The sequence below is a fragment of the Bidens hawaiensis genome, unplaced genomic scaffold (genome assembly GCF_021521415.1).
Source record: "Bidens hawaiensis isolate Kalapana, Puna unplaced genomic scaffold, B.hawaiensis_p1.1 tig00010124_1, whole genome shotgun sequence".
In the NCBI taxonomy this organism is placed as follows: Eukaryota; Viridiplantae; Streptophyta; class Magnoliopsida; order Asterales; family Asteraceae; genus Bidens; species Bidens hawaiensis.
In genome coordinates, this window is record NW_027491763.1 from 446,076 (window position 1) to 734,433 (window position 288,358).

General features: G+C 35.8%; 20 protein-coding genes, 2 long non-coding RNA genes, 1 other non-coding gene and 10 pseudogenes across 35 annotated transcripts; 16 read left to right on the top strand and 17 right to left on the bottom strand.

Moving 5' to 3' along the window:
• The first annotated feature begins 24,486 nt into the window (after positions 1-24,486).
• Positions 24,487-24,558, top strand: TRNAG-UCC (transfer RNA glycine (anticodon UCC)). The gene has a single exon. It is a non-coding gene; the product is annotated as a tRNA-Gly (tRNA).
• A 7,328-nt stretch (positions 24,559-31,886) lies between these two features.
• Positions 31,887-33,569, bottom strand: LOC143534207 (uncharacterized). The gene is made up of 3 exons (XR_013135501.1): positions 33,467-33,569; positions 32,631-33,343; positions 31,887-31,980 (listed from the first exon to the last, which is right to left on the bottom strand). It is a non-coding gene; the product is annotated as an uncharacterized LOC143534207 (long non-coding RNA).
• A 794-nt stretch (positions 33,570-34,363) lies between these two features.
• Positions 34,364-41,443, top strand: LOC143534260 (F-box protein At3g07870-like). Its single transcript, XM_077028791.1, has 2 exons — positions 34,364-35,341; positions 41,351-41,443. Exons 1-2 carry the CDS (start codon positions 34,364-34,366, stop codon positions 41,441-41,443), a joined length of 1,071 nt encoding a protein of 356 aa, XP_076884906.1.
• A 1,499-nt stretch (positions 41,444-42,942) lies between these two features.
• On the bottom strand, positions 42,943-45,835 carry LOC143534234 (uncharacterized). Its single transcript, XM_077028770.1, has one exon. It carries the CDS (start codon positions 45,565-45,567, stop codon positions 43,687-43,689), a length of 1,881 nt encoding a protein of 626 aa, XP_076884885.1. The 5' UTR covers positions 45,568-45,835; the 3' UTR covers positions 42,943-43,686.
• A 3,200-nt stretch (positions 45,836-49,035) lies between these two features.
• Positions 49,036-52,084, top strand: LOC143534261 (receptor-like protein EIX2; annotated as a pseudogene).
• Positions 52,085-52,740: 656 nt separating this feature from the next.
• On the bottom strand, positions 52,741-123,194 carry LOC143534238 (CMP-sialic acid transporter 3-like). 2 transcript variants are annotated; one of them, XM_077028774.1, is made up of 16 exons: positions 122,928-123,194; positions 122,057-122,273; positions 121,393-121,509; positions 121,107-121,163; positions 120,901-120,978; positions 120,264-120,308; positions 120,019-120,078; positions 119,790-119,912; positions 119,547-119,624; positions 119,373-119,442; positions 118,538-118,645; positions 118,332-118,465; positions 118,170-118,246; positions 117,533-117,572; positions 52,980-53,042; positions 52,741-52,907 (listed from the first exon to the last, which is right to left on the bottom strand). In XM_077028774.1, exons 2-15 carry the CDS (start codon positions 122,225-122,227, stop codon positions 52,992-52,994), a joined length of 1,209 nt encoding a protein of 402 aa, XP_076884889.1. In that variant the 5' UTR covers positions 122,228-122,273; positions 122,928-123,194; the 3' UTR covers positions 52,741-52,907; positions 52,980-52,991. The 2 variants fall into 2 exon arrangements, with proteins under 2 accessions (XP_076884889.1, XP_076884888.1); XM_077028773.1 differs by lacking the exons at positions 52,741-52,907; positions 52,980-53,042 and adding an exon at positions 116,937-117,415 and having other exon boundaries at positions 122,928-123,191.
• Positions 58,267-61,454, top strand: LOC143534237 (receptor-like protein EIX2; annotated as a pseudogene).
• On the top strand, positions 97,741-100,736 carry LOC143534235 (receptor-like protein EIX2; annotated as a pseudogene).
• Positions 113,354-116,475, top strand: LOC143534236 (receptor-like protein EIX2). Its single transcript, XM_077028772.1, has 2 exons — positions 113,354-113,774; positions 113,847-116,475. Exons 1-2 carry the CDS (start codon positions 113,368-113,370, stop codon positions 116,221-116,223), a joined length of 2,784 nt encoding a protein of 927 aa, XP_076884887.1. The 5' UTR covers positions 113,354-113,367; the 3' UTR covers positions 116,224-116,475.
• Positions 123,195-126,870: 3,676 nt separating the features above from the next.
• Positions 126,871-130,792, top strand: LOC143534239 (chitinase-like protein 1). The gene is made up of 4 exons (XM_077028775.1): positions 126,871-127,098; positions 128,711-129,098; positions 130,044-130,203; positions 130,299-130,792. Exons 2-4 carry the CDS (start codon positions 128,720-128,722, stop codon positions 130,648-130,650), a joined length of 891 nt encoding a protein of 296 aa, XP_076884890.1. The 5' UTR covers positions 126,871-127,098; positions 128,711-128,719; the 3' UTR covers positions 130,651-130,792.
• A 1,217-nt stretch (positions 130,793-132,009) lies between these two features.
• Positions 132,010-134,078, top strand: LOC143534262 (polygalacturonase-like). Its single transcript, XM_077028792.1, has 3 exons — positions 132,010-132,484; positions 133,165-133,454; positions 133,613-134,078. The coding sequence occupies exons 1-3, from the start codon at positions 132,056-132,058 to the stop codon at positions 134,076-134,078; spliced, it is 1,185 nt and encodes a 394-aa protein (XP_076884907.1). The 5' UTR covers positions 132,010-132,055.
• A 188-nt stretch (positions 134,079-134,266) lies between these two features.
• Positions 134,267-138,398, bottom strand: LOC143534240 (PTI1-like tyrosine-protein kinase 3). The gene is made up of 8 exons (XM_077028776.1): positions 138,278-138,398; positions 137,288-137,465; positions 136,139-136,383; positions 135,449-135,575; positions 135,092-135,365; positions 134,876-135,008; positions 134,703-134,789; positions 134,267-134,615 (listed from the first exon to the last, which is right to left on the bottom strand). Exons 2-8 carry the CDS (start codon positions 137,379-137,381, stop codon positions 134,493-134,495), a joined length of 1,083 nt encoding a protein of 360 aa, XP_076884891.1. The 5' UTR covers positions 137,382-137,465; positions 138,278-138,398; the 3' UTR covers positions 134,267-134,492.
• Positions 138,399-142,867: 4,469 nt separating this feature from the next.
• Positions 142,868-146,078, top strand: LOC143534241 (plant UBX domain-containing protein 11-like; annotated as a pseudogene). Its single transcript, XR_013135513.1, has 10 exons — positions 142,868-142,956; positions 143,454-143,553; positions 143,690-143,742; positions 143,825-143,906; positions 144,025-144,090; positions 144,251-144,318; positions 144,470-144,891; positions 144,991-145,219; positions 145,324-145,575; positions 145,659-146,078. The product of XR_013135513.1 is annotated as a plant UBX domain-containing protein 11-like (transcript).
• Positions 146,079-146,473: 395 nt separating this feature from the next.
• LOC143534208 (uncharacterized) lies at positions 146,474-149,008 on the bottom strand. Of its 7 annotated transcripts, none has more exons than XR_013135508.1 (5): positions 147,906-147,970; positions 147,757-147,822; positions 147,489-147,670; positions 147,168-147,329; positions 146,474-146,716 (listed from the first exon to the last, which is right to left on the bottom strand). It is a non-coding gene; the product is annotated as an uncharacterized LOC143534208 (long non-coding RNA). The 7 variants fall into 7 exon arrangements; XR_013135505.1 differs by having other exon boundaries at positions 146,483-146,716; positions 147,601-147,670; XR_013135507.1 differs by having other exon boundaries at positions 146,476-146,716; positions 147,757-147,992.
• A 1,599-nt stretch (positions 149,009-150,607) lies between these two features.
• LOC143534245 (uncharacterized) lies at positions 150,608-154,455 on the top strand. Its single transcript, XM_077028778.1, has 11 exons — positions 150,608-150,725; positions 151,656-151,750; positions 152,259-152,316; positions 152,450-152,644; positions 152,719-152,798; positions 152,900-152,982; positions 153,190-153,241; positions 153,638-153,706; positions 153,829-153,915; positions 154,004-154,065; positions 154,284-154,455. Exons 1-11 carry the CDS (start codon positions 150,608-150,610, stop codon positions 154,381-154,383), a joined length of 999 nt encoding a protein of 332 aa, XP_076884893.1. The 3' UTR covers positions 154,384-154,455.
• A 111-nt stretch (positions 154,456-154,566) lies between these two features.
• Positions 154,567-156,556, bottom strand: LOC143534244 (polygalacturonase-like). The gene is made up of 3 exons (XM_077028777.1): positions 155,932-156,556; positions 155,532-155,821; positions 154,567-155,073 (listed from the first exon to the last, which is right to left on the bottom strand). The coding sequence occupies exons 1-3, from the start codon at positions 156,361-156,363 to the stop codon at positions 154,623-154,625; spliced, it is 1,173 nt and encodes a 390-aa protein (XP_076884892.1). The 5' UTR covers positions 156,364-156,556; the 3' UTR covers positions 154,567-154,622.
• Positions 156,557-156,724: 168 nt separating this feature from the next.
• LOC143534265 (U6 spliceosomal RNA) lies at positions 156,725-156,821 on the top strand (annotated as a pseudogene).
• A 3,490-nt stretch (positions 156,822-160,311) lies between these two features.
• On the bottom strand, positions 160,312-164,052 carry LOC143534243 (receptor-like protein EIX2; annotated as a pseudogene).
• A 1,626-nt stretch (positions 164,053-165,678) lies between these two features.
• On the bottom strand, positions 165,679-168,497 carry LOC143534263 (receptor-like protein EIX2). Its single transcript, XM_077028793.1, has one exon. The coding sequence runs from the start codon at positions 168,475-168,477 to the stop codon at positions 165,679-165,681; it is 2,799 nt and encodes a 932-aa protein (XP_076884908.1). The 5' UTR covers positions 168,478-168,497.
• A 5,667-nt stretch (positions 168,498-174,164) lies between these two features.
• LOC143534246 (uncharacterized) lies at positions 174,165-180,297 on the bottom strand. 2 transcript variants are annotated; one of them, XM_077028781.1, is made up of 12 exons: positions 180,033-180,297; positions 179,297-179,374; positions 179,156-179,207; positions 178,992-179,071; positions 178,825-178,903; positions 177,919-178,002; positions 177,689-177,834; positions 177,357-177,545; positions 177,001-177,245; positions 176,787-176,923; positions 174,840-176,688; positions 174,165-174,769 (listed from the first exon to the last, which is right to left on the bottom strand). In XM_077028781.1, the coding sequence occupies exons 2-12, from the start codon at positions 179,317-179,319 to the stop codon at positions 174,369-174,371; spliced, it is 3,285 nt and encodes a 1,094-aa protein (XP_076884896.1). In that variant the 5' UTR covers positions 179,320-179,374; positions 180,033-180,297; the 3' UTR covers positions 174,165-174,368. The 2 variants fall into 2 exon arrangements, with proteins under 2 accessions (XP_076884896.1, XP_076884895.1); XM_077028780.1 differs by having other exon boundaries at positions 176,763-176,923.
• A 1,356-nt stretch (positions 180,298-181,653) lies between these two features.
• On the bottom strand, positions 181,654-183,895 carry LOC143534210 (mitochondrial import inner membrane translocase subunit PAM16 like 2-like). The gene is made up of 4 exons (XM_077028754.1): positions 183,824-183,895; positions 183,300-183,387; positions 183,072-183,205; positions 181,654-181,881 (listed from the first exon to the last, which is right to left on the bottom strand). The coding sequence occupies exons 1-4, from the start codon at positions 183,824-183,826 to the stop codon at positions 181,759-181,761; spliced, it is 348 nt and encodes a 115-aa protein (XP_076884869.1). The 5' UTR covers positions 183,827-183,895; the 3' UTR covers positions 181,654-181,758.
• A 1,619-nt stretch (positions 183,896-185,514) lies between these two features.
• LOC143534211 (NAC transcription factor 32-like) lies at positions 185,515-187,469 on the bottom strand. The gene is made up of 3 exons (XM_077028755.1): positions 187,262-187,469; positions 186,526-186,800; positions 185,515-186,051 (listed from the first exon to the last, which is right to left on the bottom strand). The coding sequence occupies exons 1-3, from the start codon at positions 187,467-187,469 to the stop codon at positions 185,671-185,673; spliced, it is 864 nt and encodes a 287-aa protein (XP_076884870.1). The 3' UTR covers positions 185,515-185,670.
• Positions 187,470-197,204: 9,735 nt separating this feature from the next.
• On the top strand, positions 197,205-198,797 carry LOC143534212 (pentatricopeptide repeat-containing protein At5g56310-like). The gene has a single exon (XM_077028756.1). It carries the CDS (start codon positions 197,205-197,207, stop codon positions 198,795-198,797), a length of 1,593 nt encoding a protein of 530 aa, XP_076884871.1.
• Positions 198,798-199,168: 371 nt separating this feature from the next.
• LOC143534213 (RGS1-HXK1-interacting protein 1-like) lies at positions 199,169-202,930 on the bottom strand. Its single transcript, XM_077028758.1, has 8 exons — positions 202,704-202,930; positions 201,134-201,200; positions 200,904-200,981; positions 200,552-200,604; positions 199,968-200,104; positions 199,812-199,876; positions 199,611-199,669; positions 199,169-199,504 (listed from the first exon to the last, which is right to left on the bottom strand). The coding sequence occupies exons 1-8, from the start codon at positions 202,887-202,889 to the stop codon at positions 199,415-199,417; spliced, it is 735 nt and encodes a 244-aa protein (XP_076884873.1). The 5' UTR covers positions 202,890-202,930; the 3' UTR covers positions 199,169-199,414.
• A 2,439-nt stretch (positions 202,931-205,369) lies between these two features.
• LOC143534214 (E3 ubiquitin-protein ligase SIRP1-like) lies at positions 205,370-206,971 on the top strand. Its single transcript, XM_077028759.1, has one exon. The coding sequence runs from the start codon at positions 205,449-205,451 to the stop codon at positions 206,661-206,663; it is 1,215 nt and encodes a 404-aa protein (XP_076884874.1). The 5' UTR covers positions 205,370-205,448; the 3' UTR covers positions 206,664-206,971.
• Positions 206,972-224,330: 17,359 nt separating this feature from the next.
• LOC143534247 (YTH domain-containing protein ECT4-like) lies at positions 224,331-228,063 on the bottom strand. The gene is made up of 9 exons (XM_077028782.1): positions 227,846-228,063; positions 227,562-227,638; positions 227,329-227,473; positions 227,160-227,233; positions 226,600-227,070; positions 225,445-226,023; positions 225,152-225,364; positions 224,901-225,044; positions 224,331-224,816 (listed from the first exon to the last, which is right to left on the bottom strand). The coding sequence occupies exons 1-9, from the start codon at positions 227,871-227,873 to the stop codon at positions 224,685-224,687; spliced, it is 1,863 nt and encodes a 620-aa protein (XP_076884897.1). The 5' UTR covers positions 227,874-228,063; the 3' UTR covers positions 224,331-224,684.
• A 4,007-nt stretch (positions 228,064-232,070) lies between these two features.
• On the top strand, positions 232,071-234,734 carry LOC143534264 (YTH domain-containing protein ECT4-like; annotated as a pseudogene). The gene is made up of 8 exons (XR_013135515.1): positions 232,071-232,350; positions 232,573-232,637; positions 232,733-232,844; positions 232,921-232,994; positions 233,109-233,972; positions 234,046-234,258; positions 234,356-234,502; positions 234,591-234,734. The product of XR_013135515.1 is annotated as a YTH domain-containing protein ECT4-like (transcript).
• Positions 234,735-236,962: 2,228 nt separating this feature from the next.
• Positions 236,963-240,802, bottom strand: LOC143534248 (YTH domain-containing protein ECT4-like). 2 transcript variants are annotated; one of them, XM_077028784.1, is made up of 9 exons: positions 240,403-240,802; positions 239,829-239,905; positions 239,568-239,706; positions 239,395-239,468; positions 238,761-239,309; positions 238,064-238,666; positions 237,767-237,979; positions 237,541-237,687; positions 236,963-237,453 (listed from the first exon to the last, which is right to left on the bottom strand). In XM_077028784.1, the coding sequence occupies exons 1-9, from the start codon at positions 240,428-240,430 to the stop codon at positions 237,313-237,315; spliced, it is 1,971 nt and encodes a 656-aa protein (XP_076884899.1). In that variant the 5' UTR covers positions 240,431-240,802; the 3' UTR covers positions 236,963-237,312. The 2 variants fall into 2 exon arrangements, with proteins under 2 accessions (XP_076884899.1, XP_076884898.1); XM_077028783.1 differs by having other exon boundaries at positions 238,064-238,675; positions 240,403-240,625.
• Positions 240,803-247,773: 6,971 nt separating this feature from the next.
• Positions 247,774-248,967, top strand: LOC143534215 (protein MET1, chloroplastic-like; annotated as a pseudogene). The gene is made up of 6 exons (XR_013135509.1): positions 247,774-247,940; positions 248,022-248,116; positions 248,191-248,267; positions 248,347-248,467; positions 248,583-248,642; positions 248,760-248,967. The product of XR_013135509.1 is annotated as a protein MET1, chloroplastic-like (transcript).
• Positions 248,968-250,466: 1,499 nt separating this feature from the next.
• Positions 250,467-252,062, bottom strand: LOC143534216 (uncharacterized). The gene is made up of 2 exons (XM_077028760.1): positions 251,489-252,062; positions 250,467-250,894 (listed from the first exon to the last, which is right to left on the bottom strand). Exons 1-2 carry the CDS (start codon positions 251,884-251,886, stop codon positions 250,834-250,836), a joined length of 459 nt encoding a protein of 152 aa, XP_076884875.1. The 5' UTR covers positions 251,887-252,062; the 3' UTR covers positions 250,467-250,833.
• Positions 252,063-263,449: 11,387 nt separating this feature from the next.
• On the top strand, positions 263,450-264,210 carry LOC143534218 (protein RDM16 pseudogene; annotated as a pseudogene).
• Positions 264,211-273,620: 9,410 nt separating this feature from the next.
• LOC143534249 (protein neprosin-like) lies at positions 273,621-277,234 on the bottom strand. The gene is made up of 7 exons (XM_077028785.1): positions 276,847-277,234; positions 276,543-276,629; positions 276,185-276,454; positions 275,479-275,643; positions 275,311-275,364; positions 275,081-275,227; positions 273,621-274,245 (listed from the first exon to the last, which is right to left on the bottom strand). Exons 1-7 carry the CDS (start codon positions 277,024-277,026, stop codon positions 273,868-273,870), a joined length of 1,281 nt encoding a protein of 426 aa, XP_076884900.1. The 5' UTR covers positions 277,027-277,234; the 3' UTR covers positions 273,621-273,867.
• A 6,199-nt stretch (positions 277,235-283,433) lies between these two features.
• LOC143534219 (receptor-like protein EIX1) overlaps positions 283,434-288,358 on the bottom strand; it is a 6,893-nt pseudogene continuing 1,968 nt past the window's right edge.

A 288,358-nucleotide genomic window follows, 5' to 3' on the forward strand; every position in this document is an offset into this window, starting at 1 on the left:
CCATCCTTGGTGACCATTACACCGAGAAATTTCCATTCTTCTACGCCGAATGTGCATTTGCTCGGGTTGAGCTTCATGTTTACTTCCTTTAGGCGCCAAAGGGTTTCTTTGATGTCTTTGAGCATTTGTTTTTCCTCCCTGCTTTTAATCACCAAATCATCCACGTAGACTTCTAAGTTTCTTCCAATTTGCTCGTTGAAAACCGCATCCATGAGTCTTTGGTAAGTGGCTCCTGCATTCTTCAAACCAAAGGGCATTTTTGTGTAACAGAAAACACCCTTGTCAGTTCTGAAGGCAGTCTTGTCCTCATCTTGTGGTGCCATTTGAATTTGGTGATAGCCCTTATAGGCATCCAGGAAACATTTGAGCTTAAATGGCTCCACAGAGTCCACTTTCGCGTCAATGTTTGGGAGGGGGTAACAATCTTTTGGACACGCTTTGTTGAGGTCCTTGAAATCAATGCACATTCTCCATGACCCGTTGCTCTTCTTTACCATCACAGGATTGGCTACCCATGTTTGGTATCGTATTGGGCGGATGATATTTGCGCGCAGTAGATCTTCTACTTGCTCATTCATGGCCTTTGCCTTCTCATCCCCCATGACTCTTTTCTTTTGAGCAATTGGCTCTACAGACTTGAATGTGTTGAGAGAATGCTGCGCCAGGTCTCGCGGAACCCCAGTCATATCAGAATGTTGCCACGCGAAGACCGATATATACGTTGTGAGCAATCTTTTCATTCTCGCCCTTGTGTCATCTGATATCGTAGCTCCAATTGTGATTGTTTGTTCTGGGAATTTTGGGTTGAGAATCCATTCCTCTGGCGCGTTGTTTGCCATTGGAAGCTTCATTCTCCCTTCTCGCGGTATACTTGTTACTGCGCACAAATGATCTCGGTATACAAATGTTACTCCTGTTGGTGTTGGGAACCCCAACGCGCCGTGCGCTGGTGACGGTATGGCGTTGAATTGGGCAATCGTTCCTCTACCCAAGATCATATTATGGCATGAAGTGGTGGGCAAGACCAAGAAGTTGACAATTTCAGCTCGCTTGTGTTTCTCATCCCCCATAGTTAGTTCGAATTGTATCTGACCTAGGGGGTGAATAATTTCGTTTGAGACACCCGAGATTGGTGCATTCACAATTTCGAGCCTTGCTTGGTCTGCTGGATCCAACTTCCTGAAACATTGCTCATACATGATGTCTGATTCACTGCCGGTGTCCACCAGGACTTTTGACACCTCATAATGAGCGATGTGTGCGGTGATGACTAGAGGACTACTAATAGACGGGCCTCCTCTGATTCTTAGGAAGTTTACTTGTTGCTCGCGCCAATCCCCTTGGACTTGCGCGCTTCTCTTCCTCGATATTTGCCCTTGCCTTCCTCCTTCAGCTACACAGATTCTTTTGAATTTTTTACTGGCTGAGGCTCCGTCTGGTTGTTCATTCTCTGGTCTTGGGTTTTTCACCAGGTGAGCCAACTTGCCTGATTTCACATCTCTTTCAATCGCATCCTTCAAATGGTGGCATGCATCGGTGTTGTGCCCTGTGGACTTGTGAAACTCACAATACTTGCCACTGTTTGGTGGTCCCTTATGGAATAATGGCTTGGGGCTTTTAAACTGGACATTCTCTGTGCTTAACACTTGCGAAGGCGTTTTGGTGAGGGGAGTCCATATTCTTGGCAGAGGTCTGTTAGGCTCTCTGCCGCCTTCCCTCTTGTCACCTTCTCCGCGATTACGAATGTCTTTTTGGGGCTGGGGTGAACTTTTTTGCGCTTGCTTTTCTGCGGGAGAATAACTGGTTTGTTGCAACCTGGACCACACGGAGTTTTGTTTGCCCCTCCTTTCATTGTTGCGCGGTGCTTCTGTTTGATGCCCTCTATCTCTTGCTCTGTCTTGGGCGATTTGTTTTTCATTTCGCGCGAAGACTCGCGATGCTTCCATAAGCTTAGCCCAAGTGGTTGGCATGCCATCTCTGCTCACGAGAGCTATGCGGAGTTGATCACTGCGCGCACCTTGTATAAAGGCCACGCGCAAGAGTTGTTCAGTGATACCTCCAATTGCAAGAGATTCCTGACTGAAACGAGTTATGTAGTCTTCAATGGTTTCATCATTCCTGCGCACGTAGTGCATGATGTCATCGGGGTCGCGCGTGTGTCTGCGCTGCTGTACAAAGTAAGCCTGGAACTTCTTCAATAGCTCTTCGAACCCATCGATTTGTCCTGCCGGCAAGCTTTCGAACCAGACACGCGCTGCGCCCGTGAGGCAGCGAGCAAACATGTGACACCGTGTTGGCATCGTCCAGCTTTCTAGGTTTCCAGTGTTGTAAAAACCTTGTAAGAAATCGTCTGGATCTGTTGTGCCATCGTACTTGCCCAAACCACTTGGCATCTTGGTTTTGTGTTGAATGGGAGCCTTCGCGATGCGCTCAGTGAATTTTGAATGCTTCACCAAGATGGCTGGCCTATATGGTGTGGTTACGTCCACTTGCCCTTTCGCTTGTGGGTTGTACGGTGTGTATAGATACATATCGGCTTTGGCTCCAGGCGCTATGTTCATGTGCGCGCGGAGCTGTGACCTTCCTGCATGAGTATCTCGCGTCTTCCTCATGCTGTGCACCTCTTCCTCATCACTAATATCAGCGTGTTCGGTGTGAACAGAGTGACCATCTTCCGGCGCGCGCGCCCTTTTTGTTGTTCCCTGAATGGTTTGTTTATCAAATGCGAGCCTTTGTGTTAAGTCGGCTAACTTTTTGTGTTTGACCAGCTCATTGTATTTGTCCATTAAACGCCGTTGTTCATTTATGGGCCATTCTTTAGGGTCATTGGTTTCAACTTCCGGACCCATTTGTCCTTTTTGTTTTGCACCAGTCAGATTTTGGAACGTGAGATCGTCTGGAGGAGTTTCAGTCTGGCTATGAGGTGTTGTGATGAAGGGATGGTTACTGGTGGTGCGCGCAGTATCACGCGGCGCCCTCAGAAACTGATGTCCCTCATTAACATCCTCAAGCTCATTATCCTCCAGAACTTGATCGCTGTTTCGAACACCGGAAACCATGGTGAAGGTTTTCAGAGAGAACTGATGAGATAGTGGTTTTGTTGCCGTTGTAACAGGTGATGGCACCAATGAAGAAACGTGGATCGACTTACTAGCAGACGATCAACTTTCCTCGGGTATGAGTGTGCTATATCACCGATGGTTTTCGGGAATATGAATTCTTCCACCTACAAAACGAGCAGCACCGTGAACTTACCCCTCAGAAATGGACAGAGGGTTCCTCTTTGGGGTAACCCTCCGGTGTGAGAATAAGATATTGTAGGAGAAGATAATAATAATCTGAAAGTGAGTAAGGACTTAGAATGTATTTTCTTGCTTACCTCCCCTTGTGGAGGTGGTGTGGTATTTATAGTGTTAGGGTTTCCAATGATTGGGCTCAGACCCAATTAGGGCCTTTTTGGCCTCCTCCTATTGCTTCGCGCCACGTGTCCTTAGGACACCTGGTGCTTTTTCATTGATTATTCTCTGACCAAGGTATTTCACCTGACCCATGTGCAATCACGTGGTAGCACATGGGTTTTGCTGAGTTGTCCACCCTTCATTGGCAGCTGTCAACATCAGCATATTCTTTATTCCTTAAAGGATACCTTCTGGAAGGTTGTCTGATGAGCACAATCATGGTTGTCCTTATCCTGATTTGGATAAGGACGTGGTTGATTATGTGCATGTGTGATATGCGCCTATCCTGGGGATGCGCGAGGTCTTCTCTTTATTCTCACGCGCAGATGTGATATGCGCAAGCATATGTAATATGCGTGAGCATGTGTGATATGCGCCACGCGCAGATGTGATATGCGTGAGCATATATGATGCGTGAGCATATGTTATATGCGCTACACGCAGATGCGCCACGCGCAGATGTGATATGCGTGAGCATATATGATGCGTGAGCATGTGATACGCGTGAGCATATGTGATGCGTGAACATATGTGATATGCGTGAGCATATGTGATATGCGCCACGCGCATAGGTTTTGGCTTTGTGTCTTCATGACATCCTGATTTCAAGCCTCTTGTCTATATCTTGTGGGTTGACCCGCCCCGCTCGATGTTAAGGCGGGTGCATACCTCTTCACTAACCAAGCACGCTTCTCTTCTAAATCCCTATTATACCTCTATCCATCTCTGATGACGGGGGTAGCCCAAGGAAATAATAAAATGGCTGAAACACGTTAACGCTAAAAGGGTTAAAAGGTTAAAAGCTTCGTTTCCCGCCCAAACTTATGTAAACAAGTACCCAAGTGCTACAGTACAATGTCAAATCACTGTTCTCCTCTGACCAAAGTACATACTCAGATAAAGTATTATTATTTTAAGCTATGGACCAGCGGTCCAAGCCTTCCCGCCCATAAAGGTCAACTCTCTATGCAAACAAGAGGCTAACTAGTTTAGTTAAATGAACTAAAAGGCTTATATCTTCTTCATATAAATAGATAACTTAGCCTTAAACATAAACACAACAGATTTGGGCAGATAACACCATCTCCCAAATCTTCTCTTCTTCCTTGAGAAATATGCTCTTAGCTTATTTCTTTCTTACTTCAATAACTTCATAGCTTCACCAAGAACATCATTCTAAAACCGATTCCAAACATCACGGTTCTTGATCTTCGGTGAGCTATAACAACAAACAACTAACTAGTGAACCTCCTTCTACGTTTTGCAAACGTAGAGGGACACCACGACCTGCGTTAGGCTAACCTGAACCCTTGAAGCCTCTTAGTCTAACCAGTCCATTCACTATCATTGGTCTTATCTTTGTTGTAGCAACAAGTTGGCGCCCACCGTTGGGCTACACCGCTTACTTTATCATAAAGACCAGTAGTGTAGCTCCATCACCATGTCAGAAGGTGGATCTCCCGGAGAAGTCAACCAAGTGTCAAGAACACCAACATCAAGTGCCGGCCAAGAAACTCCGGCGACGACCTCGATTTTTTCCACTCCGGGAGGAACTTCGACGGGACCTTTGTTCCTTGAGTTTTCACCTTTTCGGACTCCAACCCCTTCACGATCCGGAGTTCCCTCTCCCCATGCAGGAGTCACGAACACCCCAGAACACGTCGACTTGACACTGGAAGGGGTATCATGGAATTTCTTGCAACTAAGGCATCTTCTTAACCAGCACGTGAGCCTAGAAAGAGAAAAAAGGATAAGAATAAGGCTAGATTATGACGAATCGGAGCCCTCATTGTCGCTCGGACGTCCACCTTCCCCTCCAACCAGCTCACGACCGGCTGCTTCTCTTTTTGAAGCTGGTCCAAGTGTAACCTGTCAACCCTTTAATCCATCTCCCTACACCTATGGGAGATCAAGCCTAACGGATTTCCCTTTGTTCACTTCACAACCCCTTGGACACGAGAACACTCTCGACCAAATATGGCAGTCACCAGCTTTAAGTGCTCCTCCTACAGCCACTACGTGGGAGCAGGCCATGTCAGTCTTGCCCTTGGCTCGAAGTGCAGCGATGAGCACTTCCATGGGAGCAAACCAAGCAGCAGCAACACCTGAAAGCCTTCAAGGCTTTAACCTCATGCCACAGATGATGGCTCAAATGATGACACACTTCCCTTGGACCCAACTCATCAATCAAACACTAGGTACTCACCAAGGAACAACAAGTCATAATCCTGCTGTAAGGCTAGATGAAGATTTGGCAAAACCTTACAAGCCTGGTAACCTATCTTGTTTCTCTCAACAAATCGCTGATTATGACTTTCAAACAAAAATCAAGATGCCACCCCATATAAGAACGTATGATGGGACTGAAGATCCCGAAGACCACCTCCAGGTCTTCACTGGGGCGGCCAAAATTGAAAAATGGTTACATGCTGAATGTTGTTTGATGTTCATGCAAACGTTAGTTGGGTCAGCCAGGATATGGTTCAATGACATTCCTACTCAAAGCGTTCGAAGCTTCGACGATCTGAGCAAAGGCTTCTTGGCCCACTTCTCACAACAAAGAAGGTATGTCAAGGACGCCACAGTTATTTTTCAGATAAAACAAAAAGAAGATGAGAACCTTCGAGACTTCATCGAAAGGTACAAGAAAGAAGGGTTACAATATGTGGGGGCTGACGAAAAAATGAGGGTGGCAGGCTTCATGAACGCCATCACCTCCAAACACCTCACGAGGGACTTTAACAAGTTCCTGCCTAAAACCCTTGAAGAAGCTCTTGAACGAGCTGAGGCTCATATTCGAGGAGAGGAGGCCGTGGATTTCAAAGAGCCGCGAAAAAGGGCTCCTAGTTGGCGAGGCAACAGCCCCAACCGAAAGAGGGGGAATTACAATCCCTATGATAAATATCCAAGGATCTCAGATCAACGAAGGCCTGAAGGCCGAAACCCTCCAAGCAGGGAGAAGACTGTGAACTTCACAGCCTTAACCAAAACCCCTCAGGAGATCCTTGTCACCGAAGAAGTGAAACATAACTTCCGACCTTCTCGACCCTTGCCCAAAAGTAGGAAGAACGAAAGCTCCACCCAGTTCTGTGAGTTTCACGAAGAAAAAGGTCACCACACAAACGATTGCTTTCAACTCAAGAGAAGAATTGAGGAAGCCGTCAAGTCTGGAGAATTGGCTCATTTGGTGAAAGGGGTCAAAGACAAGATGGCTGAAAGAAAAAGCAAAGAAGTGAATATGGTGAATATGGACCAAGGTGTTCCCCAAAAACGACAACGCTTGGAAGCTTGGGAGCTTCAATGCATCTGCTTCCCACCGCCTCAAGGTAACTTACTCTCAAACCCTCTAACGGTGGAAGCGAATGTGGGAACACTCCAAACAAACGAAGCCTACAGCGACACAGGGGCGGCCACAAAGATCATGTATGAAAGATTCTTCAACCGGCTGAGCAAGGAAGAACGTTCAAGGCTTTAACCCTCTGAGTCACCTATAAAAGGTATCGTCGATGTACCCTTGAAGCCTTTAGGCCAACTAACCCTTGATGTCTGTTTTAGTGAAGGCAAGATGAAGAAAACCAAACCACTCACTTTCGTGGTTATCAACACACCTTCCAGCTATGATGTAATCATAGGAAGGCCTGGACAATGTGTATTCAACATGGCTGTCTCGGTTGGTCAATGTGCTGTGAAGTTTCCCACCGACATGGGAATTGCAACCCTTCAACCTACCCAAGAGGTTTACACGGTTGAAGGGGAAAGCTCAAAAAGAAAAGGCGAAGAGCAAGGCTTAATCATAAACCCCAAGTACCCTGAACAAAAGGTACGGGTAAACACAAGCCTCTCCAAAGAAACACTTTCACACCTTGAAAAGTTGTTGATGAACTACAGTGATGTTTTTGCTTGGTGCCCGAAAGACATGACAGGCATCCCTCGAAGCATTGCAGAACATGAACTCAAGATACCTCCCGATGTCAAGCCTGTCGTCCAAAAGAAACGGAGCCTAGCTCCTGAAAGAAGCTTGGCAGCATGCCAAGAGGTCGAAAAGCTTGTACAAGCTGGGATCCTACGTGAGGTCAAGTATCAATCTTGGGTGGCTAATCCAGTCATGGTTCGAAAGCCTGACAAGTCTTGGAGAATGTGCATCGACTTCAAAGACTTAAACAAAGCATGTCCAATGGATTGCTATTCCTTACCCGAGATGGACCTCAAGGTTGACTCCCTAACCGGCCATCCCTTTAAGTGTTTTCTCGACGCTTACAAGGGTTACCATCAGATTCTCATGAAAGTGGAAGACGAAGAAAAAACCGCTTTCCACATGGACAAGGGTATTTTCTGTTACCAAAAGATGCCCTTTGGCCTACGAAACGCCGGTGCAACCTACCAACGTTTGATCGACAAAGCATTTGCTAGCCAAATTAGCAGAAACTTGGAAGCTTATGTCGATGATCTAGTAATCAAGAGCAAAAAAGAGCATCAAATGCTTAAAGACATACAAGAAACATTCCAAAGCCTGAAAAAGATCAACATGAAGCTTAACCCGGGAAAATGCTCATTCGGGTTCGAAGAAGGCAAGTTTTTGGGGCACATTGTGGGAAAACAAAGCATAAAAGCTAATCCCAACAAAGTCAGGGCTGTTCTCGAAACCAAATCCCCACAAAGCAAAAAAGAAGTGGAGAGCCTGAATGGAAGGCTTGCAGCCTTGAAGCTTTTTACCTCCAAGCTTGCTGAGAAGTCCATACCCTCTTTCAAAACACTAAAAGGTTGCACCAACAAGAAAGATTTCAGATGGACGGAAGAAGCGGAAGAAGCCTTCAACCAAATGAAGCAACACTTGGCTTCGCTTCCAGCTATTGCAGCCCCTGAAACGGGAGAATTGATCTCTGTCTATCTCTCAGTTGCTGAAGAAGCATTAAGCGCGGTTCTAACCATCGAACGAGACAAAGTTCAGGTACCCGTTTATTTCTTTAGAAAAACACAAAAACTGGCAGAGGTCAAATATCCTCCTTTGGAAAAACTTGCCCTGGCCTTAATTCAAACGACCATAAGGCTTCGAAGGTACTTTCAAGCACACCCTATACAAGTGGTCACTGACCAACCCATCAAAAGTGTGCTTGAAAAACCAGAAAATTCAGGCCGATTGGCCAAATGGGCTGTGGAACTAGGTGAACATAACATCACCTATGTCCCAAGAAAAGCTATCAAAGCCCAAGTCTTGGCGGATTTCATTGTAGAAATCCCAAAACAAGTCATTCCTGAAATACACACAACTGCCACTGAACCTTCTGACCCTGAAGCCTGGAAGCTTTTTACTGATGGAGCTTCCATAATCGAAGGGTCAGGAGCTGGGCTCGTTTTAATCAACCCTGAAGGGTTAGAATTCACATATGCTCTTCGACTTGAATTTCAGACCACCAACAACGAAGCTGAATACGAAGCATTAATCACTGGTCTGAAGATTGCCAAAGAGATGAAGATCCAAAAGCTACAAGTCTTCACAGACTCGTTGCTTGTTTCAAGTCAAGTCAATGACAGCTATGTAGCCAAAGAGCCCAACATGAAGAAGTACCGTGAAAAAGCAAAAGGGTTGATGACCACGTTTCAAGAATGCACCATCAAACAAGTCCCAAAATCACAAAACAAGAGAGCCGATGCCCTGAGCAAACTAGCATCCCTCACTTTTGCACACCTCACCAAGAAAGTACTGGTGGAAGTGTTGAAAACTCCTTCAATTCAAGAATTGGAGGTTCAAGATGTAATCACTGAAGAAGGTCCCAATTGAATGACTCCCATAGAAAGGTTCCTCAAAAATGGTGAGTTACCTTTGGACCAGACAGAGGCTGAAAGGGTTCGAATCAAATCCAGACAGTATGTGTTCCAGGGAGAAATCCTTTATAAAAAGGCCTACCTTGCACCACTACTGAGATGTGTAGGCCCTGAACAAAGTCAATATCTGATCAAATAGGTTCACGAGGGGATATGTGGAGCTCATTTTGGGCCAAGAACGGTGGTTGCAAAATTGATGAACCTTGGATGCTTCTGGCCCACCATGCACCGAGATGCAACGGAACAACTCAAAAAATGTGAAGCTTGTCAAATTCATGCGCCGGTTCCCAAAAGCCCTAAACACGATCTAGTTCCCATCTCCTCGGCTTGGCCATTTCACAAATGGGGAATGGATATTGTTGGTCCATTCCCACCGGCCAAGGGTAGGGTAAAGTTTTTGTTAGTAGTTGTTGACTACTTTACCAAGTGGCCTGAAGTCAAACCACTTGCAAAAATAACGGGCAAACAAGTCATCGACTTTGTATGGGAAACCATCATTTGCCGTTATGGGCTGCCAGGAGTGTTGGTCACGGATAATGGGAAACAATTTGCTGAGAAGCCTTTTAGCACATGGTGCAAAGAGTTTTGAATAACTCAAATATTCAACTCAGTCGCATACCCACAATCCAACGGCCAAGTTGAAAGAACAAACAGAACCATTGTTGAAGGAATTAAAACAAGGCTGGGAAGGCACAACAACAATTGGCTTGAAGAACTCCCAAACGTTCTATGGGCAATAAGAACAACCGAAAAGACAAGCCATAAACGAACGCCTTACAACCTAGTGTTCGGATCGGAAGCTGTAATCCCAGCCGAAGTTGGAGTTGTGACTCAAAGAACACTCAACATGGACCTCGAATCAAACAACAATGAGACCATGTTGAATTTGCAACTCCTTGAAGAAATTCGTGATCAAGCCGCAATTCAAGAGGCTAAATACAAGCAAAAAATGGAAGCTTATTACAATGCAAGAGTGAAGAATGAACGCTTCAAGCATGGAGACCTTGTACTCCGAAACAATGAGGCCAGCAAGAAAGAAAATCAAGGAAAACTTGGCCCAAAGTGGGAAGGACCATATACAATCCTCGAAGCCCACAAGGGTGGATCCTACAAACTGGCCGACACAGAAGGCAAAAAGCTTCCAAGACACTGGAACGGCAAAACCCTCAAAAGGTTCCATGCCTAGTCAAAATGTAAAAATATATTTCAAGAGATGTACAATTCTCCTTTTTGTGAAACAACAACCTCTTGAATGAATGATAAACTTTTTGTCATAACTTGTCTTTACTATCCTATAGTCAGGTTGAGAACCTAGCAAGACACTCCATGGAAAGGGCCATGTAAGGGGATGAGCTCCCAGGCCACATCGCTCAATAGGTTCAAGGGTTAAATGGACCTATATAAGGGGTGAGTACCTATATCAATCCGACTCCATGAGACTTAGAAAATTTTTTCAACTAAAACTTGTCTCATAGACAGGTCTGAACAGCCTACACCAATTCGTTCCTTAAACTTCAAAAAAGTTTACGAAAACAAAAACATACACTAAGTAGTGATATAAAGGATAGCCAACATGTGCTTTTTACCTAATGAAGCCTTGAAGCTAAAAGTGACTGCAGCACTAAAACTTCTTAAGGAAAGTTAGCTAAAATCACATCAAACTAACAAGACAAGCAATCAACACACAAATACATAGAACAACATAAGTTCATAAACAAGGCCATTCTAAGGCCATAACATCCATACATAAATAAGCCAATTAAGGCTAAAACAAGGAAATCACAAGGATTCCCAAGAAAATGTTCAAGGGCTGTAAAGGCCAAATACAACCACAAGGCAGGAACTTTAAGAGTTCCATGCCAAACCTACATTGTTTAAGCATTACATAACATTGTTTTAAAGTGCTAAGAAAGCTACGAATAAAAGTGTTCAGACATCAGAAATAGGCTTTGAGGTACTAGCCTTACCACTCTTAGCCTTCTTGGACTTCTTGACTTGTGGGACAACATCAGCAACAGCCGAGCCTTCAAGGCTTGCCACATGAGACCCGTCGCTTCCCCCAGATAAAGTCTCTTCACTATCGCCAGAACGGGAACGTTTTTTCGACAAGGACTCAATCACCTCTTTGGCAACCTTCTCTTCAAGGCCGGCCAGCTTCAAACCCTGCAAAACTGAAAGTGATTTACCATAGCATGATGAAACCGCACCCACATAGGGGTAAGTAAGCCTTTCCATCGCATGAACTGAACCGGTGAAGAGCTTGTAGGCTTCAGGGTTGAATAAAGGAGATTGCTCCATAGGCTGACCAGTTTCGTGATGATGGAAGCCTGCAATAAAACCTAAGTGCTTTCCATGGCCTAGCAGCTTCGTATAAACGTCACCCAGCACCGAGTTAAATTCCTTAGAATGAAGCAGATAGGACACAACCTGCTAAAACCCATGCTCGATCAACCACTTGTTATCTTCAGAAGTCTGAGTAACCGAAGCTTTCAAGCCTTCCTTCTCCATCTCAAAGGCTCTCTTCTGCATCTCAAAAGCTTCACGGTCAGCACTCAATTTGGCCCTATCAGCTTCCATGGCTTTCTTCAACCCTGCCATCTCAATCTCATGGCCACGAGACAACTCTTCAATCTTTTTCACATACACCTTTTTCACATACACCTTTTCCTTCTTGTTCGTGTTCATAAACTCCTCATACTCCTCCATACCTTTCCTAAAACGGGTGACACCTTCTGCCAAAAGGGCAGAAACGTTGGAATAGTTCAATATCAACCAGGATAACAAGGAGTCACCTTCCATCTTGGAGACAGTATCACGAACCCCCGGAGGAGCAAAATGAGCCAAAGCATCGGCACAAACTTCAGGATCCTTGAAAGTATCCCCAATCCTGACACTCCATTCGGGCACATAAACGGCATTACCATCCAACCCTTGAACGAATGGCATCTCCACCTTCTTGCCAGTCGGCTTCTTCTTCTTAGAAACCACCAACCCCCATTCCTTCTCAACCTCCATAGATGGACCCTGGTCCTTAGAGGCTTGAATGTCATCGCTAACCTCAATTGGCTCATGAGAAGATGAGGTAGCAACATATTTCAACAAACGTCGTGTAGAACGACGAGTGGAAGATTTTGGAACGGCAGTCTTGGTGAACCCTTTAACATTTGCAACCCCAGCATACGCAGCATCCTCAAATCGACCCAATTTCCCTCGGACAACCGAATCCTCCCCGACAACGGCTTCAGCATCAGTAAAAGCAACGTCGAAAGTATCATCACTCTTTAATAAGTCCAAAGCAGACATGACTGAAAACACAAACGAAATCCATTAATAAATATATCAACAAGATAAAAGCAAAAGCGGGAAAAACAAATGCATACCCTTATTATCTCTTATAAGCACGGGATCCCGATCAGGCTTATCCCAAAGTTTGCTAATTCCTAACAAAACAAGAAGATGTTCGGGGAGAGGGCGAAGATGCGAAGGACATGTTCTAATGGATTTCAAAAAGGCTTCGTATAACTCAGATTCGGCCGGTTCTGGTTCATTTAGAACGGCTTCGGGTTGTCTCCAAACAGGTTTAAACGGAAGGATAGAATCAGAAACAAAGAAAAACCGGTCCTTCCAAGAACCGAAGCTTTCAAGCCATCCTTCTCCATCTCAAAGGCTCTCTTCTGCATCTCAAAAGCTTCACGGTCAGCACTCAATTTGGCCCTATCAGCTTCCATGGCTTTCTTCAACCCTGCCATCTCAATCTCATGGCCACGAGACAACTCTTCAATCTTTTTCACATACACCTTTTTCACATACACCTTTTTTCCTTCTCGTTCGTGTTCATAAACTCCTCATACTCCTCCATACCTTTCCTAAAACGGGTGACACCTTCTGCCAAAAGGGCAGAAACGTTGGAATAGTTCAATATCAACCAGGATAACAAGGAGTCACCTTCCATCTTGGAGACAGTATCACGAACCCCCGGAGGAGCAAAATGAGCCAAAGCATCTGCACAAACTTAAGGATCCTTGAAAGTATCCCCAATCCTGACACTCCATTCGGGCACATAAACGGCATTACCATCCAACCCTTGAACGAATGGCATCTCCACCTTCTTGCCAGTCGGCTTCTTCTTCTTAGAAACCACCAACCCCCATTCCTTCTCAACCTCCATAGATGGACCCTGGTCCTTAGAGGCTTGAATGTCATCGCTAACCTCAATTGGCTCATGAGAAGATGAGGTAGCAACATATTTCAACAAACGTCGTGTAGAACGACGAGTGGAAGATTTTGGAACGGCAGTCTTGGTGAACCCTTTAACATTTGCAACCCCAGCATACGCAGCATCCTCAAATCGACCCTATTTCCCTCGGACAACCGAATCCTCCCCGACAACGGCTTCAGCATCAGTAAAAGCAACGTCGGAAGTATCATCACTCTTTAATAAGTCCAAAGCAGACATGACTGAAAACACAAACGAAATCCATTAATAAATATATCAACAAGATAAAAGCAAAAGCGGGAAAAACAAATGCATACCCTTATTATCTCTTATAAGCACGGGATCCCGATCAGGCTTATCCCAAAGTTTGCTAATTCCTAACAAAACAAGAAGATGTTCGGGGAGAGGGCGAAGATGCGAAGGACATGTTCTAATGGATTTCAAAAAGGCTTCGTATAACTCAGATTCGGCCGGTTCTGGTTCATTAGAACGGCTTCGGGTTGTCTCCAAACAGGTTTAAACGGAAGGATAGAATCAGAAACAAAGAAAAACGGTCCTTCCAAGAACCGAAGCTTTCAATCCTTCCTTCTCCATCTCAAAGGCTCTCTTCTGCATCTCAAAAGCTTCACGGTCAGCACTCAATTTGGCCATATCAGCTTCCATGGCTTTCTTCAACCCTGCCATCTCAATCTCATGGCCACGAGACAACTCTTCAATCTTTTTCACATACACCTTTTTCACATACACCTTTTCCTTCTCGTTCGTGTTCATAAACTCCTCATACTCCTCCATACATTTCCTAAAACGGGTGACACCTTCTGCCAAAAGGGCAGAAACGTTGGAATAGTTCAATATCAACCAGGATAACAAGGAGTCACCTTCCATCTTGGAGACAGTATCACGAACCCCCGGAGGAGCAAAATGAGCCAAAGCATCGGCACAAACTTCAGGATCCTTGAAAGTATCCCCAATCCTGACACTCCATTCGGGCACATAAACGGCATTACCATCCAACCCTTGAACGAATGGCATCTCCACCTTCTTGCCAGTCGGCTTCTTCTTCTTAGAAACCACCAACCCCCATTCCTTCTCAACCTCCATAGATGGACCCTGGTCCTTAGAGGCTTGAATGTCATCGCTAACCTCAATTGGCTCATGAGAAGATGAGGTAGCAACATATTTCAACAAACGTCGTGTAGAACGACGAGTGGAAGATTTTGGAACGGCAGTCTTGGTGAACCCTTTAACATTTGCAACCCCAGCATACGCAGCATCCTCAAATCGACCCTATTTCCCTCGGACAACCGAATCCTCCCCGACAACGGCTTCAGCATCAGTAAAAGCAACGTCGGAAGTATCATCACTCTTTAATAAGTCCAAAGCAGACATGACTGAAAACACAAACGAAATCCATTAATAAATATATCAACAAGATAAAAGCAAAAGCGGGAAAAACAAATGCATACCCTTATTATCTCTTATAAGCACGGGATCCCGATCAGGCTTATCCCAAAGTTTGCTAATTCCTAACAAAACAAGAAGATGTTCGGGGAGAGGGCGAAGATGCGAAGGACATGTTCTAATGGATTTCAAAAAGGCTTCGTATAACTCAGATTCGGCCGGTTCTGGTTCATTAGAACGGCTTCGGGTTGTCTCCAAACAGGTTTAAACGGAAGGATAGAATCAGAAACAAAGAAAAACGGTCCTTCCAAGAACCGAAGCTTTCAATCCTTCCTTCTCCATCTCAAAGGCTCTCTTCTGCATCTCAAAAGCTTCACGGTCAGCACTCAATTTGGCCATATCAGCTTCCATGGCTTTCTTCAACCCTGCCATCTCAATCTCATGGCCACGAGACAACTCTTCAATCTTTTTCACATACACCTTTTTCACATACACCTTTTCCTTCTCGTTCGTGTTCATAAACTCCTCATACTCCTCCATACATTTCCTAAAACGGGTGACACCTTCTGCCAAAAGGGCAGAAACGTTGGAATAGTTCAATATCAACCAGGATAACAAGGAGTCACCTTCCATCTTGGAGACAGTATCACGAACCCCCGGAGGAGCAAAATGAGCCAAAGCATCGGCACAAACTTCAGGATCCTTGAAAGTATCCCCAATCCTGACACTCCATTCGGGCACATAAACGGCATTACCATCCAACCCTTGAACGAATGGCATCTCCACCTTCTTGCCAGTCGGCTTCTTCTTCTTAGAAACCACCAACCCCCATTCCTTCTCAACCTCCATAGATGGACCCTGGTCCTTAGAGGCTTGAATGTCATCGCTAACCTCAATTGGCTCATGAGAAGATGAGGTAGCAACATATTTCAACAAACGTCGTGTAGAACGACGAGTGGAAGATTTTGGAACGGCAGTCTTGGTGAACCCTTTAACATTTGCAACCCCAGCATACGCAGCATCCTCAAATCGACCCTATTTCCCTCGGACAACCGAATCCTCCCCGACAACGGCTTCAGCATCAGTAAAAGCAACGTCGGAAGTATCATCACTCTTTAATAAGTCCAAAGCAGACATGACTGAAAACACAAACGAAATCCATTAATAAATATATCAACAAGATAAAAGCAAAAGCGGGAAAAACAAATGCATACCCTTATTATCTCTTATAAGCACGGGATCCCGATCAGGCTTATCCCAAAGTTTGCTAATTCCTAACAAAACAAGAAGATGTTCGGGGAGAGGGCGAAGATGCGAAGGACATGTTCTAATGGATTTCAAAAAGGCTTCGTATAACTCAGATTCGGCCGGTTCTGGTTCATTAGAACGGCTTCGGGTTGTCTCCAAACAGGTTTAAACGGAAGGATAGAATCAGAAACAAAGAAAAACGGTCCTTCCAAGAACCGAAGCTTTCAATCCTTCCTTCTCCATCTCAAAGGCTCTCTTCTGCATCTCAAAAGCTTCACGGTCAGCACTCAATTTGGCCATATCAGCTTCCATGGCTTTCTTCAACCCTGCCATCTCAATCTCATGGCCACGAGACAACTCTTCAATCTTTTTCACATACACCTTTTTCACATACACCTTTTCCTTCTCGTTCGTGTTCATAAACTCCTCATACTCCTCCATACATTTCCTAAAACGGGTGACACCTTCTGCCAAAAGGGCAGAAACGTTGGAATAGTTCAATATCAACCAGGATAACAAGGAGTCACCTTCCATCTTGGAGACAGTATCACGAACCCCCGGAGGAGCAAAATGAGCCAAAGCATCGGCACAAACTTCAGGATCCTTGAAAGTATCCCCAATCCTGACACTCCATTCGGGCACATAAACGGCATTACCATCCAACCCTTGAACGAATGGCATCTCCACCTTCTTGCCAGTCGGCTTCTTCTTCTTAGAAACCACCAACCCCCATTCCTTCTCAACCTCCATAGATGGACCCTGGTCCTTAGAGGCTTGAATGTCATCGCTAACCTCAATTGGCTCATGAGAAGATGAGGTAGCAACATATTTCAACAAACGTCGTGTAGAACGACGAGTGGAAGATTTTGGAACGGCAGTCTTGGTGAACCCTTTAACATTTGCAACCCCAGCATACGCAGCATCCTCAAATCGACCCTATTTCCCTCGGACAACCGAATCCTCCCCGACAACGGCTTCAGCATCAGTAAAAGCAACGTCGGAAGTATCATCACTCTTTAATAAGTCCAAAGCAGACATGACTGAAAACACAAACGAAATCCATTAATAAATATATCAACAAGATAAAAGCAAAAGCGGGAAAAACAAATGCATACCCTTATTATCTCTTATAAGCACGGGATCCCGATCAGGCTTATCCTAAAGTTTGCTAATTCCTAACAAAACAAGAAGATGTTCGGGGAGAGGGCGAAGATGCGAAGGACATGTTCTAATGGATTTCAAAAAGGCTTCGTATAACTCAGATTCGGCCGGTTCTGGTTCATTTAGAACGGCTTCGGGTTGTCTCCAAACAGGTTTAAACGGAAGGATAGAATCAGAAACAAAGAAAAACCGGTCCTTCCAAGAACCGAAGCTTTCAAGCCTTCCTTCTCCATCTCAAAGGCTCTCTTCTGCATCTCAAAAGCTTCACGGTCAGCACTCAATTTGGCCCTATCAGCTTCCATGGCTTTCTTCAACCCTGCCATCTCAATCTCATGGCCACGAGACAACTCTTCAATCTTTTTCACATACACCTTTTTCACATACACCTTTTCCTTCTCGTTCGTGTTCATAAACTCCTCATACTCCTCCATACATTTCCTAAAACGGGTGACACCTTCTGCCAAAAGGGCAGAAACGTTGGAATAGTTCAATATCAACCAGGATAACAAGGAGTCACCTTCCATCTTGGAGACAGTATCACGAACCCCCGGAGGAGCAAAATGAGCCAAAGCATCGGCACAAACTTCAGGATCCTTGAAAGTATCCCCAATCCTGACACTCCATTCGGGCACATAAACGGCATTACCATCCAACCCTTGAACGAATGGCATCTCCACCTTCTTGCCAGTCGGCTTCTTCTTCTTAGAAACCACCAACCCCCATTCCTTCTCAACCTCCATAGATGGACCCTGGTCCTTAGAGGCTTGAATGTCATCGCTAACCTCAATTGGCTCATGAGAAGATGAGGTAGCAACATATTTCAACAAACGTCGTGTAGAACGACGAGTGGAAGATTTTGGAACGGCAGTCTTGGTGAACCCTTTAACATTTGCAACCCCAGCATACGCAGCATCCTCAAATCGACCCTATTTCCCTCGGACAACCGAATCCTCCCCGACAACGGCTTCAGCATCAGTAAAAGCAACGTCGGAAGTATCATCACTCTTTAATAAGTCCAAAGCAGACATGACTGAAAACACAAACGAAATCCATTAATAAATATATCAACAAGATAAAAGCAAAAGCGGGAAAAACAAATGCATACCCTTATTATCTCTTATAAGCACGGGATCCCGATCAGGCTTATCCCAAAGTTTGCTAATTCCTAACAAAACAAGAAGATGTTCGGGGAGAGGGCGAAGATGCGAAGGACATGTTCTAATGGATTTCAAAAAGGCTTCGTATAACTCAGATTCGGCCGGTTCTGGTTCATTTAGAACGGCTTCGGGTTGTCTCCAAACAGGTTTAAATGGAAGGATAGAATCAGAAACAAAGAAAAACTGGTCCTTCCAAGAACCGAGGGTCGTAACCGCCGAGGAAACCAAACATACATCAACCTTGGTATGCTCGAACGTGTACCAATCACCATTTTTCGCTAAGCGAAAGAAACGGCGAAAGTTCAACAGCGAATGGTCATAACCTAGGGCTCTACACAAAACTTCAAAATGCAAGACCCTAGCAAGCCCTAAAGGATGGATTTGACCAAACGATATACGGTAATATTCCAAAACATTCAAAACGAAAACAAAAAAAGGGTGTCGAAGGTTGGAAAATTCAAAATGACGGCAGTATAGAGCAATAAATCCCGCCGGACAACAATCGATTGAAGAATCGACCGGCGGAGCAAACGGCTTGTATTTTAACCCTATCCCCCATTCAATACAAAATGATTCGACCTCCTCTTGGGTTAATCGGGAAAAACTGATCGGAAGATCCTTTTTGGCAACCATAATTTCGAAAGAAAGATGAAGGATCGAGACTAACCTGGTAATGGATCGAAGGAAACTTGAAAGTGTTAATGGTGGAAAGTGTTAACAAATCTGGAAGAAAGTGAATAGTTATTTAGTTAATAACTATTAATGAAAAGCAGTTATTGGAAACCGCAATCTGACAGTTACAATCACATCAACTGTCACATCAATAATTCAAAAAATAACCAAAACTGAACAAAGTTTCGAAGCCTTCAAGCCTTGAAGCCTTTGAGCAATAAACAAAACGTGTGAAAAAGTCAGAAGCCCTTGAGCATACTTCTCAAAAACATATGACTTGGGGGGCTGATGACGGGGGTAGCCCAAGGAAATAATAAAATGGCTGAAACACGTTAACACTAAAATGGTTAAAAGGTTAAAAGCTTCGTTTCCCGCCCAAACTTATGTAAACAAGTACCCACGTGCTACAGTACAATGTCAAATCACTGTTCTCCTCTTACCAAAGTACATACTCAGATAAAGTATTATTATTTTAAGTTATGGACCAGCGGTCCAAGCCTTCCCGCCCATAAAGGTCAACTCTCTATGCAAACAAGAGGCTAACTAGTTTAGTTAACCGAACTAAAAGGCTTATATCTTCTCCATATAAATAGATAACTTAGCCTTAAACATAAACACAACAGATTTGGGCAGATAACACCATCTCCCAAATCTTCTCTTCTTCCTTGAGAAATATGCTCTTAGTTTATTTCTTTCTTACTTCAATAACTTCATAGCTTCACCAAGAACATCATTCTAAAACCGATTCCAAACATCACGGTTCTTGATCTTCGGTGAGCTATAACAACAAACAACTAACTAGTGAACCTCCTTCTACGTTTTGCAAACGTAGAGGGACACCACGACCTGCGTTAGACTAACATGAACCCTTGAAGCCTCTTAACATAACCAGTCCATTCATTATCATTGGTCTTATCTTTGTTGTAGCAACAATCTCATTAACCATTTGTCTCCAATGTCATCTGCAAAAGAAAAAAGATTATTTCATTCATAATTGTCAAAGCATGACATGCCGACAATTTCAGAGGCAAAATTTAAGCTTCCAAATTACAAATTTTGCACAATCAAATCCTTCTAAATATATATCCTTATAAGTTTATAAGATAGGATCATATTTACTCATTTGAGATTAAAATAAATTAAATCAGTTGCTTGTAACAATTTGTCCAACTGGATAGAAGAAGAGATTATACACCGGGACAATCATCTCATGATTCAAAACAACATTTTTTTCTAATTATTTGTTGATTAAAACATCAGTTAAAAAACATATCATGGTACGGCAATCAAAAAAGAACACTTGCCCCTAATATAATGAAGGTATATTCACAAGAATGCAGACACTTATTTTTATAATTAAATAATGCATATCAATGAACTCAATTTAATTACATTAAATAAAATTCTTCTTAATACTTACTACATGTTAATTCAACCTCTTAATAGGCTACTACATCTTAATAGAAGAAAGCACTTACTCCATCAAAATGCCAAGCTCTCATCTGCTGCCACCATAATCTTGACCTCTTCCATCCCAAAATTCAACTAACTAATGCGTTAATCTTCCACCAAATTTGACAAATTTACCCGAAGACTGCAATCCCGTTAACCACCAAATCTAACAAATATATAGTCATAAAAGTATCAGATAGATCAATAGCTCAAATCACAAGTTACTTATAGCCATAGAAACTTTCCTGCCGGCTCTTATCATACCAAAGTAGCAATCACCTCCTCTTTGTCCGATCTGATGGGACATGAACCACACCCACAACACCTTTTTTTAGCATGTTCAACATTCAAGAACAGTCACAATGGGTTGGTCAAGCTGGTTGTATCGGGTTGAGCCAAAACACTTTTCCCACAACCTCAAGTTTAGTTTTAACAGCAATTATACACTATTTCAACATGATTTACTTAATAAATTTGTAAGTACATTCATGAACAAAGAGGCAGAATCTGAACATGTAGAAGGATTTGGCAATGAACATCTCTTCATCATCAAAGTGTTTTACTATCATTCAACCCTGCTTCAATGATAACAACTAATTTAGAAACTTTGAGAATATCACATTTAATCATGCCATATACACATTCTTTCCACATCATATAAACAAACGCAACCAAATGTAAAAAGAGAAGTCCTCCAAAAATCAAGTGGTTAGTTCATGTCCACAAATTAATAGTCAACCAAACTTTAGCTATGTCCCTACGTTATAGAGAGCCTTATCTTATGCAAGCACAATCCCTTAATGGTTATTCAATCATTTGAAAATAAGCATGAAGGAACCAAAAGATAAGAAACATGTATTAATCATGACCCATTACCAATGACATTAACATTATTATACAGTTACCAATGACATTAACATTATTATACAGTATACACTGAAACACAAATCATTAGGTAGATAAATTCTTGTATCTACAATTTTCCAATCATGAGTTTGCAAGTTAAGGACTTTTAATATATAAGTTAAACAAAATTAAAAAAAAAAAAAAAAGAGTGGGTACAACTACAACAGTTGAGTGAGTCTTGAATAACCTCTTTACTTTCTAGTACCCCTAATAAACTATTGTTTGAAGTGAAGATGGAAAACAAATCAAGGACTATGGATTGACAACTGTAAATAAAGCATGTTGATTTCTCATAAAATGGAGGAAAAAAATGGTTTCTAGAAAATACATGTTGATGATGCCATATCACAACCGATTGCCACCGTGAACCTGTTACCATTATCAATGATTCGCCACCATCAGCTAAAATGAAAGATTGATTACTTGAAACTGTAAATAATTCGTTTAAAACATAGTTTCTTATCGAACAATCTAGACCTGTGTCAAGTTCTGATAGCAGATTCATTTGATTTATCACCGCCATTGCCATCATCACCCATGCCCACCTAAACTGAAAATTAAGTAACAAAATCGGGGAAACACAAAAGCGATGTACAAAGCAAAAGGATTCAATAAAGAACCAAACACACCAAGATAATTAATAACCACAGATGATAATGATGATCGATGTAGAAGGAGCGATGATACAGGATCGAAGACGGAGATGACCTAGGTTTGCAATTGAAATCGATAAGGCAGAGCATCGATTATGGATTTAGGTTTGAGAAGTATGATTTGACGAGATCCAAACCCATCACATGACCCATACCCGGGAATTTATAAAAATGGTATAAATTAATGAGAGCTCAAAATTTAAAAATCAAGCAATCTGGTGACTCTAAAAGGGGTGGGGAGCGACGTGAGAGGGACACGTAGGATTTTATGGTAGACAATTATATAGATAGTTAGATTTTCTAGCAATGCATAATATATCAAAATAATAAGAGATAATTATATCTTATGATTTATGTACAGAAAAATTTAAGAAAAATCCTCCAACCTAATGATGCAAGATATGAATGTCCTTGTATTCGCTACTTGGGAATATCAAAGGTCATCTGTGCATATTTCGTCGATCTCCATATTATACTCGTCCATCTCGACCTTCTTCTCGTCCATCCTTACATGATTATGTTGACACGATATTGTAAATGACTGGGGTCACCCATGAGGAAACCATGGGGTTTGGGTACTCTGGAACATCTTGATCATTGGCATTATATTGATTCTCCTATATATGTGCAGAGCCACGTGTCTCCTCATGTTAATGCAAGTAATAGCAAGGTGGGTTTTTATTTCATATAATTTTTTCTTTGATCATAATACATAATATAGATTATAGATTCGCCTTGACTTTTGATTTCTTATTGATCATACATTTGACCTTCATTGACTTCTCTTTAAAATCCTTGAATGAATTTAATTCAAAGTTTGATGTAATTTTATGAGAATTTTTATTCTCTTGTCAATTGGTCAGCACAACAAGATTTAAAATTTAAAATAAAACAAAAAATGGAACCAGGCTTCATCAAAACAAGCTTTCAGCCCGTAAGGACCGAGGAGCATAGGTTCAACCGACTAGATAAAATCAGATATATGTTGACAAGAAGATAAAGATTAGTTGGGTCGCATAGAATTTCCTTAACCCAAGCAAAGGAGGATGGAGATCTTGCTAGTCGCCTTGCTAAATGGTGGTGAAAGTTCAGTGTCGAGGATGCTAGCCTATTTTCGCAGAGTCATCTGTCGAGGCCTCGTTTGGTGCCTTGGAGCCTGAAAGCCGACAAATTTGTCACACTTATGATCATGGTCACCGGTTTCATCCTGCCATTACTCATCAGTAACGCAGCAACAACCTCTCGACCATTGGTGTGTTTGATAGCATCTAGGCACACACTTTTATTTAAATAACTAAGGTCGTCCGTTATGAGATCGGACTAAGCACACAACAACCAAACATTTGGTAGGTCACAATTTCCAACCACCATAACCATGAAGTGTGTATTTAAGGTTAAGTCAATAAAGGATTGATTAAAGGTGCAATTCATCCGGAACTCAGTTCCGGTGCTTAATTTTAACATTCCTAACAATAAAGAAATAAACTATTAGACGAGCCCCAACATCTCTCCTTTATAACTACTTTTTCTAACCATGAGAACCATTTACTAGGATCCGTGTGTTTTATCGCTAAATGCGACTCTTTAGCAGTCATGGCTTGGCAGCCATACATGCTTAAAAATAAAACAGAACTTGAAAATCGACTTCACCAAACCAGGCATGCGGTTGAGAAGGATCGAGCAACAAGAAGTTTAGCCAAACATGAAACATATATAGATATGGTCCTCCTCTAGTTAAAATTCCCTTTATTCAATTTTCTTCTTCAACTACAATTCACTGAATTTATTCCTAATTCCGGTCGTACTATTTCCAAATTATAAAAATTCACAAACTATTATACATAAAAAGTTATACGCATGACTCATGAGAACCGTATTTCAACTAGTAACAAATCCATGTGCCTACTTCAAGAAATAGAAACATATACAAATTCAATTGCTTTTGGATAAACTTGATGCTAGATCATCATAATAATTATTTTCTTTTCGAAGCTTAAGCAAGACAACTATAGCAAGATACACCTATAATATAATAACCGAAACCAATCGGATATAGAAAGTAATTGAATGAATTAATCATCATGTTTTACAGGATACATTAAGTAAAGGCTTTAGAATAGCTGGTTTAACCCGGTTTTAAATACTTGCTTATAATTCATTAAGTTTTCTAATTAATATATCAGTGTTCTACAGTAAGTGATTAACAATCCACAATACCTAAAGTTTTTCTGTCATAGTATGAATCATATAAGCAAGTTTTTATTTTACAAATATATGAAGAAACTGTTTATACAAGAAGAAAATGTTATAAACGAACAGTTTCATCTGCAGTACATGTAGCGTTTGTAGTCCAACGGTTAGGATAATTGCCTTCCAAGCAATAGACCCGGGTTCGACTCCCGGCAAACGCATTAAAATTTTGTCATTGGCATTCTGTTTTTTTTTTCCAACTTTTTCAGACCTTTAGTTTTGTTAACAATTTCCAATCCCTGTAGTTGATTATACTCTTTATTATGCATACCGTATAATGCTATTATCCTTATTTGTTCTTTTGACTTTTGAGTTATATATGAAAATGTTTTCGGATGTCACAATACAGTTTCCTAACATGATGGTTATAGCTCTGAATTAATTACAAGATGGACAAATGTACACAAGCTTTTCTTAACATGATAATATGTTCGTTTATATGATCTTTGTAGTCCATATGGGTTTATAATCTTCATATGATCAATGATATTTATAGAAGAAGAAAAAAATGAAGCTGGGTTGTGATGGACTGATGGGTGTAATAAACACTAACTAAATTCATTAACTAATATATTATTTTGTGTCAAAAACACAAAATCTTTACTTTATTATACCAAACCAAAACGTTTAACACAAATGTTATCACAAATTACTTGCCAAGTTTTATTAAAATAAGGATGCGCGTCAGGTGCTGCGGTGAAAGTTTTATGTATATGTGTCCAATGAACGTGTCAACCTGGCCAGTTATGTATTTTGTTAAAAATATAAATTAGTTAAGTGTTAAAACATGAAAATAAGTTTTATTTTCGGTAAATATACACTATTATTAATATTTAAACACTTTTGTGTATGATGGCGGTGGGTTTTCCTTGGAATTGATGGCGGGCCAGATCACGAGCGTTGTTTTCGATAGTGAATCAACGTGGGTGGCCTAATTACAACGTAAATGCTATATACTTCACCCAAACAATTTTCCAAACATTTAATTGCAATCTTAACATTTTAAAACATATCGCAAGTTATAAGAAGAGAAAAAGAAAAATCTTCATATGTGTAAGTCCGTGTATTGTATAGATTGCTAACCTAGTTATTTTATAAATAAAGTAATTAAGCCAATTAAATTACATTATGCCACCACTTTTTTTCATTATTTCATTTGATCTTGTATGCATCATACAATAAACTCTGTATGATAACGTACCATAATGAAACCTAAACCCATTCCAACTCAAACTCAATCCATCATTATCATCATCGTCCTTAGCATATCCCACCTTTAACAAAGTAACGGCAGGGTCTAAGGATGGTAAGATGTAGACAACATTACCTCTACCCCATAGGGATAGAGATGCTGCTTCCGGTGAGACCCCCAACTCGATAGTTTTGCATCAAGCCTTGGACATAAGGCACATAACACTCAATCATCATTGAGACACTGGCTGATTGGTGCATGTACTATTGTTTTTCGGCTATCACCACCACTACCACCACATGCATGATGCCTATTCCAACTCAAACCCAATTATATAACTAAAATAAACAAACATGCTCATTCCAACATGATTTAACCATCCAGAAGCTAGGTTCAATAATTCCAACATGATTATACTTTAAACACATTTCTGCCTTTCCACAACAACTTTCTTTGGTCGAAATCCGACTTTAAGCATTTGTGCCTTTCTCCAAAAGCTTAATTTTAGTTTTTCATTCATCTGTATTTATAAACTATCCCCTCTGTTTCCTTCTCTTTCTTTGAGACCCTTTAATGTTGTAGATGCATTATAGCAATGAGGTGATGGATATTAGTAAAGACAAAACCTGTAAACATCTGAATTTGAGATCTGAATTTGAGAGAGAGAATCTTGCGTTAAAGTCTCACGTACCATAAGGATTAAAATAAAAGCGTTGTTTAAAATTCGTGAAAATTTTGGATATAATATGAATGACTTTTGATATGCTTTATGTATTAATTATCTATGTTCCGTTATCATCTTAACAATTAATGTAATAAACAGATATATACAAACTTAAACCTCATTTATAGAAAAAAGGACCAAAAGGAATTGAATAGTTTTAACGAAGGACGGAATACGGAATTTTAGCCAAACTACAAAACAAAAATGTAAATTCCTTGAAATTGAGTGTAGAAAATAAATAACCTAGGGATTTACTCCATATATATATATATATATATATATATATATATATATTTTATTAGTTAAGTGTTAAACTATGAAAATAAGTTTTATTTTCGGTAACTATACACTTTAATTAATATTTAAACACTTTTGTGTATGATGGCTGTGGCTTTTCCTTAGAATTGATGGTGGGCCAGATTACCAGCGTTGTTTTCAATCGTGAACGTGGGTGACCTAACCACAACGTAAATGCTATATATACTTCAACCAAACAATTTTCCAAACATTTAATTGCAATCTTAATGTACACTTTAAAACATCTTGAATTAAAAGAAGAGAAAAAGAAAAATCTTTATAGATCTAAATCCATGTAGTACACGGGTAGCTAGGTATTTTATGAGCAAAGAAATTAATCCAATTAAATTACAATATGCCACCACTCTTTTAGTATTTTTTTTATTTCATTTGATCTAGTATGTTTCGTACAATAAACTCTGTATATAACTAAAATAAACAAACATGATTTAACTTTAAACACATTTATGCCTTTCTCCAGGAACTTTCTTTGGTCGAAATCCGACTTTTAAGTGTTTCTGCCTTTTACCAACATTTTCAGTTTATTTTTTCCTGCATCTATATTTATAAACTATCCCCTTTATTTCCTTCTCTTTCTTTGAGACCCTTTAACATCGTATATGTATTATACCGATGAGGTGAGGGTCCATCTATAATTCTGTAAACACCTGAATTTGAGAGGGAGGATCTTGCGTTGAAGTTCCATAGACCATAAAACTTATAAAGAAATTCGGTATTTAAAATTCGTGAAAATTTTGGATCTAATTATTTATGTATTTATGCTCCGTTATCATCGTAACAATTATGTAATAAACAGATATATACAAACTTAAACCTCATTTAAAGAAAAAAAGGACCAAAAGGAATCGAATAGTTTCTACAAAGGACGAAATACGGGATTCTAGCCAAACTACAATAGCAAAAATGTAAATTGCTTGAAAATAGTGTAGAAAATAAATAACCTAGGGATTTACTCCATATATATCCTCTACTACCCTAATTAATCCGCATTTCATTTCGTGTGTGCCGACAAGTTAGGGTTTTCATTTCGTGTTTGCCGAAAAATGAGCGTTTCAATGGAAATGATTGGTCAAGACATCGATTTGGTCGAACACATACATGTTCGATCAAATGTGAAGGATCTGATCCGTTTGAAGAGTGTGTGCAAGTCATGGTATTCTTTATTCACAAGTCCTCGTTTCGTTAAACGTCATCTCACCCGTGGTCACAGTGAAGACCGCTTCAACAATGTTGGACAAAGAAGAATTGTCTTAACAGATGATAATATTCACAAGCTTGTTGGTTCTTCCAATGGCCTCGTATGCGTCATCACTTCTAGCTCCGTCTTTGACGGTACTTTTTCCTGTAAAGTAGGGAATCCGCTGAATAGAGAAGTAGTGCAACTCACATTTCCTCGAATGGCGAGTAGACCATTATTTTGGGGTTTTGGTTACGATTCTTTCACAGATGATTACAAGGTCATCGTAGGGACCTGGAGAGGGAATACACAACGCGTTCAAGCGTTGAGTTTAAAAACCAATGAATTGAGGGTTATTGGAAAAATGAAGTTTAGGCGGTTCGCTACGGAGGTTGGTATCTTATGCAATGGTGCACTTCACTGGATCGTGAGATCTAGAAAGAGGTACAAAATACTTGCTTTCGATTTAGCTACAGAGAAAATTAAAGAAATCCCCCAACCCGGTGATACAAGATACAGATATACCTTAAATACCAGGCTGGGGATTGTTGAAGATTGTCTCTGCCTCTATCAAAGCCAACATTCTCGCCTTGAACATTCTCGCCTTGATAGGTGGATAATGAAAGACTACGGTGTGAAACAGTCGTGGGATGTGTTGCTGCCACGTAATCGTGAGATGAAATACGACGTTGTACACTACTTCAGCACATCGAATTTTGGTACATCGCGCCAAACTGATTGCCATTGGGACTATATTGAAGCCCATGCATTTCTTCAGAGCCTCGTATCTCCTCGTGCTAATGGGAGGCCGGAGGGGGCAAGTGATAACAATGGGAGTGCCATGGTGAGTTCTTTTAGTTGTGTATTTCAATTATTTTTTCTTATTATCACTTCCCAATAGAATTTAGATTTGCTTTGACTTTTGATTTGCTTTGACTTGGATTTGTAATGTATTAACTCCATTCTCACTCTTAACTCATCAGCAGTTAATCCAGGGAAATTCTACTAGTCCTGGACCCAGTGCCTGAGTTTGATGCCGAGTAAGCAGTCAAGTTGGCAGCGCTTTGCGGTATGTTTTATTTTGAGGAATATTTTGTACTCAGTTTATTTCAATAACTGGTGCCTTATGGTTTCTAAACGTGGTCTATGGTGTCATATATTTTCCAAATGTCTAAACTTAGTCTGCACACCCAATATTTAAAAGCTCACAGGTTCCACATGCACTAGCTAGCTAGAACCAGTTGACTACAGATGAAAACAGTTTGTTAATAAGGAATGGTATATCTTTGGTAGCAAAATTTCCCATCATTGATTGGGATGTTATTTGGCTGATTTATTCATGAAACATAGAATATATTTAGTCAATGACAAATCTTTGAAATGAGTTTAATTTGAAGTTTGACATGCCAATATATAAGTATATCGAAACCTATTAAATTTTGAGATTTGTTACTTATGTTTATCATGACCCAGCGCTAAATCCTTATATGAAGCATAAATAATAGTTGGCATTTCACTCACTTCAATTCTCTGTTTTTGTTCAGATATTGGAGGGAGATCTAGCTGGAGGACCAAGTGTGTCATCTTGATGTTGTGATTTTATTAAGGATATATCTTTGAGCTTCCTATAGTATGCTGTCTTTTATAGATTCAGTATTATGTTGCATTCTTATTTTAATTCTTAGTTATAAACCTTTTCAGTCAGTTTCAGCATATGCTGTACTCTTGATGATTAATAAATTTACTTGCAGCAGCTTTACCGTCTTATCCAATTATCCCGGCCTGTGCATAAAATGTTTTTATACTGAGATATTCTGTAGTTACACCTGATCTTGATTTTGAGTAGTTATGACTTATTTCATTGCTAAATCATTGTTAGTTACTGTCATTTGAATAGTTAATTTTAGGATACATTTTCATCATCTAAACGGGTAATACTAAGATATGAAGTTATACATTATAATCGCTCTTCGACACATCATTCTATTCGACGACCAGCTAAAATATCTTTCCAAATTCTCCAATCAATCGATTTTCGTTGTTTTTCACTTATATTTTGATGGATTAAGTCATTGTGTAATACTATTATCTCAATTCTTGGTTTTATCTATGCTCAGCATATGTTGAACTCTTGGTGATTATAAAATTACTTTGAGCAGATCATCCAAGAATCCCTGCAAATAAAATGAATCATATATTTAATATATCTGATGTGGTTTTTTATTGGGATCTTTTCTTGTGGTTATATCTGATCATCATTATTTCCTTATTGGGTCGAGGTGTACATTCTTAATATGGTTGAATTTGTAGGGAAAGATCTTTTCAGACCCTTAGTTTTGTTAACAATTTACAATCCCTGTAGTTGATTATACTCTTTATAATGCATACCGTATAATGTTATTATCCTTATTTGTTCTTTGAGTTGTATATGAAAATATTGAAATTTTCGGATGTTAGAATACGATTTCCTAACATGATGGTTATAGCGAATTAATTACAAATGGACAATATACACAAGCTTGTCTTAACATGACAAGATGCTTGTTTATATGATCTTATTAGTACATATGGGTTTATAATCTTCATATAATCATATTTATAGATGAAGAAAAAAATGAAGTTGGGTTGTGATGGGTGTAATAAACACTACAATGACGGACGAATCATATCAATTCATATTCTATCAGAGAGTTTCTTCGTGCAGATCAATCTGTGTTTATGTTTTCCAGGGATCCATTACAAATATGCTGATCTCCACCGGGACTATACTATCTGTTCAGAGTCTCTATACTTAACATAACTAAATTCATTAACTAAAATATTTTTTTGTGTCAAAAACACTGAATCTTTACTTTATTATCCCAAACCAAAACGTTTAACACAAATGTTAGCACAAATTACTTGTGGATGCGCACGGTGAAAGTTATATGTATATGTGTCCAATGATCGTGTCAACCTGACCCTTTATGTATTTTGTTAAAAATATAAATTAGTTAAGTGTTAAAAAATGAAAATATGTTTTATTTTCAGTAATTATACACCTTTATTAATATTTAAACACTTAATAATTTGTGTATGATGGCGGTGGGTTTTCCTCGGATTTGATGGCGAGCCAGATCACCAGTGTTGTTTTCGATCGTGAATGTGGGTGGCCTAACCACAACGTAAATGCTATATATACTTCACCCAAACAGTTTTCCAAACATTTAAATTGCAATCTTAACACTTTAAAACATATCGAGTACGGGTGTTGCTAAACATACCCCCTCTCACACCATTTTTACTAAATATACACCCCCTTAACTTATTAGATAAATTACTATTACCCTTTAACATTATTTATATGCATATTAGTCCCTACAACATATTTTTCACTTAATAATCTTTACTACATATATCAAATTAAAAACTATCAAGTATTACTATTAATTTATTTTTTTAGTATTAATATTGTAAATATTTATAATATATTTTTTTTTAATTTTAATAGTACATATATTTATAATATCCTTATTTTACCTCTTTATCCTTTACAAAATACACCTAAACCTATTCCAACTCAAACCCAATTATATAACTAAAATAAACAAACATGATAATACCAGCATGATTTAACCATCCACAAGCTAGGCTCGATAATTTCAACATGATTTAACTTTAAACACATTTCTGCCTTTTCCCAAAAACTTTCTTTGGTCGAAATCCAACTTTAAGCATTTCTACCTTTTCCCAAAAGCTTAATTTTAGTACGTATAAACTATCACCTCTATTTCCTTCTCTTTCTTTGAGACCCTTTAATTTTGTGTATGTACTAGTATTTAGACCCGTTGCGTTGCGGCGAGGTGGGTTTAGGGTTACATTTTACCAATTTGAAGTTGGTAATGTATAGGCATAGAAACCGCATAATTTACATTTTACCCATTTGCGCTGGGCCTTGAAGAAGGTAATGTATAGGCATAGAAATTTGACATTATTATATCAGTTGTTACAAAATGATCATAGATGTTGCGATCATTAGCCATTCGACCTATCCCGACACATGATTGTGAAATCATTTGCATCAGAGTAATACAGTTACTATGACATGGTGTTCAGACTAACTGTACATTTTGTTAGAGTAAATCTTCATTTAGCTTGAAAGTGGCCATAAACCATATTGACATATAAGGCACCTGCAAATATAACGGTTATGATTTGTCTATTATAATAGTAAACAAATAATTAACACATATGACCTATAATAGATCAAGAAAACCTTTTACTTGGAAAAAAAATACCGATTTAGTTGACTATATTTGATGAAGAGCATCACACTGTACTTTCTATATATAAATAAGACGGTAGTTACTTACTATGTATCAACATCACACCTCTTACTTCCATCTTCTTATATTCATGAAATTAAAAAAATGTCAAAAAATAATTATCAGTGATCGTCCCCTGACCAACAATGTCCTAGACTTGCATTTTATGTTTCATTTGTTTGCCACCAACCTCTATGGTCCTAATCTTAAAATCAAAACTACATTAGCAAAGACCAAAGTATCATTATCAATATTCCCTTAGACACCTTATAACTATAAATGTAAACTTGCGTCGTATTCGAACTCAACTAAATTCGATAAATTAATAATGTCAAGTAGCAACAATCCAATGCTCGCCAAAACTATAAACATGGAAATTTTGTAAAACACTCATGCAATTCAAATTGAAATTCATTTAGGCTTTTAATCAAACACAAAACATGCAGGCAAAAAAAAAACATACAAATAGAAAACTAACATCAAACCTAGCAGGATGAAAGCAATTGTCCACATTATACCTCAATTGTAAACCGAGGAAGGAGAGCAACAAACCGAAACACGAACTCTGTCGCAGCCAAATCATCGACCATTGTAACTTCGGCGCCGGAAACCTAGAATTAAACCGTCATAAAAAATACACATGAGTTTTGCAAATGATTTAAGTTTTACAATTAAGAGCCAATATTTTGATGTGCTTAATTAAGGAATAAATATAAAACCATTGCTTATAGGTTCCTAATAGTATGTGCTACTAATATGCGAAAGGTAATTGATAGAAAACAAACACGTAGAACGGAAAACATACCACAAACCACATGAAAGCTGCCTAAACCGAAACATGTGAACAAAAAAACACCATTATGCATGAGTAGACAATTCCAGTAAATTTATATCCATTAAACATCAATATCAAATGCTAGACATTAAAAAAAAACTATTTCTTAAAAACAATATAAGGTTTAACAGTTTATATACCTGCATAGATAACATTCCTATTACCTAAGTCCATCGGGATCCTATCAATTTCTGAATCAGAAGCTTCACATTAACCTCAGATACTTAGTAAGGTAGTCACATACCTTAACTTTATTAATAGGGTTTCTGCAATTTGGGGTTTTGACGGCCACCGGAAGCCGTCAGATTTCGGACACACAGACGCGATGAAACATCACCGTCCTAAATAATGTCATCCATTAAAGTCGAAGTCCATGCAATTTGTCCAATTAAAGCTCTAAATAATGTCATCGTTTATAGATTCAACGACATTCAAATAAAAAAATCAACAATTGAATGAACGAAGAAACTCTAATTAACCAAATCGGAGTAGCTCAAATATATTAACTTGGGTTCTTACATGATTTCACGCCTCATATCAGTGAAACTGGCTCGTAAAAGAATCGTACCCACTGAACATACCGATTTTGTTGGTTAACAGTGGTTAACCGGCGGCAAGCATCGCAAACACGACACGACACCACACCACCGCCACCCAAGGTTCTAAAATCGAACCCGGCAACACTGGACGATCAGCAAGGTATGAATCAATCGCTAGAGGCTCTGGTGGATATGATAGAGATGAGATGAACTTGATGTCAATAAGATAGGAAGAAAAAGAAAGAGAAGATGGAGATGAGATGAATGAGTGACGGCGGGTGTACACGTTAATAACACGTGTAACCAGCAAAATTATGATACACCATAAGATTCTCAGCGTACACACTAAAGCACAAACAACTCATGAAGCATGATGTACAACTTCAGCTGCAGAAGTTCACTTGAAATTGTAATATTATAAATTATACCAATGAGGTGATGGTCCATTACCAAAAACAAAACCTGTAATTTCGTAAACACCTGAATTTTGGAGAAGAGATCTTGCGTTGAAGTCCCACGAACCATAAACATTAAAAAGAAATTTGCTCTTTAAAATTCGCAAAATTTTGGATCTAATATGAATGACTTGATATGCTTTTAGTTTTTATATTAATTATTTGTGTTCCGTTATTATCTTAGCTATTAATGTAATAAACAGATATATACAAACTTAAACCTCATTTATAGAATAAAGGACCAAAGGTAATTGAATAGTATTAACGAAGGATGAAACATGGGATTTTAGCCAAACTACAATAACAAAAATGTAAATACCTAGGGATTTACTCCATATATATCTTCTAGTACCCTAATTAATCTGCATTTCATTTCGTGTGTGCCGACAAAGTTAGGGTTTTCATTTGGTGTTTGCCGAAAAATGAGCGTTTCAATGGAAGTGATTGGTCATGACATCGATTTGGTCGAACACATACATGTTCGATCAAATGTGAAGGATCTGATCCGTCTGAAGAGTGTGTGCAAGTCATGGTACTCTTTATTCACAAGTCCTCGTTTCGTTAAACGTCATCTGACCCGTGGTCACAGTGAAGACCGCAGCAACAATATTGGACAAAGAAGAATTGTCTTAAGAGATGATAATTTTCACAAGCTTGTTGGCTCTTCTAATGGCCTCGTATGCGTCATCACTTCTGATTCCGTCTTTGACGGTACTTTTTCCTGTAAAGTAGGGAATCCGCTCACTAGAGAAGTAGTGCAACTCACATTTCCTCGAATGGCGAGTAGACCATATTTTTGGGGGTTTGGTTACGATTCTTTCACAGATGATTACAAGGTCATCGTAGGGACCTGGAGAGGGAATACACAACGCGTTCAAGCGTTGAGTTTAAAAACCAATGAATTGAGGGTTATTGGAAAAATGAAGTTTGGGCTGTTTGGTACGGAGGTTGGTATCTTATGCAATGGCGCACTTCACTGGATCGTGAGAGCTAGAAAGAGGTACAAAATACTTGCTTTTGATTTAGCTACAGAGAAAATTAAAGCAATTCCCCAACCCGGTGATACAAGATACAGATATACCTTAAATACCAAGCTGGGGATTGTTGAAGATTGTCTCTGCCTCTATCAAAGCCAACATTCTTGCCTTGAACATTCTCGCCTTGATAGGTGGATAATGAAAGACTACGGTGTGAAACAATCGTGGGAACTGTTGCTGCGACGTAATCGTGAGATGAAATACGACGTTGTACACTACTTCAGCACAACGAATTTTGGTACATCGTGCCAAACTGATTGCCATTGGGACTATATTGAAGCCCATGCATTTTTTCAGAGCCTCGTATCTCCCCGTGTTAATGGGAGGCCGGAGGGGGCAAGTGATAACAATGGGAGTGCCATGGTGAGTTCTTTTAGTTGTGTATTTCAATTGTTTTTTCTTTTTATCACTTCCTAAAGAATTTAGATTTGCTTTGACTTTTGATTTGCTTTGACTTGGATTAGTAATGTATTAACTCCATTCTTACTCTTAACTCATCAGCAGTTAATCCAGGGAAATTCTACTAGTCCTGGACCTAGTGCCCGAGTTTGATGCTGAGGAAGCCGTCAAGTTGGCAGAGCTTTGCGGTATGATTTTATTTTGAGGAATATTTTGTGTTCAAAGTGTATTTCAATAACTGGTGACTTATGGTTTCTAAACGTGGTCTATGGTGTCATATATTTTCTAAATGCTCTTTAACGACCAATTACTTTGTCTGTACACTCTATATGTTAAAGCTAATGGGTTCCACACTAGCTAGAATCAGCTAACAACAGATGAAAACAGTTTGTTAATAAGGAATGGTACATTTTTGGTAGCAAAATTGCGCATCATTGATTGGGATGTTGTTTGGCTGATTAGTTTGTTCATGAAACATAAAATATATTTAGTCGATGACAAATCTTTAAAATGAGTTTAATTTGAAGTTTGACATGCCAATATTTAAGTATATCGAAACCTATTAAATTTTGAGATTTGTTACTTACGTTTATCATGACCCTGCGCGAAATCCTTATATGAAGCATAAATAATATTTGGCATTCACTAACTTCAATTCTATTTTTTTGTTCAGATATTGGAGGGAGATCTAGCTGGAGGACCAAGTGTGTCATTTTGATGTTGTGATTTTATTAAGGATCTATCTTTGAGCTTCCTATAGTATGTTGTCTTTGATAGATTCAGTATTATGTTGTTTTCTTATCTTAATTAGTTATAAACTTTTTCAGTCAATTTCAGCATATGTTGTACTCTTGATGATTAATAAATTTACTTGCAGCAGCTTAACCGTCTTATCCAGTTATCCCGGCCTTTGCATAAAATGGTTTTATACTGGGATATTCTGTGGTTACACCTGATCTTGATTTTTTGTAGCTATGACTTATTTCATGGCTAGAATCATTGTTGGTTACTGTCATTCGAATAGTTAGTTTTAGGATACATTTTCGTCTCTAAAACGGGTAATACTAAGATATGAAGTTATACATTATAATCGCTCTTCGATACATCATTCTATTTGACGACCAACTAAAATATCTTTCCAAATTCTCCAATCAATGTAAATAGTAGCTGTTTTATTAGAGTTTGTGTCTTCTAATTCGTTGAGCTTCCTAATATCTTATATTTTGATGGATTAAGTCATTGTGTAATACTATTATCTCAATTCTTGGTTTTATCTATTGATTATAAAATTACTTGGAGCAATTTAACCGTCTTATCCAAGAATCCGTGCAAATAAAATGAATCATATATTTAGCATATCTGATGTGGTTTTTTATTGGGATCTTTTCTTGTGGTTACATCTGATCATCATTATTGCCTTATTGGGTCTTGGTGTACATTCTTAATATGATTCAATATGTAGGGAAAGATCTAAGACAACTAGCACTTGTCGTATCATTATATTTTTGTGAACAATGTATCTCATATATCTAAAGTTGTTATGTATATAGTCTTCGAACTCTTTATGATATTGTAGTTCTAGTTTGTTTAATGTTTATCTTTGCTCAAACTAGATGATCAATACTAGGAGAAACTGAGTTTTGGTTATGTGGTGCATGTTACACCTTTGTATGACAACTATATTCATCATTTACGGACAATCGGAGGTCTTGATTTGGAATTTTATTATTAGATCACTAGCAGCAGATGTGTCATTGCTGAATATTGCCTTTACTATTAGATTGACAGAGATGGTACATATGGTTGTTGATTTTGTCACATCTGTTAGCGATAGTTGCTGCACTCATGAAAGGGTTCGCAGGGTGGAGTTTGGTGTATTGGTATATATTACACTTTTCACAACTCCTTGATTATTTGGAATGCCATTTTATTAGGCATTTGTGGCCTTTCGATTAGTCATGAAACCCTCTGGATAGCCCATATATGTTAACACCTATCACATCCAGCCTGTCAAATGATCTGTATGTGATGGCTCAAGTGAACGTGCTCTTACTTTCATAAATGTGAGCTAATTCTGATCAATTAGTTTGATTTTAACTCCAGAAGAGTTGGCCTGGATCAAGTTTGATTTCAACTCTACTTGTTTCAGATTGAATTTGATTTCAACTTTACTTGTTTCGGATTAAGTTTGATTTCAACTTTAGTTGGGGTCAAATGAAATGTTTTTTAACGAAAACAACCGACTAGTGTTTCAGTCACCATTACCTTTGATCAAATTATATATACCAAACTGTTGTTGATCAGCGTCTTTATGGATTGAATTTCTGACCTCCCGTAAATTGCAAGAGAACAGCCCGCTAGTTGATCAACCATAACTCAGTTGCATCTCTTGTTTTATAATGTCAAGCCATAGCTCGGTTTATATAGATTAACTCTAACTTGCTATGCAAGCCATTACTAATTATAACTACAAAATAATTAGAAAACATAATATAATTAGGAAAATAACCGACTTTGACCTATTTATCAATATTGGTCCTTCATATTTACCGACTTGGAGTCCGAAATTACAACAAATATGTTTGTTTATGTGATCTTATTACTATGCATGTGATTATTATCTTAAAAGAACAAAAAAAGTGAATAAAGTGTAAACAAACATTTCAATGAAGGACCAAACTTATCAATGGTTTCTAAATATGGACCTAATATGTGATCTTAACCAAACTACCGGAACAAAAATGTAAATTCCATTAAAATTAACTTATAAAAACTTGAAAGTGTATAATATTAATCAACACCAAACTTATCTCGTCGTTTGTTAGGGTTTCAATTCAATGGCGGAGTTTTTCCATGAAGATTTGGTTGAGCAGATACTGATATTATTAGATGCGAAGGATCTGATTCGTTGCAAGAGCGTGTCTAAGTCATGGCGTTCTTTAATCACAGGTTATCGTTTCGTTAGTCGTCATCTCAACCGTAGTTACCACATAGATCGCTACATTAATGAACATGATAGACGAATTAGTCTAGTATTTGATCCCACCGGAACTACTTTTCAGCTTCTAGGTTCTTCCAACGGCCTCGTTTGTTTCTATTATGAGTCATGTTATAAGTTTTATGTAGGCAATCCGTTGACTCGAGAGGCAAAACTACTGAGGTTTCTTTCCCCTAAAATCTGTTCACCAATGTTTTGGGGTTTTAGTTATGATTCGTCAAAAGATGACTACAAGGTCATCGCCGGGGGGCAGGAATATATCACATAGATTTCAAGTTCATGTGCTGAGTATGAAATCAAATACTTGGAGAGAGATCGGAGAAGTGAAGTATAGATGTTTTCATAATAGGGTTGGCATCTTATGCAATGGTGCACTTCATTGGCTTGTACGAGATGAAAATCAGAACAGTTTAATTATTTCTTTTGATTTGTCCAAAGAGGAATATAAAGAAATCCCCCAACCTGACGATGCGAGATTTGAACGTGCTTCAAACCTGGGAATTATCAAAGAACGTCTATGCATAATATGTGGTGTTGATATATGGTTGACGAAAGACTACAATGTAAAACAGTCATGGGAACTCCTGCCACGTAACCGTGAGATGAAAGATGATATTGTACATCACGTTTCGGCACCTTATAATTTTGGTAATCCAAGACTACACTGTAAAACAGTCACTAGTGCCTTCCAACCAGTTGAATCATGCCTTAGCTTCCCTATATTCGTACAAAGCCTTGTATCTCCCTGTGGTAATTATAGGGTGAAGCGGAAGTACAAGAGGAGGGCTTATTAGGTACATATTTCTTATCATTCACTTTTCTTGTTACAATTTTTACTCACTCTGATCCCTGAGCGCGCAGTTTCTTCCAAATGCTAATGAAAGACCAAAGCGGAATAAGAGGAGTTCCAAGGTGGGTTCAATTCTTTTTTATTATCACATATATATTATAATAGATTTGCCTTGCTTTTCAATTTCTTGTACTTCTCTCCTTGGTATGGTCCTTCAATTCTAACTATTTTTACTCAGCAGTTAAAGAAGTCAAGATGATCATAGAGTGACACAGAATGAAACTATCTACTTTCAACTTTCCAGTATCTTGTTTTTATGGATTTAAAAATTGATTTCTACTTTTTAGCTTAGTTATAAGTTTTTAACAATTTTTAGTTTAATTTCAGCAAGTTTTAGATTTTTCAGTTAATGAGCAGTTGAACCGTCCTAGCGTATGCAGCTACTTATAAGTAACTATCTTGTTAGTTGTTATACTTGATAGTTTCAAAATGGGACACTAATAGTCACTACACTACTGAATGACAGGTAAGTTCTTCAGTTAGTGACAATTTTGTTGGTAATCAGAGAAGCAATTTGAGTTAATAAGAACACAGATTAAAACAAAGTCATTAAATCTTTATTCCTGATTGCTAAATACATTAGTACACCCTATTTATACGGTACAAATGGGTGCTTCCCTGCATCACATCGTTCAGATAAACACCAGTACACCTAAATTTAACTAGTAAAATTTCAGCCCTTCATACAGCTTATTCCCTAAAAGCATAACTACCTTATATTTAATACACTCGGATGTGGTTTGCGCGAATTGCACGTATGCTCTCCATCTTTTTAAAATTACATTTGTCGATGCTATTGACCCTTTTCTTTGTAGTGTTATATTTTGATGCCTTTAAGATTTTATTAGGGATATATCTGTCTTCTGGTTAATTCTTTGTAGTCCGTAGTATCTTGTCTTTGATGGATTTAGTAATTACATAATAGTTGTATCCTAATTCTTAGTTTTAACCATTTTAAGTGAGCTGTTAGACTATCTATAATTATCACATTACATGAAACACGTCTTATACGTAAGTAACGTAACATATCTGATGTGGTTTTATACTGGAAACTTTTCTTGTGGTTACACCTGATCTTGAATGTTGTGCTGATTTACATACTTTATATCATTGAATTTGTTGGGAAGATTTAAGACAAAGTAGCACTGGTGGCGTCATTATATTCTAGTGAACAATGTATCTCATATATCTAAAGTTGTTATGTATATGGTCTTTGAACTCTTTATGATATTGCAATTTTAGTTTGTTTAATGTTTATCTCTGCTTGAGGTAGATGTATACAGAGAGAATCAGAGTTTTGGAATTGGTGTTGTCACTTGTGACACCATTGAATACAATTCAATCATATCTAAAGGATCTTCGGACTCTGATTATCCAATCACTTATCTATCAAACCACGTTTTTCAGAGCCTGTCCGGACATCAGATTGGTTGCTTTATAATCAGCTCATTGGTCAAATCAGTTGTTAAGAACCGGACAAAAAAATCATCATAAATTATATAACTATTTGCAATTTTGATAGATATTCCAATTTTAGTTTAGAATATAACAAAAGAATTGTGATAATAAACGAGGTTAAGAATATATAAACGAGGTTAAGAAAATATAGAATGAAGTAATTAGTAAGTATAAGAGCAAAAGTATTTATGCTGTATGTTTAATTACCAGACACACAAATTAGCTACTAGAGAAATGAAATTACTATTCTTTATAGCAAATGAAATACTAACTATACATAAATTACATGATATGAATACTCGTTTTTTAGATGTGCTTTATTCATCGCAAGATTGCATCTTGTTCTAACTGTGCATTAACCCAGTATGTTGTAATCTTGATCAGAATTATTTTGATGATTGAAAGTTGCAAATGCATAGTCTTATATGCTTACCAATGGACCGATAATTTGAAAAAAGGAGTGCTTATTTACTCCCCCAGTTTTCATAATGAGCTAAATTGATAAACTTTTTGATGAAAAGCCACACCCATCGATGTCACATAAACCGGATGTGACCAAATGGAAACCCACATCACCCTTATTCTTTGCCTATATTTTAGTTTTCGGCAATCATCTCATACTGCAACTTAGCTATTTGTTTATATTTTGACATTGCTTTTTATTTAGACACTATATCCGCCAACGGGCGGGTCTACTGTGTTGGTTGCGGGTTCACGGGAACCCACTGAGTTTCAGATTTTTAATGGAATGCCTATATAAAATATTGGAATGAACCCCACATATGCAAAGTGAGTCATGGTCTATTAGTAAAGACTCTGCCTTCCTACTGTGAGAACCTGAGCTTGTGAATCCCCTTCATTGCGAGTAATTCTTTTTTTTTTCCTTAAATCCGCTGGCTACCCGTGTCGCTTGCCTGCTTTCCTCCCTGGATCGGCAGCTCCCCTTCATCACTTTTTTATAACGATAATACCGGATCTAAATATATAACTTTATGTTCTATTGGTGGCAGTCTGTTTCATGATTCCTTTGGTAAAAAAAACCATCAAGTTCAAAAGATAAAATATTACACCTTGAACAGTGAAATTCACATGTAAAATTCTAAGAATAATAGTATTTGGCGTGAATGACACATCATGTGATACATTTTTCAGCCTCCCAAATGGTTGGAATCATGGATCCATAAAACTTATGGGCCATACATGATCTACCCGTTGGTCAAGAAACCCTTCGAATGTTTACGCTTTTAGATTCAAATAGACCCTTTTGTTTCGTTGCTAAATGCGACTCTGTAGCTGTCATGACTTGGCGCGAGAAGTTTGTCGTTATCAACTCGCTACTTACAATTATTTGAATATTCATAATATATTGGCAATACTAAAATGGTCACTAACACAATAACCAACTATTCATCGTAATCACTATTTTTATACACCGTATATCTCTAACCCAAGTTTTTATAACATCTTGAACCACGAACCAGGGTGTATGAAATTGGGTTTATATTAAGATTACTTGCATACTACGAATTCATATATAAAGTAAAAAGTTTTGAAAGCATCCTTTTTAACTAATATATGATATCTTTTATATGAATGCGGTGGATTAACACTCATATGTCACACTTGTTTGTCTCTAAAAACTATCAAAATCACAAGTGTTGAGAATATACAACTGATGGTCTGATCCGACCCACAACACCGTACTAACCTTTTATCAAGCCAATAATAAACGTGATATAGAATATGTACCTATGTTACGATGCAAAATAACAATTAGAACGGTTAGGATAATTGCCTTCCAAGCAATAGACCCGGGTTCGACTCCCGGCAAACGCATTTTATTTTAATTTCAATTTTTTAATGTAATACGAAATTATTATTGTGCCCAACTAGATGTAAAATAGACTAACAAAACCTCATCTCCCTCAACCTATGAACTTTCTTTCAAAATTTTTGTTTATTGTGTTGAACCCAAATTCATAAACTCGCAAATGATTCGTTGAAATTGTCAAAGTTGTACTCGTTTATGTCAGTGTTGAGTCGTCTTCTTCATACACAATTCTTTACCTCGTTCAGCCCTTAGTTATATATTCTGGTTCTTTTATTAAATGGGTGAATAATTGTGAATAACGGAACTAATGTGAATAACTCATACATTGAACCGGATCCAATCCCCAATCAATATTAAGTTTGGTCCTTGAAGAAAAGTGAAATGTTAAAAAATCAACCTTCCAATAACTGAAGTATTATTTTAACACAACAAAGTACTTTGTAAAGTACCTTTTTATCAGATTTAGAAACAATGTTGTTTCTCACAGCAAATACCAATTGTCAGCCATATAACTTGCCACATCAAAACCAGTGTTTTCGAGTAAATTCAGTCTGTAATGAACACTTTTATATGTGACAAACTGTAGTGAAAAGATGGAAGCACACAAGAAACTGGTACAGCTCATGCTGTTCTGTTCATCCGATAACAACTATACAGACCGAACCAATAACAGACATACAGATGGAACCGAATCTTTTTAATCCAAATTCCATACAAACTGGACCAAAAGTGTTTCAACTGTTTATTGTAAGCAAATATATATCAAGACAAACATTCATACAAATTATAATCAAATGAAATGTGCATATTGCTGGTCTGCAATTTAAGCATTACCTTTGTTACAAATTAAATATTCTTTTTTATTGACCAAATGAGCAATCACTTGAGTTCAATAATCATAATAATAATCACAGAATCACCTCTTACCAATTAATAACTATCTCATGATAGAATTCACTTTATGAGTAAAGGTTGCAACGAATTTATCTGTTTTTAACAAGCTATTAAAAACCTATTCAAGAAATATACAAAACCATTTTACCATAACAAAGCGCCATCTATTATTCTATTATAATTCCCATCTACACAAGAAATCACCAAACTTTGTTCTAAACATATGTGTATTTTCATATAATGAAAATGAAAAATAAAGGAAACAAAACAACCTTACATCATGGGGCAAGTTTCCATTTTTTAAACCTGTCGAAAAGCAACTCGATAGACTTTTGCACCCTCGAGATTTCACTTTGTTCAACCGCATGTGAAGCCTGCTGCAAACTTTCAACCCCACGACCCAAACACGCAATCGACGGTGCAGATGGAACCGATTCAACAACACATTCAATACCATCGCCAAACACAAGCAAACCACTGCAAGTAGCCACACTGCACCCGAATGTAGCCCATGGAAGAACCCCAATAGGACGAACCTGTCTTTTCCTCATTATTTCATAAAAAGCCGATCGCATTGCCGAAAGACTCGTTTTTTCAACAGATGCAATAACACTGTGAACCACAGTTCTAATCTTCTCTGCAGAAGCAGCTGCTTTCATTGATGATGTGGCATTTAGCCCGGACTTTACCATACTCGGGGCTATTATTTTGGTCGGGCCAAGAATCTTGCTAATCGATAAAGTAACGAGCTTTTGCGTTTGTGTCATTATTAGTTTTAAAGAAAATGGAACTTTGAATGTAACGGCTTTTACAAAAGCGGATGCTGGAACCGCTTTTGAAAGAGATGAGGCACCGATTACAGCTGTTGCTCCTGCACCAACAGCCACTACCGGTTTATCTTTCAGTTTTCTTTTTTTACCACTATGATTGTTGGTTTCAGCTTCACCGTCCTTTGCTGACTCATCAACCAGCTCCTCAACCGCGTTCATGATCTCAGAAGGAACAACAGTATTCCAATGTTTTCTTAATCCAGATAAAGTACCGGCATCTAAAACCGCAACTATTGAGTTAAACTTCTTTGTTTGACTACGAAGAGCGTTTGCAAGAAGTGCATGTGACTTTTCTTCATCAGGTAGAGTAGAAAAGTCAACATTAGGTGGATGACTTCCATTTTTTAAAGCCATTCGACCGGCATTATTAAGAGCAATTCTCAATCCCTCAACTGCAATTCTGAACACATAAACTTCTGAAAGCATTTGAGTATCAATCTTGTCACCTTTGCTGACATCATGAAGCATTTTTTGTGCATAAGCTAAAGCTTGTCCAATCGAAGGTATTTCTATAAACATATTGTGCAAATCTTCAAGTAAAGGATAAACAGACCACGCGTATTGCGGGGCCTCATAATCATATTGAGGTTTAATGTTTACACAATGCGTATCTTGATCTAAACTTAATTGAATCAAATGAGACGTTAACAACTTCAACGTCTGAGAATAAAGGAAATCATCTGAAATGAGAAATCTACTTGAACCTGATGTAACTACCGAACTTACTTTTTGTGGCATCAAGCTATTAAGCTGCAAACCAAAACCATGAGAACTGTTACCAGTTTCAACCTCAGTTGATGAATTCTGATTTTGATCTCCTATACTCACAAAAGGCGATTCAAGCAACAAAAATGAAGAACCGACTTCTTCAGCAGCTCGTTTCGCAGCTGAAAAATGGCCATTAAATCCAACACCGAAAATCTCCTTCAACACTAAACTCCCAGCCACGTTTTCATACTCATCTTTACCAATCTTATGAAGAAAACACATCTTAAGTACTTCTAACGACGAAGTAGGAATCAAATGTTCATCACCACCTACCAACCGAACATCATCGTTAAACTCAATTTCTTTAAACTGAGCCACAACTGCATCCGGCTTAACACATCTAACAACACGATCAGCATCAACAGCCGATCTCTCGGACAAATTCTGAGCACAGAGTACATAAACCACCGCCTGTGATTCCGGTTCACGAAACGCAAACACAAACCGTTTCGTCTCTTCTGGTATATCCAATTGACTGACTAATCGATCAGATACTCGTAAATCATCATTTCTAACATTAGAAAACGGCCATAAACTCTGTAAATAACTCAATATCGCCATTCGATTTCGCTTAACATTGACCTAAATGTCCGTATTTCGGACTGTGCATTACAACAAATTCGACAAGAATCGAAACGAAAACCTAATTAGCGATCAGCGAAGAGAGAATGGATTACGAACAGAGGCAATTACAGGATTCATAGAGGAAAATTGGTACCTGATGCGTATTGATTGAGAATCAGAAGGCTAGGGTTTATGATTGTTACGGGTTGAGAGGAATTGTAACGAAAATTAAACACTAGAGACCTTGAAGTATAAACTAAACAAGAAACTTGAGATAAATAACAAGTTGTTTAGTTTAATTTAAATCAAACACGGAGTATAATTTTAGATAGAATGATAAAATACAATAATTGTTTAACGTACATTAGGTACAATAATACTTATATTTTATGAAATTGATCCATGAAATCGTTACCGAAATAAACAGTTTTGGATCATTAATCGATTAACTTTTTACTTTCTTCACGAAAATCGTTTTTTAGCGTTAGGTTTTTGACTGAGCGTTTTAGTATTTTTGCCTTTGTGCGTTTTTATTTTTTGTATTTGAGCGTGTAACGTACCTATCATACGTTAAGCAATTATTGTATAGTAACCTCATCCTATAATTTTATAAGGTAAAGACTTTGTGAGTCTTTTAATTTAATATAATAAGTTTAACTAAACAAGAAACTTAAATATATAACAAGTCGTGTATTTTAATTTATATCATATATAATTCTATAAGGTAAAGACTTGTGAGTCTTTTAATAGAATAAGTTTAACTAAACAAAAAACTTAGATAAATAACAAGTTGTTTATCTTAATTTATATCACGTATAATTTTATGAGGTAAAGACTTGTGAGTCTTTTAATAGAATAAGTTTTAACTAAACAAACAAGTTGTGTATTTTAATTTATATCACATATATATATAATTTTATAAGGTAAAGACTTGTGAGTCTTTTAATGGAATATAAGTTTAACTAAACAAGAAACTTAGATAAATATAACAAGTTGTTTATTTTAGTTTCTATCACATATAATTTTATTAGGTAAAGACTTGTGAGTCTTTTACTTGTTAATTAGTTTTATATGTTCTCTATGCTCCACATAATTTTATACACATAGATGAAAGTTAGATGAATTTGTTTGAAACATATAAATTGGATTTGCAAAAGGATATGATGAATATATATATATATATATGATTGATTTCTTTTGAGAATCGTTTTGAGCTTTAAGAACTCGAAAGAACTCAACATAACAATTTTTTTTTTTTTTTACACATGTGTAATACGTAAGTGTTAGTAATGTACAAAAAATTACAGTATTTTTTTACACACCGAATCGACTTATTACACTTGCGTAACTAACATTTGAACTTGTGTAATAATCAAAAATACTTATTCTCTCTCCTGATTCATTTTTTAATTAAATTTAATCTTAGCCACATATTTCATACCATTTAATTAAATGTGTGGTCCAGAATTAAGTTCTCAAAGTTCTTACAACTCATCAAGTTCTCAAAATATTCCTACCATATATATATATATATATATATATATATATATATATATATATATATAGGGGAGGGTTATCCTAAAAATAAGTAGTTTCATAGGAAGACTAGGAATAAATCATAGCATTGGATCATGTTAATCAATGGTTGAGATTTAAAATTACCAATAACCGACATAGTTTCTAGAATTGTTCTTTCATCATCATTTGTAATGCCAAATGTAAAAAAATTGTTGGTTCTTACCGTTCCTAGGAAACTCCTTATTCTTATTTGAACTCCTTTATATATATATATATATATATATATATATATGATTGATTTCTTTTGAGAACCACTTTGAGTTTTAAGAACTCGAAAGAACTCAACGTAACAATTTCTTTTTTCGAAATTTTTTTACACATGTGTAATACGTAAGTGTAAGTGATGTACAAAAAATTACGGTATTTTTTGACACACCGAATCGACTTTTTACACATGTGTAACTAACGTTTAAACTTATGTAATTATCAAAAATACTTATTCTCCCTCCTGCTTCATTTTTTAATTACAATTTATCTCAGCCACATGTTTCATATCATTTAATTAAATGTGTGGTCCAAAATTGAGTTCTTAAAGTTCTTAAAACTCACCATGGTTCTCAAAATAACCCTCCCATATATATATATATATAATATATGGTATGGTTAATGTAAAAAACAATAGTTTTGTGAGAAGCATAAGAATAGATGTACATCATTGGATCTAGGATCTAGTAGTTGAGATTGGTAGTTTTTAAAAGTTGTATAGTTCTTATTTACATGTTATAGTGTTCTATTTAGATGGTGTACTTTATTTTAAAGCATTCTCACACTTCTCACAAAACAATTGTTTTTTATTTGAACCATTTTCTATATATATATATATATATATATATATATATATCTATAATATATATAAACGAAAACAATAAAATCATACGTGTCGCGATGTGGTCGCTCCCCCTTTTTTTGGAGTCACCAGATTTCATTGATTTTTAAATGGAGGTTTCTCATGCATTTGACCCGAATTCATGGGTATGGGTCTAATCAAACCCATATATTTCTTAAACGGGTTATAACATCTTATTAAATTAAAAACTAATCCCACCAAATATTTGATATAAAAATTCTATAAAGTAGGGATATACTAAAAGTTTATATATTATTTATTTAAAAATATATATATATATATATATTATTTATAATTAAAAAACCAATTTTATAGTAAAAAAAATAAACGGGTCTTGGGTCTCATCAAATCATATAGCTTTTAAACCGGGTTATAACATCTCATTTATTTGTGAAACAATTTATCATAAAACCATAAGTATATTATTAACTTTCATACAATAGAAAAAATAAAAATTCAAAACATAAATAAATATTATAAACAAATAATATAAAACAACCTCCGTAAATAAAATCTTGAACTTACGGATGGATAAGATTTTCAACCGGTGGTGGGTTTTGTTGTTTTGTTAAGTTTCTTGGTGGCAGTTTTGGAACAGAGAAAATATCGTTTCGTTATAGCACAAATTTAATACAATAGTTGAGAAATGAGGATGAAAACTAAGAAGTGTAGTTTTATAGTCGTTATAAAACATCAGTAAAAGGACTAAATGTTAAGAATATTGTTTTATAAAAATAATGGAATATTAGTTTTTTTTTTTTCTAATATTATTTATTTATATTTATTATTTATGGTATTTGTTTTTAATGCATGATTAACCGAAAAACAATTTAATTTGTTAAAATGTCTATTGAAATTTAAACAATAAAAATGCTTATTTTTGTAGTTTTATCTTAATATGAAATTTTTAACTTTAGTATAAAGAACTAAAGAAGTTTATTTTGATATTTTAAATTGTTAAAAAGCTTTAGGGAGTGGGTTATAGTTGTGTTTGAACGGACTTTAATTGTACGACCGAGGAATACAAAAGGAATTCGTTTTTGTGGGTGTTTGCTGACGTAGCACACAGATACAACGCACCTCCGATTTTAATATTTCGTTAGTTTGACTATTGAAGTGTGGCTGCCTCGAACTTGAGTTTGTATAAATCTCGATATGGGCGTATATATCGATCAGATTATAATAAAATATATATCAACACACTCCCAAAAACATTATGAGCAATCATATTTGCCATAAGTTTCTGCTTCTTGTTTTTTCACTCTTCTTATTATGGTTAAAGATAACAAGTGCCGGTACTCCCGTTGGCCACCGAATGCTATGCATCGATAAGGAGAGACATGCTCTTCTTCATTTTAAAGCAAATGTTCATCAAGATCCTCACGACTTTCTATCTACATGGACACGTGAGCATGAAGCGACCAATGATTGTTGTAATTGGTATGGAGTCACCTGCAACAACCAAACAGGTCATGTTACAACCCTTGACTTGCGCTTTGGAGGGCTTCAAGGCAAGATCAGCCCTTCATTGCTTAACTTAAACTACGTGAATCATCTTGACCTTTCCTTTAATGAATTTCATGGAACCATTTCTAATTCCATCACCACCTTAACCAAATTAAGGTATCTTGACATTTCCTTTAATGGATTTCATGGAACCATTCCCATGTTCTTTGGTTCCTTGGCCAAGTTGAAGTATCTTGACCTTTCCCATAATTCTTTTAATGGGACCATCCCTCCAGAAATTGGGAACATTACCAACTTGCAAGTTCTTTCACTTGGAGATTCTAGAGGATGTAGTACTGAAAACCTTGACTGGTTATCTCGTCTAACACATTTGGAGAAACTTGATATGTCAGGTATATCCCTAGCCAAAGAAATCATTGGGTAAATGTGATTCAAGGCCTCCATAAGTTGTCGTATTTAAATTTAATGGGATGTGACCTCTCACAGGTCACACATCCATATTCTTCATATGACAACTCTTCTTCTTCATCCATTAGTTACCTTGATCTCAGAAACAACAATCTCAGCTCATCCATGTATCATTGGTTGTTCCAGTTAATCAGCAACAGACTTGTACATCTTGATCTCTCTGACAACAAGTTAGATGGAATTCCCAGATATCTTGGAAACCTTTGTGGTTTGACATCTTTATCTTTTAGTTACAAAGATGTACCTATCAAATTTTCTGATTTTCTTTACAGCTTGTCTGGATGCACATCGCTTACATTACAAACTTTGTATGCTCAATATAGCCAATTCATAGGGTCATTGTCAGATGATATCCAATATTTTACATCCCTGGTATCTTTAGACCTTTCTAATAATCTGTTAAATGGAACTGTAAGTGGAAAAGTGTGGGAACTACCCAACCTTCAAGATCTAAAAGTTGATTCCCATTCTCTTAAAGGAGCCATCTCTGAAAACATTGGAAAGTCAAAGCTTTGGACTTTAAATCTTTCAAACAACTCGATTGAAGGAGTTCCATCAAAAGCTCACATGTCAAACCTTTCTTATATAGACACTATCTCCTTGAGGTCCTGCAAGCTAGGGCCTGGCTTCCCCAAATGGATTCAAACACTAAAAAATCTTACATCTCTTGACATTTCCAACACTGGTATTTCAGATGTAATGCCTGTAGAGTTTTGGAACATGTGGCCTTCTCAATTGTGGCATTTGGATCTTTCCTCCAACAACATCACCGGGAAAGTAACAAATATGTTATACAATTTTAATTCTGATTATTCGAACATAAATTTGAGTTCTAACAAGTTTTATGGTTCTATCGAACATGTTCCTTCTAGTTTATCACATCTAGACCTTTCCAAAAACAAATTCTATGGAGAAATCTCTTTCTTGTGCCAAATTGTTGATGGGTTTTTAGTGTCTCTTGATCTCTCACAAAACTCATTCATAGGTAGAATTCCAGACTGTTTGTGGCATTTCAAAGAGCTAATAGTTCTTAATCTAGGACAAAACTATCTGTCCGGAAAGCTTCCAGCTTCTCTCAAGTATTTGATCAGTCTCGAGGTTTTGTATTTATACAACAACAACCTTTCAGGAGAACTGCCCTTTTCTTTGAAGAAATGCACCAAGTTAACCTTTCTGGGTTTGAAAGGCAACATGTTTTCTGGTTACATTCCTAATTGGATCGGGGAAAAGTTATCTAACCTATATGTTCTTAGTCTAGCATCAAATAATTTCGTTGGAAGCATCCCTTTACAGTTATGTCACCTGGTAAATCTACAAATTCTAGACTTGTCAACGAACAACCTCTATGGAATCATCCCCTCATGATTCAATAATCTCACTGCAATGGTGCAAGGTGGATTCTCCCCTCTTCGGAATGTGCATGTTCTTTCTGCTAACTATAGCAATTGGATTGAGTATGTTGACCATGAGACGATCAGTTGGCAAGGAAATGTAAGGGAATTTCGCAGCACTCTAGGAATGGTGAAGAGCATTGATTTATCAAGCAACAATCTAACAGGAAATATCCCGTATGAACTAACCGATCTGCATGAACTGGTTGCACTGAACTTGTCAATGAACGCTCTCCACGGAGAGATTCCACCAAGTATCGGTTTGCTGAGAAGTCTTTTACATTTGGATCTATCCAGAAACAATCTTTCAGGATGGATACCAACAAGCATGTCTAAAATGACTTCGTTAGACTATCTAGATGTCTCATGTAATAAATTGTCAGGGAGAATTCCATTGAACACTCAACTCCAGACCTTTGAACCTTCAAGGTACACAGGGAATGAAGGACTATGTGGACCTCCCCTCTCCAAATATTGCCCTGGAGATAAAGAGTTAGAGATACCCTGTGTCCTTGGTCAAAGTGAGGGTGGTGGTGAAGGAGTCGATGAACTTGAGAGATGGTTTTATATAGGTGGTGCTACCGGCTTTGCAACTGGATTCTGGATAGCATGTGGGGCTTTACTTGTCAATCGCCATGGGAGAAATGCTTTTTTTCACTTTTTCGATAGCATGAAAGACTGGGTTTATGTAAAGGTGATGGTGTTTGTTGTAAAATGGCAACGGGTTGCTCATGCATTTCATGTTTCTTCTTTCATATTTTGAGTTTCCTACTTTTTATGTTGTTTCATATAACAAAAATAAGCATGTAACTGTCAACTGCTATTACTTGTGTTCATTGCAAACAGAGTACACACTGACTCTCAAGTTACATGTATTAATACTCAAAAAGCCGGATTACACACAATGCAAAATTCTTATAATTTTTACAAGAGTTTACCAATTAACTAAATATGAATCAGTAGCTGGTTTAAAACAGCCCATTATGACCCGAACATGCTTCAACCCATTAGTTTTTATGTTCTTAACGTGTATAAGATGACAGTATAGTCTAAAAGCCCAACCGGTTTTACTTTATTGACTATCTCAAATTGTCTTTAACCGACTATTTCTTTGTAGTGCATTAAACGACCACAAACTACTTCATGATCAATTCTTTTTTTGTCTTTTACCCTGTTGTAATTTTCTTGACAATCACAATATCATTTTCACCTCTGCCACTGATAAGAGGATCAAGTTACACGTATTTATGCGACAATAAAATAAAACAAATCAAAATAAAATGCAATCAAGATGAAGTTCAAGATTCTTGTAATTCTTCGAAGATTCACTCAACCAAAAAACTGCTAATCAAGAGTCCATAGTGAAAAATAAACAAAATTTGAATTAATGGATTGTCTAAACTCAATGAACAATACATTTAAAGTCCAAAAACACAGCCAGTTTCACTATCTTATATCGTATTTTGATTGGCTGTAAGCAGAGTACACTTTTTCAACGATATCAACAATGACCATAATACCCCCACACACGTAAAAGGTATTTTCCTCTGATAAATAGAGCACAAAAAATACTTGAAAGAAGGAACCTGCATTGACCTTCACATTACTATTCTTTGAACTGTTTCTAGAGGAACCAAACATTAACTTGAGAAACTTACTCGGTTTTCAATTTAAGTAGGAAATAGCGGCCTTCTTTCATCAGATTCTACTCGATGACTCGCCTGCAAACATATCATACAAATTAAATAGTTTTAGTAAATTAATTAGGACAGTCAATGAAAATAATCTAGAAAAAAAACATGTCGTTAAAACATTACACCAAATTTATTTCAACAGTGCGTACCTCTTCATTAGAAGATAAAGAGTTAAAATAAAACTAAGCAGAAGGGCTTACAGTACACAGCACTAGGGTATAGGCTTGTAAATGAACCGAACGCTTACGTACAAAGCATGTTTGTGCTAGTTTAACTTTAACCGAACAAACGATCGAACATGAACAATTAAACGAACGGGGTTTTCTTGCTTATGTCTGTTCGTTACGAAAACGTGCATGATAATGTTCGTTTATGTCTTTTCGTCAACGGTATAGACAAACGGTAAATGAACATAACTGAGCTAAAACCAGTCTAAAGTAATGTGAAGAACGTGTCGGGCCTAAAAAATTATTAAAACTAGACTACATTGTAATTGGCACAAAAAAATTTAAAAATATATAACGAACATTAACAAACGACCATAAATGAATGTAAACAAACTTCAAAAACAGAAATGAAAGCACAAGACGTATTCATGTTTGCTCGTTTAACTAAATGAACAAAAAAAATACTTGTTCATGTTCTGTTGTATTTTAAATAAACGAACATAAATGAATTTCCTGCCAAACGGTTCATTTACAGGCCTACTTGGGTACCTATGATTGCTCTGAACTGGCTCCAATTCCAACACTCCATTTTCTTCTTCCTTAACTTTTGCAAGAGGCGAAAAAAACTACAAATAGAATAAAACAAGGGGTAATTTAGTAAAATCCAATACAAGATGAACCTGCATTGACCTGCACGCGCTATTAATGGATGTTACTTTCTGATCTGATGGTTTGATGAACGCGTACAAGTGGTAAAGTATCTAAAAAAACTTGTTTTTCGAGGATAGAGAGGTTCAAATGGGTAAATTCTTTATAAATATCTTATAAAGGATAAAAGGTTAGATGGCAACTTTGCTTTTTATTAGTGCTCAAAGCCTCAAAGGACCTAAGAAACGCATAACTAAATAGTATGTTCTACTGTTGACTTGCTGTTACTAATTTGACTTCTCGAGACATCCTTATAATGTGTTCCTAATTTGCATCACAGTAGTTGGCCCTTCATATTTGATCAAGCCTGACTTTTTACTCGTTGACCACCAAAAAGTCAACCACGTCTTAAAAATCAAAAGTTAACTAAAAATTCAACTTTGACTACCAATTATGCAACAGCTGCATAAGGCAGGAACTGGTAGTGTGCCATATATTAGGTTCTAGTTAACTACACGTCAGCTTTTAAAGGCAGCATGGTACTGCAAATTGGGATTTGAACCGGCAGTTATTTTAGGTAAAGTTTATAAATTAAAACAAAAAACATGACGGTCGACTGAACAGTAGGGGCGTTGGTGTAATTTGTAAAACTTATGGACGATCCACAAGGACCATCCTCTTTCAGTTATACTCCGTGTTACTATTAGATTTCTTAATTTTGGCTCGAAATCTCCACTTTGTAATCTAATTCAATCAAGGTTGACATGGCAAGTAACAACATGATTGTGCATTTCCAATTTTACGTAAACAGAAGTTAATTGGACCTGTATTTATCTTTCTATTAATCTAATGAATATGTTGCTTTCTTGATCAGGGGCCCTTAGGACCAAAATATGATGGAGAAAAGATATATGTAATAAATACATATAGCCAAGCCTGACTTGAGAGTCTTTGGACGTCTAATCCGGAGCAAATAATAAACATGTTCCATGATCTTTAGTCTCATATGCTTCACAGTCCACACAAATTTTCGACAAAATACAAGGACCCAAGTGAAAGTATAAAGAAAATTAATACGATGCTTTCTTAATCCGGTCCTTAGTTTGTGTTTTAAATTCATGACACCTAATTTTGGGACCAAAACAGGATGGAAAACGATGTGATAAATATAAATTGCCAAGACGTGATCTAGAGTTTTTGGACGTCTAATCAAGACAAATAATTAGCTTATCCCATTATCCTTAATCTTGTATGTTCCTCAGTCCACGCATCTTCGTGGTCATGGAAGGTGAATGAAAACCAACTTGTTAGAAAAGTATGTTTGTTAAAAAGAGATCAGTTGTTTAAGAAAACAAATACATAATAAAATCAAGTTTGAGCATAGTAATGAATGACGATAAACAATGAACGTGATTATATAGTTTTTTTTTAGGAATATTGGATTTTAATAAGGGAATTTATAAAAATGAACATGCTTGACCCAAAATTTTCAAATATAAACATGCCTAAGGCTTAGCCGCCCCTTTATGGGACCCTGATAAGGCAGCTAAGGCTTAGCCACCACTTTATGGTACCCGGATAAGGCGGCTAAGGCTTAGCCGCCACTTTACGGGCATTGAATTTTGTGAAAACTAAACGAGACCCACTTTCAACCAATACAAATTCGACACGTGTCAAACGCGGATAATATTAGCCTACATCTCTAGTTTTTTAGGCGTCATCCTTGACTCTTAGCCGGTTCGTTTATTTTTGTTAAAAATAAAGTGGTTCTTTTTGTTGGATTTTATTAGAAAAAAAAGTGGTTCGGTTCATTTTTGGTAAAAAAAAAGTAGTCTGGTCGTTTATTTTTGTTTAAAAAATGGTTCGGTTCGTTTATGTTGTTAACAAACTGATTTACCTTAAATTGAGTCTTTGACTGAGTCAGTCCACATATGCGCCAACGCCAATTTCCTCATCCTCTTCCCACTTTTGTCTTTCGGCCTTTTCGTTAGTTGTTTGACCGTCAACGGGTTTTTTTATTAAGACTTCGTTTACGACGAACTTGCGGTTCGGATACTTGAGTTTCGGGTACTTGTGTAGACATATACGACATTGGTGGTCGAAAGTATATATCGGTGGTAAACGGTTGCATGGGTGGAGGCATTGCGGGTCAATGTTGTTGGCAAAGATAGGGTTATTAGGGTCATTGTTATGTGAGAGCAACCTAGCCCACCACATTTGAGCCGGATCCCACAGGTTCGGGTTTGGGTTCGGGTTTGAGCTCGAGCTTGTGTTTGTGTTTGGGTTTGGGTTCGGGTTTGAGCTCGAGCTTGTGTTTGGGTTTGGGTTTGAACTCGGATTCATGGTTGTGGAAATTTGAGAGTTGTAGAGTAAAATTATGGTGTAGAGAGGGTTGTTTGAGTAAAAAGTAGAAAATGGTTTGAATTTATATAGCAAATGGTTACATTACTTTTTTTTTATTATGTTGAAACGGTAATAATATCGTTGGAATGGAGGAGGAGCCCACAAATTTTAAACAACCGTGCCGGCCGTTGTAAAGTTGACCCCCCGGCGCGCGCCCCTTGCCAGTATGCACGGCCTTCAGCGCCCCATGGGATCCCCCTTGAGCGCCCATAGCGTATGATCTTAGGAACAAAAATATTATGGAGAAAATATGTTATAAATGCATACAATCAAGACTATTTTTTGATAGCGTTTAGAATTACCTCTAATACTGAGTAAGTCTTCCTGACACGGGATGCCAACTGTCCATATTGATTTTGACGTTTTTGGCCTGACTCACCCAATAACACCATTGACGAGAAAACCCACCACTGTAGGAAAAACTCATTTGAGTCGGGTTTATGTTGGACGCCTAATCTGGGACAAATAATGAACATATTCCATGATCTTTAGTCTCATAGTCCACAAATATTCGTAAAAATACATGGACTCAGGCAAAAGTAGAAAGAAAATTAATATGTTGCTTTCTTATTTGGTCCTTAGTTGTGTTTTAAATTCATGTCACACGATTTTAGGACCAGAACAAGTTGAAGTCGGAGAAACGATGTAATAAATACAAATTGCCAAGACTTGATCTAGATCGTCTTTGTACGTCTAATCGAGGCAAATAAGTACCTTAACACTTAACACTTCTATGTCTTCTCATATCAATGATAATTGGTGAGAAAGTTAAACAAAATCTGTTTTCAACAAAACTTATATACGAGTGTTGGAAAAAAATTAGATTACCTAAACAAAACAATCAAATTACCTTAGCAAAGTCATTGACCTTTTGTTCTAATGGTATAGGGGTGATGGTTAAGGCTTGAGATTCTTGAAGTCTCAAGTTCGAAACAAATTCGGATACAACCACGTTTAAACAAAAATTAGTAAATGCAATCACTATGAATGGTTAACATCCAATCTCAGGAAGACTCACTCGGGTATTGAGATACAGTAAAACCTCTAAAAATTAATAATGTTGGGACCGGGATATTTTATTAATTTAGCGAGATATTATTGTATCCATAAATTATTAATTTAAAGAGTTGGCTCATATTCGTGAGCAACTCTCAAATTAATGAAGTTGCAGCACCTTTGGAACCACTCACTTGGAAAAAAGCATTGCAAGTGACAACAACTCTTCACAACTCTTTGTTGCAATATGAGAATACAGTGCGTCAACTCTTACGTGCAACGAGAAGATTTAAAGATGAGCTTAATATAGATATGAAGTTAAAAAAAACAAGTGATTATAGATTAATTTTTATTAGACAATCCTTGAATTTCGAAATATTTTAGTAATTGTTAATTTATAATTTCGCTGAGATTAATATATTTATATTGGGATTTCAAAAAATTTATTGTTTTATTATTTTATCGATTGGGCCCAATTTTTGTTGGTCTCAAGTTGGAACTTGACAAATTATTAATTTTATCGAGTATTAAATTATAGAGGTTCTACTATCAGGGGAGGTTAACGTACAAATGAAATTAACGTGCTAAACGTGAGAATCAAGTAGAGTAATTATATAAACAAGTAGAATAATTATGTAATTACATCATAAAGTAATTACATAATTACTTTACTTGTATGTATAATTGCTCTACTTGATTCTCACGTTTAGCACGCTAATTTCTTGTACTTGATCTTCACCCCTACTATAATTCTAAATGCTTTTAGAAAAAAAGTACATGCACGATGACAAAACTTTATGGTGCCCGCAAGCCCACATGTGCCCCGTTTTCTTGTGACGTCATGCATGGATACCGAGTGGTCTATAGAAGGATATTATTTAATACCGTAAATATTGTATTTTAAATAAGATCGACATCCATCTAGTTTTTAGAAAATGTACGTGTTACATAAAATAATCAAATTAATAATATGTCCGGCCAATTCAGGTCAGATTTCGTTCATACCAAACAAACCCTCCTAAGTTAACTTCATTCCTAAATTATTCAACACTTATAACCTTCGTAAATTGATGAAATTTGACTTTCGACATTAAATTTTACGTCAGATTGACCCACGTCTCTAATTTGGACTCACTATTCACGTCTAGTTTGAGTTGGACTGTTTCAAACTTGAGTTTATATAAAGCTTATTATGGGCATGCATGTTGATATATCCAGATTAAGAAAAATCATACACAATCGTAAAACATTATGAGAAATAATATTTGTCATAAGTTTTTGCATCTTGTTTTCTCAGTTTTCTTTTTATGGTTAAAGATTACAATTTCTAGTACTCCCCTTGGCCACCGACTGCTATGCATCGATATGGAGAGACATGCTCTTCTTCAATTCAGGGAAACCGTTCAACAAGATCCCTTTCTCATTCTCTCTACATGGACAAGTGAGCAAGAAGCAACCTATGATTGTTGTAATTGGAAGGGGGTCACCTGCAACAATCAAACAGGTCATGTTACAAGCCTTATCTTGCCCGATGCATAGCTTCAAGGCAAGATCAGTCCTTCATTGCTTAGCTTAAGCTACTTGAATCATCTTGACCTTTCCTATAATGAATTTTATGGAACCATTCCCATGTCCATCAGTTCCTTAACCAAGTTAAGGTATCTTGACCTTTCCTTTAATTCTTTTAATGGGACCATTCCCATGTCCATCAGTTCCTTAACCAGCTTACAAGTTCTTCACCTTTCCAGTAATTCTTTTCATGGAACCATCCCTCCAGATTTTGGGAACATCACCAACTTACAAGTTCTTTCACTTGGAGGATGTACAATTGAAAACCTTGATTGGTTGTCTCGTCTGTCACATTTGGAGGTACTTGATATGTCAGCTACTTCTCTTGCTAAAGCCAGTAACTGGATAAATGTGATTCAAAGCCTGCAGAAGCTGTCTGATTTAACTTTAATGAGATGTGATCTCTCACAGGTCACACATCCATATTCTTCATATGTCAATTATACTTCTCCTTCTTCATCTATTACTCACCTTGATCTCTCAAACAACAATCTCAACTCATCCATGTATCACTGGTTGTTCCAATTAACTAGTAATAGACTTGTACATCTTGATCTCTCTGGCAACAACTTAGATGGGATTCCCAGATATCTTGGAAACCTTTGTGGTTTGACATCTGTATATTTTAGTAACAACTCTGCAGCTTTCAAACTTTCTGGTTTTCTTTACAACTTGTCTGGATGCACATCTGATTCATTACAAAGTTTGGGTGCTTCTGATAGCCAATTTACAGGGTCATTGTCTGATGATATCCAAAATTTTACATCCCTGGAGTCATTAGGCCTTTCTAACAATCTGTTAAATGGAACTGTAAGTGAAAAAGTGTGGGAACTACCCATGCTTCAATATCTATTCGTTTCTTCCAATTCTTTAAAAGGAGTCATCACCGACAACTTTGGAAAGTCGAAGCTTTTGAGTTTAGATTTTTCAGACAACTCAATCGAAGGATTTCCTTCAGAACCTCAAATGCCAAACCATTCTTATATATAGAGTATTTCTTTGAGGTCTTGCAAGCTAGGACCTGGCTTCCTCAAATGGATTCAAACACTAAAAAATCTTACATCTCTTGACATTGCCAACGCGGGTATTTCAGACGCAATTCCTGTGAAGTTTTGGAACATGTGGCCTTCTCAATTGCATTATTTGGATCTCTCCTCCAACAACATTAGCGGGAAACTAACAGATTTGTTATCGAATTTCGATTCTGAATATTCAAACATAAATTTGAGTTCTAACAACTTTTATGGTTCTATAGAACATGTTTCTTCCAGTTTGTTTCAGTTATACCTTTCCAGAAACAAGTTCTATGGAGACATTTCTTTTTTGTGTAAAATTGTTGACGGGTTTTTAGCGTTCCTTGATCTCACACAGAACTTATTCACAGGTAGAATTCCAGACTGTTTATGGCATTTCAAAGAACTAAGAGTTCTTAATCTAGGACAAAACAATCTGTCCGGAAAGCTTCCATATTCAGTTGATTATTTGATCAAACTCGAGGTTTTGGATTTATATAACAACTTATATGGAGAACTGCCACTATCTTTAAAGAATTGCACCAGGCTAACATTTTTGGAGTTGAAAGGCAACAAGTTCTCTGGTCACGTACCTGATTGGATAGGGGAAAATTTACCAGGGTTGTATGTTCTTAGCCTGACATCAAATAACTTCTTCGGAACCATCCCTTTACAATTGTGCAACTTGGTAGATCTACAAATTCTGGACTTGTCAATGAACAGCCTCTCTGGAACCATCCCCTCATGCTTCAATAATCTCACTGCCATGGTTCAACGTGCATTCTTAGATATCCGAAATGTGCATATTTTCCCTTGAACAGTGGCTACATGAATGCCTTTGTTGACTATGAGACGATCAATTGGCAAGGAAGTGTACGTGAATTCAGTAGCACTCTAGGAATGGTGAAGCGCATTGATTTATCGAGCAACAGATTAACAGGAAATATCCCGTATGAACTTACCAGTCTCCATGGGTTAATTGCACTGAACTTGTCAATGAACGCTCTCTACGGAGAGATTCCACCGAATATCGGTTTGATGAAAAGTCTTCTACAACTGGATCTATCTAGAAACAATCTTTCAGGACAGATACCAACAAGCATGTCTCAAATGACTTCTTTAAATTATTTGGATGTCTCATGTAATAATTTGTCAGGAAGAATTCCATTTAGTACTCAACTCCAATCCTTTGATTCTTCAAGGTACACCGGAAATGAAGGATTGTGTGGACCTCCCCTAACCAAATATTGCCCTGGAGACAAAGAGTTAGAGATGCCTCATGACCGTGGTCAAAGTAAGGGTGGTGGTGAAGGAGTCGATGAACTTGAGAGATGGTTTTATATAGGTGGTGCTACCGGCTTTGCAACTGGATTCTGGATAGTATGTGGGGCTTTACTTGTTAATCTCCGTGGGAGGAATGTTTTTTTTTCACTTTTTTGATAGCATGAAAGACTGGGTTTATGTAAAGACGGTGGTGTTTGTTTTAAAATGGCAACGGCGTGCACATGCATAGTTAGTGGTCTGCATTTTTTGAGTTTCCTACTTTTTATGTTGTTTTATTTTGTGTATTTGTGTTCCTATATCATATGTGTAAAAGTCATGCTTCACTTGTATTTGGCATGGGGTTTAAATCCCCTAATATTAATAAATCTCTCCTTGTGGTGTGAAGTAAGGCATCTTGAACATAGATTCATCAGGTAATTTATATAACAAAAATAAGCATGCAACTGTCAACTGCTATAACTTGTGTTAACTTGTGTTCATTGCAAAGAGAGTACGCTTTAACTCTCATCACTACGTGAATATTGACCTTCAGCCACACGAAAAAAGTGTGGCCGTAGGCCTTTAGCCACACACATTTGGTTAAGGTCATATATGGCCAAAGGTCGCCAAACTGTGGGTATGATATGGCCACACACAATTTTTAGTGGCCTTATGTGATAATAAGTGTGGCTAAATGGTACAGGCATTAGTTGCTGGCCATCAAGAAGCTTCTCTAATAAGTGTGGCTAAACGGTAGAAAATGGCCACATGACTATTTACTATGAGTGACCATTGCACGTATAGAGCCACATGAATTAATGTTTCAGCCACATGAATTTTATAATAATGTGGCCAATAGGGTTGTGTTAAGCGTGCATTGTGACCTATACCGTGTGGATATAGCAAAGCAATGGCCACTTAAATTTAATTATAGTGTGGCTAATTATATTATATAGACACTGGATATTACATTAAAAGTGGCTAAATATGTTTACTTGCCACTCAAACACTCCTTTGTAGATTATAGTGTGGCTATTGTCTTACCGTTTGTCACACATAATGCTTTTCTTAATTTAAAGTGTGGCTATTTTCAAACTTTTCGTCACACATAGTGAGGTACTGTGTGACTAATCATATCATATAGACACTGGAGGTTATTGTCAATGTGGCTAAAAATGTGAACTTGCTAGTCAAAAACTATTTTGTAGTTTGTGGTGTGGTCATTGTCTTACCGTTTGTCACACATAATGCTATTCGTAAATTAAGTGTGGCCATTGTCAAACTTTTCATCACACATAGTGAGGTACTGTGTGGCTAATCATATCTTATAGACACTGGAGGTTATTGTCAATGTGGCAAAAAAATGTGAACTTGCCAGTCAAACACTCTTTTGTAGTTTGTGGTGTGGCTATTGTCTTACCGTTTGTCATACATAATGTTTTTCCTAATTTAAAGTGTGGCTAATGTCAAACTTTTCATCACACATAGTGATGTACTGTATGGCCAATCATATCATATAGACACTGGAGGTTATTGTTAATGTGGCTAAAAATGTAACTAAACACATTAGCATAAATTCAAAACATGTTTTTCATAAGTTTAACAAACTCAACAACATAAATTCAAAACAGGTTTACATTACTAAACCTTCACTAATAAGTTATAGATTCAAAATATTTGAAACTACTACTAATTACTACCGACCTCAAACTTTCTCATAAGCTCATCATATTGTTTTTGCCTCCTTTCTTCATTTTTCGTACGTTCTTTTTTCATTTGTTCCATTCGTTGCTCATTCTTCCAACTTGTTTCTGGATTTCCTTTCATTTTCTAGTTCTTTTTCCATTTCGCCTGTAACTTTTTGAACCTAAAATTGTTAAAAATATTAGCATCATAACTAATAAAGGGTTAATGTAAGGCGAAACCTCAAAGCCAAGTAGGGGTGTTCACGGTCCGGTTTTCGCTGTTTTTCGTTAAACTATAAACCAAACCGTTGGTAACGGTTTTTAATTTATGTAAACCAAAACCAAACCATATAACTTTTAAGCCGTTACTAACGGTTTGGTTCCGGTTTGGTTTCATGGACCTGAACCCGAACCAACCCGTTTATATATTACACCCACAAAATCAGTATGCAATTTTCATTTAAATTTTTAGTTATAAACCGAACCAACCCGTTAATGAGTATACCACATGTATATTAAATTATAGTGTTAGTAGTTTTTATGTTACCACATGTATATGAAATATGAAACGGTATATTTCATTTGCTCGCCCCTGGTTGATATGTTATACCTAATTATATAGCAAAACGAAAAATGGTAAAGATATCTTACAAATGCGTGTTCTGAATTTTCCGTACAAAAATCAAATCCAACAAGGCTATTAATGTTGAGCTCGCCCACCCAATACTTTTTCTTACTTTCTTTGCTGAGGTGGGTATCTAAGAATACTTCAATCCACTTAACTTTTCGACCATGTTCTTTTTCCTAATAAGAAGTAATGTAATAAACGTTAAAGCACAAACAATTATAATTTTGACCTAATTTTTTAAGATTAAATTTACAAATAAAACTAGCTTACCAAGCGGATACGATGCTCATCAAACCCTATTGAACCGCCTGGCTGAGATATACTGCCATCATTACCCTCTTTTGTGCGGTTGTCTCTCCTGCTCGTGGACTTCTTTAGCCATTTTTCTTTGTTCCAACCCTATAAAGAGAGAAAAATATATGATACATATATAGGGTAAAAAGTATAAAAATAAAAACTTGAATCGACGCATAGCACAACGACCTTCACGCACAATCACATTAGACAACTGTACTAAAAAGTCCTAACATGTATTCACACATCGTATTAGGGGTGTTCATAGAATCGAATAATGAATTTTCAAGTTAATCGAATCGAATAATTCGAATAATTTATTTTTTTGCTGGTATTCGTATTCGATTCGTATTCGTTTAAAAGTTGGATTATTCGATTCGTATTTGTATTCGCATTACATCCCATATTTGAAATTCGATTCTATTCGTATTTGAAACTCGAATTCAAATCGAATTCGAATAAATTGGAATTGATTCAAGTTAGCATATGTTAAAAACTTCAAAAATCATAATCATCAATGTAAAACACATAAATATAAGTTTAAGGTAGCTACAATACCACATGAAAATAAGTTCAAAATTAAGTATTAACAAAATTAAAAAATATCAGTATGAGTTATTAGGATGTATTATTATGTTTTGACATTTATTATTTAAGGATTTGACCCAAATTAATAAATTAAATATATATTAATATATTATATAATTTGAATTCGAATTTCGAATCGAATCGAATAAAAAATCATGAATTCGTATTCGATTCGTATTCGATTACTATACTCGAATACGGATCGAATCGAATTCGAATATTTTGAAATCGAATTCGAATATTCATATTCGAATTCGAATCGGATCGAATTTCGAATGTTTCGAATTCGAATCAAATTTTGAACACCCCTACATCGTATCATGGCAAATCAACCAAACATTCATCATACAACTTAACTTATGATCACTTTGTTCACGAGACAGATTATAACATGTACAAACTTATTTTATTCACTATGAAAAGATGAAGTATAAATTCTACAAAATTTACCACAGTAGAATATTTGAATTAGGTTTCTCAAACAATTTTTATTATATTTTTCTCATGCATACAAAACTCACAATAATTCAAGCATTAAAGATATGTACCAACAATTCAGCAGATTGCACAACAAACACTTGTTTAATGGTTCTATCAAATCATTAATCCAAATTTTGCAAGACCAATTGAGTTGTCTTCAAAGCTCATTATACTAATTTTCATAACTGGAACCAACCCGTTTGGTTTTGTCATTAGGGAGTTATGGTGTCGGAAAGACAAACCATAATATAACTCACCAAATCAGCTTTGACCAGTGTTTTTGTAAAATTATAAAAACTATTCAAAACTCGTCCAAAAATTACAAACTTTACCTTTCTGGAAACTAGACTCATAGTAATATATCCTAGAATCAACAGTCGTTCAATAATCATCGTTTAACATCAAGTTACATACCAATAAATAAACAAAAACGAATCTGTCAGCAATGAAAGAAGATGTACTAAGCTTCAATTACAAGTGAAATACATACCTTTTTAGTGATGAAAGAAGATGTACTAATCTTCAATTACAAGAAATAACACTTAAATTTGAAAACCCCCAAACTTGGTTCTTAGGGTTCTTCACACTCAACACGAATCCGGCAAAAATCGAGATAGAATTTATGAAAACCGACACCATACATGAATTCCTCTCGCAAAAATAATAAGATTAGAGCTCGGAATCAAATGATTTGGCTAAAAATTGAGTGAGTTAGAGAATTAAATATGAAAGATGGTGGGTGTAGAGAGATGAAGAAGAAGAAGAATAAGAAGTAATGAAGAGAAAGAAAAAAAAGTAGGTTAATATGAAATTAGATTTAAGAATGAGAGGGTAATTCAAAATTTTTTGAAGAAAAGAGGGGTGAATTTAATTTGAAATTTTGAGAGAAGTAAAATTAATAGGAAATAAATAGAATTAAATATTTTTATTTTTAATTAAAATAAAGAGTTGTTAGTGTGTGTGTGTGTATAACAACTAATTAAACCTTAAATAATATAACAAATTGTATTTTAAATATAAAAACATATAAAATAAATACAAGTGATATTTATAGTTACTCTAAAAGAGTTGAATAAGAGTGTAGTAATCAGTGTTAACGCCCAATAATAAACCATACGCTTATTAGTGGGTCATACTAGTTCTTGATCGGTGTTAGTGTCTCATTATAGCATCTATCATGTCACAGTTGCTCTAAAAAAGTTGTATATGAGTGTCATTAGTCATGGTTAGGTGTTAACGCCCCAAACACACCATACTTTCGTCAATAGGCCTTATTTGGTTATCATTAGTCATAGACTCATAGTTAGATGTTAGTGTCCCTTGGTTACGTCATACTTGCTTTAAGAAGTTTGTATATGACTATCATTAGTCATACTTAGATGTTAACGCCCAAAACATGTTATACATTCATCAATGGGCCTTGAATAGTACTAGTGGCCATTGTAGCATCTATTATGTCCTCGTTGCTACAAGAGGGTTGTATATGAGTGTAGTGAGCCACAGGCATAGTTGGTCGTCATACTTTGCATTAATGGGCCGTCTTGGGCCTTGATTGTTGTTAGTGACCCATTGTAGTCTCTATCATATCATAGTTACTCTAAAAGGGTTGAATATGAGTTTAGTGAGTCATAGTTTGGTTAACGCCCAACAAAATGTCTTACTTTCATCAATGGGCCTTATTGGACCTTAACTGGTGTTTGTGGCCCATTATAGCATTTATCACATCATAGTTGCTCTAAGAAGGTTGTATAGGAAATGTCATTAGTCATAGTTAGATGTTAATGACCGATAACATGTGATACTTTCATCATAGGTCTTATTGGGCCTTGTTGGTGTTAGTGGCCCATTATAGCCTTTTTTTCATGTCATAGTCGCTCTAATGGGTCATATTAGGGCTTGAAATCTCTTAGTGGTCTATTGTGGCACGTGATATGTAACATTAGATATTTAAGGGTTATATCGTGTTATAGGGAGTCATATTATACCATAATAGACAAAAAACAACTCATACATATCCTAATGGATCATATTGGGCCTTGAAATCTCTAACGGCCCATTATGCATATAATTTTAAATTGTGTCTTAAGAGGTACAACTCGCATAACCCGTCAATATATATTAAACATAGGGGTGGCAAATGGGTTGGGTTGGGTCGAAACAGGTTATGGGTCGGAACGGTTACGGGTCGGAACGGGTCAGGGTCATAAGGTTCGGGTCATAACGGGTCCGGGTCAAAATGGGTCAAGGTCGGAACGGGTAAAAACGGATTTCGGGTCAAATTTTTTTTTAACAAGGACAACGGAGGAAATGTTTAGGGTTTTTACTTTTTCCGTTTTTTATTTATAATTTGACTTATGATTTTTTATTATTATTTTTGAATATTTTTTTAAATTGTGTCTTAAGAGGTATAACTCGCCTAACCCGTCAATATACATTAAACATAGGGGTGGAAAATAGGTTGGGTTGGGTCGTAATGGGTTGGGTTGGGTCGAAATGGGTTATGGGTCGGAACGGGTTAGGGTCGAAACAGGTCAGGGTCGGAACGGCTCAATTAAAAAAAATCGTTGGTGATAATAAGTAATGTCAACAGTACCAAAAGTCCTAACATGTATCCACACATCACGTATAATATCCGAACATCACGTATAATATACGTAGAAACTTGTCTTTTAATCAAAGATAGTACATATTTTAAAACTTATTCATAATTCATTATCAATATTAGAAACTTGCACTTTGATGTGTATTGGTGTCCAAATCCGAGCACTTGATCTTCGGCTTTTCGCTTCCATTTGTGGGCTTCGCCTAAAGCAATCCAATACCAAATATTAGTTATTGCCAATATTTAAATATTATATATAAATAAGATATTAAACCCGGAGTAACATTAGTCAAAATATTAAGCCAAACCAGGTCCAACGTAGTCTATGCCGGCTACCGTTATGCAACACCAAAGATTCAATTTATTATGTATCTTAACTCACCCGATTGATCATAAGCTTCGCGTACCTGTTTCTAATCAGCATGATTAGAACCCATCAACATAATTACAACCCATTTAAATTAATCTTAATGCTATTTCACGTCTCAACTAAAATTCAACTTTAGAAACGGTTAAAACTTTTCAACATATTATTTACAACCCGTCTAAACAACTTAACGAATCATTTCTCTAATTAAATCATGCTACTAATTTAATATTCACCAACGAGTCAAATCTTCATCTAGTTACTATATTATTATTATAATCGACAAGCTGGTCCGAAACCCAAATCAAACCGTACTACACAATGCTAGTACTATTTATATTCTAGACATGAGTAATTCCCACTTAGACATTTGGTAGGGTAAACTTCAAACTGTAACAAGTTAAAACAACCAGTACGCACTAAGTATAGTCAAAAGAATCAACTTTCAATTAATGGGTCAAGGCGGCCCGTATCCTTTTGATATTCATAATAAATCAAAACATACTAATAAGACTTGTAACGTCTTAAAATAGATGTAAGATAACTTACCTTTGTTCGTAGGAGCTTGATTACACTTCGTCCATTTGACTCGTTGGCTTCCAAGCTTCAACATACCTATCTTGTTAAATAAACTTACCTTTGTTCGTAAGAGCTTGATTACACTTCGTCCATTTGACTCGTTGGCTTCCAAGCTTCAACATACCTAGCTTGTTAAAGTCAACTTTCAACAAGTTAGAATACATAATGTGGACACTCGGCATTAGTATTCTTTATATTTTCATACCACTCTCATTCATACCGAATAATTAACAAGCCAAGAATCATCAATGTGTTCATCAAGTTATCAGTTAAACATTTTCAAGTCATTTATCCACTTCCCCCGTTTTAACGGTTAACTCAGTACATATACGACTAGGCTCTACTTAGCAACTTCATACATTATGGTATTAATTTACATTAAAGCAGTTATGTCATAATCTCTTCTAAACAAGTGCGCATACCATTTATTATTATGAAAAAAACTATTTTCAGTACTGCACCTTTTGTGCAACACCTATTCACCTCAACTTTTGACCAGTTAAAAGTCAGAACTAACTTAATATGCTCAAAAGTAAAATGTAGTAAACTCACAGAGGTTTCCAAGAATATAAAGTTCACCTTTATCGAAGCTACGGTTTATTATATGTGATTTTTAGCAAAACAGGTCAGCAACCTATTTTCTGTCAAAATAGTATGTTGAATCTGCTGTATTGCTCTAGAAACTAACTGTTTTGAACAATATTTCATCCGAAACAGCTTATCATGTTCACATATAAAACGTAGTAGACTCAAGGAGATTTTCAATAATATAAAATACATCTTTCTCGGATTTTTATACTATTTTATATGATTATTCAAAAAACAGGACAGCAACATAATTTAACTTCAAACAGCATGCTGTCATCATTTTAATCTACTATTTTGATCCGTTTTAAGTCTGAATTACCTTATCGTGTTCAAAGATGAAACCTAGTACATCAAAAGAGGTTTTCAAGCATGTATAATACACATTCATCCGATTTTTCTATGATTTTATACGAATTTTATTGACAGCAGTAATATGAATTTCACATCTTAACAACTCTTTTAATTCCTTGTTGGTTGAGACATTTTCACAAACACCTTGTGTGCATTCATTTGAAATCATTAATTTAAATCTCTACGCACGATCTGAAATGCATATTTGCTCACACATTTTAACAATGACCTCTTATGTTTGATGCATTACAACAATCAACTTATGTGTACAGATTATAATCATATAACCACATCCATAAAAGATCTCTAATTTATCAACTGTGTTCATCAAATATGGTATACTCTTAAACACAATTTGACATTACTATGATAGAATCAACAATTATAACTAGTAATAGATCACATAATCAATATTATCACTATCAGTTCATCAATAATCACATAAAACACATACTAGATCATCATGCATGAAGTGTAGATAACAAAGCCCCAACTTTAGGGTTAGAAACACTTACCCAGTAATCGATCTACTAGAAGATGATTATGTATTTTCTAATGCTCTTTGATAATCGATTTGAGAAGTGAAATCATCTGTTCTCCTTCTTGCTCGTTCTTTTCTTCTTCTGTCCACACACACATCCAGAACATCCAAAAATATACATCACCCACCCTTTTGTTTTATTTCCTCTTTGACCCCTCTTTGGTTTAAAAATCCATATTTATAAAAATCTTGAAATTTGGGATGTTACATAATTGTTGTTTAACATTGAGTTGCAGACCAATTAATAAACGAGAACGAATCTGTCAACCAACTGATCTCAACAAAACTCAAACCCTAACATTTTTTGACATCTCTAGGGTGTGACATCTGCCCTGATCCGACCCGACCCAGGTACCCGTTTCTCTGACCCGATCTCTTTCTTTTATGATTTAATATTTATTTATACTTATATTTTACTTTTAATAATAATAATATACTTTTCCTTCCCGCCTCTTTCTCTCTCTTTCTTTCCGCCGTCCCGTCCCTCTCCTTCTCTCCGCCTTCTTTTCCCTCTTGTCGCCGTCCCGCCCTTAAGCCTTGTTTCCCTCTTTTTTTCTTCTAACTCTTTTGTTCCTTCCCGCCTAAGGTTGTCTGCGCAGACCCCTTGCAAGGAAGCCTGCGTGAAGACCACCTGTTTCAGCGATACGCGAGATGAACTCTTCTCGCAGCGCGCTAAGAATTGTAATTCTTCTCGCAGCGCGCGAAGGACGGAAGTTCTTCCCGCGACGCGCTAAGGATTTGTAGTTCTTCTCGCAGCGCGCTAAGAATCGTAGTTCATCCCTCGACGCGCGAAGAATTATAGTTCTTCCCGCGGCGCGCTAGGAATTTAAGTTCCTCCCGCGGCGCGCTAAGAAATGTGATTCTTCCCGCGGCGCGCTTAGTAATGTAGTTCTTTCCGCGACGCGTTAAGGTTAGTTCTGTCTGCCTTCGCGCTCGCGCTCTCTCGACCTTCTGTGTCTGCCTTAGCGCCTTAGCCTTCTCACGTCAAACCCTTTGTGTTTTCTTCTGTTTGAGCTAGCCGTTGCTTTTGAGTTGTCTTATCTTTTGAGCTGTTGACCTAATCTGCTTTATGTCTGAAAAGTTACTTTCGGCGCAGCATGCGCACCAACCCCATTGGTTGACAGATAAAGTGACTGACATAATCTTTTGAGGATCTGCTTTTGCCATGCTTGACCTGTACTTTTTCTGTCCTCTCCCATGCCTTTTTCTGAATCCTGTCAGCCTTTTCTCTTTTTCCCTGCTACCATATCTTTTGATATCTTTACTTTTCAGAACTTTTTACTGTTGATATCTTTTCTTTTACTTTTGGAGATCTTTTCTAGGGTTTGTGTCCCCTAGGGTTTGCCTATATATAGTACTATTTTCTTAACACTTCACACACTACACTTATTCTCTTCCTCCCTTTTTGCTCTCTGCCGTTGTTCTTCAGCCGCCTCCCTCCTCTCTTGCCTCCGTCTTCCTCCCTGTTCTGCCCCGTTTTCCGGTAATATATTATATAACTTACTTATTAATTATGCTAACTTATAATCAAGACTTAAAACCAATCATTAAAACAACAATCTTATTTATAGGTTAACTTGTGCTTGTTTAAAGTTGGTTCTTGCTTTATCTTACACCGCATCGTTTATCAAGTGAGTAATCTCGTACCTAATCCCTTTTTGCTTTTAATGTTTTGGGATGTTCATGTGTTCATACAAACTTAGAGTCTTAAACTGTTTATGAACTTTAGTCGCGCAGTATCCCATGTGTTGAGGACGTAGACTTGGCTGTTTATTTGTATGTGTGGATCATTAACCGTCTTGTCGGTCTATTCCGCAGTTTTCATGGTACCATTAGATGAACACGGGAGAACTATCGTTTATGATTTTCTCTTTTGTTACACTTGCACAGTTAGTCTTGTTTGTGAGCTCAATTGTGAGCACTGGCAGTCTTGTCTCTTAGAGTTGGTCCCGATCAGATTACACCCTTGTTGAAAACCAGACATACACATGTTGCGCGCAGATTTATTGTTATCCATGTATTGTATTAAACTTGATTTCTCACCAACACGCAAGTGTTTGACGTTTATTTTAACACATGTTCAGGGTTGCAGTAGCTGTTTTGGAGCTTGTGGACACATAGGAAGTTTTCTTTATTTTTGACCTAGATTAAAATGTATCAAGACAAGTTATTGCTGTTCGAATATTATGATTTATAATATATTGATTTATGTTGGTTTATTTATATCTTATGTATACGTTGCGCATGCGTGAATGAATGTATTTATTAAATATTGACACCCAATAGTGTCACGAGTAATGAAACAATATGTGGCGCCCCGATGTATAATCCGCCTTTGGTCGGGGTGTTACAGATTGGTATCAGAGCTCGTTGACTTTAGGATAGGTGGTTAGACGTAACGGCCTAGAATACCTAAGAGTCCCTCTCGCGCATGAGAGAAATCTCATGTTTGCGCGCTTATTGTTAATTACTCGTTATTTATGAATATGCTCGCGCTTGCGCAGTATATGATTTTATGTTTTATTTCGCGATATTTCGATTTTTGTTGAATTTCGATTTTTATTGATTTTTCTTACATATTCGTTTGTTGGGATTGAAAATCCGAAAAGTCATGGTGATACATGAATAGTTGATTTTCAATTTCCATTTACGATTATGTTCTGAGGTTGGAGACTTGAAAAGTCATGGTGATACATGAATTGTCAACCTCCAATACTCATTTTCTTGTATGTTTTATATTGAAGATTGAAAAGTCATGGTGATACATGAATCGTCAATCTCCAATACTCGTTTGCTCGTATATTTTAAATTGGGAATTCGGAAAGTCATGGTGATACATGAATTGTCGATTCTTGATTCGAATTTGTTACCTTTATTAAGTCTGCAATTAGGGTCATTTATTTTTCTTTAACTTTTGATAGCATCTAACTCCGTGAAACCAAGCTTTATAAGATTAAAACTTTGCGCTAAAAACCAAGATATTAACTAAAATTAAAAACTTTTATAGAATGCCTCCGCTATCTCGCCGATTTCAGAGAAGAGAAGCCTCGCGCATGCGTAGACAGCAACGTTCCCAGGAAATGGCCGCCGCGATAGCCCAAGCCTTGAGCCAAAACAATACCAACACCTCTGGTTACAACATTAAATCCTTCAATGCGGGTAACCCTCCAAAGTTCACAGGTCTTGAAGGAGCCACCGTGATGCTCCAGTGGCTTGAGAAAATAGAAAACGCTTTCCTCCACACCCAATGCCCCTCAGACAGACGAACCCTGTATGCTTCCAGTGTCCTGGAATCCAGAGCGCTTACATGGTGGAATGGAGTAGCTCATGCGCGTGGCGCAGAGGCTGCTTCTAGCATGACATGGGAGGAATTCAAGGAAATTCTTACGCGAGAATTCTGCCCTCCCAATGAAGTTAAGCGCCTGGAGGAAGAATTCTGGAACTTGAAGCAATACAGTGGTGAAGCGCGCGAGTACGCGACGCGCTTCCACGAGCTAAGCTTACTGGTCCCTCACCTTGTTACCCCTTCACGCCGAGCCATAGAGAAATTCCTTGGGGGTCTCCCCATGGAAATTCAGGATTCTGTATGGGCCAGAAACCCAGTTACCCTCTCTGACGCCATCGAGTTGGCCGCTGTGCTCAGCGACAACCATGTCAGAGCAGGAACCCTGTTCCTGCGAGGAACTGAGAAGACCAAACCCACCAAAACTGTCCATGAACCCGCAGAAACCAAACCTGAACCCTCAAACCATAACCAGAAACGTAGGCGCAGACAAGCTTACGCGCTTACCAACCCGCCCATAGTCCAGCAACCCATCTATCAACCCCCAGTTTACGCGCCTAACCCTCTGTCAGCTTACCCAACACCTCCTGTAGTCCACAGCTATGCCTTAACCAATCCAGCACTCCCTGCCCCGCCAACTAAGAAACCTTACACAGGAAACCATCCCTTTTGCCCAACCTGTAGACTCCACCACCCACCTCAAGTCCCATGTCGACTTTGTACCCGATGTGGCCGCGCTGGTCACCTTGCAGAAAACTGTAGAGTCCCTCTCGCCAATCCAATTGCGCCAACACCACCAGTCTACCCGCAAAACCCACAACCAACCTACCAAAACCCACGACCCAGGTCGTGCTATAACTGCGGTGATCCCAGTCATTTCCGGAACGCGTGCCCGAGACTACAAGTGCAAATCACACAGGCGAATCCGGTGAACCAGATTTCAAACCAAGTGACGCGTGGACGAGCTTTTAACATAACCGCGCACCAAGCGCAAGCGAATAATGACGTAGTTAATGGTACATTTTTACTTAACGGATTTTATGCCTCTGTACTTTTTGATACTGGCGCCGATCGAAGTTTTATCTCTCGCGCCTTCGAGCAGAAGCTTGCGCGACCGCGCAGCGATTTAAAAGAGAATTTTTCAGTTGAATTGGCTAACGGTGAAACTGTTTTAATTAACTCTGTGATTAAAGATTGTACGCTTAACCTTAACGAAAACGATTTTCTGATTGACCTCATCCCTATGCCTCTTGGGAGCTTTGATGTTATTATTGGTATGGACTGGCTCTCGCATAATCGCGCCGAAGTTATTTGCGCCAAGAAGATGATTCGCATACCTCGAGAAAATGGTGATCTTCGCATTTACGGCGAAAAACCCTCCCGCGGTCTTAAACTTATGTCTTGCGCCGAAGCCCGAAGACTCATGCGGAAGAAGTGTTTTGCATTTCTAGCCCATGTGGTTAAACCTGCTGAAGAGAAGAAGCTTCGCGTTATCCCTGTTGTGCGTGATTTCCCTGAAGTTTTTCCTGATGATCTTCCTGGTATCCCTCCCGCTCGTGAAGTCGAGTTTCGTATTGATCTTGTCCCTGGTGCTTCCCCCGTAGCTAAATCTCCTTACCGTCTTGCACCCGCTGAGATGCAAGAATTGGCCAGCCAACTTCAAGAGTTGACTGCTAAAGGATTCATTCGCCCTAGCTCTTCGCCCTGGGGTGCTCCGGTGTTGTTCGTTAAAAAGAAAGATGGATCGTTTCGCATGTGTATAGATTACCGCGAGTTGAACAAACTCACCATTAAAAACCGGTATCCCTTACCACGTATTGACGACCTCTTTGATCAACTCCAAGGTGCCTCCTGTTTCTCGAAGATCGATCTCCGTTCTGGTTATCACCAGTTGCGCATCCGCGATGAAGATGTTCCGAAGACTGCTTTTCGAACTCGTTATGGCCATTTTGAATTCTTGGTCATGTCCTTCGGTTTAACCAACGCACCCGCCGTTTTCATGGATCTAATGAATCGGGTGTGTAGGCCTTTCTTGGACCGTTTTGTGATCGTGTTTATCGATGATGTTCTGGTGTATTCTAAGACCAAGGCCGAGCATGAGCAACATCTCCGATTGGTGTTGCAAAAGCTTCGAACCGAGCAACTCTATGCTAAGCTTTCCAAGGGTGAATTCTGGTCTGATGAAGTACAGTTTCTTGGTCATGTTGTAAACAAGATGGGTATTCATGTCGACCCATCCAAAATTGAAGCAATCAAGAACTGGATTACGCCATCTACTCCTACCGAGATCCGTTCCTTTCTGGGCTTAGCTGGTTACTACCGGCGATTCATTTCGAACTTCTCGAAGATCGCTTTGCCTTTAACAGCTCTAACGCACAAAGGTAAACCGTATATTTGGGGCTCGAAGCAAGAAGAAGCCTTTCTAACGCTCAAGCGTTTGTTGTGTGAAGCTCCTGTTCTTGCGCTACCTGAGGGTAATGATGATTTTGTCGTGTATTGCGATGCATCCAACAAAGGTCTCGGTTGTGTTCTTATGCAACGAGGCAAGGTTATCGCTTACGCATCAAGGCAACTTAAGGTTCATGAAAAGAATTATACAACTCACGATCTCGAACTTGGTGCAGTTGTTTTTGCCTTGAAGATCTGGAGACACTACCTTTATGGTACTAAGTGTATCCTTTACACTGACCATAAAAGCCTTCAGCATATCTTTGATCAAAAGGAACTCAACATGAGGCAACGCCGATGGAACGAACTCATCAGCGATTACGATTGTGAGATCCGGTATCATCCTGGTAAGGCTAATGTGGTAGCCGATGCGCTCAGCCGAAAACCCTGCCAACTTAACTGTATCTTGCCGCGCACCCAGCTTCACTTCGCGCCGATTCAAAGCAACCTTGAATCGCGTATTCGTGACGCGCAGCGCGCATCCATCAGTAATGGTAACCTTCGCGCCGAGTTAGCGTGTGGCGCGGAAGCGCATTTTGTCCCTAATCTGAGTGGAATTCTCTGCTATCTCAATCGCATCTGGATTCCCTTTGATGAGAATCTTCGCGCTGATATCCTGAGTGAAGCGCATAAATCTCGGTATTCTATTCATCCTGGCGCTGATAAGATGTACAAGGATTTGCGCATTACTTATTGGTGGCCCGGTATGAAAAAGGATATTGCTGTGTTCGTAGCTAGATGTCTGACTTGTTCTAAAGTGAAAGCTGAACACCAACGCCCATCTGGTTTGCTCGAACAACCAGAAATTCCTACGTGGAAATGGGAATGTGTAGCGATGGACTTTATTACCAAGTTACCTTTGACAACAAGCAAACATGATAGCATTTGGGTAATAGTGGATCGTTTGACTAAGTCTGCTCACTTTCTGCCCATTCGTGAAAACTACCGTGTTGAGCATCTCGCGCAGCTTTATGTCAAGGAAATTATCTGCCGCCATGGTACTCCTTTGAGCATCATATCCGATCGCTATGGCCGTTTTATATCTCGCTTTTGGAAATCTCTCCAATCTGCACTAGGAACTCGCTTGGACATGAGTACGGCATATCATCCTCAGACTGACGGTCAGTCTGAGCGAACTATTCAAACTCTTGAGGATATGCTCCGATCTTGTGTTCTTGATTTTGGAGGTAATTGGGATTCACACCTACCTTTGATCGAGTTCTCTTATAATAACAGCTATCATTCCTGTATCGGTATGGCCCCATTTGAAGCACTTTACGGTCGTAAGTGCCGCTCCCCGATTTGTTGGAACGAAGTGGGTGAAACTCAAATCACAGGACCCGAACTTGTTCAAGAGACAACCGATAAAATCGCCAAGATCCGTGATCATCTGCTGACTGCTAGAAGCCGACAGAAGAGTTACGCAGATCGCAGGCGAAAGCCTCTCGAATTTCAAGTTGGTGATCTTGTTCTCCTCAAAGTGTCGCCTTGGAAAGGTGTTGTCCGCTTTGGGAAGAAAGGTAAGCTTGCTCCTCGTTATATTGGTCCATTCAAGATTCTCGCGCGTGTGGGAAAAGTTGCCTACAGACTTGACCTGCCGCCCGCGCTCAGTAATGTGCATCCAACGTTCCATGTATCCAATCTCAAGAAGTGTTTAGCTGACGAGAACCTTCACATTCCACTTGATGAAGTTCAAGTTGATGAAACTATGCATTTCGTTGAGAAGCCTGTTGAGATTATGGATCGCGAGGTTAAGCAAACCAAGCGCAGTCGTATCCCTATTGTTAAAGTTCGTTGGGAGTCCAAGCGCGGAGCCGAGTTTACATGGGAAAGGGAAGATCAAATGAAGATCAAGTACCCGCACCTGTTCTCTGCGCAACCTACTTCGAGATAAATTTCGGGACGAAATTTCTTAAAGTAGGGGAGACTGTGACATCTGCCCTGATCCGACCCGACCCAGGTACCCGTTTCTCTGACCCGATCTCTTTCTTTTATGATTTAATATTTATTTATACTTATATTTTACTTTTAATAATAATAATATACTTTTCCTTCCCGCCTCTTTCTCTCTCTTTCTTTCCGCCGTCCCGTCCCTCTCCTTCTCTCCGCCTTCTTTTCCCTCTTGTCGCCGTCCCGCCCTTAAGCCTTGTTTCCCTCTTTTTTTCTTCTAACTCTTTTGTTCCTTCCCGCCTAAGGTTGTCTGCGCAGACCCCTTGCAAGGAAGCCTGCGTGAAGACCACCTGTTTCAGCGATACGCGAGATGAACTCTTCTCGCAGCGCGCTAAGAATTGTAATTCTTCTCGCAGCGCGCGAAGGACGGAAGTTCTTCCCGCGACGCGCTAAGGATTTGTAGTTCTTCTCGCAGCGCGCTAAGAATCGTAGTTCATCCCTCGACGCGCGAAGAATTATAGTTCTTCCCGCGGCGCGCTAGGAATTTTAGTTCCTCCCGCGGCGCGCTAAGAAATGTGATTCTTCCCGCGGCGCGCTTAGTAATGTAGTTCTTTCCGCGACGCGTTAAGGTTAGTTCTGTCTGCCTTCGCGCTCGCGCTCTCTCGACCTTCTGTGTCTGCCTTAGCGCCTTAGCCTTCTCGCGTCAAACCCTTTGAGTTTTCTTCTGTTTGAGCTAGCCGTTGCTTTTGAGTTGTCTTATCTTTTGAGCTGTTGACCTAATCTGCTTTATGTCTGAAAAGTTACTTTCGGCGCAGCATGCGCACCAACCCCATTGGTTGACAGATAAAGTGACTGACATAATCTTTTGAGGATCTGCTTTTGCCATGCTTGACCTGTACTTTTTCTGTCCTCTCCCATGCCTTTTTCTGAATCCTGTCAGCCTTTTCTCTTTTTCCCTGCTACCATATCTTTTGATATCTTTACTTTTCAGAACTTTTTACTGTTGATATCTTTTCTTTTACTTTTGGAGATCTTTTCTAGGGTTTGTGTCCCCTAGGGTTTGCCTATATATAGTACTATTTTCTTAACACTTCACACACTACACTTATTCTCTTCCTCCCTTTTTGCTCTCTGCCGTTGTTCTTCAGCCGCCTCCCTCCTCTCTTGCCTCCGTCTTCCTCCCTGTTCTGCCCCGTTTTCCGGTAATATATTATATAACTTACTTATTAATTATGCTAACTTATAATCAAGACTTAAAACCAATCATTAAAACAACAATCTTATTTATAGGTTAACTTGTGCTTGTTTAAAGTTGGTTCTTGCTTTATCTTACACCGCATCGTTTATCAAGTGAGTAATCTCGTACCTAATCCCTTTTTGCTTTTAATGTTTTGGGATGTTCATGTGTTCATACAAACTTAGAGTCTTAAACTGTTTATGAACTTTAGTCGCGCAGTATCCCATGTGTTGAGGACGTAGACTTGGCTGTTTATTTGTATGTGTGGATCATTAACCGTCTTGTCGGTCTATTCCGCAGTTTTCATGGTACCATTAGATGAACACGGGAGAACTATCGTTTATGATTTTCTCTTTTGTTACACTTGCACAGTTAGTCTTGTTTGTGAGCTCAATTGTGAGCACTGGCAGTCTTGTCTCTTAGAGTTGGTCCCGATCAGATTACACCCTTGTTGAAAACCAGACATACACATGTTGCGCGCAGATTTATTGTTATCCATGTATTGTATTAAACTTGATTTCTCACCAACACGCAAGTGTTTGACGTTTATTTTAACACATGTTCAGGGTTGCAGTAGCTGTTTTGGAGCTTGTGGACACATAGGAAGTTTTCTTTATTTTTGACCTAGATTAAAATGTATCAAGACAAGTTATTGCTGTTCGAATATTATGATTTATAATATATTGATTTATGTTGGTTTATTTATATCTTATGTATACGTTGCGCATGCGTGAATGAATGTATTTATTAAATATTGACACCCAATAGTGTCACGAGTAATGAAACAATATGTGGCGCCCCGATGTATAATCCGCCTTTGGTCGGGGTGTTACATAGGGTTCCAATTAATCATGTTGAAAACCCATGTTAGATTTGATCGCATGATGGTTGATGAAGTTTGGAGCAAGAATCAAAGTGATGAAGAAGAGTAATGAGCTTCAATCGATGTTTATGGATTAGGTTTATAATTGGGAGGAGGTGAAGGTGATGATACTTAGGAAAAATAAAGCATTTTAGCCATATAAAACTAAACTACTCTTTGGTCACACAACCTCGTATAAGTGGCCATATATTTTAAGCGTTTTAGCCACATTACTGATAAATACAATGGTTGTTCGTCATATTTCGCCACATTATTAAAAATGTGGCTAACAAATGTGACATTATGCCACACAACGTAATATAAGTGGCTATATATTTTACCTTTTAGACACACCTCTTATCAATACAGTAGCCGTTCGTCACATTTGGCCACACTATTAAAACATGTGGCTAGTTAAATGTCACAGTTTGTGGCCAACGCATGTGTTTTTGGTCACATGTATCAAAGATCAAACAAACTATGATTGTAGGTCACATTTTGCCACACGTTTTTATAATGTGGCTAGATTTCGTCACAGTTTTTTTCAAAGTGTGGCGAAAAGTACCTGAGTAGGTATAGAATGGTCACATGAAGAATAACATGTGTGGCCAAAACATTCTGGAAGGTTTTCAAACATGGTCAAATACCTTTTAGCCACACATTTAAGCCGAAGTGTGGCAAATCGCCCAGACCACATGTGTGGCTAAAAGTCGATTTTCACGTAGTGCATGCAATGTTTTAAAAACCGGTTTTTAACACGTATCGGATTGGATTAATAAATGGTACAACCGGTTGACCCGGATTGTGACGGGAGGTTCAACCAGTTGAATCATTTACATTATAATTTCATATAAATGCAACCTCAACTCAAAAAATGACCCAAAAGTATATGATTCCTTAATAAAATATAATCAAAAAGTTAACCTATAATAAAAAAAATAATACAAAAGTACTCGATTTTCAAAAAAATAATCCAAAAGTTTACTTGTATCAATGTTAATCGCTAGGTTAAAAGTAAATTTTAAAAATACGGGCTGCAAAATATCAAAAATATCTTGGGCTCAGTGGCGAAGCTTGGACAAGTTTGTCGAGGGGCCGGACTCAAAATGTATTGTAAAATCATAAATTCGGGCGGGCCGGGCTCAAATTTTCGGCCAAAAACGGGTAATGTATTGTGAAAATCATAAACTCGCGGGGCCGGGCTCAAATTTTCGGCCAAAAACGGTTAAATTTACACTACGTATACAAATTTTCGGCCGAATATCGGAAAATATACACTACTAAGCGTAAAAACGAGGGCCCGGGGCCACCCCTGGCCCTAGTGAAGTTGCGCCCCTGCTTGGGCTTAAACCGGTTTTCCAGTTTAAACATGTATTTTAGAAATAAAACAATCGGTTCGATGTTCTAGCAAACTACCCAAAAATATCGGGCTCATAATAGCGGCTTGATGGTCGGTTAATTTGTATTTGTTTTAGTTCATTTATTAATTAGTTTTAATTGTTTATTCTATAACTTTCGACACTTCATACGTGTATTATTGGATTTCAGGTCACAGGCGTTAAAGTACTCAATTTGGACCTGTTGTGACACGGAATGAAGACTCGGGATGTTCAGCACGTGAACAAGGAACATTATAGAGTTTTGCTGGTGACAAGTCCCATCGCGATACGCGATGGGCTTGGATGAAGGCCCATAGCGTATCGCTATGGGTTGATAATATCTGTTGAATTTCTGGTCCATCGCGATCGCGATGGACCAGTTAAGACCCCATCGCATATCGCGATGGGTGCTCAGACGGGAGTTTGGGTATTATATCAAACTTTTCATAAAACATAACCCAACTCCGTTTTGACGAAGAGAAGGCGATTCCAGCAGCTTCAAGAGGCGATTTCCACCATTATATCTTGTGCCAAGACCTTTCGCATGATCCATATCATCCATATCGAAGATTCAATGATGTCAAGGCTCGGTTAATCTCCTAGAATCGCACCTGGGATGTATAGTTTGTAATATTTACAGTTTTTCTCATGTGATTAAGAGCACTTGTGTATAATTATTGATGATTGATATATGATTATTGATGTTTGGTATTTCTGTGTGTTTAGTCGGTTTAGGTTTACGTTGGTCTGAACGATCTGTTACCTGCTAGATAATTAATCATATAACTGTTTGGTTAGATTGAATACGATAAAACATACAATTTCCCTTAACTGAGTCACACTGACAAAGACCATTTGATAACCAGTGCCGTGTGTAAAGTGATTGTTGATGTCTAAGGTTTTGTCTGATTGATCAGTTTTTAGTTAATCCTTAATAACTAATCTGTTAGGTTGCATGAGATAACTGTTGGTTGCTTACTTGAATTCCCGGGTGTGATTTGCTTTGTTAACTGCTTAAAACTCGTTTACTTGCTAGTCGCTTAGTTCTCTAAATTCATTTCAATTGCTTGTGTGATCGGCACTAAATACTAGTTACTTCATAATATTAAATCTGTATACGAATTGCATTGACCACATACTCCTTGTGATAAGATACCCTACTTGCTTTAACTATTTAGTTTAATTAGGTTTTTGATAGACTCAAACAACGGTCATCACGGCTGCAAAATCTGGTATAACCGGTTCAACCGACGGGACGAACCAATTTTTAAAACACTGCTCTCAGTCTCAAGTTACATGTATTAAAGCCAGATTACACAATCCAAAATTCTCATAATTTTTACAAGATTTAAACAATCACCTAAAACTCTCATAAAACTGCCTGTTATGACCCAAACGTGTTTCAACCCATTTCCTCTTGTTAACGTGTATAAGATAGAAGTGCACAAAATCGGTTATTCTTAAAACCTGTAACCGGTTTGGAACCGGTTTTTTTCATACCGGGTACAAAGTGTGACCGGTTCCAGTCAGGAATCGGGTCGGTTGCGTACCCGACCCGATGGACCAAAATGAGAACTTAGTGGAACCGGTTCCGGTAGGAACCGGGACCGCGTTTTAAACTAACTAGCCGTTAGAAATCGGTTCAAACGGCTATATAGCCGTTTTTGACCGTTGGAACTGGTTTCTTAAATATAAATAGGTTACTAACATTCTATAAATAGCAAGGTATTGTATGTACTTGTTAAACCATTTTCAAAACTATAAAACACACTCTAAATCACAATTAAGCATAAGCCGACAGCAAATGGCAACTAACGACGACGTTGTTTTGGTGATCGAAACAACACGATGCCCCGATGTTTGGGTTCATTACGATTTGTGTGTCATGACCATAGTCACATAAATCGCTCAAGTAGCCGCGATTTTCGTATTGGTACGTTTTGTACCCAATCGGAAATCGCAAGCGTGCCGGTCGCAGGAGAAATCGCGATCCAAATCGCTGGAAAATTGATCCGATTGAACCCTAAATTGTGAACCAGAAATCGCCACTACGTCGCTCTAATTGAACCAAAAATCGCGAATTAGAACTGATGATTCATCGATTGAGCGTCTCTCCAATTGACCGCCTTCCAGATTTGGCCGGATTTATGGGATCTGAAACTGAAAATAAACCGTAAAATTGAAATCGTGTCTCCTGTTTATTTCACTCTTTTCTTCAAACAAAATTTCATTTTTCACCCTCAACTTTCTATTTTAATAAAACTTAACCCAAAACTTTACTACACAAATATATACTTTTACAAGATAATCTTCATATACAATAGCCTGGATTTTATTTTAAGATATATAACTTTATTTTTTTATAAGATATTTAAATTGTATATTTAATTTTGATTCCGGCTCGAACCGAACTACATGATACATTGTACCGAAATGAACCTACCCCTCTCCATACGTTACCTTTAGCGAACCACGTACCCGTACCGGAGCGTACCACGATTTATGTGACTATGGTCATGAACGACTCACAAGAGATGGTCCGGTGCAAGTACTACTCAAAGTTTCTGAAAGCGGGGCCGAACTCGACCTTACACAAGCATACCAATAAGTATTGCCGTGACAAAAAAAAGATTGGATGCCAAGAAAGCGGGAGAGTCGTCCGTCTCTACAACTCAAGCACCTACCACTTAATCGTTGTAGAACGCCGGATTAAAACGACGGACGTTGTTTTTTAGTTTAATAGTTTTAGTTGTTTTTTTAGTTTAAGTATAGTCATGTTTTAATAATGTTTGTAATATTTTGTTGTTTATATAATAAAGGGTTCGTCGTTATTATAATAAGAAATAAACCTTTACTAGTAATAAACAAAACAAAAGTAGTTATTAAACAAATCAAAACTAAATATTACGTGAACTTTGATCGTGTTACAAATGATTTTACTAAAACAAATAAAAATTACAAGTCTTCTTAGTCTTCACCCTCGTCTTCTTCACCACCCGCATTATCGGAAGAAAGCCCGTCCTCCGCCTACTCATTATGAATAGGACGCTCTATTGGTATTTCGTCTTCGAAGTTTGCCTTGTGTTGTACACGATCCACCGCATCCAAATGGTCCTTTAGGCAAATGCAAACCTCTAGAGACTCGGGAGTTAGTTTTGTTCTTCGCATTGATAATACCCTCCCACTAAGAGAAAAAACCGATTCGGAAGCAACCGTTGAGGCTTGTACGACAAGTAAATCACGAGCCATGGCGGATAGAATAGGAAATCTGGGTCGTCAAAGTGGTTAAACGGCAAACCTCGTTGAATAACGAATTTTGTCATTCTATCTTGAACTTGGTTCGTGTTGTAACGAAATAGTGTACCATCTTTACCCAAGTCCACTTGGTCGGTTGAGCGAACGCCTTTCAAGGCCTTGCAAAATGGCCTCTCGATATGCTTTCTCAAAGTCGAGTTTGAATCGTGCTTTAAGAAAGTTCCACAAAGTTTGCATCGAGCTTTTTAATCACCTTCGACGTTCACAACCAAATCCCAATTCTTCCAAACTTCTTTGTTGCGGTTATGGTCGACGACCGCAAGAACTAGTGGGTCATCTATCGCACGAACTGGTTCAATAAAAACGTCCTTGTTAGCCTTGTCGTTGGTATTTTTGGTGGTTTTTTTGGTGGGTGCCATAATACTTTTGAGTCGGATGGTCGGGTTTGTAAACGAGAAGTATATTAGATTGTTTTTGAGCTTGATGGTGAAAAAAGGGTGAAAAAATGATTTATATAAAGGATTTGGGCAAGAAAAACCGGTTCCAACGGCTATATTACCGTTGGAACCGATTCCAACGGCTATAATATCACTTACAAACCGGTTTCAACGGTTATATTACCGTTAGAACCGGTTCCAACGGCTAGTTTGACCTGCAGTTGACTATTTTTAAAAAAAAAACCCAACGGAATCGATTTTTTCGGGTAGGAACCGGAACCGGGTACAAATTGGAACCGGTTCCGGGGTGGGGTACGAACTGATTGAGGGTATAAAATGTGGAACCGGGTACGGATTTCGGGTATATAAATACCCAAACCGGGTATTAGGTACACCGGGTACGAACTGGAACCGGTTCCGGGTCGGGTACACCAGTTCGGGTCCGGAACCGGTTTTTTGTGCACGTCTAGTATAAGATGACAATATAGTCTAAAAGCCCAACCAGTTTTACTGACTATTTCAAATTTCAAATGTTCGTTCTTTCTTTCGTTCTTTATTTTTTTCCAGTCTGGTGTGTAATTTTTTGACCCTGTCGCATGTTCATATTCGCCTCTGCCATTGATATTAGAGGGTCAAGTTACACGTATTCATGCGACAATAAAAGAAATCTCAATAAAATGCAATCAAGATGAGGTTCAAGTTACACGTGGGTAAAGCCCATAATACACATCCGAACTTCTTGTAATTCTTCCAAGACTTAGACAACCATAAAAACTGCTAATCAAGAGTCCATAGTGGAAAATAAACAAAATTTGAATTAATGGGTTGTCTAAACTCAATGAACAACACAAATAAATTGCTGATTTTTCTATCTTAACATGTATACGATGACAGTAAAGTCCAAAAACACAGCCAATTTCACTATCTTAGATCGTATTTTGATTGGTTGTAAGCAAGGTACACTTTTTCAACGATATCCATATTGTGTTTTTAATTTTCTATGAAAATACATCGCGAACATCAGCCATGCGGCGGCGGCAAATGTCCGTCTTGGCAGGAAAATTAGGTCGGAAACTATGTCTATTAAGAGAGGCGCCATGTGATGGAGGAGCTTAACCGCTTCGAGCAGAGATCCACCAGTGGTAGTGGGGTTTCAATTTCTGATGAAGGTTTTTCCGGCTAGCTGATTTGTTTCGGTATCGTAGTCTTCGTTGTGGTAGACGGTGGTGAGGTGGGTGACGGACTGACGGTGTTAGTCTGGTTTGGTGGTGGCGGCGGAGGCTGCAGTGGTGGCGGTGGTGGTGGCATAGGGTGAGGTTGAAGGCGTCCGAGGTGGATGGCGGGAAAGGTGGTGGCGGCTGGGTGACGGAGAATCGTGGCTGTGGTGAAGGAGAAGAGATGAAGGGGCTTAGTTGAGTTTTATTTTTTAAAATAAAGCGTTTTTGTTATTGACTAAAATGCCCTCCTTCTTAGCCTTCTTAGGATAAGTAGACTTCTTATTTGAACCTTTCTATATATATATATATATATATATATATATAAACGAACTAAAAACGCAGCGGATAAATAAATGAGTAAAACGAACCATAAACCGAAACCCAAACCCGGATCCGATTACAACTTTATATACGAGTACGATATATAAATCAAATCATAGATAAAGGTTAGTGTTATACCTCGGTTATGATAACCGGGAAGAACACCGAGAGATAACGAACGATGCTAGTAAACGACACAATCAACGAGCCAATGGAACTCCGGTGACGACAGATGTTCCGGTGAGCAAAATCAACAGATCTGGTGGCCGGTGGGTGGTGATTCCGGTGACCAACGGTTGCGGCGGCTCAATAACTCCAGAAACCCAGTTGCAACAGCAGCTCAGTATGAGCAGATGGCCGGTGGTGAGGGCGGCTCGTTGTGGTGGTTGTCCGGTGGCCGAAAATGGCTCGCCGGAAAAACGGGGCAGGTGTTCCGGTGATGATGGCTATTCTTCGGTGAAGGTGTAATGGCTGGAAGGGGCGGCGGTGGTGCTTAATGATGCAGCAGCAGCGCAGACGGTTGTAGCCGCCGGAAAACAGGCTGCCGGAAGGGCTGCCGGAAAGCCGGGTCGCCGGAATACGGCGCCGGAGATGGTGGTGTTTAGGGTTTTTAGGTTGTTAATTATGTTTTCTTAAAACAATATGTCATACTATATATAGAAAGATAAATATGGTTTATTCAAATTAAACCCATTGGGCTTGAGCCCAATTACCAATCTAAAGCCTAATCCACCATCCTATCTTCCTAATTGATTGTGTCGGGCTCAGTTAACGATTAAGTGAGCATATAGTTCGTTACCCTCGGTGTAACTCATACCGGGTCATATTCGGGTCGGTCCGTGTTGACTTGACCCGACTATATATTCCAACAGTCTCCCACTTGGATGGATTTGGGTCAAGTATCACAACGCTTAACAGTTAGAGGCGTTCTAGCTACACATAGCTGTCCCTAACCAAATATGACATTTTTAAATCTATAACCAAAATATCTTGGAATGCCTTATTGCAAGATAATAAATTTATAGTAATTGTTGTCATCTATCCTTTCTGTATAAGATATTAATTCAACAATGAGACATGGATCAAATCAATCTCATATAGTGTTCAATTATTGTAGTTTTCGATATAGAGTCAAAGTGGTCCAATCAAACACACAGTAAGTTTGGGTGAGGCCTCACACTTTACCAGTTTGAATCAACGAGGGCGCCAACATGTCTAACTGTTACATTTTAATGTAAGAGTACAGGATCCCATCTTGACTACATACAACTCCCACTGAACTTCAGAACATTCCCAATCAATGTCTTTATGGCTGGCATTTACGCAACAGCGGTTAACATGATCAAAGAATATTCCTCGGTAAACGAAACTTCCAATATGTACCTCAGGTCTAAGGATACTAAATGAGCATACTATTATCAAAACATCTTATGATCAAGATCCATGAAGATGATTTGATGCGAGTTACATCCAACGTCATTCATAATGAGGTCTATGAGTTTGGAAGTCAACTGCTTGAGTCCAAAGTCAGAATAGTCTTAATTCAGAATCGTTCCCACGAGTCTGACCGACTGCGGATAATTTAGAATACAATATTCACGGATTGAACGTATTAAAATGAACACAGTTGTATCATTCAACGTTTGCATTTAACCATTAAATCAAAAGTGAACTTAAAAGTACAACTGTTTAAATGTTCATGCATCCAAATACTAAATCAAAATAAATCAATAGCAAGTCTAAGCCCGATAGTATCTCTATGCTAATCATGCTTGTCCTGAGTCATCGGCTTAGCGAACGAGTCAGCTAGTTTTTGATATGTGTCTACTTTACTTATCACAATGTCTTTATGTTCCAGTAATTCTCGTAGATAGTGGAACTAAAAATGTGCTTGGCCATGTGATGAAAATTGGCTCTTTGGCTTGAGCAACAGCACCTGTGTTATCACATATTACGTCGATCATTTTCCTAAACTTGGAACCAGATCGAGGTTGGCTATGAATTTCTTCATCCAAGCAGATTATGAGCGAGAAACATCTCGGTCATTCTGGAAGTTAGCGTCATTGTAATACCTTACAGTGAGCTCCTCTTCCACTCCTCCAAACACGCATATGAGACGTCAGGTCTAGTACACAACATAGCATACATGATAGAGCCAACCGCAGAAGCATATGGAATTGCTTGCATACGCTTAGATTCAATGTCCGTTGCCGGAGATTGCGATTTGCTCAACACGGTTCCTTTAGTCATTGGAACAGCTCATTTCTTGGAGTTTTCCATTGAGAATCGTGCCATAACTTTATCTATGTAAGTACTTTGACTTAGCCCTAGAATCTGTCTAGATCTATCTATATAGATCTTTATTTCCAGAATATATGTGGCTTATCCAAGATCTTTCATTGCAAAATAAGATTCCAACCGGTGCTTAACTTCCTTAAGCATAGTAATGTTGTTTCCAATGATAAGTATATCATCCACATACAAGATGAGGAATGATATAGTGCTCTCACCAGCCTTTCTGTAAACACAATGCTCATCTTCATTTTTGACAAAACCAAACTCTTTGATTTTCTCATCAAAATGAAGATTCCAGCTTCGAGATGCTTGCTTAAGTCCTTAAAGGGACTTGTTCAATTTGCAAACCCTATTAGGATATTTTGGATCGACAAAACCTTCAGGATGAACCATATAGACATCTTCAGAAAGATGTCCATTAAGAAAAGCGGTTTTGACATCCATTTGCCATATCTCATAGTCATAGTATGCAGCGATGACAAGTAATATCCTTATTGACTTAGTCATAGCAACGGGCGAGAAGGTTTCATCATAGTCAACACCTTGAGTTTGAGTAAAACCTTTTGCGACTAGCCGTGCTTTATAGGTTTGCACATTTCCATGCATGTCGGTTTTTCTCTTGAAAATCCATTTGCTCCCTACTGCTCGAATGTCGGGGGTAGCTCAACCAAGTTCCAAACTTGGTTACCATGCATAGATTTCATCTCGGCGTTCATGGCATCTCACCATTTCTCGGATTTCGGATCCAAGATAGCAGATTTGTAGTTAGTAGGCTCGTCACCAGACTCGGCTACTAATAAGACTTCGGGACCATCTAGATGCCATAAGTATCTAGAATTTGGTACGGGAGTCCTACTACTTCTTCGAACGCTCGTGCTCACGTCTGATGTATCAGCAACAACAACTTGTTGATCAGACGCTCCGACTTCCTCAGCGGTTGTTTGTGGTTCTTGAATTTCTTCAAGATCGACAATGTTATCTCCAGTTCCTCGATCGAGAAATTCCTTCTCGAGGAAGTGGCCTTTCCTCTTGATAGAACTCGTATTTGTGTCAGGATGAAAGACGTAATAACCGCTTTGGTTATAGTATCCGACGAAAACAACTTTTACGCCGCGGGGATCTAGCTTATCATCAGATTCACTTGTGATATAAGCCTCGCATCCCCATACTCTAAGGAAAGACAAATTGGGCTTTCGCCCATGCCATATCTCATATGGGGTTTTGTCTACTTTCTTAGTTGGAGCTAGATTGACAATGCGAGCGGCGGTCATAAGGGCGTAACCCCAAAAGGAGTGAGGCAAGTTAGTTCTACACATCATCGATCGAACCATGTTTAGCAAAGTTCGATTTCTCCTCTCGCTCACGCCATTATGTTGGGGTGTGCAAGGTGGAGTGAGCTGTGAAACATTTCCACGCTCTTTTAGATGAGTGATGAACTCTGAGCTGAGATACTCTCCACCTCGATCTGATCGAAGTATCTTAATGGTTTTACCAAGTTGGTTTTCCACTTTGTTCTGAAACTCTTTGAACTTTTCAAAAGTTTCATGCTTGTGTTTCATAAGATATACATAAGCATATCGACTATAATCGTCGATAAAAGAAACAAAGTATCTTTCATGGTTTCTAGACATGGTTCTGAAAGGTCCACATACATCAGTATGTATGAGTCCTAACAGATCTCTTGCTCGTTCACTTTTATGAGTGAATGAGTCTTTAGCGAGTTTGCCAGCTAAGCAAGACTCACAATTGTCAAAGGAGTCTGGTCCTGTGGATTCAAGAATCCCTTCGGATTGGAGTCTTTTAACTCTTGCCTTGCTTATGTGGCCAAGTTGGAAATGCCATAGAAAAGTATCATTGATGCCATATCTGATACGTTTTGAAAGATGATATGCGTTATTATTAGTTTGAACATCTATCTCACAAATACCATTTCGAGGTTTAGCCTCAAAATAAAAGATACCATTCAAGTAAGTAGAGATAGCCATGCCATTAAAAACATACTTAAATCCTTGTTCAAACAACAACGAAACTGAAATGATGTTTCTGGTCAAACCAGGAGCATACAAACAATTATTCAAAGGAAAAACTAGGCCAGATGGACAAGTAAAATGAAATACTCCAGTTGCCAGAACTGGTACTCTCTTCCCATCTCCAACGATGAGTTCCATATTCAGTTTCCTCCGCTTCTCAGGCTCCTGCAAGACATTAACGATGTGGAAACCACATCCGGTATCAAATACCCATGTGTTGCTAGAGACAGTGAAAAGTTCAATAACGTATATGGAAATACCTCGAGAAGAGCCTTCACCATTGGCTCTCTTCTTCTTGATCTCAGCAAGGTATTCGGGGCAGTTGCGCATCCAATGCCCCATCTGGTTGCATTTGTAGCACTGGCGCTCCTCAAAGGGCGGCGGTGGTGGCTTTGCAACTTTCTTGTTAGTGTTGGTGACAAACTTGGCAGCAACAGTAACCTTCTTCTTGCCTTTTCTCTTAAAACCCTGATTCTTTGGTTTTGGCTTCTTGACACTAGCAGATCGAATCATCAGAACTTGATTGGTCCTAGAAGGAATGTTCATCTCAGCCGTCTTGAGCATGTTATGAAGCTCCGGCATTGTCTTCACCCAGCCGTTCATGTTGAAATTCATTACGAACTGATCGTAAGAGCTGGGGAGAGAGTTGAGGATGAAATCAGCTGCCATCTCATCGGGCAGGGGATAATCAAGTTTCTTGAGCTAATCAATGTGCCCCTTCATCTTTAGGACATGCGCACTGACGGGAGACCCTTCTGCCATCTTGCAGCTAATGAGCTGTTTCATGGTGTCGAATTGTTCTTGACGGGCTTGTTTATGGAACATGCCCTTGAGTTGCTCAAGCATCTCATAGGCACCAAAGTCTTCCAAGCCTTTAGCAAGCTCAGAAGTCATGATGGCTAGCATAATGCAGGAGACATCAGCCGAGTCATCCTTATGCTTTTCAAGAACTTTTCGAGCAGCGTCTATATTGTTTTCAGGCTCGATTGGAACATGTCCATCGAGAACATACAGGCGCTTTGCCATGGTGAGAACAAGTCTCAAGTTGCGGTGCCATTCGATGAAGTTGGTGCCGTTTAGTTTATCCTTCTCAAGGATAGACTTAAGGGCGTAGGGTGAGTTTTTGTTTGACATCTGATTAATTAAGCAAAAGTAAATTTAATTAGTATTTTCGACGTTTTAGTTCTATTATTAATGACCCAATAACATTAATAAAATAGGAGCATGAGAATCTGGCTTCCAGTTATTAAAGGCAGCTGTAGCACACAACATTAATAAGTGGTTAGGCAGGCTGCCAACGATTTCCAATTGTGAATAGACACAAATCTCGGTTATGAGGCCTATTGAGACAACGATTGTCTGAATAGATACGTTTAGCCTCATCTTTTCCCACTTTAAGTCTCCAGACAGTTGTAGCACGTAACAAGAGAGTAAAGTAATAGTTGTCCTAGTACAGTGACGTGTGAAAGGGCCGGATGTGTCAACGAAACGCTTTCACCTTGATGGGATAGGCTAGAAAACAAGTGCGGTTTTGTAGCTCCAAACACTCGAAATTTCGCAGTATGTTTCAAGTGTGGCTTGTAGCAGGATTGGCATAAACTATTGGTTTTAAATTGGGATTAATTTTATAATTACAAAATAGAGTAAAAGTCAAATTTTACTGTATTTATTATCGGGACAGATTGATGAACCCTTTCATCCCTCAGGACACTTAGTTTTAAGTAACCTATTAAAAACTAAGTTTGTCGCGATACGGCTAACCAATTTTAAGTTAATAGAAAATCTATTAAGTTATTAGTTTTGGAAATCAAAACACTTTTAATTTGCAAAACATATATACTTGGTTAATAAAAAAATGTTTATTTTCAAATTTATTTGGTATTAGGTCGGTGATATTATAATCCTATTATAAACAATCTAAGCAACCACAATAGCAAATAATAATATGTAAATTCTTATGGCCAAAAAGGTGATCGGTCTCGCTAGAGCCAATTAGGGAGACAGATCGGGTCAAGGGGTTCACAACACAAAACAACCACAAGAATGGACTTCTTCGTGCATCCCGTCATCTTGCCCGAACTCCTACTAACTCCAAGAAATCCTTGAGCTCGTCCTCGGTTATCTTCGCGTCTTCTTTATTACAAATTTATAATACTAACAAAAATCCCTATTGCAAATTTGAACCATCCAAATGGCCAAAAGAAAACCGAAGAATTAAAATATAACCGTTACAACTTTGAACCATTCATATGGCCAAATAACAAGCTCAACAACCAAACACAACCAAACAAACATAGGCCGGGGCCGGATTTACATATTCAAAATAAATAAATTTCAGGTCGTTTTGACTTGGGTCAAATAAAATAAACAAAACTTTGACCAAATCTAAAATCCCCCGAAATCAAATCTAGATCAAAAACTTTAAACGATTTAAAGTTTGTGATGTAGATACGGTTTAAGCGAACCGGTATTGACTCGTACGTTGTAACCGCGGCTCTGATATCACTGTTGGGTTTCAACGATGGTTCGAACAAAACAGTCAAACTATTTTAACCCGTTTTAGTAAGTATTTCGTTTCAAAAATAAAACACACAGAATAAAAAACACACCGAACTAACAAAATAAAACACACCAAACAAAAAACACACTAACAATATCCACCATCAGATGATCAGATCCAACGCCCGATATTACATCTCACACTTCTTACAAATAACTCACTTCTTATTCTAACCTCACCCTATATATATATATATATATATATAAACGAACTAAAAACGCAGCGAATAAAAAACGAGTAAAACGAACCATAAACCGAAACCCGAACCCGGATCCGGTTACAACTTTATATACGAGTACGATATATAAATCAAACCATAGATAAAGTTTAGTGTTATACCTCGGTTATGATAACCGCAAAGAACACCGAGATATAACGAACAATGCTAGTAAAAGACACAATCAACGAGCCAATGGAACTCCGGCGACGACGGCGGCAGGCGGCAGCGACAGCAGATGTTCCGGTGAGCAAAATCAACAGATCTGGTGGCCGGTGGTGGTGATTCCGGTGACCAACAGCTGCGGCGGCTCAATAACTCAACAAACCCAGCTGCAACAGTAGCTCAGTATGAGCAGATGGTCGGCGGTGAGGGCGGCTGGCTATAGTGGTTGTCCGGTGGTCGAAAATGGCTCGCCGAAAAAACGGGGCAGGTGTTCCGGTGATGATGGCTATTCTCCGGTGAAGGTGTAATGGCTGGAAGGGGCGGCGGCGGTGGTGCTTAATGATGCAGCAGCAGCGCAGACGGTTGCAGCCGCGGAAAACAGGCTGCCGAAAGGGAAGGGCTGCCAGAAAACCGGGTCGCTGGAATACGGCGCCGGAGATGATGGTGTTTAGGGTTTTTAGGTTGTTAGTTATCTTTTCTTAAAATAATATGTCATACTAAATATAGAAAAATAAATAGGATTTAATCAAATTAAACCCATTGGGCTTGAGCCAAATTACCAATCTAAAGCCTAATCCACCATCCTATCTTCCTAATTGATTGTGTCGGGCTCAGTTAACGATTAAGTGAGCATATAGTTCGTTACCATCGGTGTAACTCATACCGGGTCATATTCGGATCGGTCCGCGTTGACTTGACTCGAACCGACCATATATTCCAACAGGCTCTTGAGGTGTGCGAGTCGCACCCTCGGCAGAGAAACGTTTTTTTTCCCAAGATTTTTGTATATTTTTATATATATTAAAAAATAAATTTTATATAATATAATTGAATTTTGATCCTCTTAAAATTATCGAGCCGAATTTTTTTTTTAAACAATAAACGAATATCACTCACTAATCAGGCTATGCTTATACTAATCTAACCTGCACAAGTAACTAATTATATGGTATGTCAATACACATGTAGAAGAGAAACCATGTGTTATGTTATCGTTATTCAAATTAAGTAATATTACGTGTTATGTTATCATTATTATTTTGATTAAATATGTTGATTTCTTAATCTAGGCCCCTTCAGGTTGTTTTTTAATTTATATGATGGAGAAAATATGTAATAAATACAAATTACCAAGACTTGAGTGTCTTTGAACGTCCAATTTAGGTCAAAAGATATTTAGTTTTGTATGCCCCACGTTCTACCCAATAATTCACATTCGTTGCCACGCGAACGATGAAAGATAATCAAAATTTTCAACACGTACAAATAAACTTTAATCATCAAATAACCCTTTATGTCTGGGTCATCTTTGGAGTCTCCAATCCTTTGGCGCCCTGGGCTGCCCGAGAGCTAGTCATTAGTCAATCTATCCCACTTATGATAAGAGTCACTAGTTTCATCATGCCATGGACTTATCAGGAGAGCGATAACAATTCTAGACCAGTGGCCTGTTTGATGTGTAAACACATCTTTGCGTGTTGACATTTCTATCCGCCGAGGTCGTCCCCTGGTGAGAACGAACTGGACTACTCGATAAACCCAAGTGTATAAGCACAAAACAAGCAAAATGATCATCATTCATATGGTCCATCATACTAGGAATGAGATCGGAACTGTACCTGTACATGTACCTGTACCCGAAAATACCCGTACCTAAAGTCAGTAAATCTTGGTACCCATACTCGTACCCGAATTTTATGGTATGGGCACAGGTACCGGTATGGGTACAGGCATTTTGGGTACGGTACTCGCTTCGTACCCCTTTGTTCTTTACCTAAAGTCAGTAAATCTTGGTACCCATACTCGTACCCGAATTTTATGGTACGGGCACAGGTACCGGTATGAGTACAGGTATTTTGGGTACGGTACTCGCTTCGTACCCCTTTGTTCTTTTGTTTTTTAAAAAAATCTCCACTAAACTAGGTATTGATAACGGTATGGTACCGACAATCAATTATCTATAATACCAAAACCGTAATACCACAACCAAAACCATAATACCGCAACAAAAAAACATAATACCAAAACTAAAAATGAAACAAATCAACCATAATATAAAATCCTTTCATAATCAAGTAAAGAATACCAAAACATACAAAGTATTAAAAAAATTATCAAAATGTTTAAAACTAAATTAACTTATACAAAGAAAGTCAACGATCGTTTAATCTTCGTTAGTCATCTTTCCATTTTCCCTTTTCCATTTTCTTTGTTTATTGCTTCCTTATTTTATTTAGTAAAACAAAGAGAAAGTTAATACATATTATTTAATGATATACACAATTACACATATATGAAATAAAAATATACGAATACATAATATATGAATATATACATATAGATTGAGAAGGAACTTATTCAACTAATATATATTAGGTTTTGAAAATCCCGCTTGAAAGTTAAGTCATGAGTGTTGGAAACCTAATAAAAGCCCCTACATGTTATAAACAGGTATCCGTAATACCCGTACATGTACCCGAAAGAACCCGTACCTATAAGTAGCAAATTTGGGTACCCATACATGTATCTAATAGACATGTATGGGTACATGTACGAGTACTGAATATGTACAAGTATCCGGGAAAAAAATCTCATCCCTACATCATACTATTGTTAAAGAGGTTTATGGTTTTGTTAATTTAAAATTAGTAAATGGCCGTGTAAGGCTAGATGATTATATTTAATTGAATTTTAAAACTAATCAATAGTTAAAAGAAGTTTAAGGTTTTAAAGTGTATTTAATAAAGTTTAAAGGAAAACTAAATGTCAAATTGCCGACCTGACATGACTCACTTTGATTAGATCAACATAACTTATTTGACGTAGTTAAAAATATATGTTGTTTCAGTTTTCACATGTTAATCATAGGCATTATAGGTAGGTTCAAAACTTGACATTTTTTGATTCAGCCCATCCATTTAACAAGATCTACAACAGCCATAACAATAAACCTTCACAAACTGTCACATAGGTGCTATATCAAAGTTTAAGCTTTTCTCAAAAATTTCATGTGTGTATGTGTGTATGTGTGGGTCTCTCCATAATAAAACAAATATTAACTATAAATTAAGTGTCTTTTTATAAGTATTATATATGTGAAGTATCTTTAAACTACATGTATTTAGATAGAGGCACCTTCACCCGTCCATGTAAAAACACATTGCTTAAATCGAACAACCTAGAAACCTTTGTATCAGGGATTTAATAAACTAGTTATTGAATAGTTAGAAATGAATATTTGTGAATTATAAAACGATATATTGAGATAAGATAGGATTAAAATTGTGTGTTAGTTAATAACAGATAATTTAATATATTTGAAGTTAGATATATTGAGATAAGATAGGATTAAAATTGTGTGTTAGTTAATAACAGATAATTTAATATATTTGAAGTTAAAAATCACACTAAGCTAATATTGTGTTTTATTATTATAAGTTAGTGGCTGAAATAAAAAAAACGTAAAGATTATAAATGTATAATTTACACGTGGCACTATCAGTTACTTAATTATTATATATAGATTGAAAAAAAAGTGCCTTACATATTTTTATGAATCAAATATACCAACACTGAAAATGAGTAAAAACACAAATAGAATACCGTGCCGATTATGTCGGTCAATATAGCTTCGAAATTTGTAGCAAAACAACATATTGTCGGCTATCAATTGATAATCGTTGTAGTACCACAAGAGCAAAACTATCTGACGTAATACACGGTGGGACGAAAACCTGGGTGGACTTGTGATTCGAGTTGACAACCTTGTAAGGCATAACTCAAATCCATCAATGTCAAATATACACCCAAAATGCCACAAGTAGAGAAAACCCAAGCTTTTACCACTAGGCCACATGCGGGAGATTGCACTATAGGTAATTTTGCTGATTATACTAGATATATAGTAATAATCAAATTAATTGAGTTTGGTTTTAAGATAGAAACTCAAATTGGCACGAAGAAAACAATAATTCCATTAGAAATGAAATCCGGCAAAGAAGGCAGTCACAATAATTAATTTAGGTCAGCTTTTGTTTCTACCAAACCAACCCCCTTTTCCAAATTCTCAATTCTCAAATTAATGAACACCAACCTCCGTAAAAAATAATTGATGTTATTATTATAGCATCGTTTTTAATATTTCATACCATCGTTTTTACCTATCTATAAAAAATTATGACTATTGACATCTGATAATTAAATACAGAGTGACCCCACATCACATGTCGTCTATTGGCGTCTAAATCAAGTTTGACCGGCATAGTGGTTTAAACATGATCGAGTTTATGTAAAGCTTGTTATGGCCATAGATGGTGATATATCAAATAATAAAAAAAAAGAATCAACACACTTCTAAAACCATTATGGCTAATAATATTTGTCGTAAGTTTCTGCATATTGTTTTCTCACTTTTCTTGTCATGGTTAAAGATGACAAGTGCCAGTACTCCCCTTGGCCACCGACTGCTATGCATCGATAAGGAGAGACATGCTCTTCTTCATTTCAAAGAAAATGTTCATCAAGACCCATATGGCCGTCTCTCCACATGGACACGTGAGCAAGAAGCAACCAATGATTGTTGTAACTGGGAGGGAGTCACCTGCAACAACCAAACAGGTCATGTTACAATCCTTGACTTGCGTGGAGGAGAGCTTTATGGCAAGCTCAGTCCCTCATTGCATAACTTAAGCTACTTGAATTATCTTGACCTTTCCTTTAATCATTTTAATGGAACTCTAACCGATTCCATAAGTTCCTTAACCAAGTTAAGGTATCTTGACCTTTCCTTCAATTCTTTTAATGGAACCATTCCCATGTCCATCAGTTCCTTAAACAAGTTAAGGTATCTTGACCTTCACGATAATTCTTTTAATGGAACCATTCCCATGTCCATAAGTTCCTTAACCAAGTTAAGGTATCTTGACATTTCCTTCAATTATTTTAATGGGACTATCCCTCCAGAAATTGGAAACTACACCAACTTGCAAGTTCTTTCGCTCACATATCTTGAAGGATGTACAATTGAAAACCTTGATTGGTTATCTCGTCTCACACATTTGGAGGAACTTTATATGCCAGGTACTTCTCTTGCCAAAGCCAGTAACTGGGTAAATGTCATTCAAAGCCTTCATAAGCTGTCTGATTTATACTTAATAGGATGTGACCTCTCACAGGTCACACATCCATATTCTTCATATCTCAACTCTTCTCCCTCTTCATCTATTAGTCACCTTGATCTCTCAAACAACAATCTTAACTCATCCATGTATCACTGGTTGTTCCATTTAACTAGTAATAGACTTGTACATCTTGATCTCTCTAGCAACAGGTTAGATGGGATTCCCAGATATCTTGGAAACCTCTGTGGTTTGACATCTTTATATTTTATAAACAACACTGAAGCTTTCAAATTTTCTGATTTTCTTTACAACTTGTCTGGATGCACATCGGGTTCATTACAAAGTTTGGGTGCTTATGACAGCCAATTTACAGGGTCATTGTCTGATGATATCCAAAATTTTACATCCCTAGAATTATTAACCCTTTCTAATAATCTGTTAAATGGAACTGTAAGTGAAAAGGTGTGGGAACTACCCAAGCTTCAATATCTAGACGTTTCTTCCAATTCTCTTAAGGGAACCATCTCTGAAAACATTGGAAAGTCAAAGATTTTGCATTTAGATCTTTCAGACAACTCAATTGAAGTATTTCCTTCAGAAGCTCACATGCCAAAACATTCTTATATAAACTCTATTTCTTTGAGGTCATGTAAGCTAGGACCTGGCTTCCCCGAATGGATTCAAAAACTAAAAAATCTTACATTTCTTGACATTGCCAACACCGGAATTTCAGACACAATGCCTGTAGAGTTTTGGAACATGTGGCCTTCTCGATTGCAGTATTTGGATCTCTCCTCCAACAACATTACCAGGAAAGTAACAGATTTGTTATTGAATTTTGATTCTAGAGGTTCAAACATAAATTTGAGTTCTAAGAACTTTTAGGGTTCTATAGAACATGTTCCATCTGGTTTGGAATTGTTAGACCTTTCCAAAAACAAATTCTGTGGAGAAATCTCATTTTTATGCCAAATTGTTAAGGGGTCTTTACTCACGCTTGATCTCTCACAGAACTCATTCACAGGTAGAATTCCAGACTGTTTGTGGCATTTAAAAGGACTAAGAGTTCTTAATCTAGGACAAAACAATCTGTCCGGAAAGCTTCCATCTTCAGTTGAGCATTTGTTCAATCTCGAGGTCTTGGATTTGCATAACAACAACTTATCAGGAGAACTGCCACTATCTTTAAATAATTGCACCAGGTTAACATTTTTGGAGTTGAAAGGCAACGAGTTCTCTGGTCACGTGCCTGATTGGATAGGGGAAAAGTTATCAGAATTGTACGTTCTTGGCCTGACATCAAATAACTTCTTCGGAACCATCCCTTTACAATTGTGCCACTTGGTAAACCTACAAATTCTGGACTTGTCAATGAACAGCCTTTCTGGAACCATCCCCTCATGCTTCAATAATATCACTGCCATGGTTCAAGGTGCATTCTTAGCTTTCCGAAATGTGCATGGTTTTATCGTGTACTGTGGTCGCCACTTGAGTGTCTTTGTTGACTATGATATGATCAATTGGCAAGGAAGTGTACGTGAATTTCGTAGCACTTTAGGAATGGTGAAGAGCATTGATTTATCAAGCAACAATTAAACAGGAAATATCCCGTATGAGCTAACCGATTTGCGTGAACTGGTTGCACTGAACTTGTCAATGAACGCTATCCACGGAGAGATTCCACCAAGTATCGGTTTGCTGAAAAGTCTTTTACATTTGGATCTATCCAGAAACAATCTTTCAGGACGGATACCAACAAGCATGTCTAGTATGACTTTATTAGATTATCTAGATGTCTCATGTAATAAATTGTCGGGGAGAATTCCATTGAGAACTCAACTCCAGTCCTTTGAACCTTCAAGGTACTCCGAAAATAAAGGATTGTGTGGACCTCCCCTCACCAACTATTGCCCTGGAGACGAGTTAGAGATACCTCGTGTCATTGGTGAAAGTGAGGGTGGTGGCGAAGGAGTCGATGAACTTGAGAGATGGTTATATATCGGTGGTGCTACTGGCTTTGTAACTGGATTCTGGATAGCATGTGGGGCTTTACTTGTTAATCGCCGTGGGAGGAATGCTTTTTTTCACTATTTTGATAGCATGAAAGACTGGGTTTATGTAAAGGTGATGGTGTTTGTTTTAAAATGGCAACGGCGTGCACATGCATAGTTAGTAGTCTGCATTTCTTGTTTCTTCTTTTATATTTTGAGTTTCCTACTTTTTATGTTGTTTTATTCTGTGTATTCGTGTTCCTATATCATGTGTGTAAAATGAGTGGCTATGTCTCTTGGTGGTGTGAAATAAGGCATCTTGAACAAAGATTCATCAAGTAATTTCATATAACAAAAATAAGCATGTTAGCGTCAACTGCTATAACTTGTGTTCATTGCAACAGAGTACGCATTAACTCTCAAGCCTCAAGTTACATGTATTAATGCTCATAAAGCCGGATTACACGCAATCCAAAATTCTTATAATTTTTACAAGATTTAACCAATTAACAAAATATTAGTCGGTAGTTGGTTTAAAACTGTCCGTTATGACCCAAACATGTTTCAAACCCATTTATGTCTTCTAAACGTGTATAAGATGACAGTATAGTCTAAAAGCCCAACCGGTTTTAAAAACCGACTATTTCAAATTATCTTTTAACTGGCTCTCTCTTTCTAGTGCATTAACCAACTACAAACTGCTTCATGATGTTCATTTCTTTATATTTTTCCCAGGCTTGTGTGTAATTTTTGTAACCAAAATATTAAACATTTAGACTTTATACATAAAAAAGTTAATACTTTCACAAACTTACTATACACCTAAATTAAAAAACCACCAAATGAAGATACGAACATGTTATAATCATATTAGCCCACCATTAACTTCTTCGATATTTTACAAAAAAAATCGTTTTGCTTCAAAATCTAAAAAACAAAATAAACCATAACAGCCTGATTAAATATACATCTAAAGTTTTTAAGATATTATGAGTTTAATTTCGACATTAATAAATAAATAAATAAAGGTATATTTTATTATAAATTATTTTGTAATTAAACTTTTGTTTTATTTCAATTTAAAGACCATTTAGCTAAATGTATTAAGTTAAATTGAAGTAATAAAGTTTTATTCTACTAATTTCACTAATTAAGTCTAATTAAAATAATATAGAGATAATTAAAATTAAACCGGTTAATTTTAATTTTATTACATAAAATTCATTCCCTAATTAAAATTTTGTTATATTTACTGCAATCTAAAGTAAATTATGTTTCAAACAGTTTAACATCATTACTTTATTCAAAATCAATTTCATTATATAATTCTTTTTTCAATTGTATATATTAATCTGGACATTTGCGCCTAATTAAAATTGTTCAAATATAAAAGATGAAAACTTTGTTGAGATTGGAGACTATTAAAAACTTCAAAAGAGTTGTCAAATTCGTTTATTAAAAACATAAGTAAATAAATAAATGTGTAAATGATTGTAATGTATCATTAAAATTAAAGATGATGATTATTTAGCATAAATAAGCAATTATAGTGAATATCAGATTTTTTAAATATAAATTTGAAATAAGTAATTAACAGCATATTAAATTGGTCAAAATTACGTGTATTTAATATAACACATATTAACTTTTCAGTATAATCAAAAGTAAATTATTTAAATTTCCTATATTCATTAAATTTGTCATTTATGCTAATTAAAAATTGGTCAAATATAAAATATGGAAAGTTTTTTGACATTGAAAACTATTAAAAACTTCAAAAGATTGATGTAAGAGTAGTTAATTTCGGTTTTGAAAAACAAAAATAAATAAATGTAAATATTATTATAAAAAACTTTTCATTTTTTTTATATAAGTTTACTAACTAAACAATATACTATTAACTTTTTTTAATTATCACGAAATTATTGTCAAGACTCTAGCATCATTAACTTATTTAACAATAAATTCATTAGATAATTCTTTTTTCAATTTTATACATTAATCTTGACATTTATGCCTAATGAAAAATTAGTGAAATATAAAAGATGGAAAATTTTTATTTTCTATTTAGTTTATTAGTTTACTTTTTAATTTCACCAGAATAATATAGACGAATCGGTAATTCTTGACATTTATGCCTAATTAAAAAAATTGTTAAACATAAAATATGTAAAGTTTATTGAGATTGGAGAATATTAAAACTAAAAAAGAGTGGTCAAATTCGGTTATTAAAAATAGAAATAAATTAATGTATAAATGATTAGAATGTATCATTAAATTAAAGATGATGAATATTTTAAAATAAAAAAGCAATTATAGTAAATATCTAAGATTTTCTAAATATAAATTTGAAATAAGTAATACACCACCGCTTAAATTGGTCAAATAAATTAATGTGTTTTTAATACAAATAATGGTCAATTTTGAATTTTGAAAACAAAAATAAATAATTGTAAATATTATTATAAAAAAAGTTTGATTTATTGGAAGTCCAATAAATAATTGTTAAAACTTTTTCAAAAACTTTAACACAGAAAAAATAAAGATTGTTATTTAGATTAAAATGAAATAATTTGCATGAATTGTCTAAGGTACATAAAATAAAAAAAATGATAGAAAATTAATAACTAAAATACATTAGTAATGACCAAAACAAACATAATCAAACTACTCTCCATCAAATACTTTTTCCAGGCAATTAGCCAATCTACCAATTTGGGCCGCCATAAACTGATATTATTTAAAATAAATTAATGTTAGATATACTGAACTATTAAAAACAAATTAGTAAGAACTATCAATGTATGTAATCGGAATAATTAACATAATAATTTCGATAAGAAAATAAATCAACAATATTTTCTTATATCTCAAAACCTTGGGAATGCAAGGCTTCCTTACATAGGCTTGCATTCTGTTGTCCTGCCACATTATTATTAAGATTAGTAAAAAGTTGTATGAATAATATAGTAAATTAATGAATGTGTACGTTAACAATACCATTTCGTCTTGCACAATCATTTCGATGGACCAATCTTGCCCGGGCTTTGAGTTGTCCTTCAGCCGCCAAAGTTTCAAAATAAGCACCTTTAGGATACACTCACTGTTAAGAACATCCAATTGGTTCGACATGGTGATATTTGTTGCCTCCATCTTGCTAGTGGTGAATGATGTGATCTAATATATATATATATATATATATATATATATATATATATATATATATATATATTTTCCTACACTTTTAAGTATTTTTTAGCCAAGTTTTATTTAATATTGTTATCAGTTTGCTCATTTGCGGATTTTTAATGTTTTAAGAGATAATGAGCTAAATTTGAGTACTTTTACTAAACTTAAAACCAACAAACAAATCAACAAGTATATATTATATGTTATTACTATTAATATTACTTTTGATATTAATCATTTCACGTTGGTTTTGGGTTTAATATTAATGTGTCTTTCTAATTCAAATGAAAGTGTTGAGTTTTTATTATTTATTTATCTTCCATGTAGTGCTGGATGTTTATCTACAAAATCAAGAGTTCATATTTAAATTGAACACGTGTATGCGCATGGATCTATGGGACATCTGATATTTGAAAGTTAAGTTGGTTTCGATAAACACACGTGGGGAAACAATGTCTTTAACCCAATAACATTGAGAGAGAAAAGAAATATAAAGGAAGTTGGGCTGTGATTAAAATGGGCTAGCAGAGACTTAAATATGGGCCGTGATTTAATTAGGGAGTTGTTATGTCGGCATATTTGTTTTATAAAAAGCCAATTATAGAACAAAGAAAAAGAACCCTACTGTCGAAAAAGAGAGTCGCAAAAAGGGCAACGCGAGAAAGAGAAAAAAGAGAAGGGCACGTTGGTTCGAGCAGAGAATGTTTGGTATGGTTGTTAGCTAAAACTTTAGACTGTCTAGGCTTATGATGAACCATTGTTGAAGTTTGATTTTATTTGGAATTTGCTTTTCGTTATGGTTTTATGATTTAGTAAATTGTTTGGTTTATTTGATTGATGCTTATGTATACTTGGTTTTGGTTGTTCTAGTTTTATTATTCCACAAAATTCTTGGTGATTGTTTCATATGATAGGATTTTGTTAGGTCATCTACTGTGGGTTTTTGACTAGTTTATGATTGAATTCGAATAAGATCATAGGAATAATATTATTAGTCAAACGAATAAAAGTGTGGTGCTAACCTAGAAAGCTGTAAGGTGATAGGTTATTGCTAGATCTTTGTTGATTGAGATTGCTAGATTTAGTTCTTCGTAAGGAGTCCGTCTAAATTTGATTAATTAATATTGTCTAGCGAGTCAATTAAGTTCGTCAAATTACCTTTGATTTTCGCGCTGTAAGGTAGGATTTCACTATAAAGGTACTCTATCATAATTAATTAGATAACCGTAAGGAAGTCTAATATTAAAATTGGTGTTTTTAATAACTTATAATAAATCCATAGGTGCCTTCTTGAGAAGGGTCAGGGTTCTGTTTGGGTTTTCTTTTAAGTGACTATTTTATGATCCCGGTTTTATAACAAGCATTTTCCGATTAATTGATAACTGGAACTTTGGGGATTCTAGCCTAGGTGGTTTTTCATCGTCATCTGATTTAAACTCATAAAAATATTCTTTTCGTTTCTTCTTGTCTTTTCTTAATTTGTTAATTTATTAGTTTAATATTTAATTATTTTAAAACCCCCCTTTAATAATATAAAATAAATAGTCGTGTCAGTTAGTTGAGTCTAATTAGTTAATTTACGTAATCTAAAGAGTCTGTGGGTTCGATATCCGGACTTACTAAATTGTACTAGAGTCGACCGGTACACTTGCCGGTTAGTAGTTTAGTTAAGTTTACGAGTCTAGAATTTATTACTTAGTGTCTAGATTAGCGTGTTTTTATTTGACTACTTTTAGCATATCAGTGAAAATTTAGAAAAACAAAAAAAATCATTTAGGAACAATAACACTTTTAAGCAAAAAAATGAAAGATGAAAATGGAAGATTTATAAACAACAAAAAGTAAAAACATTGGCACAAAGCTAATCGTTTTTACTAAAGAGGCTTTGATGGTGTAAGAATTAGCCTATCAAATGTACGTATTTATACGAAATGAATTAGGGTAGACTAAATTATAGAAGGAAGGTATACATGTAATTGATTAGAAACATAAATTTAGGAAATTTCAAAAATTTTCAAAAAAGTTATAGTATGAACGAATAGAAGGGAAATCGTAATTAATGGATTTTCAAATAATATGCAATGTTACATAATTAGATTAGAAATACAAATAATATATTTCCAAATTTTTGAATTTTCTAAAATGCCTAATTTTCTAAAATCCAATGTAACATAATGTAAAAATATAAGTTACTAATTATATTATTATTTACAATAATATAATTAATCATCAATTGTAACACCATATATTATGTAATGTAATTCATATAAGGTGTGAATGGATTTGTTATTATTAAACAATAATAAGTCAATAGATTTGTATTATAATTGTTAAAACTTAATGACCGTAATTAAGTCAATGGGTCAACATCCGTAATTATAGTAAAACTTAATGATTGTTAATTAATTCAAATTTACACCATAATTTGTACAATAATTAATTCAAATTTACAAATTAATTACATTCAAAGAACAGATAATAATTAATTCAAATTTACAAATTCCGTAATTAAACCATTTCCTTAATCAAATGGGTCATCCTTTCCTAAATTTAATCAAACCATTCACCACCTTGAAAATTTATATAAATATAATATTTTAACAAAATTTTAATATTTTAAATCGATAATCTCTCTATATTATATATATATTATCCGTAATCTCTATATTAAATCCGTAATCTCTTCTATTGATGAAATATCAAATAATTATCTAAATTATATATTATATATTATCTAAAAAAGATTAACAAAGGTGGTGAATGAAATCAACCAAAAATAATAAAATATTCAAAATGAAATTTTGAATATTTGGTTTTCAAAACTATAGCTACGATTTTAAAATATTACATTAATTAGAATATTCAAAATGAAAAATTAAACATTAAATGAAAGAGGAAAGATAATACTTTAATAGCATTGATGAATCTTATTTTAATATATTATTGATTTATTTTATTAAGTTGAAAGTTAGAGAAGACATTGATATACATGGAAAGTATAAGAATCAATCAATAGAAAGGGGGATATGGACTTAAAGCCTATTGCTTTAGTAGTTTAGTTAGATGTTGCTTTCTTTATCAGGGTCCTTAAATTAGGACCAAAATATGATTGAAAAAAGACATAATAAGTACAAATAGCCAAGACTGACTTGAAAGTCTTTGAACGTCTAGTCCAGGCAAATAATGAACATATCTCATGATCTTTAGTCTCATAGTTCCACACAAATTTTCCACAAAATACATGGGCCCAAGTGAAAGTATAATAAAGAAAATTAATATGGTGCTTTCTTAATTTGATCCTTAGTTTGTGTTTTAAATTCGTGTCACGTGATTTTAGGAACAAAACAAGATGGAAAACAATGTAATAAATACAAATTGGCGAGACTCGGTCTAGAGTCTTTGGACGCCTAATCAGGACAAATAAGTAGCTTATCCTGTTACCTTTAATCTTGTATGTTCCTCGGTCCAAACATCTTCGTGGTCATGGAAGGTGAACGAAAATCAAGTTGCACTACAAGAAATTTGGGTCTTTAACAACACATAGTATGTGTGGGTAAATGCATGTTTTGTGTTGGTGGTTGTCTTTACCTTCACATAATTTAAGTGTCATAATGTGTTGCCTCGGGACTGTTGAGATAGATCAATACTCACACATCAATTATGTGTGGGTACATAGAAGGCTATACCTACACATATAAGTGTGGCTAATACTAATAAATATGTGTGGTTAAAAGTATAACATTTTACTTTGGTGGCAGCTGACGTGCCTGGTGATGTGGACAGTGACGTGGCTGATGACGTGGATGGTGATGCGGCTAGTGACGTGGAATTTCAAACAAAGTGTTGCCACGTGTCACAAGTATATGTGTAGGTAAAAGTAATTTATGTGTGGGTAAAGGTGATCAATGTGTAGGCATTGATTTCAAAATATGTATCTAAGAAACATAAATGTGTTGGTAAAAAAGATGCTTAGATGTGAACATTTAACCTAATATGTGTAGATAATTATATATATATATATATAAATTAATATAAAATATGCAAATAACATAGAAACCCATGACATAATTTACCATTCTTAATTAATAATATTAAAACATCATCATACAAATTACAAACATTAAAATTACAATACAAGTTCTAGAAATTGAAGTAATTCAACTTACAAAACAAAACTACCAAGTCTTTTAGGTTAACGGAAATGACTAAAAGTACATCACTCATCACTATTTTCAACATACTCTGACGAATCACTGTTTGTTATTCCTGATATTTTTGATGGAGGAGGCATGGTATTATGATCAATCAATGGTTGTTCCGTAATCACACATTTATCTTTAAATGTTTTAAGTGCATCCACTAATTCCTCATAAGTAAGACGCTTTGGCTTCTGAGTAGTACCCATGGTGCTACTAATAATAACGAATTATTGAATGAATGTTTTTTCAAAGGCAAGGAAAATAATTTACCTAGTCTTCTTATTTCTCCTAAGATAGTCCTAAATAGTAAATGACTTAGTAGTACAAATACCATTTTTCATGTTTTAAGAGAAAAGACACGCATACACTTTTGAAGATATACAAATTTGACACTAACAAATTCAAATCCAGCATACGAATAACCATTAAATCCGTAAAGAGAAAAAAAAAGCATACATGGGGTTCTCTACGCATTTATATCAAATCATCAAAAACGATAGTAACAAGTACAAATTTATTTTTGTACCTTGTAGTATTATCGTTTTGGGTCACAAACACAAAAAATAGGAAAATTATCTGGTACATAATCGGATAAATAGGGTTATGATATCGGGTAACCGGATCAGGTAATCAAATATATTAGAAATCTCATGCCCATCCTGAACCCATGAAAAAACTAATCCCAAAACCTTCACATACCCTAATAGGATGGTTATTACCCGTCCAATTGTGTCGGATTTCAGGTTTTCCATCGGGTTGGGGTCTCATTGCTATCCCTTAATGAACCAAATAATTTAGTCCCTAGTGATCATTTTTCTTATAATGTGTATCCAATATCTACACATGTTGTAAATTTAATAAATATTTGTCTGTATCTATTTAACCACGTCATTTCCTAAAAAATAAAGCATTTATATACTACATTTATACGTATACAATATCCACACATATTATGCATTCTTAAATATGTGTAGGTAGTTATTTTGCCATGTCATCTAAAAATAAAATTATTACTTAATTTATATGAAACAAATATCTACATATATTGTTCATTTTTAAATATGTGTAGGTATTTATTTGCCATGTCATTTTGAAAAACTAAAACAAAAAATTACATATTTAAGTTATCTACACAATTAGTTACAAGTATTATGTGTTACTAAACTTTATTAGTTACCTAAACTTTTATTAGTTTTTTTACATATGTGTAGATAATATAGCTACACATAATTAAAAGTTGTCAAATGTGTAGGTAATTTTATATTTATTTAATTTTGAGGGAAATTTTCCCACCAACACCAAGCGTGGCTAAAGGAACCAACACATATTAAGTGTTAATTATTATGAAAATATATTATAACATTTTATCCACACATATACAAACATGTGTAGGTATGTACCCACACATTTACATGTGTAGGTAAAATATGTGTTGGTAATGACCCCAATTTCTTATAGTAATTGTTTGATATGTACAAATCAAATTTGAACCATTAGAAAAGTATGTTTGTTAAAAAGATCATTTGTTTAAAATAAATACATAATAAAATCAAGTTTGAGCATAGTAATGAATGACGATAAACAATTAATGTGATTATATAGTTTTTTTTAGAGATATTGGATTTTAATAAGGGAAATTACCAAAATAAACATGTTTGATCCAAATTTTAAAATAAACATGCCTAAGACTTAGCCGCCAATTTTTGGTACCTACACATAATTAAAAGTTGTCAAATGTGTAGGTAATTTTATATTTATTTAATTTTGAGGGAAATTTTCCCACCAACACCAAGCGTGGCTAAATGGTATTACCAACACATATTAAGTGTTAATTATTATGAAAATATATTATAACATTTTATCCACACATATACAAACATGTTACGTATGTACCCACACATTTACATGTGTAGGTAAAATATGTGTTGGTAATGACCCCAATTTCTTGTAGTAATTGTTTGATATGTACAAATCAAATTTGAACCATTAGAAAAGTATGTTTGTTAAAAAGATCATTTGTTTAAAATAAATACATAATAAAATCAAGTTTGTGCATAGTAATGAATGACGATAAACAATTAATGTGATTATATAGTTTTTTTTTTAGAGATATTGGATTTTAATAAGGGATATTACCAAAATAAACATGTTTGATCCAAATTTTAAAATAAACATGCCTAAGACTTAGCCGCCAATTTTTGGTACCTACGCATAATTAAAAGTTGTCAAATGTGTAGGTAATTTTATATTTATTTAATTTTGAGGGAAATTTTCCCACCAACACCAAGCGTGGCTAAAGGGTATTACCAACACATATTAAGTGTTAATTATTATGAAAATATATTATAACATTTAATCCACACATATACAAACATGTGTAGGTATGTACCCACACATTTACATGTGTAGGTAAAATATGTGTTGGTAATGACCCCAATTTCTTGTAGTAATTGTTTGATATGTACAAATCAAATTTGAACCATTAGAAAAGTATGTTTGTTAAAAAGATCATTTGTTTAAAATAAATACATAATAAAATCAAGTTTGAGCATAGTAATGAATGACGATAAACAATTAATGTGATTATATAGTTTTTTTTTTTAGAGATATTGGATTTTAATAAGGGAAATTACCAAAATAAACATGTTTGATCCAAATTTTAAAATAAACATGCCTAAGACTTAGCCGCCAATTTTTGGTACCTGGATAAGTCTTAGTCGTCATTTTATGGGCACTGAATTTTGTGAAGTAAACGGGATCCACTTTCAACCAATACAAATTCGACACGTGTCAAGTGTGGCTAAAATTAGCCTACATCCCTAATTTTTTAGCCGGCATCCTTGACTGTTAGCAGGTTCGTTTATTTTTGTTAAAAATAAAGTGGTTCGTTTCATTGGTTTTTATTAGAAAAAAAAGTGGTTCGGTTCATTTTTGGTAAAAAAAAAATGTAGTCTGGTTCGTTTATTTTTGTTTAAAAAAATGGTTCGGTTCGTTATTTTTGTTAGAAAAGTCGTTTGGTTCATTTATTTTTGTTAACAAAAGTGGTTTGGTTAGTTTATTTTTGTTAGAAAAGTAGTCGGGATACTTATTTTTGTTTAAGAAAGTAGTTCGGTTCTTTTATTTTGGTTAGAAAAACTTAATTTAAATTTAAAAATAATGTTTTACTACATAAGCAGTCCACGTCGCTATTTTTGCCACATCATCGTACACGTCATCAAAAACTAACGAAATGTAACCCTGTTAGTGAAAAACTCGTTGGCGGCCAAGAGGTCGAAACTTGAGACTGTTGTCATACGTTTTTAAAGTTTAGCTTAAAAACAGCCAATCAATAAGACAAAGTTTGAATTATTAAAATCCAATATTCTTTATTTTATAATCTGATTTTTATTAGTTTAAACTTGACAATATAAAAGCTGTAAAAGTTGATTGTGTACCTATTCATTAAATTTAAAAGAACCCCATTTAGAGGCATTACAAATCTTTACCAGCCTATTCTACCACATCAACTTATAACACAAATATTTTTCCAAACAATTAAAGTGGTTAAATGGTTAATTAACCTCTTTAAAAAAAAGATTACTCTTCCTCAGGTCATGTTTCTTTTTGTTTTTAAAAGCCTTTTAATTCAAAGTTTTGTTAAAACTTTTAAATTTGACTAGAGCCCGTTTGAGCGGGTTAAAAAAGTCATTAGTTTCAAAAAGTAAACTACCATATTTTCATTTGGGGTGGTTATATACAAACACCATCCCCTGGTGTGTGAATAAGGCTATACGGCTCGTATAGGGCCTATACGAGTCGTATAGCCCTAATTTATTACATGCGTACGAAGGTGACAGTGTCGCGGCCTTTTGCAGTCTATATGAGTTGTATAGACCATGTACGAGCCGTATAGATTTTTCAGCTCGTATAGCCCATGTAACTCGTCTGATCTATACGAGTCGTATATGTTCTATACGAATCATATATACAGCATGCTAGCATGTACTTTGACCAGAGATTTATAATTATTTTATGGTCTATACGACTCGTATAGGTGGTATATGACCCGTATGGACCATGAATCAATTTTTTTTTCTCCAACCATGTAAGATTTGTGTGTTGCTTTATAAGAAACATGGAGGTTCTTTTTTGAAATAGATTGCATTAACACATCTAAAAAGTCGTTATCCCGAAACGCTCATGTTGTACATAGGTTGTTATGTATGGAGCAAAATATTTACTTTTGAATTACGTGTTTCTAGTTTCTAACCAACTCGGATGTTATTTTAATAATTTGTGATTTACGAGTCAAACAGACCCTATATTAGTCGTATAGCCCTATACGGATCGTATAGGGGCTATACAACTCGTATAGCCCCTATACGGCTTGTATAGGGCCTATACGATACAAAGAAATAAAACTTGACACTTCTTGATTGAAAATGACTTGACGATGCACATATACGGGTCGTATAGACCCAATATGACTCGTATAGGGTCTCCTGGTGTATGAATAACCTACCTGGTGTATGTATAACCCAAGACAAGCCTTTCATTTGTTACTCATACTATTTGAGTTTGAGCTGGTTCAGAAAGTAACTAGTAGCTTTAACAATACAACGGAAGCTTCTTGAAATCAAATTCAAATATATACTAATAAAGGAAAAGAGTAAAGTGTCAAAAGAGTCAGTGATGGTTCAGATATTTTACAGATCTGGAAACGTTAATTTCCGGCAACCAGTTGTATCCATGCACGCGCAACCAATAATTTCCTCATACCACAAACAGCTCGTTTATCTCTTAAAACTGAAACCAAATTAACAAGCTTTTATGGTCAAAGTAATTGTAACAACTGAAGTCAAAGTAATTGGATTGAATCCAACTTGAACTTAGCATTTGGCCCTAGTTTAACGTTAAAATATTAACGAAGTTAACAATTTGAACTTAATTGGCAAGAAGTGGGAAACGTCAATGATTTTTCCGGACGAAAATCGCATATTGACCAAACCTTATGGATGATTTTCACACTTTACTCGAGGGAAAATGTTAAAATACAAAGCGAGACACAAATAAGAAGCGTGAGAATTCGTTCAAAAAATTTTCAAAATCACTATCTGAAAATTTTCAAAAATGACTATCCAAATCTCGGATTTTTGGATGCGTATTCATATTCGGACTTTTTTAAATACCCCTCCATCGCATAACGAAAGCTATGAACAAATCAATTAACCTTTGGAAAAAAAGGGGAATTGTCAAATTTATATATGTGATTGTTTGTTGACGGGGCACTCCAGAATATGGTTAAAATTAAAATCCTGCTGTGACGGTGAAGAGGTTAGTTAATTCATTCCTAAATATTATAAAATACAGAGTGACCCACATCTCTATTAATGGATCACTATTCACGTCTAAATCGAGTTTGCCAGCTTCAAACTTGAATTTATATAAAGCTTGTTATGTGCATATGTGTTGATATATCATATTAAAAAAATCATCAACACACTCCTAAAGCAATTATGGCAAATAATATTTGTCATAAGTTTCCGCCTCTTGTTTTTTCACTTTTCTTGTTATCGTTAAAGATTACAAGTGCCAGTACTCCCCTTGGCCACCGACTGCAATGCATCGATAAGGAGAGACATGCTCTTCTTCATTTCAAAGAAAATGTTCATCAAGACCCATATGGCCGTCTCTCTACATGGACACGTGAGCAAGAAGCAACCAATGATTGTTGTAACTGGGAGGGAGTCACCTGCAACAACCAAACAGGTCATGTTACAACCCTTTACTTGCACTATGCACAACTTCAAGGCAAGATCAGTCCTTCCTTGCTTAACTTAAGCTACTTGAATCATCTTGACCTTTCCTTAAATGACTTTCATGGAACCATTCCCATGTCCATCGCTTCCTTAACCAAGTTAAGGTATCTTGACCTTTCCTTCAATTCTTTTCATGGAACCATTCCCATGTTCTTTGGTTCCATGACTCAGTTAAGGTATCTTGGCCTTTCCTTCAATTCTTTTCATGGAACCATCCCTCCAGAAATTGGAAACATCACCAACTTGCAACATCTTTCACTTGGAGGATGTACAATTGAAAACCTTGATTGGTTGTCTCGTTTGTCACATTTGGAGGTACTTGATATGTCAGGTACTTCTCTTGCTAAAGCCAGTAACTGGGTAAATGTGATTCAAAGCCTACAGAAGCTGTCTGATTTATACTTAACAGAATGTGACCTCTCACAGGTCACACATCCATATTCTTCATATGTCAACTCTTCTCCTTCTTCATCTATTACTCACCTTTATCTCGGTGACAACAATCTCAACTCATCCATGTATCACTGGTTGTTCCAATTAACTAGTAATAGACTTGTGCATCTTGATCTCTCTGGCAACAACTTAGATGGGATTCCCAGATATCTTGGAAGCCTCTGTGGTTTGACATCTTTATATTTTATAAACAACACTGCAGCTTTCAGATTTTCTGATTTTCTATGCAACTTGTCTGGGTGCATATCAGTTGCATTACAAACTTTGAATGCTGGATACAACCAATTCACAGGGTCATTGCCTGATAATATCCAACAGTTTACATCCTTGGTGTCTTTACACCTTTCTAATAATATGTTAAATGGAACAATAAGTGAAAAAGTGTGGGACCTACCCAAGCTTCAAGAACTAGATGTTTCTTCCAATTCTCTTAAAGGAGCCATCTCTGAGAACATTGGAAAGTCAAACCTTTGGTATTTGGATCTTTCAAACAACTCAATTGAAGGATTTCCTTCAGAACCTCACATGCCAAACCATTCTTATATAGAGAGTATTTCTTTGAGGTCTTGCAAGCTAGGACCTGGCTTCCTCAAATGGATTCAAACACTAAAAAATCTTACATCTCTTGACATTGCCAACGCGGGTATTTCAGACGCAATTCCTGTGAAGTTTTGGAACATGTGGCCTTCTCAATTGCATGGTTTGGATCTCTCCTCCAACAACATTACCGGGAAAGTAACAGATTTGTTATCGAATTTTGATTCTGGATATTCAAACATAAATTTGAGTTCTAACAACTTTTATGGTTCTATAGAACATGTTTCTTCCAGTTTGTTTCAGTTAGACCTTTCCAGAAACAAGTTCTATGGAGAAATCTCATTTTTATGCCAAATTGTTGATGGGAAGGTATTGTCCCTTGATCTCTCACAGAACTCATTCACAGGAAAAATTCCAGACTGTTTGTGGCATTTTAAAGAGCTAGGAGTTCTTAATCTAGGACAAAACAATCTGTCCGGAAAGATTCCATCTTCAGTTGAGTATTTGATCAATCTCGAGGCTTTGTATTTATATAACAACAACTTATCTGGAGAACTGCCACTATCTTTAAAGAGTTGCACCAGGTTAACATTTTTGGAGTTGAAAGGCAACAAGTTCTCTGGTCACGTGCCTGATTGGATAGGAGAAAAGTTATCAGGGTTGTATGTTCTTAGCTTGACATCAAATTACTTCGTTGGAAGCATCCCTTTACAATTATGTCACCTGGTAAATCTACAAATTCTTGACTTGTCAATGAACAACCTCAATGGAACCATCCCCTCATGCTTCAATAATCTAACTGCCATGGTTCAAGGTGGATTCTCTCCTTACCAAAATGTGCACCATGTTTATTTTTACACTGAGAATAACCAAACGACCTTGGGTGTTTTCTATGAAAATATCGACTATGTTGACTATGAGATGATGAAGTGGCAGGGAAGTGTACGTGAGTTTCGCAACACTCTAGGAATGGTGAAGAGCATTGATTTATCTTGCAACAATTTAACAGGAAGGGTCCCGGATGAACTAACGAATCTCCATGAATTGATTGCATTGAACCTGTCAATGAACGCTCTCCACGGAGAGATACCATCAAAAATTGGTCTGATGAAAAGTCTTCTACAATTGGATCTATCTAGAAACAAACTTTCAGGACGGATGCCAACAAGCATGTCTGAAATGACTTCATTAGATTATCTAGATGTCTCATGTAATGAATTGTCGGGGAGAATTCCATTGAGTACTCAACTCCAGTCTTTTGAACCTTCAAGGTACACCAAAAATAAAGGATTGTGTGGACCTCCCTTGACCAAATATTGCCCTGGAGATAAAGAGTTAGAGATACCTCGTGCCGTTGGTCAAAGTGAGGGTGGTGGTGAAGGAGTCGATGAACTTGAGAGATGGTTTTATATAGGTGGTTCTACTGGCTTTGCAACTGGATTTTGGATAGCATGTGGGACTTTACTTGTCAATCGTCGTGGGAGGAATGCTTTTTTTCACTATTTTAATTGCATGAAAGACTGGGTTTATGTAAAGGTGATGGTGTTTGATTTAAAATGGTAACGGGGTGCACATGCATAGTTAGTAGTCTGCATTTTATGTTTCTTCTTTTATGTTTTGAGTTTCCTACTTTTTATGTTATTTTATTCAGTGTATTCGTGTTCCTATATCATGTGTGTAAAAGTCATGTTTCACTTGTATTTGGCATGTGGTTTAAATTCCCCAATATCAATAAAATGAGTGGCCATGTCTCTTTGTGGTGTGAAATAAGGCATCTTGAACAAAGATTCATCAACTAATTTCATATAACAAAAATAAGCATGTTACTGTCAACAGCTATAACTTGTGTTCATTGCACAGAGTACGCATTAGCTCTCAAGCCTCAAGTTTGTGTTAATGCTCATAAAGCCGGATTAAACACAATCCAAAATTCTTATAATTTTTACAAGATTTAACCAATTAACAAAATATGAGTCGGTAGTTGGTTTAAAACTGCTCGTTATGACCCAAACGTGTTTCAACCCATTTATGTCTTCTTAACGTGTATAAGATGACACTATAGTCTAAAAGCCAACCAGTTTTAAAAACTGACTATTTCATATTGTCTTTTAACTGGCTCTCTCTTTCTAGTGCATTAACTGACTACAAACTGCTTCATGATGTTCATTTCTTTATCTTTATGTTTTTTCCTAGTCTTTCTAGTGTGTAATTTATTGACTCGTCACCTGTTAATTTTCGCCTCTGCCATTGATAGAGGGTCAAGTTACACGTATTCATGCAGCAATAAAACAAAACTCAATAAAATGCAATCAAGATGAGGTTCAAGTTACACGTGGGTAAAGCCCATATTACACATCCAAAATTCTTGTAATTCTTCCAAGACTTAGACAACCATAAAAACTGCTAATCAAGAGTCCATAGTGGAAAATAAACAAAATTTGAATTAATGGGTTGTCTAAACTCAATGAACAACACAAATAAATTGCTGATTTTTCTATCTTAACATGTATACGATGACAGTAAAGTCCAAAAACACAGCCAATTTCACTATCTTAGATCGTATTTTGATTGGTTGTAAGCAAGGTACACTTTTTCAACGATATCCACATTGACCATAATACCCCGACACACGTAAAAGCTATTTTCCTCTGATAAATAGAACACAAAAAATACTTGAAAGAAGAAACCTGCATTGACCTTCAATTTATGTAGGAAGTAGCGGCCTTCTTTCATCAGATTCTACACGATGACTCGCCTGTATACATATGATACAAATTAAACAGTTTTAGTAAATGAAAATTAGAAGTCAATAAGATAAATCTAAAAAAAACATGTTAAAACATTAAACCACATTTATTGCAATTGTGCGTACCTCTTCATTTGCCCCTGCTGCTATATTTACGAATGTGTCCCTATTTAAAGGTCAAAAAAGGAAATTTAATAAGGTAACAACTAAAAGATAAAGAGTTAAAATTAAACTAAGCAGAAGGGCATAACAGTACATAGCACTAGGGTATAGGCATGTAAACGAACCGAACGAATACAAACAAAGCATGTTCGTGTTCGTTTAACTTAAACAGAACAAACGATCGAACATAAACAATTAAACGAACGAGGTTTGCTTGTTTATGTTCGTTCGTTACGAAAATGAGCATGATCGTGTTTGTTTACGCCTGTCCTATAAACGAACGGTAAATGAATGAACATAACTAAGCAAAAACCAGTTAAAAAAATGTGAAGAACGTGTTGGGCCTGAAATTTATTAAAACCAAACTAAGTTGTAATTGGCCCAAAAATTTCAAATGAATACGTTGAAAAATAAACGAACGAAACGAATGAGCATAAATGAATGCAAACAACCTTGCACGAACATAAATGAAAGCACAAGACATGTGTTCATGTTCCCTCGTTTAATCAAATGAACAAAAATATACTTGTTCATGTTCATTCGTATGTTAAAATAAACGAATTTTCTTCCAAACGGTTCATTTACAGGCCTACTTGGGTACCTATGATTGCTCTGAACTGGCTCCAATTCCAACACTCCATTTTCTTCTTCCTTAACTTTTGCAAGAGGCGAAAAAAACTAAAAATAAAATGAAACGAGGGGTAATTTAGCAAAATCCCATACAAGTTGAGACTTGAGAGAACAAACACCTGAGATTTAATACCTGATGCATTGATATGAAAACAATAGAAATTCCAAGCATAAAATTTATAGTCAAAGTGTGACCAAACAAAGCTGCAGATGCAAAACCCGTGAAGATTGTGGCAACTGTTGAAGAATACTTTTTCAAAATGGTATCTGCACGTAACAAACCAGGTATTAAATATATATACACATACTCACTAATGTACCTAATGCATCAAATCTTACCAGCATATTTGAAGAAAAATGAAGATAATATTCCTTGAGCTGCATTATTTATAATTAAAAGCATTGTAGCTTTTGAATGTCCTTGCAAAATATCAAAGCTTTCCGGGCCTGAAAAAAATATACCTTCAAAGTTCGCTTATGTTTGTTTCACATATCGTTTGCTCATTAATGTCCGTGAACATTCGTTTATGTTTGCTGATTTACATTCATTTATGTTCGGTTAATTAATAAACGAGGGTACATGAACACATGTCTTCATTGTCTTGTTCGCTCACTGATGTTCGTGAACGTTCATTTTTGTTTGTTCATTCATTTACGTTCAATTAATTTCAGTTATTAAATAAATGAAAGTACATGAGCACATGTCTTGTTTGTTCGTTTATGTTTGTGAACGCCCGTTTATGTTTGTCCACTTAAGTTTGTTCATGTCTGTTCATTTGCATTTGATTATCTTCGCTTGTTTACATATTCGTTAAAGTATTTTATTGCCCGTTACAATTTAGTCTAGTTTTATGAGATAAACGTATCACCGGTTACAATTTGATATAGGTTTTTTTAGGTCCAACATATTGATTCCCATGCTTACTTCTAATACATGTTACCAGTGATGTTCATTCATCTATATTCAGTTGTAAGTTGGTTCGTTTGTGTTCATTTACGTTCATGAACTGTTCGTTTTAAACTGTTAATAAACTAACACAAACAAACTCATTTTCTTAACCTACAAACACGAACAAGCACCTTCGTTCGTTTAATTGTTCGTGTTTAATCGTTTGTTTAGTTCGTCTACCAATAATTTCTGGAGACCTTATAAGTTATATCCAAAAGTTAGTACCTTTGATAATGACCGTTCCAATGATCCCCAAGAAGTTGAATATAGCACCATATCCATATAAAAATAAATTCTGCAAATTTAACATGGTTAAAATTTCAAAACATACACGTTATTCTCAAGTAAAAAAAGATGAAAAGGTAATTTTTGGATGCAAATATGCAATTTTAAACTCACCTGCATGTAAATGCTTGTATCATATTGGCTTTTCAATGCGTATTCGTTAAAAACAGATGCCATAGATGGCACAGTAACCTGTATATTCCACTTTTCAAGTTAGTTCAATTATACGAACAATGTAACAGTGGATTCATTTCTGTTCCAATGTATGCATCAATTCTTTAACTAAATAACTTTATTTACACAGTAGATTGTTTCAATATCTCAAAATCAGTGTACAAAGAACGCAAACTAACGTACAAAAATAAATGTGTAGATATAAGCACCCATTGCAACTGGAAGCCCCATTGCGGTTGAGCCCTCAGGTAACGAACGCATTTGGTTTATGCTAATTCCAATAAGCAACAGAGCAAGAGCCTCCCACTAGAAAACAGAAAATGAGATTTGTTTAAACAATTATTACCAGGTAACACAGACAGAAAAGTGAATCCTATAAGCTAAGTGATAAAAATAAGAACTCGTAACAGACCTGAATTATTGAAAATCGACGCTTCATTACCATCTTCAACAGAACAGCAATCACTAAGACCTTCAATATTCAGTTGAAATTAAGGTACAATAAGAATAATACAAACAAATTCAAAATACGGAACATATGTGTGTGTCAGAAGTATATCTTTAATTTGTATTGCGTAAATTGAGAAAAACAATAGATATGAACTTAAAGTGTATTGATGGAAGGATGAAAACTTAAAGTGAGCAATAGAAAATTACCTTAAGATTGCTTAGCATCTTTACAGTTGCAGGGTTAAAATAAAGCTGCAATATATTATCATGTTAGATAACCGGCTCCAAGTGATATATGCAGACAGCGAAATCAGCAATGTGATCAATATTACTAGAACAACTGCTAAATTATTTTGCTTTATGTTTTAATGATTAAATATGTATTTTGCACTCAAGCTATTTCTTATACTTATAACAGCACTATGCTTCATCAGCTAAAAATAAAGCTCTACACATATTTTGCTAATAAGTGACTTGTAAAACATTTTAATGTTTTCTCTTCATCCCCTTTGTTTTGCTATAAAATCATATGGGTTCCTTGTTAGGTATGAGCTAATTAAGTCCAGGAGCATTTGAACTTTTTAAGAATTGATCAATTTTCTTGTTGAAATACCAAAAAGTGTCTACTCTCACCATCCTTAGTAATCCAAAGATCTTGAATCTTAACATCTAATTATGTAAAACTTCTGTAAATATGTCTAAACAACTATTATAAAATAAGTGAAAAGTATCACCAGAAATCATTATGAAATACATTCTAAGTTTCATTATTTTCAAGTTTCTAAAAACTAAAATGTATTCATAAAAGTTACTATACCAGAAGGATATTCTACATTATAAGTACCTGCATGGTGAACTTTAGATAGTTATTGATAGCATAGAGGAATGCTGGAACAGCAAGAAGCACATTGTTGCGGGCTGCCTGCAGAAAAACATGGTAGACATCAGATTACAAGCTTTGTATTTTATCAAAAATGAATTAATGCCACAATAAACTCTAAAATGTTAAGAAAAACTTGAAGCGCAAGAAGAAACAGCATGTAACATTACCTGTACAAAACTGGAGACAGAAAGAAGTGGTTTTTCTCCGACCTTCTGATTTCTAGCCTGCAAATATTGAAAGAATTAAACAATTTCTAAAACCATATAATTTTAGCAAAAAAGAACAAAATCCATACCAAGTCAAATAGGCACTATATATTTAGAAATTAACACAATAAAGGAACAAAATCAGGTAATGAATATAGTTTTGCTCGACTCTTAAAGAACTTAGATCCGAAAAAAACTGATCAACATAAAAGACAATGTAGATAAATCTAAAATAAGAAAACTTTACCTGGATTAGAAGCATAATAAGTGCAAAGATAACCTTTGCAAATTCAGTCAAAAAGTTAACACTGATGGGGCTAAATTTGAACTTTCCATCAACCTTGGACATGTACACCAAAATTGGCTGTAAAAGAAAATGAGGACACTAAGCCAATAGTAAATAATAGCTTACGCAACAAAAACATAATTCACCACTTATATGCCTAAAAAACTTCCAACTAAGAACAGTTTAGAATTTAAAAGACTGCTCTTCTTATGAGAAAGATTTAATACCATAAACAGAAAACCTCCCACAACTGACTACAGAAAACAATTTAGTGTGTTGGTTTGATCAAAATGCATTTTAGTCCTTGTGAATTCTACAGGTCTTTAAGCAGAAAATGATAATGTATTAACAAAGTATTGAGAGTTAACACTTAAGAAAGGCAATTTGAATATGTAAACGGGTAGATTCTCTCATAACTCTTTTTCACTTATGTGATCAAGAGTTTGTTCATTACTGTTAGAAACTGGTGAGTGATCTAATAAAACATAAATGCAGGGCTTACAATAGGTGACAAAAGTTCCTTTAGAAAAAGGCAAAGACTTCCCAAAGATACACAAAATGACAAATCTGACACTTGTAGTCTACTCTTATGATATATAACAAGAGTCAAGACTCAAGAGATCACCTGTAAGCCAACTAACATGCAATCACCAACAACCAAAAGAACATTTAGCGCCCGTTGCTTTTTCGAAAACTTGCTCCTATGTTGATCATAAGCCCTAGACACAGTCTTTGCAGACGGATTCACCAACTTGGAATGACAGACACTGCATTCTATCATCCCTTGTTTCATCATCCAAATCCTCCTGCTAAGCTTCACTCACTTCCTCTAAATATCAAATCTACATCATCAATTTCCAACCGACACAAATCAGCAAAAATTAACAATCCATAACCTAAATTAAAACCTATAAATCTTCTGAACTGTAAATAATAATAATAATAATAATAATAATAATTTGTGAATAAATCAGCATAAATTAATAATCTATAACCTAAATTAACAACTATAAATCTTCTGAACTGCTGAAAAAAACTGATAATGATAATAATAATAATTTGTGAATAAATCAGCATAAATTAATAATCCATAACCTAAATTAACAGCTATAAATCTTCTGAACTACTGAAAAAAAAATGTTGATAATCTAAAAATAATAATAATAAATAATTTGTGAATAAATCAACAAAAATTAATAATCCAGAACCTAAACTAACGACGTTAAAGCACACACCATATGCATCTATTAATCACCTGAACGGTAAAAACAATTCTGACTGATAACAGCATCACAAGTAAGTGAAGTAATGAAGCATAATATATGCTAAACCCTAATTCAATCAGATCCTGGCACATAACCGTAACGAATTACAAATCAAACGATAAACTAAGCTCATCCGATCTCAGATCTTACAAATTGACATTAACAAAACCTAAATTGTTCACGAGACTAATGAAGAAGTAAATGAATCGTGAAATTGAAAGTGAATTAGACCTTGATGATAATGATTAGTCAGAGATCTGGCAGCTTAACAGGTATTGAAGTGTAAGCGGTTGAAGAATAAGGCGCGAAATAAACCCTAGAGGATGATGTTACAATAATAATAATAATATTATTGATGTGGAGAATATGATGAGAGGTTGTTGTTGTTGTTGTGCAGATCGATTTGAATTGAAATGTATAGTTTGGTGTTTTTGCTTTAGAATTACAACACTATTATTATCAGCACGGTTGACGCGTTGCTGTGATCTACGAAAACGTCACCGACAAATATATACAGCCAGCTTATATGTATATGTATGTAATGTAATTATGTAATGATGGAATTTGTATTTTGAGTCAAATTATTTGTCTTGACTTGTAATGTAGTTATGTGCATGTTTTAAATTATAGAGTGGTTTTGAATTATGCCATGAAGTTGATGAGATGGGTTAGAAGTACGTTTGTTTGATACTAATATTATGGTGCTATAAGAAACCTCTAAGATCACGAGGGACGAAGCTTGTAGACAAGAAGAGATTTTACGAGGCTCTGGACAACGCCTCAATGGGATTAAGCGTTGGCTAATGATCTAATAGAATGAACAATGAGTTAGTGAGTGTTGACCTCAGTTAACAAATAACTATATATGTATTCAGTTCAAGAATCTTGTTAACTAAATCTATCAAACAAAGTTTGAATCTATCAAAACTAAATCTATCAAAAATAGATTGAATCTATCAAACTAAATCTATCAAACAAAGTTTGAATCTATCAAAAACAGAAACTAAATATATCAAAATAGATTTTGAAACCACTACTCACTGGGCTGTGGAGATGCGCGGCGGTGGCGAGTCAGGCGAGTCCGGCGAGATGCGCGGCGGCGACTGCAGAATGGGGAACGGGCTGTGCCTACTCACTGCAGAATGGCGAGTCCGGCGACTGCAGAATGGGGAACGACGACTGCAGAATGGCGAGTCGGGCTGTGAGATCAGAGATGCGCGGCGGCGTGCGGGCGGGAGGTTGTTCTAGGGTTAGGGTAAATGGCCAAATGGGAAAGTAGGAAACTGGTTTTAAACGGGTATACGGGAAAATGGGTTAGGCAGCCTTATTGGGAAAATAAATAATAAATAATATATTATATATAAATATAAAAATTATATTTAATTAAACGGGTTTTAAACGGGTATACGGGGCGGGTACAGGCTATACCATACCCGCCCCGAACCCGATTAACTTAAACGGGGAAACCCCGAACCCGGACCCGTCCCCGATTAAGTGTCCCCGAACCCGCCCCGTTCGGGGCGGGTTTCGGTTTTCCCCATCGGGTTTGGTTTTTTTTGCCATCCCTAGCGTTGGGGTTCATCTTCTCCGGCTCTCTCATCATTATCACTCTCTTTTCAGCAGTGTTATGCGAGTTTTTCACTACATCTATATAGGGTTGTTCAGGAAATCCGAAATCTGACAAAAACCGAAACCTAAATAATCCAATCCGAATTCTTGTTCGGATATTCGGATCTGATGGATCCGAATAAACAATCCGGATTCAGATAGGGATTTCTAAAACATTCAGATATTTCGGATTATTCGGATATCTGAATAATCCGAATAAATAACATGTGCTTTAATTATTTGAAGTTTGGTTTAATTCGTGTACTGTTTTAATTTTTACACTTATGAATTTATGATAGATCATGGATTTAACTAGACTTTTGTTTAAATTTTGACGTTTGTTTGTGTACGTTTTATTTTAATTATCTGGTTTTGAATTTTTATTTAATTAGACGTTTGTTTGAATGTTTGTTATACGGTTTATTTCTGGTTATTCAGATTATTTCGGATAAACCAAATTCAGTTGAAATCAGTTCGGATCGGGTAGGAACACCCCTAATTTGGATCGGGTCCTAAAAATTTCAAATCCGAACCGGATAATCCGTTATCCGATCGATGAGCATCCATACATCCATAAACCATGTAAATCTTCATCTTTCGCATCCTTAACCAACCATGTAAATCTTCATCTTTCGCATCCTTAACCATCAATCAATGTTTTGAATTGTAAATTGAGTCAGGTGAGTTGTACATCACTAATGTCTTCAAACAACATCATCCAGAAAACTAATATCGGGATTTAATTGAACAACACTGTGAGGGGATGGAACGGTGTTTTTGTTTAGTATCACCAGCCAACATAGGCCATGTTGTCTTGCCCCTCATCCAATTTTCTCACCCAGATGGAGATTAAGTTTCACAGTCAACATGAGAACATTTTCCCCTTTTTATACGGTAGAAGTTTCTTTAAGTTTACACAACTGATGAAAAGTTAAATGGACGACGACAAAAGTGAGAACAAATTAAGCAAAATCGATATCCACGTACAATGTGGCATTATGACAGTACGAATGAAATAAAAGGAAAGAAAGATGTCACACAAGAGGATGAGGGTTTTGGGCTTCATCTAATATATAAACTTAAGATAAAATAGTTAAAATAAATAATAATAAATAAAATAATAACGATTACAGTAGATGCATAACACTTGATACACTGTCTGTTTAAATTGAACAATAATAATTATAATTTAACATTTTAACTATCTTTCTTAGCAAATTTTCCTTTTAGGTACAACTTCTACATATAGTATAGGCAAGTATGAACCAAAAGTGCTGACGTGGGTGGGTACGGTTCTCGCTTTCTGCTTGTGTGCAAGAAGCGATCACAACATAAAGCACAAGCACATAGGCTCCTCACCAGAACAAAGCTATGTCGGCCCTAAAATATAGCAAGATTAACATAAAACATATCTTCAAAGTCAAAGAGACAAGCATAAAAGTCAGATCATAAGCACACGATAACTAAATATAATCAAATTGTCTCACCAGGAGACTTTGCCCAGTTACACCAAAAGAGTAAGGACAGAGTATGCATGAGCTAGAAAAGGGAGCTGCAGTGATCAATGGCGAAACTTAGTGAGGGCATGGGGTGGCCCGACCCCTATGGGTTTTTTTTCGCAGTAGTGTAGATTCACTCGTTTTAGGCCGAAATTTGTATATGTAGTATAAATTTACTTGTTCTCTATTGAAAATTTGAGCCCGACCCCTTTGTTTATGATTTTTGTTATACATTTTGAGTTTAGCCCCTCGACGAATTCGTCCATGCTTCGTCACTGACAGATATCCCATAATGGATAGGAAGTAGGCTAATGAGGCTAGTTGTGATAAAGCATTCCCATTTCACCATAAAACCATCCTTAAGACATTGGGTAAATCATTATAATTCACGCAACATGTACTTCAAAATTCAAATTATCCTATCGGTGCTCTCAATCAATACCATCGCTTCTTAAGGACGTCTAACTTATTCTCATGTCGTATGCTGACGGCAGGAAACCCCTCCTACGTTGAGACTAATGGTTGTTAAATCTTAGCAAGTATTTTCAAACGACTCCTGAACCAATCTCTCACCTACTATTTGTCGCTTCAACAAAAAAGCAATATTACAAGTCAAATGTGTAACAAATTTACAATGATAAGTATACAATTATAACAATGAGATTGTCATATACACTTCAATGGACTATCATACTTTTAAGTTTTGTTTCACAAAGTGAAAAGGTACAATCAAAAGATTATTGTGAGTTGTTACATATCACCACTCCAATCAAATACTTATATACATCAAAAGTCTCGACATTAAAACATTTTGTGAATTAGATATTTTTCTATTAAATTAACAACAAACAACCAACAGTTTTGCACCAAAAAAGAAATTAAAAAAAAAAAGGAAACCGTATGGACATGTCTAAGTGACATGTGCAAAGTGCAAAACCAAATCCTTCAAACTCACCGAGTTGAACCCGAGTCATAGCTAACCGGTGAGCTGTCGGTGGTGAGTCCACTTCAATGTCTAGTTGGTGAGTCATGGTTCAATATCAATACGTTTTACTTGATTCCAAATCCAGCCTGTGCCTTATTAAACACCAACCATCTATCAACGATGTAAACACATCAACCGAACCCCATCTTTCAATCTCCACCGTCCATTTCCACATCTTCATTGAATTGGAGGCAAAGAAACAACAAACCCACAACCAAGATTTTTTTCATACAAAAAGCAGCAGCTGCATTTTAATGATCAAATAATTATTATAATTATAATAAGATCTTTTTTAAAGTCTCCACTCTCAGTAAGTGCATATTATATACTTTCTTGAAATTTGAATTGTGTGTTAAACCCTTAAAGGAAGCTAATTTCTTTGATGGGTTTATTGTTTTAGTTGTTAATTGTTGATTATAGGATTTGGGTCTTTGTGATTTATGTGTTTTCTAGCTTATTTTATCAAATGCCCTAATTATCAAGAAATGAGCTTGACTTATCTTAAATTTTGTGTTTTTTGTCAGAATTTAATTTGAACCCTATAAAGAATTAAAATTTGTTGATGGGTTTATGGTTTTAGATGTTAATTGTTGTTTATAGGATATGGGTCTTTGTGATTTATGTGTTTTCAAGCTGATTTCATCAAATGCCCTAACTTTTAGTCAAAATTTCAATTAGAACCCTAAAAATTTAAAATTTGTTGGTGGGTTTATTGTTTTAGATGTTAATTGTTCTTTATAGGATTTGGGTCTATGTTATTTATGTGTTTTCTAGCAGAATTTACTAAATGCCCTAATTATTTATCAAAGGAACTTAATTTATCTAAATTTTGTGTTGTCAAAATTTCAGTTAGAACTTTAGAAAGAATCAAAATTTGTTGATGAGTTTATTGTTTTAGATGTTAATTGTTTATATAGGAGTTGGGTCTATGTGATTTATGTGCTTTCAAGAAAAAAACACCAAATGCCCTAATTATTAAGAAAAGGAACCTGATTCATCTTAAAGATTGTGTTTTCCGGTCAGAAGTTCCATAAGAACCATAATAAGAATCAACTTTCGTCAACGGGTGTATTGTTTTTGTTAATTTGAGCTTCCAGGTCTTGTTTTCTTTCAAGAAATTGTCACCAAATGGCCAGATATTCAAGAAATGGAACTTGATTATTGATCATTTTGTATTAATCTGCTAATTCAGACCGTGATTAATCTTAAATCGTGTGTTTTCTTCTCAAAACTTACGTTAAAACTCTAAAAGTAAACTCATTTTACTCAATATCAGTTATTTTAAGCTTCTGGGTCTCTCTAAAGCATGATGAAAAGGAACTTGATTTCTTTCTGGGTGGTTCGGTTATATATCTTCGGATAATTTCAGATTGCGATTCATATCAAACCCTGTTTTTCCCTCTCAAAATCCCCATTATTTATACCATTTTTCAAGAAACTTTTGCCAAATTGGCATTTGGCAGATAAAATGAGAATCTTGATTTTTACGGGGTGTATTCTTTTAAAGGTTTACTTAATTCATCAGTGTGTGTTAAGTTTCCTGTCGTATTCACTAGTCAACTCTATAATATACAAAGAAAAGATTGTTAATTCATCACTAGGAATTTGATTTATTTTGCCTGTATTTATTCAAAGCATCTAGGCATCTCTTATTTTTATATTCTATTTGCCGATTCGTTTCTGTTAGAGGGAAAAGAAACAAAAACATAACTTCTCACTTGGATTTTATTTCAATTTTCACGTATCATCTTCTTAATTTCAGATCTTAAATTTTCAGTGAGTAAATAATAATTTGATATTTGTTTTTTTATTTACTTAAAAAACATCTAGGGGATCATTTTATATCTTTTTTTTTAATATTTTATACATGAAATGAGCTTAATTTAGTATCCGTTGTTCTGTATTTGTTCCTTCTTTTGCAGCCGAGAAGAATGGAGACAAAACGCATGTGTCTTTTGGTGATAACTCTAATGTTTATGATCATTTCAATCGCGAATGCTGACACATCACCAGTAGTGGTTAAAAAAATCAAGGGGAAAAAAGTTTGTGATCAGAGTTGGGAATGTAAAGGGTGGTCACAATATTGCTGCAACCTCACAATATCTCAGTATTTTGATTATTATCAATTTGAGAATCTTTTCTCAAAAAGAAACGCTCCAGTCGCGCATGCAGTTGGTTTTTGGGATTTCAAATCGTTTATCACCGCTTCAGCCATTTATCAACCTCTAGGATTTGGTACTACTGGCAACAAGACTACACAGATGTCGGAGGTTGCTGCCTTTCTTGCTCATGTTGGAAGTCAAACTTCTTGTAAGTTCATGCTTTCAACGGTTTGACTTTCGTTTTATGCATAGAGGTGGTGGTTTTGAGTTTTAAGTTTTAATCCATTTACTTAAATATAATGCTTTTCAAAAAACTCGCTTCTCGCTCGAGAAAAGCTTGCTCGAAATCGACTCGTTTGTAAACGAGCTGAGCCGTCTCAGTTTGTAAACGAGCCCAGCCTGAGCCGAGGTAAGCTTGCCTTGTTGGCTTGCTTGTTAGGCTTGTTTAGCTGGCTCTTTAAAATAAACAACCGGGCTTGACGAGCCACAAACTGACTCCAGCTCAGCGTTTCGGCTCATTAAGATAAACAAGCCGAGCCATGGGCGAAGCTTCTTTAGGGCCCGGGGTGCCCCCCCGCCCCCTGTTTGTTTGCGCAGTAGTGTAAATTGACCATTTTCGCACGAAAATTTGTATACGTAATGTAAATTTACCCATTTTTGGCCCAAAATTTGAGCCCAGCCGCTTCATTTATGTTTTTTATTAAATACATTTTGAGCCTGGCCCCCCTCGTTTATGGTTTTTTAAAATACATTTTAAGCCCCCCCCCCAACGAACTCGTCCAAGCTTCGCCACTGAGCCAAGCCCAAACCAAGGTAAGCTCGGGTCTTCAGTTCGCTCAATAGGCTTGTTTAACTGCCTTGTTGGCTCACTCGTTAAATAAATGATCGGCTTGACGAGGCACAAGCTGGTTCAAGCTCGCTTGTTTAAGATAAACGAGCCGAGCCCAAATCAAGGTAAATTCGGCTCGTCAGAGCTGGCTCGTTAAAATATTTGAGGTGGCTCGAGCTCAACATTTCAGCTCATTATGATTAATAAGCTGTCTCGGCTTAATATGGCTTGGCTCGGCTCAGCTCGTTAACAACCAATATGTCAATTTGAGTTTGTGTTATCTTAATTGGGTCAACTTGATGTTTGCTATTGTAAATGGTTTAGGTGGATATGGAGTGGCAACCGGAGGGCCCTCTGCTTGGGGATTATGCTACAACAAAGAAATGAGTCCTATGCAAGATTATTGCGACGACAACTACAAATACACTTACCCGTGTGCTCCCGGAGCTTTATATTTTGGTCGTGGTGCTCTACCCGTTTACTGGTATGAGTCATTTTTTTCTTATGTTAATTTAATTTTATGTCACTTATTCTAAAACCTAGTAACTCATTTTAACCTTAACCGTCATGTTGTTTCAGGAACTTCAACTATGGATACCTTGGCGACAACTTAAAAGTTGACCTTTTACACCACCCCGAATACCTTGAACAAAACGCCACTTTAGCCTTCCAAGCCGCAATCTTTCAATGGATCACTCCATTGAAAAAGGGCCAGCCTTCGGCCCATGACGTCATGGTGGGCAACTGGAAGCCCACCAAAAACGACACGCTGTCCAACCGCGTCCCTGGGTTCGGGACCACCATGAACATCCTATATGGCGATCGCACATGTGGCAAAGGTAATATTGATGACATGACAACCATCGTGACACATTACTTGTATTATCTTGACTTGATGGGTGTGGGCCGAGAGCAAGGCGGGCCCCATTAAGTGCTTACGTGTGCTGAACAGAAACCGTTTAACCCGTCAACTACTAAAGACTCGGCTTCGAGTTGAGTTTAGTTGAGTTGACCTTGGAGTTGAAGTCAAAAGACCTTGTCAATGTGGGTTGGATCTTGAATCTTGAATGAAATAATAGGTGCATGCTTTGGAATCTAGGTTCATAGTTTGTTTCTAAATGTTTTTTATTTATTATGTGAGATAAGTTTTTGGTTTTTAAGTTGGTATTATAAAGACTGAATCTTATATATAAGTTTGTTCAGATTATGTGTCTTGAGTTTGCTTTTGTATTATAAAACTTATCATAAATTTGTATCAAGACATGTTAGTATGTTACATGAAATATTGTAAAACTACTTATTTGTGCAATGCTTTTGGTAACATACTATGATCTCTTTGATGTCATGTTGATTTATAAACAAAACAAGTAACGATTACGACTGAAAAAAAAAAAGAAAAACAGTTTTATATATGTGCAATGCAGCATCTCGTCCCTCTTACCTACCAATATTGTCCCTCTTACCTACCAATATTGTTCGCTAGGAGCTCATGGCATTTTTGGTTGCTTGATTGCAGGGTGGAGACTTCTTGTGAGGTCGATCATATGGACCCATTGATGATAATGAGGCGGAACATCCGACTCTTTAAGTTGACCATTATTGTCAACTTTGCTCATGAATTTGTTTTGAATTGCCAATGACCAAAGGTTCATATATCGAAAAACTAGTCATCCATGGTTCCATTAGTTGAGTATCAAGAATACCTCGTGAGAAAAAGCAAATAATAAATATTTTTGTTATATAGTTATATAATATAAAAGTAATTTTATATGTATATAAGTAAAATAACCGAATATTCAATGAATAAAAGAAGGTTCGAGCCCAAGAAGAGGCAGGTCGAAAAATTATTGGCAAGCCGAGTTTGAGCTTTAGACATAAACCTCTATATAAACCAAGTTCGAGCTCGAGCTCGAGCTCTTTTAAATTATACGTTGAGTTTTCAGGTATAAATAATTCTAAAAATTATTAGACACCAACTGATCAACAAAAGTTAACCTATCAGCTTTGTGCTTAAAGCCTTAAATGATAAGTTTTCTAAAGTCAATGACATGAATAACCGACCACATAGTTTATTACTTGATCAATGATCATATAACAATCATTATGTATCATAAGTTAATCCCATAAATGATTATAAAAAACATCCACGATCTTCCAACTCCAACTATCATATCATTTTGTTCATTTGTATAATGCATGAACTAAGCATAATCAGGAATCATATCAGATGTGTCTACATACATTAATGCATACACACCTATGTGTGTGTGTGTGTATATATATATATATACCATGTTTGGTCTTTATCCATATATCCTTAAAAAAACATAGGTAACATGAAGATTATTTTCCTTGTGATCATTGCACTTGTCTCATTATCAGCATCAGCAAAGGTTACATACAATGTGACAAGTTTCGGGGCTAAAGGCAATGGCAACACAGACTCGACTAAGGCGTTTTTCAGTGCGTGGTCTTCTGCGTGTAATTCTACAAAGTCGGCGGTTATTTATGTTCCCACTGGGACTTACCTGCTTGCAACTGCCATCACTTTTGCTGGTGAAAGATGTCAGAGTAGTTCGATTACGATAAAGATCTATGGTACACTTGTTGCGCCTTTTGATTATGGCGCGATTGCTGGTTCGGGTGACTGGATTAGGTTCCATAGAGTCAACCATTTGACCATCTCGGGCGGGACCCTCGATGCCCGAGGTGGTTCTCTATGGTCCTGTAAAACCTCGGGCAAAAGCTGTCCATCCGGAGCTACGGTAATATTATTATTTATGAGTAATTTAACAAACTACGTGGCATTATGGGCTGTAGGAGCTTGTTTGGGTCGGTTTTGGGCTCAAACCGAACCAAAAACTGAAAATTCAGTTTCTGAGTTTTTGAAAACCATTCGGGTTCGATATTTTGGTTAAAAAATAATGTAACTCAAATATTTTTAGCCCCAAATATATAATAATCAATTAGTTATTAATTAAGAAAAAAGATTTAGCCCAAAAGTTTTGGGCCCAAATTTATTATTTTGATCCAGTGTTGTTTCGGCCCAAAAATTTCATGCCAGATGGTAAAATCGAAATATCGAAACCGAATGGTTTTCAAAAACTTAGAAACTGAATTTTGAGTTTTTGGTTCAGTTTGAACTCAAAACCGACCCCTCAAACAAAAAAAACGAAAATTCAGTTTTTGAGTTTTAAAAATTGTTCGAATTTGGTTTGACCATTTGGACATGAAACTTTGAGCCTAAGCTTTTGTTAATTAATCGTTAGTTGATTATTGCACATTTGTACCTAAAACTTTTAGATTAGACCATTTACTAATGTCTAATAAGTCATCTAAATTCGGTTGTTCGGTTTTGTCTGTGTACATTCTTGAATCTTTCTTAAGGTTATATACCCGCATGATATATGTATATAGAAATGAATATTAGTTTGGTGTTATGCAGACACTGGGAATATACAACTCAAAGAACATTGTTATAAGCGGGTTAAAATCAGTTAACAGCCAAATGTTCCACATTCTGTTAGATGCATGCATCAATGCCAAGCTGCAAGGAGTAAGCATATCAGCATCCGGTGCCAGCCCGAACACGGATGGCATCCATTTAATATCATCGACCGGTGTCACCATCTTGAATTCTAAAATCGCCACAGGAGATGATTGTATATCTATAGGCCCTGGGAATAGCAACCTCTGGATCCAGGGCGTGGCGTGTGGCCCTGGTCATGGCATCAGGTATTCCCAGTCCCATACCTGGCCCAATTCGTTGGGTACCAGTTATACCCGTTAGTTTGTTAAAAATTATTTGTTGTGATTTCCAAGTACATACTTACTATTTTAGTTTTTATATAATTAACAACAAATAACATATCCTGATATATATTTGGTTGCAGCATTGGAAGTCTAGGTTGGGATTTGGATGAACCCGGTGTACAGAACATAACTGTATCAACCGCAACGTTTAGAGGAACTCAGAACGGCGTAAGAATAAAAACATGGGCAAGGGCTAGCCATGGGTTCGTAACAGGTGCCACTTTCCAGCATTTGACCATGGTCAATGTTAGTAACCCGATTATCATCGAGCAAAGGTACTGCCCGGACAAAAACAACTGCCCGGATCAGGTGTCCGGCGTTAAGATCAAGGACGTGGTGTACGAGGATATCCATGGAACATCGGCCACGCAAGTGGCGGTTAAACTGGATTGTAGTCCGGGAAACCCGTGCAGTGGAATAAGGTTACAAGATGTGAACCTTAACTATGTTCGTGGGAATAAACCTGCGGTGTCATCTTGTGCGTACGCTGCTGGGACCGCGTCTGGCATACTTAACCCGACAAGTTGTCTTTATCTAGTTAGTTAGACGGTTGATCGGTTTAAAGCTTCGAGTGATTGGAACTTGTAAGCAAGAAAAAGTTGTCATAGTGTTGTAAAGTGTATTTGTAGTAAAGTATATTTGTATTTAATCTCATGTGTATTTTAATGAAGATAGAAACCATAAGTCCATAACATATCCTGCAGGCAGAAAATCACTTAAAAACTAATAACATATCACCATAAAACCAGGTTTAAATTATTTCACAAATCTTTAAACAAAAGATATATAATATAACAAAACAGACCAAACTGAACACAAGCACACATCCATATCCTCAAATCAAAATATATATGCCTCAAATCAAACTAAAATCTACGGCCACCATCATAAATCACCATAAATCTGTTGAGGAAATCAACGGTCACAAATTCGTTTATTAACCTTCTTAGCTTTTTTACATTATACTTCTGGAGCTGCTGGTGCGGGAGCCCTCAACAGTGGTTGAAGCGCCTTCACAACAATGCTCATATTAGGCCGAAACTCGGACTCATATTGCACGCATAAAGCCGCCACAGCCGCCAACTACATCAACAAAACAAATGTCAGTTAGTTTATTTATTTATTTAGTTAGTCATTATTAACAAGCAATAATAATATTCCAAAAGAGACCTTTGCAACTGCTTTTGGAGGATACTCTCCCTTAAGCCTCGGATCAACACATTGTTTAACCTTGTCTTCACTTAACCTAGGTGTCGCCTATATGTAGAAGAAACAAAAATAAATATATGAATAAATTCAACTTGTTGATATCAAAAACATATATTAATTAAAAAAAGACTCACCCAAGTCACAAGACTTTGTTGTCCACGGGGCATAGTGTGATCAACAGGCTTCCGACCAGTTAAAAGCTCAAGCAAAACAACACCAAAGCTATACACGTCACTTTTTTGCGTCAACTGTCCAGTCATCGCGTACCTACATAAAAATATCATAAATACATTTATCTAAATAATAATATAACTATTATAACAAATTAACTAAGGGTTTAGAATGATTACTCTGGTGCATGGTATCCAAAAGTACCCAAAACACGAGTAGAATGCAAACGAGCCGCCATATCGGGAGCTTGATTTGAAAGATTAAAATCCGCAATCTTGGCTCTTAAATCTTCAAATAATAAGACGTTACTAGACCTAACATCTCTGTGAATTATTGAAGGTTGAACCTTTTCATGCAAGTACTCAAGCCCTTTTGCGGCATCAACAGCGATTCTTACTCTTTGCATCCAATCAAGCACAGGCCCCGGTTGTGCACCTTGCACACCCTTCCTGCCTTTATGTATATGTAATTATTATATACATTAAAAACTTTAACCCCATGAAACGAGATTATAAAATGAAAAAACGTTTTCATACCGTGTAATATGTCATGTAAAGATCCCATGGTTGCAAATTCATAAGCTAAAACGCGTGTGTTTCCTTCGACACAATAACCACACAGCTCAACAAAGTTTTCGTGTTTCAGTGTAGACACCATTGCAACCTTCAATAGAAAAGACTTTTATTGAAAAATGGAAAACGAAAAAATGCGATGTTGAAAATATGTTGCTTTAGATTTAAAATACTCAAATTAAAACAACCTAGTTACAGATGGCAATCTTGACCTGTTTACTAACATTTTTAGTACTTGATTTGTGTTTCATTTAAAAAAGGGTCAAATTTAAATTTAAGATAAGGGCAAACAAAGAAATGTGTCAACGGGTTAAAACTTAAAAGTCAACCAAAATCTATCGGAAGTGCATACAACTTACAAAACTGTCTCATTCTAAGATTTATACTATTATTAAATTGTTTTTGTAGTAAAACTCTTTTTGCAGCATTTAATTCAATGCATTAATAATTTAGAAAAATATATATATAATATATAATAGACAAAAAAGTGTTTACAGATAAACCCAAGTCGGCATGGTCCATTAAACTTTGACCCGTTACCTAACTCGTTTGACCATCTTGCCACCTCTAAACCCTCATAGTATCCGGTTTGTAATCCAGTTTGGAACCAAACCCTCATAATAATATAATACAAGGGTATATTGAATACATTACCTGAGTCAAAAACTCGTTATTGGATTCAGCTTCAGTAGAAACGTCAAGCTTTTTGACAGCCACACTTTTACCATTATTTAGATTTGCAAAATAAACGCGTCCATATGAACCTTCACCGATCAACGCCTTTGATCCAAAATTCTCGGTTTTTTCTTTCAGTTCATCAAGTGAAAGTGCAGGCACCTCGATTACCGGGACTGCTTTTTGTGCATCAGGTCTGACAGGAGGTTGAACTTTTTGCTGCCCTGCATTACATGTAGATAAAAGCATTAAAACCGTATCAAGATGGGTACTTTGATCTTTTCAGCATTTAAAAAGGCAGTTTAGTCATTAGGCATTTGTTTCTCTAAAATTGGTATAGACAATATGTCAATATCAGACACATACTTGGGTGGTCTGTTAAGTAGTTTCAAGTTTCAGGTTCAAATACAAATACTTCACATGAAATGATGAAAATAGTGAGAACCAATTTGCTATTATAATTAGGTTTGTTTTTATAAGTGTTTGCTGTTATTTTTAGTTCGTATTTGCGGATTTTCGATTATGAGACGTTATGAGTATTTGTTGATTTACATTTTGTTGTTATTATTAGGTTCTTTTTCTTTTGCTGTTATAAGTATTTGCTGTTATTATTTTGTCATTTATTCTGATTCTTTTGCTGTTATTATTAGGTTTTCTTCTTTGTTATTATAAAACATTGCTTATGTAGATTTGTATTGTTTCCTGCGTTCTCATGTTAAGATTACTTTGTACATAAACCCTCCCCGTAGTTTCAATATATGGTTTTAAGTCAAATCTAAAAGGGTACTTAGGTCTTTCAAAAAATTAAAAAGGCATTCTCGTCATTGGCCATTTGTTTATTTGAATCTGGTAATAACAACATCAAACACGTACTTGGGTGGCCTTAAGGCATTTTCAGTATACGGCTAAAACCATATCTAGAAGGGTACTTCAGATTCTTAGTCATGAGGCATTTTTCCTCTAAATTTTGGTATAAACAAAATCAGACACTTGGGGTGGCCTATGAAGTACTTTCAGTATACGATTAAAACCATATCTAAAAGGATATTTTGGTCTCTTCAAATTCTAAAAATAGCAATTCCGTCATTAGGCATTCTCTAAAGTCTAAACTAGTAACATTAAACATACCATCAACATGATCATTGTGGCTTTTTGCAAATCTATTGTCATTAGACGGGTAAGACTCTTCAACTTGACAAGTACAACAAAACCACCTCCGCATCCTATCTCTTTTCCTCAAAGTTAAACCGTGTCGAGCCCTTGGTTTCACCAAACGTATAAAGTATCCAGGTGGTGGCACGTAACCCTACATAACCATCAAAACAAGTTAAAACAATCATACTAATCAATACACACTTTCAAATAATAATAATAATTTACAATTCCCGAAGTCGTGATAATCACTTTCAATAATCAATCATACGCAGAATATAAACACAAATGCAAAAAAAGTATTTTCATGATATATAAATTGGGGAGAAGGTTAACGTAGAAATTAAATTAACGTGCTAACTGTGAGAATCAAGTAGTGTAATTATATATACTAGTAGTGTAATTACACTATACTATAATTACACTATGTTGTACATATACAATTATCCTACTTAATTCTCATAGTTAGCACGTTAATTTAATTTGTATTTGATCCAAACCCTATAAATTGGATCATAAAAAAACTAAAGATCATAACTTTATGTCATTTTGAACACTATACAACCATAATTGTCAATTGAAACAGATCTTATATATGATGCCTCAAATTCTTACCACTAAAGCACGAAAATGACGACATGTAACCATTACACTGTTAAAATTACACCCAGGATACTAAATTCATTCCGATTAAATCAACAACTTAAATAAATAAGAAAAACAGAAACCCTAATTTGGGAATTCGAAGAATTATTCAACACGGAAAGTAAATTGATAAACAATTAATTAATACAAGATCCGGTGTTGTTATATTACGAGGAAGAAATTGGACGGGTTGCTTTCAATCGGAATGAACGAGACAACTTAATTACAAGAAACCCGTCTTCTTCAAAATCTCCGAAAGTAACGATTTTTAATAATAATAATAATAATAATAATAAAGTGAGATTATGATTATGGGTTTACCTGTGATGTGTTGTGAGTTTTGGATTGTTGAATTGAATCAGGGCTTTGTTGAGAGAGAGATTGGGGAAAGACAGATAAGCAAAGGACAGACAGCGGACTTATAAATTATAAATTACCATTAATACAAAAACGCGGTGTTACAACTTAACTTACAACACAACATAAACGACCCATTTATTTTGACAACATACTTGTTCACCGACATGTTAATTCCAGCACTAATGTGATAATAATGCAATTTCCTTGTATATCATAGACAAGTCGTAAACGAATCGAACATTCAATGGATCCCTCGTTAACCGTTTGACGGAAAGTACATATATGTTATTAAATGAATGATCACGAATAAAAAATTTTATTCGCCAGTTCATTTGTGTTCGTGAACGTTCGGTAATGTGTTCATTTATGTCCGCCTACGTTTGTTTGTTAGTTAAAGGTTTGTTAAATATTTTTATGATATTTTATTTGTATTTATCAACCTAACATTTATATTTTATAATTTTATTGTTTATGTTCGGTTTCATTTTGTTAGTAGTTTGTTTTATAAAGTTTTGCTTTAGCTAATAACAAATCTAACTAAATCGTTGAGTGAGGGATTGTTATAATTATTATTATTATTATAGTGCTTAACTTTATATTTAATTAATGTGATTATGTCTAATGTTTTTAATTAAGAAATAAGAAAGTCGCTATTCTTTATTTTTTTAGACTGTACATGTTCGTTTGTGTTTGTGAACATGTTCGATTCCCTACCGAACGAAAACAAACAAGATTTTCCCTTCGGTTAGTGTTCATGAATCGTTCATGAACAAGTTTAATGCTAAACAAACAAACAAACATGAATAATGCTTCGTTCGTTTCGATTTGTTTACCGCCCTAATTATGGATAAACAAGTTACAAATGTATTCTTAGCTATAAATTATGCATTGGTATTTTAAGAGATTCATCTTTGCTATTCGAATTAGCGGCACTTCTATTTTGTTGTAAAAAAGTTGAGAATACTATTCTAAAAACTCGATATTAAATCAAAAGCGTATATAAAAAATACATGTTTCAATCTAATTTTTATTAATTACACGAATCATCATATAATACAGTTTTTCACAAGATTGAAATATTAGAATAAGAGAGTATTAATTATAATAAATATCATCTAAATGTGAACATCTTAATACGGTCTGACAAAAAAAAGTTGCATGTAGTCAAATTTGAATTTTGTTTTATAAACTTATATTGTAGTGTATCAAACCTACGAAGGCGTACGGGACAAACAACATGGAGATGTGTCTAACACAAGAGTATTGTGATTATATATATATATTTTTGAACAACTCAATCTATTAAACTAAGAAAGAAGCTAGCAAGAAGCTGAGAATAACAAACATCATTATACCATATCACCAATGTTAAAATCAAACTAATTCTTCCAATTTAACAAAGAAAACTTGGATCATGTATTCTTAATCCAAACAAAAGAGTCTTCCTTTATGAGCTCCACTATCTTCCTAACATGGACAAAGTTTGTATTGATATCCATCTCGTACCTCCATTTTCAAAGTCTCCACATGGAATGATAACGATTCTAGTCACACAGTCTCCACATTGTGATTATATATATTGAACTATAAAACTTTTCTTTTAATATGTCTTAACTCTTAAAAACTTGTCTTTTTAATGTCTCCCACCTACATGACACGTATATTTATTATATGTAATGAACTATTAATTTGCCTTTGGATCCTTCTAAAAGTTACATTGTTAGGGTCCTAGTACATGTTTTACACAATTCATTTTGGCATACCCTTTCAGTTGCTACAAATTTTTACGGAAACTTTTTCTTTTTGGAAGAATGGCGTATTTACTCTTGATGTCTTAGAGGATGCTCTACCCACTGCTTCAAAGGATCATCCTTCTAAAAGTTTAGAAAATCTTTACATACTATCATTGTTAAATCCAATTGATAACCATATTGCTTATGAACTTGAGTAACAGTTGAAAGGGTATGCCAAAATGAATTTTTGGTTTAAATAAAAGTGAGCTAAGGTTCGGAGGAACAAAAGAGGATTCACTGCTATTGCTGACTTTTTATTTGGTTCTATTAATATTTTCTAAGCTTAAAGAACTTTTATATATTTTTAAAAGAACTATCATCTAAAATCAAAAGTTTTATTAAAATTAACTTGAGTATTATTACTATAAAATAATTTGAAAGTTTGGTGCCGCTAGATCCTTTATTGGTCCAAGTGGCACCAAACCATTGGTTGCATATACTTTTATGTTTTTTTATTTATTGTTTTAGTTTCGATATCGTAACAAACATTATCGAAATTGACCAAATTCGTGACGACTTGCTGCTACAACGTCCGAGACCAATAACGTTCGGGTATTATTGACTTTTTTTTACATAACGAACGTAATTGAAACCAACTGAATTTACATCGACTTACCGTTGCAACGCATGGGACTGACAACGTTTGTGTTTACCAATGCCCAGGTTTTGCCAACTCATTGTTGCAACACCGGTGGCCGCAACACTCCGTTTTTACCAACCGAACAAAGCCATTTTAAATATTTTTTATATGTTAATTTCACGAATTTTTTTTAGGTTTTAACGATTGGGTTTTACCAAAGTTGTTTATACTCTAACGAACGCAACCGATAATAATCGAATTCGCGTAGACTCGCCATCGTGACGCTCGGGTTTTACCAACGCCAGGGTTTCATTGACCGAACAAACATCATTAGAAATATTTTAATGTTTTATATGTTAATCTGATGAGTTTATTATTTGTTTTTAATTATGGTATCATTACGAACGTAATCGATACCGACCAAACTTTTTAACATGTAATTTTTAGTTATACGAGCGTCGCTATTGTTTCTGTGTTAACGTACACATTTTTATTTTAAAAAATTTAGTGTCGATATCTTAACGAACCTAACACATACCAACAAAATCCACATTTCAAACGCGACATGACGTGACGAGTATATAAGCATATCCCAATTGTCTGGCGCAAAGCTCCGGGCAAAAACTAGTTATTTCTATATCTAAATAGCAATTGTTGCGAAGGATTCTTGCATTATGCAACGGTATGTCTAACAACTCAACAACGATGTTGTAACTAAAATGCGCCAATTAGCCCAATACCTGGTATTTTTAACCCATGTTACCTGAGAATAAAGCAAATTAATTGTAATAACAATCTTATTTATAAAGCTAACAAAACATGTCGTGTGATGTACGAATCGACATGTTTAACGACTACAATGTGCTCGGACATAACAAGTTTAATAAGTTGGTTACATAACACACTAAAAATGCAACTAGTTCATAACACAACATGACATATTTAACATGATTAAACATTATTAGTTTAATAACATAAATGACACAACACATTTAATACTATTATTAGCATAACCACTAATCATGCTTAAGAAATAACAAACACAATTAATAACATAATAAAATAAAAGTGACCAAAAGTACAATTCATATCTAATCTAACTATCTATATAATTGCCTACCATAAAATCCTACGTGTCGCTCTCAGGCTGTTTCCCCCATTATCTAAAGCCACCAGATTGCTTCATTTCTAAATGGAGATTTCTCATGCATTTGACCCGAATTCGTGGGTATGGGTCACACCAAACCCGAATAGTCTTTAAATGGGTTATAACATCTCATTTATTTATGAAACTCTTTCATAATCAAACAATAATTTGTGCGGGTCAAGGGTCTCACCAAACCCGAATAACTCTTAAACGGGTTATAACATCTCATTTATTTGTGAAATAACCCCTTAATCATCAAAGAATATTTTTCCCGGGTTATAGGTCTTACCAAACCCTAATAGCCCTCAAATGGGTTATAAGATCTCATTTATTGGTAAACATTTTCATCATTAAACCCTAATTTAATTTATCTCCTTTACATGTTCTCTGTTGCTGGTCTATCATCTTCATCACCGGTTAACTTCCGTTACTACCCACCATTGTCAACTACATTAACGTCCCATTTTTCATTAGACAAAAATCTGTGTTCATGTTTATTCATTTTAAAAAATCAACATGCTCATGTCCGTTTATGTTTGTTCGTTAAAAATTTAAAAAACTTACACATCTCAATTGAAACAACTCAAACGCTAAAAAATATAATAACAAACTAATATATATGTATTGTATTAAAACAAAACTATGTTAAAAAATAAAATAAATCATCATATAATAGCAAAACGATTAAAAACAAAAACTTGAATAAACTCCCGTAACACGGGAGGATCAAACTAGTTATAATATATTTAGCTATTTATAAACTGCAAAACACATATATATTTTTTTAAAATTATAATTGTCATGACGACTTGTTAGGTTACATAACACGATAAGCTAAACGTAGCCATGTAATAAACGGGTTGAACTCATTTCATATGATTTTATTTAATTGTGTGATGACTTGGATCGTAGTTTTTTCTTATCTAATCACCTAAAATCGAATAAACTAGAACAATTACTATTATATTATCTTTCTTTTTCTTAAATTAAAGAATTTTGTTTTTATTTCAAAATCGCCCATAAAAGTAGACTTCTTATTCCGTCTTCTACAGAGAGTGGTTAGTTGCATCCATAAAAACACCGTAAAGTAATAAGTCACAAACCGCCTCAAATACCTAAGGTACGAAATTTGTTATTTTTCACTCAAATCGAATTATGATGAATCACTCTTTGCTTTGCCTGTTATAAATAATATTAGTTACTTTGTATATTCTAATCCAGTTACGATCGATAGTTATCTTTAGCTGTGAATTGCGTTCGGTGTTATTACGGTTGTAAATTTTATTAACTGTCACTTAATGATCTCTGATTCCGTTATCGATTTAAAAAATTAGGTTACCAGTCTGTAGCTGATTGTGATTGCTTACGAATGAATTAGGGCTCAGAGCTGTACAACTGAGCTCCATAATAATCGGTTAAATACAAATTAAACTCATTTCAGTTTCAGATTCTCATAGTTTTAACTGCTGTGATTTTGACTGATTCGTATCGGTTTTCGATTGATTTGAATTGTGTAAAATTTGGATTAAGTTAGTTAGTGTATGCAATATAGGTTAATGTTTGTGTCACTTAATGATATGATGGTGCTAAATGCTAATTATCGTGTATTTAAAACAGATGGAACGATCTATCTCGTCTCTTGCATTTAAAGGTTCTATTAATGAAGCAATCACCGAAGCCAAAAGACAGAAAAAACTTTTTGTAGTTTACATATCAGGTATAATTTCATTTTCATGATAGATTGATTATATTCTGTTATTTCTCGCACTAATCTTTATATACCAAAAGATATGCAGACAAACTCGTTTTTTTATCGGTTTCTTGTTTAAGTGATTTGATTTTGGTATTTACAGGAGAAAATGAAGACTCGATCTCTTTGGATAGATCTACTTGGTCAGCGTCAAGTGTGAGTTAATGTTATATTTCATGTTATTATATGCTATAAGTTTTGGGAAAAAGTTATGGTCTAATGACAGCTGAATGTTTAGGTGGCAGAGTCAATATCAAAGTACTGCATTTTGCTGCACATCTTAGAAGGAAGCACGGATGCGGTTCAGTTTTCGGCAATTTGTATCCTTTGCTTGATTCAAATATTTTATTATTATCACTGAGCCCAAATGATTATAACTTATAAGCAGGTTTTGTTTAGTTTATACATGGATGACATTCCTTACATCAGTTTGAATAGACCCACAGAAACCTGCACCTTGTATAACAGCTATTGGATATACCGGCCTCCAACTATGGCAAAATGGTAAATAATATATATTTTAGTGTTTTGAAAGGGTAGTTATGATATTAGGAGATTTTGAACTTTGAGAAGGCTATATATGAAATTGCTCTTTATCTTTTGGTTGTATTACTTTTAGCTTTACTAAGTTTCTATTTGTTTTTTTGCTTTTATAAATAAACAGAGGGCTTTGTCAGTGCTGAGATTCTGGCTTCTACTCTTGAGAAAGCATGGTTGAGTCTTCACGTTCAGGTTGTTTATGCATTCTCATTGTGTAATCTGTGATTTAGCATTATGTACTTCCACTATTTAACACAGTTGTTTTCAGAAACAGTTCTTATTGAGTCAATGATTTGACTCAATTATGACATCATCAGTTTAATTAATATATAACTGTATACAGGAAACAATCTTGACTGCAGCACTTGCCTCGAGACAAACTGAACAAACTCCTTCGGTAGCACATGAAATTGGAAGTTCTTCCACTAGTACTAATGCTAGTGATTATGTGGACAAAAAAGATCTGGATAATGGCAAGAAAAAATTAGAAGTAATGTTAAACAGGCAGTTACAACAACTAATGAACCGGTTAACCAAGTAACCCCAACTGCAAGTGAATCTGGAGCTGACCAAAAACCGAGCTTAAATGTTAGTCAACGTGAAGCAAAGCCTGTCAAGTCTGAAAATAATGTTAAACAGCCTGTTACAACAACTAATGAACCAGTTAACCAAGTGACCCCAAGTGCAAGTGAATCTGGAGTTGACCAAAAACCGAGCTTAAATGTTAGCCAACGTGAAGCAGAGCCTGAGAAGTCTGAAAGTAATGTTGAACAGCCCAAACCAAGTGATCCCAAGTGCAAGTGAATCTGGAGTTGAACAAAAACCAACCTCAAACGTTAGTCAACACGAATCAAACCTGAAAAGTCTGAAACTATTGAAACCGAGAAAGTTGATAATTTAGACCTCGACTCAAAAATATCAACTGATATTGTTTTAAATATACGGTTACCTGGTGGTGCAAGTTTACAAGAGAAATTTGAACCAACAAACACTTTGAAAATGGTCAAAGATTATGTGGATGAACATCAAGAAAGTAGCATTGGATATTATGATCTGGCAATTCCTTATCCTCGCAAGGTTTTTACTGATCAAGGTATTCTAAACTGAATTTACCTAATTACCCTTCTTTGAAAAAATATTAGTAAGTCAACGTGGATGAATATCAAGGTTTTTATTGATATTGTAAGTCAAATGCAGATTTACACAAAACTTTAACAGAGTTAAGTCTGCTTAATAGACAAGCATTAATAGTGGTACCACATCTCCAAGGCTCCGGGCCCCACAAAGGACGATCTTCTCCCGCCACATCAGCGTCTGTGGGTCCCACTGGATCTTCAAATGATGAAAGTTATTTCTCACTTTTGAGACGATATTTTTCATATGTGAACCCCTTGGCTTATTTAGGTGGCGGTGGCGGTGGCGATGCTGTTGCTAATTCCTCAACTTCTGGTGAGTCAAAGTAGTTGAATAGTGAATACTGAACATTTAGTCAAATTTGTCATTGTAGAAGGTGTTAATTTGTTAATGTGCAGGTGCACCGCAAGGGAACAACACTGGAAGCAGGAGATCCTACCTTGTGACATCAAACCAAAGCGGTAACACATCATCAACTAGTAAAAACAATAAACCGAATGCATCTAGATTTGGAAGTGGAAGCAATATTCACACGTTGAAGCATGATGAAGATGATGCTCAATTTAAAGGCCAAAATGCTTTCTGGAATGGCAATTCAACTGAATATGGCGGTGATGGTGACAATAAGTGAGTAGTTATAATTTACAAAAACACGTTGGTTATATGTTTATTTGCGGAAGTATGTTTACGTATATGTTACATCTCATTAAGTGCGGGAAATAATTATGCTGTTCTGACTATAATCATTATGCTGCATCTGTGATTTTACATTTCTTCGTTATTAGATGTCCATGAAAAGCAATTTCCTCGGGCCGAAGGGGCCTGGATCGACCCGGTTCAAATGGGTGTAGATACAATGAATAGAACGATTTAGGAGATTGCATGTATTAAGATGCACTTCGAATCTTTTTAAGCGAGTACTTGGTTCGTTTGGAACCAGACCAAAGTTGGCTGGTGGGATCTTAATAGCCGAACAGGTTAAACTAACGGATTGCCTATTCATGTACTAAACTAGTAATATAACCCACCGCGTTGCGGTGGAGCACGTCAAATGCATTAAGAGAGTTCAACATGACAAAATGTTGGATAAATAAATGTGGCGGGTCAGATAGTTGGTTCTCATGGTTATGTTTCATAGTTGGTTCTCATGGTTATGTTTCATACCATTATACAGTGAATTCCTATGTCATCCAACAACATTCATTGCTCTTATTGAATAATGACCAGAAATTAAGTTATTACTATACCCAACTTTTGACTTCTCGTCAACAATGACCAGAAATTAACTTTATTTAAAATAGTAAACCTCAACCAAAAATTACAATTAGAGTGAAAACTCCATCTTGACCCGAATGATCAATTTGATTTTAATACCTGTAACTTTATTTCCTTTGCAAAATCTACCTCTTTAAACACTTTTGTATCTCTGCTACATCTTTTGTACCAATCTTTTTACCTACACACAATCAAGATTTAACATAATGAATTATAACGTGAATTATATACAATGAATTATATTATATGCAAATTTGAAACGTATAATTAAGAGTAAAATGCATATTGTTTAATTAACGGATAATTATTGGGTCGATCAATAAACTAAAAAGCTAATTTTGTTTGTTTTATTTCACGTAACCTATTTAAATCACAAAGAATCATCAAGGTTAAAATCCGCACTGCTTGACAGCAATAAAATGCAACCACCTGTATCTTTTACAACAATAAAATGCAGCAAAACTGCACTTCTAAAAATGCATTTTTGACAGCTTTAATTGCACTTTTAGAAAACATTAAAATGCAGGTAAACTGCACCTGTTGACAGCAACAAAATGCAGCGAAAACCTACGTTTTTTACAACATTAAAGTGCAGGTAAACTGCATTTTTACAGCATTAGGTAAGAAACAACCTGCATATCGACCACCAAATCAGAAAGCAAAACACCCAAATGCAGTCTTCGTGAAACATCAGAGCTCAGTTTTGCGTAAGACGTCCCACCCCACTGCGTTGTGAGGGCTTTTTCTTGCTGAAATGGACGGGGAACACACCGCACTACAGACGTTGTAGGGATCTACAAAACAAATAATTTTTTACTATCATTACATTAATACTATTTACAAATTCATGAATTTGAAGCCATATGATTTCGCGTTGCGGGGGGGGGGGGGGGTGTGGAGTTTCTAAAACAACGCTTAAGATTAGTATACACAGCCCCTTTACCATTATTCACCATATGTCCACTTCATCTCTTAATGATGCGGAAATCAAAAAAGCATATCACAAAGCTCATTAACGTTGTTGTTGTTGTCAAATGCATATTGTAAACATGAACAATAATATACCGTGCGTTGTAAGCAATCCTTCGACTCGTACGGGCCCATGCGCATGACTCCTACCGGTGCTTATACCAACCTTTTTTGTAATCCAACAATTAGTCAATTACCATGTATAATTAACTATTGACAAAATAATGATAATTAATTGGCAATTTGTTTCACCTGTGCACCTGGACCAAAACGAAATCATCACCAAATCTCTTGCTTGCATTGTGAAACACAACAACACTGCAAATGAAAACAACCAATAAAAACATAAATATTAAATTTCCCAATAAAATACTAAAAACAAAAAAACAGCTGAAATGAACCTGTAAACAATCAGTATGTGCACTGCGCATTTCAAAATGATGTATACGTTACCATGTAATCTGTCGTTGATTAACATAGCGAATAACCCCCCCCCCCCCCCCCCCCCCAAAAAAAAAATCATGCCTTAACACCCAAAATAGATAGTATTTGTATTCGTTAGCAACGAAAAAACCATAGAGTCAGCATTCGAACTCCTCTCGGATGACCCTACGTTGACCATCATCATTGAGATAAAAGCTATAACATAGCGAAACGGCCAAAACATAACGAATAAAATCACGGCTCAGATGAGCCGAGGGCCGTCATCATAGCCTTCAACACCCAAAAACGATGGGTTCTATGTTCATCAATAAAGAAAAAATAATCAAATCTATACCAAACACCTCTCAAGTAACCATACATTCACCATCATTGAAATAGAGCACCGACAATCGCACACGAACACTTCATGGCCGCCTAGGATTCTAAATCGTAACTCGGCAACGATAACAATTGCCCACCACAACAAACAATTGCAACCATCTTCACTGCCACCAACGGTTCCGAATCGGATCCCGACAATTAACTTTAAACCAACAAACCATTAAACTGAAAGCCTAATTAGCAAAATACACATGTATTGATAACCTGTTGAACGATAAGCAGCAAGACATGTAGCTCAGATCCGTAACCTGTGAATCGGACTGGCTGCAAAATCGCAGTTGCATAGTCCATGACCATGCCATCCGGATCTTGCCACGCCATGATATGACTCCGCTCGTTATATCAGATCAATCATCATAGCCACATGATCATAAAGTCCCTTTAAACACAAAATCCCAACATAAGTAACTAACACATTATAAAGACTCAATGGAAGATCATATTAGGGTTCAAACAACAATAACCCAAATATTCAAATAGTTAGTGCTTCTCAATATCAGAAGTAATTTATAATATAACAATTTCGTATAACTCTTGGCAGTACGAAGCAAGCAACCGACAAACAACGGCCGTCGTCCAATTTCCACCATCGTCGTCGTCGACAACAGTCAGAATTGAAAATGGAAACACAACCAGAGATACAAACCATGGTACGAATTAATTAAGATACAACATCAGCCACCGCCTAAACAATAACCACTGCCACTGTCGGCATTCCATCACCGTCACCTAGGGATCCTAAACGGAACCCGACTATAACGTAGTGAAACTCGCCTTCGTCAAAAAATATCACAGTCGCCTAGGGTTTCAAAACAGAACCCGGCAACGACAATGAAGACGGTGGAAAAGTAACATGGCGGTGGTGGCGAGAGTCGTTGGAAGAGAGGGCTTGATCGATGCATCTAGAACAAAGTTTAACACAGAGAGAGACAATAATAATGAAAACGACAAAATAAGGTCTGATTGATGATGGTATGGTGGTAGGAGAAGTATGCACACTCTATCTTGATTTTGACATTGCATGAAAACCAAGAGAATTTATATTTTTCTTACCAAAACAACCTTTTTAATTAAAAAAAATGCAAAAAACGAAAAATGAATCAGACATATATTTTTCTTTAAATAGTTCAATTCAATTAAAAATTATCATGTGTCTCACATGCGTCCATATAACGTAGGGAATCCATGATTTGACCATCAAGCGCGATGGAATTCACTAACCATTGTTATGCGTTACGTATTTACATGGCATATGGTCAGTTATTGTGTGTCTGCTAGTCTTTTTTTCTTTACTTATTTTTTTTTTGCGTAAATAGGCTAAGATGTTGGGATTTGTATAAATGAGGGAGGGAGATGATCGAACTGACAAACTCAACCACCCCACCAGTGACACATGGGTGGGGTTTAGACACGAGGACCGATGACGGTTGGTCGGGATCCGGTTGGTCTTCGTAACTGAAGTATACTAATTAATTTGTAACTGAAAAAAAAAGGTTTTATAATAATAATAATAATAATAATATTCTAAGTTTAAAGGGTGCAAAAGTAACTAGGACCGGTCTATAAACCGTATATAAACAAATTAAGCGGTCAACATGCAAAAGAAAAGGAAAAAGTATATATATATATATTGTTGAAGAGGTTGAGTCAGGTTCGGTCACTGTTTTAAAAACCGGTATTTCACTTGTACCGGATTTTGCTAAAAAACAGTACAACCGGTTGAACCGGGTTATACCGGAAGGTTAAACCGGTTGAATAAATTACCTTATAATTTCCTATAAATGTAACTTCAATTCAAAAGTAACCAAAAAGTAAATGATTCCATAACAAAAATATAATCCAAAAGTTAATAGGTATTAAAAAATAATACGAAAGCATTCAATTTTTTTTAAAAAATATTCATAAAGTTTACACGTTTAAATGTTAACTATTAGGTTAAAAGTAATTTTAAAAAAATATGGACCGTAAATATTAGTAATTTCTCGAACATAAAACCGGTTTTTCGAAAAAAAAACTGTATTTTTGACAAAAACCGCCGGTACGATGTTCTAGCAAACCGACCAAAAATACCGGTTTGTTGTGTGAAATCCAGTTTAACCGGTTCAACCGACCGGTTTGAACCGGTTTTTAAAACACTGGGTTCGGTCACTAGGATCCTCATCCTCTTAACTCTTAACAACCGATTACCTTTACCTCTTCAAAACAAAAACCCCTTCATATAATCCATAAACCCATTTTTCTTGATTTTAAAATCTTGACATTTTTATAGTGAATAATCATGGTGGGATTTAAGGGGTTATTTACAAAGAAAACATTATTTGGGCTCTTTTTGGGACAAGTTCTCTCTCTTTTTATCACCTCAACTGGATTCTCATCATCTGAACTTGCTAGAAGAGGTTTGCATTTACAATATTTATATATATACTCAAATTTATCAATATATATATAAATTTGACCTGCAATGCTATATGGAACAGATTGTTGGGCCATCAAGAAGGCACAAGTGCGGAAGATGGAGGTAGCAGAAATGAGAATGCTACGTTGGATGTGTGGGCACACAAGGCTAGACCGAATAAGAAACGTTGTGTTTCGCGAGAGATTAGGGGTGGCGAACATAGCAGACAAGATAAGAGAGTGGAGATTGAGATGGTTTGGACATGTAAAGAGAAGACAGACGACGAATCCTGTTAGATCCGTAGAAAACATTACTATAGAGGGGAGGAGGGGTAGAGGACGACCGAAATTGACTTGGGATGAGAGGATTAGGCATGATTTGATAGACCTAAACCTCTCCGAGGACATGGTTGAGGATAGGAATTCGTGGAGAAGTAGAATTAAAGTTAAGGATTTTTAGAGAGAATTGAATACCTTAGGGCTTAGACTTAACTTATTTAGGTCACATACCATAATGGTATTTCCCTTACATATATTATTATTATTATTATTATTAGCTTTTATATAGCTGTTAAACTGTGATCTTATTATTAATATTATTATAATTAGTAGTAGTTTTTATATAACTGTTAAACTTTGATTTCCTTTATTTTGCTTCATACACATGTACTTAGAGCCGAGGGTCTCTCTGGAAGCCACCTCTTTATTCCTTTGGATAGAGGTACGGTGTGCCTACATCCCACCCTCCCCAGACCCTACTTATAGCTTTGCTGTCGGTGGGATTTTACTGGGCATGATTGATTGATTGATTGATATATATACTCAAATTTTCTTGTTCTTGAAATTTGGCTGTTTAATGCATGGCATGCATGATCAATATTGCTAGTTGATGGGATTAAACATTCTAATTCATGTTATTATTTGTAACATAGGAATCAATGCACCGACATCACAATCTTTAGCAAACTATGTGCTTTTGGCTATTTTTTATGGTGGAATTTTGATTAGCAGAAGAAATGGGATGAAGGTTAGTGAACATAAATTTATATGTTTCTTCAATATCTATTGCTTTTCTTGAAGTTGACCGGTTTATTTACGATTCCCGCGTTTGATTATTGAAATTCATATGAATGTTGTCTTTCAGTAGACAAAAGGGAGTGTTTGATGATGTTACAGTAGAGTTTTTTTTAACTTTTTAAACCACTATATCTTGTTTTCCATTTCAAAGATATATCATTTCAAAAAAGATGCAAAAAAAGATATATAAGGATAAATTCCATACTTTTCAAGTGTTTTCTTTTCATGGATTTTACTGTGATTTTTGAATATGTATTTAAACTGATTAGATGATTTTAATCATAGTATCATACCTAGATAATGAGTCACTCAAAGAAAACTGATTTATTAAAACAAATGTTAAATTACATAAAATATCCCTTTGCTTAAGCAACAGATTATCTGATATATCAAGTCATAATAATCAGTTTGTCACCATTCCAAAAAATGAACAATTTGTTTTATGTCAACATTTGCAGGCAAAATGGTACTATTATTTACTTCTCGGGCTAGTAGACTTGGAGGCAAGTTATCTTGGTAAGTCGTATACTATTACGAATAAAGTTTCAGAACGAAAAAGTGTTTCGGGTCAACCAGCCCGTTTCTTGATCAGCCCATTTTACTACCTCTACCATTAAAAAGTTCCGATTTTTTGTGCAATCTTGAACAGTGGTGAAGGCATACCAATACACATCATTAACAACTGTTATGCTTCTTGATTGTTGGTCAATCCCGTGTGTCATACTCCTTACATGGTTCTTCTTGAAGACAAGTTACCGGTTCAAGAAAATTATGGGTGTTGTGATTTGTGTTGCGGGTATCGTACTCGTTATCATTTCAGATGTACACGCATCAGATCGTTCACGTGAGCATATTATTCTTTTATTTCATTTTAATTGACATTAGTATTATTCTATATTTAATAATTTGTGTGTTTAGAGAGTGGTAGCAACCCTGTTAAAGGGGATTTGTTGGTCATTGCTGGAGCTACACTTTATGCTGTCTGCAACGTTAGTGAGGTGAGTAAAATAGGTGGGTCTGTCAAAGGTCAAATAATGGTCAATTGGCAAAACGGGCACCAAAAATTTCATTGCATTCTGAATTTTTTTCGGTTTTGCAGGAGTTTTTCACGAAAATGGCTGATCAAGTTGAACTATTGGCAATGTTGGGGCTGTTTGGTGCAATTTTTAGTGGTATTCAAATGTATCCTTCAGATATATAGTTCTATGCGTGTCTACAATAGTTTCATGTTTATATTTTTATTTTTTATATTTGTGAAACTAATAGTAGAAAGGTGCTAAACTATTAGTTATTTGCACCTTTATTGGTCAGTTTCACTACAATCAAAATGTAGTCAATTGCATAATTGCCAATGTATTGTTATTTTGTGGTTTTTAACAATGCTCGTAGAAGCGTTTTTGAGCGAGAGGAACTCAAATCCATACATTGGTCATCAGGAGCGGTACTCTCTCTCAATCAATATATATATATTGTGTGTGTGGGTGCGCACGTGATTCTTTTGAAGCAACTAATTTGGTGCTAAAGTGGCAGAATGGGCGGGTTGGGTAACATGTCACGTTGGATCGACCACCAATACTTTTTTGTTATTTTTGAATATCATTGATTATTAATATATTGAATATGAAGTGAAAAAAAGAAAAATAACAATATAGAACTTTTGACTCCTTTCAGTTTTAGCTAAGCTTTTTGTTTGACCCGTTGGAGATAAGCTGTAACTTAAGTTGACTCGTTTTGGTAATATTGGTTAGAAACAACAACAAGCACAATTAGATTTTATATATATATATTTTTTTAGAAACTTACCATATATTAAAGTAATATTTTTTGTTTGTGTTAGGTGCTTCCATATGCTGGATTTGCAGCAGCAATGTTTCTGTTTTACTCAGGTGTGCCGGTCCTGCTAAAGGTAATTAATGGCCTTTAAATTCTGTAAAAATACCATAAATTAATAATTTTTTTGCGTGTTTTCCATTATGCAAACGTGTTAAGACCGTTTAAAAAGTTTGTTCATGTTGCTATAAAATGCAGATTAGTGGATCCACGATGTTGAATCTGTCTTTGCTGACATCAGACATGTGGTCGGTATTGATACGCATACTTGTATACCCTGAAAAGGTTAGTACCAATTAACAAATATAGATCTTAAAAATTGATTTTTTTAAAAAGAAAAAACTCACATTTGTAATTTTGCATATCTCATCAGGTTGATTGGATATACTTTGTTGCTTTTGCTGCTGTTGCTCTTGGGCTAGTTGTTTATTCACTGTATGTTTTCTTTATTTCTATTTCACATATTTTTCTTTAAAAGTTGATTTTATACATATTGAATAACCTTTGTTTGACTTTCACGAGTCAAAATTGGCGCATGAAAAAATAAGAAGCAAAGATTATGCTTTGACTTTTAAAAAAAATGTCCCGTCATGCGCAAACTGGGACCCACAAAATGAATTCTTCTGATTAGATGGATTTTGATTTTTTTGCAGGTTCGACAAAGAAGTGGACGAACCCCGAGGTGATGATGTTGAGCTGGGAAAAAGTAAGCATTTTGATGAGGAAGCTGATATGGCGGGTCGGTTAAGCTAAACAAACTGGATTGGACAGTGAAAATAGCATTTTAGAAATGTAATACTCGGGTAGTTAAGGGATCTTGAAATCTATTTGGTCATTTGGATCCAATATTTTTTAGTTAATGATTTTGGAAATAATTACAAAGGAAATATAATCAAAATACAATGAAATCATCTCCTAATTATAGCGGAGACAATAAACTCTAACTAATATTTACCAACAATTCTCTCGTTTTCAAACGCTAAATCCCGCTGTTAGATACAACTTGCAGGTTGAAGTAATCCAGAAGCATAGCCGGCAGCATAGGAACAAGACGAAACTGCTGGTAATTGACCTCCAAATTTAAGGTTAACATTCTTTAATGTAATTCCACTACATGGGTTCCCTTTGTTGCAATCAAACTTCACTGCCACGCGTGTTGCTGATGTTCCATGAACATCTGCGTACACCACGTTGCTGATCTTTACTCCAGAAACCTCGTTGGGGCAATTTCTGTTACTGGGACAGTAATTTCCGTCTATTATGATCGGGAATTTAACGTTCATCATTGTTGCTTCCTGAAAAACAACATCCTTTACGAACCCGTTGCTGTTCCTTGCCCATGCTTTTATCCTCAGACCGTTCTGTGTACCTACGAATGTGGTAGTTTTTACGGTTACGTTCTGGACACCTGGTTCATTCAGTTCCCACCCTAGACTCCCAATGCTGCATTCACAAACAAATGCTTAATTAATAAACCAGATAATATGTATGTGCATTATGACATTGTTTGTGTCAACCCAACCGGTTTGTGGGTTGACCTGTTTAACCCATTTATTTATTTATTTACAAATGTGTTTTATATTATAAATTAATATTTTAAGCCAGAATCTAAAAATTAAACAGAGAATTTGATATAAGATTTTTATAATTAGAAATGTTACTGTTTTACATACTTTGTATTTAAGTTTCATTGTAAAATTGTAACTTAAGTATTAATATCCAAAAAAATTTTTGGGTTAAACGAGTTGTGTTTGGTTCAACCGGCAAATATTTGTGTCATGTTCGAGTTCATATGTCTGACACGATTTCCGGGTTTGGGTCAGGTTGGACCCACCAACACGGGAACATCCTTAATTGTTTGAGAACTCCTAAAAAGAAAATTATGTGTTCCTTAAATGTACCTTATACCGTGGCCTGGCCCGCAAACCACCTTTTCTATCCAGATATTAGAGTTTCCTGGGCCTAATGAGACGCAGTCGTCTCCCGTTGAGATCTTAGAGCTCAAGATGGTGACCCCTGTTGAATATGATACATGGATACCGTCTGTGTTTGGGCTGACACCGGATGCTAAGATGCTCACTCCTTGTAGTTTCGTGTTCTTGCAACTATAGAGCATAATGTGAAACATTTGGCTGTTTAATGACCTTAGTTTACTGATCACTATGTTTTGTGAATGGTAGATGCCAAGTGTCTGCAACAAATACATGTTCATTATAATTACATGATCATAAAAGAAATTATTCACTTGTATATATATATATATACAAAAAATGTATTTTTTGTATTAGTGTATGGTCTTACCGTTGATCCTGAAGGACATGTTTTTCCAGATAATTTGCATGCCCATAGAGAAGATCCTTGTGCATCAAGGGTTCCGCCGGATATGGTAACATTGTTAACTAGGTAGAACTTTATCCAAACTTGGGCATTGCCAATAGCATTATAACTAAATGGTGCCACCAAGGTACCATCTATGTTAAATCTGATGGCTCGGCTCTTACATCCTTGACCTGAGAATGTAAGAGCCGAGGCAATCAAGTATCTGCCAGCAGGTACATAGATAATGGCGGGACTAGTGGAGGCACATGACAAATTCCATGCTTTCAAGAACGCGTTCTTTGTGTCTGAACGACCGTCTGGTTTGGCTCCAAAACTTAAGACGTTGTATGTAACCTTTGCCGAAGATAACTGAAAAACTAGAAAAAGCAAGACGAGAATATGTTTGATGGCCATGATGATAGAGATGGTAACTCTCTATACTTGCTTTGAAGTAGTTGGTTAATTAGTTTTGTATGTTGTGTGTACATCTTAATTTGCTTATTTATAGAGATAGTTAAGATTTAAGAACATATATAATACAGTTAGAGGGACCCATGCAATTAGAGTTTGCATTATTGGTAATGATTGATAAGAAGTGGTCCGTATGTATAAGGGTACGAAGAACTGATCGAATGTCAATGGGTGGCAACATGGAAGGAAGACTAATCATGCAATTAGATTAATACACTAATATTAAATTCTTGGAACAAGTCTTTTAATATGTAAAGTTGTACACATTTTCATTTATAGTTGAATGTATCTAATAACTTTTAAAGCCCCTTCGGAGACATCTAAAATTGAAATGATACAGAGAACATTAGTATGGTCTGCGCAATAAAGACGCACAAATCTTATAACTTTTAAAAATATGTCTATTGCATAGGATAAAATTCAGTTTTATGCCTAATTATATATGTAGCATCTTTTGTGAGAATCACATAAAAGTGAGACATAATATCCGAAAGCAAAAGCTGGATACGTGCATAACATTAATTAGTTAACATGGTTGTAAATCTTTAAATTCAATATATCATAAAAAAGAGAGATCATTATGTGATAATCTATTATCGCACATCAATCCACTTATCAACATCGATCTATGGAGTGTCATAACTGTAAATATGGACCTAAATTACGCACAAAAAGTGCATAATTACTAATTACGCATGAAGAAATCTTATTACACATAAAGGAACGTAATTATGCATTAAGAAACATAATTACGCATGAAAAAACATACAGAGTAGTTGCTTATGAAGAAAATTACGTATAAAACTTAGAGTACTAAGGCAGGCTACATATTTTTTTCATGTATTTGCAATTATGCTACCACATATTTTTTAAGTGAATCAAGGGTAACAGATCTCTCATATATTTTCACTCGATAAGCCATTATTGTACTTATTCTATTCTTTATCAAAATTTTCATATAATTTGGCCTTTTAGCAATAGTTAATGCTATACATGATGAACGTACGTAGATATATAATTTGGCCTTTCTATTAAGCCAGTGCATATGCTCCCACGTTGGTTAGGGGAATGTCAACACCAATAAAATATTCCACTTCTACAAACATAAAATATTCCACTTCTACAAACGCTTCACATATATAACAAGTATATTATCATTCTGGTAAGGAATAAAGAAATATATTTGTTATATATTAATTCCAATTTCAAGGTGCAAGACTTTAATATAAAATTTTAATGGTTAGTTTGCTAACGGTAATAATAGATGTTGGCAATATAAAACACTCTGCATAGTAATATCTCAATTCTGTGTTTATTATAATATCCCATTTTGAATAATTGGTAGTTACTTTTTAGTCAACTCCTTTAAACTTCATCAAAGTATTGAAATAAACAAATATTTATTGATGCTAGCTATAAGCCTGTAAAATAATTTAAAAAATGAAAATTTAGGTGTGACAATCATGCTGGATCGAACGATTGAAACTGATGAACGCCTATGTATTAATTGAGTTTGTAACATGAAACAGGTGGCGGCCTGGCGGGGTAGTAAATGATTTGGATTGAAACACTTGGTGGCTCGAAACTTGTTAATTTCTCCATCTTTGATCTTGAGTTTTGATTTTGTTTTACAACGGTTAAAAACAGTTGCTAACGATCTACTATTGAGCGCACTTTCTTACGTTTGGTTTCATCTACACATATTTAAAGGATTGGTAACATGGTGAGGTCATTTCTACGTATATGATGTTGGCTATTTCTGGCTATATAGTCACATTATCATCAATCATTTAATTAGTCAGTTTAAAGCTATCCTTTAAAAAACAAAAGGTTGCTTAGGTTTATACATCATTAGTGTTTGGTATTTTATTTCTTGTTCTGTGTCCCGACTCTATGTAAGCCACTTGTGTGTAACATTCATGGGCGATTTTTGATATCATATGACATGTTACTTTCTAAACAACTTCAAGAAAAAGATTATATGTTAATAACTTAAGTTACATCATATGGCATGGGCCAAGAAATTTTTGACATGGGCGTCTACCATACGTAGACCATCGCATGATGAGGGGAAGTCAATATCGGCTAATGACAGTGGGTCCGTCTGTCCCTATGATCGAGTAACATAGTTTTTTAGTCTACTTTCTCTTGGCTAATTGTAGGACTGTATGATATCAAGGCCTTGAGATAACTTAACTCCATCTTTCTTGTTCGTTGGTGTCCAATTACCTTAATTTTCCTTGTTATTTTCCCTATTTTTAGATTTGTAGCTTGATAATCATTTTGATTCCCCACGCATTGTAAAGTTAAAAAGCGAATGGGCTTACGACTTGACCTAAAAACAATTGCGGATTAGGTTAATTCTTTCTCATATAACAAATATTTGAAATCGACCTTATCAAAGTGGTTCATTTCCGTCTAAAAGCATTTTTTTTTTCCACTTTTACGTAAATGTATCACTATAATTTTGACTGGAAAAACAATATATTATGCATTTGAATAAAATAATTTAAGACATTAATATTTAAGGTCTTGAAATTAGATTTTGTGCAACTTAATTAACTCGTTTGCCCCATTTGAACCTATTCTCTTTTACCGGAAAAAAAATATATTGTATTTGACCCAACAAAAATAAAAACATTGTAGTTAATGGCTCAAAATCTCCACTTCTACTTATATACACATTGGGTGTTTGGGTAAAAGAAATTTATGATGGCAGATTAACATGAATTTTAAACACATGGCATACAAGAATACAGTTTTTCAAAGCCACTTCACCCAAAGATAGATCAGTTGAGCTTTGACCAATTTGTTCTATATCATTTTGACCCATTCTTCATTTCTTTGTATAATATATGAGTTACTGCAACTGAGAAGTACATACAACTCTGTTTTACACACTAAACATCATTATCATTCCTGGGGCTAATTAATTGCCTCACTGGCCCAATTCTTTACCTATGTTTGTTGTCAATTGTCAATCAAAGGGTTATGGGTATAATTGTAATAACAACCACGTATTTGTGTCAACACGATATGCACACAGCCCTGTTGTACACACTAAACATTTATACGAAGTGAAATAGTTTCATCAATAAATAGGCCCGGCTCTGAGAACGATTAAATTTTTTTGGGCTGACGGCGATTTTTTTTTGCCTTAATAAAAAAGGGTATCTTATTGGGATTAAACAATTTGATTTTTAAATAAGCCTTAATTTTTTGGGTCTTATGATTTGGTTGTGTAAGAAACTTTTGTTTTTATAAAAATATGATTAAAATGTCTCAAGTGAGGTTAAAACCCACAACTTTTTGGTTGAAAGTCATACCCTTTTGCCACTAAACCAAACTAGTGGCTGGTTTATTAAGTTTAAACATTATATATACATATTAATATTTATAAAAACATATATGTATTTTTTTTATTAAAAAAATCCGGCCTATCGGGGTGTCGTATTAGGGTCCGTTGACCACCCGACCCGCCCTTATAGCCGGCCATGTCAATAAATCATTAAGGGTCTTATCGTTTATCTTTGTCTTTGTTCAAGAGCAACAACACAGTTGCAACAGTGTGTTGCGAAAGAAAATCCGGTGAGTCCCCGTTTGTGCATTCAAGAAGTTCATTCAGTGTTTAACTAGAGGTTCTAGCTAAATAGAATTGGTACCAGGTATTGATGAACGGAACACGTATTTGGCTAAACACCCAAACACCTTTATTGAGAAACTCACTCAAAACTCAATTACAATTATGAAACCCTACACGGTTTATATAGACCAAACCTAGACACGTTTGAGTCTAACTAGGCCTTTCTAAACAATAGGTTATTTAATAAAACAATTAAATAAACCTAACAACCTAAACCAACATGTATTAGGAAGTATTAGGATCCATATATAACTTGTGTCTTGTTCACCAAGTTACTTGCCTTGCATTTCAGGGAATATCATTCGAAATTGCCAACACTAGCATCTGTTTCATACTTATAGAATAACAATGAGAGTTGGAAGTCATACTTAAAGAGCTATGCATTACATAACATAAAGTCCCATTTTACACAACAAAGGGAAATTGCCACTCCACTTTGAAATAAGAACAAGTACGAAATACAACATACAAAAAGATGATCGAAATACAACACACAACTATCGATGATAAACCCTTTGAAATTTTGCAATGAACACCATCACTTTCACATAAACCCAATTTTCCAAAATATCCTGATAGTGAAAAAAAGCATGTCTCCAGCGACGGTTGATAAGTAAAGCAATACATACCATCAAAAATCCAATAGAGAAACCAGTTGCCCCACCAATAAGAAACCATCTCTGAAGATCATCTATGCCTTTTTCTTCATTCACACTTTCACCAATGACGGGAGGAACTTCTAATTCTTTATCTCCGGGACAATACTTGGACAGAGGAAGTCCACATAGTCTTGCATTGCCAATGTACCTTGAAGGTTCAAAAGATTGGAGTTGAGTGCTTGATGGAATTCTCTCTGACAAGTTATTATACGAGACGTCTAGATAGTTTAATAACGTCATGTGAGATATGCTTGATGGTATCCTCCTGAAAGATTGTTTCTAGATAGATCCAAAATTAGAAGTTCTTTCATCTCACCAATATTCTGTGGAATCTCTCCATATAGAGCGTTCATGGACAAGTCCAGGGCAATCAATTTATGGAGATCGAATAGTTCATCTGGTATTTTTCCTCTTAGATTGTTGCTTGATAAATTGATAATCTTAACCAATCCTAGATTGATACCAAATTCCCGTAGACTTCCTTGCCACTTGATCATGACATGGTCAACATACTCGCTCCCATTGAGAAAGTTAAAATAATGCACATTTTGATGAGGCGAGAATCCATTTTTAACCATGGAAGTGAGATTATTGATACATGAGGGGATTGTTCCATAGAGGCTGTTCACCGATAAGTCTAGAACTTGTAGATTTTCTAAGTGACATAATTGTGGAGGGATGGTTCCAATAAAGTTATTTGTTGTTAGACTAAGAGCATACAATCCTAATAGCTTTTCTCCTATCCAACGAGACACGTTACCATAAAACTTGTTGGCCCCTAATTCCAAAAAATTTAAGTTTGTGCATTTCTCTAATGATAAGGGCAATTCTCCAGAGAAGCCATTGTTGTATAAATACAATACCTCGAGATTAATCAAATACTTGAAAGAAGCGGGAAGCTTTCCAGACAAATTGTTGTATCCTAGACTAAGAAGTTTTAGTTTTTTAAAATGCCACAAACAGTCTGGAATTTTTCGCACGAATGAGTTGTGTGAGAGATCAAGAAAGAGGAGAGACCCATCAACAATTTGACACAAAAAGTTGATGTCTCCATAAAGATTGTTTTGGACAGGTCTAGCCATTCTAAAGTGGATGAAACATTTGTTATAGGACCATAAAAGTTGTTAGAACTCAAATCTAATGTTGACAATTTATTGTCAAAGTTTGATAACAAATTCGTCAATTTCCCTGTGATGTTGTTGGAAGAGAGATTCAGATATATCAATCGAGAAGGCCACATGTTCCAAAAATCCTCTGGAATTGTGTCTGAAATTTGGGTATTGGCTATATCAATGTGGGAAAGATTATTCATTGTCTGAATCCATTTAGGGAAAGGTGGCCCTAGCTTGCAAGAGCTTAATTTGATCTCTTCTATATGAGAAAGGTTTGACATGTGAGCTCCGGAACAAATCCCTTCTAGTGGGTTATTTGAAAGATCTACAACCAAAATCTTCGTCTGCCCAATATATTCAGAGATGACACCTTTAAGAGAATTGGAAGAAACGTCTAACCTTTGAAGCTTAGGTAGTTGCCATATTTTTTCGCTTATGGCTCCATTTAACAGATTATCAGAAAGGTGTAAGTACACTAGGGATGAAAACTTTTGGATGTCATCAGATAATGACCCTATGAATTGGCCACTTGAAGCACGCAACTCTTGTAAGGTAAATGATGTGCATCCATACAAGTTCTTTAGGAAATCGGGTAATTTGACAGGCATTGAGTTGAAATTAAAAAGTAAAGATGTAAGACTACATATACTTCCAAGATATTTGGGGATTCCATCTAACTTGTTGAGGGAGAGATCAAGATCTACAAGTTTGTTGCTAGTTAATGGGTATAACCAGTGATACATGGACGAGTTGAGATTGTTGTTTCCAAGATATAGGCTAACAATTGAGAAGAAGAAGAGGAGGAGATCGATGAATAAGAATATGGATGCATGACCTGTGAGAGTCCATCTAAACTTAAGGTTGATAGTTTTCTAAGACTTAGAATGACATTTACCCAGTTATCTACCTTGCCCAGAGAAATACTTGACACGTCAAGGTCCTCCAATTGAGACAAATGCAATACCAATCTAGGTTTTCAATTGTACATTTTTCAAGACCTCTAAGTGAAAGAACTCGCAAGTTCGTGAGGTTTCCAAGTTCAATATTGAACGGTTGCGGTAAAATCATTCAAACCAATGTCAAGATATCTTAATTGAGTCATGGAACCAATGAACATAGGAATGGTATCATAAAAATAATTTCCAGACAAATCAAGATGATTCAAGTAGCTTAAGTTAAGCAATGAAGGGCTAATCTTACCTTCAAGATATCCGTAGGACAAGTCAAGGGTTGTGACATGACCTGTTTCATTGTTGCACATTACTCCGAACCATGCACAACAACTATCGGTTGCTTCTTTTTCAAGGGTCCATGTGGAGAGAAGTCCTTCGAGATCATAAATGTATGATTTGAATTGAAGAAGAGTGTCTCTCTCCTTAGTGATGCACTTATTATTACGAGTGTGGTGGCCTAATGAAGTTGCAATTGTCGTCTTAAGCCAAACCGACACAAGTACTAAAAGAATGAAGAGGAATACATGAGGCACAAAATGCTTATGATAGATATTCTCTCTCATTATGTTGTATAATTTTGTATTGATGGATTCGTTAATCTTTGATGCATCAACATATATGCACTAACTTTATATAAACTTGGGAGTTTAAAGTAGATGACCTCAATTTGGATAGGATGTACGTAGTCAAACCTAATACGATTTAATATTTTAAATAAGTAAATTTTCTTTCAACCTTTATGTCCACGTATGACGTATGGGTTAAAAAATTGTGTGGGGTGTGGTTTAAGTTAAATGTTTTCCCCAAATTACAAATTAGACATACAAAGACTTTTAAATCTAAGTACTCACGATTTGTATTTATTGGATATATTTTTCATCATATCCTTTTCCAAATACAATTGATGTGTTCCAAACAATTTCATTCAACTTTCTCGTGCCACGCATGTGTATATAAAATTGTGTGGAGAATACAAAACATAAGAAAACTAACTAATTAACGAATAAAAAAATTGGTCTGTTCAAAGACACTCAAGCCTTCACCAGGTAAAATTATGCGATATAAATGTATAAAAAAAAACTAATCAAGCTACATAGACCGAAGCGCATTTGACCCAATAGTCTCTGGTGATGTAATAGTTGCTCTCTCCATTAACGGTCGCAATAGGCGAGTTAGATGGAGTTGTATAAATGGGCCGGGATACATAATGACTTAAGAGCGAGCATTCGCATCATGTCCACCATATTCGATGAGTGGCGTTTTTATAATATTGAGAGTAGTTTAGGGTGTATTGAGTGAAGTAAAGAGAAATACATAGATTTTACTTTGAATTTGAAAAGTTACTATCCACCCCCTATAATTTTTAATATATGTTGAAAGTGGTTGTGAATGAATGAAAGATAAAATATAATGATAAAAGTATGTAAAAAATCATTTAATTGAAAAGGAGAAATAAATATAGTGTTTTTTAATGTAATTTTGAATTTGAAAATAGAGAAAGAGATGAGAATGCTCTTAAGTGTTTATTTTATTTTAATAATAGTACCGTAAAAGTATCAAGACCATTATGTATCCCCATTTATACAAATTTCGATTAAAGCATTAATAACGAGTATGATCTAAAGCTGTTATATATATGTTTCAAAAACAATCTTTGATGAGGTAAACATACTATATGTTATTTTAAACATAAATATCCATCAAAGGGCATTTACTCCAATGATGTTTTGGTGCTCACTCGGGTTTTCATTTCATTGTGTGTTGCATCAAAGAATCTGTTTTTACGGTGTCACAACGATTGTTAAGTGAAAGTCGTCAGTATAGTTTCCTAGAGGAACGCCCAAGTCAAACTATAAAGTCAGCGTGAGCTCGGTGAGGCAATGGGGCTCTCCAAATATGGGGGTGCAATGACCTAATACACAAGAAAATCATCGTTCCAAAAAAGAAACTAAATATCTTATTGTTTTTTCAAAAGTCCGGCTATCCGGGGTAATCCAATGGCAAAATACAACCCCATACGCCCGCCATCTCATACAACGTTGGATAGCCAAGGCCATCATCTCATGTTTCGAGGAAAACTCGTTACCCGAAGGCCCGTTGTTGTAAAACTTAGTCCAGATTGGATTCGAACTTGAGACCTCATGATCTACTTTAAATCTTCACTTCTCCTCTAATACAGATAAGCTAAAGCGCATTGACATCATCTAAATATTAAAACCATAACATACACCACCCAAGTATGTACCATGCTAAATTTATACCAACTTTTAACAAAAACATGTTAACTAAAATACGTCTTATACTTTTTTATATTTAAAAATATCTTTTTAAATATGCCAACATATCACATGTTTTTAAACAGAAAAATATAATAGCTTTAATAGTTTTACAACTTTTCTTTTATCGAAAATGGCATAAATAACACAAAATACATAGTTAAATGACATACGTGATTTTTTTAGTATATGATTTACACTCTAATGTTTATTGTTCCAACTAGTCGATGATCATCACATGCTTCAAAAATCAAGAGTAGACAAAAATTTTACTATCCAGATGTAGCTTGGTTTGTATTAATATTTTTAAAATAAAAAGTATATATATACTTTATGTTTTTTATGTTAAAAAAAAAAGGAGACAAAAATGTTTTGATACAAACTAAGAAAGCGATATTGATTATGCAGAAAACCATAGGGAATTAACAAGCCTTACAAAATGATGAAGAAAATGAATAACAGGTACCATGTCCTATTTGGCCACCCATGGTGTTGATGGCAATTTTATTCATCAAAGGACTTAAAAACCCAATCTTGCATTGCATATCTTACAATTAACACTATACTTGTATATCTCCAAATAAGAACAAGAAGAACCAAATGTGAACATGCAAACTATGGATGTGCAATGAGCACCATCACCTTCACATAAATCCAGTTTTCCAAACTATCCATTAAGTGAAAAAACGCACGTCTCCCACTAGGTTTGACAAGTAAGGCAATACACACTATCCAAAATCCGATAGCAAAACCAGTGACGGCACCAATATAAACCCATATCCGAAGATCATCATCGTCATCCCCGTCATCCACACTGTCACCAATGCCGGGTGGAACTTCAAGTTCTTTATCTCCTGGACAATATTTGGACACGGGAAGTCCACATAGTTCTACATTCCCGGTGTAACTTGAAGGTGCAAAGGACTGGAGTTGAGTGCCAGATGGAATTTTCCCGGACAAGTTATTATATGACACATTTAGATAGTTTAAGAAGGTCATGTGAGACATGCTTGATGGGATTCTTCCTGAAAGATTGTTTCTTGATAGATCCAAAATTAGAAGTTCTTTCATTAGACCAATATTTGGTGGAATCTCTCCAACTAGAGCATTCATTGACAAGTCGAGTGCAATCAGTTTATTGAGATTGGTTAGTTCATCCGGGATTTTTCCAGTTAAATTGTTGCTTGATAAGTTAATGATCTTCACCAAATCTAGAGTGCTGCCAAATTCGCGTAAACTTCCTTGCCACTTGATCATGGAGTGGTCATCATACTCAGCCCCACTGATGTTAAAAGAATGCACATTTTGGTTAACTACTAATCCATTTTGAACCATGGAAGTGAGATTATTGAGACATGAGGGGATGGCTCCATGGAGTTTATTCATTGACAAGTCTAGAATTTGTAGATTTACTAATTGGCATAGTTGTGAAGGGATGGTTCCAGTGAATTTATTTGATGTTAGGATAAGAGCATACAACCCCGATAACCTTTCCCCGATCCAACCAGGCACGTAACCAGAAAACTTGTTGGCCCCCAAATTCAAAAAGGTCAACTCGGTGAGATTCTTTAAAAATAAGGGTAATTTTCCTGAGAAATTGTTATTGCATAAATACAAAACCTCAAGATTGTTTAAAAACTTGGTAGAAGCAGGAAGCCTTCCAGACAGATTGTTATATCCTAGACTAAGAACTTTTAGTTCTTTAAAATGCCACAAACAGTCTGGAATTTGTCCGGTGAATAAGTTGTGTGAGAGATCAAGAGTGGATAAAGACCCATCAATAATTTGGCATAAAAAGAAGATTTCTCCGGATAATTTATTTTTGGAGAGGTCTAGCATTTCCAAACTCGAAGGAACATTCGGTATATGACCATAAAAGTTGTTGGAACTCAGAGCTATGATTGACCAATGAGGGTCAAAATTTGATAACATATCTATCACCATCCCGGTAATATTGTTGAAAGAAATGTTCAGATATCTCAAACGAGAAGGCCACGTTTTCCAAAACTCTTCTGGAATTTTGTCTGAAATTCCGTTATTCGAAAGATCAATGCTTGAAAGATTTTTCATTGATTGGATCCATTTAGGGAAACGAGGCCCTAGCTTGCAAGAACTCAAGTCAATTTGTTCTACGTTGGAATCGTCTGACATGTGAGCATTTAAAGGAACCCCTTCAAGTGAGTTGTTTGAAAGATTTACAGTTAAAACTTTTGACTCTACAATATTCTCAGAGATGGAACCTTTAAGAAAATTGGAAGAAGCGTCTAGTGTTCGAAGCTTGGGTAGTTGCCACACTTTTTCACTCATAGTTCCATTTAACTGATTATTAGAAAGTTGTAGAAGTTTTAGAGATGAAAAAATTTGGATATGATCTGACAACGACCCTTGGAATTGGCTATATTCGGCTTCCAAATTTTGTAAATTAACTGATGTGCATCCAGACAAGTTACTTAGGAAATCATGTAAGTTTATAGGCACTGGGTTTCTGTAGAAAAGCAAATCTGTCAGACTACAAAGATTTCCAAGATATTTGGGAATCCCATCTAACTTGTTTCCAGAAAGATCAAGTATTTCAAGTGCGTTGCTAGTTAATGGAGACAACCAGTGATACATGGATGAGTCAAGATTATTTTCGGTGAGAGAAAGGGTAACAATAGACGAAGAAAAAGAAGAGTTGGCATACGAATAAGAATATGGGTGTATGACACGCGAGAGGTCACATCCATCTAAACTTAAAGCTGATAGTTTTTTAAGACTTAGAATGACATTTACCCAGTTATTTATTTTCGCTAAAGAAATACCTGACATGACAAGGTCATCCAAGAGAGACAGATGAGACAACCAGTTTAGATTTTCAATTTTGCAGCCACTCAACGATCCAAGTGAAAGCTCTTGCAAGTTGGTGAGGTTTCCAAGTTCCGAAGGAATGATTCCAGTAAAATCATTCCAACCAAGGTAAAGATACCTTAATTGGGTCATGGAACCAATGAACATGGGAATTGTTCCATTAAAAAAATTATCAGAAAGGTCAAGATAATTCAAGTAGCTTAAGTTAAGCAATGAAGGGCTAATCTTGCCTCCAACAAATCCACCAGCCAAGTTAAGGCTTGTGACACGAGAATGGTTGTTGCACGTAACCCCACTCCAGTAACAACAATCACTGGCTTCGTCAAATGTCCATGTAGTGAGAAGGCCAAAAAAATCGTAACGGGTGAATGATTTGAAATGAAGAAGAGCTTGTCTCTCCTTATTTGAACACTTACTATTACTAGTGTGGTTGCCAAGGGAAGTGGGAGGTTGCATCCTAGACCAGCTTAAGGAAGTTGTAGTGGTAAATGATTCCAACACAAAGACTGAAGTAATAAAGAAGAAAAAAGGATGCATAAAATGCTTACGGTAAATCTTATTTATCATTTTGTTGTATCAAATCGTAAATGTTTGATATATGTCCAGCATTATATACACTCCAAGTTTGAAATAGCCCATACCACATGTATTGGATATCTATAAAGCAAAGTTTGTGTTAGATTTTCTTTCTATTTTCTTGTCCACATATGCCTTGACAAGTTGCACCTATTTAATGAACCTCAAAGTCGGTCAACTCACACGTCTTCACACATTTTTTCAAACCCAATTAATGTGTTTCAAGCATTTTGTTTCATCCTTCATGGACTGAGCATGTATATAAAACTTAATAAAAACTTTAATAACTTTTAAGAAAATTATTGTTTGCGTCTCTTGGGTTTCAGAGCGGAGGCCCAATGACTCCCTGAAAAATGTTTGAACTAGTTGAGTCCTTGTGATTTCAATAACGAATCATTTGAGTCCTTGTCGTTAACTAAAAGTGTGGAATTAATAGTTTACTTTTTTATATTATACGAATGAGTCCTTGAGGTTAATTGATTGCTCAGTTTTAGTCTCTCTTTATTAATTGCATCCAAATTAAATAACTAACCACCAAACTATAACCAATCAAGCCATAATCAACCAACCAAACCATAATCAACCGAAAAAATGAACCGAACTTTATTTTAACAAAAATAAAAGAACCGAACTTTTTTTAACAAAAATAAACGAACCAAACTTTTTTTTAACAAAATTAAACGAACCAAACTTTTTTTAACAAAAATACGAACCAAACTATGTTTTAACAAAAATAAGCGAACCGAACTACTGTTTAACAAAAACAAATAAACCAAACTAACTTTTTAACAAAACAAACGACCAAATTACCTTTTTAACAAAAATAAACGAACTATCTAATTTTTTACTAAACTAAATGAATGTAACTACTTCTAAAATAAGTAATTGAATCGAACTCCACCTTAGCACAAGTTACGACGATATTTTTGATAAAAATAAGTTCGGTTAGTTATTTTTGTTTAAAAAGTAAGTTCGGTTAGTTATTCGGTTAGTTACACTTGCCAAGGGAAGTGGGAGGTTGCATCCTAGACCAGCTTAAGGAAGTTGTAGTGGTTAATGATTCCAACACAAAGACTGAAGTAATAAAGAAGAAAAAAGGATGCATAAAATGCTTACGGTAAATCTTATTTATCATTTTGTTGTATCAAATCGTAAATGTTTGATATATGTCCAGCATTATATACACTCCAAGTTTGAAATAGCCTATACCACATGTATTGGATATCTATAAAGCAAAGTTTGTGTTAGATTTTCTTTCTATTTTCTTGTCCACATATGCCTTGACAAGTTGCACCTATTTAATGAACCTCAAAGTCGGTCAACTCACACGTCTTCACACATTTTTTCAAACCCAATTAATGTGTTTCAAGCATTTTGTTTCATCCTTCATGGACTGAGCATGTATATAAAACTTAATAAAAACTTTAATAACTTTTAAGAAAATTATTGTTTGCGTCTCTTGGGTTTCAGAGCGGAGGCCCAATGACTCCCTGAAAAATGTTTGAACTAGTTGAGTCCTTGTGATTTCAATAACGAATCATTTGAGTCCTTGTCGTTAACTAAAAGTGTGGAATTAATAGTTTACTTTTTTATATTATACGAATGAGTCCTTGAGGTTAATTGATTGCTCAGTTTTAGTCTCTCTTTATTAATTGCATCCAAATTAAATAACTAACCACCAAACTATAACCAATCAAGCCATAATCAACCAACCAAACCATAATCAACCGAAAAAATGAACCGAACTTTATTTTAACAAAAATAAAAGAACCGAACTTTTTTTAACAAAAATAAACGAACCAAACTTTTTTTTAACAAAATTAAACGAACCAAACTTTTTTTAACAAAAATACGAACCAAACTATGTTTTAAAAAAAAAAAGCGAACCGAACTACTGTTTAACAAAAACAAATAAACCAAACTAACTTTTTAACAAAACAAACGACCAAATTACCTTTTTAACAAAAATAAACGAACTATCTAATTTTTTACTAAACTAAACGAATGTAACTACTTCTAAAATAAGTAATTGAATCGAACTCCACCTTAGCACAAGTTACGACGATATTTTTGATAAAAATAAGTTCGGTTAGTTATTTTTGTTTAAAAAGTAAGTTCGGTTAGTTATTCGGTTAGTTACACTTGCCAAGGGAAGTGGGAGGTTGCATCCTAGACCAGCTTAAGGAAGTTGTAGTGGTAAATGATTCCAACACAAAGACTGAAGTAATAAAGAAGAAAAAAGGATGCATAAAATGCTTACGGTAAATCTTATTTATCATTTTGTTGTATCAAATCGTAAATGTTTGATATATGTCCAGCATTATATACACTCCAAGTTTGAAATAGCCTATACCACATGTATTGGATATCTATAAAGCAAAGTTTGTGTTAGATTTTCTTTCTATTTTCTTGTCCACATATGCCTTGACAAGTTGCACCTATTTAATGAACCTCAAAGTCGGTCAACTCACACGTCTTCACACATTTTTTCAAACCCAATTAATGTGTTTCAAGCATTTTGTTTCATCCTTCATGGACTGAGCATGTATATAAAACTTAATAAAAACTTTAATAACTTTTAAGAAAATTATTGTTTGCGTCTCTTGGGTTTCAGAGCGGAGGCCCAATGACTCCCTGAAAAATGTTTGAACTAGTTGAGTCCTTGTGATTTCAATAACGAATCATTTGAGTCCTTGTCGTTAACTAAAAGTGTGGAATTAATAGTTTACTTTTTTATATTATACGAATGAGTCCTTGAGGTTAATTGATTGCTCAGTTTTAGTCTCTCTTTATTAATTGCATCCAAATTAAATAACTAACCACCAAACTATAACCAATCAAGCCATAATCAACCAACCAAACCATAATCAACCGAAAAAATGAACCGAACTTTATTTTAACAAAAATAAAAGAACCGAACTTTTTTTAACAAAAATAAACGAACCAAACTTTTTTTTAACAAAATTAAACGAACCAAACTTTTTTTAACAAAAATACGAACCAAACTATGTTTTAAAAAAAAAAAGCGAACCGAACTACTGTTTAACAAAAACAAATAAACCAAACTAACTTTTTAACAAAACAAACGACCAAATTACCTTTTTAACAAAAATAAACGAACTATCTAATTTTTTACTAAACTAAACGAATGTAACTACTTCTAAAATAAGTAATTGAATCGAACTCCACCTTAGCACAAGTTACGACGATATTTTTGATAAAAATAAGTTCGGTTAGTTATTTTTGTTTAAAAAAAATTGGTTCATTTATTTTTGTTAAAAAAAAGTAGTTCGATTTTTTTTTGTTAAAAATAAGTTTTGTTCGTTTAAACAAAAAAAAAGTAGTTCGGTACGATTGTTTTTGTTAAAGCGAATTGTTCAGTTCGTTAGTTTAATAAAAAAAAGTAGTTCGATACGATTGTTTTTGTTAAAGCGAATTATTCAGTTCGTTAGTTTAATAAAAAAAGTAGTTCATTTTGTTTATTTGTATTAAAAAAAAGTATTTTGATATATTTATTTTTGTTAAAAAAGTAGTTTGGTTAGATTTATTTTTGTCAAAAAAGTGGTTCGGCTAATTTATTTTTTGTTAAAAAAGTTGTTCATATTATTTATTTTTGTTATAAGTTTAATTCGTTTTTTTTTGTTTTGTTAAAATATAGTTGGATTCGTTTATTTTTGTTAAACGAAATGAACTAAAGTGCTTGTTAAAAAAGTGATTCGGTTCGTTTAATTTAGTAAAAAAAGTAGTTCGATTCATTTATTTTTGTTAAAAGAAAGTTTGGTTTGTTTATTTTTGTTAAAAAAATAAGTTTGGTTCGTTTAATTTTGTTAGAAAGGTAGTTTGATTCGTTTATTTTTGTTAAAAAAACAAGTCCGGTCCAATTATTTTTGTTAAAATGTTAGTTCGATTCGTTTATTTTTGTTAAACGAAAATTAACTACTTATTAAAAAAAGTGATTCGGTTTATTTAGTTTGATAAAAAAAATTAGTTTGGTCCGTTTATTTTTGATAAAAAGTAGTTTGGTTTGTTAAATTTTATTGAAAATGTGGTTCGGTTTGTTTATTTTTGTTAAAACAATTAGTGTAGTTCATTTATTTTTGTTAAAAGGTAAAGGGATTCAAGGTGACTAATTATGAAAATTCAATAACTCAGAGTGACAATGTATATATATATAAGACAGAATTACAAATTTTGTCCTTTAAAATAAGACGAATTACGGTTCGTGTCCTTTTCTAAGTTTCCTTGCAGACGGTGTACTTTAAACTTTTTTTTCCTACAAGTTTTGTCCTTTACGCTAACTGGGTTAGAAAAACTCAGTTAAATACCCTCACGTGAGACGCATGTGAGGGCATTTTTGTCATTTCGTATGTACCTGCAAACTTCATCATCCACCACACCAAAATCAAATCAAAACCCAGATTCAATCTCCATCCAATCATCAAACCCATCTCTCAATTCCCCCAAATCCCCAATTTCTAGGGTTTTTCAAATCTAAATCCTCAAATCTCCAATTCATCCTCCAATTTGATCCAATTCCTCAAATTCAATTAGCCTCGTCAGAGAGGAGGTGGTTTCCGGCGGTGGTGGCGATGGCCGTCAAATTCAAATCTAAATCCTCAAATTCAATATAAGTGTATGTATGTACAGTAAGTTGGTTCATACAAACAAAGCCCAAGTGGCCACTGGTTCGAACCAAGTAGCACAGATGAGTACAGAACCCGGACCCATCAACTGGTTCATTACACCCGTAAGATCCGAACCCAACTGGAAAGGCCGAACAGCTCCGAACCAGCTGTCAATCGACTTGTTTTGAAACCCGTATGCGACCCAACCCGTCCTACGTGAATATACACCGCGACGGCTCGAAATACAATCTGGGGTAGAAACAGATCTGGGAACCCTCGTGCGAGTGGAAACTATGCGACTGGGATCCAAACTATTCGCATGACTATGCGACTCCAATCACCAAACTATTCGCACGGAATGCGATTCAGAATCGTGCGACCCAATTCCAATCGCATCTCATGCGAATACTCTCCAAGCGAATCGTTTGGGTACGAGTCGTTGGTGTGTGAATCGACTGGTGTGCGACTCGTTTGGAGAATCTTCCATGCGACATGATTAGACGCGAATCGATTTGGAGTTTCATGTGGTTCCACCTAGTTCCTGCCCACCGTTGTCAAGTGGCCGGAAATGGAAGGGCCGGCGGCGGTGCAGAGAGTGAAGGAGGAAGAAGGAGACGAGGTGGGGGTGGGGGGCCTTGGGGACGGGATTTATAGTTAGATATAGGAGGGCATTATGGTAAATACATAATAAGTTTATAATAAAATTACAAAACTTGTAGGAAAAAAGGAGGGATATATTAAAATTACAATTATGCCCATCACATGTCTGGCACATGTCATACTTAACTGAGTTTTTCTAACCCAGTTAGCGTAAAGGACAAAACTTGTAGGTAAAAAGTTTAAAGTACACCGCCTGCAAGGAAACTTAAAAAAGAACACGAACCGTAATTTGGCTTTTTTCAAAGGACAAAATTTGTAATTCTGTCTATATATAAAAGTAAAATTTCGAATCTATCCCTAAAGCTAACAAAGTTAAGTAACGACACTCAAATGATTCATCTTTAAAACCACGTAACTTAACCAGTTCAAATTTTCTTTCAAAAACTCATTAGCTCATCTAAATTCATATGTTTATTGTTTGCAACAAGTCATTACATGCTTCAAAATCCAACAAGAGACAAAAATGTTTTGAATACATAGAAAGAAATAGCTTGATATTTGTTATACAGAAAGCAATAGCAATCAAAAAGAATTACAAAAATATCAGGAAAAAAGAATACTTTTTATATCACAATAACTATGGTCAAGCCTGCAAATTTATCTATAGCCACCATAAGGCTGCTGACCATAACCACCACCTCCACCCATCATCGGATTATAACTTCCCGGCGCCATATATCCCGCGCCAGGCGGCGGTTGCATCTGATACCCTTGACCCGTATTCATACCCATGCCCATACCCATACTGTTCATTCCCATGGGCTGGTTTATACCTCCATAACCAGGTGCACCCATTCCTATTCCTGGACCCATCATGGGGTTGGGTGCGGGTCTCAGAGCACCTGCACCGGCACGCCCCATTCCTGAACCCGAGCCCATGGCCTTACCCATGGTTACATTTGAAGTCACTGGTGTTTTGCTTGGTTTCCCCATTCTCTTTTCTTTACGGTTTATTGCCTCGAAATCGATTCCAATGTCAGATAACGGGTTTGTTTTAGCTGCGGATTATAAAATAGTGTTATATATGTAACAAAAGTGAATAATATAAATGATAATGAAATAACTTACATCCAGATATGTTGACATTAACAATGCCACGGTTCAATGTATCGGCCCAAACAGTGGATTTGGTCTCGAATTTATCATTCGCGGGTTGTTGAGGTACTATAGCAAGAGCACCAGATGAAGCAGTGATGGACGCATGTGACTGTAACTGCGGCTGTTGTAAGAAACTTGAAATTGAGGCAGACGGTGGTGTTGGGGCTGATGTGGGTTGACCTTGAGGCGGGAAACTGTTGTAAAGGTTATTATTAGGTTGACCAGTTTGACCATTGGAACTGGGGAACCCTGCATGTGAAGAAATGCTACCAAGAGATGTGTTTTGACCGCCTGCATAACCAAGCTGAGACACGGATTGACCATTTTGAGCAGCACGAAAATCAGGCTGGATAACAGATTGACCATTCTGGGCTGTCGGGAAACTAGATGGCAACACAGATTGGCCGCCTTGAGCTGCCGGGAAACTAGGCGGCAACACAGATTGACCGCCCTGAGCTGAAAAGACAGACAACAACTCAGACTGGCCACCCTGAGCTGCTGGGAAACTGGGTGGCTGCGGCATGGGTTGACTGCCCTGAGTAGCTGAGAAACTGGGCGGTTGTGGCATAGGTTGACTGCCCTGAGCCGCTGAGAAACTTGGCGGCGGTGGCATAGGTTGACTGTTCTGAGCCGCTGAAAAACTTGGCGGCGGTGCCATAGGTTGACTGCCCTGAGCAGCTGAGAAACTTGGCGGCTGTGGCATAGGTTGACTGCCCTGAGCTGCTGGAAAACTGGGCGGCGCCGGCATAGGTTGACTGCCCTGAGCCGCTGAGAAATTGGGTGGCGGCGGCATAGGTTGACTATTCTGAGCCGCTGAAAAACTGGGCGACGGCACAGGTTGACTGCCCTGAGGTATTGAAGCAGGCGGCAACTCAGATTGGCTGCCCTGAGACACTAAAGCAGACGGAAACATAGATTGACTGCTTTGAGATGGGAGAGCAGGCGGCAACACAGATTGACTGCCCTGAGTTGCCAAACCAGATGGCAGCACAGATTGACCGCTCTGAGCCAATGGTAAACTGGAAGGAAACATAGATTGACTGCTCTGAGGTGGAAAAGCAGGAGGCAACTCAGATTGGCCACCCTGAGCCGCCGAGAAACCTGACGACAACACAGATTGACCACCCTGAGCTGGCAAAGTCGATGGTGGAATAGACTGGTAGCCACCTTGAACTGGAAAATCTGGCTGTTGCGATGATTGACCAAATGGGCCAGAAAAGCTAGTTTGGGACATAGGTTGACCAAACGGTGTCTGGTTGGGTTGACCAAACGATGTCTGGTTGGGTTGACCAAACAATGTCTGGTTGGGTTGACCAAAAGGTGCCTGATTAGGTTGACCAAACGGGGTCTGGTTAGTTTCACCAAACGGGGTCTGGTTAGATTGACCAAATGGCGTCTGCTGAGGTTGACCAAATGGGGTCTGGTTAGATTGACCAAATGGGGTCTGGTGAGGTTGACCAAATGGCGTCTGGTTAGGCTGGCCATTTTGAGAAAGTTGATCAGGTTGTGGGTGAAACGCAGTCTGCCCGGGCGGTCCAGTTGGAGGAAGTATACCAGCTAGAATGTCAACAGTTTGGTCAAAGCCGTCACCAAATCCCATGTCATTCACTGTCGTTTGAGCAACTGTCTGAGGTGGTTCACCAAAGGGTGATGTCGACTGTTGAGCAACCGTCTGAGGTGGTTGACCAAATGGTGATATTAAATGTTGACCAGCTGTCTGAGGTGGTTGACCAAAAGGCGATGTTGACTGCTGAACCGAGAACGCATCAGTAGAAGGGGCAGCTCTAAAAGGACCATCACCAAATGGATCATCAAATTGCTGCATAAAAAGTACAATAGAAGTGTCAAATGATAAGCATGTCAGTGTGCGTGTGGTGAGTTACTAACACGCACCTGAGTGGTTGGTGATGCAGCCACAAAGGTCTGCTGACTAGGATTAGAGCTAGCTGTAGCGGGTGGTTCAGATGGCACAAGTGCCAACATATCTGAAGAAAAAGAGTCTGACAGAGAACCAAACAAGTCCACTTCAGCACTGTTTGACGCTGACGTGGCAGCTACATCCACACCAAATTTTTATTAAGTATATATTCATCATACAACAAGTATAATAATTAACAAAGAGCGGTTTTACCTGGGGCTGGGGGTGCAGCACGAGGGTCAAAAAAGTCAAACCCTTCTGGTTCCTGGTCAGTAATAACCGCAGATGTGGCAGCTGCCGGAGGTGGTGATGCGGCGGCGATTGGCGGTTCAGAGTTGGTAGAAAGCACGGTTTCTTGACGAGGAGGCGGCGGTGTTTCACCCCCGTTCACAGCATTTTCATAACTAGGGGGTGCCTCAAGATTTGAATTAACATCTTCAACTCTAGCATTGCTTTCTCTACAAATGAAAAGAGAGATGAATTAATATCATTACACAATAATTTTAAACCTCTTTAAATAAAGAGATTTAGAAGGTTGTATGCATTTGAATACATTATGGGTCAAATACCTAGAAGACTGATGACCGTCATCTCTATCGGAGCTTTGACTTTTTGTACCATAATCACCATCATAGCTTTTTGCACGATATTCATCATCACCATCACGTCCATATGAATCTCTGTAATTATAATCCTGTTCTCTACCGTAACCATTACGATCTTCATCTCTACCTCCATATTGTCCTTCATTACGGAACCTATTTCCAAATAATATAAAAAGGTCAATCCATTACATATATTAAGCATATTAAGCAAATTTCGACCTGTTTTGTTTTGAACAATATTATTTTGATAAAAGGCTAATTTCTTGAATAAAAATAATTGTTATTAGAAAACTCACTTGTCCCTGCTGGCAGCAGCCTTCTCTCTTGCTTCTTGTACTTTTTCTTTATCGTTCACAAGGGCTACAAGTGATTGAGATTTCTTCCTTACGTTGATCCCTTGATCTCTCCCGTTAGAATCGATATATTGGAAAGATGCCAAATTCTATTACAAAAAAAATAATTTAATAAATAAATAAAATAAAAATGTTTAAACTTAGAAATAAAAATTTTAAGAAAAAAAACATACAGATATTTGGTATCCGTGATCTCTAATATCTTCGATAACACGTTCCGACCCGTTTGCTACCAAATATTCAAGAACGGTCAAAGCCTGGTGCAGAAATCAAAGTCTGTTGGTTAGATTCTTTTACTCAACATTGGGTATGAAAAACTACCAAAAAGCAAGATTTTAAAAATATGCATCTGTGAAAGCATTAATATGGACATGAAGGTTGAACAATGGGTATGAAAAACTACAAAAAATAATGAATCTTGAACTATGGGTATGCAAGTATGTTTTTTTTTTTTGAACTGCCAACAAATAGAGATTGACTAGGTATTGATTATATGCTTAATATTTGTAATGGATTGACCTTTTTATGCATCTGTGAAAGCATGAAAAACTAACTGGTAAGAGTATTTAAATTTATATGTAACTACCAAAGATTTAGAATCTTGAAAATATGCATTTGTGAAAGCATTAATATGGATATAAATCTTGACAATGGGTATGAAAAACTACAAAAAAAAAAATTATGAATCTTGATCTAAAAATCAGAATTTTGAAAATATGCATTTGTGAAAGCATTGAAATGGATATGAATCTTGAACAAAAGGTATGAAAAACTACAAAAAATCATAAATCTTGAACAAGTATGAAAAAATACAAAAATAAAGAATCTTGAACAATGGATATAAAAGACAACCAAAATTCATGAACCTTGAACAATGGGTATGAAAAACTACAAAAATCATGAATCTTAAAAATATATAAGAATGAAAGGTTGGAGACAGGACCAACAAAATCAATAATTTTCCATGCATTCGTTTTTTTTATGACAAAACTACCCTCTCAAAAAATTTATGGCACATTTGAAGTATTTAGAGAAAAGGGTATGACTGAAAAATGTCTGTACACATGGCAAGTGCAAACCTTGAACACATGGCGCCAGTTCTTCCCAGTGTCGCTGATACGCTTCCAAATAACGGACATGATCATCTGGTATTCATGGCTGAACAAAAAGACGTAACATTAATTTATTGTGACATAAAATAATCGTATAGTTCTTCATGCTTAAAGATAAAACGAGTGTGTCATACTAGTTTCTTGAAGCCTGTGCAATATCAGCCAGATGTGTTCCGTGTGGACCCCATGACTCGTTGCTTGTAGCATCAAGAACCTGCAAGACATAAAATGGAATGCTAAACAATCAATCTAAAAAGAATTTGTTTTGCCAATAACTTTTAAGAGGTCAAGTAATCACCTTCTGTTCTATTGAAGGAACTTTAAGAACTTTCTTATTAACACCTCTCTTACTGAACAAAACAATAAAAGCATACTCATAGAAGTTTGTAATGATTCACATGAAAATAATAATAATAATAATAATAGTAATAATACTTACATGTCCCTAAACGCCTTCTTCATTTTTCACGTTGTGCCCACACACCGAGGCACGCTATCGAAGATTATACGCGTTCAGCTGCTGGAAACAGAAGACGAGTAATGACCTGAGCAGTGGTAATAGTAATTTTGCTTTTTCCTAAGCTAATGAATTTAACTGCACCTACGCGGCTACGCGTACACTGATTATATGACCACAAACACTAGAAACCGATTAACATAATCAAATATGAATAAACCACAATTATGAGTAACTAACTGCTAAGAGTATTGTTTATGTGATCGATTAATTATAGACTTTAACATTATTAAATCCACTCGGCTTTATCAATATTAGATAAATTACAGCTGCATAAAACATACTAATTGATCCAAATCTGCAGAAAGATTATAGATCAACAATCACTAGATTAATATTTTCCTAATTTCAATACCGAAACCGAATCGAAATGAAAAAAGATTAACACCCATTAAATCCACCAATCACACAACTCAAAACATGTAACTTAATCCACAACCACAGATCAAAAAGATTAAATCTTTACACAAGAGGCAAATCAAAACCCTAATTCATCTCATTACCATCTCAAATTCTTGATTTTTAGCTAAGAAACAACAGAACATATGAACAGATTTAGATCACAAATTTACAAAAACAAATCAAGATTTTAATCATCCAAGAAATTTGGAACTGACCCAGATCAAAAAGCAGATCTTTTTCAAGAAAAGACATCAACCTGATAAGAATGAAGGGTTCCAGATCTGGAAAACTTGAATCTTGAAATGGGTATAAAGAAAATTTGAAAAAAATATGATCTTGAATTGGTAAAAGAATACCCAAGATTCAAGATTTGATATTTTTGGTGGTGAATTTGAATGAAAATGAAAGGGTTTGGTGATTGTGTTTCTGTCAATTTGGGGAAGGTTGTGTGAGTTTAAAGATGAGAGCAGACAGCGCACAATTGCTCGGAGAATTTCTGGGATAGATGTATTATTATTATTATTATTATTATTATTATTATTATTTTAGTTTTTATTAATTAAAGATTAGTAGAAAAGATATTTTAGATTTTTTTTTTTATTAATAATTTAGGTATACTAGTTTTTAGCTGGCATGGGAATAAGTCTAAAGTCTTTATTCTGATATTAATGTCAAAATAATTATATCACAATTCACACATGCTTGTCAAAACTCAAAAGGCTATGCATGTCTCAAGAAGGTTCTTCAAGGTTTGTAAGATAAGGCCAAAAGGAACCAAACCCCCTGTACCAAATCAATGGCTGGTTAATGGTTTGGTTTTGTATAATTTAATGGTCTAGTTTGAAATTTAAAACACTTGACTGTCTAGCTTTTATTTATTTATATTTTTTTTTATTTTGTCATGTGGGGTTATGTATATAAATAGTTAATTCATGAACTATTTTTATCATTTTAACTTTATTTAATACAAATCAATCTTTTGAAAAAAAAACAAAAAGTACAATGAAGAATACGTGCAAACCATCAAAATCGGAGAATACGTACAAACCGTCAAAACCGAGCTGTTAAATGTCTAACCGGTAAATATTTGTTAATGAAACTTTATAATGACGTAAATTTACTTGTTTTCTATATAGTTAATTATCAATCAATCAATCATACCCAGTAAAATCCCACCGACAGCAGAGCTATAGGTAGGGTCTGGGGAGGGTGGGATGTAGGCACACCGTACCTCTATCCAAAGGAATAAAGAGGTGGCTTCCAGAGAGACCCTCGGCTCTAAGAACATGTGGATGAAGCAAAAAAAGGAAATCAAAGTTTAACAGTTATATAAAAAACTACTACTAATTATAATAATATTAATAAAAAGGTCACAGTTTAACCGCAATATAAAAGCTAATAATAATAATAATAAAATATGTAAGGGAAATACCATTATGGTATGTGACCTAAATAAGTTAAGTCTAAGCCCTAAGGTATTCAATTCTCTCTAAAAATCCTTAACTTTAATTCTACTTCTCCACGAATTCCTATCCTCAACCATGTCCTCAACCTAAATAGTTAATTAAGATCATATAATTGAAAACCACCAATTTTATATGTACATACATATATATACCAATTTTTTGTTAACGTAAACTTTATAATAACGTAAATCTCCTACACGTTATTAAATTTGTGCATTTCCAAATATACTTATATCATTTTTTAGCGATTTTGACCAAAGCGATTAAGCAGCAGCTAGTCGGTAAGATAGCCACTGGTGATTAATCGGCGGCTAGTCGGGATTTTTACAAGTAGAAATTTGATCTTTAACTTCTCTGCATGTGTTGTGAAGTGTAGAAGGTTATTGTTATTTTCACTAATCAACTGTCTGTTCACTACGATCCATTAACACAAAACCCCATCTCACTCAACATCATCAGACTACAAATATATAAATGTTTTAAAAATAATTAAGTCTAAGAATTAAGAAGTCAAAGTCAACCCACAGGCTGGTCTTTTACTTGATGAACCGTCTCCAAGCATTCCTTAGCCCTGTGAACTTTTGACTGCAAATAAAAACTCCCACTCGTCGCATTCCGTTCAAATAAATTATCATATCTCTGTAGAAAAAATCAACAATATGTGAGCTCATTGTTATTAAAACATTCAGATAATGCAACATAAATCTAAAAGCATGTTTGAATAATAAATTGTCTCCCCTTGCGTTCATCAAATAAAAGGTAGTTATTTCAAATGGGTCAACGGAAAGAATTTGTCAAACTGGTGAGGTCAACGCTTAAAGTCTTCTACATCATTTTAGGATTATCTTCAAAAAAATCATTTCTACTTTCACATAACTGTAATTTATGTACCCAGGCCATTATTGTAAATGATTTAAGTTAGGGATGAGCATGAAACTGAAAAAACCTGTCCAAAACAGAAAAACCAAACCAAAACAAAAATCGACGGTTTGGTTTTATGTTTTAGTAAAAGCCGAACTTTCGGTTCAACTTTGTTTGAACTAAAACCGGAAAAAACCTGAACCGAACTAATAGATTTTCATTTTTTTTATTTTTAATTTTAAGTAATTTTATATAATTTAGTATATAGTGAACCCAAATACTTTAGCCAATATGATAATAACCAATTAATTATTAGTTAACTAAAATAAAAATTTAGACCCAAATTTATTTCTTCGGCCAATTTTTTTGGGTCCTAAATTTTCTAGCCCAAATGGCAAAACCGAAAACAACTGAAATTTCGGTTTTTGGTTACTGACACCTCATTTAAGTCCTCAAATTATAACTTTATACTAGATGTGGGGTTTTGAACTTAATCATAGTTAACCGCTTATGTTGTATAAATGTGTACATGTTTGACCCAAAAAAGCATATAACAAGGAGTTGATCAATCACAAAAAAGAAAAAAAGAGTTGAGAGACTGAACTGCAAGCTTTGTGAAAGTATATAGAGGCTTTAAAAGATAAGTGATAACGCATTATTTTATCACAAAAGTAGACTGCCGAATATAACTTTTCCAATCATATTTGACATACTGAATATCAGATAAAGAAAATATACACATAAAACCAAACAAAAGGTGTTCCGGGTCAACCGAACCCGATCAAAACATTTCAACCCTGCCCATTTTGACCTGTTATTCAACCTGCTCATTTTACCACACCTTTAATTAAGTTGTAAACTTTTGATGTGGTGAAAACTCCAACTAGAAAGCAAGTACTAGGTGAAAACGCTACTATATGTGCAACTTTTAGTGATAAAAAATAATTATCATGTATGAAATTACTAGCCTGTGCAATTTCCTCCCACGATGAGTGCTCGGTAACACCAAGAATTTGACGGGCCTCTTGTTCGGTCATAACTTTGCTTCCATTACGCACAGCATTCTGTACTGCTTCTTGAGCAACGCCCGATTTTGAGGCTTCTGTAATTTTTTTTTTATCACAAAAGTTAAATAAAAATATGCACTTTGAGATATGTATATTGGCAACAAATAAGGCATGATATCAGAAAAATACTTTGAAGGGCTTGACGATACGCTTGAACCATTCCCCTCATCAAAATTCCGGAGCCCATTATAATCAAATTTGCAAGAATTTTAGCAGCCTGAGAAAATAAAACTTATATCATGATTCAAGAAAATTATAAGACATGTATATCACAATTAGTTGATTGACTAGCAAAAACTTAATTCGGTCCAAAATCGTTACAAGGGAATTGGGGATTTAAAAGAGATACAACTACTACCAACAAAATTGACCAAATTTTGTTGTAAGTTGATACAGAACAATTAGTAACAAGATTTTTACACCATTAGAGGCTAAAAAGTTTTAAGCCAGCTGTAATATGTCATTAAGTATCTATAAAACAAGTATAAATTATAAATCCGAGTATGTAAAACTAACTATGATGAACTAGTAAGACATATTACGAATAACAAACAGTTGCAGCTCTATCATACTAACAAACGAACAGTTATTGAGCAATTAGTGATATAAATTTATGTATTGAAGACGATGATCAGATAATCAAATGTACTCACCATCCTTTAATTAATAATGGTAACAAAGATTTAGACGATGAGAGAAAACGGCCCGGCGATCAGCAGATGATGTGCGGTGTGGCGATTCGTCAAAGGAAGAGGTACCAAACAGACGAACACCTAGGGTGGGTTAAGGGGTGTTTGGGATTGATTTATTTTCTTATTCTTTTTTAAAAATAATAAGGTGAAAAGAATTTATTAAGTTACAATTTCATAACTTATTAATTTATTGAAAAGTTTTAAGGTGGTAAAATAAGGAATCCCAAACATTCTTTAAGAGCTAAATGTCACGGAGTTAACCCTTAGACTCGCGAGCGGCTTTTAGACATCTTCTAACATCAGCCTTGATCACCAAAACGCAGCAACGATTCAGTGACTTGAAAAGGGAACACAAGATTGCTCAAGGAAACTTAGATTGCTTTGGAGTGTTTTACAAAGAGTGCTTTGTATTACAACTTTGAAAGGTGAGTACAAACAAGCTGACTAAAAGTATTTATAGTTGTTGCATTCTATTCTAGACTATTTCATTCTATTCCTTCTAATATTAAATAATTATATAATATCTAAGATATTTACAAAGAGTTTTCTAGTAACTTCAACTTGTAACCAGATTTTTCTTATAAAATATCAAGTCTTGAAGACCTTGAACTTGCTGGAAATCTCTGGAAAAACGAACCATTCTGATCATAATTTTGGCGGGTCGTGACATAAAAGACACTAATTGAAATAAGTAATCCCAAACACCCCTACACCAAATCGAAATTAACCAAAAAGCGGTTGTCGGTTATATTATGTACCCTCGGTTAAACAATCTTAATCAAGCCAAATAATTCAGTCTTTATATATCTCTAGTTTTTATACATCGATTTCATGTAGTTATATTTCATGCATTTATACATCCATGTCATAAATATAGCCAAACCGAAAATAAAAGGACTAATCAAATAAACTGAAACCAAAAACCGATTGGTTAATTTGATTAAGGCTAATAACCAAATTATATACACCCTTAAAAGTTATAAAAGATATTAATAAAATGTGGACTAAATTACAATTTTTGAATTACCCAAATTATGGAAGGGGTCGTTTTCAAAAACAAATTTGACTCTATCATTTATTGCATATCGTCTCAATTTAGGTCATTCAGCTTGTTTTACATGTTTCTCACCACATATAGATACAAACACATATTGTTTTATCAAACTAGAATTTTGAGAGCATTAACGAAATACTTAAATCTAAAAGTGATCCATACACAATTTAAAGATATATTTATTTAACTTTTTTTATTCTAACTTTGCATGAGCTAGCTCTTTTAGGTTTGGCACAATCCGACCACAATGGCACGATCTATTTATTAAACGTGTTAGATAGTCAAACAAATATTCGACATGTTTAACGCTGTAAACAAGTTGAGCCAAGACATGTTGGACTTATGCTTGCAGTTAAACGTGTCAACTCGGCTAGACTTGTTTATCTTAACGAGTTGAAATATTTAGCTCAAGTTTCGCGGGGAGAAAAAAATCTTGAGCTAGAAAAAACCCATTAACCAAACCATACAACAACTAAAGACTAAAAGAAGATGCCAAAAACCAAAATTGTTAGTCCTGTTTCGATTTAAGGTAAAAAAAAAAGGAATCAAACATGTCCGGGTTCACTGCAAATAGCCTAATATCAAACTACACAATTACACATTTTGCTTCAATATTTACTAACAAAGTTCATTCAAAGAATACTTTAATAGACAGAAAGAATTCAAGAATTTAAATGAATCAAATTTTTCATCATCTCTAAACATATGGATCAGATACTACTCATAATTCCCATCCTAGTATAATCAATCCCAACTAGAAAAAATGTTGTTGGTTTGGATCATAACCAATTGGCGGCTGCGGCTGCGGCTCATACATGTCATGATTAGGAGGCATTCCTTCCAAACAATGGTGCAAATCTTCCAAACTCCAACACTCAAGCCAGTCATTCCCACCATCAACATTCTCTGTTTTCATTAATCCCATGTTCATTTGCTCACTTGTAGCTTTGATTTTAGTCGAAGTTTCACCATCAGAATGTTCAAACGAATCAAAGCTGTCATTGTTGTTGCTGCAACTATTCTCTCTTTGCAAGTCATCAAACTGATTATGATGAATGCTGTTATCTTCAAACACGATCATCTCCGTTGGATCGTTTTTCTTGTTGTAAAGACGACATAGAACCCAATCATCCAGCTGCAAAAAGAAATTTAACCAACTGAGCTTCTTTTTGAATATCTATATAAATAAGATCAATGAAATATAAAACTATAAGCACCACTGTTTTTATGACCGGGCCGGACCAGCCTGTTAAACCAGGTGCGGGCCATGGATCCGCTCTGTTTAAGCCTATTTAACCGTTTCCCATTTGAATCGCTGGTTAAAGAACAGACCGGATTTCCATTTTCTATTTTTTTCCCTTTACACTCAACACTTCATATTTTATTCAGTGTGAATTAATATTTAATTAAAATTGTAAATTCATATAAAAAACATAAAATATTTCCACATTATGTTTTGCATTTTTATATGTATATATATAGTTTAAATTCATTTAGTATTTATGACGTCATCTGGGTTTTTAAATCTGGTCTAACCGATGGACCAGTAAACGAATAATTTATTATTCAGTCCGGTTATGAAAACATCAGTAAATAACTAAAAACTCACCCTGGAAACTGTGCTAGAACTTGGCATGACAAGTCTATATTCATGCATGATCCAGTTAGTCTTGATTCCTTTAACCCCTTTTCCCGCATAAAAAACCAAAGCTTTTTTAATCCCAATTATCGCATCCGGGTCAGACTTTAACTTGATGGGCTTATCCGCTCCGGTTGCTTTCCAGTACCCGTTTCCTGTGGTCCGGTTTGGTCTCGACCCGTTCGGGAATTTCCGGTCTCTCGGTGTAAAAAAATACCATTCCTTTGTTCCAAACAAAGCCATCTCTGCAGAAAATTATAGCAAAATTAGCAGTGTTTTATAAACCGATTCGTACTTGCTGGTTGAACCGGTAATTCTGAGTTTTGCATATCAGGCTGGTATATTGAGCCCGGTATTCTTTGGCAGTTTGCTAGAACGTCAAACCGGCAGTTTTTTTTTAAAATACCGGTTAAACCGGCAAATCGGTTTTAAACCCAAGAGATTTTTTATATTTTGCAGCTCATATTTTAAAAAAAGATTACATTTAAACTAACGATTAATATTGAAACTGATTTATTATTTGAAAATCGAGTGTTTTTGTATAACTTTTTAACTATGGATTAACATTTTTATTATATTTTATTATGATATTATATGCTTATGCGTTATTTTTTGAGATGACGTTTAGTTCTTAACTTCTTATGAAATTACAAGATAAACTATTCAACCATGTCGAGTTAAAAACCAGTTTGTAGAGAAAACGTACGAGGAAGGTGCCATGGATCGTGTTTGTAGAGATCAACGGAGGCGATAATCGGCGGCGGTGGAGGAACGGTGAGGGTCTCCGGCGTGGATTGGGATTTCCGGCGGAGGTAATGAACGATGAGTTCTTCGTCTGTCGGGTGAAATCTGAAGCCAGGAGGTAAATTGAGGTCAGATTCAGCGTCTGTAACTCTTTTTGATGGCGGTCGCATATTTGGTTAATCTGTTTTGGATTGAGGTTGTGGGATTGTGAAATTTGGTGTTGGGAGAAATGAAACCCTCCATGCCATGGTAGGGTTTTATACGAATTGATATGGATATTATTGTGGGGTTTGATGGATGACAGAGGAAATACAGAGGTTGGTAGGTATGTATCTCTCTCGTGTGTGGTCATCGACATGAACAAGAAGCTTCTATGAAAGCTAATATGTTTTTTTTTTTTTTTTTTTTTTGAAACAACAAATCCCTCTAACCTTGCACTGGCAAGGATTTGAACCCACCACCTCCATTTTAAAAGGTGGACACCATACCACTAGACCATTAGGTCATGGGTAAAGCTAATATGTTTTAAGGAAACAAAACTAATAAATATACATATTTTTAAAGTGTTATTTTCTATTGGTTTTCTCCTTTTTTTTTTTTTTTTGTTTTTTTCTCTGGTTATATATTGTCACCATAATTGATTACGTTATAATTGTTGAAAGAACTTGGAATGTGATTGCTAAATGGTTGGATTGGATTTCGATTTGAGATAACTGGTTATTTTAAACTCATGGGTGTATGTGTATGGCTTGAAGCTGAAGGATGATGAGAATAGCTTGGGCCTTAGTGGAAGCTACTTTGATGACATTGGACTTTGTGACGGTTTAGAAAAGTTATGTTCTTTTAAGTCAATAAGGTTATAAAAGAAACAACTTTTAATTTATGTGGTTTGTCAATAAAACTCGTAAGGTTAATTAGTTAGATGGAGTGGCTTTTGAACCCTCTAATGCAAATTCTTTCAAGCTAGTTTCTTCTTAACTGTTCTTTCTTAGCTTACCGGACAATGACTTAAAGCAAAATGGATTTGGGTTAAACCGAACCATTTTAAAAGGTAACAGTTTGACTCTTGTCAAAATGAGTTTCTAGCCAAAATGGACCTCGGGTTGAAATAGGCAACTTCATAAGAAAAAAAACAGGTTCACGCATTGTGCATTTTATGATGTCTAACGGCGACGGGTGAAGGTGGTAATTGTGGTGACAATTGACAACAACAACGAAGATGACGAGGTGGTGCCTAGGTGATCGTGGTCTTGGAGACGGCAGGGATGGAGGCAGCGGAGGCAAAAACAACAAGATGGTGGTGGAGACAAAGAGTGTGTGATGGGGACGTTGTTGGTTGCGGTGATGAAGGTGCAGTGATAATGAGTTAGTGTTTGAGATAAACAATAGCTAGGAGAGGAGTTAACACATTTAGATCGATATTAAGTTAACAAGTTTTACAGTAATGCTCTCTTTTTTATCTATTATATTATTTTCAGTGTCTATTTTGAGGTGACTGAAATAGTCAAATACCCACATATAATTTTGAAATTTTCTTTTTAAGTAAATCACTAATTATATATTTTAGAGTGGGTGGGCGAGGAGTTTCAAGAAATATGTAGTCCTACTAAGTGACAAAAAAATAAAAGTTTAAGCTAGTGGTGAATAATACAAACGACTTTAGTTATAAAATGAGTTATGATATGAGATAGATATTTATGAAACTTCTAAAAATTGGTCCCGCCCACCACTACCAAATCTGAAATCTGCATCCTCATTCGTGGTATATGATTTTAGGAATCTTTGACTTTCAAAGATCCATTTCTACTTCCCAAATAATACTCCACCACGTAAGGGGTGTGCAATCAACTACGTAACGGGCTGAATAACCGTAATATTTATTTATATCATAAGATATAGTTTTTTTGTTTGATTAAAAATGATTAGGACTAAATATATTTACTATTTTGCATTTTATAACTAACTAGTATATTAAGTGTAATTATTACAAAATAATTTCACCCGCTCCTTGGCACGTCAACTTTCACCTCAGCCCCGTGCATCTTTGTCGAAGACTCTCCGCCTATTTTGCTTCATCTTTTGATCACTCCATCCACCAGTAAACTATAGAGAATACGAAAGTAAAAAGCCTTTAGAATCGTTAAAACCTTGGGCACATACAAAAGTATCATTATGAAAACGAAAGTTGGTGATTTCGTTAAAGCAACAACTATATGAAGCTCTAAAATTTAAATAATGTAATGACTAATGAGTTTACTATGTGCTATGCTATCATCCAACAAATTCTTAAACATCATTTTTTTAATTTAACACAAATGTTTTAATTTATTGTATATTGCTATGTATTTGATAAACTCTATTAAATCACATTCGTAAAAGTTACTTTATACACTTTTAAAAGCTGAATTCTGAAATAGAGGCATATTATTTTAATGTTATTTTATTTAGTGTTTTATAAATCTTGTATACGTAACAAAAGAGTCTTATTCGTCATTCAAACGGAAAATTATAAACTCGAAGAAGTAATTTAAAAACTTCTAATGATCTTGAAACAAAATCTATATCCATTTAAACTATTGGGGCATTTACATATATCCCCTTCTTAAGTTGTCTTATTACATATTTCCCCAATACTAAATATTCAATTACATATATTCTCTTCCTAAACCACATATATTACATATTTCTCCATTTCATTTAGGTGCTGTTTGTTTTTGCAGACATAAACTGTCTGCAAGCTGATTTCATCTGTTTTCATGTCTGCAACTGAAGATGTGGTCTGAAGATCTGCAAGCTGAAAATATAAGACTGTTTGTTTTTATAAGCTGATACTGTCTGCATAACTGTCAAACTTATCTCACAAGATATAAGTCATTTATTCAAGTTACATAGAAAATATAATAATAAAATTGTGGTGGCGGACGGTGGGTAGTGGCGATGGATGGTGGTGGTGGACAGTGGGTGGTGGTAATGGACGGTTTTGGTGGGTGGTGGACGGTGGTAGTTGACGGTGATGGCGTCCGACAGTGGGTGGTGGTGGTGATGAACGGTTGTGGTGGGTGGTGGACGGTGGTGATTGGTGGTGGCTGTGATGGATGGTGGTGGTGGTGGTGGTGGCGGACGATGGGTAGTGGTGGTGGATGCTGGTAGTGGCGGCGGACGGTGGGTAGTGGCGGTGGATGGTGGTGGACGGTGGCAGTGGGGGATGGTGGTGGTGGCGTACGGTGGGTGGTGGTGGCGGACGGTGGTGGGAGGAGTGGATGAGAGGGTGGCTTCAAAGGGATAAGAGTATGATTTTTTTGCGAAGATGTTTTAAGCAAGATTTCTTTGCTTTTCTTTTAAGATGAAAGAAGATAACTTAAGATCTGTTTTAAGAAAAAAAACAAACAGTCTTCAAGGGTAATGTCTGCGCGCGTGCAGACATTAGCTCCCTTGAAGATGTTTGAAGAAAAAACAAACACCCCCTTAAATTAACTAATTAATTGACTAATTTACCCTTATTCAAATAAGTAAAAATAATAAAAGAATTCTTAATAATAAAAAAATGCTATGACCAAATTATCATAAACTGATTATTTACTGCTTTTGTGGGATTTTATAAACATAAAAAGTAATATCCCTTTGTCTTCTCCAAGCTTCCACCTGCAAATCACCTTACACTACCATATCATCTATGTGCATCACGGTCCTACACGTTGACCAACATTGGCGTACAATATCACTTGCTCTCTCTCTACCGCATAATATATCTTCGGAGTTGCAAATTCGCGTCAAGTCACGGTTTTCCGGTTGCCACCCTCCGTCTCCATCTTCAATCTACCTGGTAGCGAGTTCGATGGCGTTTAAGATGCCAGATCTGGGTTGAGAACGAAAGAGAGATCTGAGTTGACGAAAAATCGTTTTGGCAAATTGGTTGGCTATGGTGGTTCTGGCTCGGCTTCTATCAGCGGGCTAAAATGAAGAAGAGAGAAAGTTAGAAAGGTGATGCAGGGTTGTCGGCGGTGGTTCTTTGTTGACAGACGGTGGTAGAGATGGTGGTTCAATGGTGGCATATGGTGGTGAAAGATGATTTGGTTTATTGATTTATTTTATTAAATGGTAATGTAAATTGAACAAGGATAAATTGGTAATTTGATAGAAAAAAGGGAAAATATGTAATTTGGATTTAAAGATTGGAGAAATATGTAATTAGAGGTCTTAATAAGGGGATATATGTAAAAATCTCTAAACTATTAACGCATCAAACAGATATAACGACTGGTTTGAAATGTCGTACCATGAAATCATAGTTAGATTTTCAGTTCAATAATATCTGATGAAATCATTGAGATTCATTAGTCTCTTGACTTTGACTTCAAAGGTCAAAATATGGTCATATGATTAAGGGCATGACATCATGGCAGCTTCTGCCTTTTTTTGAACGGCAGATGGCGGCTTCTATCAGCAATTGTTGACGATGACGTGTTGACGTATCCAGTTTTACTAATACAGGTAGCACGAGAGAAAAATATTACGTAGTTGCTTACGTCATTAGACGTCGTCACATTTGTGTCTTGTAATTTGGGTGATTATATAAGTTGGTTTTCATAAAAACAATCTTTTCATTTTCAAATTTGTATTTATGTTTTTTTTTTCTTTACATATTTTATTTATCATTTAACTTTTTTTTTCCTATTTAGATTTTTGGTTAACTTTTTTTTTCTACCTAATTTCTAAATACACAATTAAGTTTATTTTTTGAACATTCAGATATAATTTATATGAAAACATAGTTGTATTCAAGTTTGAGTATGTTTTGGAATGATAAATGGCTTTCACACATGTTTAATCAATAATTTTAGATAAATTACGAATATAAATATACGTCTCAACTACCCAACGATGATAAACAATAGATATTTAATTTTCTTAGTTTGTATTTGTGACATTCGTCAGTTTCGGGTCACTTTTGTTATGTAAACCCGACCCGTTTGTAACCCGAACATTTCAAATATATAAAATATAGGATCTTGTCATTTAAAATATATAAAATATAGGATTTTTATATTATGCATTGTTTGACCATTTAAACATACCCATTTTTATGCAAACCATAAAAGAATCTTTATACCCAACCTTTCACTCATTCCCTATATATACACACCCATATTCTTCATTTTACTCTTGCTACATCTCCAAAAACTCTCTCAAACCTCCATAGATCCAAGGTTGTTTTATTTATGTATTCTCGAAGGTTTGACTTCCAAATGTCAAACCAAGTTTCATCTTTCATTCTTTTTAGCTTATGTAGTCTTATTAATACTTGTTTATGGTGGTACAACATATATATAATACACACCCCTTGTTTCCTTTGTTAGTTACTTCACCGACTCCGGTTGGTTAAGTTTCGAACGTCATAAGGCAAGGCTTCATGGAGGACTTTGTGTTCTTGATATATATACACACACATAACTTATTTATACATATTAATTATGCCTAACTTCTGCTCATTTTAGTTTGTTAGTCACATTTACAAGTCTTGGGTATGTGGAATCCATCTATGAACTCATTGTGAGATGGAAACCGAACCAAACCGAACTTTTGTTAAAAAGACTTGTTGTTGACCTTTTAGTTGTAGAACTTAAATATTTTCATTTGTATATTTTTATACAAGATCTATGATATATGGGTATGTAGAATCCATCTATGAACTTGTTGTGAGATGGAAACCGAACCGATCCGATTTTACTCGCTTAAGACACACAAGTGTGTTTTTAGCTATCAAGATTTGTATATTTCTTTAAAAATAGTTTACAAACTGATTTTAATCATTTTCTTAAGTACTTTGAAATGTTGGATCCAACTTGGTCTCATAAAATAGTTGGACCGACAAAACCGAACACTCGCTTAACGTACGTTGTTAGTTCTAAAACAATAGATCTACATACTTGGTTAAGTGTTATTATGTTTTAATGAGTTATCTCATAATAATTAATATTTTGGAAAGTTGACTTTGGGTTTGACCATTTGTCAAGACCCGAACCGACAACCCGAACACTCGTTAAAAACCCATTTTAGTATCTTTGTCCCAATGAAACTTGCATTTAGCATTTTTCTCACCTTATACTTAACTTGGGTTAAGTAAATATTGAGGTTAGATATTTTAACCCGGTTTCGAGCAAACTTACATTTTTAAAGGGTTATTACTATAAATTATTAAATAGTTACATTTTAAACCTTGAACTTTAAATTGTTTACTTTTTTGTAACATCCCGAAATTTCTAAAGTAATATTTATTATATTATTTTGTCGGGTGAAATAAACGAGTTAGTGGAACGATAATAATAATAGCAAAATATGAAGACTTAGTAGGATAATTAGATGGGATTAGATATGGACCAAAAGGAAATATGGGCCTTCGGTCCATGGGCTTAAGGGAGTATAAATACCCCCTTAAACCACAATCCTTTCCATTCCATCCATTTATCCATCCTAATCTCTACACACTCCAAAACACACACAACCCGAACCAAGATCCAAAGGCGAGGACCAAAGCTCGTTGGTGCTAGATCGTCGTGACGAACCAAAGCAACAAGACCAGCTCGTGTTCGTAGTTCGACTCATTTACGGTACGTTTATATCGAGAACTTGTCGTTTAGGTTTGGATTAGTATAGAAATGATAGATCTGTGTTTGTGTGGTAAAAACGAATCCAACAAAGCTAAACTTACTGAAAATGGTTATGATTTGATGGGTTAATCGATTGATAAAAGAACCCGTAACATATATGCCTAAATCGCACCCTTTAAACATCGATGTTAGGTCGATTTGATGGTTGGGGTTTGTAGGCGCTGGTCAGACGATTCCGTGGATACCTAAATCGAGTTATTTGGTTAAGAAACGAAGACGATTAAGGACGAACAGTAGCTGCAGCCGACAACTTCGCCTGCAAAGCTAAGTTCGCCTGATGAACTTCGCCTGCAAAGCTAAGTTCGCCTGATGACAACTTCGCCTAAAAGCTAAGTTCGCCTGATGACAACTTCGCCTAAAAGCTAAGTTCGCCTGATGACAACTTCGCCTAAAGCTAAGTTCGCCTAAGGTTTAACTTCGCCTAAAGTCAAGTTCGATTAGAAAATAAATTAAAAACCTAATGAAAAATGTGTTAAGACAATTAATGGAAATAAAATTTTTTCCAAGCTGACCTGGCAGCTCGACCCCAGCCAGGGGCTCTGCCCCTTGGACCCTGCTAGGGGCTGCCGCCCCTAGACCCCGCTGCCAGGGGCGCTGCCCCCGGACCCACGTTCGTTGTGGGTCATATAAAGATAGAAATACAACATGAGTAGTAGTAGTTAATTGATACGTGTAAATATTATACAGTTAGCCGTGCACAGCTCAACAAGGGAATAACTATTAACGGAGAGCGTAACAGGATTCAGGTGAGTTTCTAGCCCCATTTATGTGTTATGTTTTCGAGGCTGTGTGCATACTCGATATGTTTGTTAATACGCTTATCCTAAGAGATAAGTGTATGCCTTATGTGAATGATGTGATATGTATGAATGATGGCTTGACGGTACGTGAACGATCTTCGGATATTGCACGTACTGTCAGGTTGTAACGCTAAGTATAAAGTAAGTATGATATGTATGCTTATGTGTATGAATGTGATAAAGTTAATAAAAGAAGGAAAGGATGGTTGTATGGTAACGAAGAGGGAATCGAACCCTACTAATATTCGAGAACTAGGGAACCGAACCCTACTAATATTCGAGGAAAGAGGGACCGAGCCCTAATAATACTCGAGGAAAGAGGGTACCGAGCCCTAATAATACTCGAGGAAGGAGGGTACCGAGCCCTAATAATACTCGAGGAAGGTAGGGCGTAATGCTCTTTATAACGTACGATATGAAAGTAAGTTAATACAAAAGAAAGTATGAAAGTATGAAAGTATGAATGTAAGAATATAAGTTTATGTGTATTGTATAGTGTATGATTAACTAGAACTCACTCAGCGTAGCTAACTTTTAGTATGCACGCAGGTGAGTAGGATGAGGCAGCTCGCTTGAGGAGACACGTGGCACTGAATAAGAGGCTGGCATCGGAAGACTCAAGACGTTTAAGTTTAATGTTTCGTTTATTTTGAAAGACAAAATGATGTTTTAAGACAAGACGTGATTTGTTATGAAATGTTTTATGAAAGCTTTATATTCCGCGAAAGTTTTAATTAACTCTGATTGCAAGAACTGTGTTTATGAGTAAATCCGACGTTAAAGTAGGGCTGCCGGGTTCGGGGCCTTACATTTTTGCAACAATTATTTTATTTAAAGATCTTCAAGACAACCTTTCTAAATCCAAGACTTCTTTTATTTTAGGCTTCATACGTTAACTCGTCTTTCCGGCAAATCTCCAAATAATCAATCATTCAAGTTATTACTTGAACGTGAGTAACTTCATACCCCGTTTTCTATCTTTTGTTTTGGGGGTGCCATTTCATCTTATCTAAACTAAATGTTTTATACTTGGGCCTTAAACCACAAACGTTGTTGTATACTTTACTTAAATATTTGCACGATTTGGTGTTCTATGCTTATATGCCTATGTGTGTATCGCTTTCAGTTGGTGAATCTATAAATCCTAGACTACTTGGCATCCCCTTGTAGCAAGGTGTCGTTAACGTAATGCAATTAACGAGAATCTATTAAATCCTAGACTATTTGGCATCCCCTTATGGTTAGGTGTCGCTAACATAATTCTATTAGCGATTTTTATCCAAATTATGGCTTTTTATTTATTGTTTCGTATACTGCTTTGTGGATCTTTCTTACTATACACTATTGTTACTCAAACTTATGAATTGCTCACCAACCTTTGTGTTGACAAACTTTATTTTATGAAATGTTACAGGTTTGCATATTGGTTGATCTGATGCTTGTGGAGAAAACGAATGTCAAGACCTTTAAGTTATTAGCAAAAATGAACAATATTTGATTTGCTATATTTTGTGATATTTTGTTGTATTTGACTTATGAATATTTGGTTATGTGACATTTTCGATGTTGTGAAATGAAATGAGTTTGTTAAATGTTGTCACTTTAAATAGTGTCATGCGCTTATGGGCAATCGTTGCACCCCGGCATGTTCCGCCGCCTTTGGTCGGGGTGTGACAGTATTTGACATATATGTTTATTCACACTTTTTTGATATGTAACATTAGTGGAATGGCTTAACCATGTCTCTGGATCGCTAACTTCGTCAAATAGAACCATGTGCTTCGACTATCTACTGATGATGAAATATGCTTATGTTTGGATCCAAATTCAAGTGTAATTTAATTATACAAATTATAAACAAATCACAAACATGACAGAACGTCTAAAACTAAGATATCCACTATAGGTGTTCGGGAGTAACATGTGTTGAAAAAACTTCGGGTTGGTTGTTAGGTCAAAATAATGTTTGGGTTAGGATGTGTTATGAGTCAAGAGAATTCATATAAATGAAAGTTAGGGTGAGTATATGTCAAGACAAGTTAACTTTTTTTATTGGTGATTAACTATGTATTATAAAAATACATATCGATACGAAGTTAAACATTACACGCGTACCAGCCCCCGGTTACCCTTTTTCAGCCTTGACCCATCATGTCTCATTTCAACTTCTTTATTCTTTTAGTTTGACCAATCCTAACCATGGGCTATTATTAAGACCCAAATAGGTAACTTTTGGCGAGCCTAATTTGAAGTATGCGAGTGTTAGAGTTGATGTTCTTTAAATGAATTGAAATGTAAGGCATGTTCGGTCGAACAATTTAACCAGTCAACTTGTTAATCCGCAAACCGATAACCCACCAACCTAACAAGATTGACAATGAGAAAAGGATTTAACGACTAACCGCCATCATATTATTCTTCCCTCCATTTCACTCAAATGCTGTCTCGAATAAAACCGCCATTAAACTCACAATCAACAACAGATATCATCTCTTCATTGTTAAGCCAATGCCACAGCAAGAATCACGTATATCAAGCACATGGGTTCATGTTTGTTCAAGCTCTCGATCAAGACAATCTCCTTCTCAGTCGTTTAATTGATGCTTGTTCCAACACAGGTCTATTAAACCATGCGATCTCTGTATTTACCCACAAAACAAACAAGAATATATACATATACAACACCATGATCAAGGCTCTTTCGAGCAATTCCCATATCAAAGATGCAATCTTTATTTACAATGAAGCTCGATTTGTTCAATTGCGGCCTGATTGTTATACAATTCCGTTTTTATTAAAGGGTGTGGTTCGGTCGCGTAACGAAGGATTAAGTTTGGGAAAAGGGGTTCATTGTCAAGCAATTGGTTATGGGTTTGATGGTTATGTTCATGTAGGAGTGGAGTTGGTGCGAATGTATGGTTATTGTGGGTGTGTTTGTGATGCGCGCAAGGTGTTTGATGAAATGCTTGTGAGAGACTTGGCGATGTGGAATGCGATGGTTTCCGGGTATTGTAAGGCTGGTGAGGTCGAGTTGGGTCGTGCCTTGTTTGATGTCATGCCCAAGAGGAATGTGGTTTCTTGGACGGCTTTGATTTCGGGGTATGCTCAAGCGAACAAGGCGTCTGAAGCGGTTGATGTTTTTAATAGAATGCAAGTTAACGGTGTCAGTCCTGATGAGGTGACAATGGTGGCTGCACTGTCGGCTTGTGCTCAGTTGGGTGCGTTAGAGCTCGGTGAACGGATTCATGGTTACATAAATAAACATAGGTTACATGAAAGTGTCTCTCTTAATAACACACTTATTGATATGTATGCAAAATCAGGTAACATAAAGAAAGCTATTGAGGTTTTTGAATCCATGAAAGATAGATGTGTTGTTACTTGGACAGCTGTCATATCCGGATTGGCTTTACACGGGCTTGGAAAAGAAGCGCTTGATATGTTTACAAGAATGGAAAAAGCGTGTGTTAAACCAAACGATGTTACACTTATCGCGATCTTGTCTGCTTGTAGCCATGGTGGGTTGGTGGGACCGGGGCGTTGGTGTTTCAACCACTTATTTACAAAATACGGGATTGAACCGAGAATTGAACATTATGGTTGCATGATTGACCTATTGGGTCGAGCTGGATGCTTATCAGAGGCACAAGAGTTACTCAACCGAATGTCTTTTGAACCGAACGCAGCTATTTGGGGTTCGCTTCTTGCAGCATCTAGACTTTATGGGAATGTTGAACTTGGTCAACTAGCGGTTCAACATTTGGTTAAGCTCGAGCCGAATAATAGTGGGAACTTTTTGCTTCTGTCAAATGTATATGCATCTGTGGGTCATTGGAATGAGTCTGGATTAACAAGGAAAGTGATGAGGGATAGTGGTGTGAAGAAGGTTTCGGGTTCGAGTTGTGTTGAGTTAAATAGTAGAGTTCATGAGTTTGTTTCTGGAAATAGTTCACATCCTCAATCTGAGAGGATATTTGAAGTTTTGGCCATTTTAAATAGACAAATGGAGGCGACATGTATTTATATATGAACACATCATTTATGATTATTGTATCCAGATATGTGGCGTTTATCCGTGTAGAAGTGCTTATACAGTATACGATATATGATTAACACTGCGTACAAGTGTTTATATGTTCTCAAGGTTCTTTGTTATATAGATGAGTTTCAATACATTTGAGGAAGGCAATGAATAGGGTATTCATAAACATTTGAAAACTGACCAAACTGAATAGTTAGCAGTTCAACCTAGAAACTTCATTAAAACCTGTCAAGCTGATCCGTCGACACCCATTATATGTCTTAAGATGAAGATTGACTTGATGTATGTGATAGTTTCCCTCAAAATTGTTTATTTGTAACAATTCTCACAACATGGAAGCAAAAATAATGTACATTAAAATCTTAACAAAATCAAGCAAAGCAAAAATAATGGCATCATATAGTTGTTTTAGATTTGTATGCAAAACTGAATGTATTATCAGCAAGCCATTATTAACACCACTAAATATCAATCAAAACAAAGTCAAAACTTACAAGCTATGAAGCATCAGCTTCATTTTCCAAAACAGAGATGCAAGTTAACCATGAGAGAATCTTGGTGGGTCCAAATGTTGAAATAACTAAGCAACATAATAGTGATCCGAATTATATGCGAATCCCCAATTCAGATATTTTTGCTATCCTTTTGTTCATAGCAAGCCTCTCATCTTTTAGAGTGGACGCCATATTAGCAACCTGAACGATAAAAGCGGAACCCGAGATTCAGACGCCAATTTCACAAATATCTCGTCTTTTGTGATATACTTTTACACATGTAAGGTTTTATTAGTGATGGGTTTACCTCTCCTCGCAGTCGCAAGGCATCTCGACCAGGAATTTCTCGCAAATCCTCCACGAGATCTGTTCAAAGTGCAAAAGATATCAGGTAAATACATATTTCTTGCAAACACAAAACTTTATTTTACCGGGTGTTTGGGTGTGCATTATAAAGTTAATTGCTTAAAGCCACACCAATCACTTTTCAGTGGGGTTATAATCTTACCGTTAGCTTGACATTCAACCTTGTGAGCCGATTTAGCAAGACTTTTAATCTGACCTCCAGTACTCCTACATAGTTAAATAGTTTACAAGATAATTATTGTGTGAGATAAACATCACGAAATGAAAATTCTTGATATTTTCATAAGATTTGGTAAACCTTAGTTCACTATAGCCAAAAGTCATCCCTTTCTCAGCAAAAGCAGCCCTTTCAAGTAGCTTTTCACTCTCTTTCTTCATTAACTGAACCGAAATTGTTAAATCATGTATGTTGTTTGCAGCTTTCACAATCCGTGCCTGAATATACATTATAACAAAAAAAAACATTTCAGAAGAAAGATGCAATATTAAATTGACCATATTTGAAAAGCTGATTATGTAGCGAGGACAATTTCGACCTTTTACTAGTGAATGAGTTGATTTGGGTTGTGTTTTATATCAAACTGGTGAAACAAAAAAATACTTGAAAGGGAAATGGTTGAACAAGTTGAAAGTCAACATATGTCTATTTCTAATGCATACGATATTCAAAGATTTAGACTATTATTCTAACAATATATTGTTTTTTTGCAATAATAATCAAAGCATTAACAATGTTTAGAAAAAACTAAAAGAAGAACAAAATCAGGCCTTTGTGAATCAATCAAGCCCGACGCAATTTCACTTGTATGAAAAAAGACCCATTTCAACCCAAACCCGTTTGACCCATCATGCAACCTCTAATAATATGCCAGTATAAAATACCTCCTCAGTCTGAAATCGACCCAATGTACGACGAAACAAGAACCTTCTAGGGCCTGCATGCAAGAAATCAAGGGATATAGTAAATACACAAAAATGATGACATTTACATTTGAACTAGAACCGACACGTTTAACAAAGATCTCAAAAGATAAAAAGATCTTACTCTACAAGTCTACGTTGAATCACACTACTTTAAGTTCCAGAAAATTGAATCATATTGTTTTTGGTTGACATAAATATAGCTTTACGTTGAAAAAATTGACTTTAAGCTTACTTTTATAGAAAAGGATGATAAGCAGTGCTACCCTTACGTAACAAGTTAAAAATAAAATTCAAAGAACTTCTTGGTCACCTCGCATTAGGAGAAGACCAGCTGTAATTGCAACTCCAGCAGACAAAGTCGAGTGTTCTCTTGCAACTTTCACTTGTTCTGTTAGCACAAAAGTATGAGAGAAATATGACAGATGACCAAAACAAACCATGTGAAAGAAAGTTCAAGAAACATTTGCAATTGAATATAACAGAAAGTAAGAGACTGAATGATTTTTGTATCATGAAAAGCAACTTCAGTATAAAAGTCACCTTTGATCTTACTGAAGACCAAATCTTCATAAGTCTTGTACTGTGATGTGTATTGAAGTACATGATCCTGCAATTGTAAACACAAAAATAAAAGTTAAAACCAAAACGTTGGATCACAACTAGTGTAAGTAGACTACTAATGTGTATCTTGATCGTTACCATGATTTGCTTAGCATGTTTACAATTTAAAAAAGAAGTAATCACAACAATAATGCACAACATGCATGTAAGAGAATATGGAAGCAGAAAAGACATTATTACCACAAACGTTATAATGAAAAGTAAATACATCCAGCTCGTACATAAAAGGATTTATAGATGCGTACGGGGAAACACCATCAAAGCTTTGTCTTCACATTTTACTTGGTAAAAAGGTTTCATAGTTATACAACTAGTGATCTCGATAACAAGTCATTCAAATGATGCAACATAAACCTTAAACAAACTAGTTGGGGGAGAAGAATAAATTGCTAAGATAAAGGATGCCATTCAGTGAGTGGAGAACCATCAAATTTCACACTAGATGAAGCCTAAGATAAAAATTCTAGATAATCAAAAAGTAATAAAAAACAAGAAATCTAGTTTGATGGAAAAATAGAAACTGCTATTCATATATAATTCTTTCTGTTGTTCAGATACATTAATCTATTTTCAAATTAATAACAAGGCTTGGCTGGAATAGTATGCTAAGAGACAGACGCGCATAAACGGCTAAACGCATTACACATACGAACAGTGTGATGTTATCATCTTTCCAAATTTAGATTACTGATTAAATCCATGATAATCTCTCATAAAACATCCATCCTATTATTAACCACACTGCCGCACACACTCAAGCTATGTTAAGAATAGGCAAATAATTGGCAGCCCCTCTTATAGCGAATGAGTTAACCGTCTGAGCTAAAAAATATTGAGCAAACAACTTCTAATCTTCAAAGTAGGCTTCAGAAAAGCCTTTGATTCTCTTAACTAGAACATTTCAGATAACTATCTCAATCAAATGGATTCCAAAGCCATATGGAGACTATTGTTCACCTTGTACACTTGGACTTTCTGATAAACTTCCAAAGCCTTTTCAACTCGAGTTGAACAAATCATGTAAAACGCAAAACCACGGTGCTTAGTTGCTCACCGGATGATGCAGGAGATAGCAGAGTGAAGACTCGTGCACCCTCATTGTCACTGATAATATATTAAAATCCTTACATCATCATTTGAAACGGCATAGAACTCACATTATATCCAAGTTGTGATGAAGCCTCAGTTGTTTGTCATTAGGTCAAATATGTATGTGGACAAAGGTGTTCTCCTAGTGAAGGCTTCTTCGAACTTAAATAGTTTGTCAAATAGGTGTTTGTAAAATTCAAATTGAAATCATGTTATTGAATACCTAGCAACAGTGTATTGAGTCTGAATCTGAATCTGAAAACAATGTTGTTAATTCAATTCTATATAACCTATCCCTAATTCCCTAATAATAACCAGGTCTTAGCTGTTTCAAAATAATAATAATAAAAGAAAAGCTCTAGGAGCAATTAAACACACGCGAATAAGCATACAAACATACCTGAAGAGATCGAACTTGAGTGGAAGAGCTGTGCTGCAACGAGCGGGCGGAGCGAAGAGCCGAATCGGCGGATTCCTGTACGGTACGAGGCAGATCCTCTGAAATGTACGTTAGCCATGCCTTCTGATTCTCCGGTGTACCGTCGCCGGCGTTAGAAGAAGCTGCAACATCATCGCCGCCGATCATCTTCTCTACCTTCGTTTCTCGGTCACCTGATTTTTCTACCTTTTATTGTTCGCCCTTTTTTCATATTTTCAATTAATTTATTATTTTTACGTCTCAACTGATAAATCGGCCGATAATGAACTTGCATTTTATCATATTGTTCTCAGCAGTCCGCGACTTACAGAATTCTAGTAAGATTCCCAGTTGTTAAGGTCGCCAGAACCTTAGAATTATTGTTGGAATCAGTTGGCGATGCTCAGGTGGTGTGGTTGGATGGTGATGAGACAGTTGGTGGTGACAGCAGTGTTAAGGTTGAGTTTTCTGACGAAAGTATGATTTTTTCAGCTAAAAAGCGTTTTTCCTACAAACTCCAAGTAACGCTGTTAGAATTTGTTAGTCACGAGCCGTTAGAAACAAATACGTTAAAAAAAGCTAAAACCATCAGCAAACAATTCATTAGTTGAGATCGATAGCAATCATAAAATGATAATCGTGATAAAATAAACACCAATACACTTTTCAATGATTGGCTTGTTCTCAACAACTCCTAAGGTTTCATTATGAGCTAATCAAGCCCAAATCTATTCATAACAAATATTGAGGCAATTTGTATATGTTTAGATTTATAAATTTGTTTTTTGAACGACGAATTTCTTTTGTCATTTGTGAAACTTGAACTAAAACCTAAGACATTCCAGTCCAAGATGTTTAAAGGTGTTACCTTTGTCAATGGACAATAAATTGATGTATTAAGATTTATAATTATTTTTTAACACATGACATCTTAAGAGCGTATCTTTATCTTTACGAAATCCCAAGGGAATATAGGTCATTAGATTTTTTATTCATAAATGATACAGTTATAGACTAGTATCGGGATAACATATAAGACAACGTCAATATGAATATGTTTTTATACGGTAGGTTGTATCAAATATGATAATGATATGTTGATAGATCATGACATTTTAGAGAATACAATATGTACACAATATGAAAATAAGCAAGTTTTGGTAAGGCATGTCAAGTAGTCAACACATTTTAGCAAACAAATCATGGTTGAGTTGGCATATCCTTCCCGTTTAACAAGACACGGTGTTCATATCGTTACAAAGTTAAACAAATCAACCAAATACAAAGTTGAAGTATATGTAATTTATTAGTTAATTCAATTTTATCTAGACACAATGGCTAGACAGATTAAACTCAAGTTAGGGTTTTAAGCCTCCATTTCGATAGGGCCTCCAATTTAGCCCAAAGTTGACAAAAAACATACTTAATAATTAAATAACTCTTAAGTTATTTGAAACAACAAACATATTAATGATTACTCGTTCTACTTTGTAACAATAACATTCAAAAAAGGTCCCGAATTCTTGTTTCGTTTTAGGCCTCCAAAAAGGTTGTGGTGGCCCTGTCTAGACAACACATTTAGGGCATGTTTGGGATTCCTTATTTACACCTCCTTATACCTTATATAAGGAGTTTTCCATAAGTTACAAAATCCTAACTTATAAAAACTCTTTTTTCCTTCTTTAAAAGGTTTAATAAGAAGTTATATTACCCAAACACTATTTTCATCTATAAAAGTGAATAAGTTATAAGGAGGTAAAAATAAGGAAACCCAAACACCCCCTTAACATGTTAAGTTTATTTATTACAATGATCAACCTGTATACAACCCATTTAACTTTCACACCTTGAATACAACTCGTTAAACTTATTATTTATAACCACCCTAATATGTTATATGTTTAACCCGCTTAAATAAACATGTTACATAACTTCATATATGTCTATATCATATACCACGTGGTCCACATTTTGTGTACATAATTTAAATATGATTGTGTGATTTCTCCCCCTCCCATTTTGTGTACAAGATTCCCATTTGTCCATCTTGAACCAGACAGACACAAACCCCTCCCTCAATTTCACAAACCAAACACAACATCCCAAGAACAACCCGCTATTCATCCACCAAATTCTATTATCCGATCAGGTTCTTGGGACCATACCAGGTTTCTTCTTCTTATTATTTCTTATCATCAACTTTAAATTTAACTTTCATTTTCAACCATAATTGATTTCACTCTTTGTTAATAATCTTCATTTTAAAATTAAATTTTTTTTATGTTGTTAGGCATGTAATTTAACGGAATATTTAGCAAACCGTTTGCGAATTATTTGGTGGGAAATTCATTTATGTTCGTTCACATAAACACAGTTTTTTATTTTCTGAACATGCATAACGACACGTCTCGTTCATCCATTTACATCCGTTTATGTTAGTCCATTTATACCTTTTTGTATATGTTTGTTCATTTATGTTTGTTCGTTTTCATTCAAATTCATCAATTATTACTAATATTAATTTGAAATGAATCTTATATTCATATTTTGGAACCATAAATCCCAATTTATAATTACGGTTAATGTTGATTTTAATAATCTTGTTTTCATTTTTTAATCATCTAATAGCATTGATCAAATGATCACTTCAATAATTTTATGCTTGTCAACTCATTCTTAACGAACGAGCACGAATAAGAAAATCAGTTCATGTAATAATATTAATGAATGCAGATGGAAGAAGGGAGTCAATCAACGGGATACTGGTGTTACGAATGTTCCAGGGCAGTCGAAACCATCACGGAGGTCGAAACGATCAAATGTTCATTGTGTCACGGTGGATTCGTCGAAGAATTGGATATTTCCAGGAGTACTGATAATAACAATAATTACAACCACCACGCCATGGATTCTGAATCCGACCGCACACTCTCATTGTTGGCCCCGATTTTGCTTCGACTGATGAGCAACCCGAACCCTCCCCGAAACAACCGGGCCCGCAGGTTCCGTCAAATCCAGCCCGCAGACGGCGGTGATTCGGAGTTGAATAGGGAAATGCAGTCGGTTATGAGGCAGAGACGGCGCAGCCCCGCCACGATTCTCCAACTTGTTCATGGGACCCGCACCGGGATCATAAATGAAAATAATAATGATAATGATAATGATGACGATGATAATAATAGTAACAGTAATAGTAACAATAATAGTAATAGTAATGCTGACATGGAAAGAGAGCGTGAAAGTGAGCGTGTTATTGTTATTAATCCTTTTAATCCAAGGATTATCGTTCAGGGCGCTGGTGCGGGCCGGAGCCCATTTAGTAACTCCATATCCGGCCCGCCACAGAACCAACCAATGGGGTCAATAGGTGATTACTTTGTGGGGCCGGACATGGAGTTACTACTACAACATTTAGCAGAGAACAGTCCGGCCCGATACGGGACTCCACCGGCCCAGATGAAGGCGGTGGAGACCATGCCGACGGTTAAAATAAAGGTGGATTTGGATAATTCGTTCCAGTGTTCGGTTTGTTTGGAGGATTTCGAGGGCGGGAATGAGGCGAAAGAGATGCCATGTAAACATAGGTTTCATGGTGAATGTATTATTACATGGTTAGATCTTCATAGTACATGTCCGGTTTGTAGGTACCAATTGCCTTCAGATGAATCAAAACTCAAGCGTGAACGCGAACGGGACCGAGAGTCAGGGAGTCGGGTTAATATGCTAACCGGGCCCGGGAGTGAGAGTGGTGAATCGGGTAATGCAAGGCGGTATTCGGTCACATTTCCGTGGCCTTTTAATAGCTTGTTCACGTCGACATCAACGCCGGGAACTCAAGTTATGAGCCCACATTTGATTATTAACCCATCGGGTTCATCCGAGTCAGGGTCAGGGTCGGGTTCAACGGGCCAAGAAGGTGGTGCAAGGGAAGATGATCAGTGAACTCGTGGTGTAAGATTTCGTCATTCGCCGTTACAGAAACATGTACATAGATCGGTTAACCATGATATTGATTGCTTGTGTGTACCTGATCCAATATTCTTGTAGATTCCTGTTGGAGCTTCTTAATGTTATTATACCTTTTAATCTTGTTTTGCTTCTTGTTAGATGATGAAAATTTAAAAATATAGGTGATCATTTAGATTTAGACACTGTTTACTTACTAATGAATCGAATTGGATTGTGTATTTGTGTTTTATCTATTGGGTCACATAAAACAAGTTAAAAGTTGCTTGAAGTAATTTTAATCTATGCGAAATTGAAAAATATAGGTGATAATAATTAAAGTCTGTGTAACATGTTTATCTAAACGGGTTGTAAATCGGTTAAACATGTCGACGGGTTGAACTTATAATTTTCCATTTTTTGATATTAATTGGTAATTTAAACTCGTTGCAAGTGAACCCAATCCCATTTGATAGACGTGTTAACCTGTTTACGACACCAAACATGTATAGACCCGACTGTTACCCGTTTTTACTAGAATTGTCGCCTAAGTTTTGACTAATACTTAAAGCAACTCATTTCGATCCAAGCTATATCGACCCATTATCAACATGTCCAACCCACCCGAATATGGCCCCCCACACCTCCAATGCTCCAGTAACACATCCACAGCGCGCCCGAGACCATTAACCGGTGCCATCCGCTTCCAGCTCCTTATAATCCTTCCCTACCTCCAAAGGCTTCACATTACACTCACCCGCTCGTTTAACACCCTCCTCATACTCAAGCTGGATATCGAACTCACCCGCTTTACGCAATCCTTTGCACTTCAATCTCCCACATTTCCTAGATTTTATTTCCATAATCTCCTTACTAGCAATCACTCCACTGAAAACAGAACCTACAACATATACAATTGGTGTATCTTACTGTGTATGTAATGATTTCAGCAACAAGTGGAACAATTGTGTTGATGTATGGGACAATTAGGAACCCTAGGGCTCCTAATACGAGAACTAGTATAATAATATCCACCACGGCAAACGGCGATTGCGAACAAAACTCATGATGTTTATGGTTTATCGATGACGTCATGAAGCTCTTGTGTTGATCGAAGATGGTGATGCCATTCAGAAGGAGATATTAATACGCCTACGATTGGAATATTATTCCTTTTCATTTATATATATTTTGGGATATGAAACCTTTTCGTTACCTTTCAATAGTCAAAATCTGACTTCTTAAAATTCCGGAGTTCGTTTGTTAAAACAATAAGGTGTTCACCGAGTGTTCGGTTCGTTTACATGTCTATATTATTTTTCAAAGGTGTATTGGTTTAATTAATCTCAATTATGGGTGTGCCTGAAACCGAAATAAACGAATCGAAACCGAAAGAACCAAAGCAACCGAACCGAAAAATCAAAACGAATTAGAAACCGACGTTTAGGTTTTGACTACTAGTAAAACCCGAAATATCAGTTTCGGTTCAGTTTTGTGCTTTGTAAAAAACCCAAAAAACCCAAAAAACTGATTTGTTCGTTGAAACGTTAGTAAGATCAAGGTGATAACCAAAAGGAATTACTAAATAACTTAATAAAATTGATATGACTGCTATAGATGGTCCAATACTAAATAAACGAGTATCTCCTCTAGATGGAAGAAGATTCTCTTTGAAAAGTAATTTGGTACCATCTGCTAGAGCTTGAAGAATTCCCAAAGGTCCCGCGTATTCAGGACCAATACGTTGTTGTATACCTGCGGATATCTCTCTCTCTAACCAAACAATTACTAGTACACCTATTGTAATTCCTAATACAGGAGTAAAAATAGGGATAAGCACCCATATGATCCCATAGACCTCTTTTAAGGATTCCAATCTAGAAAAAGAATTGATAGCTTGTAATTCTGTTGTATCGATCAACTTCTCCCATAATGATATCTATACTACCTAGTATCGTCATAATATCAGCCAATTTCATTCTTTTAACTAACTGAGGAAGAATTTGCAAATTAATAAACCCCGGCGGTCGAATTTTATATCGCCAAGGAAAAACACCCTTATCTCCTATCAGAAAAATTCCCAATTCTCCCTTTGGTGCTTCGACTCTCGCATAAAGTTCTTGCTTCGACAATTGTGTTTTTTTAAACTTGTATATTTGTTTTACTTTTAACGTTAGTCGATTATGTTTTGTCAATTTGGATTATATTAAATCATTTTAAATATTAATTAGCTCTTAGTATTCTTGGCCACAATGTGCGACATTCGTCAATTTCGGGTCACTTTTGTTATGTAAACCCGACTTGTTTGTAACCCGAACATTTCAAATATATAAAATATTGGATCTTGTCATTTAAAATATATAAAATATATTTTTTTTTATATTATGCATTGTTTGACAATTTAAACATACCCATTTTTATGCAAACCATAAAAGAATCTTTATACCCAACCCTTCACTCCTTCCCTATATACACACACCCATCTTCTTCATTTTACTCTTGCTACATCTCCAAAAACTCTCTCAAACTCCATAGATTCAAGGTTGTTATTTCTTATGTATTCTTGAAGTTTTGACTTCTCAAGTCAAACTAACTATAGTCTTTCATTCTAACTTGTTCATCTAACATTACTAACTCTTGAATATGGTGGTACAACATATATATAATACACACCCCTTGTTTCCTTTATTTGTTACTTCACCGACTTTGGTTGGTTAAGTTTCGAATGTCATAAGGCAAGGCTTCATGGAGGACTTCGTGTTCTTGATATATATTTACACACACATAACTTATTATACATATCACTTATGACTAACTTCTAACCCTTTAGTTTGTTCATCTTATTTACAAGTTCCATGGTGTGGGTTTGTATAAGACTAACCTCGGTTTAACCGAAACTAGTCCAAACCGGAAACCGAACTTTTGTTTACTAGTTTTGTTAAAATAGTTGTTTAAACATGTTTATTGCTAGATTTGAGTTTCAAAAATCATTTTTACAAGTTCTTTGATATTAAGCATATGGAATCCATCTATGAACTCGTTGGGAGATGGAAACCGAACTAAACCGAAACTTTTGCTTAAAAGACTTGTAGTTAACTTTTTTTGTTGTAAAATTTAAGTTTTCTTCATTTATAAACCAATATACAAGTTCTATGATATTTGGGCATGTAGAAACCATCTATGAACTATTTGTGAGACGGAGACCGAACTATACCGACTTTTACTCGCTTAAGACACACAAGTGTGTTTTTAGTTATCAAGACTTGTATATTTCTTTAAAAAAATAGTTTACAAACTGATTTTAATTATTTTCTTAAGTACTTGGAATAGTTAGATCCAACTTGATCTCATAACATAGCTTGGACCGACAAAACCGAACACTCGCTTAACGTGAGTTGTTAGTTCTAAACAATAGATCTACATACTTGGTTAAGTGTTAGTATGTTTTAATGAGTTATCTCATAACAATTAAGATTTTGGAAAGTTGACTTTGGGTTTGACCATTTGTCAGGACCCGAACCGACAACCCGAACACTCGTTAAAAACCCGTTTTAGTATCTTTAGCCTAATGGAACTTGCATTTTAGCATTTTCCCCACCTTATTACTTAACATTGGTTAAGTAAATATTAAGGTTAGATACTTTAACCCGGTTTTGAGCAAACTTACATTTTTTAAAAGGGTTATTATTATAAATTCTTAAATAGTTACATTTTAAACCTTGAACTTTAATTGATTAGTTTTTGCAACAATTATTTTATTTAAAGATCTTCAAGACAACCTTTCTAAATCCAAGACTTTCTTTTATTTAGGCTTCATACGTTAAACTCGTCGTTCCGGCAAATCTCCAAATAATCAATCTTTCAAGTTTATTACTTGAATGTGAGTAACTTCATACCCCGTTTTCTATCTTTTATTTTGGGGGTGACATTTCAACTTATCTAAACTAAATGTTTTATACTTGGGTCTTAAACCACAAACGTTGTTGTATACCTTACTTGAATAATTGCTCGATTTGGTGTTCTATGCTTATTTGACTATGTGTTTATCGCTTTTGGATGGTGGAACCATAAATCCTAGACCATTTGGCAACCCCTCATGGCAAGGTGTCGTTAACGTAATGCAATTAACGATAACTATAAAATCCTAAACTATTTGGCAACCCCTTATAGTTGGGTGTCGCTAACTTGTTAGCGATAACTATTTATCCAAGTTTATAGCTATTATTTATGGTTTTGTATACTAGTTTTGTGGCTTTTCATACTATATATCTATTGTTCAAACTTATGAATTGCTCACCAACCTTTGTGTTGATAAACTTTATTTTATGAAATGTTACAGGTTTGCATCTAGGTTGATTATGGAGTTCGGTGAAGAAAACGTCACAAATACCGTTAGGATATTAGCAAAACTGAACAATATTTGATTTGCTATATTTTGTTATATTTTGTGGTATTTGAGTTATGAATATTTGGTTATGTGACATTTTCGATGATGTGAAATGAAATGAGTTTGTTAAATATTGTCGCTTTAAATAGTGTCATGCGCTTATGAGCAATCGTTGCACCCCGGCATGTTCCGCCGCCTTTGGTCGGGGTGTGACAGATTGGTATCAGAGCCATGACAATTAAGATAGGTGGTTAGACGTAACGACCTAGAATTGTTATGCTTAGGGTCATATACGTGTGTTCATACGTGTTTACTCTATCTAATTGTTCATATCGCATGTTTATTTATTAACTTGTTTAAAATTCACCAATATCCTAAATGATCACATACACACACTTTCATAGTATTTCCAAGGTATCCTTACCTTAAAACGCAAAAAGTAGATTTTCATTGTGTTTTATGGATTACAAGATTAACTTGGATCCCGTTGTTTCAAATCCCTTAAAGGTTGTGTTTATTTCGGGTTTGTAACCATCATAGGAAACGAGAAATCATAAAATGACCATTTGACAAAAAGATTCCAAGAATCGAAGGTGATTTACTTACCTGTGATGGTTGAGTTATAATGCTCGTTTTCTAGGCCATAAATCGTGTTATAAATGTCAATGCTTTAAGTAGTCGAATGCGAGCATTCCGGTCGCCATCCTAATTTTCGGCGTTAAAACAATAGAACTACGGTGATTTCGTGGACTAGTGTTTTGACATGACGTTGTATCTCGATTTATTTTGTTATTATCGTTATTTGAGTCGAAAACATGAAAAAGTTTCGGTGGTTCGTACACATGTTTAGACTCCAATATGTTGTTTTATAAAACTTTTTAGTGTTAGAATATCAAGTCATGGTGTTTCATGCACGATTTTTCCAACTCTATATGTCACACCCTCAAAATCCACTAACGGAGTTTTACCGTCAGAGGGTGTGAACTAACAGGATCGGAATCATCAGTTATAATCAAACCATAAAACAAAGTTTCAAAACCATGAAAACGTTTACGAGTAATTAAGTGCGGAAGCGTAAAAACCTTTAACCAAAAGTTGCGTCACGCAGGACGACTTAAAACCAATGATAACTGTTAAAAATAAGTTTGCATAACAAAAGCGTTTTCAAGCAATGCATGTTCCTAAACCGCGCGCCCGCCTCGGCTACCTGAGAATAACATACTAAAAGTGTCAACACAAGGTTGGTGAGTTCACAAGTTTATATAAAAATAAATGTTTAGCGTTTGCGTTCAGCGTTTTGCGTTAAGCGTTTTGCGTTACAGCGTTTTGCATTACCAGATAGTGTTATGTCAATTATATATCTATAGGTAGCTAGCCTATAAAACAAGTATCACTAAGTGTTCGACACCGAAGCTGACTGTTTATCAATTTGCCTTGCCACCAGGTCTTCCAGACCATGGTATGTGTTTAGCCAAGATTACACCCGCTCGACCTCCAGTCGAGTTTAGCGTTGGGTGGGGTTTGTCAAACCCAGTAGTACTACTCAACAGTGACTCGCTATTATCCAAATATTAACCGGTCCGATGTTATGAAGGACTTTAGTTTACACGTTTGCCACTTAGTCTTTACAAGTGATATATAATCTATATTAACAAAATCTTAAATGCGTTGCGGAGTATGTTATCTCCCCCAAGAGAAAAGCGTTTAAAGAGTTTAAAAGGGGAAAGTGAAACTCACTGTTTGCGAAGAAATTCCCAAATTAAATCACCAAGATGCGCGTCACATAAAAACTCTCTCTAGCGTTCTAAAACAACAAAGAGATTTTTCTAAGCGTCGGAATATTATCGAGTCTCTAGACCCGGCACATAATACCTATGCACATAACATGTTTCGTGTTTCGTTTGTGAATCGTGTGTGACTTTAACAAATGTATTTGTGATACGTTACATGTGTAAGCAATTATATACGTGTCACGTATTCATAAAGTACATCACTAGCAATTACTCCCCGTAAGGGCAATTGGTCAACACATAACAATTAACTAGCAACTATTCCCCACGAGGGCAATTTGGTCAAATCATTACAATCAATTAGCTATTATTCCCCGCAAGGGCATTTTGGTCAAAACACGACAATTAACTTGCAATCATTCCCCTCAAGGGCAATTTGGTCAAAACACGATAATAAATTAGCAAGTATCATGTTTCATGCATTTTCACAAAACTCAGCAGCTAGTTTCACCGAGACAGAAATTCTACTTGAAAGATTGTACTATTCCACCGATCATAGCATCTCAATTAATTTACCAAAAATCATCACAGAAGCATATATGACTTAGGTTTCCAGAACATATTTTATTATATTTTTATTCCACATATTTTTCTCACAATCATCAAATCATTACAGCAAACTCATAACAGTCAAATTCATGCGCAACAGAATGTTATTTGAAATTTCCGTTAAAAGAAAAATCCAATATATGCAAGACCACTTGGGTTAAGTTCCTAACTCAATGAGTCAACTTCCAGAAGTGGAACCAACCCAATTAGCCTCGTAGTTCATGAGATATAATATTTACAAAACAACCTAACAGCAGGTCTAAAAGCTCAGCTTTGCACAACGTTTTTGTAAAATCATAAAAGTTAACTTCTGCTTGTCCAAAAATTACAAGTTTATATTCTTTAGAAACTAGACTCAACCTAGTTTACTGTAGTATCAATAATCTCAACCAATTTTCACATTTACACTTTGTTACAGTCACTTAAACATCAATAACACATTCTGTCCAGAAACTGTTTGCATCCAAACTCAACATATTAACAATCTATGAACTATCATGCATTCATATAACACTCTAGACTCCATAAACACCATCCATGCACATCAATTACACATTACATACATGATTAGGGTTTTTGTTTGAATTCAAATCAAATACACAACAATTAACGTGTAACAATATCAATACTAGTTATCATATCATTACTCAATCAACAACAATCATATTGGTTACATGCACACATGAAAACGGCAGCTAGGGTTTGTAGTTAACCCAACAAACATCAAAATCAAGTATAAAGGATGCATAGGATAATCAATTATACCTTCCTAGCACCTAATTCTTCAATCAAACACTTGATTTCTTGATTGTATGTGTGTGTGTAAGTCGACGGCAGCCAAGGGTTCACAAGGAAGAGAGAGACCGATCGGAAGGTGTGGGGGAAAGAAAAGAATAGTTAGGGTTTAGTTAATGATGTATTTATAAACATAACATGTTACATTCAAGTCCCTCCACTTCTAAGTATTACTTTTCTAGCCTAACTAACTTGTTTACATCTTGAGTTAACGTTTATAACCATGTTATCACATAACACATAAGTCTAACACATAGTTATCACATAATTACTGTTTTGACGTTTTTTGTTTATTCACCAATCGTTTGCGTTAACTCGTTTGCGTTTCGGTGCAATTCCCGAAAGACTACACATGTAGTAAGTGTTAAGCGTCATTTAAACCCTAGTTTAAATGTAATGAAGTGTGCGTTATAGATTCAGTGATCTTATGTTTGAATTGACGGAGTTGAGTTAACGGAGTTAACCTGAAATTGACGATTGTCACACTATAAATCTCAAAATCTCAAATTTTTAAGCTTTAAATTCTAAAAAAAAAAACCATTTACTATTGTTTTCGGTTTTGTTATTTATAAACAAAGTTTTATATTTTATCTAACACTAACATCTTCTCCATACTAACTTTAGGATTCACAAATCAAAAATCGAAATCTTATTTTATTTTATACACCTTTATATTCATTTCCTTTTTACCCAAAAACTTATCCCATTTTCTTTATAATTTTTTTAGCATGCCTCCGCTAAGACGCCAACCGCGCAAGAACTCCACTCGACGTATGGCCGCCATCATCGCCAAGCAAATGGCCGCTGTGATTCCCGAACTAATAACCCAAATACAAGCAAACCAACTCGCACCCGTTGTTGCACTTATTGAGCCCAAACCCGCATCCTACCTGCTTAAACAATTTACTAGTGCCAACCCGTCCGAATTCTATGGAACCAACTGTGCGACTACGTTGTTGCAGTGGTTCGAATCTGTGGAGAATGTGTTTTTACACAGCGAATGCCCCGAAGCGAAAAAGACAAACTTCGCTTCAAGCATGTTTAGGGGAACCGCCCTAACATGGTGGGGTAATGTCATGCACCTCCAAGGTACGGATGTGGCCATGGCTCTTCCATGGGCCGAGCCCAAGGCGCTGATGAAGAAGAAATTTTGTCCTAAACACGAGCTCCAAAAGCTTGAGGTAGAATTTTGGGACCTAAAACAAGAAGGTGGTGATAACGCCGCTTACTCGCTTCGTTTCCACGAGCTAAGCGTTCTTGTACCTCACTTGGTCACCCCAACCGAACGTGAAATTGACAAATATATTGGGGGTTTACCGATGAAAATACGGGACTCAGTCATAAGTAGCAAACCCGCGAACCTTGAGGAAGCCATCACGTTAGCCGGTTGGCTATCGGAAAATCACGTGAAGGAGGGTACCCTAACCCTCAAGAAAACAATCGAGAAAGCCAAAACCGAGCCCGCTCCCCAAGCCAAGATTGAACCCGCACCACAAGCTATAAACTACTCCAACTCCTCCCGACACAACAACAACAAGAAGAAGAAACCCAAGACTAATTACCGAAACTTTGCCGTCACCCAATCTCAACCACCACAACAAGCCCAAACTTTTCCCCAAAACCGAAAACCTTATATTGGTAACTCCCCACTATGTAACACTTGCCAACTTCACCACCCAACGAACTCGCCGTGTCGCCATTGTACAATTTGTAACCGATTTGGTCACTTCTCCAACACATGCCGATCCACCCAACGAAACCAACCCAACCCACCAACCCAACCAAGAAACTTTCCCCAAAATGCCCAAAACCGCTATGCACCATACCCATCAAACCAACCCCAACAACCCCGAGCTTGCTTTAATTGTGGTGATCCCAACCATTTCCGCCAAAATTGCCCACGTTTAGCTTTTGCCAACCAAGCTCAAACCGTAACCATACTACCAAACACAAGCTTACCAAGTTCAAACTTACCAACCCCAAATTCCCCAACTCAATGCACCACTCATCCAACCCATCCAAACAATCCAAGCACCACCTCCACCTCCACAACAAGCACATCAAGTCAACCATGGTAATCAAGGGCGGGAGTTTATGATGAATGCAAATCAAGCTCAAGTGGCAAACGATGTTGTGAACGGTATGTTTTTGGTGAACTATCATTTCGCTTCTATTTTATTTGATACCGGTGCCGATAGAAGTTTTATTTCTTTGAAATTTGAGTCGAAACTTGCGATGCCTCGAACTAAGCTTTCCCGACCGTTCTCTGTTGAAGTCGCCAATGAAAATTCTATTACCATCAATTCCGTCGTCCGCGATTGCTCTCTTATTCTTTCTAAGCATAAATTCTCCATCGATTTCATCCCGATGCAAATGGGTAGCTTCGATGTCATAGTAGACATGGATTGGTTGTCTTTGCACCGTGCCGAAGTCGTTTGTTTTGATAAATTCATTCGCATTCCGCTTGTCAACGGCAAGGTTCTTAAGGTCTTTGGAAACACAACGTCTCGAAGGCTAAATCTCATGTCGTGTGCTCAATCGCAAAAGTACTTACGCCAAAAGTACGTTCCGTTTTTAGCTCTCTCGGTGACAAAAGACAAAAAGGAAAGGAAGATCCAAGATATTCCTATTGTTCGTGATTTCCTTGATGTCTTTCCCGATGATGTTACCGGTCTTCCTCCCGTTCGTCCGATTGAATTCCAAATCGATCTTGTGCCCGGCGCGATGCCCGTGGCCAAGGCTCCTTATCGTCTAGCCCCGTCGGAAATGCAAGAACTATCAAACCAACTCGAAGAACTTTCCGATAAAGGCTTCATTCGTCCAAGCTCTTCTCCTTGGGGTGCTCCTGTTCTCTTCGTGAAAAAGAAGGATGGTTCGTTTCGTATGTGCATCGATTATCGAGAACTCAACAAACTTACTATTAAAAATCGTTAACCATTGCCACGTATCGACGACTTATTCGACCAACTTCAAGGCGCAACTTGTTTCTCCAAAATTAATCTTCGATCGGGTTATCATCAATTGCGTGTTCGCGAAGAAGACATTCCAAAAACCGCTTTCCGTACTCGATATGGACATTTCGAATTTTTGGTTATGCCCTTCGGGTTAACAAATGCACCCGCGGTGTTTATGGACCTCATGAACCGCGTTTGTAAACCATTCCTTGATAAATTCGTTATTGTCTTTATTGATGACATCCTTATCTTCTCTAAATCAAAGCCAAACATGAACATCATTTGAATTCCATTCTCGAGCTCCTTAGAAACGAACAACTCTATGACAAATTCTCCAAATGTGAATTTTGGCTCGAGGAAGTTCAATTTTTGGGACATATAGTAAACGACAAAGGTATTCATGTTGATCCTGCTAAAATTGAGGCTGTTAAGGATTGGAAAACTCCAACGACTCCCACGGAAATTCAATCCTTCCTCGGTTTGGCTGGATATTATCGGCGTTTCATTCGGAATTTTTCCAAGATCTCTTTGCCTATTACCTCTCTCACCCATAAGGGACAACCCTTCGATTGGGGTTCGAAGCAAGAGGAAGCCTTTTGTACTCTCAAGGACATGCTTTGCAATGCTCCTATTCTAACTCTTCCCGATGGAAACGACGATTTTGTTGTATTTTGTGATGCATCCCATCAAGGACTTGGTTGTGTTCTCATGCAACGAGGTCAAGTCATCGCATACGCATCAAGGCAACTTAAGGTCAACGAGAAGAACTATACGACTCACGATCTCGAACTTGGTGCCGTCGTTTTCGCTCTCAAAATATGGAGACATTACCTTTATGGAACAAAATGTGTGGTTTTTACCGATCATAAAAGCCTTCAACACATTTTTAACCAAAAAGATCTCAACATGAGACAACGACGATGGGCCGAATTACTTAGTGATTACGACTGCGAGATTCGCTACCACCCCGGTAAAGCGAATGTTGTCGCCGACGCCCTAAGTCGAAAGGTTAATATTAAATCCGTTCTGCTTCTAAGCGTCATTGTTCAAACTGATCTTCAAATTCGTATCTTTCAAGCTCAACGCACCTCCGTTGAAGAAGGTAACATGTATGACGAAATGTCATGTGGAGCCGAACTTCAACTCGAAGCCAAACCCGACGGTCTTTTGTATTTTCTCAATCGTTTGTGGGTTCCCGATCGCGATGACCTTCGTACTTGTATTCTCGACGAAGCTCATAATTCGCACTATTCCGTTCATCCCGGTGCGGATAAGATGTGCTTCGATCTTTGTGCTACCTTTTGGTGGCCGGGTATGAAAAATGACGTAGCGTTGTTTGTATCTAAATGTCTTACTTGCTCGAAAGTCAAAGCCGAACATCAAAGACCTTTTGGTCTACTCGAGAAACCACCGATTCCCGTTTGGAAATGGGAAGACATTGCTATGGACTTTATCACCAAATTACCCAAAACCCAAAAAGGCAACGATAGCATTTGGGTGATCATCGATCGATTAACCAAATCTGCTCATTTCATTCCGATCCGCGAGAAGTATTCTGTCGAGCAGCTTGCTCAAATCTATGTTCGGGAAATCGTGTGCCGACACGGTTTGCCATTGTCTATCATCTTCGACCGCGATGCCCGTTTTACCTCTCATTTTTGGCGTTCACTTCAAGAAGCTTTGGGAACACGTCTCGATCTTAGCACCGCTTATCATCCTCAAACGGACGGTCAATCCGAACGTACAATCCAAACACTCGAGGATATGCTACGAGCATGTGTTCTTGATTTCGGTGGGAATTGGGATTCTCATCTTCCGTTCATCGAATTCTCCTACAACAATAGCTACCACTCTAGCATTGATGTGGCTCATTTTCAAGCTCTTTACAGTCGTAAATGTCGTTCCCCGATTTGTTGGAACGAAATCGGTGAAGCTCAAATCACGGGACCCGAAATGGTCCAAGAAGCCACCGACGTCAATGATCAAATCCGTAAAAATCTCCTAACCGCTAGAAATCGTCAAAAGAGTTACGTCGACAAACGGCGAAAACCGATCGAATTTAATGTTGACGATCTTGTCCTTCTAAAAGTATCTCCTTGGAAGGGGGTAGTCCGTTTTGGAAAGAAGGGTAAACTAGCTCCTCGTTTCGTTGGTCCTTTTAAAATTCTTGAGCGTGTTGGGAAAGTAGCGTATCGACTTGAACTACCGCAAGAACTTGCCGGTGTTCATCCGACATTTCATGTTTCGAATCTCAAAAAGTGCCTAGCCGAGGGTAATCTTCATATACCCCTCGATGAAGTTCATGTTGATGAGTTTATGATTATGGTTGAACGACCCGTTGAGATTATGGATCGCAACGAGAAGAAAACCAAGCGTAGTCGTATTCGGTTAGTAAAAGTTCTTTGGGAATCACGGCGTGGCGCGGAGTTTACTTGGGAACGAGAAGACACAATGAAAGAGAAGTATCCACATTTGTTTGCATCGTCGTCTTCATCTTAATTTCGGGACGAAATTTCCTAAAGTAGGGAATACTGTGACATTCGTCAATTTCGGGTCACTTTTGTTATGTAAACCCGACCCGTTTGTAACCCGAACATTTCAAATATATAAAATATTGGATCTAGTCATTTAAAATATATTTTTTTTATATTATGCATTGTTTGACCATTTAAACATACCCATTTTTATGCAAACCATAAAAGAATCTTTATACCCAACCCTTCACTCCTTCCCTATATACACACACCCATCTTCTTCATTTTACTCTTGCTACATCTCCAAAAACTCTCTCAAACTCCATAGATTCAAGGTTGTTATTTCTTATGTATTCTTGAAGTTTTGACTTCTCAAGTCAAACTAACTATAGTCTTTCATTCTAACTTGTTCATCTAACATTACTAACTCTTGAATATGGTGGTACAACATATATATAATACACACCCCTTGTTTCCTTTATTTGTTACTTCACCGACTTTGGTTGGTTAAGTTTCGAATGTCATAAGGCAAGGCTTCATGGAGGACTTCGTGTTCTTGATATATATTTACACACACATAACTTATTATACATATCACTTATGACTAACTTCTAACCCTTTAGTTTGTTCATCTTATTTACAAGTTCCATGGTGTGGGTTTGTATAAGACTAACCTCGGTTTAACCGAAACTAGTCCAAACCGGAAACCGAACTTTTGTTTACTAGTTTTGTTAAAATAGTTGTTTAAACATGTTTATTGCTAGATTTGAGTTTCAAAAATCATTTTTACAAGTTCTTTGATATTAAGCATATGGAATCCATCTATGAACTCGTTGGGAGATGGAAACCGAACTAAACCGAAACTTTTGCTTAAAAGACTTGTAGTTAACTTTTTTTGTTGTAAAATTTAAGTTTTCTTCATTTATAAACCAATATACAAGTTCTATGATATTTGGGCATGTAGAAACCATCTATGAACTATTTGTGAGACGGAGACCGAACTATACCGACTTTTACTCGCTTAAGACACACAAGTGTGTTTTTAGTTATCAAGACTTGTATATTTCTTTAAAAAATAGTTTACAAACTGATTTTAATTATTTTCTTAAGTACTTGGAATAGTTGGATCCAACTTGATCTCATAACATAGCTTGGACCGACAAAACCGAACACTCGCTTAACGTGAGTTGTTAGTTCTAAACAATAGATCTACATACTTGGTTAAGTGTTAGTATGTTTTAATGAGTTATCTCATAACAATTAATATTTTGGAAAGTTGACTTTGGGTTTGACCATTTGTCAGGACCCGAACCGACAACCCGAACACTCGTTAAAAACCCGTTTTAGTATCTTTAGCCTAATGGAACTTGCATTTTAGCATTTTCCCCACCTTATTACTTAACATTGGTTAAGTAAATATTAAGGTTAGATACTTTAACCCGGTTTTGAGCAAACTTACATTTTTTAAAAGGGTTATTATTATAAATTCTTAAATAGTTACATTTTAAACCTTGAACTTTAATTGATTAGTTTTTGCAACAATTATTTTATTTAAAGATCTTCAAGACAACCTTTCTAAATCCAAGACTTTCTTTTATTTAGGCTTCATACGTTAAACTCGTCGTTCCGGCAAATCTCCAAATAATCAATCTTTCAAGTTTATTACTTGAATGTGAGTAACTTCATACCCCGTTTTCTATCTTTTATTTTGGGGGTGACATTTCAACTTATCTAAACTAAATGTTTTATACTTGGGTCTTAAACCACAAACGTTGTTGTATACCTTACTTGAATAATTGCTCGATTTGGTGTTCTATGCTTATTTGACTATGTGTTTATCGCTTTTGGATGGTGGAACTATAAATCCTAGACCATTTGGCAACCCCTCATGGCAAGGTGTCGTTAACGTAATGCAATTAACGATAACTATAAAATCCTAAACTATTTGGCAACCCCTTATAGTTGGGTGTCGCTAACTTGTTAGCGATAACTATTTATCCAAGTTTATAGCTATTATTTATGGTTTTGTATACTAGTTTTGTGGCTTTTCATACTATATATCTATTGTTCAAACTTATGAATTGCTCACCAACCTTTGTGTTGATAAACTTTATTTTATGAAATGTTACAGGTTTGCATCTAGGTTGATTATAGAGTTCGGTGAAGAAAACGTCACAAATACCGTTAGGATATTAGCAAAACTGAACAATATTTGATTTGCTATATTTTGTTATATTTTGTTGTATTTGAGTTATGAATATTTGGTTATGTGACATTTTCGATGATGTGAAATGAAATGAGTTTGTTAAATATTGTCGCTTTAAATAATGTCATGCGCTTATGAGCAATCGTTGCACCCCGGCATATTCCGCCGCTTTTGGTCGGGGTGTGACACAATGTACAATATTGTACTAGTTATTAATTTTTTTAAAAAATATTAGGCGCAATTACAAAATATCAAGGATCAAATTTCTTCGGCTCGAAAAGAACTAGCTTGATTATCAAAACCCAAGAAACCAAATCCTAAACCGAATTGAACCTGTAAACCCCAAGCTGAAAAAACCGAAACCGAATGGTTTTGAGAAAACAAAAGGTCGAAGCATTGGTTTTCGGTTCGGTTTTAACCCAAAACCGCACCGAACATCACCACGCACACCCCTAATCTCAACTATCATCTTTTGGTTGTTCCTGGTCCCAACTAATAAATTAGCTTGTAAAGGTCCCACCTTTTAACATATTTGTTCTCAACGGTTCGCGAATAACGAAATCATAACGTCGTTATTTGCATGTTGACGGAAAAACGTTTTTAGCCGGAAAACTCACATTTTTTTATGGAAAACTCAACCTTTTAGTCACAAACATCTTTGTAGCTGATGGTCAGGTATTATGTGTGTGTGTATATTAGTGCGTTAATTGTATATTTTTAACTGTTTATTGTACGAACTTTGATATTTCATACATGTTTAATGTATTTCAGGTCACTAGGGCACTAATGCATTTAATTTGGACTTGAAAGTGCAAGGAATGACAGCTCTGAATGACCAGCACGCGAATCGATACAGAAAATGAAGTTGGCTGGTAAGGAAGCCCGTCGCGCTACACAATGGGGGAGGAAACAGTCTGGCATACGCACTGGACTAAAATATTGAAAAGTGACTTTGAGTCCATCACGCTATGCGATGGACCCTGGTAAAGTTGTGTTGAGTTTTCTAGCAAAAAGTGTGATTTTTTCGGGTGTGTTGAACTTAATGTGTGCAACCATGTGTCAGGAATTTTCAATGGTGCGTTTAGCTTTAGCGACTATCTATATTCCCCCACAAAAATAGCTCAACTAGACCGATTATCTAGACAGTTTATTCCCCCACCAAATGATGAGTGTTCGAATCATGTTGGATGGTGTTAGTTAATAGAATAGATTATGTGTCAGTGTTAAAAAAATTCTAAACGGTTTGTGTTTCAACTAGAGGTGCACAAACCGGGTATTCTTAGGAACTGGTTCCGGGTATGATCAACAAAAGTCAAAACTGGGTCCGGTTAGGAACCGGTTCCGGGTATAGTTGGGTATTTGACAGGGTTTTGACCGGTTCCATCTGGTTTTTACCGGGTTTCGGGTAGGGACGGGTTTTGACCGGGTATTAGCGGAACCGGTTCCGGGTCGGTTCCGGTTCCGGGTATAGTTCCGGAAAGAAACCCAAAGCCCGGTCCGTACACGCGGGTAAGGTAGGGTTGGGTCCGGTTCCAGGTAGAACTCGCCGGGTTAGGTCCGAAACTGGTTTTTTTTTGCACCTCCAGTTTCAACTACCCAATTATGCCCGTTTTTAATTATGTTGCTTTCACTTTCAGTATGAAAAGTTACAGCTTTTTAATATAGACTGAAAACCAAACGTCATGAGTTTAAATATCGACCTGACATTTCTTATTCTATTTGTTTTTTCTTTTACCATGACTTGAAAACAAATCTCTTCTACTTTGAAACCAACTCCCTTTTGTCTTCCTTTAACAAAAACAAAATATAAGGCATCTAAAGAATTAAATTTGAATTTACTTTATGGTAATCGAATGTATAAGTTAGTTTTTATGTTCTTGCTTTCAGTGGTCAACAACCTAAGAATATGAAGTTTGAATATCAGCAGGTAATTTATTTGAAATAAAAAAAAAGGATATTGGTTTTTAATACTCCCAACTTTCTCTCATTGGTAGATAACACTCCCAACTTTCGATTTGTCGCCCACCACTCCCAACTTTCACCCTATTTTCTTGTACCACTCCCCGTCTAAATGAACACTAACCTCGTTAATGTTTTGGACTAAAAGTGTTATTCATATTAGTTGAGAGGGTGGAAAAAAAATTTGTTTAAACTAAAATCTGATAACATATAACTAGAGAGAAAGAGAAATTTCAATAATAAAGAGAGAAAGCCGATGAGAGTGAAAGAGAACTCTTTATTAGTACTAAAATGCATACCCTATCCGTACCCTACAGGTAGGGTCGAGTATGAATTTGGGTATAAAAAAACCGATTCCAGGTTTTTTTTCGGGTTTGGTTCCAGGTTCAGGTTTTTGTGCACCTCTAGCCAAAGCATCAACAATAAATTATCATTGTCCAGGTTTGAACCTGAAACCTCCTGTCTAAAAAGCATGAACTCTGCTTAATACAAAGTAAATAGTATTTAATCATTTCAAACTATATTAAGCTTGTAAAAAGACCAATAAAAATATAGAGAAACAACTGTACATAACATAAACAAAAACCTGTATTGCAATACCCAACATCCCACCCTGCTTTTCTAGCTCACTGTTTCAAAACAAACCATAAACTGTCCTATCATAACCAGATTTACAAGGCAGGATAAGTCTACTCCTACTGCTTAACCAACCAAACAGATATAACTAAAACATAAACGCCACAAAACTAAAAAACATAAAAAGACATCAAACCAAAAACAGAACAAAAAGGTATGAAAAACCCTTCAGAAAAAACTAAGACACTACAGACTGGGCTTCAGATTATCAACCCTCCTATATTACACCCCCTTCTAAAATATCAATAACCTGCCATATTTTGCAAATTTAGCATCCATTCGCAACTCCATTTACCGCAACCGATCCGTTCTCAGTAAGCTTGGCCTCTTCTTTAACCGAATCAGGGGCAACAGTCTCTTCTTTATTCTTCTCAGCTATGCTAGATTTTTCTTCCCATGCCTATAAAAACACAACAATATTGTTAACAACTATGCAAACAACATAAAACAACTGGCAGATAGTAAATGTCGCATTGTCACATACTTGTTTCTGAAACTGTTGTTTCGCCTTTTTCTCTTGAATTCTCTTTTGACGGTCTTCGTAAAACTCAAAATCATCTAATATGCATTGCTTGCTAGAATGATCTTTGAATATTTTAATCACCTGCAACCCCTGCTCTAATTTCACCTAAACAAACATGCACATAAATTATTAACATATACCGATCACTTAATTATAGAACTTAATAATAAGAAATAAATGTGTGCCATAGATATAGATAAAATGTAATATACCTCTTGGGTGTCCCTGCTATTGGTTACTGGTTTATTCTCATTATATTCAAGAATAATGTGCTTCAACAAACTATTTGGGACATCTTTAACGATATGCCACTTAACAGGAAAATAACCAACCCATTTATCTTGTTGCCAATATTCCAAGCTTTTATTAAAATCAACTGGGCCGACCATTTCAGCAACACCAACAAATTGACCACTTGTATTGACCTGTTAAACAAATCAGGATTTATAAAAAACTAAATGGCGTAAGTGTTTTCTGGAAATCAATTTGTTAATTAAGTACATACCGAAAAAAACAGAAAAACCGGACAATTTTCAGGCTTCTGTTGGGCTTCTTGATATGCGGCATCAAGTTTTTTATTTCCATTTTGTGTACTGGACCAAACATTATACTTGATGCTTTTATGACCATCATCTTCACTATATGATTTAATAACAAAAAACTTAGCATCTGTATATGTTTCAGGAAAATCTGGCAAATTGTATTGCTCTCTATCTGGAACCACATATGCCTTATTTTTCTCAGCATCGCTAACTGGCAAAGTACCATCTTGCCCTTTAACGGTCACGGTGACTTCAACAGGGTCCTTCTGGTTCTTGGTGATTCGGGCCCTTGGGCCCCGGTTTAACTCATTCAGCCCATCACTGCTTTCGTTGTTATAACCGAAAATACCATTTCCTCTTCCTCGAGGTTTGTAACTGCTGTTATATGCCAACCAACTGTTCCCGTTCGGTGACCAATAAGTACTTGCCCCATAACCAAAACCCGACCCGTATGCACCACGGTATTGTCCGTATAACTTATTTGGATACATTCTGTTCATATATCCACTTGTTGTATTTGTGCCAGTCACTGGTCTTGAATTCTACAGAACACATATATATCATAAACATGAATATAGCAAATTAAAATTCAAATTAGAACAAAATATTAAAAAGAAAAAAACCAAAAACGAAAGGAAAAATAACTTTTAAGCATAGTAGTTATTAGTGTTTGATTTGTGAAGTAAGCCCATAAATGAACTGGACGTTCAGCAAACCATTCGACATCAAGTTCGTTTATGTTCGCTTGTTTTGGATTATTAATGTTTTTTTGTTTGCTGTAATACTCCTTTAAAAAATTTAGACCCATTACAGTTTAGTCCAACTTTAATAACTTCTTTACACTCAACAGACTGTTGTTTACATTTACTTTTAATTGGTTTTAACTCGATTTTGACGGTCATCCAATTTCAGACATTTTTGATTGTTTATGTTAGTGAATCATTCACTTATATTGTTAACGAACAAACAAGAAAACCATATCAGTGGCAGTTGTTTGTTCAGTTAAACTTAAACCAACAAACACCACCATGCTCTATTTGTGTTCGTTCAGTTTGTTTACAAGCCAAGCCTGTTGTGCAGATTTCAAACAAAAAACGAATTATAACTTACAAACATACCATAAACGAAGAATGCGGGCGAACAGTCTGATTCTTTGACGCAAAACTGTTAGCATTTATTAAAGGAGCAGAATTGGTACTGTTTCTAGATAGACCATTAGAATAAACTGGGACGTCCGACCATTGAAACCCGCTTTGTGTACCCCGATTATATGTCCCATTCGAGTTATAACCCGGATTCTGAAGTCCTGCCGGTCTGACCGAAGCAAAACCCGTGTTTCCCTTCATTGCATTTTCAACAGTCAATGGCGGTTGTCCGGCCGCTGCAGGTTTGGTTACATCACCTTTAGGCAGGACAGTGGGTTGACTCATGGGCTGGAAATACGGGCTCGGGTACTGATACTGTTGGGCTCCGTAAAGTTGACCGTCAGGGGCCGGAGTTGGTACAGGTGAACCAGCCGGAGAATACGGAGCATACGGTGCATAACCATAACCAGGGTACATCATTGACCCATTGTCACCATAAACACCCTAGTAGTAAACATAATAAACACATATTAATCAGCATAAACATAATGATAATATAGAAACTGTAATGTTACAAAAGAAATGATTGTTACATGAGACGTATCAACTCCTTCGGGGTTTAAGTATCTTGAATAGTCTTCCCAGCCATTGGTAGTCCCATCATAACCTAACATAGAATATAAAAATCATCAAGATTTTTAGTAACATAACAATAAGATGTTACTATTAACAGTATTTAAAATGTGTATTAAATTAAATAACCTCCATAATAATAGGGAGATGAGGCATAAGCATTAGGAAAATAAGCAACAGTTGGATCCATAAGATCTGGGATCAAAGGAGTCAAAGACCGGTCAACAGGTTGACTTTGACTATTATTATTATTATTCACTGAATCAACAGTGGGCTGCAAAGCATACAAACAGCATAATTAGTCTTCAGATCATGTAAACAAGTACTAAACAATGAAAGTTCAATAAAGTTCAATAATTAACCTTCTTAGCAGGCTCTGTGACTTCCAAAGGCTTGGATTGAGCATCCAATGATAAGTTTTTCAGCAAATCAGCTGCTTCTATTGAAAAATAAGTCAAAGAAATCAACTTTATACATATATAATCAAATCAAGCCCTAATTAATAAAGTAAGTTTAAATTAACACTAATCAGTTCTCTAATTATTAATCAACAAAGTTCAAATCACAGCATAACAGTCAGGAACAATTAACAAGTAATAACAGGTGATTTGAATAAAGATGAAGCAATAATAATAACAGAGGATACGATCTGCAGGAGGAGCAAGGGCGGCCATGGATAGACTGGATCTTGAAAATGGATAAGAAGAAGATAATAATAATAAAAATAATAATAAGATAGAATAATAAACCCTAGAAAAAAGGGGTTTTTTGATTTGAGATAGAATATTATTAGAAATTAGAATTAGAAACCCTAATAAATAGATAGATGAGATTCGGCGGCGGCAACTATGAAGCAAAGGGTTTTGAAGCAACAGAAAGAAAAGAAAGGTTTTGATCCACCAAAAGTGGTGATTCAAAATAGCACCACGAAGGTTGTGTTTGTTTTTGATTAAAACATCTGCAGGAGGGGTGATGTCTGCAGGCGCGCAGACATCACCCATGAAGACTGTTTGTTTTTTTTTTAAGATAAGATCTGAAATCAGCTTCTTTTATCTTAAAAAAGAAGCTAAAAATTATTGCTTCACACATCTTCACCCTACCTGCTCTCCTGCTGCCTCCTCTCCAACCATCCAAAAACAACAATAAGCATCCCATAAACTCCGGCCAGATATGATTCACCTCCGTCATCGCCTCCGGCAACTTCATCGTCGCAAAAATCCTCATCACCCCACCGGAAAACTCAGCACTAGCCTCCGGCACTTCAAACGCAATCTTCCCTTCAACAATTGACGAGTAGGAGCTAATATTATACGTCTTCACCGTCATCGATCCGTTGGAACCCTTGAACGCGATAAACGATTGAGCCCCCGCCATTCCGGTCCCGATGGGATTAATCGCCCATGCCACCCATCCATTTCGAATCCGGTGTACAACGGTGAGGAAAACGGGAGAAAGAGTAGGGTCGCCGGAAATACGCCGTTTGAGACGCCGGACACGTCGCCGTCACGGTTGGAGACGGAGGAGACGTCTTCTGGCGACGACGAAGACGTTTGTGGCGGTGGTGATTCGAATAGTAACAATGGAGTTTCTTCTACATCGTCTTCTGGAACTCCTTGTACTTCCCTTTCTTGGTGATATTAATGAATTAATAAATAATTTATTAATTAATGTGTTTGAATTTTCAGTTTATGCAGACAGTGTTAACTTATAAAAACAAACAGTCTTATTTTTTCAGCTTACAGAGCTTCAGACCACATCTTCAGCTGCAGACATAAAAACAGATGAAATCAGCTTACAGACAGTTTATGTCTGCAAAAACAAACAGCACCGAAGCTTAATAGCTTATACCTTTCACCCTTATGGTATCAAAATATGTGTGTTTTCAACCCCTTAACATTTCAAAATGTATATACGTCTCGGACATTCTTGTTTTCGGATGGACAAGGGGAAGTTAGTTTGTATAATCCTTACCGGAGTATCTCCTTTCTCCACAATTGTCAAGTAGACCTTGTATGTGTTGAGAATCAACACTGTCTTCAATCATTTTGTTTTTGATACATTTGGGTCTCTACCTCTGAAGTTGCTACGTTTATGAAAAAAGTTTAGCGGTTCGTGCATAGTAACTTACTGATGCCGAAAAACTATAACTTTGTTTTCAATAGGATCCGTTTTGCTATTCAAAAGTGGATGCCGGCACAGCTTGTTGTTCGTTTATTTGTCTCATTGTTGTAATTTAATCATTTTTTTCCAGTATTAAAGTTAATATCTATTTTATTTACAAAATCATATTTCCATGTATAGAAAATCACTCTAGCTAAATCTATACTATAGATAACATTACTTACATATTTTTAGCAACATGTTTAATAGATATTAATGAAATAATGCTTTCAAACTTACAAATACTAATGGCTTGAAAATAAACTACTTCTTCCGTCCTATAAAAAGTGTCATGGTTTGAAAAATACGAAGTTTAAGATAGATTGAATGTTTACTTTTTTTGCTTACCAAGTGACAATAATACCCTTGAAAATTAGGTTTATAAATATTTTTATTAATGTTAGTTGTGTATGTAAGGGGTAAACTTGTAAGTTGTAATTGACAAATAAATTTAGAAAGTGAATATTTGTAATGAGGTAAGGAAAAAATATAGACACTTGACGTAGGGAGTAGTTCATATAATAAATTATATAATTGAATTGTTTTAGGCTGTTAAATCCTTATTTATTTTCTACAATACCTTTGTAATTCATTAAAACTTTGGTAATTGTTGTGTGGCTCTCAGTTGGCTCATATTCAACACGCCATCCTTGTCTTATTATATATCACATATCATCATTTTATCCGAGCCACAAAAACATTCAACATCCCCCTTGTCTTGTTATATCTTATTGCATCATCAATGGTGATGTTTTTTTAGAGCTGGAACCATGTCTTTATGACACCTGCCAACCCATTTTTCTCTCTTGACATGCCCTACACCACTTGCGTAATCTAGCACGTAATTATAACCCTGAGACGATCTTCTACCTCCAACTCACTTTTATTTTTCTAAGAACGTCTAAAAACATCTCACTGTTGATGTTATTTATCTATTCTATCATCTTCTCATATTTTTTTAAGATAGTGATTGGATATGAGTTATAAAATTCAATAGTGTGATCATTTATAGAAGAATGATCCTGGTTATCAAATGATTGAATGATCGAGATCAATTTACTGTTTTGAAGGCCCAATTTGATAAAGAAAAGGGGACAACTTGCGGGTCACGATAAGCAAATAAGAGAACAATTACAAATTAAAACTACCACCAAACAACAATGCAACTCCACAAACTACAATGGGAAATTAAGAGAATTAAACAAACACCAAGCTTCCAAATTTAAGTTAGCTTTTTGTCTCATATGCTTCACCCATTTAAATGATGTGGCCATCGTTTATCACTTTGTTAACCGAAATAGGAATGTTTTTGAAGATCTTATCATTCCTAGACCTCCAAATTAACCAACATTTGACAAAAGAAATTGTGTGAATAGTTAGGTTCTCCTCCTTATTGCTTTTGTGTTTATTTGAGAATTCTAACACCTATTTAACCGAATTAAAACACGATGTTGTCGATAGCTTTACCCAATTATGAATAATGGACGAAATCCATTTTGTCACGCGACATTTAACCATTGAAAGTACCGAAGTTTATCGATAGCTTTACCCAATTATAGAAACATTCCACGCAACACACAAGTATCATCCCTAAAGTTTATACCTCTCGTTAGCAATGTTGTTTTTGTTGATATACGATCAAGTAAAAATCTCCAAAGTGAAACAAGTTATTTTTATCGACCCCAATTCAACCATATAAACCCCTTTAACACCAAATGGTTTTATTGTCAGGTTCCCACCTTAGCGACTTTATCCATCTCTCCATACCCAAACATGTGTGTCATGATTCAAACTTGATGTTGACAGCAGCTCTAAACAACTAACCAATTATGCCTTTCGTGTGTTTGAACGTGGTTCTCTAATCCACCTCCATAACCATTTTTGCCTTGTTGTTTTCCAAATAACAACAATTTTTCATTAATACATCTTTAAGTTATTAATAGAACTTATAACGAAGGAAACAAGGATTTTAAAAGTGAATCGCTAACCCAATCAATAAGCCAAAAATGATTTTTGTCTCTCATTCACGTGCGAACGCTTAACCTGTCTATCTTCACCTAGTTGTCTAAGGAGTCATACTATTCAGTCTACATGCGCCTCTCCATGTCTCGTTTTTTTTTGTTCCGAAACCGAACCCCAATCTTGAATGCTCATATGAACCCCAGTCTTGAATTTTAGATTTGTATATTGACCAGTTAGCGAGTAGAGCCACATTTACAGCCTTTATTCCCCAGTTCTTATCTAGAACTATTATTTTGCCACGCCACCCAACTCACCTACGAAACTTAGATGACATTCATAAAAAAACATCTAAAGAATTATGAGTACAACACATACTCTTTAGCATAAAGTAGTGATCGGGTTTATTATTCATGTTTCGGATAGTTCGGGTTGGGTCATTTAGGCCTTTTTGTGTATTATATTGTATCCGATAACCAACCCGTATCATAATCGGATTCGATTTCGGTTATCGTGTAATCATGTTCCTCCAATCAGCTAATTCAAGTTTGGACTTATTTGTTAATAATATCTTTTTTTTTCTGATTCGGATACTACACTTTTGGTTCGAAAGATTCCAACCCTCATGCCATTTGAAAAGTTAACCTGTATTCCTGAATTCTTTATAACATGCTAAAACTTGAACTAATGTAATCGCGTTTCGGCTCAATCGGTTCAAGTTATTCATGTTTTTTTATTTTAAAAAGACCTAACTAATACTCGTACCCGACCCTGATAACAATGGGTTTTTAGGTAACGAGTGGGCCAGGCTAATCCATACATGGGCCGAAAGTAAAAAAGAAAAGAAATCAAATAAAACGGGCGAAAGTGTAGGTATATATAATGAAGGGTCGTGGCGCTATTTGATTCGCCTCTTTTAATTCGTACAAAACCCTCGCAAACCAAAAGCTAGGGTTTTTGAAGAAGATCAATTAATTAATCAATCAATCGCATCTACTCTCACCATGGCCGCCGTCGTTCCTCCTGCAGATGGTACTAACTTCCGTTTAATTACACCTTCATTAACGATTTGAGCCGCCGGAAATCTCAATTTTGTACTAGTTGTTGCTTAATTCAAGTCTTATTTGTTATAATTTAGCACCTAGGTTTTACTTTAGTAGATTAATTGTTTTGTTAGGGTTTAACCGTATAAGTTTATTTTATTAGGTTAGGTTAAGTTTTTTTATTAAGTTAATAATATTGTTTGTTATGAAGCTGCTGATTTGCTGAAGAAGTTATCACTGGATTCTCGAACGAAAGCCTTCGAGCCCAATAAGAAGGTTAATTCTTTGTTACTAAATACATGTTTTTTATGAGTTTAATTGAGATTAAAAAAGTTTAATTACATGGCTGATTGTAATGGTTGTGTTTGTAGTCTTTTGCAAACATTGGAAACAGTCAGGTGCAACCTACCAGTTATGTGGATTCGTCGATGGCTTATTATCCCAATGGTTATAGTTATCCTTCATCCACTTATTATTATGGAGGTAATCGACATTATAATAGTTAATAGTAAAACTAACTTTCAGTTTTTAATTTTGTGTTGTTGTAAATCTGTTTTAGGTTATGATAATGTTACCAGTGATTGGAGTAATTACTCTAGTTATGTGAATCCGAGTGGAGTTGATTTGGCTCATATAAGAACTTTTGATATTTGTTTTTATTGTGAGTTTATACGCTGTAATTTTGTTTTGTTTCGTGACTATATTTGTGCTTAACTACAGGGTGGTTATGGTTATGGTTACGGTTACGGTTACGGTTACGGTTATGCACCATATGGATCGTATTCTCCTGCTGGTTCGTCTGTGCAAACCGTTGGTCATGATGTTGCGATGTATGGTGCCCAAACTTGCCAATACACTAGTCCTTATGTCCAACAAATGACTCCGACCGGTGGTCAGTACTCTGCTACTGCCAGCTATTCTAGGGGTGATATCACAACACACACAGCTGCAGGTCAATCACCTTTGACTGGCAGTACACTCGCGAGACCAACATCGTATCAAAACTTAGGTTTCAATGTTAACGGTTAATATGGAAGGGGTTCACAAGTTGCTATGAATACAACATCCGGATACACGAACCATATATATTCAAACAAGTCTTATGGTCAAAACAGAAACACTTATCAGTCTAGTTATGGTTATGGAACCAAAGCCTATGATTTACAGAGTAACGCCTCTGGTTGGTCCACTGTTGATAACAAGTTTAAACTTAGAAGTCAAGCCAATAGTTTCTTCGGTTACACCAATGAAAGCAGTGTTGGTTTAAATGAGCTGAATCGTGGTCCTCGGGCTATAACCACTAAAAACCAAAAGCCAGTTACACCAATTACCATTGCTGATAAGGGACAAAGTATAACTGAAAACGTGCCAAAAGAAGTTAAAAAGTTCAACATCGCACCTGACAGAGAGCAATACAACAAGGCAGAGTTTCCTGAAACTTATCCAGATGCTAAGTTTTTTATAATCAAATCTTATAGTGAAGATGACATTCACAAGAGCATTAAGTACAATGTTTGGTCCAGCACACAAAGTGGGAACAAGAAACTTGATGCTACATATCAAGAAGCCCAACAGAAACCCGAATCATGCCCTGTTTTTCTTTTTTTCTCGGTATGTTTTCGTTACCAATTAACGCTTATTTATCTTATCAATATCAAGTTTTGATTTTTACAACTTATTGTAGGTTAATACAAGTGGACAGTTTGTTGGTGTGGCTGAAATGGTGGGACCAGTTGACTTTAACAAAAGCTTAGATTACTAGCAACAAGATAAATGGGTTGGTTGTTTTCCTGTTAAGTGGCATATCGTTAAAGATATCCACAACAGTTTGTTGAGGCACATTGTTCTTGAATACAATGAAAACAAACCTGTTACCAATAGCAGGGACACCCAAGAGGTATTCTTTTATAATTCATATCCCAATTACTTGACATGTTTAATTGTTTATCTTGCTTTTACGTCAATTAACATTATGTTTATAACTTTATGTTCAGGTGAAGTTAGAGCATGGGTTGCAGATGATTAAGATTTTCAAGGAGCATTCTGGCAAGCAATGTGTATTAGATGACTTTCAGTTTTATGAGGACCGACAAAAGAAAATTCTGGAAATTAAGGCAAATCAGCAACGGTTTCAGAAACATGTTAGCTACACACTTATACTAATGTTTAATGTTTTGACAGTTTGTGTTATTGTAGTACTGGCTTCTTATAGTTTTTGTGTTTTTTTAGGCATGGGATGGAAAACTTGCAATTGATGAGAAGTTTAAAGAATGTGTTAAAGTGGAGGTTGTGAATGATTTGTCGCGTTTGGTCAATGAGGTCAACCTTGCAGATAGCGTGGAAGATGCAGTGGCCAAACCTGCAGAGAAGTGAGTTGACCATGCCGCCTTTTGTGAAATGGGAGAACAGGAAGAAAAAGATGTTACAGGTAGTATTTTAGGGAAAATGTAAATTGATGATGGTTCCCATGTTCTTTTGTGATGGGCTTTTATATGGTTATTTTATCCTGTTAAGTTATTGATGATTAGGTTTCTTTATTTTGAATATCCAACTTTTTTTTCCTTTTCATTTTTAGTTTTTAGTTTCTTTTCAGTCCTTGTTTGTCTCGTTCTAAATCATGTTGAGTACCGGCAAATATGATGTTCAATATAACACTCAAGTCACGTATCATTCATGAATCTAAACATTGCAAACAGGGTATAAACTCCTTCTGATGAAGAGTAACGTGTAAGGAGTAAAATGTATAAAAGCTACCAATTATCGAAAACTATAGTTTATCGTATATGCTTCATGAAAGAGAACTTTATTTGGAGCTAAGCTATAGGTTCACGAAAACAAAATAATCTACTCTACAGTATTTTTATGAAAGTTATGTATTTTTATAGTTTGGTGAAAAAATATTTTTTTGATTAGAAGATTGTTAAGATTTAAAGAAAATATAGAGATGTATGATAAATTGATGCAGTACACTTATTTGGTAAAAAAGTAAACTCAACAATATCCATATATGTAATCTGCAAAGCAGTTGCCTTTAACCAAAAGCAATAAATATAATACTTTGTGTTGTGTAGCCGAGTCAGTTTTCTAAAGACTAAAGTAATCTGGTTTCTGACCTTTTCACTAAAGTAAAATCTTATTATTTGATTTACTTGTATAAGGCAAATTGCCTTAGGCTAGTTGGTTTGTGTATAAAAGGCATGACTACAGTTAAAAACACTTTAAAGTTGAATACATGTTTAACTTATAATGGAAGCTTTCTGGTGCATTAAAGATTGCTATTTTGGACCGCACTTATAATAGCCAATTATAAGGTGACAGAAGTTTACTCAAAAGCTTTATCTTTCAAGAAAAACATGCAGAAAGTTGGCTTGAAAGCTAAAAATAGACCCAACATAATCTAATCAGAAATTCAGAATCACTTTTAAAATTCAAAAGCCTACAAAGGTAAACAAATTCTAACGTACGGAAGCCAATTATTAGGTACACTATTACTATGTAACTATAGTATGGGTGTTTTTCGGGTTTTTCAGGTTGAGTTCTTCGGATTTCAAAATTTTAATTTTAGACGGTTTTTTCGGATTTTGGGGTATCTAAGAAAACAAAAGGCAAATAAAAAAGTAAAGAAAAGCTACAACACGAAAACCACATATTCTTCTTTACTCGTTAAGTAAATAATCAAATTATAAATATACCTAACCTGGTAAAGCAACGTTTTATCCTATTCGGTTGTTACTAGAAAAGATATATATAAACACTAAAGAGTCGATCAACTAGGTGGAATAGAAACAAGTGGAATACATAATTAATTATAATATCAATTTTTTAAACAAATAAATTACTCAGGTTTTTCGGGTTGACGGAAAACCTAGAAATCAAACCCATGAACCAACCCGAATTGCTTCGGTTCGAGCTGGCCTCTTCTCGGGATCGGGTTTTCTCTGGTTGGGTTTCAGGTAAAAGTGGCAACCCTACACTGTACTAACTGTAGCCGTACGACTGTGGCCTGTGGGGTCCTACGGAGCATAGAAACGTCATGTGTCGTTGCTGCTCTATTCGTGGTGTCGGTGTTGCACGGTAAATTGTTATTTAAAACAAAAAATCAAGGTTAATATCAACCTGATTGCCAAAGAAATTTTGAACAAAAAAATCAAGTTAATTTGCACAGCATGTTTAAAATTATCAGATCTAAGTAACAGGCTTCACTTGTTTTGAACACCAACCTAAATTTAATTAAATTAAACTACATGAATTAATAACCAATCAACACACCAACTCGTTGTACAAGCATACGATGCTGTTAACATCTAATTTTTTTTAGCCAGTTTACTCGCCACGCAGTTAGCTACCCCCCAACATTTTACCACCTCAGTTTTCAATAGCTAATTATATGACCAGAATACATATAAAATTTAGGGAGACGTTTAATGCGAATACAAAACTTCAAGTCGAATGTAAATTTTGAAATCTATTCTGCAAACCAGACAAAATAGATCAACTAAACAAGATACGATAAACAACCCAACCCACCATGCAATTCCAACTTTTCACACAAACCAGATTGACAAGGCAGGATCATACTGCTTCCTACACATAGATTGAACAGAAAAAAAAACATAATACTGAAGGGCACAAGGAGTGATTTTTAAGAACGAAAAAGAAAAAACTAACGAAACAAAACAAAAGATTCCACAAGACCTAAAAAGAAAAAAACCCAAACCCTGTTAGAAGCTGAAGAACTATAAAAAGAGATCAGACCCACCAACACAACCTTCTCCAATCTGGATCCTCCTCCTATTATACATGTCAGAACACCAGTTCACTCTCCTAAACCTTCACTTGTATAAACTCCGAGGACGGATCCTGTTCAGGCAGTGCATCTCAAAGGGCTATAGTTGAGAATCTTTAAACTCTAAGGGCCTCCTTTGGGACACTGCCATGCACATGGCTGAACTTAGCAACCATTTGCTACAATCTTGTCATCTGCAGGTTTCACGTCTCCATTTATAACAACTTCTTGGGGAGTTTCGGTTGATGTTGGTGGTGTAACTGCAACCTCCACTTTGATTCCCTCCTCGGGGTTTCCTTCCCACACCTAAATTATATTAAAAAAATTACTATTAATTAATTAACTTCAGAAACAAATCATAAAAGTGAAGAAACATTGAATCTTTGGGCATGCCTGTTTCTGAAACTGCTGTTGTTTCGCTTTCTTTTCTTGAATTCTCTTTTGTCGATCCTCATAGAATTCAAAATCGTCTAGGATGCACTGCCTGCTTGAATGCTCTTTGAATATCTTGAGCACCTGCAATCCCTGTTCCAACTTCACCTGAAAAGTACAGAACTTATTAACATCGGAAGACAATATTAAAAAGAAACATTCTTTTAACAAAAAAATAGTAACATACCTCCTGAGTATCCCTGCTATTGGTAACAGGCTTATTCTCATTGTTTTCAAGAGTAATATGTTTCAACAAGCTGTTCGGTAGATCTTTAACAATATGCCACTTCACAAGAAAACAACCGATCCATTTATCCTGTTGCCAGTACTCTAAGCTTTTGTTAAAGTCTACCGGGCCGACCATCTCAGCAACTCCAACAAATTGTCCACTTGTATTAACCTACAACGATTTTTAAAAATTAAAACTTGATATCAGATGGTTAAAACAAATGAATAATAGTAACAGAAGATGTGTAAAACATACCGAAAAGAAAAGAAAAACAGGACATCCAGGCTTCTGTTGAGCTTCCTGATACGCAGCATCAAGCTTCTTGTTACCATTTTGTGTACTGGCCCAAACATTATACTTGATGCTTTTATGAACATCATCTTCACTGTATGATTTGATTATGAAGAATTTAGCATCTTCATATGTATCTGGAAAATCAGGCAGGTTGTATTGCTCACGGTTTGGAGTTGAGCTCACTTTATCCTTGGTCTCAGCCTCCTTCTCAACACCTTCAGTATGTGTAAGATTTAGCGGAGTAAGATTTTGACCCTTTACAGCTAAAGTGATTGGGGTCAAAACCTTTTGGCTCTTTACAGTTCGAGCTCGCGGTCCACGGTTCAGCTCGTTAAGGCCATCACCGTTTTCATTGTTATAACCAAAAAACCCGTTGCCTCTACCTCTTGGTTTGTACTTGTCTGTTGCTAACCAGCCACGTCCATTAGTTTGGGCATCATAACCGCTTGATCCATACCCGTAACCAGATCGATAGTTGGTACCGTACTGGCTGTATAACTTGTTCGGATACATACGATTCAAATACCCGCTTGTAGTATTTACACCTGACATCGGTCTTGGACTCTGCAACCCCTATATCAATCATAAAGTTTATAATAACAAAACTAAGAATTTTAAAATTGTTAAAAGTATGTGATTAACATGAATACTTGCATACCATAACATGAGAATGAGGACGAAGATTTTGATTTCTTGATGCATTGCTACTCGCATTGTTAACAGAAGCAATGTTGGAATTGTTCCTTGCTTGTCCATCAGAATACAATGTTGTGTCTAACCACGGGATCGGAGAGTGGAGCCCATCAAAACCGTATCTTGGATCTTGATAACCATTTTGCGCACCTCTTCCATAAGAACCAAATGCATTAAAATTTGTATTCTGGTATGGAGTCGGTCTTATTGGTGCTGGAGCAGTGGTTCCCTTGCCACCATTAACAACGCTGTTCACATTTCCACTAGCAGTGTCAACAGTCAAAGATGGCTGTTCTGCAGCTGCAGAGGGAGCATTCTCACCTTTGGGAGGTAGTGCAGCCGATGAGTACGATGCGCTGATCGGAGTCAATGGTTGGAAATAGGGGCTTGGGTATTGGTACTGTTGAGCATCATAAAGTTGACCGTCATGACCAACTGTTGGAACAGGTGAAGCAGCAGGTGAATACGGACCATATGGTGCATACCCATAACCGTACATATCACCATAAACTCCCTGTAAGAAAATTACAACCAGTTACTATCATTAATAAAACCACAAGCTATTTACCAAGTACAAGACTTAAACCAACAAGTCTTACATGAGACAAATCGACTCCCTCAGGATTCACATATCTTGAGTAGTCACTCCAATCATTGGTGGCCCCATCGTATCCTAAACAACGATCGGCAATATATTAATATACACTAACACGATAAAAAGACGAAATATAAAACGTGATCTGATTCTACATATAAATACGCATCAAAGTACCTCCGTAGTAATAAGCAGTAGACGGGTAGTTGGGAAAATAAGCCACTGCCGGATCCATAAAATCGGGAATCAAAGGGGTGACAGACCTATCTATCGGTTGGTTTTGAGCATTCCCGGTGCCGGTGGTATCATCAGAAGGCTACATAGTAAACACATAATCAGCATACAACTAGACTAAAGTGAAAACCATATTAACTACTTTTTAACCATTGGTATAAACTATAATACAGCATATATAGTTACTTAAATCCTAAGTCTGACCTTCTTGGCAGGCTCGGGGATTTCCAAAGTCTTTGATTGAGTTTCCAATGATAGTTTATTGAGCAAATCGGCAGCTTCTGTAGCAGATAAAGTCAAGAAAAGTCCATTTTTCCCAAATTTAAATTAATCACAATAACAAATCTAACCACACAAATCATTCTGCTAAACCCTATAAATCACAAAATATCAATAATAATAATATAAAACAAGATCAAGATCCAAATCAGCCTCAGCAATCTCATTCCCAACTTATAAACCCTAAACATAATTAATTAAATAATAATTGCAAAAAACAGCTATCAGCTACTAAAGATCTTACACTCCTAAACATTTCACACTTCATTCATCAGTCTAAGTAACAAAAACAACACACAAATCAATCAAAACAAATAAATCAATCAAAAACCCTAATATCTCAAATCAATAACCACAAACAATAGCTTCAACACTTCAATTTCACCATCACAGATCACAAAGTACTCAGATCCAATCCAATTCAATCAAACACGATCCAAACTTCACATACACAACCAATTCAAATGAATTAACAGATGAACAGTAAACAAAAGGATACGACCTGCAGGAGGAACAACGGCGGCCATGACTGGAGCTTAACAAACAGATAGATCTTCAAAAACAGTAAACAAATAATAAGTTTTTGAATTAGGATAAACAGAAACCCTAGGAGAGAGAAAATGATAATAACGAAACGAAAGGAGATTCAGCCGCCACGAGTGAGGGTTTTGAAAGAGGAGATTTTGATTATTGCAACTGTGATTCAAATAGCACCACGCGAGTAGATAATATTATGTTACGGGTTTGGTCCTTTGAAAGTTTTGAAGGTGACGGGTTTGGTCCTTGGAGTTGGGTGCCAGCGGTGTTGGTGTGTGGATGTACAGTCGGTTTGCCACGTGGTGGATGGTGAGTGGTGTGGTGTCGTCACTCGTGGTAAGATCGTGGAGTGTGATTGGTCTGTGAGTTTGGGTAGGTGACTGTAGGTGAGGTTTACGGGGTTTGGAATTACGTTTTTTCTTTTGGTTTAATATTGTGTTTTTGGTAAGGCGGGTTTGGTCCTTTTAGAAGTGGTGTTTGGATAAAAGTTTTATAAAACTTTTTTTATGGATATTTAATCTTTTTTTCAGATAATTGAAACATAAGATAAACAGTAAAAAAAAAAGTTTGTTAAAAATAGGCAAGTTTCATAGTGGCAATTTAATTCAAATTTTAAAAATAATGATAGCAGTAATCAAAGTAGTCAAGACTTGTATATTTTTTTATTCTTTTTTATTTCAAACGGGTAACGAAACACCACCAAACTACCTCATTTTATCTCATTACCATTATAACTACGGAAATATGAAATATCATGTGTTTCAATCACCTACACACGATTTTAAAAAAATGTATACATGATAACGGTTTTTTATGAGAAGCATGTCAATTGTATCAAGTTATGAGAAGCTATGTCTGGTTCACCGAATTTGGTCTTCTTCTTTGATCTTGTAAAATTACGAAATTTGTAAATGGAAGAGATCAGGGCCGTCTTCGAGAATTTAAATGTCTCGGCCGAGCCAAAATAAAAATGTCCGTAGGCCTTAACGAAAATTTTTTATTCGCTAACGTACATGGATAGAACTTTTATATATCGATTTATTATAAACATAAACTATTATGAGCATGTAATAATCTCATGAACCATTACAAATAACCTTATTTTTAACACCAAAAAACATATATGTGTAATATGTATAAAAAAGCTTGTGTCCCCGAAACTTATGTGCCTCTACCGATTGTGTGTCTCGCACACCCTCCAAGCCTCTCATCTCCCCTAAAAGAGATCACTAAAAAAAGTTGGTTATGGGGTTTTTAAAAGGTTGTTTGTAAATGGGTCCAAGTATACTTGAAATAATTTTAAAAAACAAAAGGTAACGAAAGCTCGAATGCCGGTCCACACTTTATCCCCTTCTTTTGACGTTTTTTAATTGAGACTTGTTATTCATAGTTTTCACAATAAGTAGCTTAGTTCTTAAGCATTCTTGAAAGCTAAGTTTTGACCTTCCACATGAAGGATAAAATTCAAAACAAAATAGCAAGACTTATACAAACTTGTAGCGTTGGAATTCTTCTAACCTTGCAATTTTATAAGGCTTTGGTTATTTACACATCCTTTGTATTATTTAAACACTCGTCATACGAGTAGCATTCTTGAAAGCTAAGTTTTGACCTTTCACATAAAGGATAAAATTCAAAACAATTTAGCCAAATTATTCAAACTTGATTTCGAGTAATCGTCACAAAATGGCAACATACTATTCAAACACTCATACGAGTAGTGCGAGACCTATACAAATCGTATGATGAGTGTATAATAACATGAAACATGATGATGGCACACACACAAATAATGAACGAATATTACATCATTTTATAAATATTCAATCATAATATTGACCTGTTTTATAAAAATATTGAAACTTTTAACTTTAACTTATAAATATTTTGAGTTTATAAAATATTAAAAGTTGATAATATGTGTTGTAAACTTTTTTTACATGCCGCGATTCCAATTTATAAGATACTAGTTTTTATCCCCCGTATTACGGGGGTTGCTTTATATTATTTGTTCTAATACTTATTTATTTTTGCATTTATATTTTTTTATTGTATGAAATTTAATAATATACTTATGGCTTGATGAGACCCAATGGTTTTTTAATTATAAATAATATTTATGAAAGTTAATAATATACTTATGGTTTGATGAGATCCAAGACCCGTTTATTTTTTTACTATCAAATTGGTTTTTTAATTTAAATAATATATATATATATATATATATATTAAAATAAATAAGATATTAATTTTTAGTATATCGTATTTTATATGATTTTTACATCAATAATTTGGTGAGAATAATTTTTAATTTAATGAGATGTTATAACCCGTTTAAGAAATATCTGGGTTTGATAAGACCCATACCCATGAATTCAGGTCAAATGCATGAGAATCGTTCATTTAAAAATCAAGCAAATCTGGTGACTCCAAAAAGGGGGGAGCGACCACATCGCGACACCTAAGATTTTTTGGTTTTCGTTTATATATATTATTGAAGGGGTATGCACCCGCCTTAACATCGAGCGGGGCGGGTCAACCCACAAGATATAGACAAGAGGCTTGAAAACCTATGCGCAAGCGCATGGATGTCATGAAGACACAAAGCAAAAACCTATGCGCAAGCGCATGAAACATCTGCGCGTGGCGCATATCACATATGCACACAACACACACATTTAATGTGAGAATAAAGAGAAGACCCTGCGCATCCCCGGGATAGGCGCATAAAGGCCGCGCGTAAGCGACACACAACAAATGAGACAATAGTCTAATCCAAATCAGGATAAGGACAACCATGATTGTACTCATCAGACAACCTTCCAGAAGGTATCTTTTAAGGAATAAAGAATGTGCTGATGTTGACAGCTGCCAATGAAGGGTGGACAACTCAGCAAAGCCCATGTGCCACCACGTGATGGCACATGGGTCAGGTGAAAGACCTTGGTCAGAGAATAATCAATGAAAAAGCACCAGGTGTCCTAAGTACACGTGACGCGAAGCAACAGGAGGAGGCCAAAAGGGCCCCAATTGGGTCTGAGCCAAATCATTGGAAACCCTAATACTATAAATACCACACCACCTCCACAGTTGGGGGCAGGCAAGAAAATATACTTTAAGTCCTTTACTCATTTTCAGATCTTGATTATCCTCTCCTACAATATCTGATTCTCACACCGGAGGGTTACCCCAAAGAGGACCCCTCTGTCCCTTTCTGAGGGGTAGGCTCACGGTACTGTTCGTTTTGTAGGTGGAAGAACTCGTATCTCGGAAAACCATCGGTGATATAGCACACTAGTACCCGAGGAACGTTGATCGTATACAAGTAAGTCGATACACGCTTCTTCATTATAGATGCTTATGTACATAGAATAAGTAACATAGTAGTAAATAATAAATGGGTTGAGTCCGGATTGAACTCAAGATTGAAAAACCTCTCATGATCGGGGGCTTGAGATTTAAAATTTTAGCTTGAAACAAGTTCAGTTCAAGTTCTACTAAGTTAAACATGCATAGCTCAAGTTTAGATGAGCTCGACTCTTAATTAAAATTCATAAGAATGTATCAGAGCTTATGTGGCAGTTGTTAATGTTGTGTTTTTTTTTGTTCCGTTGACATTTATTTTTCTCTAACTTCGACTTTGTCGAACTTGTTAAGTATGATTAAACTATTCAACAACTAGTTTTTGTTAGCGCGTGCCATGGGTGATCTACATTAGATCATGCGTCACCCTGTAATCTTAGATCTCTTGACTCAAGCTTGCGGGTTCCCATTATCAATCCTTGCATCGACGACGAGTCTTCTCTTTTTGTTGCAAATTAGTAATTTTGAATGACTTGGTTGTTCAACATACAGCTATGCCACTCCATCGACCATTGCCTTCAATTTACACATGTGAAAATTCTTGGTATGAATTAGAACAAAATTCTAGCTAATGGTCTATGGTTGAAGTGAGTGATTAGTCATCATTATTCTCTTGGTAGTTTTATCCGTGTGTGAGTCATTCTTGTACGATTTTATGATACATGACAAAGAAATCATGAATATATGATAAATGTTTCTCGTGCATATATGTAATCTGGTACGAATAAATCTTCTTTGATACGAGTGTTCATTTCCAAAATCTTGTACAAAGGTTTAATAAATGTGAAATTTCAAATTTTATGTAACAAACTAACAATCATGTATCATTAACTTTATCTTTATATGTAGTTTTTTCTAATAGCGTTTGAAACCACCCTTTATTTATGTGTTGCTCTATTCTTTTTCTGTCTGATAATTCCTTCACATTTTTAATACTAAATCATGAATCACAAACTTATATTCAATTACAGAAATTAGCAATACCTTCTTAAAAAAATAATCTTGGATGGTGACATTTTCTTAATGGTTAACAACATCACCAAAGACAAAAGTAGGCAGCACGATTATTCAAATTGTAAACCTAATTGAAGAATATATGTTAAAATTATAAGAATGAAGGAGGGTTGTAAAGTAGCTTAGCTCAAGCTCGCATATTCAGTTTAAAAGCTTCTGTTTGGATGGTGACATTTCCCAATAGCCTTTTATTGCGGTACGCGACTTTTTTTTGAACGGTGAGTGTTACCTTTACCCATACTCACTTCTAAATTACTTTTTGTTTAGGCTTGCACCTCGTAGCCTTGGTTCCAGGTATTTTACTAAACAAGATAATGTCAAATTAGGGCCGGCCTTAGAGGGTGGTAGGGTAGTCGGCGACCACATGCCCGATTTTAAAAAAAAATTATATGTATTTTTATGGAAAAAAAATGTTTCAACATAATTACATAACCAATTGCTTGGTTAAGTGGCAATGGGGTGTGACATCCAACCAAAAGATTGTGGATTTTAGTCTTAATTGAGACATTTTTCATCTTTGACCCAAAAAAAATTTCGTCTTCTCGGAGCCAGCCATGTGACATAAAAACAAGCGGGTGATCAGGAGGCCCATTAACTAGAAGCTTATAAAGCACTAAGCCCACAAATCACAGCACGTATAAAGCACTAGGCCAGTAGGCCCCACAAAAAGCCCAAGGTTTAACGTCCATAAAACCCAACGAAGGCTTTCATGAACATGCAGTTTCACACTTTCACTAGAAGTTACAATTTGTTTAAAAAAAAGGCCAAAGGCTATGTGTAGTGGAGGAGCTACAAATTGGGGTGAATTGCGACATGTGGCGCCCAGTCGACAAGAGATGAGAATTTGTTTCTGAGGTGTAATGGTGTTATGGTTTAATATATACATATATACATATATATATACAACACACACAAACAATATAATAATAATAAAAAAAAGAAAAGGAAGAACGGTGACCAGGAGATGTTGCCCCCGCCCCTTTTCGCCCAAAAATCGTCGGGGGGGGGGGTTCCACCCTCTCGTCGCCCCACTACAGCAAGCCTAACGCGGTAACGCCTAAGGCAAAACACCTAGGATCTAATGACTCGCACCTAAGGCCTAACGCCCCAGTCATTCACTCACTCATCTCGCTAGAAGCCATGATTTGTTTAACAAAAAAAAAGTATACATATATATTTCATTTCAAATATTTAGGTTAAACCACTTACAACATTACCAATTCGAATTGGGAACAAATTTGAAATTCGGTTCAATTGCTACCCTGCTCAAATTTGGTCCGCTTTAATATCGAGTTTTTGAGTTTGTTTCAAAAAAGAATCACTCATGAACTAATAAAAGATTAAAATAATTACTTATGGTTTAGTGGTAGGAGGCTTTGGTTATCCAGTGAAGACCCAAGTTCGATCTCCACTCGTGTCACTTTTGGTGGAGTATGGCAATGAATAAATTGAACTAAGCCTTGTGAGGTTGTCAGTTCGAATCTCAAGCCTACCATGAGTTACGCCAGAGGCTCTTGTGATGGTACATTGACTGTTAAGTGGTGGTCCAAACTAAACTCTGAAGCAAACGTAGGTCTAGTTAAAACAACATAGTCAAACCAGAATAAGACAACGGAGCTCTTAAATTAAAAAAGTACGATAATCATAAAAAGTAGTTGTTCCAAAACAAAACTAATAAAGATTGAAAATAATATTTATGTATTTATTTATCATATGGAAAGACATGAAAGTTACAATAAAGAATCTAAGAATATTACAATGGATTTTATTTTGAATAATTTTGGATATAGTCTAAAATAAGAGAGATAAATCGAAAATTGTCCAAAGTAGGTTCATTCTGAAAATAGTCCTTCCAAATCTATCTTCCACGTGAGATTTGGGTATCCTATCAGAAACTGACACGTGTCATTTCACAGATAAAATTTTATTGAAATTTGACTTGGCCGATAGTTTTCAAGTGAAAATAGTTTTCTGAAATTTTATTGAAATTTGATTTGGGTTGTTTAGCCATCGGCTTTACACCTGACTTGCTGTCGGTTTTCTTGCTAACAGCGATGATGATTTTGTACCTGAGCCTATGATTATTAATGCCTACTGTTTTTGAGTTCTGATTTGGCACCGTTGGTGGCGGGAGCTCACCACTTTGGAAAACTTCAAGCATCATATGTTGTTATCTTTGTTTTTAAAGTTACTTTTAGTCGATTTGGTTCATAAGGTTGTGGTGTAATAGTTCAGAGCCTGTGATAATGAACAATAATGACAATAATGAACGTCGTTTGTTTCGGATTTAGAACCCAGGATTCGATGCCTTTACCAATCGTCGCCTACCATTGACTACGCGTAAATCAGCCTCCCCAGCAACGCGGGGTGAAAAAACTTGCTTGGAATTAATAACCATTAATGTTATTAATATTTTACTGTGAAATAGAACATTATTTTATTATATGTATGGAAGTTTTTAACAGGAAATCTTATGGGCTTCAAGTCTTATCTAATCTCATATCCTATGAATTTTTTTAATCAATTAACTACTTCTAGGTTCGTATATAAATTTGTAAATACCATTGTTGCATATACTTTCACTCTTTCACTTTCACTATTTCACTGTAATGTAACACAAACATTAATAACATTAGTGCTTATTAATTCCAATACTCCATCTAACATGTTAACATATGCATACACATTTACATATTGTTCTTCCACTTCTATAAATTAAGTCCATTTTGAATAAGCTTTTAATTTTGTATTTTCTAAAGGCTTGGCAAGCTCAAATCGTGAAACAAAACCGCAAACCAAACCGTTCGCTACGGTTTGAAAATTTTGAAACTGATCAACTGACCGAAAGTTTTAAAACCAACCGTGAAACCAAACTGATGACCACTTTAACAATTCAAGGTTTTAAACCAAAACCATGAAACTCATAATTGTTATGACATTAGCACGTTCAACACACGCCACATCGCACATGCACCCATTTAGTGATGAATAATAATCAAATGGTAAAATACTGTAGTGCAGTATTTGGAACTGAGATGTGGCCTGCAGCTGAGTATGGAAGAACCATGTACACTATTCGTCAACGAATCGGGCCACTGCTTATGCAAATGCAAAAAAGATATGGTTTGTTCACAGTTCACTTTTTATTTATCTGCTTACTGTGCACTAGAATATAACATACGGGTTATTTGGTATGGTTTGCAGGGAAGATGGAAGATACGGTCGAGCTGACAGAAAAGGAGATTATTAGGGCCGAGAGGAATTCTGGAATAGTTAGCGGTAAACTGAGGGAAATCCAAGTAAGTTTCAATGTTGCAGTGAAGCACGTGTGGTTTAACTTTGTTTGTGTGTGATGAATATTTTTTATTCACAGATGCAAAATTACTTGAGGAAGAAGGAACAAAAGTAAACTCGAGAACGGGAGCTTCGTGAAGGCCTGCAGCTATACAAGTAAATTATCGGTTTACCCTTTGGGTCAAATGAGTTGTTTTGCAAGTTTGTTGATGATTAATCTTGATAACTTGTTTAGGAGTGGAAAGTATGAAGAGGCATTGGAAAAGTTTGAGTCTGTTTTGGGGTCAAAACCGGAGCTTAATGAAGCTTCAGTCACAAGTTACAATGTTGCGTGCTGCTATTCTAAGCTTAATCAGGTTTGAACAGAAACTGTTAATCACTTTGCTGCCTCTACTGTTAGTCTTTCGTTTTTCAAATTAAATGCACAATGTTATAGCTAGAATATGCTCACTTTTAACATGAAAATGCCAGATACAAGCCGGATTTTCAGCTCTAAAAGATGCGTTGCAAGCAGATTTTGAAGATTTCAAGGTAACCGAGAACAATTTTTTTTTGTTTTTGCCTTTTCATATATATTATCCTTAATGCAATAACTACATGCTGTGTTAACAACTTAACAAGCTTTAACAATTACTACCAACATTGCAGCGCATACGTACGGACCCTGATCTTGAGAATTTAAGGAAATCTGAGGAGTTTGAACCCCTTCTTAAACAATTTGACGAGTCATTATCAATGAGAACGCATTAAACGCCATTAAGTGATTGTTTGGATTCAACAACAAATAAAATCAGCTTGCGCAAGTGTGGATATAGCGAGTTAAAACAATTTTTTGTTTACAGAATTTGTTCATCAATCTTGTATGAAACCAAGGTGTTGTTTTCTGCAAAACTACATAGTAGTTTTGTTGTATAAATGTAAAAATAACATTTAATGATTGTTTAGTGTTTGTTGGCAGTAAGTTCCTTATACTTAACCTTCAAATGAATTCTATAATGTCACAGAATAACAGCATATTTAGGCTAATGCCATGTTTTAGTAATTATTGTTTTAACTGTTGATGAGTTTCACCAACTTTGTACACAAATAATTATTTTTATATACAAGATATATAATTGACTATTCATGAATCTACATTCTCTATAGTGAGAGCTTCGCAACGAGACAGAATGCTCAAAGTAGGTGAATAAGTATTCACCTTCATATATGTAAAATTATGCTAAAAAACCAACGTTTATACTTCATTAAAATACGTATTCTAAAGAAGAATACTGATTTATGATATTAAGTTATTAACCTATATAAGCTAATAAAAAGCTAAACTTGAGCATTATCTTTGAAATTTTGGTTCACATCATTGACTTGTAGAAGTCTACCAGAAGTCAAATTCAAACCTATAACACAAACAGAATCTCCGGGTATTTTCCTTAAATCATTTTCAAAGGTGGACTTTTAATTGGTATGCATGTTTGTTTGATTGTTATCAAAGCTGGATCAAGTTGTGATGTTTGATGTGAGCAATAACACAGGCTGGCATGTAAGACTCTGGCTGGTGGACAACTGAACACGAAGAACACATTCATTTATTCTGCAAACAGTGGATCACAGTCATGGATTTCATGAGAGGAATTTGGGTCGGTTTCGGCTGGGCTATTTTCATAAATCTTGATCAAATTTTAACGAAAATATGCGGTAACATATCAAATTTAGTCTTTATTTGTACTATCACCTTTTGTTCTTGCATAAATTTCTACTTTACTCAAAAGGTAAAGTCAAAAAAAATAAAGAAACAGTTAAAAATCTTAGCCAGAATTCAAAAAACAACTAACTTTACTGGAATGGTCATCAGTGGACTAAGAACCAAATGTCGGTTTCCGAGTTTCTAAATTTAGAAAGACACTGACTTATATTTCTTAAATAAATAGGTTGATTATTATACAACGGGTCACTCCTATTAAACTTTCTAACTTAGAACGGGTCCAGTTGATACTTTTTAAAACCACCCGTTTGACCCGACTTTCAGTTACTACAGGGTTCTTAATTTCTCAGCCTACCTATAAACTAAAAATACGAAAACAGAAAAATGAAAAAAAATAAAGAAAGCCAGCATATAAAAAGCAACAAACTTTACCAGATTTTTCATTACAAGACTAAAAACCGAGCCCGTGCTTCCCAGTTTCTAGCTAACTTTAGCAAGAATTCAGCTTTTGTGTTCTTTCTCACATAACTTCCCATTTCGCTCAAACGAGTAATTCAAATAATCAAGATTCGGTTAAAATCCCAAATCAGAATACATTAAGCAACAAACTTTACTGAAATTTTCATTATGGGACTAACCTACATTTAGCAAGAAACCGGCTTTTGTTTCTATTTCTGCACTAAATCCCATTTCACACCAAAGGTTAATTCGGAAAATCAAGAAACCATTAAAATCATATATCAGAACACAGAAAGCAACAAACTTAACTAATATTTTCATTATGGGATCAAGAACCGAACGTGGCAGCAGAAAAGAGTTTGGGAAGCTCATTGATAACATAAATTCTTACATAATAATAACATGAGAGAGCCAGCTTAAAGATGTTACAAAACAAAATCTAAAATGTAGCTCGGATATTTGCAGGACACTCGATCTTTATATCAAATTTAATGAAGAAATGGGGGGATGAACTTACAGCCGATCTTTTCTTATTCTATAAACATGGAGATTTTTAAAGAAACGTCACAGAATCGAGTAAAAGCAAGCACTGTTCTCGTCTTCATTGTCTGTATCCCCTGTTTCACTGTCATAAAACATGCAAAATAATACAAGAATCAATCTCATAGCAATAACTTTTTTTAAAATCAAGTTAGACAAATGGAACACTTATGAATCCTGGTTACTACTTAGTGATTATTTTAATCTAATTTCTTCGCTATTTACTCATACTTCAAGTTAATTGTAATCATATATGTTTCATCTGTCCCACTTAATTTAAAAAAGATCAAACATTTATATAAAAAAATTTACATAGGATAAAAACACCTGATGAAAGTTGAGTGACTTTCGAGAAACAAAAACTTTGAGTGACTTTAGTGGAACACTTGAAAATTTTTAATTACTAAACGATAATAAAACTTAATCAAACTTCCTTATTACCAATTCGACAATCGCCATAAAAAGATTATTCAACTTATATTTGATCTTTAACAAGAATTACTAATTAGTTCTTGATTCTATCTTTCCTCAAATTCATCCTACATTTATACTATAAAATCCCAAGATCATTAAATCATTAATGATCAGAAACTGAAAATCCCCATGAACAAAAGCAAAAACAATCAAATTTTCACAAGCACTTGTTCTCACATTCACAAATAGAAAATATTAAACTAACCTGGATTCAAACTCTTTAATATCAACAAGTTCTTTACCAAAATTATCCATCCATTGCACTTTCTTTCGGTCACTCGGCGATCCGGATTCCAAATTGCCCTTGACCTTCATACAACTCCTAAGCACATAATTTTGATCATTAATCACAATCTCTAATTCTTGCTTTCCAACTCCATCTTCTGCAATCTCTTTCTCCCTGACTTCAACAGCTTCTTGAACATGATTTTGATCAGATCGATCGGTATCGGTTACAACCGGCTGATGAGGGGCATGAGGGGAACTTTCCAATTTCAAAGTGCCAGAATTGTAAAGATGAGAAGCAGTTGATGGCTTGCAGAAACATATGAATGAAGAACAGTGGATCTTGCAGAACAAAACCCTCATGAAAATACTCTTCATTAACTAACTAATCATCTGAATTACTCAAGATTTCAACTTTTCACTCACCCATTCATCAAGATTTCAACTTTACTGCCAAAAAACCCTAAATTTGATCTTGAAACCCTAAAACAGAATTTGGGGTTTTCAGTTCTTGAAATCAATATACTTTAGAACCCTAAAAAAGTTTTTTTTTTTTTTTTTCAATTCTTGAAATCAAGTGACAAGATCATCAAACTTTACTACCAAAAAAACCCCAAATTTGATCTTGAAACCCTTACACAGAATTTGGGGGATTTCAGTTCTTGAAATCAAGAAACTTTAGAACCCTAAAAAAGATTTTTTTTTTTTTCAATTCTTGAAATCAAGTGACAAGATCATTAAAAGGTGTAATCTTGGGAGAATTTAAAGCAAATCAAGATGACACGGGATTCTTTGCAAATGAAATAAGTTTCTTGATCTTGAAAGTTAGCTTTTGATGCAAAGAATAAAAATAAAAAAAAGTAAAGACTTTATTATTCTGAGAACATCAATTTATTATCCACAAGTCAATGTTTTTGAGTGTAAAACAAGACAGGTTTTTGTCATCTTTAATATTATCATCCATCAAAGAAGAGAGAGGACATAAAGAAAGAAAGTGAATCATTCATCATGAATCTTGATTTTACCATTCTACCCTCACTCGCTCTTGATTTACCAAGAATATTATGATATGGGCAAAACACAAGAAATCTTTTTTTTTACTAAGTAGATTCTTCCAACAATATCAAGAATCTGATGTTGATAGATTAATGGAAATGGTATAACACAAAGTATAATAGCCATGAGTCATGACACAAACCAAACCAATGAACTAATTAGCCTATTAAATATGGTCTATTAATAATTAATCATACCAGACAAATTAAGAGCAAATGAAAAGGAAAGATGATTGGAGTGAGCTGTCAGACAAATTATATAAAAGTGGTCAAAAAGTTTGGAAAAGGGTGTTCTAATAAAAAGGCATAGTTTGCTATTTTGATAGGCAAAATCCAATTTTTAGCACATTCTTTAGACTTTGTAACCTACTTTAAGGCATCAAGAATATAGCTTAGTGTCATTCTTCAGTAGCTAATTGTCATGAGTCATGTTTTATCTTAATCTTTTCCTCATCTTTTTCTTGAAGGAACAATTCTTATTGAAAGGTCATCTTGATAACAACTAAAGTTATGCTCTATTTGGTTTCGGTACAAATAAAATCATATGTAATGAAAATACGTCTACATGTTAGTGCTACGTCACAAAAAATTATAAAGTACGCTTGGCGTTCTTATTCATACGCCAATTTTTTTCGCGTATTTACTTTTAACATATATTTTAATTTGATTATTGTAAGGAAATTTTAAATGTGATGAAAAGATATTAAATACTACAACAAGCTAAAAAAAATTATAAGAATTCAAAAATTGTTTATTATATATATGGGCCATGCACTTTTTCTCCCTGTGTTAGAGACAAAAGCATGCCATGGTGCATATGATTGTGTTTACATGTTACTACCCGTTTTCAATTTAAATTTCGCATGCATGTGTGCCAATCATACTTATTTACTTTATGGGATGCCATTTTTAAATATTTAAAAGTAGTTCATATATTTATAGGAAAACATATAGTGAAATATGCCACAATTTTTTATAATAGTGAAATACCTAAAACATATCAAGTGTCCATGTTAATATATTCGTCAATCCGAAATATGTAAAAAGTACAAAGTGTGTGAGATTTACTATATTCGAAAACATCTAATGATGATTTATGAATATAAAGTGGGTACACGTAACCTTTTCATGTGTATTATATTTGTAGAAATAACATCTTGTCTAGCATAAATCATCTAAATAATATAGAAGTGCAATTTTATAAGGAATTGCACTAAGAAGTATACCTACAACTATTATGTAAAAATTAAGTATAAAAGGTTAATTCAATAATAAGAGTGAAACTATAAAGCATTGGTGAATAAAGTAAGTGGATAGACTTATCAATTCATGATACGTATCAAAATAGATGTAGTTTGTATGAAATTTCTTGCTAGGGTGGAAATTATATATATATGATCATATTTGATAATGACATAGTTTATAACAATTGTGATAAAGTAAAGTAGTTTGTATGAAAATTCTTGTTAGGGTGGTAGTTATATGATCATATTTGATAATGACATAGTTTTAATCATGTGTTAAAAACATCTTTAACGATAAATGGCTATTAAAATTTAAAGCATACGATACTGTGATTATAAACATGTTTAATGGTAAATGTGATCATGAATATCACATAATTTGATTTGGGTGAAACTTGTTGAAAGCACTAAATTACTAGTTGTGTATGAAAAGGCTGGCTGGACTTGAAGTTATCCATTGGGACTCCTAAAAGTGGAATTGCATGTAAAGTTGTCTATGAAATTGATGAGACTTCTGGTGTAAATAGTTTGCTCATTAATATGGTGGGATCCAAGGTTGTCCATGTGTATGATGGAACCAAACTCTACAATTCTATAACAAGGATGTTACTATTTACTAACATAGGAAATTGGTTTTTCGAGTGGAGACTTTCTAAGAATTCACCCATTAAAAAATTAGTCACATTAAAGCGCACTTAAATGTGAAGTGTTTTCTTATCCATTACCCAAAACGTGTTGATTGCATGTGACGCCGGACAATTTTATCAAGCCATTATTACTTATGAACATGACATATCGAGACTGCCTAGAGTATTATAACATGAATTGCTACTCGTGAGTTCTTAGTATCACAAGCATGGTTTATGATCCAAATATAAAGGACGATGCTGATGTTGTTATGATAATGTTGTCATATTATGAATGCGATACTTAAGCTGTTAGCTTGTAAATAAATATTAAAAATAAAGAGGCAAAATGTATCATGTTTTTTTAATAAGTGAGAACACCTTTTAGTCGTGTTACAACTTGAGTAGGCGAAGACAAGATGAGCCACACACTAGTACGGAGTATTTATTTTTACGTGTTATATAATATATGATACTTGTTTTTTATTTGTTATCAGGGTCGATCTAGAGGAGGGTAAGATGGGCAACCGTCTAGGCCCCACCTATACCTGGTAATCTAGGGGCCCGGAATTTTTTTAAAAAAACAGTTTTTTTAGCTTTTCTAAAATATATGTTCAGGGCTCATTTCTTCAACTCATACTAAGCTTTGGATTTTCTGGAATTTCGATGACGCCCGGCATTCGAATAATAGCGATTTACATAATATTTTTGAAGAATGACACCAGCAAAAAGAGGTTCCTATATTCATCACTAGGATATATGTCCAAACAATGCCAAACGGAGGACAGTTAATGTGATGATTTAGTTTACATTTTTTCTAAAGGCAATGATATATGACATATGACCCTTATGATTGGAGTGGCCGGAAAAAGAAGTGTTGGTTCATTAAATATGACTTATCCAATTAAATTGTCGTTTACAGTTCATTTTTTTGTCCAGTACCTTGTTAAATATATGAATTAAATAAGTAGATTACATGTGTTTTTAAAAAAGATAAAAAGTCATAGGTTGTAACATAATTCCAAGATCCACAAGAGAGAATCTTAAGAAAAACTGATGAGAGTTTGTAACTCGTTAATCGAAAGATCGCCGAGTCTAAGCGATCTTGAGGTCAAACATGGGTGGCCAAATTTGTCTAAATCCGAGCTCGACCAGTTTAATTTAATAAGATTTAGTTTGAACTCGAGTTCGACTTATTTAAGTTAATAGAGTTTCAGTTGCAGGTCGGCTTGCTTTAAGCTTTATATTTAAACTAATGATTGATTTTTCAAACTCAAGTTGCATCTAGAGTTGATTGCTGAAACATTCTATGCTGTCTATTTACCATATATATTGATTATTATTGGTTCGACATTTCAAGGACGATGTGATTGGAGTGGTGGTGGCCGCCGGTGGTTAGAATGTGAGCATTGATGATGAGTGTGGCCCAATAACAACCGTAAACTTCCCTCATTAATGTTCTTGTTTAAATTAGTATAATTCAAATTTTAAGACTTAAAAAAAATGTTTATATATTCTCTTGATGACTTGACGCATGCTTTTAAATTTTAATATTACATAATACGGAGTAACCCTCTACAATTTACAATATGACAGCTTCTCTTTAATTAAACTTAACATTTACACTCTAGCTACATTTTTTCAAAGGGTTTTTTTTTCTAATTAATATTTTTATTTGATTTTTCTTTTCTTTTGTGTATAACTTCTAAAATAGAATATTTTATAACTATCGTGCAGCGTACTTATATTTATCTAGATTTCAACGGAGTAGCGCGTGATTATGTACAAGTATCTAAGCATAGACGAACAACTCATTAAAGTTTTTTTTTATTAATGCTCCATGATTACCGCTTAAGAGATGTAAGACGTGGATCAAGCTATAGGTCTCCCATTAACAAAGTGGTTCGACAAATACATAGCGTGAGCTCGATAGGTAAGCGTAAAATGTATATACTCGTTTTTTCTTCAACATGGTTGAAACATAAGAAACCGTCAGCAGCTGTCATTGCAAGTTGCAACAATCATTCCTGTTTACAAAACATAGATAAGACAAATCAATATATATAATTAACTCTTTCTGGGAGGAGAAGAGTAACCTAAGATTGCACATGATAGTCAACTTTAATATTCAACGATTCATGTCTCTTTGTAATATATTAAAAGCAAAAAAGTATTGAAACTCGAACATAAGCATATATTCCTATCCACTTAAAATAATATGTCCACATTAATTGTGGACATAAAATATTAAAATGTGTACCAATTTGATAGAAACGTGCACTGATTTTTTTACACTAAATTAGCTTGATAATAATAAAGTTACGGAGTTAAGGGCCATTTTAGTACATGTGGTTTGGCCAATTACGCAACTTTAGTACATATTCTTTATTTTGTGCAAATGGCTACCTCAGTATTAAAAAACATGCAGTTTTAGTACCTTTTTTAGCCCCGTCAATTTTCCTCCGTTAATTCAGGGGTATTTGGGTAATTTCATAATTTAAATCAGGGGTATTTGAGTAATTTCATTATATATATATATATATTTTTTTTCTCCTTCTCTCTCCCCCGTGGGTGTCCCTGGTATTTGAGTAGGTGTTTATTTATCCACATATAAACTCATGCATCTCTCTCTTCATTCACCACTCTTCCATTTTATTTTGTTTCTCCCTATAACTTCACCAACCCTCTCCCATTTGTATGTTTGAGACATCAGTCACAAGCTGTCATCGGCTTTTGTTGTTGTCACAGACCAAACCTCTAGTAACCATTGTTGCGCTGTCGTCGGTTGTTGCCGTATGCGGCCGTGGCGGTGGCGGTGATGTTGTACACCGATGGTGACGGTGGTATGGTAGGGTGATGTTATTGACGGGTTCCATTTAAGAACCTAGGTGACGACGGTCGTCACAGTGGCGGAGGTACGATTGCTAGGGGAATTTGAAAGACCAGATTGGCAGGTTCCATTTATGGTTTTTAGTTGAAGGACCTGATTGCTTTGTCCTTCAATTGCTTGAAGGATCAGATTGGTAGGAGGATTTGAAGAAGAATGTAGGAATTTAGGGTTTTATCAATTGAAAAGGGGAAACGATCTTAAAAGAAAAGAAAAACAAATATAATAAATGAAGTTACCATTTTAACCCTGACTTGACGGAAGAAAATTGACGGGGTTAAAAAAGGTACTAAAACTGCATGTCTTTTTAAAACTAAGATAGTCATTTGCACAAAATAAAGAATAGATACTAAAGTTGCGTAGTTGACAAAACCACAGATACTAAAATGACATTTAACTCTAAAGTTATGCATTATATTTTCTTTTCTTACACAACTAATAATGAAATTAAACATGGGGAGATACCTTACAAATGACTTTTCGTAAATGATTAAAACTTTTCATAATAGATTAGAAAAACCATAATATGATCATGAGTAGTGACGGAATCAAAACTAGTACGCAGGTTATTCTCATTCGACTACAACTAAAAAGTTTAATTCATGCTTTTTTTTATAAAGGACGACGTTTATATTTAAAATCTATCAAAGTCCAGTGATCCAAGTATCAATGGACCTTCTTGATCCTTCCCGGCCTGGTTCCGTCCAGATCATTAATAATTAAAGATTCTAGACTGTATAATGGACTCAGGGACGAAGCTTCCTTAGGGCGGGGGGTGCCCCCCCTCCCAGTTTTTTTGCGCGGTAGTGTAAATTGACCATTTTTTCGTTCGAAAATCTGTATACGTAATGTAAATTTACCCGCTTTACACCGAAAATTTGAGGTCGCCCCCTCCTAGTTTATGATTTTTATAATACATTTTGAGTCCCCCCTATGAACTCGCCCAAACTTCACCACTGATTGGACAACCCAAAATTCAAGCTAACACAAAACTTAAAATAGATATCTGAACACATTCACATGCCCAACGTTATTCTATAATATTTAAAGATCAACACATATACAATACATCACATGAGACACAAAAAAAGTATCCAACACATACATATGATAAAGAGTAAAACATGGAACCTTAAAAAATGGACTTCCCTACAAACATTTTGTGAAACCATTACATTTTCACTCTCAACCCTCCACTCCCAAAACTTAAAACATGCCTTTAGAAAAACTATCAATCTTGATGTTGGTGGTGGTGACAACGTTGCCGTTAGTGTCATCGCGGCCAACAACAGAGGAGACCAGAAAGAATACTAAAGACGAAGATGATAGAATGGCTAAGATGTTTGATATATCTAGATACGCATCACCACCATCAGACACCATGGCTCCATCCCCAGGAGGTCCAATTACGTGCATTGCCGCGTGCATGGATATTTGCATGGTGTTAGAACCGGTTAGTGATCGTGCTTGTGAAGTAGGGTGTAAAATTGGATGCACACAAATACGTGGTCGAGGGAAAATTGTAGGCCTTCGTCAAATACATAAGCACAACATCGCACAATATAACTATGATAATTAGATGTTTTTATATTTTGGTTAGTATTTTCAGACTTTCAGTACATATTGATTAGTATAGGTAGATAATTATGTTTTGTTTGTGAAAATATTTCATTGTTGTAGTTTATACGGAGAACTTAGAAGGATTCTAAAATCATAGCTTTTTTCTTATTTGCTTATCATCATGATAGGTGGGAATATAATAAAACACATTTTTTACACGATTCCTCTTAATGGCAATCATGCTTTTAAGTGTTAAAAGACATAATAAAGTTTGGTCAATTAGCCTACAAACAATTGTTGTGTCGTCTCGTTATAAACAAGCAAAGAAGCGAATGCAACCAAATGATCCAAATAACCTCAACACGCATTAAGAACTTCTGTTTTAAAGCTGCGAACACCTGAGACTTGAGGTTTTCAATTGGTGTCTCTTTCTACAAGTGAAGGTATGTGCAAAACATAACAATCAAGTATAATCATCTTAATGGTTTAATAATCATACACATAAGATAGTCAAGCAAACAATTGCAAGTACCCAAAATTCTAAGATCATATGCTATGGGGCGCCCTCAAGGGGCTTGTTTGGGCGACTTGGGAGCGGAACACCGCGGTGGGCCGCTGTTGAACCAAGGGCGACGAGGGTTCGGTCTTTTGAACGGCGGGCGCGGTTGAACAAAATTGGGTGGGAACACTCATTTTCCTCTCTCAACCTCTCACACACACATACATATATATGTATGTGTGTATATATATATATATGGGCGCCAATGGGCATTAAACCACAACGGGCATTATTGGTTGGGACTTCGAAGCCCCTGGTGGTTACGTGGCGCTGACGTGTCACTGGGGAGGCGCTTCGAAGCCCCTCACCATAGAGGATGATCTAATAAGACTTTGCGGTGTGGATACCACATCATTGGTTGATCATGCTTTCTGATCAGGTTTCATTCCACAAATCAAGTCATTTCGAGTATTCAAATAAATCACTAAACAGTGAAAATTATTAGGTCAATCGCATCCTTTTTCTTCTTTGCCCATTTGTCCGAATCAATGACAAAGCTTGACTCAAGATATTTAGAGGGAGCGGGGGCGAAAGTCACCCATCCTGCTTAGCTATTTTCTACTTGTTTAGTTTTCATATTTCTACTTATTTGATCTTAAATCAATATTTTACTTTTGATTTCCTGGACTATACATGGATAGCAATGATAAATGAGATGAGATATTATAAGATTATGAAAGAAAATTATGCATGAATTGAATGTGAGCTTCAATTAAGCCTCGTTATTTTATATTTGAGTAGAAGAGTAAGATTAAGATAAGATATTGTATTAAACTAAATAAAAAGAAAACATTGTAAAGGCATATGCAGGGAAGGTCTCAGGTTTAAACCTGAGCAAATGCATGTAATATTGGTATAGAGTAGGAACACTGCTGCAAAAATCCCAACTAGGCGCCGATTAATCGCTAGTCCCCACCTTACTGATTAATTTTAGGATAATTAATCAGTCAATGGTCAAATCCGGCCAATATCGCGTTTAATCAGACTCGGTAAGTGTTTTCTGACGAGTTCCGGCCAAATTCAGTGGTTTTCAATGAGATTCCAGTCAATTTCCACTCAAAATGCATCTATGCATATATAAAACTGAAAATTTCATATACAAATTTGTGTGTGTATAAAAACTGAAAATTATACATTAAATTTCGATACGATTAATCCCAATTAATCGTTAATTCTCATCCCACCATCCGACTAACGATTTTTACAATACCATGAATAATAAATAATTGAATAGTAGTATGAATACTTGCTATTAAAAAAAAGAAAAATAAATAAAAATAATTGAAAGTCAACACTGAACAGCAATCAATATTCCCTAATTTTCATAATCATTCACAACCGGAAACAATCACCCACCAATAATCCAATCCAAATGACGACGGATCAATACACAAACCCGTAACCCTAACCGGAGAATTTACACAACCGGCGATGGTATTCAACACCGTGTTAGTCGCATCAGTAGCCACCGTCTCCGCCGACGTATGGCAATCAATTGCATGTTTCTCGGAACGTATCTCCACCGACGAGTTACTAGATCTGGTCATCTGTCTTCCTCTTCATCAATTAGGTCAATTCGCCATTTGTTTATGGAACTTTTTCTGCCTGCCTCTATCGCCTGCTGATTCCTATTATCACTCCTACGCTTACGACGACGAAGACGATTCGGATTCCGATTCGTATTTGAGTTCGCCCGGCGGTTGTTTTTCCAGTTATGATCCGTACTCCGACGGTCATTCCGACTGAGTTTGAGTTCTCGCCGGTAACTGATTTATCGATATCGATTATTGTTAATTTGTTATGATGTTATCTTCTTCGATGTGTACAGTATTTAAGTTTAATTGCATAGTTTTTGGATTTTATTTTATTTTAATTTTGAACTATACATAATCTGTTACTTCAATTTTATTATGATTTTGATTTTGATTTTGATTTTGTGATTGATATGTTATTTGATTAAACCCTAAATGATGAATTGAAACCGGTTACAATGGGATTTATTGTTTTATTGGCTTTTTCAGAAACCATTCTCTTTTAAAAAGTCAGCATTGAAAGCTTTTAGAGAACTGTTTGTCAACCATTTAAAAAGACTAAAATAAAAGGAATTTTTATGATTGCTAAATACCATTTAACTTATTGTTTAAAAAAAATAAATAAATAAGCCAATAAGGTGTTTTCAAACTCAATCCCAAACATGCTTTGAATCAATGCACTTTCAGAACTGTCAAGATACAAAGTTTTGTGGCCGTTTAGTGAATTGAATGAACACCTAACTTATCTTTAGGGAATGTTTGTCTGAACTTCTAAAAATTGTTTATTTGTTTTATAAAAAACAAAAGTTGTTTGGTAAGTTCATTTTAAAGCTTTTGGAGCTTTTCAAACTTGTTTTTGCTTTTTAAAAAGCAAATAATCAACTTTTAGAAGCTCAGCCAAACACCCCATAATTTGTTTATTGTTGTCTATGAATGTGCGTAATCCGTTTGTTAAGCTTTGTTCGTGTTTGTAGGGTGTGATTCGTTTATTTTCATTTATTAATTTGGTTATGTTGGTTCGTTAAGGTTCGTTTATTTTTTTATTTGGTTAGGATCCATCTATGTTTGGATATTATATATAGAATGTTGCAACCAATAATCACATGTATCACGGTTAAAACCAAATATACGCTTGTGCTATGCAGTTTTCGCATTTCTATAATTATAACCGGGTACAATACGTATATAGATAGGTTTAAGAGTGTTTTGTAGGTGATTTTACAATTGCCTCTTTATGTGTTTTATTATTATTATTATTATTATTATTATTATTATTATTATTATTATTATTATTATTATTATTATTATTATTATTATTATGTTTGTACTCATTTTGTTTGATTTTGTGCTTTTGTATATGTTTTTATGTGTTTTAACATGTTAACAAGCGAACATGGGCAACACTAATTTCTTAACGAACATACATGGGCACAAAAGTTATATGTTCCTCTTAGAAAAATGGCTCGGCGTCTCTTATATACGTGTAAAATCCTAATTTCACTTCATAAAAGAGTTTCGATTGTGAATGAAGGGTGGTCCTTGAATGAGAATGTTGAGGACTTTTAACTTTTGGAAACTTTATTCTTAGATTGTTTGAAAGAAAATCCTTGAAAGAGATATTATAGGTGGAGGTCCAATTATTCCGCTATGGTTGCAATCAGTACTTCACTTTCTAAAAAAATGGCTGGTTTGAGAACAAAAAATCAAATAGAGCCCCTAAATTATACAGCGAATCAATTTTATTCTACTCGATTTATAGAATTTCTCAAAATTTGTTACTCTTATAATGTGTTAAAAGCGGTCCAAATGAATTCTTGCAAATAGGGCCAAACATATTTGTGATACTCGTAGTATTATCTTTTCAAGTCAAAATACCGCCTATTGCAAATACGACCATGCGCATATTAACTATCATTACGTTTGAGAACTTGCACCTCCGGTCGGTAAGATACTGAACTTTTTTTACCAATGTAGCTTCAACTGGCATGCATCTTTATCTCAAGCCTTGATGGTCATTGTTTTAACATTTTGCCGCCAGGCTTCAAATTGGTTCACCACCTCTATTGACGTCACCTTTTTATGCGCAAAAACTTTCAGTTTGTGTTCATATTTATTCGATTAATTAAATTTAAACAAGTGCTACTTGTTCGGTTGTTTCTTAGGTTTGTATAGATCCTAACCTGTTTGGGCTTAACCTTGAAGCACCAATAACGCAATACTACTAGCCTACTAGGTGGATAACTGTGTTAAGGAACTAAGGAAGCCCAAAACAACTGGTTAAGTTTTGGGCCAAGAAAGTAGAATATGTAGGTGGGCTTGTATTTGTATTGTACCTGGGGCTATTCACGAGCTGAGCCGAACCGAGCGAAGGGTTGCTCGTTGCTTGGCACGTTTACAATCGAACCGAACCGAGCGGCTGAAATTCGAACCGAGCGAAAACCGAAACGAGCCAAAATCGAATCGAGCATTTTTCGACAAGGCCTTCTAGAACCTCCAAAACCAAAAGTCAAAATGAGCAACTTAATGAAAGTTCTTGGGTCCGAAGCAACTCAAGATCCTACCCGTTTGGAAATGGAAATAAGATCCGCTGCAGCTGAACGCGAGCAGGCTCACGTTGACCGAAACATCGCGCGGAAATTGACTCCATCGGAGAGACGTGAGAAGAAAGAACGAAAACTTTTTGATGACAACAGTAATACTCTTGAGACGATTGTTAATGTGTACAAAGTCAACGATCTTTCTCACCCGCAAACAAGGTTTAAAGTTGATGTTAACGCGCAAGAGAATCGGTTGTCAGGGTGTGCGGTTATTTCTGAGGGTATTTGTGTAATTGTGGTTGAAGGTGGTGGTAAGTCGATAAAACGGTATCAGAAGTTGATGTTGAGGCGTATAAATTGGGCAGATGCTGTGAAGGAGGATGATGAAGATGAGAATGAGAAGTTGAAGAATAAGTGTGTGTTGGTGTGGCAAGGCAGTGTGGCGAAACCGAGTTTTCATAGGTTTAATGTGCACGAGTGTATAACCGAGAATGCGGCTCGTAAGGTGTTTTCGGATGCGGGTGTTGGGCATTATTGGGATTTGTCGGTTAACTTTACGGATGAGGTGTGATTTTGTTCGTTGTTTAGGTCTGAAACCGGTTATCATGTTGAATAATAAATGTGTTGGTAGTGACTTGTTACTTTTGAGTTTTGCAATTAAATTGGTTCTGTCTCTCTAGCTCTCATATAATATATTGGTTATCTTAGGAAGGGTCCAACATGGGCCTTGGATGAGAATGATGAGGACTTTGTATTATTTATACCAATGAGTAAGAGTATTCACGTCCCATTTCATATATTTTTCTTATAATTTAACTAAAAAACAAAATTTCATAAATTTATCAATCATTTTTTAAAATTCTTTTACATTTTATTTCCTATTCATATCCATAAATTAATTCTTTATTATTTTTTTCTCTTTTGTCTTATTTTATAGTAAATGGGGATTGGAAGATATGTGATATATTATATGGTATGGAAAAAAAATGAGTTCCTATATTTAGGGATTTACTTTAATTGTCATATAACTCATCCATATAATAGAGAATTGATTAGATATGTGATTTTGATGGTTTTCTTAAAATTACCCTAAATTATATGAGTTTGACAACTTTAGAGAATGGGTTGAGAATGCTCTAAGATATTAACTTTTAGTCTTGATCTCTGTTCTTTATTTAGGGGGTGTTTGGGATTGCTTATTTTACTTCCTTATGACTTATAACTTTCACAAAAAAGTCATAAGGTGTTTGGCAAAATTGAAAGTTGTGAGGGAAATAGGTTATAAGTTACACTTTTGTAACTTATAACTTATGAGAATAAGTTATAAGGAGGTGGAAATAAGGAATCCCAAACAGGCCCTTAATTTGTCAGTGTGGACGGAATCATCTCGAATTTTAATAACAAATAAATAAACACTTTTAGGTAGTGTTTGGTATGATGGAATAAAGATGGAAGGAAATGAATCATTTTAAGGGAATGAATTAAAGCATGATTGATTGTCATGTGTTAATGAAATTGATTATTCCTTAAGGGGGGACGGGGTGGTCCGTTATAGGCAACCCATTAAAAGTGATGGGCTTTGGAACACCGCTGCCACCCCTTTCATCACGAGTGATGGGGGGTTTGGCGTGATCACCATCACGCGTTCAATTCACACAAAACCCAACACGCACACACACAAACCCATATATATATATATATATATAGGGGTGAGATCTAGAGAGAACTTCTTTTAAAGAGAGAACTAGAGAACTAGTAAAGAATTATTTTTAACTAGTTTTTAAAAAATATTTTGTGATTTCTTTTTCTTTCATCCTTCTAATAAGATGATATTGTTCCTAAAAAAAATGTGTCGGTGTAGTACTGTAGTGCATATGTGCACTAATGCCTATTGCATATATACAATAGTGTTTTATTGCATATAATACAACACAATTGTATTATCCAGTACACACTATTGAATATATGCAAATACGACACTAATAATAGTATGCAAAACACATTATCGTATATATGTAATACAACACTAATGCACATATGCACTATATCGATTTTTTTTTAATTTTTGTATATAATATAACACTATTGCAAATATACAATACAAACAACTATATATATATATGCTATTCAACACTATTTAAAATATCAAAATGCACACTATTGCACATATGCATTATAAAAAAAGTCGGTGTATGCATAAATGCATTACTCGTTATTTTTCTTTATTTTTTTAATTTTTTTTTGTTTTTATATATTTTTTTGTGGTGAAGAATAACAACATATAAGAAGGATGAAAGAAAAAAAATTTTAAAAATATTTTTTTAATTAAATTAAAAATATTTCATTATTAGTTCTCTAGTTCTCTCCATAAAATGGAGTTCTCTCATGATCCTCTCCCTATATATATATGCATGTATACCAAAATCCATCACACTACCACCACCCCCTTATGGATGGCGATGAAACCCGAACTCGATGGGAATACTTGAAACCCAACATAATTGGGACAGGTAATACCCGTCCCATTAGGGTATGGGACGGGTTTGGGATTAGTTTAAAAATTTTTCACGGGTCTGGGATGGGTTTGGGATTTCTAATATACCTGATTACCCGATAACGTTATCCCATTTACCCGATTATATACCCGACTAACCCGACACACACACACACATAGATATTAACAATACATTAAAAGAATGGTATATTATATTCTAAATATACGATAATAATATCAATCCATTAATGAATGTTTGACCTTTCATCTACCATCTTTCACTAGAAATTCTAAATGATAATTAACAAATACAAAATCACTTTGGCCGCCCAACTCCTCAACATTCGTTACTAATGATGGTTTTACGGTGTGAAATAAGTTCAATATTCCAACAACTCACATGTCAAGTTTTGACTAAGATAATAATTTTTGGTAACGCTTATGGTTATCATTCTTTGTAATCTATTAGTGATATTTTGTTAAAAACCCAATAGAAACCCGACGAGTTTTGCGTCGAGTATACCCGACGGGTATTTTTAATACATAAATGGGAAACTCGAAACCCGACGGGTAATTACCCGATAAATACCCGATGGGTCTGGGACAGGGTTTTATAATCGGGCCCGGGTCTGGGAATACCTAGACCCGTCCCAGACCCGACCCATTGCCATCCCTAACTAAATTCCATCACTAGTGATGGAATGTGATGGGGTGAGGTGGGCCAGGTGGCACACTACCATTGGGTGTGGTGAGTGATGGAAATTGGACCCCCCCCCCCCCCCGGTGATTTTGGGCGAAAAAGGGCGGGGCGGGTGGAACTTATCGCCCAGCGTGACTAAAAAATATTTATATTTTATTAATATTACCGTTGAACAGTCAAAAATCAAAAAAATAATTAATTAAAACAATATATATATACATTCTTCTCCATTTTATATCCATTTCATACATAATTCAAATTCTTCAACAAATCTAGCAAAATGAATCCTAGAAACAACCCGAACCAACCAAAACACCCATTCCCTCATTTCGGTCAACTCCATGGTTCGTAAAACCAACCGAACGTGAATTTACAATGGAACCCGATGAACCTAAACCAACCGAGCTATCCGTTTCAATTTCCCGACCTGAACCTAAACATGTACACCAACTATCTCATGCCCTAAAACTTAATGCCGGCGTTCGGGTCTACACCACCGGAGTCGGAGCCGGTGAAGGTGCCGGAGACGCTATGACATTCGTCAAAATCGAGTCCCGTTCATACTCGTTTGTATTTGTTTATGATCCGTTTATCATGTAAACCGACCCGTTTTGCAAACCGAAACTTATGATATAATTAAAATGATGGTTTTATGTTACAATATTGTTTCACACTTGTTGTGTCTTGAAAACATCCTTTTCGGGCCTTAAAAAGCGTTAAAATCACTTGAAACGAACTTCAAGGGCCAAACTGTCATTTTTGAAAGTTGTTGAACATCACCAGCCACCACCCCCATCGTGTATCACGATGGGGGGAGCCTCCTACCATCGCGTATACGAAGTCTGGGCGACCATAATGTCTCCCATGTTCGTTTGTTGGTTCTTTGGTCCATTGAATCCGAGTTTTAACCCTTAAACCACTTGTTTAACCAAATTTAACTCTTCCTATAAATACAAGGCCCTCCTTAACATTAATCCTTGCTTATAAACTCTTTCCTTACTCAAATTCAAAGACTATACAAGGTCATTTTCATGTTTATGTCGGGTTTGACTTTGAAAGTCAAACTAAAGTAGTTCTTCATTTTTAATTGCTTAACTTAGTTTAAATTAATACTTGAATCATATGGCACAACATATATATAATATACAACCCTTGTTACCTTTGGTAGTTACTTTTCCGGCTCCGGTCGGTTAAGTTTCAGGCCTCGTAAGGCAAGGCTACATGGAGGACTTTCGTGGTCCTTGTTATATATTTTCCGCATCTAACCATCTAACTTTATTATTGTTTATTAACTTCTGCTCATTTTAGTTTTTTTGTCATATTTACAAGTTCCATGGTTAAGGATTCTAAGAGTCTATGCATCGGTTTAACCGTAAATAGCTCTAGACCGTAAATCGAACTTTTGTTTAAATGTTTTATTGTTAACTTTTTGGTTGTAAAACTTAAGTATTTTCATTTGTACATTATTATACAAGTTCTTTGATATTTGGGCATGTGGAAACCATCTATGAACTTGTTGTGAGATGGAAACCGAACCAAATCCAATTTTCACTCGCTTAAGACACACAAGTGTCTTTTTAGCTTTCAAGACTTGTATATTTCTTTAAAAATAGTTTAAAAACTGATTTTATTATTTTCTTAAGTACTTGGAAATGTTGGATCCAACTTGATCTCATAACAGAGTTTGGACCGACAAAACCGAACACTCGCTTAACGTGCGTTGTTAGTTGTAAAACAATAGAACTACATACTTGGTTAAGTCTTATTAAGTTTTATTGAGTTATCTCATAACATTTATTTTTTTGAAAAGTTGACTTTGGGTTTGACCAATTATCAAGACCCGAACCAACAACCCGAACGCTTGTTAAAACTCGTTTTAGTATCTTTATTCCAAATGGACTTGCATTATTGCAATTTTACTCACCTTATTACTTAACATAGGTCGAGTAAATATTAAGGTTAGATACTTTAACCCGGTTTTGAGCAAACTTAAATATTTAAAGGGTTATTATTAAATTTCTTAAATAGTTACATTTTAAACCTTTAACTTTAATTGTTTGCATTACTTAACATTTATTTTCTCCTAAAGACTTCCAAGACAACTTTCCTAATACAAGACTTCTTTTACTTTAGGCTTCGTTCGTTTAACCCCGACATACCAGTTAAACTCCAAATCAACCATCTTTCAAGTTTATTACTTGAATGTGAGTACTTTCATACCCGGTTTTCCATCTTTCGTTTTGGGGGTGACATTGCATCTTATTCAAACTAAATGCTTTATACTTTGAGTCTTAAACCACAAATGTTATTGTATACTTTACTTAAATACAAAGGTCGCTTTTGGATGGTTGATTCATAAATCCGTGAACTATCTGGTATTCACTTATAGCACGGTGCCGTTAATGTATTCTTATTAACGACCTCAAGAATTCCGAATCTATTTGGTATTCTCTTATAGACGGTACCGCTAATGTATTCTTATTAGCGACCTCATTTTATCCAAATTATTGCTATTATTTATTGTTTCATATACAAGTTGTAGAAATTTTCTTATTATATATATACTCGTTCAAAACTATGAATTGTTCACCAACTTTTGTGTTGACAAACTTTATTTTATGCAATGTTACAGGTTTAACTTTTGATTGACTCGAGACTTGAAGAAACGTCCCAAATACCTTTAGGATATTAGCAAAATGAACAATATATTTATTTGCTATAATTTGTGATTATTATTTTATGAACAAGTATGTTATGTGACATTTTGATGTTGTGAAATTAAATGAGTTATTAAATATTGTCGCCAAAACAGTGTCATGCGCTTTTAGGCAATCCATCGCATCCCGGCATGTTCCGCCGCCTTTGGCCAGGGTGTAACAGACGCAAACGGCACAGGCCTCCGGTTCAAGCCAAAAGCCGACCCGTAAACACAAAAAGAAACAACCGGGGGAGCCGATGGCGCAACGTGATCCATACAAGCAATGGACCGAGGAGGAGGTGGTGGCCCTCGCAAGGGGTTGGATCGTCATTTCGGAGGATCCCAACATCGGTAAGTTTTTTAATACTTAGTATTTATTAAAAATGTATTTAGTGTTTATTAAAATGTATTCTAATTGTGACAAATAATTTTAATTTGTAGCTAACTTTCAAGCCACCGGGCTGTTTTGGAAGAAAGTATTTAAAGCTTGGCTCGTGATAACCGGTAAACCCGAAGACTACCGGGGAAAAGAAGCGGTTCAAGCCCACTGGAAGGGGCTTAACGCCGATTGTCAAAATTTTGCCGGGATATTTAGCCGGTCGCAGGGGCCCAGTTAGCGTAGCAGGAATAACGACGACTACATTATAACTCAAGCCTTGAGCGACTTTCGAGCTCAAGGTCAAACCGAAGGGCGGTCCCGGAAACCGTTCAAGTATTTAACTTGTAAAAAAACTACGCCAATGCGCGAAATGGAACAGGGGACCAACCGTTCCGGTCTCCCGACGAGCCGACTCATCCCGGGTTTCAAAAAAGTCGAAGACATCATCGTCGACAAATCCGAGCACACCAAACACACCCTCCGATGCTCGTAGCTTCTTCGAGGACGATGCGGTTAATTTAGCCGACAACGAAAAAGTACAGGAGTTGCCTCGACCACGCGGGAGATCGAGAAAAAAATAAGGGGGAAGGTTCGTCGTCAACACGATTTAATACGGCGCCCAGTGAAGACGTCGGACAATTAAACGAGTTGGTCGGTCGTTTGGAAACAAATGCCACGGTAATTGGAAACAACCTTCGAGCATTAAACAAACAACAAGAAAAGCTGAACCAGACGTTGGAATTACCTCAAATGAAAGAAGACTACGAATCCCTCAAATCGGAGGGGTTTCACGAGGATGCCGCATTATTGTTTCAACGATGACGTGAAAAAATGCGCGAACATTACGGATATTAGTTTCTTTTTTTTATTTATGTTTTTTTTTGTTATGTATTTTTTTGTATTTCTTTTTAATTTTAATACATTTTTATTTTATTATTTAATTTTCTTGGTTTTTAGTTGTTTAGTTTAATTATAAAAAGAAAATAATAAAAAAAGATATCGTGGGCCCAGTTTGTAGCCTCTACACACCATTACACCTCAAAAACAAATTCTCATCCCTTGCTGACTGGGCGTCACGTGTCGCAATTCGCCCTCATTTGTAGCCCCTCCACTTCACATAGCCTAAGAGAATAAGAGAGCCCAATACTCATTTTGTTTAGCCAATGGCACCCCCCCCCCCCCCTTTTATATAAAATCCGTGTGTGTTAACTAAATATCATCTTTTAAAACCCGTATAAATTGAGAACGAACGGGAAGTTCGAACATCACGTATCCACGTCAGCAATTTGGATCTCGATCAAACAATAGGGTGTAATTAATGGTTTGGTTTGGTTTGGTTTAAAATTTTAACGGTTTGATTTTGGTTTATGATAATCAAGAGCCGTCATTAATCGTTTTCACAACTCACAACTATCACCGATCTTTAAAAAAATTAGTAAATACGGGCTCATTTTTTTCACATGTTTGGGGCACCCGAAATTTAGAAGATGGGCCTGTTTGTAATCAAATAAAGTGAAACTCTTCTAACCTATTAATTCTTTTAGTAAACAAAACATTTAACAAGATAATAAGTAATTTTGTAATAAATATGTTTATTTTTTATATATTCTACCGTACAAGGTGAAAATCGACAACCACACAATAAATTGAAACAAATATATTAAACATCCGAATATTATATTGTTCCCCTATTGGTCGGATAACCGGCAATAATCATGTTTGGTTTCACATATGTTGTTACAGGAGTTGGTCAAAACCTGTAAATGTTTGTAGCATAGTTCTCAAATGTTTTAAACATTATACTTTTTATCTGCTTTATGCATTAAGCGAGGAACGGCAATTCCTGATACGACCTAATAGGATACGAAAATAAATGGTTTTGGGCGTTATTAAACAGGTCAACCAAAACACGACTCATTTAATAATAGGTAAACCTGAACACGATATGTTTAATAAATGGACTAACATGTTAACTCGTTAAAGGTTTATAATAATGTTTATATTATATTATAGATATGAAAAACGTTAAATTTTAAAAAATACCTTTTGCTATTAAGCTAATATTATTGACTTCTAATAGTGAAATTAATTTATCATTTAAACCATTTCATCAGCTCCATTTCTAACATTAATTTTTCATTTAAACCAGGTTTGTATTCCATAGCTTATTATAAGCATTAAAAATGGGGTTTTCGAAACTAGTTGTAGAACACAACATATTTCAAGTCTTGAAAGTAAAATAGTGTAGTAGCACAGCTACAAGATGACAAGATAACATGAGGAATATCTATGTCACTTGGCGGTGAAGAACTCACTTACAAAAACCTACGTTGAGATGCGATGAATAAACACCAAACAACGACGAATATGATGATTGAAACCAAACTCTGTAGTTTTAATGTTTTGCAAAGCAAGTTTTTGTAATTTCTATAATCTTAAAAATATATAAAAATCACACTTTATTTTGTTAAATTTAATTTGATCAGACTAAAAAAACAATTTAAAAGATCCGGTTTCATACATGGTTTTTTAGTACCTTGTCTTAACTCCGAACCCTACCCTACATGGTTCTTACCAAGTTACCGGTTCCACATGGACTTGGTTTTGATCACTCATGTTGACCATACTCAGAATCGGTTTTCGAAAAACAAAAGTAGTGTCCATTTTTCAACATTTTTGGTGCGCTTCTTTAGTTTTCAAGCTAAATATACAAACAATTGAATATAATTCACTTTAGTCGGAGTAAATGGTTCTTTAAAATTCTTACCAAGTCATTAGTATTAACCGATGATGTATAAAAGATCAAGAACCGGCTACCATCCATACTGTTTGGGATGAATAATTCAATTCATTAAGCTAATAACACGATTGACGCCTCTAATGCTACTAGATTAACGCAACACCGGGTTTGAGTCGTTTGACCAATGACCATAACCAGAATAAACAGAATGATAACTTGGCCAGGTTCTAGTTTAACTGATTCATCAGACCAGTTTGGTTCTGTTTTGAAAATATCAATAGCATGGCTAGCTTCCAAGAAATAATAATGAGTGGTGAGTACTAACTACTAAAACACAAGGGTGTGTAATTGAAACCGTGGGGTTACATTTAGACAATTTCTGACTTCACTTTATAAAAGTTTATTGATTTGTATCAAAAGGTCCAAATATGGTAAAAGTTACATGCTGCTCACCTCCAAAACATCTTTTCTCAATTATATTTAACTTTCTACTCCCACTGACATCATAAAGTATTGGGTCAAATTGCACCCTCATATTTCAAGAGTTGCAATTTGTACCCTTCAAGTTATGATTGTTGAACTAAATGTAGCTAAAACCAATTCATTTAAGTGAGTTTATCTACCAACGGCCCAAGAAGAGCAAGTTCCCTCAACAAGAACACGTAAAGGGGGGGGGGGGGACATCACTCGCTAATCGAATGTCAAACGCTATCAGCTAAGTTACAGTCGGTTAGCAAATGTCACATTTTTTTAGTATTGCTATTGCAGACACCACACTCGATTGAATTTACCTACATATGTCGATGAGCAAGAGCTTCCCGACTCGCCAATCTTTCCATCTCCCCCTTACAAACGAATATATATTAACTTTTTTTCTTTCAAAAATTGAACCGAAATGCACCCTCATCTTTGAAGACTGCAGTTCATACCCCTAAAAGTTTTGCTTTTATTACTAAATTACTAAAACCAATTCATTTGACTTACAAACTGCCCAATAACAGGAAATTCAACATATGTATAAAGATTCACTGAAAACTTACAAGAAGGTTGTTTCTTCCAAGAATTGGATCAAATGAAGTTAAGATTGCATAACTAAAAAGCTAAAACCAATTCATTCATTTGACTTAAAAACTGCCCAAAAACGGCAAATTCAACAAATAAAGATTCACTGAAAACTTTCAATGGGCTGCTGTTTCTTTCACACTTATGAGAAACTTTGCCACTTTCCCATCAAACCCATAAACAAAAACCAAAACTTCTCACTAAAACCCTAAAAGATGGACACCACAAAGAAAAAAAAAGATAAAAATATTTAACAAAAGATCTTCATCTTCTGATGTGAACATGGTCAAGGGCAGTTTGGGTTTTTACCAGGGCCTCCATAGTAAAAGTAATGACCCCAATCACTATTGCTTCCGGTTTGAACATCATAACAGTTAGATTGTTCAGTGAATGTCCCAAGATCTTTCGGAGATTTAAGGTTATTTTCTTTATCAACAACTTGAATGTTCCTGAAATAACTTGATTTTCCAAACCCTTCTTCCGGGAACCGCCCGCTGCCCATTTGCGTGGTCGTGTGCTGCCCGTCTGGCTCGGAGTTGACCACCTCGCCACCCCATTCGATCATTGAAGCACTGTCGGCTAAATATGAAAACAAGAAAGATGGCCAGTAGCCCAACACGTATCCGTTCCCAAATTGCATCCACCAATTTCCCTCTTTTTGGTCCTGAATTAAGAATAATACACCGGTTTAACATGTTAAACGTTAAAGTAATCATCTTTATTCCAAGAAAACATCCAAAAATACACGATACCAAATGGGCAGGCGGGTAATTTGTACAACGATCAAAAGATGTCATTTTTATTTGTGGGTCAAAACGGGTTGAGTTGGGTAGACACTCTTTTGTTTCTCTTTTTGTAAAGCTATTTTTTGCATTAAACATGATTGCAAAAACAATATTATTAAAGTAGTAAAATAATTGCTAAAAGCTAATAGACAAATACGGACCGGTCAAAACAGTAAAAAAAAATATCTAACCTTTATGTATGGGTCAAAATAACCCAACGACACATTTTTCCACCGTATTGTATTTTGTAAATAACAAGTTAAACTTCATTTCGCAAACAACATTGTTAATGATATAATTTCTATTTTATAAAACAAATTGACTTAATTCTATATAAGTGGGTTGAAATGTCACTTCTAATCTTTTATGCTTCTGATTTAAGGCATTTTAGATTTATAAACATGGAAACTAAAAAATTACAAGATTCTCACTTTTATTATATATATATATTTCCTGCAATGTTCAAGAACCATTACCTACCAATAATTGATTCTATTTAGCATCACCTTTTATTTAATAAAGAAAAAGATAATATAAAGGTGATTATAAAGGTGCACTTACACACCTTTGAATAATGCATAAAATCAAGCCAACTATGTTATTCACTTATTCCCACTTAGTGCTTGCTTATCTTGAGTAAATTAAAAGAGTATTAAAGCCCATTTAATCCCACAAACAATATAATTTAATTAAATTTGAAATTTAGTAATTTACCTTCCAGATAAGGATGCTAATATCATATTGTGAATTCCTAAATGCAGAAACAGGGGAGATGCTTGCACCCATTGCTATATTATTGTTGATTTGAATAAAACCCGAGCATAACAGATTGTAGCAACCGGTAGCTTGATATGCATCACTCTGCATCAAGAGATTATTAATTATTAAAAAAAGTTACAACTTCTACTTCATGACATAAACTTTCAAGAAAACTATATACTTACAGTCCAGTAAGTGAATAGTCTTGTGTTGTTATCACCATACAGATCTGGACTAACCTGAAAATCATCATACATTTATTAAACAAAACACAATAATGGAAGAATAATACACTTCAAACATGTTAAAACAGTTCTTTTGGCTTCAAGAATTATGGACAGTGATGAGAATACCTGCCATCCTGCTTCAATGCTGTTAAGATCTTGACCAAAAGAACCGCCTAAAATCCAAATTTGTGACAAACTAAACTCGTTTGACTGTTGTATTTTCGGTTCCCAAACGTTCATGGTTGCCTTTGCTCCATAGTATTTATCTCCCTCCACATAAGCTATGGCATGCTATATGTTAAAAACACATAATGAACCATTCGGTTAGCTGAAAAAGGTGCACTTTAGCATAAATAATCTTCATTATTTTTTTTACCAACAATCAAGCCTTAAAAAACTATGGAAAAAGTGCAAATAACATGGGACATTTTCATTACCCTTTATTTTGTCATAAACTCATAATGATGGCAAATTATGAAATAAATAGCTAATTAATAAAGTGGCACTTAATTCTTGAATTACAGCAATCAGACTTTAAAGATGGTGCATTTAGACATGGGGTTTTAAAGAAAAGCTAATTTACCACTTTATTTTGCATAAAGCTATGAGCTTTTACTTTTGTTTCTTTCATTACCTCTTTATTTTGCTATAATGATGGCAAATTATGAAACAAATCTTTTTCTTTATACATTTATACCCAAAATCATATGTCATTATCAAACTAAAGAAGGGTAATCTAATCTTCAAGATTGCAATAACCATCTAATTTGTCATAATTAAGGTGAAAAAAAATTGTATTTTTTTTAAACTTTTTTTTAATCTTTTTTTTTACCTGATGACCACTTTCATTATCAATATCAGGATCAGCAGATTTAGGGATGCTTCTAGGGATAGCAAAGCTTTTATGCTTCTTCTTCCCATGAGTTTTAACAGAACTTGCTCTTAACACATCTTCTTCCTTTGTTCTTCTTATTGGTATGGTGTCTTCAGGGCACATGCCATTCACATGCCATAGTTGGTGGATGTTGTTTTCTCTTTGTTTGGATTCTGTGCTCATCTTGCTATCATCATAAAGCCCTTCTGGATGATAAATAGGCCTCATCTAAACATATACAAAAAATGTTTAAAAAAGTCAAAAAACAAAGTAATGTAAAACAAAATCAAGAAAATGTTGAAGGTGTTAAAGAAACCTGGATTTTATGGTCTTTGAGGAATGGATGGTCAAAAGCTGGTTGTTGAGAGATGTGTACACAATCAATAATATCCCCATCTGGGCTCTGTTCAAAATCATGCAAATAAATGAAATAATCATTAAATTTCGTTACTTGTTAACTCTAAGTGCATCAAGATTCAAGAAACACAACATTTGCAGAAAAAAGAAACATCTTTTACAAAAAAGGAAACATTTTTACTACATTTTGGAACCAAAAATTAAATATTAGAAAAAAAAAACTAATAATTGACTAAAAAGAACATAATAATTTAAATGAGTACCTCAATGGACTTGATAGGTGGTTTGTTGAGGCGTTTCAAGTGTTTATGAACTTGAAGCTTCTGCTTGGAAGCTGGTGACTGTCTAGCGCAAGTTAGCAAGGCCAGATCCAAGAAGAAGAACAGGAAGGCGCACATTAACACTATTCTCATGCTGCTTATGCTAACGTGCGCTGCTGCCATTGTCAAAAAGCTGAAAAAGAAAGGTTTTTTTGGGTTACCCAAGTAGAATAATGGAGTCTTTGGGTTGTGTTGAGTGTTGTTAAGCTACACCATGGGTTGGGTAGAAGAATCAAGAAACACAGATAGACCCCACGTACACACTGCTTATCCTACGCACCCCTCAAGCTCCTAGACAATTGTGTTGGGAGTGACCACACACACTCTCTCTCTCTCTTGATTTTGTCTAGATTGAAATTCTGAGTTTGTTTCTGCATTATAGCCCATGTGAGAAGGGTAGAGTCTGGTAAATAAAAGGTAAGTTGGGGGTAAATGGGTAATTTTGTATCCATCTAAAATGTTTTTCTATTTTGTTTAAAATTACGGGTTATCTAAGGATGAAAGGCGTACTTAAAAAATGTTTTCGAGTAATCGAGTAGATCAGTGCCTTAAGAACACCGTCGCAATTGGTTTGGCAAAGTGAACATGTAAAAGGAATCGGGTTCGTTAACCTGAATGTGAAAGTTGGAGCAATCATTGTTTTGTGTAGAAAAGTGAAATCGGATAGTTCGGGAATACTTTGGCAATTAAATCATATACTTTTGAGTTCACTCGGGTAAAAGGTGTAACCCATTGATTTTTTTTTAGTTTGAGTAATTCAGGGAGCACTTGCCCACCCTAAACGGGTGCAAATTAAGTTGAAATTTAAATCATGGCCGTGGTGAATATAGATTAAAGTTTATTTTATATTAATAAACTAGTTTGATCAGCGTTTTACATACCGAGTTTTATTGGACTCGTGAGTCTAAACAAACTTATTACTTACATATATAAAATTTATTGTGTAATGTAAATATTTTGATTAAAAAACAATATATCTTTACAATTACAAGTTCTAGTTAAAATAATTATTTACGAGTTGAACCGTAGACATAAAGCTTGAAACGAGCTAGACTCGAGCTTAATCTTAGATGAGTATAGCTTCAACTCAACTCGTTTACAACTAGATTTAGCAATGCACACCATCTCAACTATCAAACTCGCATTCAGTGTTGTTGAGACCAGACCGGCCGGTTGAACCGGTCCGACCGGGATTCGGTCTACCGACCGGTCTGGTTCTATATAGCTCGCTCAGCTCCCAAGGAACCGGCCGGTCCGAACCGGTTGGACCGAAAAACCGACCGGTTGAACCGGTTTTCTATGGAAAAAAATATTTTTTAATTGAAAAATCATTTTTCCAGCCAGATCCGTCATTTTTGACCAAAGTTGTTTGGCCGGTCTGACCCGTTCAACCGGTGAACCGGTAGGCCGTCCGGTTATGAAAACATTGCTCGCATTCTTTCAAATTCAATATTTTTTTTTCTAAATTACAAACACCTTATATCTAAGCTTTAAACAAATAGAGTATTTATTATTTAACCAATGCAACTAAAGAAACTTTTATAACTGCTAATCTGCTATGATATTTGGGTTTGGCATGTGAACTACCGAAAAGGCCCTTGAAAACACTATTTAAAAGCAATGATTTTTTGGTCAAAGGAAAAGGTCAAAATTGTGCATGGATTGGAATCCTATGTGAAAAAATCAAAAATAAAAACTGACATAGCAGGAGCAGATAACATAACACAGAACGTGGAGTCTCATCCACGATAATGTTTTTTCCCATCTTATTCCTATGACAAAGATTCCTTCTGCTCCTCCAACTTTCAATCTTATTATAAACTACCCCTGTACTTTTTAATACTAGTGTTTGCCAGAGTCTTACCATACAATATTGGTTATCAAACGAACCCGAAACTTACCAACAAACCACAAACTTGAAACATAGGGAATGGCGAGCATGGGACTTGGTATAAGATTAGTTTAAAACTTTTCACAGGTCAGCCTGATTATTAAAAAGTCAAAAGCGCATACTCATTTACCCGAACCATACTTGTAAACATATTTTTTCCTATTGTTATTATCGGGTAATAGAATAATATACGTATTCACTAATGTTTAGCTTTTATGTTTCTAGTTTTCTTGGGTAATAAAATTATATATAAAAAATATTTAGAAATGTATTTAAAAATCTTAGCGGGTAACTTTTAACAAACTAACGAGTTTATAAGTGATGCATGTTGAAGACTCTGCACATTAACAAATCCCTACTATAAAATACAAGTAAACTAGAAACAACATGACTCCATATAAGCATAATGACGGTGGTGTGATCAAGGACACTTAAACACTTGGACTTGGTCAACATTGTCAATTGACAAGCACACGCCTTTCAAAAAAAGGTATAATAATTCCATAATATTTTATTTGGTTTCACATTGGTACACTTAAAGAAACAAGTAGCAGAAGTTGATGAAAAAAATTGAGATTATTAAACTTAATATATTAAATTTGATATTAAGAAGTCGTTTAAATATAAGGTCAACGGTTGTGTAACATTTAATCATTAAAAAAAAATCGTTTGAATGTGTCTAAATGACTTTAAATGTGTTAAAAGAATTTTAGGAGATCATAAAAGAAATTTAAATATAAAGTAACCAAAGAAAATCATCGATATAGTTTTAGAGGTTTATATTTTTTTTCATTTAGTTTCACTTATATTTTATATAAGCCTAAAAACACCATTGATCACACAGTAAATCCAAGTTCGTTTTGTAAATACATTTTGTATCTGATGTCTCCTTATGTGAAAGTGGGGACACCAAAAGGCTTGAAGTCTAGAGATATCAAAGTGTGTATAAACAACGAATGATATTTTGCTTACTTAGTATGGTTTTATTAAAAGTAGAGTCATGGCTTCGGGTTTAGTTTTGGTGGTGGTCTTTTTATGTTTCATTGCAATTGTACTCTGTTCTCCTCTCTAGCGTCTCACTGGCTCCTTTTGTTTTTCATATAGTATATTTTCTGTCATTGCAAAAAATATCAAACCGTATAAGGTCACATGAAAGTAAGGTCACATGATTCAAGTGGATCCATGTCCATATTTCGGGTAACATCTACAATTATTTCATAAATTTACATATAAAGCTAGATGACTGCAATACTATATTATGAACATAAATATTTTTTTAAGTTAAATAGTAGTGGTATGAAATGTGTTTACGGGTATCCACTGTTTCAGTGCCCCTCAACTCCCCAAGCCCACTTGGACGAAAGAGCCGGCGTGAAACATTGAGAAAACAAAGAAATACTTGATGGAGTGGAGATGAGTGAAGTTGAATGAAGTGTGTATTCTAACGTTGACATGCCATAAAATGGGGAAAAAAAATAATCGGAATACACCACATAACGTAACATGTCTTAAAAGTATTTTTGATTTTTGATGTTACGAATTATAATTTACAAGTTATAAGTTATAACTATTAATTACTATAATTCTATAAGGTGATTGATATGTACATGTTTTTATAAAGTATACATCAATAGTACTACTGTACTACGAAATTTGCATCACACTCAAATAAATAATAGATAACACATCAATTGCAATGCATATTACATGTTGAATTATTTTTTTAACTGCTAATATTTTCTTTTACATCTATTTTGCACAAGCTCAACTAAGAATAGAATATATAACCTTTTAATTGGAGATCGATCATACACCTTTATTACTAGATCAAACAAGAGATTATACGTGTTAGAGTTATTAATTAATAAGTATCAACATTAGTTTTTTTATATCGAAAATAAAAGTTTTAAATACTGTTATTTTACAGCCGCAATGTTGATGTGTGATTGGGAAAGAGGCATCCCTACGAAAAAAATTGACTTTCAGCAATTTCAATGTATATTCAACGGTCTTTTAAAGATTTATGGTCCTTTAAAGTTTTAAAATATATTATATGAAGACACCACTTCCCAGTTCCATGATGTTACTATAAATTTATATGTCTTTGTATAGGTCTGTATAATCAGTATAGGTATTGTGTTTGATATATGTAGAAAGAAATCAGAGTTGTAGGTTTTTGTAACCTATAGCCCTAAGATTACATTTACATAACTAATTCTAATAAAAAAGTAGCAGCTTTCATCAAAATTTTAAAACTTAACCGCAACTTAAATAAGAGTTGTTTACATTTTTTTGAATGACCAATAAAAATAGTTAGCCTAGGTACTCCGTACGGGGTGACCCAATGATCAAAGGCCACCACCATCTGGTCCAACTCAGCCGTACATAGCCCTTAAGCGCCTTAAAGTTATCTCCACTCTTGGGGTAAACAGACCTGCCCGAAGGTCCACTGGTGGTAAAACCCGGATGCCCTCAGGATCGAACTGGAGATCACATAGAGATATCCCAGTCTTTCTTCATTGAGCCACCCATGTCCCCCAAAAAATGTTGTAAGTGAGAATTGAACTTGGGTCTCCATTAATTGAGAAACTCATACTCTCTACCACTACACCACACTGGAAATGAAAAGAGTTGTTTACATTAAAATATAAATTTAAAATTCAGAATATACAATTATAGACAAGATGATGGTTCACCCTTGCAAATTATAAATCTTTTGAAATTTCACATTATTATGTTTTAGTAGATAAGTTAGGTTTATGTTCTAAAATTATTGATTTGTTTTCAACTGGGTAGTCCATAAAACTAGTTCACATCTTGAGGAAACCTATAGTCTCATTTCAATTTGGAAAAAGAAAATAAATAAATACAAAGTTTTACAAAATTTGATACATTACAATCCAAATGGCCTTTCCAACACAACTTTTTTTGTGATTTTGTTGTCTTTTTTAAGATCTTATGAGCCTCACCTACACATATTGGAAATGTGCGAAGTCCCCTTAGAACATGACATTCATTAACGATTTAACTTATCATTATATTCATATTTATGGTTGTTTAATAGCACAAACAAGTTAATTTCCGACAATTCAAACCCGCTAATATTAGACCATCTTATTTTATCACGTAAGAGGTAAATCAAGTTTATCAAGAGCTCTACTTAGATTACGTTGTAAATGAGCCATTGTATATTAAATCCTCTTACTTATATGTATTGGAAAAAAAAGTCGTTTGATTTAGGAGTACTGTGAAAAATTGGGTAATAGTATTGTTTGGCACCGGAAATGGACTCGCGCCCCTTCTCCGCCGAATGAACGACTTCAACTGGAAGATTGCTATTAGATTCTAAATAGTTTTAACATTTTAGAGGAAAGAGACTAGTGGAAATCAAACGGTCATTTCATATTCGAATGGAATAGTTGGATTCCTCTCAAACTAAATGCCTTCGGATGAGGGCGGAGATGAAACGAATTACAAACAGAGTAGCATTGGCTAAATAATGTTATTCCCAACATATGTTTATGTGGGGGTTGTACGTAATATGTGGAGCATTTGTTAATTTCGTGTTATGTGGCAAATTCAATTTGGTAAAGACTAAAGAGTAAATCAATTGAAAAAGGACAACTATTGAGAACACGTGAACAACACTAGAGTGGCTTAATCGTAACTGCTTTTTTTCAATACGTTAACTATAATGTTTGGTTGTCTTCTTAAACAATGTTGTAACAAGATCGTTCACAATTCCTTATGATTTTACCAAGTAATAAATTTGCTTATTCTTTCAAACAATTGCTAGAAGCTCATAAGGACACTCAAAATAATGTAGTAATATAAATGAGCTCATGCTGCATGATGAATATGCATCAAGTTGCAGATTACATAATTTTAATCTTGACATGTTAGCCCAGTTGTGTTACATGACCAAGTTTGAGGGTGTTTGATGCTATATCACATTGATATAAAATTTGTAACATGTGTTTAATTTAAAAGAATCATGTTTGAAAGAACTATGCACAAAATGTACTTAATTTGGATATTTTGTACAATTTTATGTATCTCTACAAAACCTTAAGCTTTGCGACACAAATAGCTATTTTGTAGTAATGTCGGATGTTAAAAGTGTAACCCTAAGTCCACGACCCTTCGTTGGATGTAGAATGCAAAACTAGTTATAGATGAAACTACAAATATATATATATATATATATATATATATATATATATATATATATATTATAATGGCTTGTAGGGGTATTGATATTGAGAATGAATGCAAGAAAACAATTCATTAAAGATACTATAATTTAAACTCAAATCATGGACTTGTGTATTATTTTACGACGAACTTTGATGCGAATGTTGTTGTCTCCTTTTATTTGTTCCTTTAAAAACCAAAAGTAACTACTTGTATACCACTCCATTCGTTTGTTTATATAGAGGGGTCTGGAGAAATGGAAATGATGGACGGTTTCGTGCATAGGAGGATAGACATTGAAATGATTTCAAGGTCTTTTGAGCGTTCATCATGCTAATGAAGATATATGTGAAGTGCAAAAGATGGTACAAGATATTGAATGCTTTCTTATGGATATTTCATATTTGTCATGCTTGTAGAAAAATAATTAGTACCAACCTTTCAAGATTCCCTATATGACACAAGACAGGGAAATGACCACCCATGGTGCTAGTGGCGATTTTATTAATAATGAGGATTTAAAAACCCCTTCTAAATACAATTAAAACGACCTTATAGTTGCATATATTTATCACATAACAATATAAAGACAAGATTAAGCAAAGAAAAAAACCTAATAAGATAATAAGTAGACAAAAACTCAATATATAATGAAGAAACATGAAATGCAAACTAAAAAACGATGTATGCCCAACTTCTTGTCATTTTGCAAGGAACGCCATAACCTTTACAAAAATCCAATCCTTTGAGACATCAAGAAAGTGAGAAAAATTTCTCCCCCATGCCAATTAACAACAAGTAAAGCACCACATGCAATACAAAATCCAGTTGCAAATCCACTAACCCCGCCAATATAAAACCATCTATGAAGATCATCTGTACCTTCACCTCTACCCTCACTTTCATAAACAAGGGGTGTTACATTTAACTTTTTATCACCAGGGCAATCCTTGGTTAGGGGAGGTCCACAAAGTCCTGGATTTCCAGTATACCTTGAACGGTCAAAAGACCGGAGTTGAGTGCCAGATGGAATTCTCCCGGACAAATTATTACACGACACATCCAGATAGTCTAATAAAGTCCTTTGAGACATGCTTTGTGGCATTCTTCCTGAAAACTTGTTTTTAGATAAATCCAAAATTTGAAGATTACTCATCTTACCAATCTTCAGTGGAATCTCCCCATACAAAGCGTTCATGGACAAGTTCAATGCAATCAGTTCATGGAGATCGACTAGTCCATATGGGATTTTTCCTGTAAGATTGTTGCTCGACAAATCAATGTACCTTAACAATTTTAAGATATTTGTTAAATTCACGTATGCATCCTTTCCACTTAATTAACGCGTGGTCAACATACATATCCCCATAGATAAAACGGTGCACATTTTCATGAGGTGACGCTCCATCTTGAACCATTGCAGTGAGATTTTTGAAACATAAAGGGATGGTTCCATAAAGAGTGTTCACTGACAAATCTAGAATTCGAAGATGTGCTAATTGACATAATTGTAAAGAGATGGTTCCAAAGAAGTTATTTGATGCTAGGCTAAGAGCATACAACTCCGATAAGCTTTCCCCAATCCAAACAGGCACGTGACCATAAAACTTGTTAGCCCCTAATTCCAAATAGAATAACTTGGAGCAATTCTTCAAAGATACAGGTAGTTCCCCTGACAACTTGTTCTTGTATAAATACAAAACCTCCAGATTAGTTAGATACTCAATAGAAGTGGGAAGCTTTCCAGATAAATTGTTTTGTCCTAGATTAAGAACTTTTAGTGCCTTGAAGTTCCACAAACAGTTTGGAATTTCCCCGGTTAGTAAATTGTTCGACAAATCAAGAAAGGATAAATATCCATCAATAACTTGGCACAAAAAAGAAATTCCTCCGTGTAATTGATTTCTGGAAAGGTCTAACCATTCTAAATTTGACGGGACATATGATATAGAACCATAAAAGTTGTTGGAACTCAAATCTATTCTTGTTCCTGAGATATAATTAGGGTTAAAATTTGATGACAAATCTATAACTTCCCCAGTGATGTTGTTGGAAGATAGATCCATATGTATCAATCTAGTAGGCCACGTGTGCCAAAAATTCTCAGGAATTGTGTCAGAAATGTTGGTATTTGCAATATCAAGAAAAGTAAGGTTTTTCAGTGTTTGAATCCATATAGGGAAACTAGGCCCTAACTTGCAAGAGCTCAATGCAATATTCTCAACATTGGAAAGATTTGACATCTGAGCTTTGGATGGAACTCCTTCGAGTGAGTTGTTTGAAAGATTTACCGTAACAATATTTGACTTTCCAATGTTTTCAGAGATAACACCACCAAGAGAATTGGAAGAAACATCAAGAGTTACAAGCTTAGGCAATTGCCACACCTTTTCAGTTATAGTGCCATTCAACTGGTTTTGATAAAGGTACAAATATGTTAGAGATGAAAACTCTTGGATGTCATCTGAAAGTGACCCTGTGAATTGGCTATTTGAAGCATCCAACTCTTGTAATGTAAATGATGTGCATCCAGACAAGTTATTTAGAAAATCAGGAAGTTTGACTACCATTGAGTTGTTATCAAAGTATAATGAAGTCAAACTACATATATTTCCTATATATTTGGGAATCCCATTTAACTTGTTTCCAGAGAGATCAAGATCTTCAAGTTTATTGTTAGTTAATGGTAACAACCATTGATACATGGATGAGCTGAGATTATTGTTTCCGAGATACAGGCTAAGAATAGATGATGAATTAAAGTTGGCAGATGAAGAATACGGATGCATGACTTGCCAGAGGTTACACCCGCTTAAACTTAAATATGAAAGTTTATGGAAACTTAGAATCACATTTACCCAATGGTTTGCCTTAGCGAGAGAAATACCATCCAATTCAAGGTGTCGCAAGTGAGACAAATGAGAAAACCAGTCTATATTTTCAACTGTGCAATTGCTAAGAAATTTAAGTGAAAAAAATTGCAAGTTCTTGAGATTTTCAAATTTTGAAGGAATAGGTCCGGTAAAATAATTGTTTGAAAGGTCAAGATACCTTAATTGAGTCATGGAACTAATAAACATGGGAATGGGACCACTAAAGGAATTTACGGAAAGGTCGAGATATCTTAACTGAGTCGTGGAATTAATGATCATGGGGATGAATCCATTGAAAGAATTTATGGACAGATCAAGATACCTTAATGTAGGTTCCCAGCCGGATCTACACGGAATATCTCGTTCTATGTAGGTGCGGAATCCCTACGTAAGACGTTACGAGCGTAGAAGACGATATACGTTAACACGATTAAACACACGTTACAATAAACAAAGACACGTTGTATTGCAACTGGAAACACGTGATATCAATCACCAACACTGGACAACTCGATACAATGAATAACTCGATCCACTATTCTTAACAACTCAGCCGTAACCTAGCCGATATATAAGACGACAACTTCGCCTGGCATGTTCAGGCGAAGTTGTCACTAACTTCGCTTATCTAACAAGTTCGCCTATATCAGCGAACTTGTTAGCTAACTTCGCTTAATACAAAATACTAATCCAAACGACTCGATTACAGACACTAGACACTGAACTACTGACATCATGTACCAACAGACTCCCCCTTGGCAGTAGCTTCATATCTTTATCTTCAAACACGTGTCTTGTAATCTTGAACAATCTTGTATCTTCATCTTTAAGCATGAACTCCTTCTCATACACAAACGGAAACAACTCTTTGATATTTCCTCGCTTCGTCTTTCCAAGCAGGAATATAGAATATCTTCTTCTCATTCAGCACCTGCAGATCAGCTTGAGACAAGTTCACTAGATGCATCGGATCATACACTCTCAGCAGCTCTTGTTCATCTTCGTCCTCCATTACTGCTTCAGCTGTCTCACAATCTACATACCACCACTTCAGATCTTTCAGCACATCCTTGGGCATTTGTTTCATCGGCACTTCTTTTAAACACCGGATCGGCTTATACTTCATAATCATCCAAGGCTTGCCATCTGCTCTCAATCCTCTATCTTTATCTTCAATAAGTTTTCCCTTTTGTGGTTTCAACAGCTCGAACTTCTTCTCTTTTATACTTTCCTTCCAAACAATCTTCCCAATGACTCTAGCCATATTATCATCACTCCTGTTTATTAACCCCAATCTGGCTAAGTCTTTCACTTCACATTCTGGCAATGTATTCAATGATCTCAACAGCCTCTTGAAGTACTGAACACCATCATATCTTTTAATCACGAAGAGCCTCAACTGCTCATCATATATCCAGCATATAATCCCCTTTCTCGATTCAGCATAACCTCTAATGTTGTAACTCTTCTTAAACATAGTAGGGACCGCCGGTTTCTTCGTTTTTACAAACCATTGAGCGTAGCCTTCTTTCCATCTTGGCTGCTCTTCCCATTCTGTCTCATCACTTCCAATCTCTTTACTCATATCTGCCTTATCAACATCCGGAATTTCATGCTCAATATTCTCTTCTACAATCTCTCCCTCTTCAATCTCATTATCAATAACTATCTCTGCACCAATCTTCTCTATCTCTTCAATCGGTAATACATCATCATCACCTATAAACTCATCATCCATCTCCTCATCCACTACCACCACATCATCACCCGAACCGCCAGCTGCACTTGTTGACTCCCCCTGAGTTGTGGAAGTCCCAAGAGCTTGTTCAGTTCTTGGCCTTGTAGGTCCCCCCGCGGCGTCGCCGATCGATACGAGATCCGCACGAGGTCTAGGAGTGCGGAATCCTCCTAGACTCGTTTATTGGTGTAGAAGACGAAGAACACGATTACACACATACAAACACACGAACAAACACACGAACGGGATAAACACATCTGCAGATCTTTTATATAATAACCATAACTCGTTACATACCAAACACGAAAACAAATGACGGCCGACCCGAGGTGAGCTCTACCTCGGGTCGTCCCACATGACTCTCCCTCTCGGTTTCTCTCTATACAAATAAACTGAACACAAAAACACTCTTAATTTCTGGATACCCAAACCTAAACAAGACACACACATATATATATATATAAACAACTTCACGGGCTTGGGCCTGTAGGCGAAGTTGTTATAACTTCGCCTAAGGCGAAGTTGTTCGCAGAAGTTGTTACAACTTCGCCTATGGCGAAGTTGTTACAACTTCGCACTTCGTTTTCGCTTAACAGAATTGCATAGCGACGGTCACAAAATGCACCAACAGACTCCCCTTTGACCGTTGTTCTCAATTCTAACAAACACAAAAGATCATCTGTTACAAAACATGCACCAACAGACTCCCTCTTAACTGATGATCTTCTGTTTGCTCTTCAACCAGCCGTGTCTGAAACT

Coding starts and splice junctions, on each gene's coding strand:
- LOC143534234 (XM_077028770.1), bottom strand. CDS start 45,567: ATGGCGATATTGAGTTATTTACAGAGTTTATGGCCGTTTTCTAATGTT.
- LOC143534263 (XM_077028793.1), bottom strand. CDS start 168,477: ATGATAAATAAGATTTACCGTAAGCATTTTATGCATCCTTTTTTCTTC.
- LOC143534213 (XM_077028758.1), bottom strand. CDS start 202,889: ATGATCGGCGGCGATGATGTTGCAGCTTCTTCTAACGCCGGCGACGGT. Junction 200,105..200,551: donor GTCGATTTCAGACTGAGGAG/GTATTTTATACT, acceptor ATGTATATTCAG/GCACGGATTGTGAAAGCTGC. Junction 199,877..199,967: donor TTTGGCTATAGTGAACTAAG/GTTTACCAAATC, acceptor TTAACTATGTAG/GAGTACTGGAGGTCAGATTA.
- LOC143534236 (XM_077028772.1), top strand. CDS start 113,368: ATGGCAAATAATATTTGTCATAAGTTTCCGCCTCTTGTTTTTTCACTT. Junction 113,775..113,846: donor GCTTCCTTAACCAAGTTAAG/GTATCTTGACCT, acceptor GACTCAGTTAAG/GTATCTTGGCCTTTCCTTCA.
- LOC143534247 (XM_077028782.1), bottom strand. CDS start 227,873: ATGGCCGCCCTTGCTCCTCCTGCAGATC. Junction 227,474..227,561: donor TCACAGAGCCTGCTAAGAAG/GTTAATTATTGA, acceptor TATGCTTTGCAG/CCCACTGTTGATTCAGTGAA. Junction 226,024..226,599: donor GCCCGCATTCTTCGTTTATG/GTATGTTTGTAA, acceptor TGTGTTCTGTAG/AATTCAAGACCAGTGACTGG.
- LOC143534214 (XM_077028759.1), top strand. CDS start 205,449: ATGCAGATGGAAGAAGGGAGTCAATCAACGGGATACTGGTGTTACGAA.
- LOC143534248 (XM_077028783.1), bottom strand. CDS start 240,430: ATGGCCGCCGTTGTTCCTCCTGCAGGTC. Junction 239,906..240,402: donor CGTTGTTCCTCCTGCAGGTC/GTATCCTTTTGT, acceptor TATCTGCTACAG/AAGCTGCCGATTTGCTCAAT. Junction 237,688..237,766: donor ATAGCAGGGATACTCAGGAG/GTATGTTACTAT, acceptor TGTACTTTTCAG/GTGAAGTTGGAACAGGGATT.
- LOC143534240 (XM_077028776.1), bottom strand. CDS start 137,381: ATGCGGAGGTGGTTTTGTTGTACTTGTCAAGTTGAAGAGTCTTACCCG. Junction 134,790..134,875: donor AACAAAGTCTTGTGACTTGG/GTGAGTCTTTTT, acceptor TTCTACATATAG/GCGACACCTAGGTTAAGTGA. Junction 134,616..134,702: donor CTCCAAAAGCAGTTGCAAAG/GTCTCTTTTGGA, acceptor TTGTTGATGTAG/TTGGCGGCTGTGGCGGCTTT.
- LOC143534211 (XM_077028755.1), bottom strand. CDS start 187,469: ATGCGACCGCCATCAAAAAGAGTTACAGACGCTGAATCTGACCTCAAT. Junction 186,801..187,261: donor CGATCCATGGCACCTTCCTC/GTACGTTTTCTC, acceptor AATTTTCTGCAG/AGATGGCTTTGTTTGGAACA. Junction 186,052..186,525: donor GTTCTAGCACAGTTTCCAGG/GTGAGTTTTTAG, acceptor TTCTTTTTGCAG/CTGGATGATTGGGTTCTATG.
- LOC143534245 (XM_077028778.1), top strand. CDS start 150,608: ATGGTGGGATTTAAGGGGTTATTTACAAAGAAAACATTATTTGGGCTC. Junction 152,317..152,449: donor CTTGGAGGCAAGTTATCTTG/GTAAGTCGTATA, acceptor AATCTTGAACAG/TGGTGAAGGCATACCAATAC. Junction 153,707..153,828: donor GTGTGCCGGTCCTGCTAAAG/GTAATTAATGGC, acceptor TATAAAATGCAG/ATTAGTGGATCCACGATGTT.
- LOC143534216 (XM_077028760.1), bottom strand. CDS start 251,886: ATGAAGAGTATTTTCATGAGGGTTTTGTTCTGCAAGATCCACTGTTCT. Junction 250,895..251,488: donor ATTAAAGAGTTTGAATCCAG/GTTAGTTTAATA, acceptor GTTTTATGACAG/TGAAACAGGGGATACAGACA.
- LOC143534244 (XM_077028777.1), bottom strand. CDS start 156,363: ATGGCCATCAAACATATTCTCGTCTTGCTTTTTCTAGTTTTTCAGTTA. Junction 155,822..155,931: donor CATGTCCTTCAGGATCAACG/GTAAGACCATAC, acceptor TATTTGTTGCAG/ACACTTGGCATCTACCATTC. Junction 155,074..155,531: donor GGGCCAGGCCACGGTATAAG/GTACATTTAAGG, acceptor TTGTGAATGCAG/CATTGGGAGTCTAGGGTGGG.
- LOC143534246 (XM_077028780.1), bottom strand. CDS start 179,319: ATGAAGAAGGCGTTTAGGGACAT. Junction 177,835..177,918: donor ATCACGGATACCAAATATCT/GTATGTTTTTTT, acceptor TTTTTGTAATAG/AATTTGGCATCTTTCCAATA. Junction 174,770..174,839: donor TAATGTCAACATATCTGGAT/GTAAGTTATTTC, acceptor TATAATCCGCAG/CTAAAACAAACCCGTTATCT.
- LOC143534239 (XM_077028775.1), top strand. CDS start 128,720: ATGGAGACAAAACGCATGTGTCTTTTGGTGATAACTCTAATGTTTATG. Junction 129,099..130,043: donor TGTTGGAAGTCAAACTTCTT/GTAAGTTCATGC, acceptor TAAATGGTTTAG/GTGGATATGGAGTGGCAACC. Junction 130,204..130,298: donor GGTGCTCTACCCGTTTACTG/GTATGAGTCATT, acceptor ATGTTGTTTCAG/GAACTTCAACTATGGATACC.
- LOC143534238 (XM_077028774.1), bottom strand. CDS start 122,227: ATGATGAAACAAGGGATGATAGAATGCAGTGTCTGTCATTCCAAGTTG. Junction 121,164..121,392: donor TTATTATGCTTCTAATCCAG/GTAAAGTTTTCT, acceptor CAATATTTGCAG/GCTAGAAATCAGAAGGTCGG. Junction 118,466..118,537: donor ATTTTTCTTCAAATATGCTG/GTAAGATTTGAT, acceptor TGTTACGTGCAG/ATACCATTTTGAAAAAGTAT.
- LOC143534210 (XM_077028754.1), bottom strand. Junction 183,206..183,299: donor GTATCGTCAAGCCCTTCAAA/GTATTTTTCTGA, acceptor AAAAAATTACAG/AAGCCTCAAAATCGGGCGTT. Junction 181,882..183,071: donor CGTGGGAGGAAATTGCACAG/GCTAGTAATTTC, acceptor TTTTTTCTACAG/AGATATGATAATTTATTTGA.
- LOC143534212 (XM_077028756.1), top strand. CDS start 197,205: ATGCTGTCTCGAATAAAACCGCCATTAAACTCACAATCAACAACAGAT.
- LOC143534260 (XM_077028791.1), top strand. CDS start 34,364: ATGAGCGTTTCAATGGAAGTGATTGGTCATGACATCGATTTGGTCGAA. Junction 35,342..41,350: donor ATAACAATGGGAGTGCCATG/GTGAGTTCTTTT, acceptor CTTTTTATTTAG/ACACTATATCCGCCAACGGG.
- LOC143534249 (XM_077028785.1), bottom strand. CDS start 277,026: ATGGCAGCAGCGCACGTTAGCATAAGCAGCATGAGAATAGTGTTAATG. Junction 275,365..275,478: donor GCATTGAAGCAGGATGGCAG/GTATTCTCATCA, acceptor GATGATTTTCAG/GTTAGTCCAGATCTGTATGG. Junction 274,246..275,080: donor TTAGCATCCTTATCTGGAAG/GTAAATTACTAA, acceptor TTCTTAATTCAG/GACCAAAAAGAGGGAAATTG.
- LOC143534262 (XM_077028792.1), top strand. CDS start 132,056: ATGAAGATTATTTTCCTTGTGATCATTGCACTTGTCTCATTATCAGCA. Junction 132,485..133,164: donor GCTGTCCATCCGGAGCTACG/GTAATATTATTA, acceptor GGTGTTATGCAG/ACACTGGGAATATACAACTC. Junction 133,455..133,612: donor GGCCCTGGTCATGGCATCAG/GTATTCCCAGTC, acceptor ATTTGGTTGCAG/CATTGGAAGTCTAGGTTGGG.